General features: G+C 44.6%; 4 protein-coding genes and 2 long non-coding RNA genes across 9 annotated transcripts; 1 reads left to right on the forward strand and 5 right to left on the reverse strand.

Annotated features, from left to right (window-relative positions):
* Positions 1–33,779: 33,779 nt before the first annotated feature.
* Positions 33,780–185,294, reverse strand: LOC136363946 (uncharacterized). Its single transcript, XR_010744091.1, has 2 exons — positions 185,068–185,294; positions 33,780–33,864 (listed from the first exon to the last, which is right to left on the reverse strand). It is a non-coding gene; the product is annotated as an uncharacterized lncRNA (long non-coding RNA).
* MKI67 (marker of proliferation Ki-67) lies at positions 126,157–142,964 on the reverse strand. 2 transcript variants are annotated; one of them, XM_066323416.1, is made up of 16 exons: positions 142,855–142,964; positions 141,693–141,806; positions 140,814–140,895; positions 140,616–140,731; positions 140,188–140,257; positions 139,552–139,612; positions 137,423–138,877; positions 136,879–137,117; positions 135,930–136,332; positions 134,075–134,193; positions 133,503–133,674; positions 133,281–133,415; positions 131,717–132,924; positions 130,811–130,883; positions 127,493–130,489; positions 126,157–126,720 (listed from the first exon to the last, which is right to left on the reverse strand). In XM_066323416.1, exons 2-16 carry the CDS (start codon positions 141,782–141,784, stop codon positions 126,587–126,589), a joined length of 7,356 nt encoding a protein of 2,451 aa, XP_066179513.1. In that variant the 5' UTR covers positions 141,785–141,806; positions 142,855–142,964; the 3' UTR covers positions 126,157–126,586. The 2 variants fall into 2 exon arrangements, with proteins under 2 accessions (XP_066179513.1, XP_066179512.1); XM_066323415.1 differs by having other exon boundaries at positions 139,552–139,630.
* Positions 149,936–183,141, reverse strand: PTPRE (protein tyrosine phosphatase receptor type E). 2 transcript variants are annotated; one of them, XM_066323417.1, is made up of 19 exons: positions 183,034–183,141; positions 173,850–173,952; positions 173,548–173,621; positions 172,037–172,173; positions 168,324–168,414; positions 168,024–168,100; positions 167,876–167,912; positions 166,846–166,943; positions 164,880–164,999; positions 164,211–164,371; positions 161,164–161,299; positions 160,079–160,228; positions 158,745–158,838; positions 158,254–158,330; positions 156,974–157,108; positions 156,091–156,216; positions 155,187–155,347; positions 154,504–154,639; positions 149,936–153,311 (listed from the first exon to the last, which is right to left on the reverse strand). In XM_066323417.1, exons 1-19 carry the CDS (start codon positions 183,134–183,136, stop codon positions 153,237–153,239), a joined length of 2,091 nt encoding a protein of 696 aa, XP_066179514.1. In that variant the 5' UTR covers positions 183,137–183,141; the 3' UTR covers positions 149,936–153,236. The 2 variants fall into 2 exon arrangements, with proteins under 2 accessions (XP_066179514.1, XP_066179515.1); XM_066323418.1 differs by lacking the exons at positions 173,850–173,952; positions 183,034–183,141 and adding an exon at positions 173,712–173,761.
* A 43,309-nt stretch (positions 185,295–228,603) lies between the features above and the next one.
* LOC136364485 (uncharacterized) lies at positions 228,604–229,331 on the reverse strand. Of its 2 annotated transcripts, XR_010744155.1 has the most exons (4): positions 229,267–229,331; positions 229,013–229,074; positions 228,689–228,750; positions 228,604–228,648 (listed from the first exon to the last, which is right to left on the reverse strand). It is a non-coding gene; the product is annotated as an uncharacterized lncRNA (long non-coding RNA). The 2 variants fall into 2 exon arrangements; XR_010744154.1 differs by lacking the exon at positions 229,267–229,331 and having other exon boundaries at positions 229,013–229,087.
* A 26,479-nt stretch (positions 229,332–255,810) lies between these two features.
* On the forward strand, positions 255,811–264,957 carry CLRN3 (clarin 3). The gene is made up of 3 exons (XM_066324460.1): positions 255,811–256,196; positions 262,018–262,197; positions 264,669–264,957. Exons 1-3 carry the CDS (start codon positions 255,968–255,970, stop codon positions 264,941–264,943), a joined length of 684 nt encoding a protein of 227 aa, XP_066180557.1. The 5' UTR covers positions 255,811–255,967; the 3' UTR covers positions 264,944–264,957.
* Positions 264,958–284,070: 19,113 nt separating this feature from the next.
* On the reverse strand, positions 284,071–285,394 carry FOXI2 (forkhead box I2). The gene is made up of 2 exons (XM_066324427.1): positions 285,025–285,394; positions 284,071–284,311 (listed from the first exon to the last, which is right to left on the reverse strand). The coding sequence occupies exons 1-2, from the start codon at positions 285,392–285,394 to the stop codon at positions 284,097–284,099; spliced, it is 585 nt and encodes a 194-aa protein (XP_066180524.1). The 3' UTR covers positions 284,071–284,096.
* Between the last annotated feature and the right edge of the window lie 2,964 nt (positions 285,395–288,358).

Here is a 288,358-nt window from a genome sequence, read left to right on the forward strand (position 1 = left end):
TCCCGTTAAGTGAAGAAATCCATCTTGCAAATGGGAGGAATTAAAGACGGTGAGTCCAAATGCAGGGAGGAGCGTGAGGCTTTGGGAAGAAAAAAAAAAATAAAAAAGTGTCAGGTCTCTAACACAATGGCCTGTGTAATTGGTTCTTTTGAAGTTTGTAATCACTTTTGGAAAGATCAAGTGGAAGTGACAAGTGAGGCTATCGGAACAGTGACTCCGTACAATGGTGGCACATGGGACTCGAACCGGGTTGTGTGGTAATTGTTAATTGTTTGGGGGCTTCCTCTAAGCACAAAACATACTTGAAGAGTTGCTATTAGGAAAAAAAAATATAAATTAATAAACAACCCTCCCAGTATAAATTATGTGGTCAGCGTTTCAGATCTCATACAAATCATTTGCCCGTGAAAACGTTATCAAAATATGAGCTATCCCTTTCAAATATATTTTAAACAATGTTAATGTATTTTCACATGTCATCAGTTGACAGCTCCACCATCGTCGCTCGTCAGCCACCAGGGAAATTTGCATGCATTTGAATTCACCCTGCCAAGCACAGGCAGCCCAGACTGACAGCCCATTTAACTGGGTGATAAGTTAATCTGTACAACATTTGATAGATTTCTGTCTTTTACCTAAGCCAGAGTTGGTGAAAGTGATTCAGCGACGGGATTTGCAAACTGGTCGTGCCTCTGTTGGGTCTCGGTGGGAGGTGTTGTATTTCTTCATGGGTAATGCTGATCTCCACCAGAGCTGGCCACATCAGGCTGAACTGAACACCATCCCAAACCCACCAGGAATCACTGTTTCCAGGCTTTTCCTTCCCCAAATCCAAATCTTCGGCTAAAACTCAAGTTAATGATGAACTCTGAGATGGTTTTACAAGGATGGCCAATGATCTCCATCCACCACCTGCCTGCTCCTGAGGACTTCCCTGCTCCCTCAAGCAGCACAGCACCTCCGAGGGTTGGGTTAGACCCTGGGGAAGGTTCACCCTGTCCCAAGGCTCAACACAACACGAGGTGGTCACTGCACACCACAGCAGCTAAAATTCCAGCAGAAAACAACACCTACCAAAGCTCTCCCTCAGCCCCCCAAAACCACACACCCCTCAGATGCTCGCAGTCATCATTAAACCAGGCCCCACCACGTTTTAGACACATCCCTTGCATTGCCAGGGTTTTTCATTAAAAAATCCCCTACGTCCAACAACACCTTCTGCTCCCTCACAGAAACCCTGATTACAGCAAAATCGGTGATACTCATTTGCAAGGCCACCCAAACAGGGGGCCCCAGGCTTCTGCTGGGGTTGTGTGTTTAACCACAACAAAACACAGAGGGCATTTTGATGTTCAGAAATGCCCAGAAGGAGATTTCTATTTACTTTCTCTTCCACAGCACATTACCAAAGCCAGGAGCCTCAGTAGTCAGCAAGCCATTATTTATTCATTCAAAACATCTTTCATTTCCTGAGATGCAGCGTGTTATTTACAGGGCGCACACTGTGTTGTTACATGAAGTAAATTTCAACGGGCAGATTAAGCTCGGGATACTTCACCCATAATGATATATCCTGATCACGGCCATTTTCAAAGAGTTGCTAAAATGTGAGTAAATATCTCAGGATTAAATGCTCTGAAAGGGCAACAAAGCTGCTGCCATAGGCAGGCGAGTTTGATGGATGGAATTTAATGGGCAGACCCTTCATTCCAAAGTTGATGGGGAGATAGAGAAAGCTTTGGAAACACGAGAGATAAATCTGTGCTGAACCCTTTGTTCAGATGCAATTTCAACTAAAAGTAGCCCATTTGCAGCTTTTGGGAAGGAGCATTTCCTCATCACGGCACAGGGGCAGGCTTAAAATATTAATTAAATAAAACTCGAGTCTACATAAACCTTGAAAGCAGACGCCAAGAAAAGGAATATATTGAACCTAAAGGTAGGGTAAAAAGTGGGAATACCCCTGGGCAAGTTCCAGTGGGGAAATGTAGGTCAGGATCCTGCTCCTCAAAGTGCATCACCATTAATGCTCCCCTGCTAGTGCACAGAGTGTCAGTTTTTGAGACAATGAGACTTTATACATTTTTTATGGATAGAAACCCTTGATGTTAGCAACCAAACTTTATCCTTGCCCAGTATTTCATGAGTCTTTCTTGATCTTCATAAGTGATACGAAGGCTGATAAAACAGCTCTTAAAACTCTAATAATTGCCTGAAAAATCAGCAAATTCACCAGCTTATCCAGGACAAGTTCATTGTGGATGTTGAACTGTCACAACTCTCCTATAAAAATCCCATTTCCATCTGGTTTTGTGGTGCACACCTGTAGCTGCTCACTGGGCAGAAAGCAGACATGAGAATAACCTGTAGGTTCACAGTGCACAAGAGCAAAAGAGGTATTTAGCACCAAAGTGGAGGCAATTATGATAAATTTAGGAAAACCCCTGTTCAGAGACTCCTCAAAATCACCCTGAGCCAGGGTGGGCAGGGGTCAGGGCTGGAGGGGTGGGAAATCCTTCACTGTGAACCAGGAGAGACAAATCTCCTAAAAGAAAATAACTGCTCTGGACTTTCAGAAGCACATGGCAGGAAAAACAAACCTACATTGTTAAAGAATAGTAATAATAATAATAGTAATAATAATTACAAGAATAATAATCTTCTAGGAGCAATAAGGAAGTCCTGGACTGCTCTGAACTCCACACACTGAAGTCTTTGCAGCAAACTCAGACAAGTGTGTTGGTCCACCAAGAAGCCACTGGTGCCACTGGTCTAAAACACTGATACACTACAAATCTGAGCCCTCTGGACTGCAAAAGTGATGCTGGGCCACCCAATTCACGTGCCTGAGCTTTAACTGCCCCCCAAAACAGAGACAGGAATCCTACTTTCAGCTCTGATGGCTCACAAGGCCTTGTACAGAGGGACCCAGCTGCCGCTTTAATACAAATAATTCAACACGGGATAAATAGCCGTGATATTAGGAGTGTGAGAAGCCAAGAGGAGAGCTAATAGGATGAGAGGAGGTGGTGTGATGGGTAATGAGGTGCCTACAGGGGAGGGAACGGGAGCAGGGCCAGGGACAAAGGGTTTGTGCCCGGAGCAGAGCTGGGGAGGGAGGCAGAAGGTCCAGCAGAGCCCAGGGAGGTGCTGCAGTGATGCTGAGCTGCTTTTCGGGGTTGGGATTCATTGGGATGTGTCATTGCAGTGTCTTTGTGTTGGGAAAACTCTTGGCACAGGCAGCAGGAACCCCCCAGTGCCTCCCAGAGCCCCCCAGACATGGGAGTGAGCCGAGGACAAAGCAGAGAGCCCTGGGAGCAGCTCCTGCCTTTCATCCCTCACTGCAAACGCCACAGAGGGAAAAATGGAAACCCAAACCCTCAAAAAAAACCTCAAAAAACCTCAGAATGTTTGACTCAATGAGAGGTTTCATTGCTGTCAACCACAAATCAAGAATTAGGGTTTTTACTCAAACTGATGAATTTCTTGCGCTTATTTTTGCTTATTTTACTCCTCACTTCTTTAAGGTAATGATCAATTTATCAATTTTTTGCTCCCACAGTGTGCTGAAGTCTGCATGGGCATAGTCCATGTTTTCTGCACCCAGAATTCCATCTTGAGGCACAGATTTGTCTCTTCTGCAGCCAAAACTGCAACATTAAACACTGTAATTGTAATCTCCTGGCCACAAGACCAGATTTTCCCCTTCTGCCTTGACCAGGGGTCAACACTGATGTGCAACACTTCATCCAAAGTGTTTGGCAGCAGCTACTGCAGGGAAAAAAACAACAACAACAACAAAATTCCATTCTGCAGGATTTTCAGCCAGAACAAGGAAGGGAAAAAAAAAAAAAAAAAAAAAAAAAAAAAAAAAAAAAAAAAGCCAATTTATGCAAAAAAATTTTGAAGGCCGATTTTAGATAATTAAGGCTTCAGTCCTCTCAGTTCTTTGGAAGAAGGCAAAACTGCTTCCAAATATTTTCTTCTTTCTTCGAGCCTGTTAAAAACACCCACGAAGCACACACAACACGCAAGGGGTATTTAGGTATTTAGGGTATTTATCTTTTTTTCAAATATCTTGAAATTCAAGGGGGAAGGAGAGGGGCAGAGAATCCCTCAGCCTCTCTTTCCCACCGAACAGAACTCTGTGAATCAGGCAGCTTTCCCGAGAGCCAGGGAATGTGTGTTCCCCATGGATTCCAGGGGCTGGCTCCCCTCGGCGTGGTAACCACGGGCAAACACTCGGCTGCCTCTCCCATATGGCACAGCAGCCCCAGCCAGCTCAGGTAGCAGAAGGCACTCCAAGAATCCAGCCTGACTTTCCAGCACATGAAGCACGGAAAGGGTCGGGCTGTGCCTCATCTGTGTCCCTACAAAACCAGAAGCACTGGCATCTGCAATCCAGAGCATCGTTTGGCACGGAGTAAAAATTTAAAGTAATTTATTTAAAGTAATTTTCAGGGGTTTTGTGCTGTTGTGTTTTTTCCTTCTTTTCTTTTCTTTTTTTAATTTATTTTTTTTCCCATCCTCCCTCCCTGCCAGTGCCACATGATGATTTTTGTCCTTCGGTGAGCCAAAGGCAAATACAGGCATGCTCAACCTCCATTGTCAAAGGGAGAGGTTTCCTAGCAACAATGCCAGTATGAATGGAGCCCAAGTTTCCTTCCCAATCCCTCCTGTGACATTAGAGCAATTTGCCACACAAGGGGAAGGTGGAAAGAGGGACCTGAGAATCCTGGCTCTGCAGCAGCACCCAAATCGGTCTGTCAAGTTTTGTTGGCACCACAACTGCCAAGTGCTTTTAGGTGTAAGGTACAGGAAATCCTGGAGTTTGTTCCCATCCTCTGTCCCCAGCTGCTCCCCTGAGCCCCAGGAGCAGCGAAAAGATGCTGCCCACAGCAAGGAGAGCAGCCACCACCTCTGCTGATGTGCTCTGCTTCTCAAATCACCACAAGAAGCTCTGCTTTAACCAGACTAAGCCTCAGGCAAACACCACTCATCCAAGCCTGGCAGGAGTTTTGGGATGTGTTGGCAGTAGGCTGTGAAATGTGGGTTCAGCATCTCCAAACTGCAGCCACGTCATTCCCTATAGAGCCCTCCTGTGCCAAATGGGAAGGTGTTGGAAAAAAAGGGAAAACAGCATTAGAGCAGGGGAGCCCAGAGGAAAACCAGCAGGAATTCCTGGGGGCTCCATGGGGATGGCTGCACCTCGTTCTCTTCCTGCACAAACTCACCCACACTGCACAACACCACAGCTTTGATGGCACCAAACAGCCCTTCTCCTTATCATCCCTTTTTTTTTCACCCCTCACCCAGTCATGCTCCTCAGAGAGACAAAAAGGTCTTCTTCAGGAAAGGAGCTGTAACAGAAATCAGAGATTTAAAGAGTCATGGAATGGTTTGGTTTGGAAGGGACCTCAGAGCCCATCCAGTGCCGCCCCTGCCATGGGCTGGGACAGCTTCCACTATCCCAGGCTGCTCCAAGCCTCATCCAGCCAGGCCTTGGGCACTGCCAGGGATGATCCACAGGTGCCCCAGCTGCCCCCAGCCTCTGTTTTTAATTAGTGGTGTATGATAGGTTCCTAAATTATTCCTCTCTTCTGACTGACCAGGAGCCAAAGTGCTTCACTGAGGCACCATTTGGAAATGCCCAAAGTTCCAGGGTTTGAGTGCTGCACATTATGTCTAACAAGGGAACAATGACCCCTCTTATCCAGAGTGGGCCCAGGTTCCCCATATCCCAAATCTGGCTGTGTGGTGCCAGCTGTAACTCAGGGAGGGAGCACCCTGCATTTGTCACATCCAGAAACAGCTTTTGGAGCCTTGTAGCTCATTGTGAGCTCCAGAGCTCCAGGATGTTTATTTACAGGGCACCAGGCAAGACATCTGTTCAGCCTGGCTTTTCAACTGAGAGGGAATTTATCCTTGGCAAACCAGTTTTGGGAGTCAGGAACTGGTTTCATGGCAGGCTGAGAGTTGGGCCAACGCTGTAATTTAGTTTGATTTTTGTCCCTTCTCCCAAGCACTCTGCCACAAAGAGGCCACGCTCAATCATCCGAGATGTGCAGCTAGAAGTGATTAAATAAAATTAAAACCCTTCTCTGAGCGGTGGTGATGCTTCTGACAGATGAGGTTTGAAATGCTTTCTATGAATTTAACAGGGAGTAAGAAATCATGAGAAATACTGCAGGGCTGAGACCTGGCCGCATGCCTGCTGAGCTTGGCAGGGTGGGTTATGGGACACCACACACAGAATCACTGGGTTGGAAGAGACCTCCAGGGTCATCCAACCCAGCTTTAAAACCTCCACTAAACCACAGCACCGAGTGCCACATCCAGTCTTTCTTTAAACACATCCAGGGATGGTGATTCCACCACCTCCCTGGGCAGACCATTCCAGCACTTTATCACCCTTTCTGTAAAAAAAAAACTTTTTCCTGATATCCAACCTGTATTTCACTTGGCATAACTTAATTCTGTGTCCTCCTGTTCTGTCAGCTGCTGCCTGGAGAAAGAGGCCAACCCCACCTGAGCACAGCCATCTTTCAGGGGGTTGTGGAGAGTGATAAAGTCACCCCTGAGTCTCCTTTTCTCCAGGATAAACAATTCCAAATCCCTCTGTCCTTCACTGGGATGAGGCAGGCCAGGCCAGCTGGGTCCAGCACAGCACGAGGCCACAGTAAAACTGCTGCTAAACTACATGGAAATCTTCAAAAAGCCTCAGAAATAAATCTGGAGGATTTGCATTTTGGTTTTGTCACGTAAGTTATGGCCACGCTCCTCTTTGGGCCTGATTTTTGCACGTATCTGTGGGAAAAGGGGCAACAACCCTGTCCAAGGGAGACACCAAGTTTTCCTCGGCATGGCAAGCACCAAACCCAGCCAGATGTGAGCCAACACCCCATGGCAGAACACGGCACAAGAACCCAAATAAAGATAGTCTTCATTCATCGAGGCATGGCTATCCTTTTTCCACTTAAAAAAAAAAAGTCATCTAAAAGCATTCAAGGAATAGAAATATTTACTTTAATAAAATATTTACATTCATTACCAGGCAAGACTTAACAAACAATCTAAGTAAGTGAATTTTAGCTGAACTTGGGAGCTGTGCAGGGTAATGACTGCGCTGACCAGCTTCAAAACCATATTAAGACTACTGATTATTTATTATAAAATGCCTGCACAGAGGGAGAGACCTAATTGTGTGATGAAGATCCCAACCCCTGTGGGTATCACAGCACACTGTACCTGTAAGAGTCAGGGCTCATTAGCCTAATCACAAAGAATAATACCAGGAGCAGAGCTCTGCAAAGCCACTGATTTTTTACATCCTACGAGTTTCACAGAAACAACCTTTTTTTTCTTTTTTTTTTTTTTTTTTCCAGTTTGGTGGAGTTCTTTATCTTCTATTCCTATCTGAGAGCCTTCCCCCAAATCCTCACTGCAGACAGCAGCAAGCCCAGGCTCTGCAGGGCCACAAACGTTCAGCATCTCCTGCAGTCCCTGATTAATCATCTCCATCCTCTCCCCACGTGTGGAGCCACAGAGCCCGAGCAGGGGAGGGTGGTCAGCAGATGTGTGGGTGGTGGGGTTGGACAGGGAGCTTTTCCTCTGCATTAATCTTGTGTGTACAGGCACGGGTGCAGTAGGGATTTTTAATTTTTCTTTTTCTTTTTGTTTTTTTTGTTTTGGTTTGGTTTTTTGTTTGTTTTTTTTTGTTTGTTTGTTTGTTTGTTGGTTTTTTTTTTTTTTTTTTTTTTTTTTTTTTTTTTTTTGCTGTCTCTAATCTGTGTCACTGATGAGAGGCTTCCCTGTTATTCTACTTTGGAGTGCAGATACAAATTCATTCAATTGGAATCCCTGTGCCTTGCTACAGTGAGTTTTGAGTGTGAATGCAGCCAGGATAGGACTCAGACCTGCGTGTTTCGTTTTCCTGCCCTTTTTCTCAGCCCTGATCCCTCTCTTCCATTCATGCCTTGGGAAGGCTGGCCTGAAACAGAGACTGCACAGAGACGGAGAATAAAGTAGAGATTATTGAAAGGCTTTTAGGATACACCTTGGGCAGGACAAGAGCCTGGCCAGGGCTACACCCAAGGTGGACAAAGAATAGTCACAAAATAGACACAAAATGGATGACTGGTCACAAAATCTCACATTTTTATAAGTTTTGGTCCATTTGCATATTGGGGTTTAACTGTCCAATTAGAGCTTCAGGTTATGAAGTCCCATCGTTCTTGTTTTCTCTTTTCAGCCACCCTTGTTTGTGCCTTTGGGCCTGAGAGTTGTCCTTGGTGTGCAGCAGGAAAAGGATTTGTTTTGTCTCTTTACTCTGTGAAGGGAACTTACCAGCACTTAATATGAGGCACAAAACTGCACCCCTGGGCAGGACAGGATCTGAATTACATGAAAGCTAAAACTTAAGGCATCACCATGAGGCAGCACTGAACAAAGTTAACACTGATTTTTCATGAGGAGAAATATTGCCATGCCTGTCTAATCAGGCTGGTTATCCATATCCGTGTGGGAAACACCACAAGGTTATATTTTGTACCGTTTCCCTCCACCTTTCAAATAAAAAAAAATTCCTATTTGCTCATCAAAACCATGTGGCCATCAGTGAAAGATCTCATCCTTACAGCAGGTTTTAATCTTGCTTTGCTCACTCACGTGGACAGGGACAGAGCAGATCCCTGGACATGAGGTGGCTCCTTCAGGACAGCCCAGCACAGTCCCATCCTCCCAGCACAGAGAAGGTCAGCCCAGGCCACTGGGTTTTTGGGAGAGCCACCACGAATATCCTGGATTATTGGTCCTCAGTGAGTGCAGTGGGATTTCCAAGCCAAGGGAAGAGCTGGTGCACAATTTTTCTGGAATCTGGTGCTGTTGTCACCCCCATGGCACCAGCGCCAAGCCCACGGGGACAGGCTGTTAACCCAGCCCCTGGAGACACGAGGAGCATTTCACTCCATAGCCTTCCACCTCGTAAATGCCTTTTTAACTCCGGGTTAATCCCCAACAACACTGCTGGTCCACTTAAACCCCCAGAAATGAAGACGTGTGAAACCATAAACCCGCGGCTCCTTGGCTGGCGGCAGCGCTGGAAAGGCTTCCCAGGGACCATGTGCTTTTCCACTCAGGAGCTCTTGGCCCCTGCTCTTGGTGTTGCCTCTCCCTGGAGCACAGAGCCAGCCTGACCTCCCTGGCAGCTCTGAGCACAGCCCCTGAGCTCTTGCCCCTCCGCTGAGAGCACTTTGGCACCACAGACCTGATGCCCAATGAGCCAAACGCCTCCCTAGATATGTTCACAGCCACTGCTACTTCCTTTGGCTCGCTCCAGAGGTGTCCCAAGGGCTCTGTGCTGCTGCCAAGAAGCCATGACATCACTTATAGGATTAATAATTGCAATATATTCATAGATATGTTCACAATACGCTCACAGACTCGTATGACAGAGCTCTGCTTAAAGCCAATACCTTCATTATCCTCCTTCCCACACCCCCAGTTTTCCCATTTGCTTATCTATTCCCTCCCAGGGTGGGAAGGTCAAAGGTGGGAGTAGGATTTAGGAGTATTTTTCCTCTTAAACCAACAAACCCCACATTACTGAAATGATTCTTCATCCTGAACTCTAAGCTCTCTGCACAGCCCTTGCTGAGAGTGCAATTTATAAACTCCTGAAGAAAGAAACCACAAAAAACTTTGTTCCTTGTCCTGTTACAGGATTTAGAGAAGAAAGATTCCTCCCACTGAAGTTTTGGAGCGGGAAATGCAGAACAAGAGCTGCACAGAGCCAGCTCCAGTCACCCTCACGTTGGTCTGAGCTGTTTCACAGTGGCCAGAAGTCTGTGAAGTCTTTGCAGAGCAAACAAGCGGAAAGACACGGCTCCTGCTGGGTCGTAAAGAGCCTGGCTCCTGCTTTTATGGCGTGGAAAAACCCAGGCAGAGGAGGGGAGGGCTGAAAGGAACAGGGGCTGATGGAGACAAAGCCGGAGCATGAGGCAATGAGAGGGCATGAGCTCACCTAGACAGTCACACCCCCTTTTCCCACTTCTCAGGGCCTCCAGGGAAACATGGAATTTCAGGGGTGCAGTGCATGGTTTCACACCCACCTCAGAGGTTTTTTGCTGGATGGAAGGGGGGAAAAGCACAGGAAAACTTGGAGACCATCATCCTCAGGAACATAAAGGCAGCTAAAGACTAAAGCATCACCTGCTCCAAGAGGACCCAATCCACCTCCCACTGCCCCAGGCACAGACTTGCTGCATCCTGACTCCAGCTCAGAGGACATTTGGACTGGGCTCAGCTCCCCTGGGCATCCAGGGAAACCCAGCTCCATTGGTGGCAGGAATGAAGCTGTACAAGTCTCATTATTCCCCCAGAGTCGCAGAGGGGGAGCCAAACAAAGCCCTGAGCACAGACTCACTAAATGTGTCCTCACAAGTCCCAGCTTTAGTGGCCAACTTCACTCTGAGGAATTGAAATGAGTTAGAAATTACTTGGAAGTGATTTCCCCTTCTGCTCCACTCTGATGAGACCCCTCCTGATCCAGCTCTGGGCTCCAGAACATCAGAAGGTTGTGGAGCTGCTGGAGCAAATCCAGAGGAGGCCATAAAGATTTTCCAAAGGCTGGAACACTTCTGTTTTGGAGCCAGGCTGGGAGAGCTGGGAATGTTCACCTGGAGAGGAGAAGCTCCAGGGAGAGCTCAGAGCCCCTGGCAGAGCCTAAAGGGGCTCCAGGAGAGCTGGAGAGGGACTGGGGACAAGGGACAGGACACAGGGAATGGCTTTAAGCTGACAATGGGCAGATCTAGGTGGGATTTGGGGCAGGAATTGTTCTCTGGGAGGGTGGGGAGGGGCTGTGGCTGCCCCTGGATCCCTGGCAGTGCCCAAGGCCAGGCTGGACACTGGGGTTGGAGCACCTGGGACAGTGGGAGGTGTCCCTGCCATGGCAGGGGTGGCACTGGATGAGCCCTAATGCCCCTTCCCATCCAAATCATTCTCGAATCCTATGAAATATCTGCAGCCACCTCAGTCCTGACCTGGCTGTGCTTTAACCCTGTCCCAGGACTTTCTGAAGGAGACAAACCTGCACAGACCCACAGCGACCACAGGTGCCTTTGGCTGTGCCCCTGTAGGGTGTGACCAAGGCTCCCAGCTCCCAAAGCCTTTCCAACACTAGAGCCACATCCCACTAAATCTTGGAGTGCTCTGTTAAAAGCACAAGGGTGAGAACATCTGAGGGAGACGATTAGAGAAAGCAGGCAAAGATGCAGATTACATCTTTGCTCATTAAAGAAAGAAAATTCCTATAAACCTGCACGAGATTATCATAAAAGTATTTTCTTTCCCTCGACACCTTTTTTTTTCTGAAAGGAAAAAAAAAAGAAAAAGAAAAAAAAAAAATCTTCCACACCTCAAAAGCAGACAAATAAACAAACATCTGAGTCACCTTGGGTTTTGGGGTGGTGGTTGTTTTTTTCCTCTGCCTACAGCTCGCAGCATCACAATTTTCTCCGAGCGTGAAAATAAAAATAATATTTTACATTAAGGAAGGAGACAACTTCAGATTTGACAAAGCTCTTTTTCTTAGTATCGACAAGCAATCATCATCCATCTTACAAATGGGAACTTGCCTCAGAGCACATCCACACCATCACTGGATTTCTGGTCCTCGGAGGACTGGGATAACAAACGAATCTTCACCGGCTTCAATGATTTCAAAGCTAATCAGAAGATAAAAAGGCTGGCAGGACAGCTGACAATACATTACCAACCAACAACAGATCTGGGCAGGACATTTATGTATTTAAATTCCAGGCGTGGGGATGCTTGGACGCATTCCTTGAATACAGGGATGCTGGAGAGGGGTGAGACAAAGCAGCACACAGGGATTGGGGTGCTCTCCCTGCATCCCACAGGACATCCGTGTGCCACCGGGGTGGCACCCACACTCTCCATGATGACAACACCCCGAGGTGCCCAAAGGTAGCCCTCTCCTCACTGGTTGATGCAGGAAGGCAAAAAAAAAAAAAAAAAAAAAAAAGAGAGATGGCAAATCCTAGTGACCCCATCCAAAAACTTCCAGGATTCCCTGGGAGACAGGAAGAGTCTCAGGATCAACACGTTACATGGCACATCAGAAGGATAAAACAGCCCTTCCCGTGGTCTCAGCAACAACAGAAGGAGGAAAACTTCTTAAATATGGTTAAAATTTGGGCAATGTGTCAAAAACTTCCCAGATTTTCCATGGTATCTTCCTCACCTAGAGCTTGCTTCCAATGATTCCTTTTCCATGCTATCACCTGAAGCCCCTGCTTGTTCTTTCCATGGGGTGTGGATATTTTGAACAAGGATAAGGGTTAAAATCCTGATTCCTAAATCAGGCACAGCTTCCTGCTTGTCACAGAGGCCCCAAATTTCTTTGCATTAAGGTCAGCAGCCAAATTCCCATAAAAGAGGCTCCGCAGAGGAAAAATGTGCTGGATCCCAATCATCCTGACACTGTCTGTCTTTGGGATTAGGTATTTTGGGGGCAAAAAAAGACCAATTTAGGTGATTTTAACAAAGCAAGGTTGTGCAGTAATATCTGCTAAGAATCTAATGTTCTTCCTTGAATAATGAGCAGAAATCATGGGATGGTTAAGGTTGGAAAAGCACTGGAGGTCGTCTAATCCAACCCTTCACTCAAGCAGGGTCACCTTTAGAGGACATTTCTCGGAATCCTGTCCAGAGACAACACCAGGTCAGTCACAAATGCTGAGGGAAAAAGCAAATGGTCCTTCAATATTTACTGGGAAAGCTCTTAAATCTATGGATAGCTCCCTCTTCCAAGGAGTTTGCTCTCCAAAGGAAATGCCCGCACCTGTTTGACGTGAAATATGAGCAGCTGTAGAGACCCCAGGGATCCAAAGGAGCTCCTCAAGTCTCCACCCAATGGAAGCACTGCAGGAGGAGCAGCCTGTATTCCCCAGTGCCAGGAGAGTCCTTGGAAGGGGAGCCCAGGGAGAGGTGGTTGGGGCATCTGAACCAGCCTTTGATGAGAGGACAGCTCCCAGAGAAGAGCTGCAATAACCTCCTGCCTCTGGAAAAGTCTTAAAACGTGGCTCAGCAAGATCTTCCCATTGTTCTCCTTCTCCTCCTGACTCTGGAGTTCAAAGCAGTGAAGCCATTTCAAAGAGAGAGGAATAAATTTAGATTTTGGTGACTGATCCCGAGTTTCCCAAAAGCTTCTGACAGGAGAGGGATCACTGGGGGCAGCTGGAATTGGATTATCTAAGGATTCCCTGTTTATTGGTGCAAAGAAACCTCCGCCAGTTTGCTCAGTGGGGCTCGGGAGGAATTTTGGTGGGATCCCAGAATTCCTGATGATCCTTTCTGCCCACCAGAGCTCTGCCATCACGTCCACTTGGAGCCACTCCATGGGGCTGTCAGGGAGCTCCTCTGCCCTCACCAAACCCCAGCTCCTGAGGAGAAAATGAACCCCAGCCCTTTATCACCCACAGCTCCTCTCTCACAGGTTGGGACTGAGATCCTTCCTGCCAAAAAAAATCTGGAAAAGCACCAGGATTGCAAGGGAAAGGGGCTGATGGGCTGAGGGAAGCAGCTCTATCCCCCCACACAACGGCTGCACTAATTTATTACATTTTTGTCTTCGGTCAACTTTGAGACAACAACTGAAGAGTGAGTTTCCATTACGACATCCATCATCGTATCAACCTTATTTTTTGTGATATTTTGTAAATTACAATAAATTTGCTTTCTTCTGAATATTCAGATGCTTCAAAAGGTACCCAAAGGATGCAATTAGACCCTAGGGAAATATGCTATTATGTGCACATATCATGTTTTGCATAGGCTTTCCAGCATCTACATAATTTATGTTTTTCTGCATAATTTCCCCTTTTTATGTTTCCTATGTGTTTGTGAGATAATGCAGGAGTCAGTTCTCTCCCTACCAAAAAAAAAAAAAAACCACAGAGAGAACTTAAGTCTGTATTCTTACTTCACCCAATCTGCTTCACTTCCCCACAAAAAAAAAAAACCCAAAAAACCCTTGGAGAAACCCCTGGAGAAATCCTTTCATGTGCACCAAACATCAATGCCCCAGGAAAAACCCAGAAGGTCGAGGCAGCTCTCTGAAAGGAACCAGAACCTTATCCACTCCCATATTCATCTGGGCATTCTGAGGGGCCTCTGATGGATAACGTTGGGATGGGGAAAAGCTTTTAAACTGTTTCTAATCCTCGCCTGGTGTTTTGAGTAAATTTCCCCCCCCCCCAAAACTTTCAAGTTTGCTTTTTAGCTTTCCGCGCCAGTCGCTGGCGTCCGGGGCTTTTAATTAAAAATAAAATAGGGAGAACAATAAAAAAAAAAAAAATTAAAAAAAAGAAGAAGAGGAGAGTTTTCAGGCAGGATGCAGGAAAAGGTGATGCCTACTCTTTCCCTTTTAACTCTGCTGGCTGGAATTTCTAATCCGACGGTTTAAAATTTGTTTTAAAAAAATTGAAAAGGGAAATAAAAGCGTGTGAGGAGTTTGACTTCGTGCAAGTGATCCCTGGCCACAAGCTGAGACCCTGCTAAAGTACTTCAGTGTGGATATCCCTCATTTTTGGGATGTGATAAACAACCCATGGGGGTAAAAATTGATATTTAATGTCTTTGGTTGGAATTTTTGTGCTCTCTTTCAGGGATTCTCTCTTCCTCCAGAGGTTAGGGACAAGAAATAAAGAATTTTCTTGCAGCCCTAACCTCCATCCTCACTGCACTCCTCAGCCACAGTGACTGCTCCAGGTTCTGGAGTCATGGAAAGACTGAGAAAACTTCCTGAAAAGTCAATAAATACATTGAATAATAATAGTAATAATAATGATAATGATAAAAAGAATAGTAATGATAATGGCCTGATCTCTGCATTCATATATTCAAGTGCTCAGAAGATTAAGCCCTTCAGCCTTAAAAATAAAAAGCCTGACAGACAAATACATAATTCACCCATTCTCCACCTCCAAAAAAATCCAGCCTGACACAAAAAACCACCCCCAAGGATGGACTCTGCAAGTGAAATTGGGAGAAAAAAAAACATATTTCCCTTTGTATCTTCCCATCAGAATATTTTGGGCTAATCTGTCTATTTAAAACTCACTCCTGAGTCCGTGTAAAATCAGTCATGGAACAGCAAGGAGACATTACAAGAATGTTTTCTTCTCCACAAACCATGACAGCCTTCAAATTGCCAACCAAAAAATAAAACAACACCCCCAAAAGTCTCATGTGAATAAAAGAAAATATTTCTGTTGTGAAACCTGCAGCGTGAAGCAGCAGGGATAAAATAATCTGGTAAAATTTAAAGAATAAGATTCTTTGTAGAAGACATAAGAGAACACCTGCTGCTTTCCTTATTTTTTATTTATTCTAATTAATAAGTTCAAACCAAGCAGTATGCAGATGTGCAAAAAACAAACAGCCCCGAAAAATTAAAAAATGAATACTCATCATTAAAGAAGTTCATTTGAAGCTGAGAAACTGTATGATTAATTAATCAGAACAGAATCTGCTTGCTTAAAAGCCTATTGACATATGTTTCAAAATCATTTGTGTAATTCAAGATAACAAAGAGCAAGGCCCACGTGCAGGATTCTCTCCCAGAGCCACCATCCCCATGAGCACGACAGAATCACAGTCACCTGGTGCTGTAGAGCTCATTTCTAAAATTTAAAACACAAAAAGACCAGAAAAATGCCTTTTAGAGAAGATTTCTGTGTGCTCCAGCACCTCTTTCTTCAGGAATCAAACCCAGTGGAGCTCACCCATCCTCTCCCTCTTTTCTATTTATTTATGACCAAGCTCAGAGCCTCACTCCTCCCCAAAAAACCACTCATTGATTCCATTTATCCAGCCTGTATTGATAATAAAAGTCCTAGGGAGCTGAAGGACTTGGGAAAAGCTGAAGGTTTGGTCAGGGAAAAAGGCACTAAAAGGAATTACTTCGTTCTAATGGAAGCAAACACAGTAGGTCTGGGTTTGGCGTGGTGAGGGAAGGGAAATAGCAAAAGAAATTTGTTCAGGAAGAAAAGCACAGGTGGAGAGGACAGTGATGGGGGAAAGGGGGGTTTGGGAAGGGGCTCATGGTGTGTCCTCAATCCCTCAGCCCTTTCTCCAAGCACTCCCCAAGGAAACAGGGGAGCAGTTTAAGATTCCTTTCCTTGCACGATGTGTAAGGATCACCCTTCCTGCCAGCCACACTGGGACCTCAGCAGAGCAGGGAGCTGCTTACACTGGAATTGTTTGGCCTCACCTTTGGACCTCTGAGATGGGGAGCCAGTCCCTGAAAGCATCAGTCCCCTCTCATCCCTATAAATATTGCACTAATTTTAATTTCTTTTCAAAATCAAGCAGCTCAGGAATCACCAGAGGTTAGAAAAGATATCCAAGGTCGAGTCCAAGAATTTGTCCAGCACTGGACCTTGCAGCCCTTCCTCCAAAGGTCCATGTTTCCCTGTGGGATTGGAAAATTCCACAAATCCATGAGAATTCCGAGGATAAACCCCACTTTCCCCTGCTCAGCCCCTCAGGAAACACCCAGGACATTCCCAGCACCCTGAGCCAAGTGGGTGCTCCAGGGCTGGGACAATCCTCTGCTCACCAACAAACCTGGGACAGCCCCCAGCTGCCCCTGAAAGGGCATAAATTAGAATTAATCCCTTAAAATGGATTTATAGATGAAAACTACGTCGGAGAAGGTGGAAAGGATGAACTTCCTTCCACCTCTGCCCTTCCCAAAGCACTTCATTTCTGCTGCTCTTACTGCAGCATCAGCATCTAAACCAGAGCTCACCTAAATCATGGTCATGCAAGAAATAAAAATCCCTTGCAAATCTCTTTACACAAAGGAGAACAAATTTCAAACTAAATTCCTTTGAGCAGCAACCACCATCAAGATTATTGGGTGTAAAATCCCCGTGGGGGAAAAAAAAATATAAATAAAAATCAACACAGAGGAAACAAAGCACAACTGAGTCCTTCAAACTTCCTGGTACTGCTTGGTCATCTCAGATACACCAAAACTGGCTTTTTCTCATGAAAAACCCACTTCAATAAACCGTAACTTTTTCAGTCCAAAAGTGTTTTGTCCCAAAATTCCCAGGCCAAAACAGTTAAAGCCCTAAGAAACAGTAGCCAGGGGACAGATTTTCTTTCTTCCCTAATTATTTTTTTGGCACCTGCGTGGCATCTCCAGGTCACCAGGAATTTACAAGCCAAGGAGGAATCGCTGTCCATGTTTTCTGGAATGTACACAGAGATGTGTTCCTTGCTTTCAGAGGGCTGGGGGAGACATCCCAAGCACTTCTGACCTCTGCTATTTACAGAGACCTTTCCTGGCAGGGGCTGAGCTCCCAAGAACAGCCAAGAGATTATTTTCTCACTCCACTTTTTTTATTTATAGTATTGTAAAAATAAACGTGACATATTTAGGGGATGTGTCATATTTCATAAAAGCTCGAGCGAGGCACATTTTGGACTTTTTTTTTTATTATTTTTAAAGTTTGTCCTTTTTTCAAGCATAACTTCCTGAACCGGTTTTCTATTTTCTGTGATCAGAAATTCATCTCAGTGCTCAGTTTTTGTACCCCTTCAGTTACCATCTCAAAAAAAGCAAAGAAGCAGAGACCTTATGAATCATACTGGACCTAGAAAAAGAATAAAATTCCATTTTATAGCCAAAAGGACCATCCTGAAAGTTAAACCTGGCTCTAAAAGGAACAGAGCAAGAGCACATTTTTTCAGCAGGTTCCTACTCACAGTCCCCATCCTAAGCATGAAATTAAAAAGGAAAATATAAAGCCTGGTTTTAAATCCAACTGAGCTTCAATGAATTTATCTGCTTGATAAAGATAAATATCTGATCCAGGCTGAAGGGATCCAGCAGCACCAATATCACCTTTTAATTTTGGTGGGTGCTGGAGAACATCAGGGCAGCTCTGAGAAGGAGCAGATGGGATGCAAACTTTGGAAATGGCCTTTCTGGACATCACCAAGGTAAATTCCCCAGGAAATGACAGCACAGGCTGGGTTAGGACCACCCTTTTATCCCCAGCACACTCCCACCAGAACCTTTTAACTAATGGCACAGAAAAAGATGGTTATTTTTAAAATATTCATGTAAGAGGGGTCAGTGCCATAAAGCCCAGGAGTGTAAATGTCTGCTCCACTCCCATCCCTGCCCTTGTTGCTCTGCTCTGCCTTTAAAAGTCCCCAATGCTGATCTTTTCCCTTTTCCCTGGAAATAAGGGTGGTTTAACTGCTCCTTGTGCTCGTGCTGCCACGACCCCATGGGACAAACCAGGGCACAGGGGTAAAACCCTGCTCAGACCTCCCTAAGCCAGGTCTAAAATCATCAGGGTGGAGCCCCTGAAGAGATACTCAGTGTGTGAGAACCATACCAATTAAATCCATGTTAGGATTTATTGTTTAAACAATTCACTGCTTTTCAAAGTACAGATATTTCCCAAAGTTCACCCGGAAAAAGTGGCACCACAGTTCCCTCCCCTCGCTGTCTTTGATTTTATTTGCTCAGTTTCCACCTAAAGGTTTTCCTCTTGGCTTTTCTCACAAAACTCAAACTGGGATGGGCCTTGTTTGGATCTTTCAAAGATGCTCCTTGCATGTTACCAACACCCAGGGCTTCATTTTGGGACAGAAAATTGCAAACTCTGACATCTCTTGACTCAGTAAATTCTCATTTATGCACGTGGGGTCATCTGTTTTTAATGTTAACAGAGAGCAGGTCCTGGAATTGGGAGCACAGGACTCCACAATGCCCATTCCAGTGCTCAAAGAGCCTGCACAAAGTTACCCACACCTCCTCACTGACATTAAAAAGAAATCTTTAACCAGAGCCAGTTGTAATAAAGCAGCATGTAGAGGAGGGGATAAAAGTAGAATATTATAATTGATTATTTAGGGGAAAAAAGAAAAAGGAGGAAAATTATCACAGGTGGTGATGGCAGATGCCACAGCCCAGGAAACTTGGCAAAATACGGATTATATTTGATTAGTGATCTGGATACTTCTATGGTGAGGGTCCAACTTCTTCTAAACCCATCCAACAGCAAGGAGTGACATGTAACAGCATAAAACTGAAGTTACAGAATTTTCTCCTCTTCTTTTTTAAATACCCAACTCCCTGCAATCAATACCAGCTGCTGTGAGATATTAACTGCCCGAGAAAGGCAATAAAACTCCTTCACTAAAACAATGGCAGCTCCTAAATGTTTAAAAACTGCTCATCATTGTCAGGTCTCAGAATGGATGTGTGAGCACACAAAAGACTCCACCATGCAGAATTTACCATGGCATGGGGCCAAAGCTACTGGATTTTCAGGCAGCAAATTAAATGACATTATTATAGTTCATTGGTGATGCTAATTGATTTTGGGGTTTTTTTAGTTGCGATGTTTGGTTTTGTTTTGTTTTAAATTTCCTGTTATGCAATATTTTAAGATTTTTGGCTGGCGGAGTTTTAGGGAGACGCTGGTGAGAATCCTCACCTGGGGACAGAGATTTCATCCTGATGGTTCAGGAATCTTCCACCATGTCACATCCCTGGCAGTGTCCAAGGCCAGGTTGGACACTGGGGCTTGGATCACCCTGGGACAGTGGAAGTTGTCCCTGCCCATGGTAAGGGTGGGAGTGGATGAGTTTAAAACCCCTTCCCACCCAAAATATTCCATGATTCTTTGGTCCTCTGCACCTGGTGGTGAAATCCTTGCCCATGGTGTTGCACATTTGAGGTAAACCCCCCTATAAATAAAAAAATGAGGCTGTCATTTAATCTTTCATGTGGTGTTTTATAAGACAAAACAATAACAAAGATGTTATTTTTTCAGTGACAAACCTTTTCAAGGCCAGTTTGTCCAATAGAATTAATTTACCTTCCACTTTTTATATTTATGTGAAAGTAAAGAGCAAACAACGACCAAGGGTTTGTGCTTGGAAAACGCACATCACCAGGACATTCAGTATTTTTTTTAGGAAGTTTTCCTGGTCTGCAGGCAGGGGGAAGTCTGGGGAGCACAAGAGCATCCTGCAGGCAGTGAAGGGGACCTGAGCAAGGGCTGCAGGACAGGAATGTGCTGAGCTCTGCAAAGAAACAATTCCAGGACCCCCAAGTTGTGCTCACCCACTTCATCTGTCTTTGCTAAGAGCAAACAAATTGTTCTTCATAGAGCTCCAGCTTCACCCTTAACCTCCTGAAGGATTCACAGAAGAAATATGCCACTGGTAGCCAGGAGAACTCCCAGAGGTTTATCTGGTGGAAGTTCAGCATTTTATTTTACGCCTCTGAAATATAGACCAAATATGAGCCCTCGCCCTCATACAAATCTTCTACAAATCTCCCTTTGTTCCCAGCCTTTAGGAACAAAAAAACCCCAGAAAATTTAATACAATAAATCCCCAGGGAGAAAGGGGAGGTGGAATGGCCCAAAGCCAACAGAGGAAGGTAATTCCAGGCCACAATTCCAGACCTGTGTCCATCCACGAGGAGGTGCCTACATGGAGAAGGAGCAGACAGGGTGGGCTCATCAGCCTCACCCTATAAAATAAATAAAACAAACCCCACATTGGCCTGGACATGAGACAACCTCCATCTCCCATCTCAAAGATTAGAAATAAACTGCAATAATATTTCTATTAAAAAATAAAAAAAATAAAAAAATGAAAGCCCTTGAGCCATCCCTCCCCTTGCGAGCAATCAGGATGTTTCTCTCTTTCATGCTCTGCTTTTCTTTTCTGTGCCATGAATTTGCATTTTCTCATCTGCCTAATTCCAGCTACGTTTTTGTTGTTGTTGTTATTTTAATATAAAATCTCTGTGGTTGGTGAAGGAGGCAGAGAGAGAAGATGCACTTCAACTCCTCACGTGTTTTCAGCATCCTTGTGGTGGAATTGGCCCCTCAGAGAATCGACTTCTGACCTGCTCTAAGTTCCTCTTCACAGAGACACATAAAAAAAGCCAAAATTCCTCATTTTACAGCGTCTCCCTTAACCCAAATTTTATTTAATTCTCATTTACCATCAACGGCCCTCACTTCCACCCTCAGCAGGGAAACTCCTCCTTCAGTTTTGCACCAACTCCCATTCAATTAAGCCATAAAAGATATTTTTAAATCCTAGAAGTTTTGGATATCTCCTTTTTCACACTGAGATTAAATCCCTACAGCACAGGGACACTGGAGGAGCTTGTCCCCATCCTCACCTGCATCCCATGAAAAAAAAAAAAGTAAAAAAAAAAAAAAAAAAAAGAAAAAAAAAGGGGTTTTTTTTCCCAAATTGAGAGCAATGCAGGTGGAGGGAAAGGTGTCTCCTGGAAGTCAGTAATTACCCCACAATCCTGAGGCATCCTTAATCCCAGAAAATTGATGTAATAGATGTAAAGGATTCACAGGAGACAAATATACCGAAAAACCATGTCCAAATGAGGGCTACAATTGTGCATTTTCCATTATCTTCCATTTATTCATGTCTGAAAACACTGCCCAAAAAACAACTGTGGCTGTTTCATAAACACCCAGTTCTCCTCTTGCTTTGTTGGATCCACCTCACTCCTGCCAATATCCCACTTGTAACTCCATCTCATCCAGGCACAGCCACTCATTCCCCTGGAAAAAAAAAAAACAAAACAATTTTGGGATGTGAAAACAGACTGTGATTTTTCAGCAATCTGATATTCAGTGTTTTCCTAGCAGTAAATGGAGTTGTTGTACATAGCCGCTGTTCCATCATTCACTGATAAACACATCAAATTAACAGTAATCAAATCAGGGCTTCAGCTGGTACCAAATTGTGGATTAAAAACCAGTTCTGGACTTCACTGAGCAAAGGAAAGGCAGAAAACACAGAGAAAAAAGGTTGGATAGGGCTTGGAGCAAGCATGGAAGGTGTCCCTGCCCAGGGATGAGATTGGCTTTAAGGTCCCTTCCCTCCCAAACTTTCATGATGAGTCCAAGTTGTCACCACTCCCTGTTTTTGTCAGCTTTGCTTTCCCAAATGGGAGATTTTCAGCATCCTCACCCCCCCCCATCCAGAGGCTGTAACAGCTCCTAGAAAAATTCAGGTGGTGAGAAGATGATTTTTCAAAACTCTTCTGCTCCCTGTTACACTTTTGATCCTGGAGGCGGAAAAAAATGGAAATTGAGAGAAAAAAAACACCTTTTTTTGCCTCACAATACAAACCAAGGATTTGCTGCCTCTCCCAAAGAGTTTGGGGAAAGGATGTTTTTGTCACTGCCCCATAACCCCTGCTGGCTGCTCCCCCTGATTTTGGGATATTTTATCAAGCCTTTGCATGGATTAATTCCATAACACGCCTCAGCCTGGATGCTGCCACTTCCCAAGACAACCTCTGCTCTGATCTGTCACACCACCACTTCAGCTGATTTTCTTTCCCTGTGTATTGAGGAATTGAAATTGCCCAGAGCTGGGTAAGGCAAGACCATCAGCAAATCACTTCTAGGAACCTTCCAAAACGATTTTAAATCCTTAAAACAAGGCTCAAAATAAGACAAAAATTAATTGCAGCCTTCCCATGCAAGAAATAAGGAATCTGTGTGTGCTTTCCTATATCCACGAAGAAGGAAATCCTTGGATTGCACTGCCCTGGTGCCATTCCTTCCCAGAGCAGGGTCTGTTCCCTTCCACCAGCAGGAAAAGAGCAATTTCTGTCCCATTTCAAACCTGTCTGTCTCCAAAGCTTCCCAATATCAGATTTGCACCAATTGCAGGAGGTAGAGACAGAAGACCTGAATTTGGGAAGTGTTTTTAAAAATGCAAGGCAAGATTTTCACAATAAAGTGCCCAAAATGAAGTCTTCCACAGGATAAATTTTGAAAAAATAAAATCATATTTCTTTTTAACGTATCCAAGAGCTTCAAAAAATGGCATTTTTCCCACTCAGAAAGGAGGGAAATAGATAAATAAAAGGCTTAAATAGCACAAAACAAGAATCAGTGGAGTTATTTTGATTGTTCTCCTTTGATTTCTGAAGCCAGTGGAGTTGGGTTTGCACCCACCAGCTCTGAACTGGGCTCAGGAAGATTCCATGTGGGGAGCAGTTATCCCTCCAAAGGTCCCCTGCTGATGGCTGAGAGCAGAACTGAGGGGGAAAAAAAAAAAAAACTGGCAAGAAAGATATTTGCAAATATTTTAATAGTTGCCAATTTTCCTGATGTTATGAAGAGTGTGGCTGGGGCTGGAGATTTTCTTCAAGCCTCAGCTTTCAGAGGCAGTGATTAAATGAGAATCAGAGCCTTCCTTCAGATAAGCAAGAAAATCACAAGTCCCCAAAGTTGCAAAAAATTCTTGCGAATGTGTTCCAGTGACAACAGAGACTCGGATATAAAAGGCCAACCTTAAAAAAAATAAATAAACAACTTCCTCCCCACAACCTAATTTTTTGTTATTAAGTAAAAATATTTTTAGAAGTTAGAGTTGGCAGCTTTTCCATTTCAATTTTTTAATGAATTTTTGGGTTTGCTTGCAGCCTGAATGCAAGAACATTAAAAAATAATAATAATAATAATTATCAGAGCAGAGAGTTTCTCAGCGAAGAAGCTTTTCCACAAAAACCAGAATAAGGGATTTACATCCCTTGGTTTCTTTTTCTTCTGTATACCAGGTTTGTCTTGGGGCTTCCACTGGGTGGGGAGAGGGATTTCTCCAGAGGGAGAACCACCACCTAAAGCTGCTCCTTCCCTTCTCCCTGCTGAGTGCAGGAGAAGCAGAAATCCCATCTCCAATTCCCAATTTCCCAAATCCCAGCTGCAGGGAGCGTCCCTCAGCATCACCTGGCACAAAGCACGAGGATCAAATTGTCCAGTCTGGGACTGAAAAAGCACAGAGAGTGACCAGCAAGTTGAGACGGAGATACACAATTAAACTGGAATAATTTAGGGGAGAAAAATGCCCTAAATTCATTCTTCAGGCAATTTCCATTGTGCATAGCTGGGACAACTCCAGCGACAGATTTAAATGTCTTCCCCTTTTTTTTCTCCCACTATAATCTCACCTTTATCAGCTCAAAAAATCCAAAGATGACAGGGATTTTCAAGACCCTGGTGACAGGAGAGCTGGGAGTGAGCCCTGCCAGCCCATCCCTGGCACAGGGGGTGGAATGGGCTGCGGGAATGTCGAGGGAGATGCCTGGAATCATCGCTCCTGGCTCACCTCCAGTCAGCCACTAAAGAATCAGTCCCAGTAAAGTTCACGCCATGAGCACCGAGATGTGAAGTGCAGGGGGGAAAGCAATGGGAAATGTTACATCTGCAGGGAAGGAGTTTAATAAATGTTTAAGGGAAAAAGCTGCTCTCAAGATCCTGCTCTTCTCCATGAAATTAAGATATTGCTCGGATTGGGCCCTGGAGTTTGTGGAATCCCGAACTCAGTTGTCTCAATGAATTTGTGGGGCCTGGGTGATCCTGCCGTGTTTACCCAGCCCGAGCCAGAGCCTTGTGAGTTCCTTGAATCCTTTCCAACCCTTTCCCTGCTCCTCAGCAGCGAACACAGAAAACATCTTTAGCGAGTGCCTTCATTTCCAACTCGATTGACGCCGAAGACCCCATTCAAACTGCAAATGGGAAGAGTCTTTCTGGAGACGCCTTTTGCAGCTTTTCCCTCCTCCAGCTGCATTTGTGTTGGGCTCCTCGTTGCTGGGTGGAGCAGGGCATTTATGGGGACACTAAAATTGTGGTCTGAACCCAGGAGAGCGCGTTGGGATGAGCCACGTGTCCCCAAGAAGCCACATCGTGCAGAGCTGTCACACGGAGCCAGGGCTGTGCCATCCCACCCCTCATTTGTTCATTGATCAGCAGGAGACAGGCTCAGGAACAGCAGAATTCATCTAAAAGTACTGAAATACTCATCCAAAACAGGCTGGACGGAGCTTGGAGCAATAGAAAGGGAAAAAAAAAAACCCCACACATGGAAAAGTGATATTTATCAGCCAGTTAATTGTCAAGCATTTTAATTTAAGAGTTAGGAGAATGTAATTCTAATTATTACCGAATTATGCAGTCACACATTTTCATACTCAGTGGTGGTGGAGGTGTCCCTGCCCATGGCACGGCATTGGAATGTGATGGTGATGAGTTTTAAAGCCCCTTCCAACCCAGACCAGTCTGGGACTGATTAATTCGTGACAAGAAGGACATGGAGGGACTGAGCACATCCAAGGCAGGGAATGGAGATGGGAAGGGGCTGGAGAATTCCTGATGGAGCTGGAAAGGGGCTGAGCCTGGAGCAAAGGAGCTCAGGGGGGACCTGGTGGCTCTGCACAAGTCCCTGCCAGGAGGGGACAGGTCGGGCTGTGCTCCCAGGGCACAGGGACAGGAGCAGAGGGAACGGCCTCAGGCTGGGCCAGGGGAGCCTCAGGGTGGATATTTGGGGAAATCCCTTCATGGAAAGGGTTGTCCAGCCCTGGCCCAGCTGCCCAGGGCAGTGCTGGAGCTCCCATCCCTGGAGGGATTTAAAATCCATGTGGAGGTGACACTGGGGACATGGGGCAGTGGAGGGGAATGGTTGGGCTAAATCGGAGAGAGCTTTTCCAACCTCAGTGATTCAGGGATCCTGTCTTCTAAATCAAGAAGTGCCACTATGCCGAGCTATGAAAGTGAGACAGATTTAATTCCTGAATTCCCTAAACCCATAAAACTCAGATCTCCATCAATTTGCCTGAAAGGTACAAGCAGTGCATCCAACAACTTCAGAACTGTGTCTGGATTACACATCCCTGCACCAAGTTCTTGTCCACCCTGATTTTATGGATACATCTTTGAGGACTTTAGGACTTCATGAGGTTCCCAGTAAGTAGAAGTTGCTGTAAGACCTTTGACTCATGAGCAAAAATAAAGCAATACTTGGAGAAGTTGTACCTGACACACACAACACAAGACTGCCAGCAGCTCAGGAATGTGCAATCAGCAATTAGGACTATTTAATACTCCCAGATAGAAAGGGGGGGAAAAAAAGACACACATGGAAAAGTGAGATTTATCAGGCAGTTAATTGCCAAGCATTTTAATTTAAGAGTTAGGAAAATGTAATTCTAATTATTACCGAATTATGCAGTCATACATTTTCATACTCATGTAATAGAGGACCTTCGGAATGACATGACACATTTTAATTAAAACACAATTACTTATTGATGATTAGATCTGTTCAAACAGTGCCTCCCTTCCAGCACCTTTCCTTGTGTTCCTCACTGGTGAATGGCACATCAGAAATAGGAAGAGCTCAGATGTAGCAAATATTTTAGAGGTGTTAACTCCTTTTCTTTGTAAGTTTGTTTTTTAAAGCTGTCTCTCTAAATCTCAGGAATGACATAAAGAGCTATAAATAATACAAATTTCTCCTTTAGTTAGTTTATAATTTGACTTTGCTGCTCTTTTTGCCAAATAAAATTCACCCAGTCTTTCATTTGTTCTTCACACTGAGGACATGAACCATCAGAAACTTCCCAAAACTTCCATTATTCTTTTCCAAGCTTTAGCAAGGGGAAGTATTGAACCAAAACAGAAGAGCCAGGTGGGTTCTGAAAGACATTTACCCATAGGAATGTACAAAAACCACACCTTGGTCATCCTTCTTAGTGAATTTTTCCCTCTCTCCAGCCAAAAACCTATTTTAGATTTTCTTCATGAGCACATAAACCTTCAGATTTAGCAGCAAAACTAACTGAAACAATTTTTAAAACATGCCCAAACCAACATAACTTGGATTTTTTAGCTGTAAACATGAAAAAAGGAGGAGATATCAGAATTTTAACCCATTTTTCCCCATTTAGTGTGTTATAGAACACTTAAAATAGCTTCAAGATTGAAGAATAAATAAAAAAACCTTACAGCCAGTTGACTCAAAATCCAACACACAAGTGCAGAAGACCAAGGAAGTAAAAATTTAACCTTAGTCGTCTCCTGTTTTGTAAAGCCACAACACAAATGTTAATTTTTTGGTGGAAATCCCACACTGAAATTCTCTATTTTAGTTGTCAGCCAATGTAAGGAGCAAGAGAAACAGCAAATATTTCCTTCCTTACCTCTGGCATTGAGGATTGTCCCTGACAACAACAGCACTTCACATCTCATACTTGGAGGTGTTTTCTTCCATTCAAGGGTTTGTTGCCACTAATTAAGGAGATTCTCACTCCTAATTAATTAAAGTAATGAGCAGATTCTACCCCTCTGTTTAAAAGGGCTGGGCATTGGTTAGACTTTACAGCAGTTTAAAATCTTGATTATTTTTTCTTTGTTTCATCGGTTTTAAGATGGTGACATCTCAGCCTGGCATGTTAAAAATGTTACCAGTTTTCCCACTGGGTGACCTGCAAGAATTTCTGGTTTCTGTAATAAAAATTCCAAAGAAAATCCACCTGAGGTTAAATATATTTATTTTTTAATTATGCTTTGGAAGCTCATTCTGGAATTTCATCCCATGCTTCACTATTTTTTTGCATAACAAAGTTTTTATTCCTTATATCTTTAATTTTTTTTGTTTATACATATTCCTCTTTTACCTGATCATTTACCAGATGTTTGGGTGTCCAACCCCTGGAAAAAAAACACCCAATAAAACCCTCCCAGCTCCTCCGTTCCTTCAGGAGTGGGAGTGATTTAACCTTCAGCATAAATTCGAGGTTTAGTCTGTAGGGAAAACATTTATGGAACCACAGAGCTATTCTGGGCTAAACGACAGAACTGAACTTCCCAGTGACTCAGAATCTCAGCCAAACTTGTCCTAATTACGGAAGAGATAATTGTAATTTCTTGGGAGATGACAGCTGTGTTGTAACCCCAGAAATGCAACTTTCTGCCGTGGCTGCAAATAATCCTGCTCCTGCTCTTCCAGAGGAAACTTGGGGAGCCACAAACCAGGTGTACAAGGGGAACACAGGCACGTTCCAGTGGGGATTTTCTCCAGGATGATCACAAATCCATCGTGATCGGCAGGGAGCACAAGGAGCCTGGAAGTCTCCAAAGGCAGCAAGGAGAAAGGGAGCATTTTCCAGGGTTATTTTGGCAAGAGGGAGAATGATCTAAACCTGGGAGGAGCTGGTGACTCCCTCGAGGGCAGGGAGGTCCTGCAGAGAGACCTCCACAAATCTGAGGGACAAAAAATCACCAACCACGTGAAGTTCAACAAGGAAAAGTGCTGGATTCTGCAGCCAGGGATTTATGGACACATTGGGGAATGAGGCGTTGGAAAGCAGCGCCAGGGAAAGGGACCTGGGGGTCCTGGTTGAAGGAAAGTTGGATGTGAGTCAGTAGTGCCCTGGAGCCAGAGGGGACATCCCTGTCCTGGGTGGGGCATTGTCCTGCTCTGCTCTGGGGCAGCCTCACCTCGAGTTCTGGGGTGGTTTTGGGTGCCACAATATCAAAAAAGACATTAAGCTCTTAGAGAGTGTCCAAAGGAGCAACAAGGGAGGAAGGGTTTTCGGGAGAAGCCCTGTGAGGAGCAGCTGAGGGCACTTGGATGTTCAGCTGGAGGAGACTGAGGAGGGCAGAGCTCCTTGGGTCAGCAGCATCCTCTGAGGGAAATGCAGGGGCAGGAACTGAACTCTTCATTGTCATCATCAGGGACAGGAGCCAGGGAATGGCTGGAGCTGTGCCAGGGTAGGTTTGGGTTGGATTTCAGGGAAAGGTTCTTCCCCCAGAGTGTGCTGGCACAGCCCAGGCTCCCCAGGGAATGGGAATGGACCTGAGGCTGCCAGAGCTCCAGGAGAGTTTGGACACCCAGGGATGCCCAGGGTGGGATTGTTGGGAATGGGAGCTGCACTGGATCACCCCTGTGGGTCCCTTCTCACTCAGGATATTTTGTGATTCCTTGATCTTCAAGCTGGTGCCAAGGACTTGGACACAACGAGATGTCACAATCCAGCAAGTGCCACCAGCCCCCTGCAGCATCTCCTGGTGGGATCCTTGAGAACTGCTCATGGGGTGGGACATTCTTTGCCTGTGGGTGTTCACTTTAAACTTCTCTCACTGCTCCCGTATCCAGAGGGTAGGCAGGTGGAATTCAGGTCAAGGGGGAAAAAATAAATAGAATGTGGAGAAGAGGAGAGGGAAGCTAATGGAATATATTCCTTTTTGAGATTCACAAAGGGACAGTCAGAGCTGTACCACAGCTGATTTCACCAGTGCAGCTTTATCAAGATGGTTTTGCATTCTCCAAGTGCAGAGAGCACCCAGGGAGGATGTGTTTGCAGGGATTGCATTTCTTAAAGGAAGACAAAACCAATCAGCGATTAATACATAAAAGCCTGACACTCCATGTCGGGATAAAAAAGAAATTACAGCTCCCACTATGCAAAACCTGTGGGGAAGCTCTTCGGTCTTCCCAGCGTGAACAGGCTGGTGTTGAATATTCCCTAAAATCTGGTTATACATGTTTATTTCCAGCTCCTCTGAAAATGATGATGCAGGACATGCTCTTTCCTTGGTTTCTTTAATTTCAGTGTCTCTTCAGGCACTGATGCAGAATTTCCTCCTTTGTTTAAAGAGCTGAATGGGTTGGTTGTGATCTGCAAGATTCCCCTGTATGAATTCCAGCCATTTTCAGTAGGAAAGCCTTCCTATCAGGATATTTCCTAGTTTTCAGGCAATAAATCCAGTGCACCTGGGAAGAAATGGTCACACAAACATCCTTGGAGAGCTACGCCTGGTGGGAACATGTGCAAACCCACTTTAGCCAACTGGAAATTTGATTTTAATTGATTTAGATTTATCAATTAGATGTGTGAGAGAAATGAGATGACTGAAAAATGGATTTTCGGATGCCTGAGGAGGAAAACACTTGGGATAACTGGGATGTGACATCACAGTTGTCTGGAAGGGATGTGATGTCGTATTTTGTCTCCATTACACCATATCCTGGAATGGGAAGGGTCAACAACAGTGGTTATTGCCAATACCCCACTGGAATTGGCTCGAAACCTCAGGAATTTTCACCTAAACCATGTGGATTCAATACAGGGGTGGAGGGGGGAGAAAGCAGAGATAATTATAATAGTTAAAATTTAAAAAAAATTCAAAAGCAAAATGTACCGATGACTGAGTAGGTTTGATTGAAAAAGAGAATTATGTCCAAATAATCCCCCATCACATCTCTCCATGGGATGTGGAATGGGAACACCATTCCCAGTTGGTGGATAACTCTTGGGAATGTTTCACCTGAGGGCTTGGAGCAACCTGGTCTGGTAGAAGGTGCCCCTGCTCATGGCTGGGGAGCTGGAACAAGATGGTCCTTGAGGTCCCTTCCAAAAATCAGCAATTTTCAGATTTTTCACTCTGCAGCCATGGACTTGAGTGAAATCCTTCCTGTGGTTAAAAATGGTCTCTAAGCAACAAGCACTGAAATGTTTCCAAATCTTTTTTGCTTGACCCGGGATTTCTGCTGAGTTAGATGAGTAAACACTGGAATGACGTGACATTCCTGTTATTTATGTTCCATCCAAATAAGTGGGAGATAACCTAGGCAAATTTCCATTATCTAATTATAAAAACCTCCTCATATTCCCATGAAACTAATTTTAATTTGATGAAAAACAGACAAGTTGGAAATGGATTTCCTACGATTCGAGCGATAAGATTCTTTCTCAGTGTGTTCTCAATTTACCAAAGACTCCAAAATTGGAGATCTCTATTAATAAACATTGCTGGTTGCTCATGCAGTGACTTTGTGTTATTACACGCACACAAAAATAAAAAATAAAAGGAAAAAGCTCCTCTGCCGCAGTCCAGGGAAGGAGAAAGGAACCACACTGTGCTTTATTTTCAAGAGGGAGCTGCAGCAGGTGAAGCTCCTGCTTTGTTCAAAGCTGCTCTCAGCACGTGGTGGTCACAGGTGTTTAAAATGTCTGCAAGAGCTCCACAAAAAATTGCCTTTGGAGAGCAAACCCCTCAGCAGGGAGGTTGGAACTGGATGATCTTAAGGTCTCTTCAACCCAAACCATTCTGTGGTTCTGTGAGTTACAGGAAGCTCCTTGTAGCCATGATGTGCAGGGAATTTTCTGCAGCAGAAACAAACTGTGTTTTTGACAATTATTCTTTCTAAAAAGTCCCAATCCTGCTTTTCCTTACTCCTGGAAATTCCATAGCAGAATTCACTGCTTGAGTACAGGTTAGTGGCACCTCTCCTGAAACTTGTGACATTGTCCAATGTCTAAAGCATCCAGGAAAAAAGGAGCAGCAGCAAAAAACTCAGGTTTTGCTGCAGTCTGGACGCAGGTTTGACCACTTCTCCTTAAAACTAAGCCACAAAACCCCCGATTTCCTGCAAAATCTAAAAGGAAGATCAATTTAACTAATGATGTGGGGGTTCTGTGTCCCCGTGGACCTCACACATATTATTTATAGAATGCATTAATATTTCATTTTTCCCATCCCTAAACAGTCTTTGAGGGCGAGGAAAAAAATAAAAAAAAAAAAAAAGAGAGAGAGAGCTGGAGACAGGTAACATTTTAATTGAAATTAATGGGATTGGTTTGATTTCACCTCTGAGGGTATAAAAATCATTCATTTTTTTTTGTCATGAGAAGGATCTCTGTGTCTCACTAGTGCCCTGACAAGCACGACAAGCTGTAGATCACACTGAGAATCCACCTCTCACTAACCTGTGCCGTGTAGACCATCACCCTCCAGTTTGTGAGGAACCAGCGAGGAAGAAATGCAGAGATCATGAGAAGATAGAGCTAAAACTCTGCTTTTCCTTGGTGTTTTTTTATGCCAGCATCCCTTGGATGGGACGGTGCCCAGGCAGCCACGTTGCCATTTTTCCATCAGCTCCTGTCAGCAGCTGTAACCCCAGCCCAGGAACAGTGTGAGGAGTATTTTATGCTCCCTCTGTGCTGGACCTGGGCTGCTGAACGTGCCAAACCCGTGTGCTGAGCAATTGTTGTCCTCCAAAAGGCTCCTCTGGAGCTTTTCACCGGAGCTTTGCCAAAGCGGAGATGAAGCGGCACCAAAACTGGCAGTGGCAGCCACAGGCAGGAATCAGCTCACTGCAGCCCTTTCAGCCCTGCTCTAAATAGTTTTGTGCTGCCACAGGGTGTGCAGGAACCTCTTGGCTTTCATTTATAGGATTAGTATTTGTTTTTCCTACAATGGGGTAGAGTGAGGTGGTGTCTTCTGAACATCTGAGTTGCTCGGGAGGACAAATTGCCGAGATTTGGGCTTTGAGCTCCTCTCTGTGTTTGAAAACTCTAATCAGTGGAGCTCATGCTCTTAAGTCACTTAAACTACTCTCATAAATCACATGAAATCCTTTTAAACTTAAAATGGAACACAAACAGATCACCACCCCAGCCCCAAGTTGCCTCACGGCTCAGCCACAATTTGCCTCCAAGCACCCTCCCTCTCACTGTCCATTGTGGAATAATTTTCCTTTCTTTTCATTAAACCCCTTTTATAAAACTTCTTGCTGTACATTTTCCAACGACTATCACAGTCCCAAAGGCCAGCAGTACCTTGGCTAACTTGCATCTGCATGAATTCAGTCCCAATGCAGGGGAAGGTCTTGAAATTATTTCACTTTTGCTGTAATTTGTGAATTTTAAATGGGAAAATGAAATGCAACTCACAGGCAAAAGTGAGGAGTGAGTAAAACCCCACAGAAGCTTCAAGAGAGTAAATGGATGAGTCAAATATTACATTTGCTCCTTAGAAATTATAAAGAGGTCGCAAAATTTACCTAAAATTTCTTTTTATTGCCAGAAAATGCACTGAATATATAAAGGAATCCTATAGGACTTTGTGTTAGATGTTTAATTTTTGAGGTGGAAATGAACATAAAAACACCTCAGGAATTCTTTGTGAATATCAGGATTTCCTTCCCTCAATTATCCTAACCTGGTTTATCAGAGTTGGGATCCAGAGCACACAGCACAGCTACTGAAATACCCTGGACCCCAGAAAACATGGAAAAAATCCTACAAAACCCATTAGCCGATGTTTTTGGGGTTTTGGACTTTTTTTTTTTTTTTTTTTTAATTTCAACTCACAGACCAGGTTAGTCTAGTTCCTTTCAAGGATTTAATAGATAATAATAACAACTGCTTCTTCCGAGGAAAAGTGACCTATATTCCAGGTAAAGAAATATTCCTCCCAAAGAGGAATTTCACCAGCATGAAATGCTCTGCTAATAGCTACACTTGTATTATTTTTCATCTGGGTGCCCCAAGGATCTTCCTCCCCTATTCCTATGCCCAGTGCAGGGCCACCCTTTGTTACAACATTAAAATCTACTTAATATTTTTTTATCATTTCACATCACAGCCCCGGTAATTGTACCCTCAGGAGCAAGGCTTCTTCCTGCGTCTGCTTTTCAATATTATTGGCATCTCCCTCATTTGGGGACCTGGAATGATCTTTTTTGCATTTTCCCCGTGAAATGACAAACACGGCTGGTTGTGGCTCAAGCACTATTTGGAGCATGACCCCCTCGGCTCCTGGTGTTATCCAAATTAGATTTTGATCTTTGTCAATTAGGCTTTGCCACTGTGGACCTGCTGTGCCATTATCAGGAGAATCCCTGTCAGGGTTGGGAAGTCAGTGAACTTTGGAAGCCTTCCTCCACCTTCCAGGGATGTAGTTTTACAATCAAAGCTGTTAAAAATACAGTAATAAAATAATTTTTTTTGTCCACAGCCCCTGTTTCTGGCAATCTTTGCACTGTTTATCCTCAGACCAAGAATCGCTCCCGGCACGGAGAGCTCTGCCTTCCCATGGCAAAAAAAAAAAAAAAAAAAAAAAAAAAAAAAAAAAAAAAAAAAAAAAAAAAAAAAAAAAAAAAAAAAAAAAGAAAAATCCAAGCAATCTTGATTTCCACAAGCAATTTGGCTTTCCTTTTGCTCCTTTTCATGTTCTTGGCTTTGTAACGTAACCTGCCACAGATTTGTCTGGGGGCCAGTTCTGCTTCTGGGGGGAAAAAGAATATAGTGGCCAACTGAATAAAAAAGATGAATGCCAGGAAATCTTCTCTGGTTGTCACAGGGCAGGGCTGGGATGCTGCTGCAGCCCAAGGGCTCTGTCAGCTGGTTGGGCTTGAACTGGGCAGATACTGGGGGAATGTTGGGCCTGGCACAGACTCACCTCCCAACGTGCCTCCAGAGCCATCCCAAATCCTTTCATGTGGGGAGCCTGCCTGCCAAAAAAACTTCCTTTTCATTCTCACATTTTCAGTTCTGGCTCAGCTTTCCAAGGTGCTCTTGCAGGGTTTGGTACAGAGTTGCCCAGATGGGATACAGGAGCTGCTGTGTGGGCTGAGGGGAAGGAAGAACCTTCCTGGCATGAAGAAATAGCACTTCAAACCAGGATTTTCCAGCAGGAGAAGGTATTCCATGGGTTTTAAGGCCAAGAATGATCATCAGGTCCTACCCCGTGTGCACCAAAAATTGAGAGTTTTGCTGACTCAGTACTTGGTTGAATTTCAGCAGCTATCAAAAATTATGTTATGTTATGAATGAAAACTTCCCAGGATAAAAAGTCTCTTATCGACCAAGGGATGGAGGGACAGGACAAGGAATGGCTTCCCACAGCCAGAGGGTGGGGTTAGATGGGATATTGGATAGGAATTGTTCCCTGGGAGGGTGGGCAGGGCTGGCACAGGGTGCCCGGAGCAGCCCCTGGATCCCTGGCAGTGCCCAAGGCCAGGCTGGACACTGGGGTTGGAGCAGTCTGGGATAATGGAAATGTCCCTGCCATGACAGGGGTGGCACTGGATGAGCTTTAAAATCTCTTCTAACCCAAAGCATCCCATAATTCCATCACCTGCTCATGTTTTGCAGTGCTGAAAACTGCAGGATGTTTAAAGGCTGCTCCTGAGGGCAGCAATTCTCTTTGCTTCACTCCAGTCTCTGGTTCAGACCCAGCATTTTTTCTGCCTCAGAGACTTCTAAGCCAACCCATTCCAGGATCCTGGGATAACTCTGAGGATACTCCAGCACATCCATCCCCAAGATCCAGGGAATGCAGCTTTTGGCACTGTCCCTTTGATGCCTTGAGAAGGCTGACTTGAAATAGAGACTGGAGAATAAAGTTGGTATTTATTAAAAGGCCTTCAGGATCCACCTTGGGCAGGACAAGAGCTTGGCCAGGGCTACACCCAAAGGGACCCAAAATGGTCACAAAATGGTCACAAAATGGACCCAAAATGGTCACAAAATGGATCTCTGGTCACGAGGTCTCACATTTCTATAAGTTTTGGACCATTTGCATGTTGGGGTTTAATTGTCCAATTACAGCTTCAGTTTATGAGGTCTTGTTTCGTGTTTCTCTCTTCAGCCCACCCTTGTTTGTGCTTTGGGGCCTGAAAACTTGCAATGGTTGTCCTTGGTCTCCATCAGGAGAAGGATTTGTTTTGTGTTCCTGCTGTGTGCAGAGCTGAGTGACACTGTGAGCTCAGAGCTGCACCCTGGGCACCACAGAACCTGAAAAACATGAAAGTTAAAACTTAATCACCCTCTGCAGTAATTTGGAGGTTAACCCCAAATCAGCGTGTTTTTTTTTTCTTTTCTCACTACCAATTACTTTTTTGCAAGCTGGATCCAAACCTTCCCCCAACGTTTTGTTGTTGAGTACATGAAGGCAGAGCAGAGCAGATGAGCCACACACAGCCACAGCCGTCGGCTGCTCCCACAGTGACTTCCTTGGGAATGCTGGTGGAATTCAGCCATGGCAAAATGAGCCCCCCAGACGTGCTCGGGTTTGGTCCCTCGCTGCCCCGTTAGCAGACAGCTCCTCTGACCAGAATACACAAAATTCCAGCGAGGACAGGAGGGTTTCTAATACCTGCCAGCAGGGAACTAAATGTGGGAAGAGCGCTGGGAGCCAGCCTTGCACAGAACACTCACACCCAGGGAGGCTCGGGATAAACAAGCAGATGAAACGACTGCTTGGGAAAAGGGTTTCCACACACTGCCTTGGATGGACAGGATCGATTTTAACAAGACTGGGAGGATGCAGGGATGGCTTGCAATGGTTTGGGGCATTATCACCCCTTGTCACTCACTGAATTTTATTTTTTTTTACCAAGCCGATCGAGCTTCAATTTTATATATTTATATATATATAAACATTATATTATATTATATTATATAAATATTTATATATTTTTTTCCACCTTCAGTTTTCATCAAACAAAAGTTGTTAATTTTTCTGCAGGTGCAGAGAAGAAGAAATTTTTTGTTTTTTACAGGGTGTTTTTGGTAATAAAACCAAATCGTGCATTCTGAAAGATCTTCTGAAAGGTACAAATTTGGCCATAATCAAACCCCATGCAAAAAGGAAAATTAAGGACAAATTCTGAAGAAACCTGGGTTTTAACTGATATGATTATGTTTGGGTTTGATCCAGTGCAGTTTGACATTGAAAAGGTCTAGTCCAAGTCCTTAAAATATACACTGCTGATAATTTTTTACCTCTCAGCTTATTCAGCATGTTCAAGAACATGAACTAAGCTGTCTTGACTACAAATTAGCTGGATAGAAAAAGCCAGGACTAGATTTTTAGGATATTTTATTGTATAGCCTGCCTAAGACGTGAGGCACAGATTGTAAAGTTCATATATCATTTTGCAGGATTTATTTATTCTTTCTTGCCAACTCAGCTCCAAAGCCCAGAGGTCAAACCCTACAGCTCTTGACATCCATACTTTTGCCACTGACTTCACTGATGGCATCATTTCAGGCATGAAGACAAAATTTCTTGGTTGAGGGTTTTTGAACTCTCACTTTTAAAACCCTTCTAAAAAAAATCTCTATAAAAATCATAATGAGCATTTATAAAAATGGCTCTCCCAACTCAAACCTCAACTATCTAAAAAATGCTTCGAAGAGAATGAATGGAAAAATATCCAGGCCAGGCTTTGTCACGTCATGCTCAGGGTTTACGGTGTGGTTTGGAACTACTGAGTGAACTTTTGCAACAACTGCTGCACTTTATATTCTTGAGTGTTTTTAGCTGCTCTTGACACAGCGAGATATCCAGAGTCATGGATATGAACAATCCTGCTGGAAGATTATCTACTGGAAATTTATATCTTGGCTTCCCAGCTCTCTCCAGCCCACACCAGCAATGGAACAGAGTGTCCACACAAACCTTTTGTCCTGCTTAAATCCTCTTTTTATGCCTTGAATTGCCCTTGGAAGTGACCTCTGGATTTTGTACTGGCCTCTTGTGTCACCCAGGGTAATTCCCACTTGACATCCCAGCATTTAGGGGGTGAATTTCCTGATGTAGCCACGGACTGATGAGAATAATAAATGCAAAGCTGATTTTGTCACACGCCTGCAAATATTTGCGTGGCTGAGTCCAAAAAAACAAAGCCAAGTCATCTTCCAGATATCTGAGTGGAACTCATTAATGTGGAGGCCAAGACTTCTACCTTTCTGAAGATACATTTGATTCATTTGTATTAATAAATTTAATGGCCACAAAGTGATCACTTTCCCTTAGTGAAGGCAAAGTATTATAAATTTACCTAAATCCTTGGTATTTTTAATAAAATCCCTCATTACGAGGAGCTTATGCACACACATACAATCACATGCATATTTATGTGTTTTTATAGACATTATAAATATATATTTGCGTGCCTGTAAAAGCATATTCAGACCCTTATTAATATAGGAGCACACAAAAACACAGTATAAAGCTCTAATTTCAATGTTTTTTTCTGCATTTTGCTGATAAACAGGGATGGATCCATCTATATCTGCTGAATTCAACAGCAGCAAAACCAATTGAGGAAGTGCAACATCACAGGGAAAAATTAAAATAATACGACCTAATCCTGTTGCCAATAACTTCAAAAGATTGGCTATTTTTGGCAACATCCTGATCCATGCTGGGCCATCCTGATCCATTTGCCACTGACCAATGAAACCAAGATTTTGGAGTGAGGAGCTCATCCTGCAAGGGATTTGTGTGATCTACAGGAAAATCCTCCTCAGCAGATAAAAAATGAGTGGACCTGGCTACAACTCAAATTCTGCTTAGTCTGCTCTGACAGCATAATCAAAGCTATGCTAGAAAGCAAGGAATAATATATAAATATATACATATATATATATATTCTCAAATTGCTCTAAAAACCCACAGGAAATTTTTTTTTAACTTAAATGGGAAGGAGAAAAATCTATATCTCGGAGAGTGAAAAACAAATTAAAGGTTCTTGAAGGGTGTTTCTTAACATTTACCAGTGTTTTTCCCCATGGAAAAGATGAAAAATTAGCTTGAACCCTAGAGCTTTTGGTCTTTTGTAATATTTTCCCTTTTTTTTTCCCCCTCCACAATGAATATAGATTTTTTTTTTAATCCTAGATGCAGTGATGTCACATATTTAGATTTGAAAACTTTCTCATTGTTATATGAGACAGTTTTAAATTAAAAATGCATTTGAGACTTACCTGTGCAGGGAGGATGGAGGAACACACAGGCATCAGCAAACACATGAATCCGAGTTATTTTTGGAGTGTGGTTTTGGAGTCTATAACAAAATAATCCTGAAATCAAGAGAAATATTCTGCTGTCAGGCTTCCCAGGCTAAGATAAGGATCTTTGCTGTCTGCTCCGATTTGGCTTCATCCAGGAAAACATCAGCTGTCATTAAGGAGAGTTTTGCCTTCTCCCATCTGGGTCTCATCATGTTTCACCCTGGAAGAGGAAATAAAGCTCCAGCAGCTCTCTGGGCAGGGGACAACCATATTTTTATTATTCTGTATCAGCAAAGTCACTTCTGAAGAGTGATCTTAAGCTTAAAACAGTGAACAAGGGTTAAAAAAACAGGATTAATTTATATTTTTACCTAAATTCATCTTTAAAACACTCAGTTCTCTGCTGGTAAAACGGGCATGGTGTTGTTTCCTCTCTCTTCCACCTTTTCCCTTCAGTCCTTGTTCAAATGTAAAAATCCTGAGGAAGAATTTCCTCAGTCTTTATGTTGGTGAAACCTCACACATGGTTAAATACTCATTTGAAGCCTAGAAACACGAGGCAAACAATTTTAATAAGATAGATTTACGAATCCTTTGATTTTAAAAAATAGTCTGGTTAAAACAATTTAAATTTTCAAGCTATAATTGTTAAATTTGCTAAAAATAAAAGTATTAGTGAGTCAATCACTATTTGCTTCTTCACACACCCGTTTCAAATTCATTTTTTGATAAGAAATCCTCTTAGAGGTTTCCTTCACGTGTATACCTGTGAAAAATTAAGACCAAAAATGGTTTTCCCCATCCCTGGAAGTGTCCAAGGCCAGGTTGGACAGGGCTTGGAGCACCCTGGGATGGTGGAAGGTGTCTCTGCCCATGGCAGGGGTGGAATTAGATTTGTTTTTACAGTCTTTTCCAACCCAACCCAGGATTCTGAGATGGATGCCAGGATTTGGCACTGCTCACCTTGGTCTCCAGGAGCTCGTCGCTGCAGTTGGAATGACAGAGGGGGTAGAAACTACTTTGGGAATATTTGGCAGTGGTGAAAGAGATGCGAGATGAGACCTGGATGGAAATAAAGCAAGAGCTGCTCCGCTTTTTTCATGCATTATTAAAATTGAGATTTTAAAAATTCAGACTTTATTTTTTTCACCTTTAAAAAATGCAACAGATGTGCGTGAAGACAAAGCTGGTGCCTGCTCTGCCTCGTGGAAGGCGTTTTATGGCTGTGTGAAGCAGATTCCAGAGGAGAGTGCAGCAGAATGGCTGCGAGGATCTGTCATGTGCTAATTGGGGCAATCGGTACGCAGCCAACTTTTACAACCTTGCTCCATTTTAAGAGGTTTTTACACTCACTGAATGCATTAAAGCCCAGGAAATGCTGTGGGGATTGTGCCTTGAATTCTGCACACTCGTGGGGCCTGCAGGGAGAGCTGATGTAGGTTTGCTATTCGGCCCCAGAAGGACAGGGCACAAAAGCTGGCGCAAGCTACAAGGCACTCAGCCATAAACCTTAATTTGACTGCAAAAATGCAATTTATAAGAGAGTTCTCTTGAACATCTCTGGTTCCTCTAATCAAACCTAATTGTGGATTGGTTAATTCTCTTTGTGGAGCATCAGAAACATGCTGGGTCCAAGGCCAGGTTGCATGGGGCTTGGAGAGACCTGGTCTAGTGGAAAGTTCCCTGCCTGTGAGTTTTAAGGCCCTTCCCAACCCAAACCAATCTAAAATGCCATTATTTTATGATTATGTGAATTCTTGAGCTGCCTTGGTGAAACCTGGAGCCCTCACTCTGGCAAAATCCCACTTTAAATCCAGCTTGTGTTTTGCCTCAGGACCAGAGGTCAGATCCCAAGGAAAAAACTGATCTTGGTGAAATGCCTTGGATAAACAGAGGGATTGCCCTGGGAGCACCAACAGCAGAGAATGAAATGCTGCAATTTTCAAGTGGTGGTTACAGCAGCAATGACCACATCCACTTTGTTTTTCTCCCAGGAAGCCTCCAGTCAGCTCCAATGTGATCCTGCCTGTCTACAGGGAGTGTAGGAAACCTCCTTCTACTGCCCAAGCCTTTTCCCGTGTGGATTTGCCCTGCAAAGGGCAGAGAAGAGCTGCCACCACCTCCTCACTGCTCCTACAGCACCCCTGGGAACCTCCCAAAATCACCCAAGCTGTCCCACAGCAGCTGGAACGGTTTCTTCCCTGCTTTTTCACCACCAGGTATCCAAAATGATCATGTAAATGATCATGTAATCCCAGCCTGAAGACTGCTTGGGATTTTGCTGGAGGTGAGGGTGGAGGCAGGACCTTCTCCCCAGGTGCTGCAGGATGAACTGAAGACAGCAGAGAGGAACTTGCTGGGTCTTCAGGGCTGGAGAAGACAAGAAGCAGGAGAAAGGAGATGGTCAAAACTTGGCATTCTCCACCCACCCCCAAGAGTCATCCAGCAGGGTGGGATTGGTGGTGGCACAAAAAGGAAGGAAAAAAATTACCACAATGGGTTATCACTGCATAATTCCAGGATAAATTCGGTTAATAAAGCTGTGGCCTAATTAAACCCCACCCTTTGCTCCCTCCCCTCTTCTGCAGACAGTGTGAGTCGTGCAACATTTTCACCTCTGGGAAGGGAATCCTGGAGCTTTTTCCTAGGAAATAAATTCCCATTACAGCGTTTCTGTGTACCTGCAAGCTGGGTCCTGAAAGACCTGCGGGGGAAAGGGTCTGAGTAAGCAGAGAAGACAAAAATAAACAAAATCAACACATGGTCAAAAATTTTTGTCACATGGTTACTTAATAATTATACCAAAATTGTGTCAGGCTGTCCAGTTAACTACACCAAAACTGTTCAGACCTGTGACAAGATTTGAATGAGCCCCAATTTTAAATTAAGTAGGGTTGAATAGACAAATCAGGAGAGTGCTATGTTATGGAAATTTCATATATGTGAATATATCTGAAATCTCATAGATCCGTGAATAAGTCAGAAATGTATTCACACACACACAAAATACAATTCGTATTTAGCACACCACCCTTATTTCAGGAGATTTAAAATGTAACAGCAACAAAGAACATGTTTTCCACAAGAAAAATGTGAATCAGCAGCTTGAGCTGTTCCCTGTTTTCACAAGCAAAGTCCTGTCTATTATAATCTTGTTTTTCTCAGCCATAAACACAGCGTGAAAAAAAAAAAATGGGAGAGAAATTTATGTTGAATATGGTTATAGTTATTATTTCCCTTCTGGGGATTTATTAAGCATGTGTTAGGAGTTTAGGTATAAAATGAAATTGTTTTTTCACTACATGGATGTCTTCTGTGACTATCTGTAAAATTTCATTAAGGTGTTAGACTTGATATTGCAGATCAAAGTAATCCCAAGAGATTAAGGAGACCCTGCTAATTGACTAAGGTCATGTACTGCACTTCCCACTGGCACTTTGGCCTACATTGACAACACAGGAGCAGCCCCATCTCCAAGGACCATTCTATAAAAATACCATTTTCTTTATCTCTAGTCCAGTTTTCACACCGCTACAATAACAAGGGATTTCATAAATCCAGGTGGACTGATTAGAGTTTTGAGTATGTAACTTTCCGAGTAAAAAATATACATGATACTTTTGAACAATTTTGACATTTTATCTTACCCTTTAAAACTCCCGGGAACAGATTGCACGTTAGGTGTTTAAGAATAAAAAGTGTCAGCACATATAGTGAGTTCCATCATTCAAACTTGGCACTAAAGAGGATATTGAAAGCCTTGCTGCAGACCATTAAAACCAGCTAATTTACAACCAAAGACATTGTTGCTTGAAGTGCCAATTTGGTCAATAATTAAGGTTTGGAATATATATCCAGCTCTGACACGAGAAAATTCCTAAAAAACCTTTCCCTGTTGATCCAAACATACAATATATTACTCTCAATTGGACAGTGGCTCTTGGTTCTGTGTTGTGATATTATTGAAAATTATGGATTATCCAGAGGTGTGGTGAGGAATTATTGCTGCTGTCAGCTAGATTTGTGAACCCAGTGCTGAGATATCTGCTCCCCACTGGATCCCATGCCTGGAAAAGTGAATGTTGGAAAAGTTGGAGGGAATTAGCAAAAAATAAACTTCGGAAAATACAGCTCTTTTCTGTCCTCATCATGGGAGAAGTAAGAAACTCAAAGCCAATTGACCAGAATTTTTAAGGACGAGATTTACAGGGAAATAAACAGGAGAACTGGGATCACACAGCCGTTAATGTAGCAGAGTATGAATAAAGAGCACCGACAACAGCAAGCTGAGTGAAAAAGATGCAAATTAGAATTTCCCTGCCATGATTTAACTGATCAAGTTATACACCAAGAGATTTTGCCACTTTTCTTTCACTAAAAGTTTAAAAATCAAGTTACTTGAGTTTTTGGGATTTTTCTTTCCTCAGTGTTGTGCTGTTACAAAAAGCATGTGGGTTCTTTTTTAGGTTTCATTCAGTCATTATTTTTCCTCAAGTTTATCCAAGTTCTTCCTGAAGGGAAGACTCCAACTTGAGGCAAAGTCATAAGCAATGGGATTACTGGGTACATTTCAGCAACGTTAATGGATGTAACAACCACCCTCCCATTCACCAGATGAAATCCCCATCTAAGCAGAAGGATAGTAGGAGGCTTATGACATCCATAAAATGGGTGTCGTTTGCATGGAGATGAATTTCAGCCCTTAGAAGCCAACAGAATCACATTTTCCATTATGTTCAGCCAGCAGAACGGATTTCATTAATCAGCCTCTCATCAAGGGCTCAGTCCTACCACATTACTCAAACTAAGTAATACCTAAGATGCAAATAGGTCCACTAAAGCAAAGGAGGCATCTGGAGAAGTTGTGTCATTCTCCAACTAAAGGTGCTCTAATGGACTTTGAGAAATCCCAGCTTCCACAAGTGAAATCCTCGTACCCTTCCAGCTCTTCATAAAGGTCCTGACTAAATAAGTCATTCGACAGAAGTATTTAATCCCTCAAACACTGGAGAACGATGGCAAAAGTGAAGCTGTTGAAGGCTGTTGAAGAAAAGAGGTAAAATTTTGCATTGATTGCTTTTTCAGCTCAAATAGAATTCCTTTTCACTCAGCAGTTGGCTTTGAACTCTTTAAGGCACCATTTTGAGTAAGAGATACAGGAGGTCTTAAGTCCTAGAAATATGAAGACTCGGTATGGATGAGGTTTTATTATCCTTGATTCACTGGAGTTCAAAGTTTTGTCAGTATTTCCAATGTTCCCTATACCCATTTAACCATCCCATTTGATGAGGTGGCTGAGTTTGTCCATTATAAGGGATAATTGTCCTTATACTGAATAAAATCTTTGTTTTCTATCTAATTAATATTTACCTGGAATTGGTTGGGTGCTGTATTTTCCTTGCTTTATATCCCAAGCAGAACCATAAAATTTGAATGATCAAAAGGACTAAAAAAAAAAGCAGGAGAAATCCCAACTTTTATATTTGCATGGCGTTGCCATTTGGCAAATCCGATGAAGATTTTGGATCTTCCCTTTGCCAAATGCAAACGAAAACTAAAGAAAAATTATTATTCCCAATGAATTTATCACTTGTGCATTATTCCTTGTGAAATGTCAAATGGATGTTAGTTGATCTTTGTGCCCTTTTTGGTAGATTTAGTCTGTTTGTTGTTTCCTATCACAATCAGTGAAAGACTCTTTGGGTTAAAATGTGGGAAAAGAAGGATATATTTGTTAATTGTTGCTGTTCTTGCTATGATCTTTGGCAACACCTGCTGGTGGTACTCTGCAGTGCTGGAACCACTCTACATATATGCCTTCAATGTATAGACCTTGAACTGGCCACACAATCCCAGTCCACCTACATAGAGCATGGACGTGGCCAGTGGGTGTGAAAATATCAGCCCAAGTTCATGAAAACACCTGCACAGGCTTTGCAGGCTCAAACACTCTTTCATATTAAAATCTGCTTGGGTTTGTTTGCCAGTCCAGCCGCTGTGATTTTTATAAAAGTTGTGATTTTATGGCAACTTAATCCAATGAGACTTTTGTCCAGAACATCTCCCATCCTCTCTCTAGTAACGAGTTGTTTAGAGCAGCAGGATAAATAACATTTAGGCATCTAATAAAAACTGCTGGCGTTCTTTTGTTTTTTGTTTTTTTTAGATCTCAAATCCTCTTTTTTACATAGTACAGCAGCAAAGCCTCGTATCGTAGGTGAGAAGTCTGTAAATTTGCAGTAACTGAAAAATAACAGAAGGCGCAGCAGCATTCTTTATGTTAGTCTATATTGATCGGCTCTAATGAGCACCAGTGGAGCTGTAGCTAATGGTGGTATGTCTGGTGTTAAGGGCAAATGTGGGAGAAGATTATCAACCCAAGGGGTTTAACAGTTGCTGGACTGCCCTCAGCCCTCAGGGCAATGATGCACTTGAGAGGTCACTGTATCAAATGAGGGAAAAGATTCAGCTCGCGCTGCTGGAAGAAATGCAGCAGGAGCTGTGCTTTAGCCCAGGCTACCGGCATCAATAAAACAGTTCCTCTCTGCCGGCTGTTTCTTCCCCTCTCCTTTCCCATCACCTGCCTAGCACTGAATTGCTAATTAGGAGCCCTAAGACGGGGATCTGGGGAGGGATGGCACCGAACTGCTCTGAATTAGGGTGGAACACTCACCTTGGCGCCATCCGCGCCAGGGGCTCGCGCAGAGAAGGACGAGCTACGGGGCAGAACTGTTTTACACCCGACGTCTGTTTGTTACCTGGGGGGGCCACGCTGCCATTTGATGGGAATTTGCTTGATATTCCATTCAGTGTGTTGCTGCCACCCCCTTCCGAGATCTGAGAGGGCCGAGGTGAGTGGCCACCAGAGCAGAGAAGGCCACTGGGCTTCAAGGGGAAGTTAACTGGCAGATCCGAGAGAACGCTCGCAGTAAAATGTTTGTGCAGAAAGGAAGCTACAGGTATCCAAAAAGATAAAAATGAGCAGAGAAATGCCTTGAGGTGGATGGCATGTTGCACATTCCATGCTTTAATAGCCTAATGGAATAATTTTAACTGTGTGAGGCTCTGAAACACACCAAGAAGCTCTGTTGAGAACTGAGCATGGAGATTTCAAATATTTGTCACAATAAACAGTGACATATATTAAAAAAAAAAAAAAAAAAAGGAAACAGAATATTTTTTACTTTATGTTGTAAATAACAAATTTAATATTACCTTAGCTCCATTTTGCCATGGCACGCTGTGGTTATGGCAAATTATTAATTAGGTCTTTAAAATTTTTAAGACATGGATTCCGCTTGTTCTTTAGAGACTGATGATGGGCCAGATTATTTAAAAAAAAATCTTCACAGCTCTGATTTTTTTGCAGTGTTAACATGAAGCAAGCTGGACATCACATTCTTTGTTCCAGTCTGAGAATTTCCAACTGGTTTTGCCCGAACAAGGAGGAAGCGAGCCAGGATTTGGTCAAAGAAGAATATTTCCTACCACTGTCAGCAAAAAAAAGAGGAGGTTTCAGACTGTTACCGGGCTGTTGACACGAAAATACCTGAAATAAGTGGAGCAGGCACTAAAACTGGCATGCACACTCAGTGGGAGCAACGGGGCTGGAGACGAGGAGAAACATTTTCCGCGAAGGAGCTGGAGTTGACACATCCGCCGCTGGCTGCCTGATGGGCTCCAGCTCAGGGGTTTGATGTCTGCAGCTCCCACCACTGTCCATTAGACAGGCGCCCACGCCAGGGATGCTGCAGCCACAAGTGACACTAATGTGCTCCACTGCTGACACTGGGGAACCCACAGGAAAATGTGCTCATCCCCTGGCTGCTGCAGGGTTAGGAATGGAACCAGTCTGGCAAAACAGGCTGCGGGAGTTCGCATCCCCAACGCTTCGTCTGTCCCCTTTCTCGTGCCTCGTGAATGCTGAAATTTCTGAATGTCCTGAGAGAAAAATAATCTGCATTATTTTTAAAGTGTGTCCTGAAGAGTATTTGTGCGTTTGCCACTGTAGCTCGAATTCCAAATGGTTTAGGGAAGGCCAAGCTGCTTCTTCACAAAATGAGCCTGTGAGCAGACTGTGGCAATTTCATGGCATTTATTTTCTACAACTTAAGTTCATAAGTAGCCTGAGTGGACTTGCTAATTTACACAATTTTTGATATTTCCTTCAGTCATAAATGCTCAGTTGCCATGGGGTGTGAAGTATAATCAGAAAACAACCATTTGAATTCATAAACTTCTCTAATACTCTAAAATTCTTCTCTAGTCTTTGTTGTTTTCGTTTTGGACATATTTGAACTTGAAAAGGTCAGAGATTAACCTTCAGATGCTTTTACTCTTCTAATGACAGACTTAACAATCACATTCCTAAACCAGTAGCAGGAAGTTCCATAGTACAGAAGGATATTTATATAAATATGTTTTAATAAAATATCTCTGCACCTAATTGAAAAAATTTAGTGAAATGATTATCAGAAAAGATAATGTGAATAACAGAAGAAGAGCTGCTTTGTAATGGCTTTTTTCTCAAGGAGACTTCACAGTTTTTTAAAATATTATATAATTTATTTCATACCTTTTGTTCCACATGCTACAGCTTTGGACAGATGAATGCGTGGGATTTGAAAGAATATGGTGGAAATCCACATCACAGCACTGGCAGGACAGTGGGTCCATGCTTTGGACCTTGTTATATTTACCCAGCTCATGGATCTTAACTCCAAAACCTAATCAGTCCAAAATTCCCCAATCAAAGTTCCTCAGGGTTTAATGATGTAGGAATCTAGCTAAGGAACCTATCTGGGATTTTTTAATAGTTGGTATTGACCAGTCATTTTGAATTGTTTGTTTTGAAAAGGACATGCTATTTATTTTCTCTTTCCATTTAAATATCAAAAAAGAAAGGATATTGGTCTAGCTCCAAATGATAATCCATGCAATGAATAACCACTCAGTGGCATAACAAATTTCCTTGCTAAAATGAAGAAATACTTTCAGCTCTTGAGATTAAGTAGCCAGAAAACCTACCCCCAGACCCATCAGTCTCGAAAAATCCTACCAAGTCATTATAACTTCAGTAGTAAATAAAATTTTGCCTGTTTATTTTTTTCCATATGCATTTCTTGAATGAAGTGCAGCTGTTTCAGGGCTTCATAGGAAGCAATGCACCTAACTGTCTTTGCACTGGAGGTTTTCACTGTACAATATCCTGGCCCTCACCCCATAAACACCACTAAGTCCCATAAGTGATCCCAAGATGATGTTGTTTAGCACAGTAATATTGTTTTCAATGAAGTAGAAAGTAGGAGCACATGGAAATGGATGAGCATGAGCACTTGGAAATGCTGGAGTCCTGCCAGGTTGGGAGAGGAACCCAGAAGTTGAGCTTTGTGCATTTTACAGGAAAAAAGAGAAGGAAAAAATAAAGAGAGGAAAAAAAGTTCCAAACCGCTAAACTGTGTTAATTTAAAGACTCTTTAGAAATTGGTCTGTATTATCATGAAGTATGTTTAGAGCTACAAACCACATGGAAATCTTCAGGAAAATGCCCCTTTCCTACTTATTCATTGGCCTCCTCTAGGGTAGCATTCACTCTGCTCCTTGAATCCTGACATCTCCTAGAGGAATCCAGCTGCAGGGATCTTCCCATTCATAATGGAAATTCATCCACATTCCAGATCACCCTTGGAGGAAGGAGAAGGCTTCCTGGTCCTGATGTCCTATTGGACCCTGCTGGTGATTTAAAACAGGTAAAGTGTCAATTAAACCATCCAAACACAACAGAGCATGGCTTAGCAGCCTCGATGTTTTATCACCCACTTCCAGAGGATCTTGGCTGAACTTCCAGCCTGTCCACAAAACTATCTGTGACATCTTTGGATGATGGAAATCTTTGAACCTTGAAAAGCTCTCACAAGACATTTGAAGAATATTTAATAACAACATTCTTTGGGTTGCTATTTTAATGAAATAGCTGGAAAATGCTGAATTTCTCAGTAGAACATGAACCAGCCTTTTTCCACTCATGGCTTCATGTGGTTTGATTATCTTTCATTTTAATTCTTTGCATTTCTGTGGTTCAAACCCAACTAAAAAGGATCTTCATCCTGTGGTATTCTCTAAGTCCCCAATTCTATATTTTTAGAAATTTGGGAAGGTGATGGTTTCAGGCCAGGTCTGCAGTGGTCTCAACCCACCTCACAAAATTATTTGAGGTAAACCTTAGTATTCTTTATCAGAACAATGCTCCCTAATTTTTTAAGATAAATATAATCCCGTAGTAGAAAGGATGGAATTTGGCTGTCACATGCGTTACGTGACCAGACTGTTTGGCAAAGGATGGGACACTCCTCTTTACAGGAGCTTTGTCCATTCTCACTTCTCACAGCCAAAAGGGCAATGTTTTTGCTTTTATTAAAGCTCAGCATGAAGACTCTGGTAGCACCTCTTAAATGAAATTATTACCACTGGCTCCCTCCACAAGCTTTGACCAAAAACTTTCTGTCTTCAAGATCTATTCCTAATTTTTTCCTTCCAAACTCTTTCGTATGGGTTTGTTTTTCATTGCAGGAGGGGGGTTGGTTGTTTTTGTTTGGTTTGAGTTTTTTTTTTTTTTGGTGGACCATCTCTACAGTTCTCTTCTCTCCATCCAAATCAACTCAATTTCTGCTTTTACCTTCTCCCTTTGTCCTCTGCCGTCAGCTTCTCAATGAATATCCCTCCAGCGACAATTTACCTTGCAGGGTTTTTAACATCCTTAAAGCTCTGAAGGCTCCATATTTAAGCCCACTGACACTTGGTTTGGTCACTGAGCTACTGAGCTCAATCGTCTTTAATTTACCTTTTTTTTTTTTTTTTTTTTTTTTTTTTTTTTTTTTTTTCTCCCCACTTATTCCAGAGGAATAGTAGACTCAAAAATATGTCCTTAAAAAAAGTCTCACAGCATTCATGCATGGGCTTGATGCCTCCCCAGAATATATTCCTGGTTCCCATGTACAGAAATGTTGCCTAAAATTGAAGGGTGAATTTTCTTATTTAAAGAATTATCAAGAGCAGAGTCACTAATAGTGCCTGGAAACAGAAAATAGCAAAACCTAATTCAATATGGTGAAAACTTTGCTGATTGGAAAACAAAGAAATGTATCACTTCCCTCCCTGGTCATATAAAATCATTAGAAATAAAAGGAGAGCGAGGAGAGAAAAATCAAGTGCTGAATCATGAAAAGAGTCAGCAGATCAAGGTCTTTCTTCTAAAAAATCTTTAGCAGGGAAAAGAAGAAACAGTGGATATTATTTCCAATTATTTCTCAAATTGGTACCAGAGAAAGGAAAATAAAAAAATACACACACACACACGAAAAAAAAAAAAAAAATCCCTGACTTGGTGCTACTGGAGTTTGTAGCTGGAAGGAAAGTCCTTGCTTATATTGAAGTAAAGTTCTGAAAATAAGCAAAGAACAGATTTATTGATTTTTGGTGAAGTCTGGGTGTAAAAAAGAGAAAGAATAAAGAAGTGCTCTTTGCCCGCTATGTCCAAATGACATCCCCAGTGGCCTTCTTAATGGTGGGGGAGGGGAGGGGGCAGGTGCCTACCCCGGCACACGGCCACAACTGCCCTTAGGCAAGGGCTAATGGTATTGGCTGAGCCTGCTCTAAGCCTCTCTTTTCTAATAGCCAACTTTCTCTGTGCGAGAAGACAGACAGATATTGATTGGTCCAAATGCCCTTGAGTTGACAACATCTGAAATGAAAATCCACAAGGCTAGCACAAACTTTCTGCAAGTTCAATTCCTTGGAATCTGATTAGGAAGGAGGCCGGCCGGGCGCCAGCGTTTTCATGGAAAAGGTCTCCTTTTGTCGCGTAATTAGCGGCGCGGACGCGGCTCCGGCGGCACAGACGGCAATTTTGGGGACCAGGTTAAAGGACAAGCAGAGGTTTGATTAAGGGGACAAAGCCAGACGAGCCCACTGTGAAGTTTAACCACAAATTCGCAAAGACGCAGGTGCCGCTTCCCGGCTCTGAGCGTTAATTAGGTACAAATTAATGAAATACTCGTTTCTCTTCTCGTCCGCTCTCTGAAGTTGCATATAAAGTGATAGAATTTAAACAGTTCACCTTTCTGGGAAGTTACTTCACCCAGACTGAAGTCTAACTCACAGCAAGTCTGGGTTTATTTTCTAATGGCTTTGTTTTCCAGAATTAAAATCCTGGAGTTACAGTTTGCAAATGATACGGATGAGGAATGCAGAAGGCTGGAGGAGTGTATTTGTACCTTATTAAGGTTTCTTTTTTTATTCTACAAATTCCTCCTAAATCAATACATTGACTAGTGTATAAAGCTTAAATAAAGCATTATTAAAGTGGAAGCAGTGTTCCTGTCCAACTGGGTTATTTAGAAGCATAAAAGATACACTCATAAGAATCAGGATCATGCCAGGTAAAGTACAGCTGGAATACACATTAAATTTATTCAGTCATTGATTTGTAATGTTGATCCTCCATGGCTTCATGTTTCTTTTCTCATTAATCTTAGTTAACCCTCTCAAAACAATGCCAACGTTGGCGTTTGATGTATTGAAGATCCAACCTGCAGAGGATGCTGCTTTCTGGACTGTGATCCCTGCCATCAGTGGGGATAAAGCCACAGAACCAGAGAATGGTCTTTGCTTGATTTTGTGTTAAGTATGAAAAAGAGAAGATTTTTTTTTTTCCTCAGAGGAAGAGGCAAACAAAGAAAGAAGATGCACAGTTCCATCCCCCATGGTTGGAATGAGGTGATCTTTAAGGTCCTTTCCGGCACAAACAATTCTAAAATTCTGTGCTGACCTAAGAAAGGGAATGTTTTGGCTGCAGAGAATTGATAGATCTGCTGGAGGTCTCCTGTGGGGCAAGGAACAAACTGCTGTGGTGTTTCCACTAACAAACACTCAGCTCCAGGAGAAAGTCACTGCAGAGGAAGGCAAAGCACTGCAAAGAATCTTATTTTAGAAATTAAGGTCTCTGTCTATAAAGCCAATAACTGTTTTAATTGGAGCCTCTACTTACTAAGGCGTTTCCATTTTCTACCTGCCCTTCCCTCTCTACCCACCTGGTACAGGTGTTTCTGTAGAGAGGCTGGCTGAAGAGGAGGGGCAGGAGAGGTTATTTTTGGAGAAACTAGCAGCAAATACAGCCAAGTGTGCAGAGACTCAGGAGCCTGGGGTGCTTGCCATCCTGCTGGAGGTGATGCCTGTCAATAAAAGCCAGTCCATTCCTCTGTGGGATGAACTGGGCTTAATCCATCTTTCCTCTGGACTTCGTGCTGCCTGTGCAGAACCTGCACTCTGCTGGTTACCAGCCACTTCTGAAAGTTTTGCCCGATCTCCTTTTGGCAAATATGGACAACAACAAATTTTTTGCTTTATGTTGTGACAGAGGTGTCAAATATCAGCTAAATGTTAAGACTAGATGAGCACCCTCTATCCCATCTCTTGCTGCAAAACTGCAACTGGATCATAGTATTTCCTGAGGATGCCAGTGGTTTTCTTATGGAACAGCTCCATGGGCGTGCACTTTAGCATCCAGCTTGCCTTAAAATCCATCTATATTTTAATTATCAGGTCCACACAACCCCCCATCTGACTTTTTAACAAGCTTAGAATCCCAGTGATACATTATCAATACAGGCCAAAAATAGATAGATAGATAGATAGATAGATAGATAGATAGATAGATAGATAGATAGATAGATCCCAAGATACAATTTCCCCTGTAATTATTTATGGCCTGTAGGAGATCAAGACTTGGATGAAGAATGGCCACCCTCTTTCATATCCATAGAAGTTACACCCAGCATCAAGGGGGAAATGATTTAGCTGAAGACAGACTCAGGAGCAAACATTAGCAGCAAATGTGAATCTTGTTTGTGGTAAATCCATCCCTTGAAACTATTTCTTCCTTCAGCGCCAAATAGTCTTTCTAATCTTTTGTCTTTTCAAATAGCTGTGATAATATTAAAACCATGCTTCACGGCAAACAGCATTTCTGGGATTTTCCTAAGAGATGTGGCTTCGGATAAGAAAGTGCAATTGAGTTAAAGCAGTAGGAGAGCCCGGAGTCAGTGGGGTTTGTTGTGATCCGTTGACCACTTCCCAGTAGGCATCTCTGCAGTCGCTGAGAATTACTAAACACCATTTCAAGGAATATGGGTAATTCAGTCAACCAAAAAACCAAACAAAATAAGCCCAGCATAAAATACATTTTAAAAAACCCTACTGGCATGTGAAAAGCAGGAATCTGTCGAGCTTGCTTTGAATCATTCCCGGTGTACTTAGCTAAGGAAAAAATCAGACGGATGAAATTTCTCAGTGTGCACAAAGATTGGAAAATAGATATTTCTGCTGGCGCAGAAATGTTTCTGAGATAGAGAAATGACAGAGATGGCTTTTATTTTTGACCCAATGCTTAGGAAATATCACACCTTTCAGGCAAATATGACACAACAATTAAGGGGGTAAATAAGAATAAAGCAATAGCAATATTCAAAAAAATTACAGCTGAAGAACTTCCTTGCTGTCAGATAGAAGTGTGGCTCGATTACCCTACACCAAGCCTGGCTCTCTGTGGCCAGGATTTCTGCCATATTTTCCCATAATTTTTCATGAGGAATTGAAGCTGATAACAGCCAGGACAAACAGCTGAGGAGCTCTCAGTACAGCTGCCCCAATTCTCAGCCTTTTCACTCAGAGCCCCTGACTTATTATCCAAAAAAAAAAAAAAAAAAAAAAAATCTCTAAAAAATCCTCAGCTGGACTTTCACAACCACTATTGACAAGTGAATATTTATCTATATATTTTCCCCTCCAGATGTCACGGCGTTTACTAAAATACCTGTGCATGTAAAGTGGAATGAAGAGGTTCTGCCTCTTATTTTATCATTATTGCACTTCTAAGACAATACCCTGGCTCCCTCTCTAAAGAATGATAGGATGGGCAGGCTGAAGTAGCTGCAGGGGATCCTGTGCCTGTTGCCTGCCAAAGCTGCTTACTACTTAACAACTGATCAACTGGCCCCCAAGGCAACAGCTTAACAAGCCCCAGTAGAAGTGGACTCAAGATTTCTTCCTCAGCAAAGAAAATGAAACCATTTACCAGGAATGACCAATATCCAGAAATCAAGGGGAGCAGCACCAGCAACACTTTATCTCCCCAGCTCTTCAGAAATAGCAAGGTGTCGTTGTTAGGCTAGCGTGCCTAAAGTTGAGCAGGGTTTAATAATATCTAAGAGAGGGGAATGGGGTCCAGGGGTGCTCGGCAGGTGGGCTGAGCCTTGCACAATTCCTGCATCCCACACTGCCAGGGAGCAGGGATGCTCGTGGGTGCTCTGGGACAATGCTTTGCCCTACGTGTGTGTGAGGGAGAGACAGAGAGAGATTCAGGGCTGAGCTGCAGCAATTCCTCTGGGGTGAGCTGTGGCAGCTGTTGACCGGCACAAAGCAATTCTGTGCCGCGCTTTCGCGGAGGAAATGAGGAATCCTGAACTCGGCCGAAACTACAGGGGGGGATTTTAGGAGAGCAGAATTTAATTACCCAAGCTGGAATTTGGCCAGGACACCAGGGCTCACACCTCTGCTCTTGTGAAAAGTGCCAAGAGGTCTTTAATAGCAACAAACGGTCAAGATTTGGGGTTAGGCTTTCACCTGGATGCCTCCGCCTTCAGTAACATTTTGCTCCTTACCAATGTTATCAAAACTTTATCCAAAAGTCCTCAGGATTGCAGTGGGGTTTCTCTGAAGAACAGCTTTTCTTATAAAGTTTCTGTTTATCTCAGGATCATCCAGAAAAAGCCACCTCATAACACGTCTTCAGGTCTGCTGCAGGAAATGAAAGGAATATTTGCCATGCTCAGGTGGGGCAGAGCAGGGAGATTTCCCCTAATACATCCAGATTAGCTGCATCAGCTCCATAACCTCCCAAAAGCCTGACACATTTCCTAAAGCATCCATACTCCAATTCTTCCACCCCTCAAGTCACCAATGATCTCCTTGGGATATTTTTTTTTTTTTAAACCAGCATTTCAAAAGGAAACTTGAAGCTGGAGGGAGGGTTGGCATTTTCCAATTTGTTTCCATGACCTGCTTTTTTAATAGTCTTAATCCTGCAGCCATCAGGAGAGGTGTGAAGAAAACCTGCAAGGACAAACCTCATTTGAAAATTGGAACGACCTGTTGACAACTGCCCTTCCTGCACACGGATTTATGGGCACAGGTTACTGGGTGTATTTAGTGGGGGTTTACTTGGGTGACTGGGGGAATGTTCTCCAAATTTCATCTTGTTTTCCCTGCTGCCATTTCTTCCTCGGCCATATTCTCCAAATTAAACTTGCAGCTTTTTGTATGTTGTTAATTCATTCCTCCAACTGTAGGTCATTATTCCCCTTCTCTCTCTATGAATATCCTAAAGAACTTGACAATAATGAGGCTGCAGATTGCTGAAACTCCCCTGCATAATGTCAACCAGTCACATCATTTCCTTCTGTTTTCTACTTGTAACAAGCTCTTTTTGCTTAGATTGCAACTGGAAATGTTTTCCTCCCTGTGCCTCTGCATTGTCCCTCTGAAGAAGGGCTCATAAAAATTTTTGCAATGACCAGATTACTGTTATTAATGAACAAGGTATCAGCTTTGGAAGTCTCTTAAGCATCCAGCCATTTGCAAAAGCTTGGAAAAAGCTAAGGTTCAAACGCTGTGTCTCACTCTTAAATGTTTGTGGTAACAACTAAAATGGTGAGACGGCTCAAAAAGAAGATATTGAATAATTTTGAGGTTTTGGAAGAACTGTTTGAGACCTTCAGAGGGTTTTATCAGGAAGCTCCAGAGCTCTGAGCAACCTGGTCTGGTGGAAGATGTCCCTGCCCATGGAAGAGGTTGGAACAAAGGCCCTTTCTGACCCAAGCCATGCCCAAAATCACATTCAACACACGAAGAAAAGATTACAACCCTGTACATAAAATCATCGAATCAGAGAATGGTTTAGCTTGGAAGGGACCTTCAAGCCTTTCTGGTCCCACCCCTTGCCTTGGGAAGGGCCACCTTGCCCTAGACCAGCTTGCCAGGTCCACAACATATCTCAGCAAAATAACCTGAGCACAAGAGAAAGGAACAAACCAGAGCAGATTCACTCAACAACAACAAAAAAATATAAACAGAAACTTTCACTCGAAATTCCAGGCATGACTGCTCTTGTGCTGCTGCAACAGTATGTGAAATGTGAGCTCCAGGTCTGCCAGCACCAAGAGGATTTCAATATCACAAGCCCTAATGATTTCTATTGCCTCATTGCAGCATCCTCTGAAAGAAAACACAGCCCTGGATCAATGTAGTCATTGACTGACTCAGTGTATGGATAAGTGATGCACATTAATACAGCCTGCATTGAACTGGAGTGGCCCTCGGAATTACAACTAAAGGTATAACAATGCAATCTTCCCTTTAACCTGAGCAAGAGCTGCATTGACTTTTCCAGCTCTGTTTTCCAGCAGGCTCTGCCAGCTCTGTTGCAAGGCAGCCTGGCCAGCCCCCGAGCACCTCTGCACAAAACAGGGAGCAGTGTTAGGTGAACCAACCCTTAAACAGCCCAGCCCAGCGGATGGCTGCACCATTTAAAAGCACTTTGCACTCTAAGGAATCTCTGCAGAGCTCACTGATCTATAGGTGCTTCGTATATACCCTTAAAAATCTCCCTGGAGATTGTGAGAGATCAGAATCAATATCCTCATTTGATAGATGAGCAACCAGATTAAACAGCAAACCAAAGGCTGCACAACTTTTTGTACCACGTGGTCCTAAACTTGAATCCTATTCCGGGGCTGGGATGGATATAGGATTTTCTCCTGAGCTATATAACTTTTTCTCCACCACACTGAACTTGCCTGTAGCACAGAACTGTTCTGCAACTGCACAGCTTCCTTTTTTTGCCTCATCTTTTTTCTTTAGAACTGACCCAGTATCACCTCTGAAACATGGAAACTCAGCCAGACCATCAAGTCCTGCTTCCTGACACAGCAGAGCAAGGGGATTAGAGAATGACACTCAGGCTGTACAATTAAATTATAGATGCTGCCCATGCCATGCCCTGTTCCATGTGCTGAGGGAGAGATCTGGTGCAGCTGAGGCCCTCCATGTTCCAGGGAAAAGTGACCAGGAGGAGGAAATCCCAAGGCTCAATAAAATTAACACTGGAATTCACTAGTGCCCAGAGTCCAATGGCAAACCCACAGGGCTTGGATGGATCCCTAGGAAGCAATAATTCATCCAGCCAGGATAATTATCCAGAATAAACAAATGAAGTCCCAAAAATAATTTTTAGAATAAATGAAGCCCTACATACCTACCTTTCAAATGTTCATCTTCAACTTTCATTAATTCAGTGTTTGGTCACACTTTTTTCACAAAAAAAAAATAAAACCTAAGGCAAAACCTAACTCTCATCCAGGGAATTATTATAAAGAGAAATATGAGGAAATTTACAGAGTTTAAGCTTTCAGGGTGCAGATTTTCAGAAAATTGTGCAATTTCAGTGCAATTAAGTTGCATTTTTGGAGGCTGGTTCGGTACATTTCAACAAAGATATTTTCTCTCTAATGAATTGAGAGAGCAAATCAGCAAGATAAGATCAAACATGATTACCCATGATATAAATACTAAAAAATTTACTGTTGCAAAATTTCTTATTTGGTGTATTTATCATCTATATTTCTTGCTGATGCCATTTGGGAAATAATTAATAGGTAAATTCTTCAAATTAGGGTTAAACCAGATATTTAAAAAAATACTTTTGAGCAATTTAGTAAAAGGAAACCTTTTTGTTTTTCTTTTCCCTGGTTTTCTAACACAGAAAACTGGTCTATCATGACTTGTTTCTACCACTCTATCGCTTCAGCATGGACTGATTCAAAATTTAAAGCTGAAAGATCTCTTTTTTTGATGCCACAAAAAGTCTACCAAGTTTAAGCAAAAAATATAAGACATAACAGCGAGTTTGAAGTAAAAAACCCTCTTTCCCCGTGTGAGCTTCTTTAACACAGAGTCCTGACAAGTCTTTGGGGAGTCCTGTTTTCATGTAGGTACTGTGAGCCAGAGATTTATCAAGTCACACAATACACACAGTACAAACTTCAGCTCCATTATTCTTTCTAAGGAATGCTGAGAAATAATTTATCATGATCTCAGCTCTAAAAGCTTTTATTTCTTAAAAAAAGTCTCCTCACATCCTTTAATTTTTTACTTGATGTCATTTCAGAAGTTCTCAGTAATAATTTCCTGGTTATTAGCAACTCTCAAGTGAGACAAAGTGGTATCTACAAGGCTAAAATACAAGCAAAAATCATACATTTAAAATTAAATATCTATTTTTCATGTTTGCTTCTATATCTGCCTTCACAATGAAAAGAAATCCCAAATACCTGTTGTTAAACACTCCGGACAGATGTTACGTTGAAAATTTTTTGAAGATTTAAAAAAAAAAAAAAACAAAAAGTTCACGAGTATTTTCACATCTAGAACTACCAACATTTTTTTCTTTCCCTGTGCAAGAATTTTCACTGAACATCACGGGTCAATCAAGTGTTTCGGTCTCTGGAGAAAGTAGAAGAAATCACTTGAAAATGGCTGGAAAAAATTCTTGGTTCCAGGAGGAGTTTCGGAAAGGTGGACTCAAGGTCAGCAAAGTGCTAAACGCTGTTCCGACTCCCGCCGATCCCTTGGCGATCCCGCCAAAGTTGATTGGAACACGCCGAGCTCCAGGATGCCTTGTCATTGACCACGGTGCATCTGTTGGACTGGTTAAAAAAGAAAAAAAAAAAGAAAAAAATAATAATAATAAAAAAAAGGATATTTTAGGGAAAGCCAAAGCACTCTTGTTTACACAGCCTGGAAGAGGAAGAACAGATGCTCGATGCCTTAAGAGTTATAAATACGCTCACGGTAGTTTAAGTCATAAAGATGCATCAACACATAATTTTTTTTAATTTAATCATCCCCAATTTCCCTTGGAGAGCTGAAGAGCTGGGCGACTTTTCTGTCTAATTGGAGAAAGTGGATCATAAAAATATATCATAAAACTATTTAAAAACAGGAGTCAACCACAGAACAAAAGCATTTCTGAGTTGGCTTAGTCCAATTTTCTTATGAACTAAGCACAATGATAAAATTACTGAATGTTGGAGGCGACTCTTCTGTCAAGAAAATAAGTACAATTATTGACCTGAATCCCAATAAAATGACATTCTCATGTTCCAACTGGTCATTTTTATATTAAGAATTAGTTCATGCAGGTAGAATTGATTAAAAAAGAGAAAAGCTCTTGGGATCCCCTGCAGTGAAATTAAGCTCCACAAGCTCCTAGGAAAGCTAAATAAACTGTCCAAGCTTGGGAGGATTTGTGCAGGATGGGGATGCTGAGAAAAAGGGAAAAGAGGATTTTTAGGTTTCAAAAAATATCTTCCAAAAAGATCAGCTCTCTTTTTAAAGTACCTGTTGGATTCCTTAGCTAGAAAGAGGTTAATTTTCACTCTTTTTTTCCCCTCTGTGAATATATTTATTCATTTGATACATTCGGCACTAGTTCAGAATATTTTAGACTGCAGCAGTTGACCTTGCAAATACTTAATTGCACTAAAACTCTGATTTTAGCATCAGCTTACCTTCTTTTTTAATTTTGAGAGGTTTTTTTACTTCTGTAAATGATCAAAGGTGAAGTCGTGCACATGAGATCATTTGCAGTGAAGAGATTAAATTTTTAAACTACAGAAACCTAATGTATAATAGCGTAATTATAATCAGGGATCAATCCATACATTTATTTTTACATACATTTATTATATCTTTTCTCGACCCACACTGTAGCTTTCAACAATAATCTCAGAATTTCAGAATTTTTGTCGCTAAGAGTTTCAGCCAAAGTTCCAAAATATATTAAGATAATGAAATACAAGAAAATTTATATTTTATCCAAATTTGGCTTGTACAAATAAATTTATGGTTTAATTAACTGGAGTCACTGGGATTTACCACATGAAAATGCACAAACTGATACAAATTTAGGGATTCCACAAACCCTAAATTCTGAATTGTCCCAAAGGGATTCTACAAAGACCAACAACCAGCAAGGAACTGCCTCAAAGTGTGAACATTCCTGAGCTGATGAAGAGTCAGCTGTAAGCTATCCAATAGCCTAAGATGAGTAGGTTTAATGGTTGGACTCAATAATCATAGAGGTCTGTTCCAACCTAAAAGATTCTGTGATTTTAAGAATGAGAGCAAATGAAACTCATTTATACCTACATAGAACTGAACAAAATTAATTGTGAGCATTTTAGGATTGCAGGGGGAAAAAAAGGAGGAAAAGTTGTGTTTGTCCAAACCAAATATGAGAAAACTTATTTAGGGATTTTACAGATAAATTAAAATGTATCTAATTTGGAATTTTACAAACATAACAAAGTGTTCAGAGCTAAGGTTGCAGATACCACATTGCCTTGAGAACTTCTCTCGATGGAGATTTTAGCAGAAGCTGCTCCCAAAGTGCTCATATTTGTTTTTATTCTAGGACAATGCACACGCACTGGTAGAAAGGTGTATTCAAACACAAAATTCACTCCAGGCTGATAGTTCTGATCTCCTTTAATCTTCCTCTCTTGATTAACAGTAAGGGCTTCTGTGAAGGACAATTGATGTGGTGCAATAGGTCGCCTTCTGGTCTCAACCTTGGCGGAGTAATCAGATACCTGGCAAGCTTAATAGAGGTCACTCAATGCAAAGATTAAAATTAACTGGAAGTCAATAAGGGAATAATAAAGGAAAATGATCACCCTGTTGCTCCTACTTTGTAAAAGTAAACCTCACATTGCAGGCCAGGAGTAAAAAAAAAGATGGAGTGGCAGGCGATTCAACAGGCCTTCAAAAGCCCTCCAGCATACAATTTAATGATTTCAGGTACCCTTTAAACTAAGTGGCCAATCACTGTTAAATCCTTTGGTATTCATTGTAATAACACTGATCATGATGAACTCTTTTGGTATTAATGTGGATGTAATATATACCTTTTTAATTATAGAACAAGAAAATCCAATTACCCCTTTGCCTCATCAAAGTTCTTTGCGAGCTGCGACTGTTTAAACATACATTATGAAACATTCAAACTGAGGGAGGTTTTGGTGCAAGGCAAGGGCCAAATCCTGCCGGGTGCTGACCTCTCCTGACTGGCAGGAATTCTTGGAGAAGGTCAGAGTGCCAGGCACCTCCTGCTCTTAGCAGCATCAGGCCTTGATAGAGCATGGAAAAGCAGGGGAATGCACTCATCAGCTTTGGAAGGCCCTGATTGAAAGGCAGAAAGAATTCATTTCCACGATGAAGCAGAACCTGCTCTGAACAGTTAAAACGATCATCAGGTGGGACAAAATTTGCTCTGTAGAAGGGGGAGGAAAAAATGACGGGCTGAGAAAACTGCTTCGGTTTTATTGCTGGAGGAATAAAGTACTGCAGGCTGAAGTCTCCACATTCAGTTCCTATTCTCTGGGAGAACTTTGAATATAGGCTGGAGATGGTGTTTAAAATTTAACTATTGGGAGATAGAAGCGGAAAAATTCAAGATCTAGAGTGAAGCCCTTTTTGAGCTGATATTCTGCTGTCAAAAAAGCCAACTTCAGAAATGTATGATCATGGGGTGTATCAGTCAGGTCCCATAAACAGTGGGACTCAACCTTTTAGGAGGATGAGATCAGCCCAAAACCCAATGATGCCACTTCATTCATTAATCCAAAATAGGGAGGTCTGCTCAAATACATTTGTGGTTGTCCCTTCCTAGAAGTTGGTATTTTAAAATATTTCATTTCTTAAACTTATTTTTGGCCACCCTGTCAGTTCAGTGCCATAAAAGCAAAATTTGCCAGGAGAACTTCATAACCTCACGAAGAATCCAGGATATTGCAGAGCACTGCTGTTGTGGTGAACCTATGAGGTGTCTTCTCCTATTCCAGTTGAAAACTACAACAAAATCACTCTCGAAAGAAACTTTTTATGAGACCTCCAATAGATTAATCTCAGCACAGCTGTCCCGAAGGTGAGCTATAGCAGAGGTAGCTAAGCCCAGCTCTTGCACGTAGGAGTAGTGTCTGAGTAGGGACCAGGGGAAATATAGACCACTGTGGTATATAAATATACTTAAACAACAAATGCTTTTACAGCAAAATGGCTCTGTAATCATGTCAGACTGTAATTTGTAAGATATCACTGAACATTTAGGAGATAATTGCCCAATTTCTATAGCTCCATTGCTGCTACAACCAGCTCATCACAAAAGGAACATTCAGAAGGAACAAAACCAAATATTCACAATGCTTTAATGCTACATGAGGCAGTATAGGATTGATAAAGATATTTCATATGCATTAAACGTTTCTCTTTCTTTAAAAAAATTACATTATAAAACCTTTCTTAAACATTATTTGAATAAAGCCTCATTACTCACAGTCCAGAGAAGTTCATTAGGAGAAGATCACTTTGGAAAGCATTCAACTAACTAGCCTTTCTTCTCAGCAGTGAATTACATTAGCTACTTCCTAGTTATTTAAATCTTGAAATAAAAGATGTAAACGCTACAGTGACATCTTAAGATCATTGGTAAGGCAGGTCTTGCATGCACAAAAAATGCCCAGCTGGTCCGGAGATAAAACAGATTGATAATTAGTTGCAAAATGTAACATTTCATCAGGAATATTTTGAATAATCCAATTTATCTTTGTCAGATACGCGGCACATATTTTTTTTTCCTTCGGAGACTCTTTGTTCTCTAACGCAACATTATAATTTCAGCCTCCTAATTAACGGCGCTCGTCGCTCGGCCCTGCCTTGATGTCCCGCCGCCGGTCGGGGGCCAGCAGGGCTGTGTGGAGAGAAGGTGGCTGCCCTGAGCCACAGGCCACCACCAGCCCCTGCTGCCTCCCACCACCCTACTGGGACCAAACTGGTTTGATGGGGGCCAGATCAAAGCCCAGGGCTGGCGGGGAGGAGGGCCTGGCTCTGCGGGCTGGGCTGTGCTAGTGGGGACTGCACACGGCTGGGATTGCTCAGCGCTCTCCAGACACCTCCCAGAGCCTCAGAGTCCTAATTAACTCCTGGAAAATCGTCCTGGCCATGCTCACGGCCCAGCGGTGTGAGGGTCCCACGGCTGCCCCTCCTGCCTTTGCCATGCTCGGCCAGGAAGAGAGGGTGGTTGGGTGAGGGATGTCTGGGGTGGTGGAGACCAGCGTGAGAGGCACAGGAGGTGTGAACACTCCTGGGGGTGGTCTAAGTGCCATCTCCACTGGTCTGCACTCCTGACAGTGCCATGATGGTGCCATCTCCACCGGTCTGCACTGCTGGCAGTGCCATGACAGTGCCATCTCCACTGGTCTGCACTCCTGACAGTGCCATGATGGTGCCATCTCCACCGGTCATGGCACTGCTGGCAGTGCCATGACAGTGCCATCTCCATTGGTCTGCACTCCTGGGTGTTGTCTCTGTGCCATCTCCACTGGTCTGCACTGCTGGCCGTGCTCCCAGTGCCATCTCCACTGGTTTGCACTCCTGACAGTGCCATGATGGTACCATCCACACTGGTCTGCACTCCTGGCTGTGCTCCTGGTGCCATCTCCACTGGTTTGCACTCTTGAGGGTTGTCTCTGTGCCATCTCCACTGGTTTGCACTCCTGATTGTGCTCCCAGTGCCATCTCCAGTGGTTTGCACTCCTGGCCATGTTCCCAGTGCCATCTCCACTTGTTTTCACGAGGCAGTTCCACCTCAGTGTTGGCATCTCCTCTCTGACAACCTCACAAAAAGGGGATTCTGTGTTTGTACAGCTTGGAGAAGCTCCTTACCCCCTATGGTGGGAACGGTGATGGTTCTCACAGGAGCACAGCATCATCCACACCTCCAGCTGGATGGGGCAGAGCTGAGGTAAAACCAGCTGGTCATGTACCTCCTGCCCCTCCTTCACTGGTTCCCCCCCCAAGGGGGGGAAAATGATGCCTGAAGTTTTCTCTGTGCTGTATCCCAGGTTCTGTGGTGCCCAGGGCTCAGCTCTGAGCTCACAGTCAGTGTCACTCAGCTCTGCACACAGCAGGGACACAAAACAAATCCTTCTCCTGCTGCACACCAAGGACAACTTTCAGGCCCAAAGCACAACCAAGGGTGGGCTGGAGGGAGGGACAAGAAGGATGGGACCTCACAGCCTGGAGCTGGAATTGGACAGTTCAACCCCAATGTGCAAATGGACCAGAACTTATAAAAATGTGAGATCTTATGACCTGTCAGCCATTTTTTGGGTCCACCTTGGGTGTAGCCCTGGCCAGGCTCCTGTCCTGCCCAAGGTGGATCCTGGAGGCCTTCAATCAATCTCTAGTTTATTCTCCAGCTCTGTGCAGTCTCTGTTCCAGCTCAGCCTTCCCAAGGCATCAAGAGAAACTGGGTGCCATGCCAGAAACAGCAGTGCTGAGTCCACCCTGAGCCCACTGCAGTCCCAGTTAAATCCCCACTGTCTTTCACAGCTCCAAACCTCAGCCCTGGTATATCTCAGGGTAATTTTTAAAGAAACACTTCTTTCAGACACAACCAGCATGGAGGTCAGGTTTACTTCAGGGCCACCAGACACCAAAGAGCTGCTTTTGCAGCTCTTGGGACAATCCTGCCCAGCACAGCCCCATTCCCCAGCCCAGATCTGCAAATGCTGCCCCATCAAAAAACAGCTTAGCAACACAAGAAAGTTTCCAGTCATATTTTAACAAAGTGATTGTCTCAGAAGCAATGAAATAACCAAGCACCTCACCTGGCAGAGAGAAGGCTGGAAGGTTTTTGCTTGGCTTTGGTAGTAAAGCATTTGCTTTTTGTAGTTCCTCCTCTGCCTCGGGATTCAAATCCTCACTTTGTGGAAGGAGGTGCAAAGAGCCCCTGGGTCAATGAGGCTGTGCCTGGGCTGACCAACCATTCCTGACCTGTAACAACAACAATTTGTCCCCACCCCAGGTGCTTTAAACATTCATCACCCTGTTGGCTGTACCTCACTCACTTCATTCAGTGGGTGCTTCTTCACGTGCAATGCTTTGACTTTTCAAATTTCAGCTGATGTTTAGGAAAATTAAATAATTTGGAGAGCTAGATGAAAGTTTTGAGTGAGTTTTTTTTGCCAAACTCTCTTCAGTAAGAGATGGAAGTCATGTAGCCTTATCAGCCCGCACCTCTGATATGATAATGATATCTGTACCACCCAGAAAGTAGGTCACAGTAATTCTTCGTAGCAGTTTTTGTAACCTACTCGGGGACTACAAGGCCAGCTATTCTAAAGATAATTCTGAATTTCTTTAATAAGATTTTATTGGATTCAGATAATTGATCCGATTATTGAAACCTGGGGAAAGCGCTATTGACCTGAATATATACATCAGTAATTCTTTTTTTAAATGAATTTAGGTCATCACAAAGTTATTGCCTCTGCTTAATGTCAGGCAAGGTGTTCATTACAGGCCTGGCAAACAGACACAGCTGCCATGGTCCTGCCCTTCCCAAAATATGTGGGAAGCTCCTTCCTCCTGCCCTCAAGAGGGGCTGAGGGACTTGAAGTCTGAGTTAAGCACTTTGAGATTGATCTGACTTTCACAGTGAGGATCATATCTTTTTATTTCTTTAATTTTTTTCCCCTTTCCTCTCTTTGTAGTCAGCATCAGGAGATGTCCAGAGCTTTGCAGGTGTGTGTCACCTTCCCCATCCACAGCAAGGGGTTGGAACGAGGTGGTTTTTAAGATCTCTTCTGACCCAGAGCAGTCTGTGATTCTGCAATTTCATTTCTGACAGTGCAACTGTTTCTGATCATCCAGTTCCAGACAACTCCAATTCATTTTCCACCTTAGTCTTTGCTTACTTTCCATACCATCATCCACACAATAATATTTATTCCCACAGCAGTGAGCCCAACCAGCCCTTGGCACTGCTCTTGGAGGAGGAGAAACAACTAGGAAATCACTTCTAATTACACCTCCTGCGCTACCACCTTGCTCCCAGCCTACTGCAGTGTGGAGACACCAGTTCCACCTTTTACAGACCCAGCAGATGTCCCTGGGAGGTGACAGGGACAGTTCCAGAGCCGAGGATCCATGGCCATCCTGCCCTGGCTGGGTGGAAGAGCTCTGGCAGTGTTTGCTTTCCCCTCTCACTGCCTCACACCCACACACAGGGCTAAAAACTTTTCCTAGGAAGGAAAGAGATGACATTTCCCCATTTCTTGCAGTTTATGAGTCTCAGCTGAGGGTGGCCGGGCTGCTCTGATTGCCTGGGGTGCCCCAGTGGCCAAGCCATTGCTGCCCCTGTTTCCTTGCTCTAACACAATGTGTTGGATGTGATCTCCCAGGCCACACCTGGCAGTGCTGGGAGTGATGGAAATGCCGCCAGAGACCAATCTGGGACAGCCTCATTCCCACTGCTCCTACAGGGTGGGACTGGGATTATCTGTGCAGCAAACTGAGTTCTCAACCTGCCTCCATCACCTCCAATCAGCTCCCAATGAGTGACCTTCCACAAAAGGTTCTGTTTCATTCAGGGGGAGATGGAAAAAAAAAGCTCTTTTTCTTTTTTTCTTTTTTTTTTTTTTTTTTTTTGAATTTGTTATGTTTTGCACTCCTCAGCAGCACAGTTCTCAAAACAAAACTTATCCTTGACCTTACTAACCTCCCTTTTAACATGACTATGCAGAGTATTTCTTTCTACTTGGATTTTGCTTTTTTACAAGTGTTTTATTCTTTCTTTTGTACAAAGTCCAAGCCACACTCTTGCTACTTTAAGCATTTTTTTTCAGATACTTTCTGTCCTGAAGCAAAAATTTTCTCCAAATAGCACAGTTTTAGCCCATTAGAAGCCCCAGGTTAGTGGTGGAATTTCTCTTATTTCCTCTACCAACCTCTTGGAATTGCTTAAAATTCTGAAATCATAGGAAAACTTGTCTAAGTGAATGTGAACACCAAGCTGGAATGTACAAAATAATTACCAAATTCTAATTAAAGAGAATTATCATGACCTATAATGCAAATCTTTGGATGTCACTCTCTAAATCATGGTTTATGATCATTTCGATGGTTTCACAGACTCAGGAGCTTCTCCCTCAGCTGCACATGGTGGTGGGGAGGAAACCTCTGCACAGGATTTGGGAGATGACAAGTGAGGGAATTGGGATTGTTTGGTGGAGAGGAGAAGCCTCAGGGGAGAGCTCAGAGCCCCTTCCAGGTCCTAGAGGGGCTCCAGGAGAGCTGGAGAGGGACTGGGGACAGGGGATGGAGGGACAGGACACAGGGAATGGATTTAAGCTGGAAAAGGTTAATTTTAGATGGGATATTGGGAAGAAATTCTTCTCTGTGAGGGTGGGCAGGGCTGGCACAGGGTGCCCAGAGCAGCCCCTGGATCCCTGGCAGTGCCCAAGGCCAGGCTGGACATTGGGCTTGGAGCAGCCTGGGACAGTGGGAGGTGTCCCCACCATGGCAGGGGTGGATGGGATGAGCCTTAAGGTCCCTTCCCATCCAAATCCTTCTGGAATCCTATGAAATATCTGCAGCCACCTCAGTTCTGACCTGGCTGCGCTTTAACCACCACCCAAAGAGCCAAAGGCACCCTTGAAGTTCCACCTGAGGCTTATTCCAGTCCTGCACAACCAACTGAATTGTTCCTGCGCTTTTCGGTGATTTCTTTTGTCGCTGCTGCTTATTTCCCTTTGCTTTGTGTGGAATTACGAGCTCTAATTACGTAAATAAACAGCCAGGGAACAAACCAAACCTCTGGGAATCCTGAGGGGATTCCCTTCCCTGCAGACACACTGGCCATTTGCAGGTTCCCACTATCTTTGCTTTCCTCTTCTATTTTTTTTAATTTTTTTTTTTTTTTTACCTTGTGCTGCCTAGAGGGGAGGATTTGTCACTAAGCAAAGCAAGTCTCTCAAACTTCTAAGAAAATCATAAACAGGCTGCAGTCCCTCATGAAAGCCAAGAAAACAAATGTGTGAACGGCAAAATCAACCATCTCTAATTTATTTATCATTGAAAAGCTAATTGCATCCTCCGTAGAAGCATCAAAAAAGCCTCAAAGTGCTGCAAAACACGTGAGCGTTTAGGGCATCCTCTGGGATTATCCCAGGCAGCTCCTGCTATCCTTCCTCTGATGCTGAACGAGGTGGCTTCAACCCTACAGGCTCCATCCTCCCAAAAATATATCCCTGGATGGGGTGAAGTTTCCCAAAAAAACCCCAAATGGGGTGTAGCTTCCCACCCTCTTGCCTCAGGGAGTGGCAGAGGTCGTTTATTCCTCACCAAGTTCCCGTGAAATATAATTTCTTTGTTTTTTTTTTTCCTCCAAGACACTGTTAGACATGAGAATAGTCTTCAACATCATGAGAAGGGTTGAGATTTTTCCAAATCTCCTGAGGAAATTAACTTTACCCTTGGAAGAACCACCTGTGTCATTCAAGAGGTGCAGGTCCTGGAAGTGTCTAAATAAAAAAAAGGAGTCAATTCCACAGCCACTCCTTAGAAAAAGGACTGAACAGAAATAATAATGTTTCCTGGGATTTTTATAAAAAAAAAAAAAAAAAAACACCCAAATTTCTATGGCAAGATAAAACCCTCGATTAAATTTTACAGTCTGGTATAAAAAGTACTGTCTGAAGGTTGTTATTTTCTATTAGCATTGAGAGTTTTCCTGAAGACACTGAGATAACTCATCGGGCTTTTCCCTAGCTCTGATTTAAGACAACTGGAGCTGAGGAATATTTTCCTGGAAGTGAAGTGAAACATCAGCACAGAAGAGCATTGACACAGCAGAGATGACAATTGTCCCTTTCCCTGTCTTCTATCAATTATCCAGCTATCAATATTTAGGGATTTTCTGCAAGTTCACAGAACTTTAATTTTCCCTCACACCATTTGATAGTGAAAAAATAAAATAGAAATAATTTAATATATTACGTAATTATTAAATAATTAAATATAAGCTGTACTGAAATAACATCTATTAAAATTATCACCCTTTTTTCTGCTTTATCTGTAAATTATCTTGCTGTAGACTTACCAAAACAATATCTATAAACCTCCAAATTTGGGGAGTTTTTTACTTTTTTTTGATTGCTCCTTTGCAGTGAAATAGTTGCAAGTAGAGTCCGTGACTAATCAATATCCTGGTGCCAGTGTTAATGTGACAAAATAAGGACAGTCCCCCTCCAAAACAAATTCCTGACAATTACTATTAATTATTCCTGAAGGGTTTGTTTGGGGGGATTTTCCCAAATCAAAAATAAGCCAGGAATTTGGTTTTTTTTTTTTGTGCACAGCCATGAAGTGATTGTTTGGGAGAGCTGTAGATTGTCTGTGAATAATCCCATCTTTCATCACAGGTTTATTTTGGATTTCTATAAACTGTCAATGGTGAATTAACTCAGCTGTGTGTTCAGATGTTTTGGTGAGTTTGCAGATCACCAAGGTAAATGTGTGAGTCGAGGAAAATGCTTCTTTTTTTCACCAGATAGAAGCCCTCAGCTCATCATACTCTCAATAAATTTCCAACTTGGAAAACTCCTTTTCGGTAAATCCTCAGAGCACAAATACCAACAGTGAATCACAGAATCAAAGAATGGTCTGAGCTGGAAGGGACCTTAAAGATCATCTCATTCCAAACCCTTGCCATGAGGAGTGACACCTTTAAAAGAGTCCTTAAAAATAATTATCTGTAATAACTTAGCAATCCTTCTTGAAAAATCCCATTTTTTAAAAATAAATAAAAAAGTTTCATTGCTCCAATAAAATCCTATTTGAATCCATTCATGTAACAAACAGGAACACAAACATTATTTATGCTGAGTGGCGCTGAGATCACCCTGTGATACCTCCTAAACTTGTGACCTTGAGTTAATTGTGAAGCAACAGCAAGTGAAAATCGGTGTGAAAAGGAACAAGAATGAAAGAAAACAACCCCTAAATTAAAGACCTTTTCCTCCCCAGCAGTTTGGGCAGCAGCTCGGATTGTCATCAGGGGATAAATCAATTTGCAGGGCTGTGGACAGCTCTTTAATAGGAGTTCTGAACGGTTTAATTGGGGAAGTGCGGGGAAAGTTGGAGGTGCAGAGTCAGGCTGAGTTCAGGGCACGTGGGGCTGGGTGTGCTCCTCCAGAACATCCCTGCCCAGAATTCCTGGAGTCTGCAGCCACCTCACACCTGGCTCTGCTCACCACTGGAACTCCCAGACGTTACCCCTACCTGACTTCTCAAATAACAGAAAAAAAAAAAAAAAAAAAAAAAAAAAAAAAAAAAAAAAAAAAAAAAAAAAAAGATGATGTGGGTTATGAAACTGATTTAAAAGTTAAATTTTACCTTTTTCTTAAAAAGTTCGAGCCTGTTTTCTCCCTTGAGGGTGGTGCTGCTGGACATGGGAGGGCTGGAGGCAGAGCACAACTTCCAAGAGCCTTGGGAAAGATTCAGGAGACACAGCACAGGGATGGTGCAGCCCTGGGAATCACCTCCCTCTGTCCCAGGTGGAATGAGGTCCCACCTCAAGCTGCACCAGGGGAGATTCAGGTTGGATATCAGGAAAGGATTCTTCATGGAAAACGTGGTCAAGCATTGGGACAGACTGCCCAGAGCAGTGGTGGAGTCACCTCCTTGGAAGTGTCCAAAAAACTGAGTGGATGTGGCATCTTGTGGCTTAGTGGGCATTGGTGAGATCAAAGTGGATCATCTTTGAGTCTTTTCCAGCCTTAATGATTCCATGGTCCTCTCCCTTAGTTTTACCTCATCTGATGTAAATATTGCTACCCAAATCTCTAATTCCTCATTCTTTAAACATTCTTGACCTCTCAAACTCCTGTGGCAATGATCCCACATCCCACCCCAAAGCCCTGTCTCTTGTCACCAGCCTGTGCCCTGGGCCCTGCCACAGCTTTTGGCTGGTCCTGGGTTCTTGTATCAGCAGAAAGTGGAGGAAAAAAGGGATCCTCACAACTTCCTAAGATATTCCCGATCAATTATTTCTTATCTGATATTCTTTTTTTTTGCCATTTTTATCCTTGTTAGCTACGAAATTCATGTTCCAAACTTGACAGGCTCTCATCACACGCACATCTCACCTTCTGTCTAGTCATTTCCATCAGCCCTCTCTGAACTTTTTGGACATCAGCTGTAGCTTTTTTGAAATGGAAATTAAAGCAGCGTTCAAGGCAAAGGCTTATCGCCCCTTTATGTAACAGCATTCAAATATTTCAGCTCTGTTTCCTCGCAGACATCCTGTGCTAGGCTTTGCTTTTCATCAGGGAAAAATGGGATCAGGGAAGGGACAGCAAGGTGGTGTCCATGAGTTGGGATAGTGGAGAGCAAACAGCTGCTTGTCCCTGTTGTTGACCGAGGTTGGAATCATTCATTTCTCCACACTGCAATTTTATCCCCCGAGCTGAGAGCGATATCAAGATTAAATCTTTGTTGGTGAACGGCAGTAGGATATAATTATCAGAGAAATATAAATTCATGGAATGTTTTGGGTGGGAAGAGACCTTAAAGCTCATTCCATTCCACCTATCCCACCCCTGCCATGGCAGGGACACCTCCCACTGTCCCAGGTGCTCCAAGCCTTGTCCAACCTGACCTTGGGCACTGCCAGGGATCCAGGGGCTGCTCTGGGCACCCTGTGCCAGCCCTGCCCACCCACCCAGGGAACAATTCCTGCCCTAAATCCCATCTAACCCCAATGGTTTGAAGCCATTCCCCCTCTTCTGAGCACTCCAAACCCTTGTCTCTCCATCTTTCCCGACACACATCCTACAAGGAGTAAGTTACTCCATGTATCCAATGCTTACCTTTGCCCAGGGAAGGAGTGCAGCTAAGGGCTGGGTTATTCCTGGATTCAAGCTCAGATCCTCAGTATCCAAATTCTTGTGCTCCCCTGGACACTGCAAGAAATAAACTCCTTCCTTCTGCTCGAAAATGTTGACTTTATCCCACAAATCACACTCTCTGCTGGGTGGGAGGCCATGCTCTGTCTAAATCCATTTGTTTTCCCGTGTTTGGGATTTCAAAAGCTGCTCCTTTCCTCATCAATGGAATGGACAAAACAATATTATTTTTTTTTCCCCCAAATATTGGAACCTCAATAATATATCCCACCAATCTCCCAGCCACAAAGGTATTTTATAAGTAAGCAGGGTGGGTTTTATGGGTCAGATGTTGTTGTCCTACTGCACTGGAGCTTGTATCCTCCTGATACCACACATGTTTGTTCTCTACTTAATTTTTAATGTATGAATTTGTTTTTATATTAAAATTCAATAAAATTTTAATTATAAAACATAATATATCACGCTGAAGTATATATATCTACGGAGAGGCACATCTGTGGTTTTACAACAGATGTGTGGAACTCTGCAAATGTTTAAGATGCAGATTTTACCACGGCAGATTTTACTCGTTTTTATAAAATGAGCACAAAACCAGCTTGCCTACAGATGAAAAACTCAGGTAGGCCCAGGTTGAGTGCACCTAAATGGGTCCCTGATCTCAGTGAAAGCAGAGAGCTGATGAGGAGTTACTGAATATCACCAGGGAGCAGGAGGAAAATCAGAATTAGAGTCACAAGAAGCCAAAGAAAGGCAGAACCTCTAAGGTGAAGATCCAGGTTTTCCATAAATATGTTTTGTTATGGTTCTGAATCCTTCCTAATTTACACCTTTTCAGAACTATAGATCTCCCTAATATTCACTGGCAGAAGAATCTTCTTTCTGAACTCGTGTAAAGTTCTGCACAGTGCAATTTACTTGTTGCCCGTTGCCATTCAGGACTTTCAATATGAAGAAATTCTCTATTTCCTTTTTATTTTTAAATCAGAATTTATTCTGCCACACTTGCCACGTCTGTTGTAGTCTAGAATTTATTCCCATGAGCCTTTCAACAAAAGTAAGTCAAACAAACAATTCAGGAGAAAGGTGGGGTGAGAAGGAGGACATTAAAATAATAATGAATGATGAAAATTGAAGGCTGGGTTTGGCACTTATTCAAAATATCACTTATTCAAAGTGAAATTGTCATTTAGATATAAATCAAAAGTGGCCCCAGTTAAAAAATTAAAAGTGATAGGAGGAGAAATAGGTCCCTAAAAGGGAAATAATGCAGAATTTATCAGAGAAAAATCTATAAGAATGGGTTTTTTTCAGCTTAATCACCAAACTTTCTGGTTTTGGTGCAATTCTGGGTTGGTTCCTCTCACTCAGCCCCAAGGTCCACAAAAAGCCATGGTGGACTTGGGGCTTGGCTGGCACAGAGAGGCCACTGGAAGTTCTTCTTCACCTCCTTTATCTCTCTTTTCTCACCAAAACTCTCCATTTCTGAGCTTACACTTGCATGTGAGAACGTGGAATATTGGAATCCTCATCTGGCTAACAAATAAAAACAAATCTCCATGAATTATCCAGAGCAGCTGAACTTCACACCACAACTTGCTTTGCACTACCTGGAGCACACACAAACCCCAGGACTGGCATCCTAGATGTCGTTGCACTGAACCTCACCAGCATTTTCCTTTAAAGACATGGAAAATTCAGTGCCTGAAATGCAGATTTTCCCATTCGCTGCCCTCATCAGAAGGCTGACCCACGTAATTTTAAGCAAGGAGCTGAAATCTCAGCCAAACTCCACAGAGATCCCACGTGATATTGTTTTAACTGTTTGCTGAACTCTTTCTAGCATTATTTGTCCTGAATTTCGGTGACATGAAGTGAATAATAATCACGTCTCACCTGGGAGCAGGAAATGTGAACAACGAGTTTATAGCAGCGAAACCCTTTTTGGGGAGGGGAGAAAGGAGAAATCTGAGTCAAAGAGCAAGGTCTGCAGGTTGTCTACATGCTTAAAATATTAATCAGTTGGCAACATTTCTCCTCTGGAACAGGGAAAAAAAGAAAAAAAAGGCAGAAAAAAAGACATTTCATAGAGCCAATAACACTCACAACTTGAGAAAGCGTAAGATGATCTTTTCCTTAGGAAAATCCATCACCAGCTAAACTCTCAAAGCAGGGGGAGTTCTCAGGATTGGGGTGTTTTTTAAGAAAAAAAAAAAAAAAAAAAATTGGAAAAGCTGCTGGTTCTCCTAAAAGTAACGAAGGGCTGATGCTAATGATTGCTTTCTGTCATAATTGCAGCGAGCTGTCATCAACAAGGAATTGCAGCTCAGAACTCCTGGGAAGTAAAGCAAGAGAGGCAAATCTGTGTCAAACTTCTGCACATGGTGCAGATTTATGCTCTCTATTAGACTCCAGTGGAACAAGCTGTCTCTCACCTTTTGTTCTTTTTTAATTAAAATAAAAAAAAAAGGAAGAAAAGGTGGAGGGAAAAAAAAAGAAGCCATTATTAATAATCTCACTGGCATTTTCACTCTGCAATTTTCTTTTTAAACTGATGACTCTGCCTGAAGTTTTTAACACCATAAATAAACTGAAACCTTTCTGCTTCCAGACTGTCACTGCTGTTTGTCATCAGCTTTCCTTTTCTTCATTCCTTTGCTCCTTGCAAAGGAACCTTAACTCCATCTCCTTGGACTTTCAAAGGTGCCACACAGATCTACTTTTAAACATCCATTTTCAGATGCAGAAATCAACTTTTTTACTAATTTCTTTTTCTGGTTAATATGGGGAAAAATGTTCCCTCCTTCTTCAGTGCTCAGTCCAGTGCTGCAAACGCTGGGAATTCTGAGTGTGGGATGAGACCAAAGCCCAAAGCTCAGTGTCCCTCAGCCTTCAAGGAGCGGAGATAACAATAGGATGAAGCAGAATGGTTTTAGCTGGAAGAGGGTAAATTTTGGTGGGATTTGGGGCAGGAATTGTTCCCTGTGAGGGTGGGCAGGGCTGGCACAGGGTGCCCAGAGCAGCTGTGGCTGCCCCTGGATCCCTGGAAGTGTCCAAGGCCATGTTGGAGCAGCCTGGGACAGTGGGACATGTCCCTGGTGGAATGGGATGAGCTTTAAACTCTCTTCAACCCAAACCAGTCTGGGATTCTGTGGCAACAAACTGGGGTTGGCCACAGCCCCTTGTCCCTTGGCAATCTCTGTGCCAAGGGTACCACTGTTTCCCAAACCATCATTTTCCTGTTGCTTTTCTTCCAAGACTGAGAACTGGACCCTCAAAGCCCTTTGTAATTCAGTCTAGCAGCCATGCAAATACAAATATTTCCATAATCCAACTATGAATTAAAAGTCAAATTACTTTATGGATTTATTTATATTTGCACACGAGGGACTTCATCAAAACAGACCTCAAGAGCTGAAAAACAATATTATTTTTTTTTTTTTTAAGCCCAGCTTTTCTCTTTCAGTGTTAGGTTAACAGGTTCAGCTCTGTGATATTGTAAAGCCAAGAGGGGAAAAGGAACTGTGCTCTGTGAATCTAATAAATTCTCTACTTGTGGTACAAGGCATCCAAATGGCTGTGAAGGAAGCATGAACATGTTACAAGGGTGTTTTAGTGGAATTGCTCCTCTTGGAGTGGTTTGGACAAGGCTGGAGGTGGGATTTGCATGTGGATGTGCCATTCCAGCCCTGTAAAACCCCACAGTGATGTTCCTAAACCAGCTTGGGCCTGGGGCCTGGACTCGTTCCCCTTCTCCACAGAAAATTATTTCAGTCGTGGTTTTGTGGTGATTTGCTTCTTTGTTTTGTATTTATTTCTTTTCTTCGTAGCTTTCCTTCCACGTTCGGGGGAATTTAGTCCTTTTCACTGATTAAAATTTGGGATTCTGGGAAAAAAAAAATAAAAAATAATAGTGACCTTTTGATGCAGTCTACAAAGTACTCCCCACTAAACAGGCAATAAGTGAATCTAATAGACACCCCAACCCACGCCAAGTCCCATAAAATCAGGGTGTGAAGCAATAAGGGAGAGAGGGATTCATATTAATAATTCATTCCAAGCAAGCCCCTGGAGCAGTTTTACTATGATATGCTATGCAGAATGCTTCAACACACTAATTAATATTTTCAAAGTGTTCCACGAGCCCCTTTTAAAAGCACTTTTGCCATTCATTGAGCATTCTGCGTTTCAGAAGGGGAAGCTCAGGCCCCAAACCCAGGGCTGAGCTGCAGGATTGGGGTGCAGAGGAAGAAGCAGCATCCCCAAAAAAAGCTGCTTCTTTCAGTCCCCACGTGAGTGGCCGTGCCTTTTGCTCCTCAAATCCGAAATGAGCTGGAATAATTTACTCTCCCTTGTAGCCCAAACTGCAGGTGACCTCCAGAGAGATGTGGTAATGCACTGAAGAGTCCCTGCCGCATTCCCCTGCCCAGATTTTTCCAGGGAAAAGCTCTGCCAATAACTTGAGACAACACAAAGTTCTTCTTCTTGGGCACATACGATTGTTTCTTACCACATATTTCAAACCAACCCAATTTGCTGCTTCAGTTAGCAAGAAAACGCAGCGAGGATGTGTTCAGCAATGAAAAAGAAAAAAAAAAAAAAAAAAAAAAAAAAAAGAAAAAAAAAAAAGTGGAGTTTTGGAACTAATGAACTTAACCCAGCATTGGAAATCTCGCTGCAAAATTCTATCTCCAGCAATGAATCTCTCCATTATGGTTTCTATTAAATGCATTATAACACTTCTTTAAAAAAAAATAAAAGAAGAAAAGAAAAAGAGCCAGGGATGACACTTGACCTGCTCATGCTCCAACAAATCAAAACAAAAGGATTTCTTTAGGAAAATACGGCAGAACATACCCAGAGTGTGAACCCTGCCCAAATCATTGTTTCCTGGTTGGTCCAAATAGTATCTTCTCTAATTAAGAGCTTGAAAAATTGAAGGAGTGCATTATTTTTAACCTCTGGAGTGCCAGGGACAGTTTTATAAAGGTTGGGGATGCTTTTTAAAAAGTCACAGTGGACTAAGGCTGATTTTAGAGGGAAGATATAGAAAATTGGGTGCCTGTGATACCTAGGAATGCTTGGAAAAATATTGCCCAAATTTCCCCCACCCATCTAAAACCAGCTCCTACCTCCTCTTTGACGATCCCAGTGATCTACCACCAGGCTCAGTGCAATCACAATTCTGGGGCCAGGGTCAGGATTTGCCCCAAAAGAGGTGCCACTAACACAGATTACACAATAACTCTCCCTGACATTTAGGAAAAAAAAAAAATATTAGGGATTGTCCACGCTGGGATTTGGAAAACACCAAAAAAAAAATTTGGGATTGTCCAGCTGCTGCTCCACGGCTCAGCAGCACTGTGTGCTCCTCCACACAAACCCACAGCAGTCCTGCCAACGCAAATATTAATAATCAAGATAATCGTTGTTGATTTTGGACACTCCCCTGAGGATGCCCTCTCACCCCAGCTTGGCAGTTCTGGAGAGAAAGGATCAGCAGAGCTCAGGAGAGCCCAGGAGACCCTGCTCTCTCAGGAGAGCCCTCGTGGGTGATGGGTGACAGCAAGGGACAGACCCCCCCAGCCCACAGACACCCCGAAAGCAGCAGGAAAGGTCACCAGGAAGCCTGGAATCTTCATTCCCAACTCCCCTGCTCCCTGACACCCCAAAACTCACCAGGACTGGGCACATCCCAGCATGGGGGAAGAGCTCTTTGCTCTGCAGAGCCCCCGAACTGGAACCAGCCCCTCTCCCAGTGTGCTGGGACCTTTAGGATGTGTCTTACCCTGGGACCTTTAGGATCTGCATTAGATTGGGACCTTCAGGGTGTTCATTATTTCAGTACCTTTAGGATCTGCATTATATTGGGACCTTTAGGGTGAGCATTTATACCTTAGGATGTGCATTTTATTGGGACCTTAAGATGGTCTTACCCTGGGACCTTTGGGATGTGCATTATATTTGGATCTTTCGGGGTTTATTATTTTAGTACCTTTAGGATCTGCATATATTGGGACCTTTAGAGTGTGCATTTAATACCTTTAGGATGTGCATTATATTGGGACCTTTAGGGTATGCATTATATTGGGACCCTTAGAGTGTGCATTTTATACCTTAGGATGTGTATTATATTGGGACCTTTAGGGTATGCATTTTATGCCTTTAGGATCTGCTATTGGCACCTTTAGGGTGTTCCTTATTACAGTACCTTTAGGATGTGCATTATTTTAGCACCTTCGGATATGGGTTACACTGACCCCTGGAAAACATCCCCACAAGGGCTCATTTGGTGTAAGAGTCAGAAACTGGTCGGGTTTTTTTTAGAATGTTGTGCTCTGGCTGCCCCTGATTTGGTGTTGCACCGACCCTTTGCCACTGAGTTTTTAATAAGGGTTTGTGCTCACTTCCTCAGGATTAATTCCCACTCCTGCAGCGAGGGCTCCTTGACATGAGGACAGGTGACACAGGGGCTCTGCTGGAACCTCCAGACTTCACTGCTGGTCCAGCTGCTCCTGAAATGCCCCTTTTTATTTCCTTTTTTTTTTTTTTTTTTTTTTTGTTGATCAGTGAAAGGTGAGGAGAAACTCATCCCTGAGCAGCAGCTTGGCACACTCTGCCCCAGCAGAAGCAGCAGCTCCAAGGCTGATGGTCAGGACCTGGTGGAGAATTTGGAGCTCTGTATCCAAAGGCAGAGGATCCTTTCAGGTGAAGAAGGGAACAAAGGAGCAAGGTCTTGTTTTTTTTCCCCTGCCAGGGAAAACACGGGAGGTCAGCAACCTGTACCCCAACCCCAGGCTGAGCTTTTGTGAGCGGGGTTACAAGCGCTGCCCTGGGCAACCAGCGAGCACAGGGAAGCTGGAAAATCCTTCCCCAGCCCTGAGCACAAAGCCCAAACCTCCTGGCAGGAGGGCCTGGCTAGAGGGGACAAAAAAGGAGCAGGAATTGTTTCCACAGCAGTGCTGGGTGCGGTGGTTTGCTGATTTTCCTTCCCATCCCTCTCTGGCCAGGGAGATGCAGCCTTTGGGATGAATGAGATGGGAATGGGGCAGGATGGGCCCCAACATCCCCCAAACTCCTTCCTTCCCACACAACTTTAATATGGAGTAAATTTAATCCTCCAGACTGACAGGGAGGATTTTGTCTATAACACACCTTAGGAACCATCGCTGCAGAAGAGAGCAGCCCGAACTCCTGACTTTTGTACAGCTTCAGGAAAAGCTCCAAAACAACAACTCTGACCTTTTTCCCCCATGAATGTCCCAACACGAGCTCGCTCTCGGGCTGTGCAGTTTGTCACCCTCTTGCCGTGCAGAAAGCTCCTTAAACTGATTTTTTGGGGTCCATCTATAGTCGATTTTTCAGCTGCTTTTTCCCCTTCAGACACCCCAGGGCTGGAGCCCTCTCCATCCCTGCCCAGCAGCGTGTCCTGGTCATCCCCAACATCCCCAAATCCTTTGGGATGCAGCTCTGGGGTCACAGAGTGTGGTGGGATGGGGACAACTCGGGACTTCCCTATTTAGGGTTGTGTGAGTTCTGTTCCCTCTCCCTTCACCAACTCCTCCTTGGCTTTTGGCAGGAGGGAAAAAAAAAAAAAAAAGATTAGGTTTGGATGAAATGTTGGGAGCTGGGGATGGAATTGTTTGAAAGCTTAAGAGTGCCATCGTGTGGATCTGGGATTGGTGTTCCCACTCTGAAGAACGAGGCTGGAGCTCTGAACCCTCCTCCTTCCCCCAAAAAACACAGTTATTTTAATTCCCAATAAATCTGTTGTTTGGAGTCTCACCCGCTCTGTATTTGTAACTCTTCACCCTTCTTTTCTTTTTGTTAATCATCTTTTTTTTTTTTTTTCTTTTCATCGTTATTTATTATCATTGCACTTCATTACTGGTTTAACCTTTTCCCTTTTTTTTTGTTGTAAAACGCACTTTGTCCTGGCACAAATCACATGAAACTAAATAAACCGTGGGACAAGAAAGCAAGAAGAAAATAAATGTCTTCATTCTGAAGCCATTTCCTTTGTGCTTTTCGACTCTGGGGCTCTTTTACATTTCAGAGTTTCATGTTTTACTGACCATTAATCACCAAATTTAAAAATAAAAAGATAAACTGCTCTTTCTGCCTGCGGTTTAGGAACACACAAAACATTATATTTCGAATATTACAAATCTGTAAGGATGTAAATTCCATACATCTCTCAGTTAAAACACACACAAAAAAAAAGGAAATAACTGAGATTTCCCAAAGGGAGTTACATTTTCACAAGAAAAAATCACAGGTAAGGAATTTTTATATTCCTATTTGAATGGGCAAGCGAAGATATTTCCTTCTCATGAATGCAATGGATGTTAATTATAAAATAGTATTAATAAAGTATTTAAGGGCGTGGGACTGATCCTGCTCTAAACTTGACAGTCTCATTTCTTCCCAGTGCAGCAGGTCTGGGCTAAAATCTCTCTTTTGTCAGAAAGTTTTTAATCCAGGTTACTGAAGTCAGGAATGACTCCCACTGCCTTGACCAAGGTGGTTTTGAGCCCCCCAAAAACATCTTCCCCCTAAATATCCATTTTTAAACAATTCAGCCCCAAATCTGAATTTGACACTGTTGAAATTCTTGAATTCGCTCCTTTTTTTAAAGCACTTTTGCATTCAAACACTCGGGGAAGTATCAAAAACACCCAAAGCCACGCTCAGGAAAAATTAAAAAAAAAAAATGCAGATTTTTACCCAAAATGTTGGTGAGGTTTGTGTTCCAGGTGTGAAACAGCAGCTCCAAGGCTCCAGTACTGGGGCAGGTAAAGCTGTGTGGATCTGGGGGTTACAACCACAGAAAGGGAAATATCAGGGCAGAAAAACTGCATCTCAATTGGTTTAAACCCACAGAAGCCTCAGTCTTTTGGGACGATTTTTTACTTTACATATTTGTTAATGCGAAATGTTCTCGTCACCAAACACAACATTCAAGGGGAAATTCTGATTTCTGCTTTTACCTCCTTCCTCTTCCTAACCCCCAAATAAAGCTGATTTTGCATCACCCAGGTTTCCATCCTTCGACATTCCAGCTGAGAAAGTAAAAGTACGAAGGACACCAGGAAATTGGGGATTTTCTTTGTTAAAAAAAAAAAAAAAAAAAAAAAAAAAAAAAAAAAAGTGCCAGAGAAAAATTCCTGCTTTTTCCCCAGGTCTCATCGTGGATTTGTGAGAAAGAGCACAAAAGCTTTTTTGAGGTAGGGAACATTTATTTCCAGGGTTAAATCTCAAGCCCTGAAAAGTGCCTCTTATAAACTTCATTTGAAAAGCAGGCTGGAGGCGGGCTCTTGCAGCCCTGTGGTTGAATAATTCATATTATTTGCCATCATTTAGGGAAGCTGCCGAATGCCAGGGAATAAATATTTGGAAAACAGTAGGGAAATCTGTCCTTCAACAACCAGGGAAGGGAGAGGTGCCAGCAGCAGGGAACAGCATCTCTGTGTCAAACCTGCACCTTCTCCTGGGTGGGGGTTCGAAGGACCAGTTTAAAATACCACCAGTTAAAATACCAGTTTAAATACCAGTTTAAAGGGCCTGTTTAAAGCTCATCCACCCAGCTCTGCCAAATAAAAGTCCAGTAGAAAATCCTCCCTGCATAATCCCAAATAAACCAGGCCTGAATCAAGGGAAAAAGCCCAAGTGAGGGAAAAATCCCTCCCCAGAAAAAGCCTAAAATGTGCCCCCAGCAGTAAAGATTTCCCATCCAAAGCATTTGGGGTCTGGAAAAAGCGGGTGGGGTCTTAAAGGACCAGTTTAAAAATCCAGTTTGAAGGAGAAGTTTAAAATACCAGTTTAAAGGACCAGTCTGAAACTCACCCACATCTCACCAAATAAAAATCAGTAGCAAATCCTCTCTGGACAATCCCAAATGAGCCAGACCTGAACCAAATTAAAAAAACCCAAGTGAGGGAAAATCCTTCTCCCAGAAAAAGCCTAAAACGTGCCCCCAGCAGTAAAGCTTTCCCATCCAAAGCATTTGGGGTGTGGAAAAAGCTGGGTGGGGTCTTAAATGACCAGTTAAAGGGACCAGTTTAAGGGACCACTTTTAAGGACCAATTTAAAAACCCAGTTTAAAGGACAAGTTGAAGGCACCACTTTAATGGACCAGTTTAAAGGACTTGTTTAAAAGCTCATCTACCAAATAAAACCCAGTAGCAAATCCTCTCTGGACAATCCTAAGTGAGCCAATCCTGAATCAAACAAAAAAGCCCAACGGAGGGGAAATCCTTCCAGGAGAAGCATTAAAACATCTCCCACCTGTAAAGCTTTCCCATCCAAAGCATTTGGGGTGTGGAACAAGCTGGGTGGGGGCTTAAAGGACCAGTTTAAAATTCCAGTTTGAAGGAGAAATTTAAAATACCAGTTTAAAGGACCAGTCTGAAACTCACCCACTCATCTCCACCAAATAAAACCCAGTAGCAAATCCTCTGGACAATCCCAAATGAGCCAGCCTGAACCAAATCAAAAAACCCCAAGTGAGGGAAAATCCTTCTCCCAGAAAAAGCCTAAAACGTGCCCCCAGCAGTAAAGCTTTCCCATCCAAAGCATTTGGGGTGTGGAGCAAGTCCCCTCTAAAGGAATTACTTCCCCTGCTGCCTTTGCCATCAGTCACAGGGTGGTAATAAAATCTGGAGCTGTTTCCTTACACCAGCACTGCGATTTACTACTCTAATAGACAATGCAAATGCTAAAAGGCACATATACATCATTATATAAGCTGGTGCCTGAGTCATTTTCCTCCAGAGACAGTTTTATTCATTTTATACAATTTGCCTACTGTACAGTGCAGATGGTTTCTATTAAGAAATATCTGTTTGCTTCCAAATTTTTAGTTTTCGTGATTAAATTACTTGAAAATGATGGTACATTGTATTACCCTCCTTCATGGCTTAATGCAGTTGCAATGGCACGAGGCTGGACTGGAAAGCCCAGTTTCATACTCAGAAAATGGGGTTTTGGCCACATGCTGGGGATTTCTGAGGTCTGTTTTAGATGTGCTGCAGCGTTTTTCCAAAAGTCAGAACTACGGGAATTATTTACTAAATGAATATGTCTCAACAGAAAGTTTAAATAAAAATGCTGGACAACATGATGAGAGATAAAATAAAAAAACCCTATTTTTTAAAATTATTAAATTATTTTTGGGGGTTTTCTGGTTAGGTTAGGGATTTTCTGGGTTTTGGGGGGTTTGTTTTTTTGTTTTATTTTTGGTTTTTTGTTGGGGTTTGTTTTGTTTGTTTGGGGTTTTTTTTGTTGTTGTTGTGTTGGGTTTATTTTTTTCCTTTTTTTTGTGCGTTTTGGTTGGTTGTTGGTTTGTTTGTTTTTTTGGTTTTTAGGGCTTTTTGGATTGTAGACAAACTGCTGCTTCTGTGGGAGTGAGGGGATGGGAGGCAAGGCTGGGAGTGTGACATCCATCGCTGTGCTGCCATCGGGTGGATGGCTGGGAAAGCTGCACATTCCCAGAGAGGGAATGCAGGAGGGAGTGAGGAGCAGCACTTCCCAAAAAACTCCCCTTCAAACCCCTGAGAACAGGGACATTTCCTGCCCCAAGGATGGGACCTCCTCAGCTCACCTGTTGCCCACCTAAAAATCATGACCTGGGGTTGCAGCAAGGCAAAGAATCCTAAAAAAATTTTTTTTGGGTGGGAAGGGAACTTTAAAGGATGTCTAGACCATCCCCTGCCATGGCAGGGACACCTCCCACTGTCCCAGGCTGCTCCAACCCCAGTGTCCAGCCTGGCCTTGGGCACTGCCAGGGATCCAGGGGCAGCCACAGCTGCTCTGGGAATTCCAGCCCAGGGAACAATTCCTGCCCAAAATCCCATCTAAATTTATCCTCTTGCAGTTTAAATCCATTCCCTGTGTCCTGTCCCTCCATCCTTGTCCCCAGTCCCTCTCCAGCTCTCCTGGAGCCGTTTTTCTCCTGGGAGGGGCTCTGAGGTCCCTCTGGAGCTTCTTCTCCAGGCTTTTCCACCACAACTCTGTCAGCCTTTCCTCACAGGGGACGTGCTCCAGCCCTCGGGATGCCCAGGTGCTGCTGAACCTTCAAAAAGGAGCCAATCCCTCACCCCAGGGGCCTGGGCAGACCCCAAAGCCAATCCCTGGGATTTCCCCAGGACTCCCAATCCCCTCTGCTCCCCACAAACACCAAATGAGGCTCAGGTGTCCCAGGACCACCCCACACCTGTTTTTTTTTTTTCCCTGATCCCTTGAATGGACAAATCCTGTGGATGTACAGGAAGTGAAGCACCACATCCCATAAAAAGCAGCTCTGGGACATAAATCTGCCGTGTTTCACCACTTTTGAAACTCCCAGAAGCGGGAAGAGGTGCGGGAACAGGTTGGGGATGGGGAGAGCTGTCCCCTGGCAGGGTTCACTCCCTGCACTGACTCTGGGGACAGCCAAAAGCCCCCTGGCATGAAAGGCTGGAGTAAAGAAATAAATCAGACAAACCAAGGGAGTCTCTCAGCCAGTGTTCGGTGCCAAACACCTAAAAATGAGGTGACAAAACACTCGGAGCTCTGCTAAACATCATCAGTGCAAACTGGAAAAGAATAAAAATTCCACCTGAAGGGACTGGAGTAGAGAAACAAATCCTAAGGAAGTGGCAAGCCCAAGGAAAGCTGCTCCAGCTCTGGTGGCTGATGCAAACAGTAGCATAAAGCCTCTCTGTGCTCCTCCCAACCCAAAACAAAAGCTTGTGGTGTCTGCCAGGACGTACAAATCTTCTGGAGGAACCGAGGAGAGAGAAATAAATGTACATCTGTAACGAGTCTCCACAATCTCAAGTAAAACTCCATTTAATCTGTTGGCATTGGCAAGGCGTGCCCATAAATCAGAGAAAGCAAATATTGCCTTCATATCCATCGGAGATGCTCAGGGAAATAAGGATCTCATCTCTTGGGCTGCCATAAAAATTATCTGTTCCATCAGAAAAGGCAGATTTTGGACGTCAGCAAAAGCAACGAGAGCAGCTGTTGTGTTCAGCTTCCCCTGCCTTTGGCCTGGAGAGCAACCAGGGGACAAACCCCTCCTGCAGCAGCTTCTGCTGGGGCACGGGGGGACAACAGCCCCCAGAGCCCACCCTGAGGACACAGGAACCCTGGCAGCAGCAGCAGTGACCACAGAGTGCCACGAAAGAGTGAAACTGGGAGTCAAACTTTCCTTGTGTGTCCAAACTGGGAGGGAAAAGGAGCAGGGGACAAGTTGTGGTCATGCACACAAAGAGCAACAAGCAGCCCCAAAATCCCATCAGGAAACAGGTCCTAATCTTTCCACTGCCTCATCCCCAAATTTAGAGATTTGTTGAAGATGGGAAGCAGACATTAACATGTACAACATGCCAGCTATCACTGCAACATAAAATTCCTGGTTTCCATCTGCCATCTCTCAACAGGGTAAAGGAATTCCTCCTGCAACATACGAGCAGTCGTCTCTTTTATAGCTTTTTAATGGAAAGCAAATAAAAACTCTCCAACTTCGAATTTATCAAAACCATCTTGAAGAGTCTTTCAGAGGAGTTTTTCAGCCTTTTTGAGCTGCACCAGCTGCATCCAATCATGGCCAATAACTCCTTCCCAGCCATCCAGTGAGCCTGGGAAGGAACCAGAGCCTGCAGCTCGAGTCCATGGGATGGTTGAGAACACAGGGAAATGGGAATTCCAACTGGAACAACACTGCAGACAAATTGCAGCTGACTGATAGAAAAAATAAGGATGAGGTTTTTAAAGAATCAAGTTCCATCAGATAATAATAACAGGATAAAATAATTTCCAGGCTCTAGCATAGAGCTCATTCTCTGACAACCATTTTTTTTTTTTTTGTTGTTGTTTTTTTTGTTTTTTTTTTTTTTGTTGTTTGTTTGTTGTTTTTGCAGGTACAGAACCCAAAAATCTGAATTGGAAAATTGCTCAGAAGGGTGATGTCACTGCTTCAGCCAAAGCTCAGTGTGAGCCCCACCACTGAGGAGGAAAGTGCTGAGTTTATACAAAATCAGCCCCAAAACTGTTGGCCTGAAGACACCACTCCAAACTTTTCATTTCTGGGCCTCTGTGCTCTTAACACAAAACTCTGAGCAATTTAAGGCACTCCCAGGACTCTCAGAACTGCAGCAGGTCTCTGATCCCTGGAGTTCGCAGCAGTTTGGTTTTAAATTCACCAGGAAGTTCTGAATGCACTAAAGAAACGGATCCTGCAGAATTAATGGAAAATACTGAGGTGTCACCACAAAAACTCTAAAATAAATGAAGTGTTGAGACAGCAACTCAAAGCAGAAAGTCTTAATGTACAGAGCTCTCAGAGAAATATCCAATAATTCCTTGAGGCAAGCGAAAGGGAAAAAAGCAACTGAGAAGTTTTACAGTGATTTTCAGATAAGAAGGAAAATGATGAATGAAAGAATCAGGATTATAAAGAGGGTGGAAGGTGATTATCCGAAGGGTCTCACAGCTCCTCCACCAGAGCTCCTGGACAAGAAAAACCACAGAAATCAGGGGTAAAAGCATCGACAGGTTTCCTGGAAAAGAAATGTCATGTGTGTCCTGGAATCAATTACCTATTGAATCAAACAGATTATAAATATATAGAATAAAAGATAAGGATATACAGAGAATAAAAGGTGATGGCAAAGGGAACAATGCTATCAAACCATCCAGCCAAGGGAAAGGAGTTCCTGTCGTTCTCCTCCCATAAAATCATGAAAGAATCAGAGAATGGATTGAATTGGAAAGGACCTTCAAGGTTGTGTTGTTCCAACTCCCAAGAGGACAAAAAGGCAACACTGGGATTAAACAAGCCCTTCCCCTGAGAATGTGGGGTCTTCTGAGCATCTCTGAGCCCAGAAAGAGCAAGAGCAGAGTCCAGCAGAGCTTTAAATGAATCCAAAGCAGCCAAGTCCTCCCCTGCTCAGTTCAAAGGGCAGAGAACACAACAACTGGTGAAGTGTTGGTGACAGAAACCATCACACACAGTAAAATCCTTCCCCAACACAAACATTGCACAAAAAGTTGCCCGTGTGGCTGGTGTCATTCCATTCCGAGTGGCTTTAAGGCACAGTCGTTTGCCCTTGGGTGGAACAAGAAAGGGAATGAGTGTTGGGGGTTTGATGCTGCTCATTTTCAGTCCTGTCTGTGTAAAAATCCATCTGCCAGTGAAGAATGGACAATCTGGAAAAAAAACCCCAATATTCACTGCACAGGCTTCCTGTGGTGCTATCATGGTCACCACTTGTAATAATGCACAAATTGGAATGTAAATGCAATATTTCAGAGGTGGAGGAGAAAAACTGAAGAACAGAGGAGAAAGGGAAAAAGTTTTAAATAATTTTAGCACAGCACATTACTCTGCCAAAGCATGTCCAACAATCTGCACCAACTGCCAATGGCCAGGGAGGGAATCCCCAGTTCAGAAAAATCCTTAACTGGGATCTCAGCAGGACCATCCCTGAGCCTTTGGGATCGGGAACCTCAAGGAAATTGTGATCTTCAAGTGTTGGAGTTTGAGACAAGAAACCTTTTCAGGCTCTGCTCCAACACGAGCAAGTCCACAGTCTGTAGATCAATGAAAGCCTTATCAAACCTTACGCAGTGCGTGCAGAGTGTCTTTGGAACCTTCACCTGGGCAGGAGGGGTACTCAGAATGGAGATCACAGGGGGGTTGGAACTAAAAACATAAAGAGAATGCCCAAAAATATCCCCAGACAAGATTAGAGGAGCTCTTCTGTCCCATCACAAAGGTAAAATCAACCTTGTTACACTGAATTAATCCAAACTGGGAAATAATTTTATAATTATCCAGATTTTATCCTACAATCAAACCCCTGATTTTTAGCTTAAGGCCATCTGTCTCTGCATCTTGGACTGACAATCCAACAGTGGGAGCTTCCCCATCGTTGAATATCCCAGGTTCCAGCAGAACAAGTGGATCCATGCTGGCTGCAGGCCAGCTGAGAAGAGGAAGATTTATGCAAACTCTCAGGAAAACATTTCCAACAGCTGGAATAGAAAGAAATCCAGGCAGCGTGAATCACAGAGTTATTACTCTGCCACTCCACACAGAATCACCAGGGTCCCTCCAGCAACCACATTATTAATAGACCATTTAATAGACTATCAAAAATCCAGTGTCTTCATTCCAACAAACAGGAAACTGTGGGATAATGAGGAGTGATTTGTGAGTGGAACAACTGCTGAGAACCAAAGGGTGAAGTTCCAGAAGTAAGATGCTCCACGCGCCTGACAATTGGGAAATTTCGGCTCCTGACCAGCTTTATTCTTACTGGGTTGGCATGAATAAATAAATGAATAAATACAATAGGAGGGGGAGATGTGCTGCCATGGTCACATTTGAAAGTGCTTGCACAGATGTTAACATTTTTTAGGACGACTCGAGGCCATGTTCCTTCAGGACAGACCCAACATCTGCAGGCAATGAAGGTGGAGCCAAGGCCCAGCAGAACTGGGGAGTTCATATTGTGGGGTCACGACTCAATCCCAAACTGAGCGTGGATGACCACACACAGTGTCTGACCGAGGAGATTCCAGACGTGGACAGAAAGCAGGAAAAGCAGCTCTGGGAGTGCTCAGCTAGTCCCTGAATCACCCTGCTGACCCTGCTGAGGGATCCTGGGCTCAGGTGCAGCAGTGCACTTTCCACACCCAAACAGATGTTTCCAAAGAAGGAAAAGGGTTTCAGTTTTACCCTGAGTTCTATGGAGAAGCACCAGAACTTTCTGTTCTTGCTCACTGTGGTTGGCCCAGTCCCTGGCTGGGCTTTGGAACCCAAAACCTGTTTCTATGGGGTTTCTATTGGCAGCAAGTCAATTTGTCTCTCCTCAATCGTTGTAAACTTAAGAAGGAGCACAGAGATGCTCAGGGCTTTGGGGGTGTCTTAGCCAAAAGATGTCTCTGACAATTGTGCACAGCTTCTCCTTTGTTTCTGTATTTTTTATATTTTCTCTTGCATTAAAACCTTGCTTTACAAAACACACCTGAAGAGCCATCTCACAATTATTTTAAGCCATTCTGAGAAGTGCTGGACACCCTCAGAGTGCACTGAACCCTGCCAGAGCTAAAAACGCTCCTCGATGAGAATTTCAATATTCAGGGGGCTGCAGATGACCATGGAATCCTGGGAGAAGGGCTGAACCTAAACGCCTCAAAAAGGCAGCTGAGGTCGCCTGGAAGTTTTCCTGATGTAAAAACTTTTTAAAACGGGGGTTTTCAAATAGTAAAACTTGCAGTGCATTTCACAGGGAGAAGTTAAAGAGTCACGGGAGGTTTGGGAAGGAAGGTTTGGGAAGGTTTGGGAAGGTTGGAAGGTTTGGGAAGGTTTGGGAAGGTTTGGGAAGGGAAGGTTGGGAAGGGAAGGTTAGGGAAGGGAAGGGAAGGGAAGGTTTGGGAAGGTTTGGGAAGGTTTGGGAAGGGAAGGGAAGGGAAGGGAAGGTGGGAAGGGAAGGGAAGGGAAGGGAAGGGAGGGAAGGGAAGGGAAGGAAGGGAAGGGGAAGGGAAGGGAAGGGAAGGGAAGGAAGGGAAGGGAGGGAAGGGAAGGAAGGGAAGGGAAGGGGGGAAGGGAAGGGAAGGGAAGGGAAGGGAAGGGAAGGGAAGGGAAGGGAAGGGAAGGGGAAGGGAAGGGGGAAGGGAAGGTTTGGGAAGGGAAGGTTTGGGAAGGGAAGGGAAGGGAAGGGAAGGGAAGGGAAGGGAAGGGAAGGAAGGGAAGGGAAGGGAAGGGAGGGAAGGGAAGGGAATTAACCTTCAGTTATAAGTCTAAAGCACAGCACGTCTCTTGCCTGCCTTAGGATGCTCCACATCCAGCAGCTCTCACTGTGGAATTAGGTAAAAAACAACTCCACTTTCCCAGTGGGTTGAAACAAACAGGAATCCACCATTATTCACATTAAATATATTAATATATCTGAAAGGAAAAATGGCATCACTGGGAAAATTACATCCTGAGATGGAAGTTTTCCCAGGGCCATCATTTCCAGGGATCAGGATGTCTCCTGCAAAGTGTGTGTGTCCAGTGGCCTTCATACCAGCCAAAGGAGTTCTCTGGAGGCCAAAGCTGGGAATGGGAGAAGAGCAGATCTTCATTTTCAGCAACATCGATTCTTTTCATGGTGATGCCATTAAACAATCCTGTCAGGGCAGCATTTCCCTGGGAGCGTTCAGGAGCAAAGAACTTCCTCCTGCAGGGTTTTCCTCCTGCCAGATGATCAATATTCGAGCAATGGCTCACCCATTTCTGTGCAGGCCTTGCCACAGCAGGAAAAGCAGATGGAGTCACCCCTGGCACATTCCAAGGCATTTCCAAGGCGGCTGTTGTCACCTGCTGGATCACCACCATGGGGACACGAGGTTTGGTTTTTTTTCCTTTGTCACTGGAATTTAGCCCAGGGTAGAGTGTCACAGCTGGAGAGATAATGGGATTTATCCTTGGATTATGGAAATTCAGCTCCATCAACTTCCCCGGACGGAGTGGGCTTGGTGGTTGGATTACTGGGTATAGAGAGACCACACACACTGGAAAAATGGGAAAATAGGGCTTGGAGATCTCTCCATCAAACCAGGAAGGTGTATTTGTATCTGGATGTTAAACAGGGAGGCAGAACTCTGTTCTGAATTAAAACAACATCCATGTATTACTGCACTATCTACTACATTTCACTACTTCTAGTCTTGCAGAACATCAAACCAGACAAAAAATGGCCTAAATTATTAACAGAAAGATGTAACTGCTCTAGAGCTGATGCCAAGGCCCTATAATATACTGGAAAAAATTGTTTCACCATAACTGACAACCCAGGAAGTGCAAATTTGAACCAGTATTTGCACCAGCATTCCGGGTGCAGGTGATGATTTGAGGAGAAAAGGAGAAAAGATGAGAGGAGAAAATGGAAAAGTTCTTATATTGCAGCTAGGATTCAACCTTCAGCTAAAATTTGTTTTATGATTATTCCAAGAGAAAATAATTTCAAGAGACTGGCTTGGGAAAAGAAAAAATAATTAAATTAAAATGTGTCACCAGCTCTCCATAAAAAGTACTTGTTTACCTTGCAGTGCCAAATAAACACCAAATTTTGGCATTTCTTTGTCCCAGGTGTGATCCATGTTTCTCCAACATCTGGGAATCCATCCTGTCTCTCTTAATGACTCCCTGGAGTGCAGGGAGGTGGCGGAGGTGCAGATTTGTGGTGTCACACACACAGACCTGTGGCCACACAAAGGGAGCAGGTTGAAGGAGTGTGCTAACGATTGGGAGAGTCCTGGCATTTTGGGAGGCCGTTCCCAGAATGGATTTACCTGGATTTACCTCAGCCCAGACCACAACCAGGAGCAGACACCCTGGCTCTGTCCCTTGGGCAGGGCTGAGTCCTGCAGGTTTCATTTGGGAGAGGAGCAGCTCAGGTTCTCCAACGCCACCGGCGTTGCACGTAGGATGAGGTGGATGCTTGGAAGACATTTCTCATTAAGGACACATCAGCCACATCCTCCTGCTGCCCAAAGAGCAGGAAAGCTTCTCCTAAAGTGGTTTGCTGCCAGGAATTTGACTTTGTCCAAGATACGTGCCTTTAAACCACGCCGCCGGAGGAGAGCTGCTTCAACAAGTAATCTTTTATAATAAATACAAGGAGATTCACAGCCAGGGAGGAAATTGTATTTAGGAATACATTTGTGTTTGGATTTTATTACTAATTCATTACATTCTTAATCTGAAAAATCCTGAAGCAGCACAACTGCTTGAGAATTATCATTAATAATTACATTGATACTGAATTCTTTTATGCAAATAGTACAGTAGGACTTAGAGATAGGACTCTTTGTAACCTCCTGAGTGCTCGCAGGAAGTTTAATTCATTCCCTATCTCCTTTAGTTTGCAAATGAGGTGTGAAACCATTGCTGCTCCTGGAAGGTGGCAGCATTCAAGTGCCACACGCAGGAGGTTGACAGGTCGGGTTGTCCCCAATGTCATCGAGTGAGGTCACCCAGATATCATTAATTATTACAGTTTGTTGAGTACTGGCAGGGCAGGGGTGGTCTGGGTGGCTTTGGAGCGTGCCCAGGTCTGTAACTCACCTGAAGGCAACATCCAGGATTGCTCTGGGAGCAGGGATGGGCTGTGGCTGAGCAGGACCTTCCTAATAAAATGGAAAATTTTTGGCCCATCATTAAGTCTTTCCTTCCCCAAGGAGGGAACAGCTCCCAAACATGATTACAAGATGCCATAACCTCCCAGACACCTCTCCTTTTAAAAAAAAAAAAAAAAAAAAAAAAAAAATACATGCTGCTGCTAAATATTGAGGAGAAAGAAACAAAACTATTCTGCTAAAGAGATTTCATTTGAATACGTTTGTGCCTGAGCCTCATCCTGGAGTTTCTCAGGTTTCCTATCAGTTTCTGCTAATGAGTTTAGCTCCCTGGGTAGAATGTGTCTGGTAAATTTTTCAAGAACTGATCATTAGCAATGTTTTGTATATTTTATTTTCTTGTTTTCACCGTATATAGAGTTGTCATTTTAATTCATTGCCCACTGGAATTTTACGAGGGAAAACTCACATTCGCTTAAAAATGAGATGAGGAGGTTGGCACGGATTTTAATAGATGCATGTTGTGCTGCAGGTGAAATTTTCCAATTCCAATACACGTGGGTGAGGAACAAGGAAACGTGGCCCACACTGAGAAAGTGAAGTGGTTCTAGAGATAAGAAGCTCACTCTTCCCATGGCAGGGGGAATGGAGCACGGATAGTTGAAGGAAAAAATTCCTAATTCTTCCAAATACACAGTGTGGTCGTTGCAGTTTCCAAAGTGCATCCCCTCTTCTGGCCTCTGGCTTCAGATTAGAGAATTTGAGCTCAGCAAATTGGGGATTTTGTTGGCACAAAAGCCTGAAAACTCCAGTTTAATCCTGATTTATGGGGAAGGGGGCAACATAATCTTCTTACTTTACAGCATTTAAAAGGGCAGAGGAGAATCAAGTGGTTAGCCTAATTTAGCTGGGTTTTTTTCTATCAGATTTGTAAAACAAGATGAAATAAAATGAGCGTGTCCACAGACAGAGCTTCTTATGATGAGATGAGGAAACTCTACTGGCAAAGAATTCTAATTGGAAGACACGGTTGCAATTGCAATAAAACGCTGTTTTGACTCATTTTGCCTTTGGGTATTCCATGACATCACAACTATGACATTTTTCTATGTACATCATAGAGATGCATCTCTGAAATGTGTTCGCCTGTGGTGCTAAAGGTGCTCCCCCCTCCAGCTCAAACCTTTTAGAAAATTAACTCCATTTAACCCTAAAATTAACCCCTCTCCAGCCGTTTTTTTTCCATGATCAAGGAGGAAGAGCTCCTTCTGCAGATCTGTCTCATCAAGTCAGGGTTAAAACCAGACACAGTTTCTCCAAGGGCTGTTGCTGTCCTCTTCCTATAAAAGAGGAAACTTTCCTCCTCTCTCCTCCACTTTCTCCACTCATTTTACCTTCAAAGAAATGTTGAGGCTCAGGGATGTGTGAAGGATCCCAATCCCACTCCTTTCCATCCTGTGGAAGACCAAGGAGGATCCTGCTGAGGCATCCCATGCCTAGAAAACAGAATCTGGAGGGACTTGGTCATTTCTTGCTCCTCCTGAACTAAACCACGTGAGGAGAAATCACTGGGGCTTCTCCCAGTGCAAACAGCTCTGTTCATGGAGAGTGAAAATTCACACCTCATGGAACTATGGAAAGCTTTGGGTTGGAAGGGGCCTCAAGATGATCCCCTTCCACCTCCTGCCATGGCAGGGACCACCTCCCACTGTCCCAAGCTGCTCCTGGCCCTGTCCAGCCTGGCTTTGGGCACTGCCAGGGATCCAGGGACAGCCACAGCTGCTCTGGGAATTCCAGCCCAGCCTCTGCCCACCCTGCCAGGGAACAATTCCTTCCTAATATCCAATCCAAATCTACTTTCTTCCAGTTAAAGCCATTCCCTGTGTCCTGTCCTTCCACCCCTTGTCCCAAATCCCTCTCCAGCACTCCTGGAGTCCATTTAGGTCCTGGAAGGGGCTCTGAGCTCTCCCTGAAGCCTTCTCTTTCCAGGCTGAGCAGCCCCAGCTCTCCCAGCCTTTTAAATTCCTACCAGACCTCAGAAACCACTGACAGGATTTAGTCCCTGTGCCCACCACTGAATTAGAAATTATAACCCCTTCCTCTCTCTCCACACACAGCCAAGGAGAGCCCAGCCCAGCCTGGGGATGTTGGTACCAAACCATTCCCATTAGCCAGTGAAAATCTGCTCTTGTCCCATCCCATCCCAACATCTTCTCACCAAAGGATCCAGATTTCACCTCCCTCAGTGTGTCACAAACGAAAGGAAAAGCATTCAGGACCCCATGCAGAGCATTTCCTGCCTTCCCACTTGAAATCAGGAATGAATGTGACAAGGTACATTTAAAAATACCTCAGCAAAAATCCTGAAATTCCAGTGTCTCTCAAGGAACATCCAGAGCAGAAACATACGGGAATCTTGCAGGAAATTGTGCATTTTTAAATGACAACATATTTATCTGCTTTTGTTCCCCTTTACTTGTGCTATTGAAGATGGATACATAGGATAGTTATGGGGTAAGTAAGCCCATAAGATACCAGGAGGCCAAGGAAATATTTGCCATCCCCGTGGTAATTTTTAATCAGGAAACCTGCACCCAAAAAGAAGGAATACGTAATAACCTGATTCCACAGGAGGAAAATGTCTGACTCCAGCCTTACCCACAGCATTACAAATGGATTTTGTCAGCCCGCAGCCCTACAAGGCTCGTGGGTAGTAAATTAAATTTGGTCAGTTTATAAAGGCATTGCTTTCATGTTTCTCTCCCAAGATCTTCCATCCCTCGGAGGTTTGGAATCACCTTGCTTCTCCTCGCTTGTCTTCTATTCTTCATTACACAACAGATGACCTATCAGATATTCCTCTTCTACTCCAACAGCTTTCCCGTTGCCAACCTTCAATGAGAATAAAGCCTGCAACCCTTTTTATCTTCATTCCACCGCTGCTTCCGAAGGGGGGTTTTTTTTTCGGTTTTTATTTTTATTTTTTTTCTTTTCCTAAAGATCGTTTGCCGACGTTGCTTCCACGGCTTTTTACCCAGTGGAACAAGCAGTGCCTTCTGAACTGACAATTCTGACTTTTTGCTGCTTGTGATTTTTCTAAAGCATGACAAGTGCTGGCATGAAGACATGGCAAACCTTTTCAGATAAGGAGGTCTGGAAAAAAAAAAAAAAAGAAATAGCTCGGCCTTTCAAAGAACAGTGGTAGTTACTGCACAAGGAAACAAGTCTCTCATGGATTAATTTAATTCAGCTGCACCTTTTCCGTGGCAGCAACAATTAGAACCTGCACTTTTTAACTTGTTATATTAATTTTTTTTTTAAGTGTTTGCACAAAATAAAACTTTTTTTTTTTTTTTTTCTGTGACAACATAATTAAGATTTGATGTATTTTAACCTGGTTGAGAAATAGAAAATAGACAGGAAATGGATCCCTGCGACTCTGTTAGAGGGAAAGGCAGGTCTGGGGTGAGATGCAAAAAAATAAATTCCACTCTGTGTATCTCATTTTCTACTTTGCACATTCTTCAGGAGATCATCCCAAACTGAGAATTAATAGAATACTGCTGATTTGTGAATGAAAGAAAAGGTTCTGGAGCATTTGCTCAGGATTTTAATTTCCTCCCAGAGAGGCTGTGGCTGCCCCTGGATCCCTGGCACTGTCCCAGGCCAGGTTGGCCACTGGGACCTGGAGCAGCCTGGGACAGTGGGAGGTGTCCCTGCCCAAGGAACTGGATGGGATTTAAGGTCCCTTCCAGCCCAAACAATCTGTGATTCCGTGACTTTGGGAGCTTGTAGAATCCTAAGGCAGCATCTGTGTGTGAGTGAGACAAGGCAGGCTGGCACTGACAAATAAACAAAATAAATATGAAACTAGAAAAGTGTGTATACATAATAAAATACAAAATAATGTTCTTTTTTATTATATGTACACACAAATATTGACGATGAAAATGAACTAAAGGAGCAGTTCCCAGTCCTCAGGTCAGTGGGGATGGTCTGTGCACACAGTGAGCTGGGCTGGAGCTTCGACGTGGCTCAAGGACAACCTGGAGGGTCCCTGGGGGATGCTGATGGAAGGAGGGACCCAGCCAGCACAAACCTTAGTGGGGTTTGCAGCCTGAGAAGTGGAAAGGATGATGGATGGTGATGGCAGAGATGGGGTTTGTTTCCTCAAGCCTTGATAGACCCAATGGAAGTGCCAGGCAAAGGGCTGGCTCTCTTTCCAGGGCGCAAGGCTTTATGTCTGCTCTTCAGAGCAGCTTCTGTCCTTGCCCCAGCTGGTGAAAAGCCATTAAACATCCAGGAGGGAGGACAGTGAGTGCTGCAAAGCAGCAGAGTGAGTCAATAGCTCCTCACACACAGAAACAAAACTATTTTCTCCCTGTGCCATAATGGATCAGGAGAGCAGCTATCAGGTTATATTATCTCAGTGCAATGTGAATGGAGGCTAATAGCCTGCTCCAGTGCTGAATTAAAAGGAGGATTGAATCAATAGATGGGAGAAGATGAATCAAGTGTCCATTTCCTCGAGCTGATAGCAAAAAAAAAAAAAAAGTGATAATACATGAGCAGCTCTCCTCTAACATTTCTGGGGTGTAACTGGAGAGTTCTCACTCAGTGCCAGCCTCAGAGGAGGCTCTTCTCACCCAGGAAGTCAAAAGCAAGGCAATGCAAAAAGAAACGAGCCTTGTGAATTCACCAATAACTTCTGCTCAGCACCAGATCTGTCAGCTCGTTTCCTTCTCTCTCCTTCTAGACTGGGGGCAGAGCAAAACAGATGCTCTGGAGTGATTCATGCTCATCTCTGCCGCTGTTCAGTGGCTCTGGCAGCACCTCCACCACGAGCAATGCTCCTGTAACAGCTCCAAATTGCCTTGAGCTGTTGTTTTGCCAAGCTAAAAGGCAGCGATCAGAAATCCATCACTGCTCTCTGCCTTTCCCAGGGCTGCCAAAGACCGTTTAAAGGTGATGAGAGCAAAAAAAAAATACGGCTCGACCCCACCTTCCTAAGGAGCATCTTCCTGATGCCATCAGCACCTTTAATCATCCTCTTTAATGTGCGGGAGAACCCAGCCAGGATTGTTGTGCCTGTTTCCAGCAGCACTGATTAATCTCACAAGGATTTTAGCAGGTGAGGTCCTCGCTGAGGTGATGTTGCAGGGAGTTGAGGTGGTCATTGATGTTATTATTAATAAATTGATTGGGGGAAAGAGCCTGGGGGCTGCTTCCAGCTCTGCCACCCACCCTGGAGGTGACCTGGAGCTTCTCCCTCTCTCCATCTCATTTCCCCACCTGCACAGTTTCAATAACAGCTCCTCACCCCTCACCTTTCTGCTGTGATGGGCCACACAGTTTAACTTGGACAGGACACTGAAGTGGTGGTCCTCAATCCATTTTTGGTGTAACACAGATATCACATCTCTGCTCGGAAAGAGAGTTTGCCTAAAAAAAAAAAAAAAAAAAAAAAAAAAAAAAAAAAAAAAAAATTCTGTAGGAGACAGGTTCAGAAGCTGATGAGTTCTCCAAATACCCTCCCCATGCACTGATATTTTTGGTCTCTGTGGGATCCATGGAGGTTGGGAGGGGTGGCTGAGGTTGAATAATCCACCCAGGGCAACAGCTGGAAGCTTCTACTCCCACATTATAATTCTAAGTGCATGATTTGTCTGTGGGTTAATCTGAAGCAGGGCCCAGAATGGCTCAGGTCAGGACAATCCTGAGATTCAGCACTGAGAAAAGCTCCTTTCTCAGGGGAGTCAAGGGCAGTTCTGTCCATCTTCATCCCAATTTCAACCCAATTTCAGCAGCCTTTGCTCATCCTCTGACTGAACCCCAGGATTCATGAGATGTTCTGGAAATTCCTGCATCTGTTCCTCTTCCCCTTCAGTTTTATTTTCCTCTGTCATCCTCTTCACCTTCTTCTCCAGAATATTCCATAAAAGACCTCCTGCTTCTCCTGACAACGAGGGTGGAGCAGCTTGTTCACACAGATTTTTAATGTCTATTTTTACACAAATGGCTCTCAGATCCACCTCCCTGCTCCCAATTTGTCTCCTTTCATTCAGCCTTGCCTTTCTCTCTCTCGGTTGACAACTCTTCTTGCAAATTCTAATTTAAAGTGACCAAAATTGGAGTCTTGCTCTTTCCTCTTAAGCACTCTTCCTTCCCAAATTCGCTGTCAGCCCTGTCAATACTCTCATTTTCCTGTCATCCAGGGCCATAAATGAGGTGGTCACAGGTGATGACAACCCATCTTCAATATTTTAGCCAATTAACGAGGACTTGGCTGACAGAGATATGAAGATAATGAGTATCCGTGCTATTATTTGTAAGTGTAGCCGTGGAACTTTGATTTCTATCAGTAAAAAAATGTTATGTCGAGAGAAACTTTCTGCCTGGGTGTGCTAATTCCAAAATTTGAAAATAAGTCCTTTTAACCTTCCTCCCACACACAACTCCCATGTTCCTGGTTATTCATTCAGGGTAAAGAGCAGAAAAATCTTGTGAAAATTCCAATTTAAGTGTATTTAGATTAAACCACAGATCTCCAAGATTTTCTGTAAATATTCTGGGGAAAAAAAAAAAAACAGAGAAGTATTGGGGAAAATATTATAAATATTAGCAAATGTGCTATTTTAAAGTCCTTAATTAGAGGAGGATGCTAATGACTGGTTTTTAAGGTAAAAAAGGGAAGTTTCTATATTAAATTTGGACTTTAAGAAAGGCAATACATTCCCAATTCCCAGGTGCACCCCTCTCCTGCTTTCCCAGCCCCAGGAAGGTGTGACAGAGGAAATAAAACCCACGTGGTGTCATGGGAGAGAATAAAACTGTAAATTTACACCCCTCCCAATAACAGGGACCTTATCCAGGTGCTTCCACGATATCAAATTAATGGGAATCCTGTCCCCCGTGGCCTGTCTGCTTTGCTGGAGCAGCATCAGGGGATCAGTGGACAGCTCAGGCTCCCATCCATCGCTGGAGCAGCTGCTCCTGCTGCTCAGGAGCCCAGCAGGAGCCTTGTTCTTCCCTGCTCCCTGCCCAGGTGCCGTTGTCAGGCACAGAGAGGGAAAAGGAAAGCTCATAAATCAGCCAAAGAGCAGGAGCAGGAATATCAGACAGTGTGAGACCAAAAGCTGGCTCTTCCCACCGCTGGAAAGGACATTCCAGGAGAACTCCTGGTTATTAGTGTAGGGCGGAGAGCAGAAATTCCTGGGAAAACTCCCATTTCAGTAGATTTGCTTGTAAATTATAGCTACTGTCAGATCTCCAAGGTTTTCTGCTCCCCTTCCTGCTTGCTACAACAGATTTTTAAAGCTGATAATTCCTGATGAAAGCCTGACTTGGGCTGCCAGGTTTTGTCACATGGAGGGGCTCCTTTGCTCCTGCTGCACCTCTCACATCCCTTCTGGCTGTGGATGCTTTCAGGATCCCCCAAAGGCCTCTCCACTCTGGCAGGAAATAAGTGAGCACTATTTTGGGGTGGATTTTTTTGCTGTTTTTTACACCTTTCTTTTTAATGTCAGTCCTGGAATGAAGGAAGGCATTGTCTGGGAAAAAAAGCATCCACTGCTGTCTTCCAGAGTTGGACTTTGGTTTAAAGAGTGTTCAAAGCTCATGGTAACCATGAAATCACTCCTGGCAGCTTTGCAGAGGTTATTTCAGTCCTGCAAAGATATTTAACGTGGATGAGCCAATTAGAAGTCTGAGCTGGCCAATGTCATTCAATGCAAATGCTTCCAAAAGTCTGGGTGATCCTGGGAGCTGGCAGGAAAAGAAAGGAGCTCTTCCCAGGAATCACAGCTGGAAACCAGGAGCAGAGCTGAGCAGCCCTTTGCAGCCAGACTGATTCGGGGTTCCAGCCAGGTTGGTAGCATGAAGGAAAGTAAAGTTTGTCATATTCTTCCCAAAAAAAGAGAGCCCAGCCTGGCACTGTCACGGGATCCTGATTTGGTGGCAGGGACTTGAGTCTCTCCCTGTGACCTCCTGGGGTCCCCATGGCAGAGTTTCAGGTGTTCACTGCTCAAACAGGTCCTTGAGTGCCACATCCAGAGGTGTTCTGAACATTTCCAGGGATGCTGAATCCTTGATTTATGTGAGAATGCTCGGGCAGTGGATTCTCCTGTAACAGTAACTATTCTTCTTCTTCTTATTATTATTATTATTATTATTGTTGTTGTTGTTGTTATTAATATTATTGTATTAGTGATATTGATATTATCACTATAATAGTAGCAGTAATAATGAAGATGATGATAGAAATTACAAGGAGAGGGAGAAAGAGTTGCAAAATCCAAGAGGAACAAATGATGCCAAACCCCATTTTTCAGCACACACTGACCAGTCCCCGGCCCATCTCCCAGTTCACACACTGGGAGTGTTTCCTGTGCTGTGGGACATCCCTTTTAGCCAGTTTGTGTCAGTGCAAGGCCTGCCAGTCGCCTTTCCATGAATCCAAAGCTGTGGCATCCCTCGTAAATCCTGTGGGATCAGCTGAGGAAACATCTTGGGAAGCACTGACAGGTCTGTCCTCACCACCCACCCCACAGCCAAAAAAAGTCAAAGTACTGAGTCAAAGCAACCCTTGGACTTGAGGGCTGCTGCTGGTGGCTGCTGTGCCCTGGAGTGGCTGTGAGGCCCTGGAGCCTATAAATACACTCCTGCACTTTATTCCATATCAGAGCACTTTGATTTACTCAGGAAATAAAGCATCTCCTCCTGCTCCATTCAAATGTTATATACAGATTTAATCACAAGCCCCGTGATACTTCACATTACTCACAAAGCCGAGCTTTTGTACTTCTCACATTCCTCCCCTTCGACTGCTTTTTTTTTGCTTTAAGTACCCATAAGATTAAACTGAAAAAAACAACAAAACAAAACAAAACTAAAAACAAATCCCAAATTAAAAAAAAAAAAAAAAAAAAAAAAAAGCAGGGCTGCAAATGGCATTTTTCTTTTAAGAATTTTATTTTTTAGACATGATCTGGGGGTGTCACCTCGGTTCCTGAGAGCTTGAGACTGCTTGTGCATTATGAGACACGCTCTGTCATTGGCATGGAGAACATTCTAATAAAGGATTGAATACCACGAGTGACTCAACAGTGCAGTAACAAAAAGGTGCAGTGACTGCTGGGGGGAAAATGGGCAGAACCAGCAGGAAGGGAACAGAAGCAAGACCTGGATTCAATTTAGGAGAAGAATGGGGTCCCCTGGAAGCAATAAAAGCTTAGGAGAGGGAGTAGAGAAAGGAGAGGAAGAAAAGAGAAGGTTGAAACAAAGATTTGAAAGGGTCACACCTTTCTAAAGATACTGAGCTGAGGCACCAAAGCTTTGTCAGGGTCGAAATTCTGAATTTTCTAAGGTGCCAAATGAATCCTTCCCTTCCCTGGGCTCACTCCCCCTCCTCCTCTCCAGCCCTTCCTCACTGGTTACTCCCCAAAAGGACTGATCAGCCCCCAGGTCTGAGCCGTGAGCCAGCTCCAGGAGTTTTCTGTGGGGCAGCAGAAGGAGGAGCAGGTGCAGCAGCTGAGCTCAGACCTGTTCAGCCCTGGCTGCTCCAGCAGCTGCAGGGACGGCGCTGGCTGAGCTGCTCCTGCTGCAAACACACCCTTGGAGTGTTTGTGCGCTCACATCTCCTGAGAGCCCGCGGCATCCTGGATGCACAATCCCGGGAAAAGTTCCCCTGTGCCTTTGCGAAGGTGTTGGCAGAGTGAAGAGACTGAGGGAGGATGTTGGAAAATGCCTCAGCTCTTTTCTGATGTGTTTTCTAGAGTCACACAATGCCAGACTGGTTGGGGCTGGAAGAGATCTTAAAGCTCATCCAATTCCACACATTTCACTATGCCAAGCTGCTCCAAGTCCTGTCCAGCCTGGCCTTGGGCACTGCCAGGGATCCAGGGGTGAGACACTAATTTTGAAGAATTTAGGACTTCAGTTAAACTAGATATTGCTGAGGTTAAGATAGATAAACTTCTCTTTGTTAACAGAAGCTGGATTTAAGGAACTGATAAATCATGAAGGCTGTCAACTTCTGTTTGTGTTTTCTGACTAATCAATAGACTCCAAGAATGCAATATAATCATAAATCAAAACAGTCCTGGGAAAACAGGATCCAGGGGCAGCCACAGCTGCTCTGGGCACCCTGTGCCAGGGTCTGCCCACCCTGCCAGGGAACAATTCCTTCCTGATATCCCATCCAGCCGTGCCCTCTGGCAATGGGAAGCCAGTCCCTCTTTTTACAGCACTCCAGGCTCTTGCAAATCCATTGAGGTGTTCCTCACCCTCAGCTGCTCTGTGCTGACCTGGAGATGAGCTTTGATGCAAGGCCACAATCACCCCGTGAGAAAAACGAGCATTAAACTATTGCAGCACCCCTCAGCAAAGGCACTGCAGGAACTAAATATCCTTTTGGCAACAAATACACCCAAAAACCCCCATAGAAAAGACACCAAACTTGCGCTGGGATGGTTTCCATCGATTCCCTGGAACCGTGGACAGATTCCACCACAAACCCTCTTGGAGCAGAAGGGAGGGAAAAGCCTCTGGGATGGCAAAGGAGCCTGCTTAGAAGATGTTGGGCAACAAATATGCCAAAAATCCCCCCATAGAAAAGACACCAAACTTGGGTTGGGATGGTTTCCATCGATTCCCTGGAACCTTGGACAGATCCCACCACAAACCCACTTGGAGCAGAAGGGAGGGAAAAGCCTCTGGGATGGCAAAGGAGCCAAAGGGTTAGAAGATGGCCACGCCACAGAGCCAGGTTCAAGGTATGGAAAAGAGGCAAGGATTTCAAACTTTGCTCATAGATATTCTTCAAGTGGTGTTTAATACCGCTCCTTTTGTTTGTTTCGACAATGGATCTTATCTTTTGGTAAGGGCTGTGTTCAGGACTATTATTACCCTCTATAAAAGCCTCATAGTCTTTCTTTCCACTTGTTCAGCACACCAGAGTGGCACGGCAAATTTAATCGAAGAACGCAGCTCCAGGGAGAGCCTTTGGAGACTCTCCCCTTTTTCATAATGCCGTTATCTCCCTTTCCTTGTGTTGGGGATGCATAAAAATCACAAAAAAGTCATTCTGAGTACATTCTTCCCGATAATTATTGTCAGACTCCGAGATAAGTACCCTACGTGATGTAATGTGTGTCAGACCCGGCTCTCTGAATGCAAATCCTGCAACACTTCTAGGCCCAAACAATGGGCGCCCTGAACACCAGGGCCTGGTATTTTGCCACAGACAAGAGAGAGCTTTGATTTTTTGTGTTTCGATAAGGCGCAATCTGGGCGCCTTTATCTCAGCTGTTATATTTAAAGATGACATTCTAGCCTTGCAGCCTCGCCTATTGTCTTGACCCTGATTATCTCCAAATGTTGTTGTTTAGTTCGAACTCGCCCGCTTTAATGAAAGGCCTGCTCCCAATTTAAGGGGAATTATTTAAATGCAGAGTGTCCTATACACGGCGGTTTCCAAAAGAACTAGGCGGTTAATCAAAAGTTAATTGTATAATTCTCATGCAGATTAGGGCCTCTTGCAAATGAATCCCAGGTTGTGATTATTAAAAAAAGGGAAAGTGCCGGAGTAATGCACAAGGGTCTTCAGTCTGGTAAACAATCAGCTAAGGTTTAATTTGTGGTAAACAAAGTGCTGATACACCAGGGGTCTCCAAAGGAGACAAAAAGGTGAAAATAAATTAAAAAACAACATACAGATATGATCTTTTTGTTTTTAGGCATCTCTCAAAAACACAGGCTAAATGAACAAAAAAGTAATCCATTAATATTTACTGGCAGCATCCTGGCAATATGCAAATGAGAGCAGTCCCATAATTACGCTGCAGCCCTTGGACAGGGATCCTGCTCGTGCAATGTCACTGCCACCACCTCCAATCACCACCTCTGTGCTGCTCCCGTGGAAAATAAACGGCTCTAATGAACACTTTGATTAATCACAAACTGCTGCTCCCTGTGCCAGCCAACAACCTTGGCAGAAAAGGGCACCAGTGGAAGGGTCAAAGCTTATCTGTGTGCTTTGGAGTTATCTGAGGGAAGGAACAAATCAGGAGTGATGTTTCCATGCCAAAAAAAAAAAAAAAAAAAAATTCATGGCTCAGCTGAAAAAAAAAAAAATAATAAAGAGGAGGTGGAGTTCCTATGGAACTCAGGCCGGATAATCAGCTCCAGGCTTTTAATGAACAGCTTCAAAAACTGAGTTTGCTTACCTGGGTAACAACCCAAGGGGAAAAATGCTTTTGTTATCAAACTTTCAAAGGAAGTTCCTGACCCACATTGTGGCCAGGATGGGAGATGAGCAGGGTTAAAGGCAGCTCTCTGGTGACCCTTCAAACTGGGAGCCAAAGTGAGATCCTTGGACTGTCCTGGGGTGTGAGTGGGACAACTCTGAGCTGGTGAAGAGGTGTGGCTCCAGCCAATATTTAAAGCCTTTTCTACAGAAATGGTGAAAATGACACAGACTGGGTTGTTTTCTTTTGTTGTAGGTGCTGCTGATGAGCAGCAGAAGTGACACGAGCACAGCCAGTGGAAGGTCACTGTGACTGCAGAGCTCCCTGCTCCACGTGGGATGCAGGACTGGAATTCCTGCCTGCCTGCCCAGGAGAAACCCATTACCAGCTTATTTATTTTCTGATGACAACATGTTTGGTCCCAGGTGAAACAAAGCAAAACAAAAAAACCCACCAAAAATAAAATCTTGAGAGCAAGACATGAGCTCCATCCTGGGATGTAGGTGCTTGGTGCTCACCTTCCTGCTTTTCCCCTTCTAAACAGAATCCGAGTCGTGATTTTCTTCTGCCATGAAAAAATTTCTCCTTTCAATTTAAATTCAGAACAGGATCTTCAGCCAGCTGTGGGTGATTCAAGGGAAAATTCATTGCTGGCCACACTTGGGGAGGCAGAGCAGAGTTAGATGGGATAATGGGAAGGAATTCCTCCCTGTGAGGGTGCAGAGGGGCTGGGATGGAATTCCCAGAGGAGCTGTGGCTGCCTCTGGATTCCTGGAAGTGCCCAAGACCAGCCTGGACAAGGTTTGGAGCAGCCTGGAGCAGTGGGAGGTGTCCCCGGGAGGCACTGGATGGGATTTAAGGTCCTTTCCCAAACCATCCCAGGATTCTAGGGTTCCATAATTATACACGTAAATGTGTGCACTAAACCAAAATAATAATTTAGGCTGCTCTACACAAAGCAGATTTTCAGGGAGAACTAAGTGGCCACTGTCAGATCCACAATGAAGACGTTGGCAAAACTGGCTCAAGCTGTCCTGGAGCTTGGCTCAGTGTCTGAAGACATGGAATGAAACATGGAAAAAGGGATGGAAACAGTGACCAGCTGCATATCTCTGTCATTCCACACATCAGAAACTCCAGTTTCAAAAAGAAATGGACGGGAAACGCCCCTAAATACTCTGAAATTGAATAAATTGTAATAGTTTTTCACTTCCTAGGATTTAACAGTAACTGTTGTGATATTTTGAACTAATTATTTATGTAAAAGATGACCACCAAAGCATCCAACAGTGTGAGCCATCACCTGGAAGGGAATGCTATTTGACATTAATTAGGAATTTCGGGTAATTAAAGACACTCATAGTTATTTGCCATTAATTGAAAAAAAAAATTACTAAGAATGAGCAAATTTGTCTCTAAAGGGTGGTGAGTTTATTAATTTTCACTTTATTATCATTCTCACTCAGAACATTTTTGTTTCAAAGGAAAAGGAGGGAAAATGTTGCCTTAGAAATAAAAACCTAGGAGCTATTAATTATGAATTATTATTATTGTTGTTGTTGTTATTATTATTGTTGTTGTTGTTATTCTTTACAGGGCTTTGGTCTGTGCTCCCAAGAGCAGAAACAAGAGAATTTCCCTAAAAGCTGAAAACCTGAGAGCAGCTCCTGGGGCAGCAGCCCCGGGGTCATGCCAGGGGGGAGTTTTAAAGGATCAGGGAATATCATCCCATTTCTCCACTCTTAATTCCTTCAGAAACACACCCAGGGTTTGGAATTATTGTTCCTTTTAACACAGGAACCCCAGAACAGCCGAGACCTTTCAGCTGCACTGCCCAGGCTGCAGGTGAGGGAAACGTGGATTTTTCCTACACTTCAATCAACCCACGGCAGATCCCAAATAAATCTTACATCAGAGACAGACTTTGGCAACTAAATTGTTCAGTAATATGCATTTTCGATCAAAACACAGGGGAGACTTTAAAAATTTACTGCGCATAAATAAAAGATTTGATCGCTCCGATTCCCATTTTCCAAACCCTCGCAGACACTTCATACTAATATTGACATTAAACTTCAATATTGATGCAGGGATGAGAAAACAGAACTGCTGCAAATACTTGAACAGGATGCAGGAGGAAGTTTCGACAAAAATAGGGTTTGTTGTTTGTTTTTTTTTTTTTCTTTCCCAAGAGGTTCTTGGGATTATTTCTCCTGTTGGGAGATGCAAATAGTCCCAGGAGCTGTTCCACACCTGAGCAGGACACTGGGCTGGGGTGACAAGAGCCAGGTGGGATTCCTCTGTCATGGAATTATGGAATGGTTTGGGTTGGAAGGGACCTTAAAGATCATTCCTGCCATGGCAGGGACACCTCCCACTGTCCCAGGCTGCTCCAACCCCAATGTCCAGCCTGGCCTTGGACACTGCCAGGGATCCAGGGGCAGCCACAGCTGCTCTGGGAATTCCATCCCAGGGAACAATTCCTGCCCAAAATCCCATCTAAACCTCCCCACTGTCAGCTCAAAGCCATTCCCCGTGTCCTGTCCCTCCATCCCTTGTCCCCAGTCCCTCTCCAGTTCTCCTGGAGCCCCTTTAGGTCCAGCCAGGGGCTCTGAGCTCTCCCTGGAGCCTTCCCTTCTCCATCTCTCCCAGCCTGGCTCCAGAGCAGAGCTGTCCCAGCCCTGGAGCAGCCTCTTGGCCTCCTCAGGTTTGCTCCAGCAGCTCCACACCCCGTTTTGGTGCCCATCCCTCGGAGCACCTCAATGACCTTCACAGCCCAGAACAGCCCGGGAGACACAACAAAAAGCCTCATCTGGAGACCAACCCCAGGCTTCAGGAAATATTTGCAAAAACTCCCCAGAACCGAGGAGGCTCCAGCTGCAGAGTCTTTGTGCTGTTTCCCATCTCGAGGTGAGACTGGAGAATTCTCCCTGGGCATCACTTTGGGGCCACAGTCTGGGAGCAGAGCCCGGGGACATTGTCACCCCACTGTCCTCACCGTGCCCTCGCTCATCAGCTGAGCTGAGAAATCTCCTGCAAGCCACAATCCTCCACAAAACACATCACCTGCCTGCTCAGCACACAGATAAAACCACACGGCACAGCAAGAGCATGAAGAGTTTTGAAGTTTTTCTGAATTTAAAAAAAAAAAAAAAAAAAAAAAAAAAGGCAACTGAAGAGCACAGTTATTTCAATTTAAGTCAAGGTCTTTTTTTTTTTTTTTTTTTTTTTTGCCGTGGAGGAAAATGCAAATCAACAGGGCCAACGTCAAAAATAGCATCTAATCTACGTTAAAAACATGTAAAAAATGTAAATAATTAGAGCTGGGTTGCCCAGGAATCATTAGGAGAAATGAATATACAGCACCAGTGAAGTGTCTACAAAATACCAGATGGTCACTAGTAAAATCCAGAACGTGAGAACTCAAATAGTGCCTGTAAAGGGAAAAAAAAAAAAAAAAAAAAAAAAAGATGAGCATGAATTTTCCTTGGGGGAAGACAAAACTGATCAAAATTAAATTGGGCGATTTTGTGATGAGCTTGTTTTGCTAATCAATATCTGAGCAGAAGGGCTGGGCTGTGGGGAGGGATTGTGCCCTGGCTGGCAGCGATCCCAGTGGGAATGGCCAAGGCTCTGCTCCTGAAAATCACACGCCAAGGGCTCCTCCTGCCTTCACACGACTGCAGAGATCCAGTTCTGGGCTAGAGAGATGGAATTTAAGGCATGGGGTCCTCAGAATTAGGGAGGGAAGGAAGGAATCACAGTCACAGAATCACAAAATCCCTGAGGTTGGAAACCCCTCCAGGACCATCCAGTCCCAGCTGTGCCTGATCCCCACCTTGTCCCCAGCCCAGAGCACTGAGTGCCACCTCCAGGAATTCCTTGGACACTTCCAGGGTTGGAGACTCCAATCCTCCCTGGGCAGCCCCACGGCCCCACTTTGAGCAGCTTTTGAGTTCAGTTCAGTGACTCAAAACTATGTACAAATAAACGGATTTTTAAAATATAAAGTCAGGATGTTCCTCACATTTGAAATTTCGGAACCCTCCAGTTTTAGTTATTTTGAGTGAAACTCGGGAACTTTGTTCCCCAATTAACCTTGGAGAATAAATTAAATTGGAGAACTCTTCTTCCTTTTACTGACAACTCATTGCTCCTTGATGCTGGTTGGTATCTTACAACACCTCCCAGAAGAGTTGGCTTTTTCCAGGCACACAAAGTGGGGATTTGGCCTTTTTTTCCAGCTTTTCTGATGCTTATGGAACTGTGTCCATGTGGCCTCTGCCTGTATCTAATTAAATCTCCATTAAATAAGTGGTTGCACCCACTGTAAATGACAGAGTGCATCCCCTGGATATTTAGCAATCCACAAAAACTTCTGTGATTGTCACAGGCTTTTTAAAATGGACTTTTAAGGCGAATCAAGGGATTTAGTGTTGCTCAGTCATTGCAGTTGTTTCTTTGGAGCCTATGGAATTAGGACATGGAAACAATTTTTTTTTGAGTTTGAAGAGAGACTTGAAGCCCTGAGTTTGGACAGGGCAATGAGGAGCTCCTCGGAGCTGGGGCTGTGGGAGGTGGCCAAAAGGAAGCTCAGAGGCCATGGCGAAATTAGAAAACACAGCACTGGCCTTGACAGGTATTTTAGAGGAATTTTAAACTTTAAATTTTATTGAAATGCACTGGAATTTAAATTGTAGGGGAATTTTAAAATGGAAGCAGACTTTTGGCTCTGTAAAGAGGAGATCACGTACAAACAGCATCGGTTTGGCAGGAATTTTTGGTTGGTTTTGTTTGTACCTGGATATCACTCTGAGGGGTCTGAACCAGCCAAAATCACTGTTATTTCACTAAGGAATAACAAATTATTATATTTTATATTATTATTTTGATATAATATAATAAATTATTATATTTTATGTTATTTCACTAAGGAATAACAAATTATAAATAACAAATTACCTGCAAATTCAGAGCTGGACAGAGGAAGAAATGCCAAGCACACTCCCAAAACAAATTGGGCTGATGGATGAAGAAGGGAGATAATTTTCATGGGTTTATATTTCTGTCAGGTTTTGAGGCACTGAGGTCACTGACTGCATGTTCCCCTACTCTTGGCTTAAGTGCAGCAAAGATGCAGAGGCATTAATTAAGTAATTTATCCTCCTGCATGAATCACTCAGAAAAACAGTCCGTGGCTGCACTTGTGAATGTCAGGACTGTAGAGAACCAGGTTAGACAGCAAATATAAACTGAAATCACAAAGCATGCAAGGATAAATATCTTGAAGAAGAGCCTGGCTTGGGCTGTATTTTATCTCTCCCATCTATTGGACACCGGATCAGAATTTCTGCTATTGCAACAAAACTTGAAGTGCTTTAAAGCTGATAGCAAATGAATGTGGCTGTGCAGCTTCAACAGAGCACAACAACCTACAGAGGGGTCATGTTTCATCTTTAATTCATTTAAAACCAAGCAGCTGCATGACATCACTCTGACATTCCCTAAGATAGAGGCAAGCAGCTGATGTCACACACATTCCAAGGAAATATGTCAAAACACATTAGCTCATATTTTTTATCCGGACAGTTATCAAATGAAGCCAACAGAAAACAAGCTCTGCTGAAAGCAAACATTTCCATTTTCACAGTCTCGAAAGGGACAGAACAAATTATTCATAACACTGCAGTTTTGACTCACCAAGGCCTTTCTCTTCAGACTTCAAGAAAAGGAAAACAAGGAGAGCAATAAAAGCCGGTTTATTTTCGAGCCTGCGCTAATTCCAGTTCCGTAGGTGTACAAACCAGCATTCCCAGAAGACTGTGATTCATAATTCAACCTGGAGATGGGATAAGTACCACTTGTTTAAGTGTATAAATTGTGAGAGCTTGGGAAAAACCACCAGATTCCCTTTTTTTTATATATTTTTGTGGTGGTTGTTTTCCCAGAGCCAGACTCTGTTTCTGTCCCTCTTCCCAGTCCCATTGGGAATCACACAAACAAATGCTGGCACGTCTCAGATTTGCATCTCACCAAGAGGCAGAAGGCAGTGCCTTTGTGAGGCTGGAGAAGTGGAGAAGTGTTTGATCCTCTGTCACACCGCTCAGTGAAGCTGGAAATATTAAAATTTGACGTTTTTCACACTATGGACAGGTTTGTCTGTGGTGGGGCATCCCTGCAGCCCTCCTTGGTCACTCCATGAGCTCAGAAATGCTCCTCAGGCTTGGCCTTGACCAACAGGACCTGAACTGAGCTCTGCCTTACAGAAACTCCCCTTGCTCCAGGAATTTGGGTTATTGGGAATTCCCCTTGGAAAGTTCCTTTTTTTTTTTTTTTTTTTTTTTTTGCTCTGAATAACTCAAATGGAACATTATTTTTACCCTCAAACATTCCAAGAAAGCCACAGACCTGAGCTGCAGCCAGGATGGAAGATTATGAGGACAGAAATCAACTCTCTTGTGACCCCGTAAAAGCTCCTCTAGCAAAAATTCCCGTCTGGATTTTGGGGGAGAAATGGTTAAAAAGGTTGAAGTGTTTATTGGGGCTGCCCCAATAAATCTTTTGGGATTTATTTGATGAACTTTGTGGACAAAACCTCAGGTGGAACTGTGGAGTTCCACTGGGCTGCTGGGGATACAAGTAAAATGCAAAAGGACAGATAAATGTATCAAACTTCTAGAGACAGAAATCTAGCCTAAAATTCCTGTTTTAGGAACAGATTTCCTGATCTCTCACTGCCCCCAGAGTGAAAGGGTCCTGGTATCGATGAGATAATGTTTAAGTATTTATATACATATATATATAAAATAAATAAATATAATGTAAATAATACAATAAATATGAATAATATAATAATATAAAATATTGTTAGTATTGTATATTAATAAAATAAAAATGTATCTATTTGTATGAAATATAAATGTAAATATATTTAATATAACATTTTATATTATATAAAATAATGTGTGATACATAATAAGTATATTAAAAGATAATATCTAATAATAATATAATTTAGAGATGAAATTATATTTAATAATATGTCCTAACTGTGGGAGATTCCCACAAAAAGATATGGGAAGCAGCAGCAGGAGGGGAAGCATTACATGAAGCAGAAGTTGAAATTCCACCTGGAAGGTGTCAAGGATGAAGAAAAGAAAGGAAATCTTTGGGTATTTGGTGCATCAAAGCAAGAATTACAACAATTAATGGGAATTGCAATGTACTGGAGGAAACTCGTGCCCAGATTTTCTATCATTTCTCACTTTGCCCACTTTTCAAAAGAGGAGACAGTGGGAATGGAGCTCAGACAGGAGGAGGCAGTCAAACCCCTGAAAATGGGAATTACAGCTAAAGAGAGGAAGACAGCAAAAACATTTCCAAATTCCAAGCTCCATTTCCAAGCTGCAATTAAAAAGCTCAGGGTGACCAATGCACATTCTCAGAGATGGACATTTACATACGATTTTGGTGATTTCTCCATAACCCACCACCACAAAATCTGCTTAGGTGTGACGCTTAGGAACAGAAAAGTTTCTAAATTCTTATTATTGTACCTAGTTATAAAGGCAAAACCTTTGATCAGTGCTTTATCTTTAATTTTGTGTAATGCAAAGACGTTTTAAATTTTTAAGTCAAATTCTCATTTAGCTAAATGTTATTTCTTTTTACTGAATGTGCACTTCAAAACACAAACAAATTTTTTTAAGAATTTGCACTTGGTACAGATACTCATAGGCAATAACCCTGTTTAAATCTTTACAGAAATGGAGCTTGCAGATAAAGTAAATTGATCAAAAATTAAGTTCTGGCCACAGAAGGTGCCACGGTTCATTTTTGGTTTTGAGCAGGCACCAAATGCACCTCTGTGGAGAAAAGGACTCCAGCCTTTTGTGTCACCAAGGATTTTTGGCAGCCTTTGATCTGAGGAGCCACTCAAGTTTGTGAACTATCTACATGAAACTCATCAGTGTCAAACTCGTAAACTATCAAATTTTATCATTTTTGATAAAATATGGTAACTCCCCATGCACAGCAGCCCCTTGTCAGTACTCTGACTTGATCACCTAATTTTTTGTTGCTGTTTTTTTGAATAGCAGAGAATGCAGGCAGTGACAATATTCACTTGTGGTGGTGCTGGAGGGTTGATCCTGTCTGGTGTCCCCAAAACCACTCCATCATTCCCCTCCTCAGCTGGGCTGAGGGGAGGGAAAATAAAACCAAAATCTCAAGGGTCAAGATAAGGACAGGGAGAGATCACTCACCCCTCACCCTCACGGGCAAAACAGCTCCGACCTGGGGAAATTAATTTAATTTATCACCAATCAAATCAGAGCAGGGTAATGAGAAATACAACCCAAACCTTAAAGCATCCTCCCCCCTCCCACTCCTCTCTTCTCCCTGGCTGGGCTTTGCTCCCCATTTTCCCTCCCTGCCCATTCCCAGAGGCACAGGGGGATGGGGAGTGGGGCTGTGGTCACTTCATCAGATCCCCCACGCCCTTCCCCTGCTCCAGCCTGGCTCTCTTCCAGGGTTCTCCAGCTCTGGCAGCTGGAGCAGCTCCTGTCCCTCTTCCCCAGCCTCCCTCTCCTGCCCAGCTGAGGTTGTGCAGGGGATTTTTTATCCCATTTCCTAAGCCTGTTATCCCAGAGATGCTGCCACCATCTCAGCTGGGCTCAGCTTGGCCAGCAGTGGCTCCATCCTGGAGCTATTTATCGAGGTGGGTGATAAAGGTGGGAAACACCTGATCAGGAGGCGCATTTTATCAGGAAAAACAATTCCTGTTCTCATTTGTCCCTTGTGCTGCAAGATCTTCTTGTCCTGTACATGATTAGGGGCCTGGAGCTGGAATTGGCTCTGTGGGAAATAGGGAAAACTTCCAGCAGCTTCTCCCAGGAACTACCCCCACTACCAAAACCTTGACAAACAAACCCAGAGCAGGTGTAAGGAATAAATCCTGAAATGAATGAGCCGCTGGATTAATTTCTTCCCCACTTGAGGAGAGGTAAGGAAGGGAGCCCAGCCACATGGATATCCCATGCTTTGGCTGTCTCTTCTTCCTCTTTCCTGAAGGATCCCTGGAAAATCTTCAAGCTGAGCATCTAAAAGTGGGGCTCAGGGTGTAACTTCCGCCTGCAGTGCTGCCATGGAAAGGAATGGAAGGATGCTGAGTGGATTGCATGAGGAATTTGTCCCTCTTGGAGTCAGCACTCCTTGTCCTGAGCTGGGTCACCAAAATGAGGTGGGCCCAGGACCCTGGGAGCCTCCAGCAGTCTTGGAGTTTGTAAGAACTGGAAAGAAGACACCAAACAGTGCCTAAGACAGGGTCAAAGCCCTTGGCATCAGGCCTGGAGCTGATTCTCCATGCAGGAGATCCCTTGGCACTTGCAGTGGGAAGTGTGGAGCCAAAGTTTTGGCTTGGGCAGCAATTCCAGCCCAGAGGATGGAGAAACCACTCCAAGGAACACACACCCAGTGGGGAATGTTCTGGAGATCCAGCGCTGGATCAGATCAAATCCACATCTGTTGGAATCCCAGGAATTTAGAATTTGGGGATTTTAGTGTATAGTAATACACATGAGTCGAGATGGAGGATTTTGGGGTGTTGTCTTTGTCTTTCTTTGCCTTTTCCACCCTGAATCTGGGTGGTTTTCTGTAACTGGGTGAAAGAAGTCTCCATAGAAGGTTTGAGGTGATCATACTTGGATTAGAAGCATAAATAATATAGATATCAACTGTTTATTGGATAATTGGGGCCTAAATAACCTTGAACAGGCACCCTTTCAGCTCACTTTCTCCACTTGCTAGAGAGAGCTCACATCTCATGAGTTTGTAATAGAAAAGGATAATAAATTCCAGAGTGAGACTCCAAAAACAACGTCTTCTGAGTTTTATTGTCCCTGACCTTGGGGCAGGAAAGAGCCAGGCAATCCCACACATTCCTGGCAGCAAAGGGGCCAGTTTGTTCCCTCCTTTATTCCTCGTGGCCGTGGTGTCTCAGGGAAAGCACCCAAGGATCTGCCAGGCTGTGGGAATTCTTCTGGGAATATTTCCTGAACAACTCCAGAACTTCTGCATTTCCAGTTGGGCCTCATGACACTCAGAGCTGGTAGGAAACATTTATTATTTTCTTCCAAGGACATTTTACCTGCAAGAAATGACAGGGAAAGGGGGAAAAAAAAAGTTCAGGTTGTTTGCAGGCTGGTCCCAGTGAGACCAGGACTTGGGGAGAACAGAAAGCAGCTGCAACTCTGCTGGTTTTAATCTATTTGGGTTTTCATTCATGTGACAATGCCTGGAACAACCAAGGGCTTCTTGGCCAAGAGGGAAAGGTGAGAGTCTCTAAGAAAAATCAGATGGTAAAATTTTGTAAGGAGATCAAAATCCTACAAAAAGAATACTTCATTCACATTTAACTGCTTCAGCTTTTCTGATGATAAATTCATTCATTTAAACAAAACAAAACAAAAAGTATCCGTATAGTTCATAGCAAGTTCTTAAAACCTGCAATCCCATTACACTATTTGAAAAAATATTTATACCTGTGCATGGAAGGGATTTTTTTTACCTGACAAGAGCAAATCTTCCATAATTAATTGTTGGAAGAAGTCTGTTCCTTCTGCCATCCATATAAATCCCAGATTCAAGTACAGGCATTTAAAATAAGTGCTCCTTAAAAGCATGGGTGAAACAAGGCCGATTTAAAAAAAAATATATATATTATTAATTATGAAAATGATTATTAAAGGTATGATTTAATTTCTGTCCAGACTGAGCACCTGAGTGCTGGATGTCTCCTGACACCAAATCCATGTGAAGCCAAGTGGGAAATGGCAGGAGAAAACAGGAATAAAGTCTAAAAAAAGGGTCATGGAGAAATATTTGTGTGTGGCTTTTCTGCCACTCCATCGATACCTCCAGCAAATAAAAAACCTTGTTTGAGTTTTGGCTTTCATTTTTAAACCTCCAATTTTATTAAATCTCTATCACTTTGTTTGGGGGAGGGGCTTTGGGTTTAATGAGTTGGTTTTACTCCTAATTTATAGCAGGAAAGTTTTCCTGTGTCTTTTTTTTAATTCTTTTTTTTCCTAAAGCAATAAAAATGCTAATGGGCATTTCCTAAATGAGGAGCAGGTGATCCAGGGCCGCTGCTGATGCCAGGAAATCACCTGGAGCAGGAAAAGGATGAGCCCAGAAAAGCAAAGAAAAGCCCAGAAAAACACAGATATTCATCTAAAAGTATCACTGAAATCTAATGCTAAATTTTCTTTTCAGGATTTTCCACTAGGACAAAAATAATACCTAAGTTTTGGGTTTTTTTTCGTTTACATTTTCAGGTTTTTTCGCAGGTAAACATTCACTTCCCTGTTTTGACACAGCTTTTTTTTCCCTTCTGAAAAGGCATCAGTGCAAACCAATCAAAACAAGCTATGCCTGTGTAAAAAATTAAAATAAAATAGAATAGAAAAATAAAATAAAACAAAATAAAACAAAATTCAACAAAATTAAATAGAAATAGAAATGAAATACAAAATGAAATAGAATTAGACTGAAACAGAATAAAATAAAATAGAACAGAAAAATAAAATAAAACAAAATTCAACAAAATTAAAACTATTTTTATTCTGGGCAACCAGTTAAAAACAAACTTTGCAGTGGGCAATGAGAGTGTGAAGCATCTTGTTTTTTCCACCACAAACCTTTTCTCTGAGCAGTAAAGTCCCTAATGATGCACAGGACAAGGAGTTCCTCCAGCACAAGGGACAAATGAGAACAGGAATGTTTTTCCTGATAAAATGCACCTCCTGATCAGATGTTTCCCACCTTTATCCCCCAGCAGCGCCTTGATAAATAGCAATAAACTGATTTTTAGTCCTCAGCAATAACCTGCCTTGCTGCCAGAGTTCCATGACAGATTTGAATATGCATATTTTGAACGGGGACTATTAAAAAACAACTTTTTTTTTTTTTTCTTTCTGCCTTCTCCAGTTTCTCCTGCTAATTGTCACAGCTGAGGAATTTCCCAGACCTGGGAAGGCTCTTCCATGCTGTTTTGCCAGCACATTCCAGCCCTGCCCTCCTGCATCCCTGCAATTCCAGCCTTTGCCCTCTCCTGAGCAGCCCTGCTAAATTGGGTAGTGCTTTTGGAAGTGAACAAATTGGGACCAGAAAAAGACCCCAAGCTCATTTTCAATTTTGTTCTGAGCTCCTGTTTGAACTGGAGTAGTTAGGAAAGCAATAAATAGGCCAGGGCCATGGGGGAACAGCTCTTGATGTACATTTGGGTCAGGGGCTACCACTAGGATTTATTGAGATGATATTCCATTAAAAAAAATAAAATAAAATAATTAAATCCCAACCACAAAAAAAGTTTCGTGTGGAGCGTTTTTGGTAAGTCGTGAACACAACAATCACAATTAGCACTGCAAAATAGAGCTGGATGAGATTTGGAAGCAAGATGAGGTTTATTTTATCCTGTCACTTACACATGGTAAATTTACCTTCCCCAAATGTCTCAGCTTGGAATTTAAAACAGGCATTCCACACACTTATGGTTAATTACTATGCAAAGATATTAATTGAAGCAATCTGTGCACTTTAACTTATTTTTTTGCTGAATCCTCCAGTTTAACAATATTAGATGCATTAACTTTACATTATTATAAATAATTTAAGCAATATAAATCTTATTAGGAATAAGTCAATAATAAAAAAAAAATTCAGTCTTTATATTTTATATACAGATCCTTAAACTGCAGTCAGTGTTTTATTACCCAAGTTTATGAGAGTTGCATAAATAAAATAACAAATCTCTCTGCCCTTTTTAAGTTCTTCTGTTTTGTCCTTTAGATGATTAACACAGAACATGCAGACTGAAATTTGAAGTTTTAAATGGAGATTATTCATAATTTGGGTTTGGGTGGGCTTTTGATGAAGTTTGCTCGGCTTTTCTCATACATGGGCTGTAAATTGATATTAAGATGGGCAAGGCTTAAGAAAGAGAAGAGATTTAGATGGGATCAGGGAGAAATAATTCACTGTGAGGGTGAGGAGGAGCTGGGCTGGAATTCCCAGAGCAGCTGTGGCTGCCCCTGGATCCCTGGCAGTGCCCAAGGCCAGGCTGGACACTGGGGCTGGAGCAGCCTGGGACAGTGGGAGGTGTCCCTGCCATGGCAGGGGTGGCACTGGGTGGGATTTAAGGTCCCTTCCAATTCAAACTTGGGATTCTATGAAGAAATTCTTCCTGTCCTTGGACTGGAAGCTGTCCAGCTTTTCCTGCAAACACTTTCCCTGGCATTGGGGCACGTCAGGAAGTGTCCAGCCCATGGGGCACCAATTTTGTGGATTTCCTCCCACAGAAATTTCCTTGCCGAATCTGAATGAAAAATTATTTTTAAAAAAACAGCACCTTGGTGCCATCAGCTGCAACACCTGGAGCATCCAGAGCAGGACTCAAACCTCCTCTTTAGGTGACTAACAAAGGGCTGCTCTCAGCACATCCAGGTTCTTCCGCAGGACAACACATCCCATGGATTGTACCAAGGACCACGTGTGGCGGTTTGAGCCAGGGATCCACCAAAGCTGCTCCATCATTTCCCTCCCTGAACTGGACAGGAGGGACAGAGAGAAGGGACAGACAGAGCTGGGGGCCACGGTCAGCTGGGCAGAGAGGTGTGGTCAAGCTGGTCAGTTCTTCACCCTTTGTTCCTTCTCCTCAGGGACTGGAGTCCTTCCAAGTCAGCTCTCCATGAACCTCCCCAAAGTGAGTCCTGTCATTTATTCCTGCAGATAGATTACATAATTTTATTTTAGAGGACTCTCCTTGCCTCTTTTTTAAGGAATTTTAATGATCGTTCGTAATTAGTGGAGCACCTTTCTGATCATCTCTGCCCTGCCTCTTGAAACAACCAAAGGACACTTTGGTATTCTTGAAAATAAATTAATTATTGATTCATTCGATTAATATAAACAACAATCAGTTGTTAATTTTGAATTTTTTATTTTCATTCCTCCACAGCTGGACACTGTTTGTCATCACTCTGGAGTGAAAGTAAATAATAAAAGAGTTCTCATGGAGTGAACCATTCGAAGAAATGACAGAAAAATAATAATAATAAAAAAACTTAAGAAATATCCACCTTTGTTATTATGAAGACAAAGGTCCTTCTCTTTCAAGGCCTTTCTTTAAAAATGGAGGAAAAACTTGGAAGGACTGGCCAATATCTGCTTCGATATTAAATAGAATTAATAGATCAGAATTGTATGAAATATTGTTTGCTGCTTAGAGCAGAAATACTTTGGGAGATCACACCTTCAAATAATTAAAGATGCAACAGGAAAGACTAAGGATTTTTAAGTAGTTCTATCCAGTTGTAATAATAAATGAGCAAAAGTTTGGATAAGAGGAGAAATGAAGTCTTTGCTAATTGTTATTACAGTTGTTTTCTGTGACTGAAGTCACGTCAGAATTCCAATAAATTTGATTATTTCAGATGGATGAATCACTGCCCAGAGAGCCCGCACGTAAATACTGCACTACTGGTTGCCCACTGTATCCCTTAATGAATGAAATCTCATTATTTCCCAAAATAATTTCTAGTAAAGGCTACTCAGCCAGCACAATATCCATTTATTTCGCATAGAATCGTTAAGGTTGGAAAAGACCTTAAAAGATCAACCATCAACACCTTGAAACAGTTCCTGAAAAAAAAAAAAAAAAAAAAAAAAAAGACTGATTTACACTGAAAAAGACTTTTCTGTCATCATTCCCTAAGGCAAACTTGTTTCCTCTCCGTTCCCTGCTTCTCACAGCGGAGTTGGTACTTGGAAAACACAAAAAAGGACTTCGAAAAAAGGGTTTTACTTTTCAGAGAAAGTTCTTAACTTGTACTCAAATGACTTTTCTTTATTCCTACCTCTCGTCTCCCTCATTATCCCGCTGCTCTGTGTTTATGGACAGGTATGAGGGCGAGGAAAAAGCGATAAAAACTTGACAATTGTGAGGTTTTTGGGGCTGGAATGTGGCAGGGACACAGGGATGGGAGGCACAGGAGGGCTGGACACAGGGAAGGTAAACAAAGCAACCTCGGGCATTGCTTTTCACCCAGCAGCAGCATTTAACCCCGGGCTTGAAAAGGAGGATGCTCACAAATACAGTGAAGTCATGTATTCAATTTTGCTCAACTACTGGTGTGAAATTTTAATCAAAAAACTAGAGAGCTCATTCAAAAAAGAAATTAGCGAAGGAAAAAAAAAAAAAAACCTAAAAAAAAAAAACTTTGGTCGTCTCTCATCAGTGAAAACTGATTTAGTTATGCAAATTACTGCTATGAATATTAAACCACTGATGAAAGGTTTTTAATGAAGGGATCTTTTGTTTTGGAAATGCAAGGGTATATGCTTTAATTTCTTGCTAATTTACTGTTCTTTGATAATGTTCGCATTTTCCCCAAAGTGACTCCACTGATGGGTTTAATACTGTGAATAGAACTACAGGCCAACAATACTGGTTTTGACAAGCCTTCCCCTGTGTAACTATAGATCATGATTTGCAGCCCCTTATGCACAATTCTATTAGGGTGAATTTTGTCTACAGGGCTTTCCATGAAATGAATTCTCATTTTAATGTTAGCCTCCTGCAGTTTTTAATTTTTAATCTGTAATATGAAATTGCAAATTTTACAAACATCATTTGAAAAAGCCACTAGGACAGAACCGAATGCCAAAGTTTACATATTGCCTAATTAGACTGTTATGAGAAGCAGCTTATCAATGTCAAGCCAAAGATCATCAAAAAATCCAATTACTAATTTGAAAAACACATATATTTATAGGTTCATTTTGTTTAATTTGCATCCGATTAGCTTAATAATTGTTTAAAAATTGTATTAAGGTTAATAATTTGGCTTCAGTTAGCAGCACACCTGGGCTGCCCAAGTGGGTACCCCACCAAAAAATAAAGCTCCGTGGTGATCTTTTCCAGCAGAAAGCACAGAGAGCTCATTACTCAAATGACAAGGCAATTTTAAATATGAAAAGTTATTAAATCCACCAACAGGCTGCTCTTTTTTTCAGCTGTTACTGGTCAGGACCGCCCAGGGCAGGCTCTCCCAAAGCTTCCAGGATTCACCTCATTTTACAGTGCTGGATGTTGAGCCCTGTCTCACCAGCCAAAGTCTGCTCCGAGATCCTACCAGGTAATTTGGACTTTTAAAAGTTGGAATTAAAGGGGAGCAATGGTGGGCAAAGCAAAGGGGTTGTTTCTCTTTAGGGTCAGTTTTAGTGCAAGCCCAGCGTGGACATTTCTAATCACAGCAAGGGACAGATCTGTGAAATTGGTTTTGTGGGTGGACTCAAAGGTCTTTTCCAACCTGAACGATCCTAGAATTCCATGAATTCCACCAAATAGGTGCCACATCCAACATCACTTAAGAATTTGAATTAATCGCTTAAGGTTCTCCATCACTCAAGGTTCCTCGCTCCCGTTCCTCCCTGACGTTGTGTTGGTGAGGGCAGTGGTGTCCTGAGGAACCACAGGAGCTTTCCCACAGGGAACTGCTGTGTCCATGGACAGAACTGATCCTGTGGACCAGCACAGCCATGGACAGCGGCTGGGAAAGCCGTGGCCAAGCTGGGAAGGGTGGAGTGGGATGGTGCTGTCCGTGTCGCTGCTCGCTCCGAAGCCACCTCGGCCTTGGAACTCCTCATCCAAATCCTCATCCTGGGATTCCTTCATTAAAACAGGAGTGGGGCTGAGCTGGGCCAGCCTTTGCCTCAGGATCAAGGCTTTCCCTTTAGTTAATGGGAAGCAGGAGGCTCCTCCAGAGGGGGAGTGGGAGCACCAAGCCGAGCTGGAGCGCCCTGGAGGAACGGCCGCGTCTCCGCTGACTCGGCAGGAGCCTGGGAGGAACTCTCCAGATGATCAAATTAGTGCCTCTGCTCCCTAATTGGCACGAGGTGCACCAACTAATGAACAACGTGCAGGCTGGAGGAGCAGGAAAATGAGCTGGTGCTAATTGGTGGGCTTGACTTGGCTGGGATTAATCACACTCTTTAACGGGAGGGCTACAAAGCGATGCCCACACCCCAAAAGGCACTGCAGCGCTGATTTGCATACGTGTAATGAGCTGGATTTTGGTAAATTGACAGCATTCGGCTTCGAAATAGAAAAGCTGGTGGGTTTTCATCTGCTCCAGCCCCTAAAAGTCTCAGCTTTAGTTTTAAACTTAGTTTCAGGCTTTGACTGAAGAGATGCTCTCAGCGGGTTCAATTAAAATGGATTTGGCCCTTCACTTGCCTCATGGATGATTTCTGATCTGCCTGACCCTCCTAGAGGGGTTTCTCATTTCCCATTATTTAAAAATAGGTCATTGAGAGTTTTATGAACACATGCAAAATATCAATTACAAAGTTCACCAGCACAGTTTTGGTCAGCTGGTGGGATAACTTCCCTCCAAGAAAAACGTGGATTTATGGCAGTGAGTTCTTGGGAGATTCACAGGATAAAAGCTCGTAGGTGGTTGAGAAGAGCCTGGTCTAATTTAATTTACTGCTCTAATGAGCTGATTTTTAGAAAAATCTGTTTGACCTTCTTGAGGGCAGTGAAAGCTGCATCTTTCCCTGGTATTCACAAACAATTGAAAATAGGTCCAGAGCTGAAAAACTGAAAGCATCAGTCAGAAGGAGATGCAGCTCCCTCTGGAAGGAGCCGAGGAGAAAATCAAGAATTCATTCCTGTGCCACACAGTAGCCTCCAAGATTTCCTTATATTCTTCCAGCAAGCAGCCCAAAAAACTCTCTAAATTGCACAAAATCCCAATTTTCATTCCACCATGCCAGCACTTTTATCTTGTCCTAGAAAATGTGATCCTCTCACTGAAGGAAATGATATTAAAGAAGTTAAAAAGCTAAATATTAAATTTAAAAACTATACAATGATTTCATAACATAATTTATAGTAATATTTGTAATAAAAAGCTAAATATTAACATTAAAATAATTTTTGAAATAAAATTCTACTTAGAAATAAATTCAGAAATTAACTTCTGCTTTTCAGATGGCTGCAAAGCTGTGCAGTCCTTTGATCTCCTACCACAGATAGCAAAAAAATGGTATTTTTGTGGAAACCACAAGATTTTTGCTCAATGAAAGAGTTGCAATTTATTGCTAAGAAGTTTCTCCTCTGGTGGAACATGAAAAAAACCTCCAATCCAACAAATTATTGCATCTGTCCAGATTTAAACTTAAATCAAACTGGATTAAACTCCTATTTCAAAGTGCTGAAATTCACCAAGTCCAGATCTCTTCTGGAGATGGGAAATTTGTGTTGAAGGATTTGTATCAGCAGATTTTAAACTGCTGCTCTGAAGTCAAAATAGGGATTTTTAATTGCTAAATGAACACTGAGGAGTGAAACTTCTCTCACACAGGTTTTGATTTAAATATCCATCCAATTTTAGGATAGAAATCAAGCCACGAGGAACTTTCTGGCAAGATTTTTGTATCTTAATATAACAAGTTTTAAAATGTAATCACTTTATTCAGTTAATTTTAATAGCAGCACTAATAGCAGTGTTAAAAACACTGATTTGTTGCCAGTGTTTCTTGCCTAATCCACACAGACACAGGAATATTCTCCTCAAAGGTTCAATATTTCCATTTGATTTCCTATTGATTTCAATATTTCCTTTGATTTCTTCTGTCTTTGGCTAAAAATATTTCCTGGGCAAGGTGATCCGGAATGATGCTGCTCAAAACCAGCAGTGAGTGGGTATTGAAGCTCTTCTTTCTTGGTTTTATGGTATCCCACCCTTAATTTCAAATTCTGTCTCTTTCTAAAACTGATTTTTCAGTGAAATACAGTAGAAAATTATACTTTTTCTGCCATCTGTCCTGTAGAAGTTGTGGTTATCAAACATCACTTTGGGATTACAAGGGTGTGTTTTAGACATGCACAATCCTGCATGATACTGGAATTTAAAAACCTCTTCTGGAGAAAAAAAAAAAAATCTGAGAATTTAAAATAAAAAAGGGGAATTTATAATCCTGAAGATCAGAACAGGATTGGGTTTTTAGCTTTCCAATACACTGATTTTCCCCAATTTTTAGTGCTAATGTCCGTTGCTTTTCAGAGGCTGACAAGTCCTGAGCTGCCTGCCACTCACAGAACCATAAAATCTTCAATATCTGCCCTGAGCACCATCAGAAGTTCCCAGATGACCCTACACCCCTGATATTTAAATTCCAGGTGGGTTTCCATTACCTTGTTTAGTACTAGAGAAGGAAAATTTACTTCATGAGATGTTCCTCAAGTTTTGTTTATCCATAAATTCCAGCTTCTGGTTGCAAACCTGAGGAATATTCACTAATTAAGACTTTTGGAGTGGCAGGGAACTTCACATGGAATTTTTTAAAAAGATTGGGAGATCGCACCTGGCTCCAGGATTTTTTTTTTTTTTTTTTTTTTTTTTTTTTTGGTGAGCTCCTCTGAGTACCAGCCATAAATTACCTTCTAAAGGAACAGGGAAGGAAGCTGGAGTGGGAATCTATGGAGACAACGTCCTCAAAGATCATCCATTACCTGCTATCTGTTCATCTCTGAGAATTGCCTCCATCAGAGCCCAGCCTTTGGGAAATTACAGGATTTGCCCAAATTCTGGGGCTGTTTACAGCTCGGCTCCAAGGTGAGCAACTGCACTCCCAAAACAGCATCACACCTCTGGGTCAAGGCAGGGGAGGAATGCCATGGAAAGAGACAAATTAAAAGCTGCAGAATTCAAACCAAGGCAAGTTTTCTTCCCGTATTTCAGGTAATTAAGCAGCTTGTCTTGCTGTCAAGGAGCTCTTTCAAGGCAAGAACTCGCCGAAGTCTGGAAGGAAATTGGATATGAAAGAGACTGTCAGGAAGAGGCAGAGCTGTGGCACTGAGGCAACGCAGGGCTGAAATATTAAAATCCAGTTCTGTTGTCAGGAAGTTTTGAAACTCTCTGTGACAATCAAGTCTATTTTTCAACCTTATTTATGTAGTGGAAGCAGAAAGTCCATCTATTTTTAATAAGAGTGGAGATAAAATTTAGAGGATAGCTGGAGGTTCCCACAGGGAACACTGGGAGCGGTGACAATTGACAGCACAGCGGTGACAATGCCATCAAAAGGATGTTCAAACCAACACCACCTCTGGAAAAATAATGCTCCTGCTTCAATAATAAATCCTCTGCAGGGATTTCAAAGGCATAAGGATGTGGCACTCGGGGACATGGGACAGTTGGAAGATCTGGGGTTGGACTTGATGGCTTTGGAGGGCTTTTCCAACCTAAATGAGGCTGTGAGATTAAATATCATCAACAGGCAGCTGTCTGTATTTAAACAATATTTTAAATATTTATTCTTCTTTACTACTCCCTCAAAATCACTGGAGAAATTATCTTTAAATAAATTTGAAGATATAAACCCAAGTATCTACATCTATACCCAGCAACTTGCAAATGCAAGCAACAATCATGGATAACTAAGAGAACAGCTCTGCTTCCTGATCTTTTTATTTATGTCCCATTCCTTGCCTTCTTTCCTTGAGCAAATCATCAGATTAAAAATCAAAAAGATTGTCAATGCAGGAAGTTTGCAATGAAATCTTCCTACCATTTCCTTTAAAAAAAAAAATAAAAATCTGCTGCCACACAACCAACAATGAAGATGTAACACTACAGAAATTACAGAGAAAATAATTTGGAAATTTTCCAAGAGGAAAAAGAAGATTTGTTTCTTTGGCTGACCCCTCAAGTCAAAGATTTGTCTCAGAACAATCTACACCTTGAGGTAGATTTGCAGTTTCAAATTTTCTGAATGGAAACGGAGCTGCCCATAAAAAACATCTTTATCAAATTGGAATCCACAGGAATTCACGTTCAAGATCAGTTCTACAAAGGAGCACAAAAGAAAATCTCCTCTGTAAGTTCTGGGTAGTGATCAAAGCCATGGTCTGGGTGGCTGTAGTGTCCCCACAACCAAATCCAGGTTTATGTACAATAAACTGCATCAGCCACATTCCTTAAACTCCTGCTGCTTTCCCTGGCTGGCTGTAGAACATTCCCAGAAATGACACAACAGCATCACTTTTCTGAGAGACTTCCACAAATGAAGCTTTACTTTGGGAATTCCCATCCCACCTTGTCCATCTCGTCATAAAATAGATCTGGACTTGCACAGATCTTCACAGGACGTGTTCCTGGCATTACAAAACCTGGGATCTAACTTTAGGGATCTCTCCAATTCCTACAAAAGCAATGGGACACATTCTTTAGGGAGGGATCTGTCCACCTGAGAGAGGACTGTGACCAGGATTCCTTCTCAGTCTCGAGACCAACTCCAGTGAGGCACCTGGGAAAGTGGGAATGAGAGGAGGAGACAATTCCTGATGGTTTTGGCTGGATGAGAATTGAGACATTTAATCTGAGCTTCTGTTAGATTTGGACTAGGACCAAACCCAGAAATGACAGGTCAGAATGACTAGAGAAAAAGAAAACCCAAACAACTTCTTAGAGCCAGAAAAATATTCCTGTGGATCCCTCTATCTATCAACCATGGCATTTGGCCTCACTTTCACAGAGAAGAGAATTCTGATTTTAGGGGAGATGGTAAAATCTTGCTTTCCTCTGAGATTCCCAGGCTGAAGTTTTAGGAATGTCATGATTGGGAAACAGAGTTATAACACTCACAAAAAATCCAATCCAAAACACCCCCCACTGTAAGAAATTCCACATCTCACATTAACCATGTGAATTTCAAGGGAAATTACCAGATTCTGCACCTGGGATGGAACAATCCTGGATGCAGAGACAGATTGGAATTTTTTACACTTAAATTAAGTAGATTAAAATAAAAAAGTGCATTATAATTCAGTAAAAACCCTCTGTGGATATGGGTACAGCACATTCCACATGATAAAAAACAAGCAAAAAATCCAACCTAAATAAATAAAAAAATATAATATTTGATCACATCTGAGGTTTGGAGACTTTTCCAAACTTGAACAGTTCCAATTACAACTGCGCTGCTGCAGAAACATCCCTGACCCCTCACACACCCACCACATAAAAGATTTTAAGTCAGGTCTAAAAACTGCACAAAAGTTTGATGCCCAGGCTGAATTTTCTCTGTTTCTGCATTTAAGCCCCCAGCCTTGAAGACAAATTATCTGTAAAAGCTCCTAAAAATTCTGTCTCCAAACCACATCACACAGGATGAACCTTAGAAATGAACTTGTGAGACAGCAGCAATTTCATTCTTAGAATCAAAAAAACACACAAGTCCCAAATTGTTTACAAGTTTAATGACTTCAAAATCTGCACTTTTCAATACAAGCTTATTTTTTAAAAAAAAAAGCTTATAAAAATTTAGCATAATCTTTCTACTAATACAGCTATAATTTTTTTAAAGAAAGAATATTTACAGAACTCCCAACAAAATATAAAACTTAAGCATAGGGAAAGTTTAGGGAAAGTTCAGCAGAAAGTAGCTTCAGCTGCCAGTATTATTGCTTCCTGATTGCTGTATTGATCAACAGGAAAAGGGGGAGAAAAAACTGGTATAACAAAATGTATTTTTTGTTTGCAGCTTTGCACAAGCACCCCATGGTTTAGGAACCACCACACATTGGCAAAGCTACTAAAGAAATATCTACCTTCTATCTGTAAACACATTAAGAAAGAGATTTTATAATGCAACCATAGACTTATCAAAAATCGAGTGCAAATCAATTCACATTAAGAACACCTGTAACTGGAATTACTGAATTGATTTTAAAACTGGCCCTGGGACTCTTAAGGTTATTTCCTTGTTCTTGTGGTGGATCTTGTCCTCCTCTCCATCCCTCCAGTGGTCTGAGCTGCCCTTGCATCCTCTTCTCCAAGTTTAGTTCTGTTTCTTCTTCCTCTTTGTAGAGACCCATTTTCGTCATTCCCTATTTGCACATGGAAGAAAAAGTCAATTTGTATAATCAATCCATCATTTCTCACAAAATTCCATCTTCACCTACATTGTTTTGAAAGAAAATGTCCCCACTGACAACATTCCAAAGATTACATCTCTGAATTCAACAAACCAGATACCAACCCCACACTTCTTGAACATCCAATATCCTTTAAGTAGGATCCCTGAGGATTTACAGCTATTCCTGAAAGTAGGTTAACATTAATGAGAGCACCAAAACCAATTAGCTGCCATTTTAGCTAAAATTCCTTCCATTGATATGTAAAACTAAAACAGAACCAACACCAAAGTCCTGCAAAAATCAAAACAAGGGGAAGTTTTATGGCAGGAAATTCCTGGCCTTGGAGCTCTAAAGAGGGGCTGTCATTTCTGCTTCAAGGCATTCATTTGATAACATTTTCTAACTGGGAGCTTTTAAGTCAAGCTGCAAATTCCAGGGAGTATTTTCGGTGGCAGCAGGAGCAGGGCAGTGACTGTCCCCCTGTGCAGGGAGGCACCTCCAGTGCCGTGCCCAGTTTGGATCCCTCAGTCCAGGAGAGACATGGAGAGAGGCTGGAGCCTCACCAGGGAAGGGGCTGGAGCTCCAGGAGCAGCTCAAGGAGCTGAGCTCTTGGATCTTTTCCAACCCAAATGATCCCATCACCCTGTGACCTCCATCAGCAGCTCGCAGAGCTCTGCACACGATTGCTGAATCTACACATATCAGCCAACCTTAGAGGAGAGAAAGGCAATCCTTGCCTCACCTGATTTGAGCTTTTTGGGTGCCACATCCTCTGCTGGCAGCTGGCATTTCCTTCTGCGAGAGCTGGGGGCTGCCTGAGGAGCAGAGTCACTCTCCTGGTCTTTTCCAGACTGATTCCCTTCGGAACCAAGGGATGCTCCACTCAAATCCTGAGTTTCCAGAGTGTTGCCATTTTCTGGCAAGTCATTGCTTTTACGGGGAGAAGCAGAAGTAGCTGCCTCTAATAGGAATTCCACCTTCCTCCTATTACTCCTCAACTGTCTTGTTCTTCCCTGGCATGGATTATTTTCTGGAGATGCATCTTCACTCTCTTTAAGAATTCTTTTCTGACCTCTGCCTCTGGGCAGGTTGAGTTTTCTCCTGAGAGAAGTGGAAATCGTTTCCTCAGAAGTGGAAGAAGCTGTTTTCTTCCTGCCCACTCTCGATGGATTTTCTTTTGCAGGTGGAGCTACTTCCAAAAGTTTACTTTGTTCTTCAGGAATTCTGTCTTTACCATCTTCTGGCAAAGCTTGAAGCGAGGTGGGACTAAGAGCCAGTGAAGTGGTTGCTTGCCTCGAGCTCCCTTTCACAAGATCTGTATTTTCTTGGGAAGAATTGTCCAAACTTTGTTTAGTTTCCCTATTGTAATTGTTTCTACCCCTTTGTTTTGACAGGACCTGGTTTTCCTGAATAGAACTTTTGGATTCTATCAACAGGGCAATTTCCTTTCTCCTACCTCTTCTCAGCTGATTTTCTTTTCCAGATGCATCACAGGTTTCTAAGGGAACATTCTGCTCTTCTTTGGGAGCTTCTTCTCCATCACCTGCTGGCACCCCACGTTTTCCCCGCAGAGAGATGGAATTGGTTGTGTGTGATGCCAGAGCAGTTTCTTTCCTTCTGCCTCTTCCTGGTGGCTTCTCCTTTGTACAGGACACTGCTTCCAAAGACACACTTTGTTCTTCAGGAGTACCCTCATCTTTAGTTTCTGACAAGGCACATTTTCTCTGGGGAGGAGATGAACTTGTTGCCTCTGCTGCCGGATCTGCCTTTCTCCTTCTGTCCCTTGCTGATGTCACTTTTGCCTGTGAAGTTTTATTACCCAGAGCTGGATTTTCATCTTGTCTCTCTGCCATCTTTTCAGCACCACCCTCCAGCACCCCACGCCTCGTTCTGACAGAAGGAGATCTGCTCTGTGCTGCTGCGGCCGCCTCGCGTCTCCGCCCTCGCCTCGGTGCATTGTCCCCTGCTGAAGAGGGAGCAGCTTCCAGAGCTGATCCTTGCTCTTGTACAACAGCCTCGTCTTCCCTGTGATCTGCATTTAATGTTTGATTTTCCACAAAGGCAGGACTAGTTTTTCGTGGCATAGAATCAAGTTGCTTTCTCCTGTCCCTCCTTCCCCGGGAAGGAGGATTTTCGGAATTCTCATGTTGATTATCTTTGTCAGTCATCCCTTCATCACCCTCAGGTAAACTTTTTTCTTGAATTGCTTTGGAAATGCCTTCTTCAAGCTGAAAATTAACTTTTTTACCTCTTCCTCTTCTACACATCACTGCGTTTCTTTCTTCTGGATTCCCCTGCAGGATTTCAGTTTGCTTTGCTTTAAGTATTCCCTGTGCATTTCTCGTCCTCTGACTGCCCTGAGCAGGACTGGCACTGTCTGCAGCAGGGACCGATGTGGCACCTGGGCTGGGCTGCTCCTCCCTGGCTTGGGCTGCACTGGCACAAACAGAGCCCAGGGAATCCTGAAGAGAGGATTCATCCACTTCTGTTTCTGACTTAAATTTGGGAGTAATTTGTTTCAGGCTGTTCACATTTTCAGTAAATTCATCAGCTTTTTGCTCCAAAGAGGCTTTTTTACCTCTCCTGTTTCTAGTCCTGTTTGTTTCCATGTTCTGAGCACTGACTGGCATTTTGTTTCTCTCTGCAGAAGGTGACTCTGCCTTTAATCTTTGAGCTGCCTCTGTTGTTTTTTCCTGAGCATTTTCTGTTTCACATCCCTGAGATCCTTTCATCTCGTTTTTCACGTGGGATTGTGTTTCAGCATCAGTTTCAGTAGATGTTTCCTCAGTTTTCTGAATGTTTTGTGTATTTTCAAGTGTGACCCCACGAGTGTTCGCTTTCATTTCAGCTGAGTGCTTTCTGTTTCTAGTACTTCTAGAAGACTTAACTCTTCTCTCTGTTGTCTTCAGTTCAAGTTTAGTGCCATTTTCAGATCCTTGTGCTGTGACAGCCTCAGGAACTTTGTCACAGGGCTGTTCCTGTCTTTGGGTAACCTCTGGGGACAGATCTTTACGAAGCTTTCTGGTTGCTCCACGAAGCTCTAAAGGAGAAGCTGCTTTACCTTCGTCATTCCTTGCTCGTCTCCTTTTTGGTGGAATCACTGGTTCTGTGCTCTCCACTCCTCTGCGCCTCCTCCTCGGTGAGAGGTGCACTTCTTCACTGTCCTCTATCCCACTGTCATTAGCTTTGCTATCAGGGTTATTTAAACTTGTTTGCAGCTGACAAATTTCATTCTGAGTGTTTCCAGCTCCTGTCTTTGTGCCTGGATCACCTTCAGGTTCACTGATGCCACAGCCCTGCAAACTCTGTTTGGCATTTGCAGGTGCTTTTTGTAGAACTGAAGAATCTTCAGCACAAGACTCAAGATTTTCATTTGGATGTTCTAACTCCTTCAGCTCTTTCCTTTTACCTCTTCTTGGTCTCTGAGCAGCTCCAGCTGGTTCCACAGATGAAACAAAGTCAAGCCCTTCCTGATCAGGGGGCTTTGGAACAACTTCTTGTACACAACGCTTTGTCCTCCTTCCTCTTCCTTTGTTTTCAGGTGTGACCACTCCCTTCTCCTCCTGGGTATCAGGACTCTGCAATTCCTTTAAAGTGACACCAATTTCACTTGGATTTGCTGCAGGAGGAGGTACAGCCCTCCTCGGTTTGCCCCTTCTGGGCCTCTGGGTATGCTGCTCTTCACCAGTTGAGTCCTTCTGTTGAGAACTTTCACCTTGGGAAACTTTTCCTTTCTTTTCTACAACAGGGTAAAGAGCACAAACAAAAATGAGACATTCCTGTGCCTGATCAAAGCATCTGTACGTTTCCATTTTCCTCACAGAGGCATCTTGCTCAACCAAACAATACAATAAATAGATATTTAACCAATTCCTAGATTAAAGGTCAGGCTTCTGACTGAAGTTGTTTAATTCATTTGGACAGGTGAAAGAGAAAAAATGATCTTAGCTCAGGAAATAGCTGGGCTCAGTGACAGAGGTTTAAACCAGATTTGAACTTCATGATAACATTTATGATTTTGTATATTCATTATTCCTCTAAGCAAAATATTTATGCTTACCATGTTTCTGACTGGAATTGGAACCAGGAGGTGCAATTTCTTCCTGAGAATCCACAACATTTACTGATCTGACCTAAGGGAATAAAAAATAACCAATAAACGCACGTCTGACAGCACAAGAACTTACGGATCCAACAAAAACCAGATGAACGTACAGCAAAATTTATAAAAATTCCTGTCAAATCCTTTTCTTTACAAATTAAATCAATTAGTCTTGTGAATACATCCATTTATCTGATACAAGCCCACAAACATTTGATCCTTGCCACCTAAAGTGAAAGACAACATTGTGGAGAGGCTGAGAAGTTCCTAAATGAGCACTCAAAGGGAATTTGGAGTGTTAAAGAGAAATTGAGTGCTCTGTAGTGTTTTATTGTGGTTCTTAGCACTAAGCCCAGGGATACTAAGCATTTTACCAACAGAATATGAGAATTTAAATCATTTTTTCAGAAAATTATACTGGCAGTGATCCCAGCACATCTCCACTGAAGATCAAGATACATCTCAGAATAAAAACCAGCACCAGAACCAAACAGGATGGGCACAGACATCACCAAGCCTGACCCACTGACTGGAGAACTTCACCTTTCCTACCTGTAACGGTCAGTGTGGAATGGTGAATGAGATGCTGAGAAGGTCTCTTTTAATTAATATTAAATTAATTAACACTAAATTAATATTAAGCTTATCACTTTCGTATTAAGCCTGTTTCAAACGATGCTTTTATTTACAATCTTAAAACACTTGTTTGTGACAGGTCCCTTCAAATAAATACATTATAACACACACAAATGTAGCTGGCCCTAAAAAATATTGCAAGATACAAGGTGTCATACTTGGAAGTCTAAATTCATTTCAACCACAGGCTTCAAAGTCTAAAAACATCACTTCCAAAAGGTATTTTACCTTCCTTTCCTCTGGGGTACCAAACATTTCAGTCACTCCAGCATAGTCCACTTCAGCATCAGAAGATTTCTGCCTGGGTTCTGCCATGAGCCTTTGCAGTCCCACAAAATCCTCCACTGGCTGATGTTTCTTTTTAGGAGACTTCATTAATCTGCTAATTCCAAACATGTTTTCTACGGGCTCAACCCTTTCCTTTGGTGTCTGGAAAATGCGGCTGATCCCAATCATGTCTTCCACAGGTTGGGATTTCAGCTTTGGGCTTTTCTTGGTTGAAGTCACACCTGGCACAGCTTTGTCTGTTTCCTTGCTCTCTACTGGAGTCTCCAGCAACTTTTTCAAGGCAATTTCATCTATGACTGGTTCCAGCTCTTGCTGTGGGGTCCTCAGGAGCTGCTTAACACCAGACAGGTCCTCCAGAGGTTCTGCCTTCCGTCGTGGGGTCCTCATGAGCTGCTTGACGCCTGACAAAGCCTCTACAGGCTCCAATTTCTGCTTTGGGGTCTTCAGGAGCTGCTTGACACCAGACAAAGCCTCTACAGGCTCCAATTTCTGATTTGGGGTCTTCATGAGCTGCTTGATGCCTGACAAAGCCTCTACAGGCTCCAATTTCTGCTTTGGGGTCCTCATGAGCTGCTTGACGCCTGACAAAGCCTCTACAGGCTCCAATTTCTGCTTTGGGGTCCTCATGAGTTGCTTGACGCCTGACAAAGCCTCTACAGGCTCCAATTTCTGATTTGGGGTCTTCAGGAGCTGCTTGATGCCTGACAAAACCTCTACAGGCTCCAGTTTCTGCTTTGGGGTCTTCAAGAGCCTCTTGATACCTGACAAAACCTCTACAGGCTCCAATTTCTGCTTTGGGGTCTTCAAGAGCCTCTTGATACCTGACAAAACCTCTCCTGCTTCTGACCTTTGCTCAGGGGTCCTTAAAATCTTCCTTTTGCCTGACATGACCACAACTGGCTTCAACTTCTGCTTTGGAGTCCTCCTTTTACTTCCTGATTTCACCAGAGATGCTGGGCTTTTTGGAATTACTGCCAAACTATCCACACTATGTTTCTGCACAGTTTTTCCTTCTTCAGGAGTTTTTGTGGCTATTTCATCAAACATAGATGGAGATGACTCCTCTCTCAGAAAGTTGAATATGCCTGGACTCTCTCGCTTCTGCTCTGAAGCATCTGAATTGTTCAGTGGTGACACCATCATCTCTCCTGAAACAAACAGTAGATTTATGCCATTTGGAAAATAAATTAAGCAGAAAATCCAAACATTTTAATTGCTGTATGATTAAAAAAAAAAAAAAAATCAAATTCCAAACACGTACATTGGACATTCAATGCCTGAAACAACTCACCAGCAGCTTGAAGTTCCATACCAAACAGAATGAACAATAAAATATCCCACTCAGAAATTAACTGGGACTACATTTTCTTTTAATACCTGATAAATCTCAATGGTTCCTTTCACGAGTTGCTGGATGCTTCACCTCAGTTAAGTTTGCCTAGGCTGAAACTGCTGCTAACCCATAATATAGTTCAATATTCTTTTTTTAAAACACCAAACCTACCAGATTCTTCAGGAGTGTGCAAATCAGAAATGTCCCCTGCAGCCCACGGTGGTGTAAAATCAACATTCTGAGCAGCAGCCAAAGGAAAGGTTCCTCCTCCCTGATTTTCTGGAGTTTGGAACATTTCAGGCATTCCTAGAAATTATATTTTGAGGAATGAGATGATGTTTTGACAGAAGAACTGCACAGCAGGCAGGTAAGTAACAGACTTTAAAATCTGACCTGTGAAGCTTTCATCCATATCCATGTTCAGCTTCATCTTGGGATTTTTTACCACTTTAGGGACGTGTCCAGCTGACCTGACTGTGGTGGAATAAGCTCTACCCACAACTATGGTAGCAGGTGACTCTGCATGACCTGTGCTGAAGTGATCTTTTATTTTCTTCTCTGGAGTCTGTAGAGGGAAAACAAAAAAAAACAAAAAAAGTTATTAAACAAAGAGGTGGCCTAGCTCCTTCTATAATTTGTCATGGTTAACTGGGAGGTTCCAGAAGACTGGAGGATGTCCAGTGCCAATGAGAGCTGCAAGGCCCAGCCAGCCTGACTTTAGGAAAGGCAGGTCCTGCCTGATTTTTATGATCAGAGGTTGGATTCCAAGATCTTGGAAGTCTTTTCCAACCTTAACAATTTTCTGGTTCTTTTTTTACCAACCTCCATTTCCCACAGACTGTGAGAGACATCAACTCCCGTTTTACATCACACCAAGAGCTCAGCTTCTCAATCAAAATCCCTCCAAGCTGTTTGGTGGTAATGCAAGAAAACAAAACAAAGAAACACAAAAAAGAAAAGGATACCTTTGGTGGGCGGTTTCTTCTTTTTTTCAGGGCTCCTCCTTTACGGACACATCTTTTAGCAACCTTTGACTGTGGTCTTGCAACTCCCAATTTTACCACTTCTGCCCAAGATTTTGCAACTAGAAGAAAATGAGAAAGAACCACTTTAACCCTCAGCTGTGTAAATGGAAGTTCACAATTATTTCCTTATGATTCCAATTCATTTTCTGCAGTCTGGCAGAGGAAAATGGTTGCTGCTATCTGATAACACCTGAAGTATTCTCTGAAATATTCTCAATTCGAAAATCCAATTTCAGCTGAAGTTTAAGAAGAGTCCAAATACTCAGTGTGACTTTCCACACCAAAACAATGAGCTTCACACAGTGTCAAACACTGCTCAGATCCTACAACTGCCCACTGACCCAATTCCTTCCTCTCTTTTTTGGAAGGAACTCAAGTTTTCCCAACAGAAAGTCGCCATGAGCCTCTCAGCCTTGTTTATTATAGATGAGCTTTACTCTGGTGAGATTTAACAAAAGAAGAGAAATTGTTCCTAAGACAAGTTTCTTTCACCACCATCCTGAGGAATTTCAGTTATTTATCCTGAATTTAAATCTACGCAGACTTCTCATAATGTTTCTTGTATCACCTTCTCCTTGCGACACATTCCCAAAATTCCCAAAGCAAGGTTACCTTCATCACAGCATCATTCTGTGCACAGCAGTGGGAGCAGGGAATTACAGCTGTGGAATAAATGAAGCTGGAAGTTGTAGGACACCTGCCTTGCTTACTTCAGGAAAAAAAAAGCTATCAGAACACAAGGATCACATAAAAGAAATTTTTTTTTAATAGAGATCAAAAGGAGAATGCTGTTCCTAAAGAAAAGGATGTTGTTATTCTCTTGTCAGAATTGCTATGTCAATCTGTAAATAAAAAGAACTTTGAAAAGTTGACATTGCCAGGGTGTGCAGAATGCAGAGAAAAATGCCAAGCATCCAGGAAATTGTCTGACAAAGCACAGGAAACAGTTTTATTTTGGATCTGAAATTGTTAAGAGCTGTGCTGTCCATTTCATATTACAGGAGGAATTGATGCAGTGATATTAAAGAGCACATTCGAAAGAGGTGGTGAGAAACGGAATGCCACTGGTATTTGTCAAGAGCTCTGCTGCCATTAAAATGGACAGAATAATGAAGTAATAAAAATTCCTGGGTGAATGGGGAATCTGACTTTGTCAAACTGATTTAACTGATGAAAACAGGTGACAAATACACCCTACTCCGAAGTTTATTCAACAGCCAAAACTTGAAGAACCAGAACTCTCCTATTCCAGTTTCCAATGCTGTCAAAACTATTTCAAATCACTGCTCAACCCGGGGAATTTTGAAGACTGAAAAGTAACACCCAGTTATTATCCTGTTTTTTATCAGTTATGTACCACTTGGAGTGGTTAAATACAGCCCAGTTCCTAGACAAAGTTTGTGAGCTTGTAAAAAAAAAAAAAAGATACAAAATAACCAAAGTGAAGCTGCATTGCTATAAAATGTTAATTTTTTTGAAATAAAACTCATGTGAACAACATGGCTTAGCTTACTTGAACTTGACATATTTTAAAGATCAGGATTCTAATTGTGCAAAGAAAATGTTAATTTTACCATTTTTTAACATTAATATTTGTCTTTAAATGAGTTTATAGATGCTTTAATAAATTTGCTTTATGAATGAGAAAATGCAACAACTTTGCACTTCCAAGAAGCCCAGCAGATTTCAGAAGATTCACCAATAATTTGGTGGCCTCTGCATGACAAAACAGACCTTTTCCAGTTTGCTTTAAAGCATGAAAAAGGAGTATTAAAAATTAACTGTTGAAACCAACCTAATAAATTGGCACTGGAGGCACCACTTCTCCTCTTGGCAGTGATAACAGCCACAGCCCCACCTCTGCTCCTCCTGGCAGAGCCCTTCACACCCAGCTGGGCACCTCGGGCTGACTTGGCAGGTGTCACTGTCACCAAGGCTTTGCCATCGTGGGCAGCAGGAGAAGATTGTGGTGTTTTCCCTTGGGCATCACTTCTCCCCTCCGGATCCAGGTCTTCTGTGCCAGCATCCTTCTCCTCTGCAATTGGGAATGGTGTGGGGGGCCGGGAGATGGAGAAACGCCCTTTCCTCAAAGGGGCTGGAGAGGCTGCAGGGATTTGGGGTGCTGCCTTCCCTGAGAGAAGGGATGAGGCACCTGGGGACTGCTGGGCTGGTGAGTTTTTGGGTGACCTTTTCTCTTCCTAGTTAAAAAAAAAAAAAAAAAAATACAGATTAGTGAATGGAGGATATTTCTTTCTTTTTAATGATCTGTCTAGGCAAACCCTGCCTGAGAGTTGGATTTTACTTTTTTCAGGAATGATACAGGAAATGATTCCTGAACTGTTGATCAAGTCTGGGCTAAGTCTGGCAGGAGGCTTTACCTTACTTTTGATCCTCACACTTGCCCATGCTTACCCTTCAGCCATCCCCAGCCGCCAATTAAATCATTTTATGTCAATTTTACTTTCAGATTGGTTGATTTTCAGCCTGATTTTCCTTATGTGTTTTACCCACAGCAGAGTGACCTTGCCAATGAACTTGGTTGTACTTTCACTTTGTATTTCACCTGCTTTTGCTGATGATTCTTTGAGCATCCCAAAACATTCATGACTGACACCAACATGCATCACACAAGGCTTACTACTAATTTTGAATTAATAAATAATAGAATAAATACATATAGAATAGAATTTAGAAAGTCTGACCACAGTAATGGACTCAGTAACTCGATTACTCTTAATACTTACCTGATCCATCAAGTGCTTCAAGCCCTGAGCCTTTTTGAGCACAGCCCGAGGAGAGTTTCCATTGGGTAAACTCCTCCTGGCAGGGAGAGCTCCTCTTTTCAGGGGAGAGTTGGGAGGCAAACTTTTATCAAAGAGTTCTGGACTCAGATGACCACCAAAAGACACTCTCTTTCTTTTGCCCAAAGTCTGAGGGAGCGTTTCACCACTTTTCCTCTTCTGAGAGATTCTTTTGGTCTTGCCTGAAAGGAACAATTGAAACTATTTTTAGACATCCAAGAATCCAAGGCAGCATTTTAACGTTACCTTGTGCATTTCAAAGTTGGAAACAAATGCAAAGCAATTTACCTTAAAGGGAAATAAATTAAATCCAAGATATTTTATACACATTGTGTATTGTTAAGATCAAATGTAACTCCATAATTAATATTTTACAATTAGTGTCAATAACTGGATTCACATTTTATCCAAATAGGATAATTCTCAGAAAAAGTGCTACAGAAATTCTCTAATACAAAAAACAAGGCAGGAGATCCAATGTATTTACCTGAGTCTTCCCCATGCAAAAGGCCAAAAGTTTTGGTTTCTGAGCCAGGCTCAGTGTCTCTCAGCTCAGCAGCACTTCCAGATCTTCTCCTGGTTGATGGTTTACAAGGCCTCGTAGCACTGGCATCTTCCAAAAGCTGGTTTTGGTGACAGCTGTCCATGGCCAGCTCTGCTGGAGTTCCACTGGCTTCTCTGCCTGAGTTGTGCTGTTCCTGAGCAGTGTCTGTCTCCAGTGCTGTTTCAGCCAGCACTTCAGAGGTCCGTGGCCTTCTCCTCCTCTTTCCAGGCGTCTGACCAGCAGGAGATGCCAAGATCCCTTCTGAAGCCAGTGTCTCTGAATGAGCACTTTTGTCCAAGGATTCTTTACTTTCCCTGCTGTTTCTTCTGGGACTCTTGGAATTAGGGAGAGAGGCAGGGGTTTCACAGTGTCCCACTTTTGAGTTATCCAGGTTTGTCTCATCCCTGATTTCTTTTAGCACGTCTTGCGCAGAAAGTTTTCCTGGTGTTTGTTGTTTGCTGTTTCGCCTTTGCTTTAAGCACTTGTCACCTGGCAAAGGCAGTTGTGTGTTATCAGTCCTGCACACAGGATCTTCCCCTGGAGCTCCAGCTGGGATCTCTGGAAGTGACTTCAGTTTCAGTGACCCACGCCGTGGGGTCCTTGGAGCACCAGCATTCCCAGGATTCACTCCAGGGCTTTCCTTGGGAGGTGACACGAAGAGGGAGCGAGGGCTCTTCCTCCTGGGTGTTGGTGTGCTCAGCACACCTTTACCTCCCCCAGCAGCACGGGAGGTGGGGGTTGTGGGGCTGCTCATCGTCCCTTCAGCTGGACAGCCCAACCTTTCTATGGAGCACTGATGCAGCAAAAACAGGGAATCCCCGTGGTTCTGCTTGCTGGGTTTGGGTGTAACTGCAGTGCCTTTGGATCTGCCTGGTGTCCTTAATTCCTTCAGATCCTGCAATGGACCCTGACCTGCATCTCCTGACACCTCCTTTGAAATGGGAGTTTTTGGACTCCTGGCAAAACTCCTCCTGGGCGTTCTTCCTCCAGCTGCTGACAGCTGGTTAAACCCTGGGCTGTTTCCTTCTCTTACAATTATACATTCCTCAATATTTTCCTTCCTGCCTGTTTCCCTTCCTTCAGCTGGGCTGCCCAGGTCAAAAGGACAACTCGGGGATGGAATGGGAGCACTTGGCTCTGGCTGAACATTCCCAGGGTCTCCATTTGCAGCTTGCTGAGAGGCAGATTCCCTGTGCAGAAGCTTTTTCATTTTCACCTCAGTTTTTGCATCTTCATAGAGTTGACTAAAAGGAGACAAATTATTTTGCTTTTTAAGAAGATGATGTATTCTCTGTGAAGATTTGGGTGTTTGGAGTTTGACGGGGAAAGCATCAGGAAGATTTTTCTCTGGAGTTTGTTTATTTTTATTGGCATTTTTTCCTTCACACTCAGCATTATCTACAGAGAAAGCAAAGCAAAACAAAAATACAGATGCAGAGTTACTTCAAAACTGCAGAACTACAAATATAAGATCCATAAATACAGATTAAAAATCCTTTATTTTCCCTCCCAAAGATTTTCCTGGTCAACCAGGATCTACTGAAATGGAACACCTGGAAGCAGCTGGGGCTTTTTGCATGGGGACAAAAACCTGTAGGAAATGACAATAAAGAGCCTTCTCTGAAAATCAGGATTATTTAAGACAAGAAGGATGGGAAGGTGAAGTCCTGGCATTTAATCATTCTTTGGGTTATAACTCCCCAGAATTAGCAGCTTTAGATTTTTGTGGTTCTACAAGAAACAGTTCCTGTAAACAATTATTTCAATATATACCTCCAAAATCATACTTGTTTCAATTCCTTATAAGGAAAAAAAGCATGAAATAATGCAATATTTGCTTTAAAAAGGTGCAGCTGTAGGTCAGCAGAGCAGTTCAAGTTAAACTTTAGTATCAAAGGTGAATTCACAGCATTTAAACATGATGGGATAATCACTGACACAGCCAGCTGTATTCAGATTGCAAAGTCTTAAAATGCTTTTTCCCCCCTCTTTTAAGCTTTAATTCTACTGCTAGTAATAAATGCAGTTGAGGGGACAAAAGCAAACAAAGCCCTCATGAAACAGGTACCAACCTGAAGCATCAAGACTTTTAGCTCCTGAAGGGTTTTTGTGTAATAATTCCACTTCTGCCACCTGCTGAACATGAAGAACCTGTAAATTTGTACAGTAAATTTACAGCAGAGCAACAAATATTTTATACTTCAGCTCTTCATTCTACACTGACAAAACCCTATTTATCAGAGAATATGCGTTGTCCCTACACAAGTTTAAGGTATTCAAATTAAATCCTTGAACTTTTCAATATTTAACATTGGCCAATACATTTGAGGCCTTAGAGAGGAGAAGTTTATCTTGTTCTATCACTTAAATTCTGAGCTGTCAAAGCAGCTGTAAAATAAGAATAAAAACACTTGAACCTCCCCTTCTTACCAAATGCAGTGGAAGATTTACAATTCCATCTGTTTTAGCAACATCATGAATTATTAATTATCTATTACCAAAATCTGACACATTTTTGACTAAAATAGACTGAAAGTTAGTAAGTTTTTAAAAGTATTTATTTGAAAGAGTGAATTTGTATTTTCAGACAGAAAAGCAGTTTAGGGCTGAAAAGTTACAGTTTAATAAGAAAACAGAACAAGGAAATAGAAAAACATATCACTACTACCATTTATTTGTAAAGAAAAATCTCAAAGTCACAAAATTACCTGCAGAGTTTCATCTTTTGGAGATCTGGAACGCCTCTTCTTCGGAGTTGATTGCAGAGGATATTCAAACCTGAAAGAAATTTTTTAAAATACCATTTTTGTCATATAATTGATGACTAAATTCCTATTATTAAGAGGAATGACTCAGGGATAGTTGTCCCCTCCCAACAATGCACACATCTCCATCTGAAAGGCTTTAACAACTTAAAACCACTTTAAATTTCCCCCTAAAGCTGACAACTCTTGAAACACAATCAGAACGATCTCTCTAAACAAACAGATCGTTATTGATTTAGCTTAACGTAGTCTAAGTGCTAAAAAGAGAACTTTAAGCAAGATGAAGTCCTGTAAGACTTTGGAGAGGAATATGAACTAAACTTCATTAATTTGAGAATCAAGCAATTAGAGAGTGTGGCCCTGGCACCCACCTGAAAGAACGATCAATGATGGTTAACACATCCCCGTGCTTCAGGAGAACGGGCTGCTCAAAGCCAGCCCCGTTCAGCTGCGTGGGGTTCACTGCGCTTAAATTGGTCAGGACTGCCTGGAAATCAAACACACGGGTGAGTGAGCTGCTGAGACGGCACGAGGCAATGCACGTGTCCAGTCAAACATCAGCCTCTCACCTCCTTGTTCTCGTTGATGTCGATTTTGCAGTGCTCGGTGGACACCCAGGGCAGCCGCATGCGGATGTCGCACCCCGTTCTCCTGCGGGGAGAACACAGGGTCAGTGTCACACCAAACACGGGGAAATCTGCTGGACAGTCAGGGCATTCCCCAGAATTTTAGTTAGTCATGCTATGGGCAGTGTGATGTCTCCAACTGGAAGAAAATTTAACGATCTAAGTCTTTTTAAACTGGCAACAAATAGCAGCTCACGCTTCTCCAGCATCAGAGAACGGAGATCAGAAAAACAGTGAAATACCCAAACTGTGAAAAAAGCATATCACAACAAGCTGGGACATGGCTACAGCACAGCTGCTGCTAAGGGATTACTTGCTTCCAGAGTTTCCTGAGACTTGTGGAATTTTTCAGACAAAATCAGCTGTTAAGTCATTCTCAGGCTTACATTTCTGATCTGAGACTGCAAACAGGCAACTGGACCCTTGGTTTCAACTGCAGAACCACTTTTACCTTTTTAAAAGTTATTAGTGAGTTAAAACATGTTTATAACGGTTCAGACTTTTCCTTTCTGTCCTTTTCTCGAGCTAATCTCTAATGCTTTTGATTTGCTAATGGTCTTATCACTTTTAATCTCTTTTCCTGATTTCCTATGGTCAGAAAATTAAAATCGATCAATAGAAGCAGTTCTGGCAAGGAAATGACAAAAAGCAGTAATAAAATAAAATTCAACTTTTCTACTCTTGCATTAAGCTTAGTCCAATACCACCTTCCCTCCTCTGTACACCATTCCTAAATAAACATCTGTTTTTGTAAAGAAGCATGAAGAGACATGATCTGCAGGAACACACTTGTTATTTCAAGGTACGCAAACAAATTCTCACCTTCCAAATAAACAAGAAGTTGAGGTGAGTGGATAAACCATCCCATCAATCCCATTCCTTCTAATGACAACGATTTTCCCGTAGCGAGGCATCTTCAAATGTAAAGAACCTTACCTGTAAAAAACACCCAGATCACTCATCCTAATGAATTACATGCTTATAAGAGTAAATTGATGTAAATTTTTATGTTTTGATCCAGAGATGAGATGTTTTCTAACGGACAGCAGAGGAATCTCAGCGCTGTGTATAAGTGTTTCCCCGTGTAGAAAGCTAGGAATATATTTATTTATTGTCAGACTTATTCTGGCATTCAGGAGATCTTTGCTACCCATCAGAACCTTGGAAAAAGTTCAGGAGCAACAAAGATCTTGTTCCATAAACAACTTCAAAACCCGCTCCTCTTCACCTAGATCTTTATCTTTCAATCTCTTACCCAACTGGAAATTCTCAGATTTGAATTTAAAATAGAGACCAACTAACTGGCTGTAGCTCTCTGCTCCTGGAAAAGGAGGGAGAGTGGCATCAGCTCCCCGGAGCAGCGGCAGAACAGCTGGAAGGGGCTGGAAACGCGGCAGCTCCTGGAACTCAATCGGGATCTGGCATAAAAACCCCAAACGCCCAGCGCAAGCAGCTGCGCGTTTACACCTCTTCATACAAAGTATTATTTAATGCATAAATACCATTACCACAGGAAGTCCTAAAAGAAGCACTTTTATCAACACTCGGTTTGAAAGCAGCAAGGTAAAACGAGGGAATTAAATGCAGTTAAGAGAGACTGTTATGGAATTTCTTTGGTGGGTTTCATGCCATAAAACACTTGTTGACAAGACACTGAGGGGAACCCGGCGGCTCCTTCGGCTTTTAGGGAACGCAAACATTCTGTGTCCTGCACAGAGAGCACCCTGTCCGCGGCAGTCACCAGCTCCTATAAGCCAAAAACGTCACAGGAGCTGCAGAAACTGAAACTTTTAAGTCCAGGCTTCAGGCGGTCACAAGACAAGTAAACACCGGGGGAGAAGGAGGCAACAGCAGCCATAGCAGGGGCCTAGAGCCACAATGAGAGGGTAGGTGGCGACGGAAGGGGGACGTCAGGCGGTCCAACTCCTCGCGACAGCCGTCACCCCCAAGGCGCGTCCCCCCGGTCCGACTCCCCCGGCCGTACCTGTGTCTGCGGAGCGCTGGCGGCCGCTGAGGGGCCCGGTGTGGCGGGGTCCGGTGTGGCGGCGTCCGACGCGCGCCCCCCGCGCTCCCGGCACGGCGCGACGCCGACTGAGCCCTTCCCGCGCGCGCGCGCCGCCCCCGAGACCTCGCGCGGCGCTCGCCCTTCCGCCCTGTGTATCCCTCCGCCAGGCGTCAAAATGAACCCCTCGAGAGCCGCGCAGACGGACAGACCCGGAGCCGCCGCCACCGCCCGCGCCTGCCGGCAGCAGCCATACCTGAGAGACGGCACCGAGCCCGCTCGGCAGCGACAAGCGGCACCGGGCAGAGGGACTCTTTTAGCTTTGCTCCGTGCCGTATCGGCGGAAGGAGAAACGAACGCATCGAGATGACCGTTGAACATTCGAAAAGGAGCGCGGTGGCCTCTGATTGGCGGAAGGGGCGGCGCGCGACGCGCAGCTGAGCCAATGGGGAGCGGCGAGGGGGCGGTTTGAGTTCAAATGGAGGCGCCGCCCCTCGGGGCCGCTCGCGCCTCAGGCGCTGCCGGGGGAGCGCAGCGCGAGCCGCGGCCCCTCACGGCGGGACGGCGCCGACCGGCATCGGGCAGCGAACCTCTGCCTGTGCCTCTGTGCCTGTGCCCCTGTGCCCCTGCCTGTGCCTCTGTGCCTGTGCCTCTGTGCCTGTGCCTCTGCCTCTGCCTCTGTGCCCGTGCCTCTGTGCCCCTGCCTCTGCCTGTGCCTCTGCCTGTGCCTGTGCCTCTGCCTGTGCCTCTGCCTCTGTGCCTGTGCCTGTGCCTCTGTGCCCCTGTGCCTGTGCCTCTGTGCCCCTGTGCCTCTGCCTGTGCCTCTGTGCCTCTGTGCCCCTGTGCCTGTGCCGGTGCCTGTGCCGGTGCCTGTGCCGGTGCCTGTGCCGGTGCCTGTGCCGGTGCCTCTGTGCCTGTGCCTGTGCCCCTGTGCCTGTGCCCCTGTGCCTGTGCCCCTGTGCCTGTGCCCCTGTGCCTGTGCCCCTGTGCCTGTGCCTCTGTGCCTGTGCCTCTGCCTCTGCCTCAGCCTGTGCCCCAGCCTGAGCCTGGGCCCGGATCTGTACCTGGGCCCGGTCCTGAACCTGGGCCCGGATCTGTACCTGTGCCCCTCCTGAACCTGGACCCAGATCTCTACCTGTGCCCGGTCCTGAACCTGTGCCTGTACCTGTGCCCCAGCCTGAGCCTGAGCCTGGACCCGGACCCGGATCTGTACCTGTGCCCGATCCTGAACCTGTGCTTGTGCCTGTGCCCCAGGCTGAACCTGTGCTTGTGCCTGTGCCCCAGCCTGAACTTGTGCTTGTGCCTGTGCCCGATCCTGAACCTGTGCTTGTGCCTGTGCCCCAGCCTGAACCTGTGCTTGTGCCTGTGCCCCAGCCTGAACTTGTGCTTGTGCCTGTGCCCGATCCTGAACCTGTGCTTGTGCCTGTGCCCCAGCCTGAACCTGTGCTTGTGCCTCAGGCTGAACCTGGGCCCGGATCTGTACCTGTGCCCGGTCCTGAACCTGTACTTGAACGTGTGTCCCGTCCTGATCCTGTGCCCCATTCTGAACCTGGATCTGTACCTGTGACCGAACCTATGCTTGTACCTGTGCCTCAGCCTGAACTGGACCTGGATCTGTACCTGTGCCGCATCCTGAACCTTTTCCTGAACTTGTACCTGTGGCCAAGCCTGTGCTTGCACCTCTGCCTGTATCCGTACATGAACCTCTACATACCTGTGCCTGAACCTGTGCCTCTGATGACACCTGAACCTGTACCTGAATCTCAACTTGTGCCTGGATCTGAACCTGTGCATGAACCAGCACACAAACCTGTGCTTATATCTGTACCTGAACTGTGCTGTACCTGTGCCTGAATCTGTACATGAACCTCTGCCTACACCTGTACCTGGATCTGGACCCATAACAGCACCTGTATACCTGTACCTGACCTTTATCTAGATCTGTATCTGAACCTGTGCCTGTATCTGAGCCTACACCTGTACCTGTATCTGAATCTAAACCTGAACATGTTCCCAAACCTGAAGCTGTCCAGGCTGATGGAGCCCCTCTCTGAGGGAGGGGGATTTGCAGGGGGCTCAGTGGTCCCAAATTTGCACCTCCTCAGATCAGCAAAAAGCACCTTTATATCAATTCAGCTTCACTTAGGCTTTTTAAAGTGATCTAAACATCTGTGTTTAATCAGATTAAAATATCACTAGCCACAAAAACCATGTTAAGCACAACAGAAAGGGGGAGAAAAATCAAGGGAGCAAGGATAGGAGAGGGTGAGCAGCAGGAAAAGTTAAATTAGTATTTTAAGTCCATTTTAATCAGCAAATTACCTTCATTTAGATATAAAACTGATCCCCATCTCTGCTCCCGAACAGGAATTTGTTACTGAGACTTGAATTTCAGGATCCATGAGGCCAAGAATCAACATGAACACTGTGTTGCTCTGTTTTTGAAGACAGAATAATAATAATAATAATAATAACACCAACAATAACAACAATGTAGTATTGAGATATAAAATGTGACCTTCATTCCAAGTTTGATGCTTGGGGAAGGGATACAGGACAAGGTCATCCAGCCTTTTGTGCTTTGGGGGATAAAATTCTACCATTCAGATCTTTTACAAAGCAGAGCTTTTTATTTTACTCCTATTTTATTATCTAGCTTGCCTCAAAGGCTATTTTATGTGGTGTGATGGCTTTAGATGTGATACAGTGAGATGTAAGCAGCTTTTTAAATATTTCTTTTCAATTAAATGACTTTGAAGTCTATTTCATAAGCTTTGGTGGGCCTTTAGTTCAAATTATTAGTTGCTATTATTATTATTATTATTATTATTATTATTATTATTATTATTCTACAATAGCTGTATGCTACTGGACAATCTCTAATTTAGATGTAAACCACACCAAGATCAGGATTCTATTTGGTATCTAATTGGGTATCATTGCTAATTACCAAGTATTTAAAAATCCTTCCTGGGAGTCCTGAACGATGTATCCAAAGCAAACAATTTACAGCAGAGAAACTCTCTGAAATTGAATTTGTTGCAGTCTCTGCCAGCCCACATGTGATCAAACAGCACAAATAAATAAATACACCTGCACTGTGGCAATAATTGTATTTTCTGGCCTGATTTACAGCAGTGTCACAGCCTTTGTGATGTGTCCTTGCAAACACAGCAATATTTAGAGGAAAACACAAATTGTAACAAAGGTTTTCAATCTGGCTCCACAAGCAGCTGTGTTCTCTGAAGCAGCATCTGTACAAATATTTGCCAAAGTTGATTTACAGGAGGGGAAAAAAAAAAAAAAAAAAAAAAGACATTTTCCTCAAGGCTTAAATTTGCTGGTAGGTTAATTTGGGAACATTTAATTTAGACAAATACACCTGAATACACCATGAAGTAAAACTGTCAAAAATGAGGAGAAAAATGAAATCAGTGCTTGGAACTCCTTGATAGTGAGTTAAAAAAATCTGCATTTTTTAATTTATCACATGAAGATCCTCATACAAAATTATTTATTCAAGTGTCTGGACAGGTGGTTTGGAAGCACTGAATGAAGCTGAGTGTCTCACATTTGTTCTGTCAAAAAGCACAAATTCTGGTTAAAGCTTTCCCTAAATTAGGGCTTTCATAAAGTAAAAAGTAAATAAATATTCAAGCTATTCACATCATGTAAAACCAAGTCCAGAGATAAGAAGTCATATGATTAACCCTGAAAATTAAAACTTTTGCCACAAATTTCTCTCTTAAAATCCCAGACTATTACACTGACACATCATTTTACCCAGGATTTTTGAAGTGCTTCAATTCATGCACAGAAATTCATTTTGACAAAGGATTTTATGTGGGAGGAATCCGGATAAATTTAGGATCAAATGGGATGTTCTCAAATTTTATCTATCCACAGTTAACAAACAAAAATCAATTACTGGAAACAATTAATTTACCTTAAATGGTGAAAGAACATAAACTACGAAGGGAAAAACTTTTTAATATGATGGACACACTGATATTTTTAATTTAAATCTCTGTTCAAGGAATCCAAATTATTCTGGAAAAGGAGCTTTCTAATTGTCCTTCAAAGCGACGGAAGATGACTGGGAAGCAAAAGTCACAATGGCCCGGTGAAATGTGTCAGGTTTAAAATGCAAATTAAAACTTTGCAGTGTGTTCTGGGTCTGTGTAACAGACTTGCCAATTCCAAAAGATTACAAAACCACCCTGAGGATGATGGAATCCAACTCCTGGCCCTGACAATCCCACCCTCTGCCCAATCTGGGAATCAAATCCTTAATCCAGGAGATTTTGCTATCAGACTTTTACTCCTGAAGTTGACCACAAGAGGGATTTTGCACTTCCCAGCCAGTCCTTTTGCAGAGCTGAGATAGAAATTTGTACATTTTATTGGGACTGGGGTGAGATTCCCCCGGATTCAGCAAATCACCAAATTCTAGAGTACAGAATTTCCATACATTTTTACCAACAAGGGAGGAGAGCAGTTCCACAGGCTGCTTCCTTGGAAACAGCTTCTGCTTGATCCATGGGCTGCCACAGAATCATAAAATCATGGAAGGGTTTGGGTGGGAAGGGACCTTAAAAATCACCCAGTTCCACCTCCCACTGTCCCAGGCTGCTCCAACTCCAATGTCCAGCCTGGCCTTGGACACCTCCAGGGATCCAGGGGCTGCTCTGGGCACCCTGTGCCAGCCCTGCCCACCCTGCCAGGGAACAATTCCTGCCCAAATATCCCATCCAGCCCTGCCCTCTGGCAGTGGAAGCCATTCCCTGTGTCCTGTCCCTCCATCCCTTGTCCTTGTCCTCCAGCTCTCCTGGAGCCCCTTTAGGCTCTGTGAGGTCACAGTGAGGTCACCCCAAAACTTCTCATCCCCAGTCTGAACCATCCCAGCTCTCCCAAGCCTTTCCTCCATCCCACTGATCATTCTGGTTCCTGCTCTGGATTCATTCCAACAGCTCCAGCTCCTCCCCGTGCTGGGGACCCCAGGGCTGGACACGGGGTCCTGGCTGGGGTCACTCCAGAGTGGATTCCTGCCCAAAATCCCATCCAGCCCCGCCTCTGGCACTCCATGCTCTCATTAACAGTCCCTCTCCATCTTTACTGTAGGCTCCCTTCAGGTTTTGGAAGGACAAAGTTTTTATAAAAATCTCAACTAGAAAATACCACGCTCAATAATTCCTCCTCAAGCTCTTCCCACCTGGGAGAGTTTTCCTTGGTTTTTGTCCACCCAGCTGGTGAGATGTCCCAGCCTGGATGTTTTGTTTTGTGTTTAGGGACAGCTGGAGTTCAGGAAAATTCAGGAAAACGCTGGGGTGGTTTCTTGTGCAATGGAAACAGGTGAAAGGAGGAAAGGATTCTTTGCGCAAAGAACTTCCCTGGCAAGGTGTCAACTCGATTAATGACTGAGTAATTCCCCTCCTCTGTGCAGAGCAGCACAGAGAATGGGTAAAAGTCATTAGAAGGAAGCTCTCACCAAGAGATCTAAATTACATCCTAATCCTTTAATTCCTCAGATGAAGAACACTCCCCGGGAAGTTCAGTGGCCCGGAAAATTCTCAATTCAACAATTTCTGCATCAGGCAAAACAGAGCTTGACATTTGTGCAGAGCAAACACCTCTTTGATCTGCCTTAGTTTATACTGTTTAAATATCCCAGTAAAATAAATATATTTCATGGACAGTTAACAATTAAAGTGTATTTTTTTTCTAAAAGTTGCTTTTCTATAAACAGAAACCAGATAAGGAACCAGGAGGTCTCTATGGTCTCTTTTTGTAATGCTTAAATGTAGGAAAAAAACAACTCTATCACCAATAGAGTATAGAAATCGCCATGTTTGCTGTGTGATCAACAATTACAATTATCAATATTTATGTAAATTAACCGACAATTAATTAATAACTGATAAATATTTGAGATTCTTCTTGTGGTTTTCTGAGACCACGCCAAGGCACCTGCCCATTCTCACATACAGTTACCTTCCAGTGGTCTCATGGAAGTACATGACCAAATCACACAAAATATTTTATCGCCTCCTCTGGAATAATTAAAAAAAAAAAAACACAAAACCAGCTTGTACATACAATGGCAAATTAGAATCAGAGGCTTGTTAAGTTTGGAAAAGATCATTGAATCCAACCATCAACCAGTTCACCACCAACCTGTGTCCTCAATGCCACATCCACACATTTTTTGAACTTGTCCCCAAGGATGGGGACTCCACCACTGCCCCAGGCATTTTCCCAATGCTTTCAAACCCTTCCCATGAAGAAATTTTAATTTCCAAACCTCCGCTGGTGCAATTTGAGGCCCTTTCCCCTCACCTTGCAAATATTAGAGCAGTGCCCAGGAAGGAGATGTAGAAAAGTTCTTCCCAACAACTGTGGGAAAAAAACCTAAAATTACCCACCCTGAAGAGGCATCTTCCAAATGGGAAGTTTGGGGTGGACCAGGGCAAAGAGAGAAGGGGGTCAAACAGAAATCAGGCTTCATTAAATCCTATTTAATTTGAAATTTGGGTGTAACCCCTGAGCAGTTACTCCTGCTTTACACAAACCTCCAACACTTGTTACAATAGTATGGCCTTCTTGGTTAATTCCAGCAAGATGCTCAATGCAAAACTTGTCAAAATGGATTAAGAAATTGCTGTTAATTAGAGTGAACATTCAGTTGATGATTGGTGACACAGCTGGAAGTTTAGATCCTATTTTTATCTTGGTATGACACCACAGTTTACCACAGGATTATTTCATTATATTTACTTAATTTTACTCTACTTATTTCATCAGATCTTAGTTATCCAGACAGTTTGGGAAGACCTGGATTCCAACTGCTTCCATGAGTTTCTACATCCTTTATATGCACAATGTTCAGTCCCAGAATAAATCAGAATTTTACTCCCAAACAGCTGCAGATAAGCACTGAAAAACTACTTATCTAGATAATGGATTTCAACTCTTTTAAGAATGCTTAATTCAAATGAACACACAACACAGGAATGAAATTAAAAGATTTAAAGGAAATAATGCAGGTGGAGAATAAAAAGGAAGCTTTGTTCTTGCATCAGAATGTATTAGATCTTGCAATTTGCATATACAAATAATTCAGCCACATTCACCGGCATTAAAAACACAGCAAGATCAAATTAGAAACGTAAGAAAAGAAAATAATAAGAGCTGAAACTGTATCATACATACGTACATATATATATATATTATAAAGATTTGACAAATTAAATACATTTTGGTTATACAGAAAAGTTCCAGTAACTTTACATGAAAAATGGGACGAGGGAAACGCAAACATTTCTTAAGACTGAACACGGGGTGGTCAGGCTCATTTTAAAAGTTTAAAAAATACATAAAAATAGCCTAAAAAACACAGCTAATTACAGTATGCATTCTTCATTAAGGCCCAAGTCAGCCAAGCGCTTTTACGGGGTTGCTTTGGGAACGGGGAATCCACGGCATTCCATGGATTTTGGGGTGAGGATGTTGGGAAGCGAACGCTTCAATGCTGAGCTGAGCTGGGACCTTCTGAACACATGAACAGTCCAAGTCACACAGTGACCAAAACCACAGACAGATCAGAAGGACACTTCCAATCCAACTATTTGGCCTTTTAAAGGAATTCCACGCAACGGACGGAGAGCCAAAGGAAAATTCCGATCCACCAAGACACTCCCCAGAGCTCCAGCCACTGAGCAACAACTGCCAAGGGAGCTCTTCAAATTCCACCAAAAACCTTGATGGAGCTACAGTCGTCAACTCTGAATTGTATTTCAGGCATTTCTCTTTCCTCCTCGATGTCTCAATCTGGTAATCAACCAAAATCCGAGTAGCCACCGAGGATTTGGTGTTCCATCTGAACTCCATCCTACTCCTGCTTGTGAGTCCATCCTTTAGTGAACCCTGTGGGCAGCTGGAGTTGTGCTGCAGCTCCTGGGGGAATGTGGGAGCCCCACACCCTCACACCTCAGCACTGCTGCACTGAGATTGACCTCACGGACAGTCCAACCCGAGGTTTGACCTCAGGGAGCCCAGCATCTGCCCAACACACAAATTATTATTGTTCAAACGCTGCCTAAATGGTCAGAAAGATCCTGACATCAGGATCGTAACTTGGGAATTCCTTCATTTTCCAAGCTCCCTGCACTGAGACTGACTTTGGGAGACAACCCCAGTTTTTACCACAGGGACCCACGAATCTGCCCACTAGACAAATTATTATTCATATCATTATTATTACTATTATTATTCAAATGGCCCCAAATGGTTGGAAAGATCCTGACATCAGGATCAGAAAATGGGAATTCCTTTGCATTGTTTTCCAACCTTTCAGAGTCTCCCTGCATTGAGACTGACCTCATGAGACAACTCAATCCCATTTTTTACTTCAAGGATTCACAAAATCTGCCCAACAGACAAATTATTATTATTATTACTATTATTATTATTATTCAAATGCTGGCTAAATGTTTGGAAAGATCCTGAAATCAGGATCAGAAAATGGGAATTCCTTTGCATTATTCTCCAACCTCTTGGGGTCTCTTTGCACTGAGACTGACTTCAGGGACAAATCACCCCAAGTTTTTACCTCAAGGACCCAAAAATCTGACAAATTATGATTCGAATGTGGGCTAAATGGTCAGAAAGATCCTGACATCGGGATGAGAAAATGGGAATTCTTTTGTGTTATTCTCCAATCTCTGGGAGTCTCTCCCTGTGCTATAAATCAGACTGAACCCCCCATTGTATCATTTCCAGGCTGAATTTATTCTGGCTCTTCTGATTTGGATGTAATTTCAGGAACATGCTCCACTTCCACTACCCAACCCTGTGGCTTGAGGGTTTCTTCTCACAGAGACTCAGCAGCGAGGTTTAGTCTTTAAACAATCTCGTTTTTCAAGTGCATAATTCACTGTACAAATAAATACAGGAGAGTGCAGCAATGGGAAGACAAGAACAGCCAATGGCACTGTGGGAATTGGGTGCTCAGGAATTCCCACCCCAAACCTTTCCCAGCCAGGAGGGAATGGAAGGAGACCTGGGAACACCTTCCTGGCCCTTTGCATTGCTCCAAGGTGCAGTGAGATTATACTGGAATGGGATAAAATAGTGCAAGAAGAGCAGGGAAAAGCTCAGTTGAAGCTGCTTGTTTTAAATAAGGCTTTGATGTTGCGTGGCCAAAGCCCAGCTGGACGAGACAGAACTGTTGCATATTTGTTGTGTAATTAATTACAGATTCACCCCTTTGTGCTCATTAAGTCAGAGATGCTTTTGGAAGAGTGGGAAAGATAAATTTGGTAATTAATTATTCAATATTTGGGTGTCCTGTGACTCTGGGGATTTTCCAGTCCCTGGTCAGTCAGGGCTGTAAGAAAATCTTGTATATTTTCTGTCACCAATTCTATTTCTCAGTAGTACTTTCAGTAAAAATTTATCTCTGTACACAACCCCAAACCCCATATGGAAAGTCCTTTTTTGATAACAGTTCTGGGAGGGTAAGAACCTGGAGAAACTTTTGCCACAATACTCAATGTTTCTGGCATTAAACTGTTCACAAAATGGTTTTTCCAATTTTTAACCTCTTCATTATCCTGCTGAGTCAAATCAAAGAATAAGAGTTCATCTCTTATTTCAAAGAAGTGGGAAATTATGCAGGTGTCAATAGAGAAGAGAAGCTTTTAATTCCATTTCTGGCCTTTCTATTCAAGTAGACAAGTTTGGGCACTGCAAAATATACTTTCCAAATATGCAAAATATTCTAAAAATCACATTATTGCCTAAGTTGATTTAAACAATACTTGGGGAAAAAAACCCCAAATTAACAGGGCTTTGAAATTTCTGCTAATTCAAAAATTCAAACCTGTATTTCTACTGATTTTATCCTATGGACAGTAAGACTCAAAAGCTGAAGGCTCCTTAAAACAGCCTGGAAAAATAAATACCTATTTTCCTGGTGAACAAAACATATTTAAACATGTGAACCAAAATTCAGGTTTTTTAGGATGACCTGTAAATCACTGTCAAAAAATTCAATAATTGGGAGATAACATTGTTGATAAATATTTATGGGAATTCAAAGGAAAAAAAAAAACTCCAAGAATTAATTTTTTTGTTATTTAGAATAAAGATTTCTATCCCATCTTACAGTGCTATACAGTATAGGAACATTATACTTTGCTTCAGAAGATATTTATATTTAAGAAACAACTTTATACAGCAAATGCAACTTTTAGAGCCAGCACAACATTATATTTACAGTTCAGTCAACAATCCAAGTGACACGGAATAAATTAACATAATATACAACTATTTATACAGACAAATTAAAAAATAAGGCAGAATTCTCATTTGAAATTAGCATAATCTGAAAAGATGTCGATGAAATCTTGTACCACTCTGTAGCAGAATTCATACTGTTCCTGGAAAACAAGGAAAAGAGATCAAAATGTGGTTTTGGTTCCACTTCAGAAAATCTGAATTCTGCAAATCCCAGTGATAAATTCAATGTGTCCTAACTGGGACCAGTAGCTGAGGAGTGCTCTGATCTGATTTCTGTTTATTATTTTAAACAAAAACAATGGTTCGTTTTTCTTCTTTGGTTGGGCTGTTGGTTGCTCTTTGGTTCAAATTATTTCCTGAGCTTTTTCAGAATGGTTCTTAAACTGAATCAGTCCTTAGGCCTAGCTTTTGATTTAAACCCAGCTGCTCACAGCAGAAACTCCTGAGCACTGCCCAGGGATAATCAGGGAATCATAAAATCCCAGGAGAGTTGGGTTGGAAAGGACCTTAAATCCCACCCAGTGCCACCTCTGCCATGGCAGGGACACCTCCCACTGTCCCAGGCTGCTCCAAATCCAGTGTCCAGCCTGGCCTTGGGCACTGCCAGGGATCCAGGGGCTAATCTAATTCCATTTCTTCATCCCCTTTCTCCCTCTCCATGGGATGGAAAAAAACATCTCCCTTGAAAAAGGGTTGGAGGCAATTGTTTCTAAAGGGTTTCAGATTGCTGACTGGAAGCTAGTATGGAAAACAAAAATATTTTCACATATTTTCAAGTTAAGAAAAATCTCAAAAAACTTTTTTATGCTTACTCTTTAGGGAAAAGCATCTGGACTAAGCTTCAAATAGTTGTAGATGACTTGAAGGAAAACTTGTAAGACTTTAAACAAGTCAGAGACATTTCCAAGGATTTCCACATCCCTGTGAGTGTCCAAGGCCAAGTTGGAGCCTGGGACAGTGGAAAGTGTCCCTGCCCATGGCAGGAGTGGGAATGGGATAAACTTTAAGGTCCCTTCCAACCCAAACCATTCCATGATTCCAATTTACACCCAGACATTTTCAAGTAAGAAAGAAGAACTGATAAATAGCTTGAAAACCATTTACTTTATACATTTCATCACCTGCAACACTCAAAGTATGTTTAGTTTAGCTACCCCAGGTTCCTAAAAGACAGAATATTTAACCAAGCTGTATTTTTAGACATGCTCTAAAAACCCCTGTAAAACCCTGATCATGCCTTATACACACACATCCCTTACACCAACCTGCACAAAACCCCTTTATCCTCCTCTCCCAAGAATATCTACACCCTTCCATGGTAAAATCCCATACCAGTGTTTGCACCATGTGTGGCCTCTGCAGCCTCAAGCTCTTCACAGCTTGGAACACGTCCAGGAGCCCCTCGGCCTTGACCCTCTCCAGGATGTTGCTCAGGGCTATGAAGGTTCCCGTTCTCCCCGCTCCAGCACTGCAATGAAAACGCCTTTGTTTGGCACGAGAATGGGCACAGAGGAATAACAGGGGCACAGAAGTGATGCCTTAAGCTTTAGCTTTCGTATTTGCACATTCTGTGCTGCGCAGGGATGTAGTTCTGAGCTCACAGTCAGTGTCACTCAGCTCTGCACACAGCAGGGACACAAAACAAATCCTTCTCCTGCTGCACACCAAGGACAACTTTCAGCCCCAAAGCACAAACAAGGGTGGGCTGGAGGGAGGGACAAGAAGGATGGGACCTCACAGCCTGGGGCTGGAATGGGACAATTCAACTCAAATAATGGACCAAAACTTATAAAAATGTGAGATCTTGTGATGGTTTGTCCATTTTGTGACCATTTTGTGACCATTTTGTGATCACCTTGGGTGTAGCCCTGGCCAGGCTCTTGTCCTGCCCAAGGTGGATCCTGGAGGCCTTTCAATCAATCTCTAACTTATTCTCCAGCTCTGTGCAGTCTCTGTTCCAGCTCAGCCTTCCCAAGGCATCAGCAGAGGCAGGCTGAGGGGCAGAGGGGGCTCACCTGCAGTGCACAGTGATGGGGTGGTTCCCTGTCTGCTGCTGCTGCTTCTGCACAGCCGCGATGAGGTCGATCATGCCCTTCCCTTCGGCTGGAATCCCGATCTCCGGCCACCCGTGGAAGTGGAACTGCCTGACCAGCCTGCTCTGCTTCTCCTGGTTGCTCTGCCAGCAGGAAAACACAATCAGCCACCTGTTACTCCCAAGTGAGAACACAACTCCTGCCTGCAACATCTGCAGCAGCAATTCTGCGTTTGCAACCTGGTCCGTAACATCTTAAGGACCTTGGTGATCTGATTTCCAGTAATATTCCATGATTCTATCCTGGCAGGTCTGTTTCTATATCCCCCACCCACTGATCATTTCCCTCTATAATTTTCCTTTGGTTTGCACTGCTGTTTCCTCTGGGAAGGATTTAGGATACACTGCAAGTGTCCAAGGCCAGGTTGGAAAAAGCTGGGATAGGGGGAAGTGTCCCTGCCCATGGCAGGAGGTGGAATGAGATGAGTTTTAAGGTCGCTTCCAACCCAAACTAGTCTGGGATTCTGGGAAAAAAATCTTGAATCAAATTTTCTTTGACACCTATGTGGGAGATGGCAGGAAAATCTAGGAATAACAGCCACAACAAAAGAGTTAAAAAACCCCCCCAAAACCCACCCCCCATTTTGCAGCCACCTGTTTCACCGATCAGATTTTTCAGAGACTTGAAGCAAAATTATTTCATATAAACTTCCTCTTAATGCCAGCTTTCGATTAACCACATTTAAGTTCAGACAGAAATCCCAGAAATTAAGATACGTAACCAGACTGGCAAATACCTTCTGATGGGGGAAAAAAAACCAAAACAAAACAAAAAAACCCCAACAAAACAAAACAAACCAAAACCAGCCAGAATTTTCAAGAATTACCTGATTATATGTAACCAGGAAGTCCCTCACACTGATGGCATCCATCAGGCTGTCACTCTTGATTTCCACCGTGATCTCTCCGTGAGTCACAGAGCCCTCTGACGGCCAGTACTGGCAGCATTTTTCCTGCAGAAAACACAGAATTCCAAACATCCCTTGACTTTTTTTTTTTTTTTCCCTACTTACCCACATTGTCATGAATCTCTGGTGTAAGAAGTGACATCCAGCATAATAAGCGCGTTATAAACGCTAAGAATACGGTGATAAAATGTTTCTTGAACACAAACCATCATCATGAAAAGGGCTCAGGAGGCCCAGATAGCAAATACTGCTTGAAAACAGAGTAGAATAATAAATGGAATTCCTGAAAGCAAGGCAATGTTGTCAGAAACCTCCCAAAATCACCAAGAAAAAGCTTTTCACAACACCCCTGTTGAAGCCAGAATTTTTCAAGCTGCAGCACAGGACTCTTTCATTGATTAATGACATTAATTTTCATATTTAAATCAAATAATGACTTAATTCTCATATTTAAATCAAACTAGTATAGGCTCAGAATGAGCAACGGGAGCTTTTACTGGGACAAATGGAATAAAAGCTTACACAAAAGTTTGTTCCCAAATCCCAACAACTCTGTCCTGTGTCAGGCATCCCTTGATGCCAGCTGGAAGTTTTCAAAAATCGCAACATTCCGCAGGTTTTTTTTTGTGCTTCCTGACAATTCCAGGAAAATCAGCAACGCTGCCCCACACCAAAGAGTGAAGCAAGTGCTCGTTTGAGGAAAAACCATAAAAAAAAATCAGACTGCTGGAATTTTTAGGCAAAAAAACTCCTTTGTGCAGCAGCGGGAAGGGGAAGGTGGGGCTGCGGGGTGGGCACGTACCTGCTCCCTCTCCTGCACCTCGGTGAGCATCACGATGGTGTGGCACTTCCACTCCCACACCATCCTCCAGAAATCCTCCACCGTGTGAGGCAGGGGGCCCTGGGTGGCAATGAAATAATCCTTCTGCCGATATCCCTGCGGGAAGAGAGCGGGAGCACTCAGGGGACAGAGATGTCACGGCTTCAGGGGGAGCTTCTCTCCCAGGGAAGGCTGAAGTTGGGTATTAGGGGAAATTTCCCCACAGAAAGTTTTGTCAGTGCCCAGGGCAGGGTTGGAATCCCCATCCCTGGAGGGATTTAAACTCCATGTGGAGGTGGCACTTGGGGACACGGGGCAGTGGTGGCCTTGGCAGTGCTGGGGGACGACTGGGCTCAGTGATCTGAGAGAGCTTTTCCAACTCAGTGATTCTGTGATTCTAAAATCTCCCCCAAATTAACAATCCTCAGGTGAATTTTCCCAGTCATGCCTGAGGGGGATGAGATTCTGCAGCACCAGATTTCACAAGGTGATTTCCACAACAGCAGCTCCCAGCTTTTCTCTAGAATTAACTTCTTCCTCGAGTTTTGAGGTCCAGTTTTATTTCACTGAATCAATGAAAAATTGAAAAGACCTCTGAGATCATAGAGTCCAACCTGTGGCCCAACGCCAAGGCACTGAGGGCCTCATCCAGCCTTTCCTTAATTTCCTTAATTCCTTAATCACACACCAAGGGCCACATCCAGCCTTTCCTGATTTCCATGTAGATGTGACCTGTACAGAATCCAGAGTCACTAACGTGGTTTTACTGCTTAAGGACATGATTAATTCTCATATTTCAACAAAAACAAGACACAGCCCTATGTTACTCAGTTTCCAGCAGGAAGCTGGGAAGAAAGCCTGGAATTCATCCAGCTCTGCCCAAGTAAAGCCTGGCTTTGCCAAACACTGGGACAGCTTTTCCCTGTGCTCAGCACTGACTTTTCTGTTTCTCAGAAAAGCAAATATTTACACCTGTTAACCTGGCCCACAGAATGGAATCACTGGCTGGCAGTTGTGCAGCTGATTTGTGTGGTTGGAATTTAATAAAAGGTTTGGTTTATAAATCTATCAACAAGGTTTAAATCGCACAACCATTTAAACTGAATTTAAAAGCACCAGATAAGAAATGCATTTGGAAACTCCCATAAACAAAGCTCATGTTCTATGCAAGCCAAGCTGATTGCCCCTCTTGAAAAAGACCTATCAGCACCAGCAAAATCTCTGATTTGAAAAGGAAATGCTTGAAAATGTTGTATACTTACGTCTATGAAGGAAGCATTGATGTAGTCTGTGTACTCCTGCCCTCTTTTCATAGACAGAATCACTCTGTTAAAATCATCTGGGGAGGGAAAAAAAAAAAAATCTGGGCTTAGTTTGGAGTCTGGAAAAAAAAATCTAGTCTGAATTTTGAGTCCAGTCTTAGTTTTGCCAGCTGGAAGAACAAACCCCACCAAATCTTTTGTCTGAAATGTTCATTTCCAGGTACAAACATCACAGTGCTGCTCAGATGGTGCGAGGAATCCCACAGAAAAGGGGTGGCTTAAAAGGTGAAACTGCTGAGTTATTTAATTCAAAATCCCTGACTGTAACAGATTTTAGCATGACTTAGTAATACCCAAATCACTGAATTTTTTAGAGATGGCAGTTTGTAAGGGGAGCTGTGTTCTGAGCTGAGCTGGATCACAGACCCAGTGAGTGCTCCCAGCCAGGGATTTATGGCACTTTTTCTGGAGATGAGAAGCTGGGCTCTTACAGGGGATGATCTGGATGACTCTTGCTTTCTTCATGTTGGCTGGAAGGTTGCCAGTCCTCATGTTCTCCTTCATGATCCTGACGTTGGTCAGCTTCTGCAGAAAGCACACAGGAGGGTGAGCAGCCAGGGCAGGAGTGGGGGCTCTCAGCACACCCTGCACAACCAGGGCTCTGCAGTGACTTTACTGCCTAAAAACCCACAGGGAGCCTGCAGCCACAATGTCCTGGCTGTAAAAATTAAGGCACAGAATCCCAGAGTGGTTTGGGTTGGGTTTTAAATCCCACCCAGTGTCAGCCCTGCCATGGCAGGGACACCTCCCACTGTCCCAGGCTGCTCCAAACCCAGTGTCCAGCCTGGCCTTGGGCACTGCCAGGGATCCAGGGGCTGCTCTGGGCACCCTGTGCCAGCCCTGCCCACCCTCACAGCCAAAAATTCCTTCACATTATCCCATTTCCTCAATACTGTTCATTTTTGAACTTGTTGCTCTATCAACGAACTTATTTTTACATCATTTTCTTCACCCGGTTCCCAATTCCTGGTTAAATGAATCCTTTAAAGCAAAGGGAGGACTCCAGTTAACAGCCAGATGTCAATTAATACTTTAAAGCTACATAGAAAATAAATATTTTACCATGAGGAAAATCATAAAAAAAATTTCCAACTATTCCTTCAGAGAAGTAAAGTCATTTTAACAACAATCACACAGAGCCAGTGTGGTTCTCTTCATCTGGGGTTTCTCCACTGATAAGAAATGGAGTTTTTTGGGTTTGTTTTGTTGTTGTTATTGTTGTTTGTGTTTTTGTTGTTTTTTTTGTTTTGGTTTGGTTTTTTTTTTTCTTTTTCTTTTTGTGGTGTGTGTTTTTTTGTGGTTTTTTGTTTGTTTTTGGTGGGTGGTTTGTTGGGGTTTTTTGAGGTTTTTCTCCTGACAGTCTGGACATTCAGGACCAGCCCTGTGAACTCCCTGCAGCTCTCCCTGCAGTCAGTCACCTCGGAGTTAACAATCCCACTGGGATGCAGATTAGGAACACCTAATCCAGTTTCCTCTTCCAGCATTATCTGATCTGGCAACCTGCAGCAGGACCCAGAGAATCACTCCGCTTTTCTTTTATAAACAAGCAAAAAACATTCAGGGAAAGGCCACGAAATGACACAGCTCTGAATGAGGGAATTAGATCAGAATCTGAATTTAGGGAACAGGATGTTCAGCAAGGCCCCATTCACAACAACCACCAAATAAAACAACAACAACTCCTTTTCTGTGCACCTTTAAGGTTACACTTTTATCCTCTTGGTTTACATCTTGGAAACCCTATGGGCAAGATTTCCAGACTTACTTTAAATTCCTCTTCCAGCCCTATTTTGACCAGGTTTGGGGCAGCGTTGTGGGAAGTCTGGAGGTGTTTTTCCAGGGATGACACATCCAGCTCCGTGTCCCCGTAGAGGTAGTACTCGAGTAAGGCTTGGTAAATGAAGGAATATTGCATCTGTAAGGGACAGAGAGGAAGATGAAGGGAGGGAAATGAGGAATTCTGGGATTATTTAAAATTCACAGAATGGTTTGGGTTGAAAGGACCTTAAAGTCCACCCAGTGCCACCCCTGCCATGGGCAGGGACTCCTCCCACTGTCCCAGGCTGCTCCAAGTCCCAATGTCCAGCCTGGCCTTGGACAATTCCAGGGATCCAGGGGCAGCCACAGCTGCTCTGGGAATTCCAGCCCAGCTCCTCCCCACCCTCCCAGCAAACAATTCCTTCCCAATATCCCATCCATTCCTGCCCTCTGGCAGTTCAAAAACACTGCTCCTTATCTTGTCACCGTTTGCTGACAATCTCCTAATTATGAAAATAATGATAATAATCAGAAATTATTACGCTAAACCAGAGTTTTCCTGTTTCGCTCACATTTCCACTCGTATTCTCTGACATTCCACTCTCGTGTGTGCAGCAAAACCAGGAAATGACTCCTAAAAATTCACTGTTTTACAGTGGTCTTCTCCCTCACCCCACAGCCTTCACTGGGCTTTGTGCACTTTTGAATTAGAGAATCCCAGAAGGATTTGGGTTGGAAGGGACCTTCAAACTCATCCTGTTCCACTAATACAGACACAAATATTTTATATATATTAGTGTGTATATATATATATAAAAAAATATGCTAATATATATATATACACTAATATATATATATATAAATATATTCTAATATATATACACACTAATATATATATATATATATATACATTAATATATATATAAAATGTATCCCACTAATTCCCAGGTTGCTCCAAGCAACTTGGACCTTTTTCCAGCCATCCAACATCACGGGACACACGCCGGGCTGCACAACAGAGAGGGAATACAGCAGAACTTCCTTCCCTGGCCAGGAAAAAGCTGGGATTTGGGATGATTTAGGCGCACTCACATCAGTCTGCACCATCTGGGGCCGCTGGTTGCGGATCCTGGAGACGAATTCAAACACATCCACCTTCTGCTCGGCGTGCATCATGTCGATGATGGCGTCGATGACGATGAAGGTGCCCGTGCGCCCCACGCCAGCGCTGGGGAGGGAACAAACACACAAAGATTCCCCCTTGGAACCTCCCAAACCTGCAGGAATTGCTGCAGCAGCGAGCCTCGTGCTCAGCCTGCACTGAAATACCCGCTGGGAAACCTTCAATCTCAAGGAATCGTGGAGTTGTTAAGGCTGGAAAAAGCTGTCGCAGATCCCTTGAGTCCAGCGGTTCCATCCATGTCCCCTCAAGTGTCACATCCACGGGGCTTTTAAATCCCTCCAGGGATGGGGTTTCACCCTTGTGGGCTGTCCCAAAGCCTGGTCATCCTTTCAGCGAGGAAATATTTCCCAATACTCAATCTGAACCTCCTCCTTTTTTCATTTAACAAGGATAGTAAAAAATGAGACGTGTTCTTAGCATAAAACCCCAGCTCTTCCCAGCTGATGCCATCTGAATTACATTTAAAAAGACATTTAAAAGACCCCAATCTTCTTGACCCTCTCTAATAATTCAGGTTAAGATAAAATGTTAATTATTCTTTTAGTGATTTTTAGCTCTACATTTCCCGAAGCTGCCATCCCTAAACACTTCTGGGGTTTTATATCCTTAAAAGCCACGAGAGGGAGCACGACCGTCAGAAATGACAAAATTCCAGCGTCTTTCAGCTCTTCCTTCCAGAGGAAAAGGGCATGGCATCCTGTACTAGTCATGAGTGGCTCTCCTTCAGCCTCTGGGCATTTTGCTTGGCTGCAGTAGCCACAAACATCTCCAGGAACACGATAAAAACATCTCCTCTCCCCTCACGGCCTCAAAAATACAAAGCAATTCTCAGCAAGGCAACATTAGGTTTTCCCTAACACCAGGAAAGAAAAACAGGATTGTATTTGTGGTATAATCCTTTCATTTCCACACACACTTCACCAGCAGGGAAAACAAAGCCCAGGAGCTCCACTACTCCAGAGGTCTGGAGGATGATGGAGATTCCCTTCCATCCCTCCTCTGGCACCACAGAGAATCCCCTTCATGCCCTAATTCCTGCTTTAAATGGGTTGTTCTCCTGCTGCCAGCCCTGGAAGCCACCTCTGCGCAGGGATGTCCCCTCTCCAGTTGTCACTTGGCCCTCACTGCTCGTTCCTGGGAGGTTTTAGCCCAGCTCAGCTTCCTCACTTCCCTTTCCAGCCACAATCCCTTTTTACACATCCCTGTTCCCTCCTACAGTTCCCTGATCAGATCAGCTCTGGATTCCATCCCTGGACAGCCACCTCAGGAGCTCCCTGAGTGTCTCCATCCTCAGCCTGCTTCGTGGCATCCCTTACTCAGCTGTTCCTCCAAGTCCCTCTCTGAAAAAAATTCTCACTGAAATTTTCCCACTGAAAAAATTCTATTATTTATTTCTAAAAAAAGCCCTATTCTATCCACTGAAAAAAAATAATTCTATTTCTAAAAAAACCCTGTTTCCAAAAACTTACAGAATACAAGAACCGACAGAAAATTCTGCCACTCCTCATTTTCACTCCTTGACTTCCAAATGCCAAATCAGTGTTTTATTCCCTTCCCAAACCTCACTGGAGAGGTTTTCTCCAGAGTGGCTGGGCCAGATTTTTCTACAGGCTCCCTAAAAATGGCTGGTTACTCACTGCTGATGGGCTTCCCTTTCCTCTTCCCAACAATTCAGTGGTGTCACATCCTGAACTCGGAGGGAAGTTCAGTGTCACCTCTGTCCTCCTTTATTTCTGACCCTGACACACAACGGCCTCACTGTGCTCTGCTGGCCCTTTAGATTGAAATCTCGGCAGGTTTTAAGGAAATTATTTGGGATTTTCCTTGGTTTTGTCTTTCCTTCTGCTGGTTAAGCCAAGCACAGCGTTTCCTGCTGCTGCCAAATAAAGCCCAAGCCCAGAATGAGACTCCACACACAGCAAAGGGCTGTAAAAATATCCTCAATTGAGACAAATCTACTTTTCCCATCTAAATGGCTTTTTTCCAAGCCCTTTATTCATGACACCTGCGAGAGAAGGTGAATCCCAGCAGGACAAACACCCTCTTTTTTTCACTACCACACATTTCCAGGGAGTATTTCCAGCAAGGAAAAAGAGACAAATACAGGAATTGACAACTTTTTTTCCTTAAAAACAAGACCCAGACAGCCAAAGCTGCTCTTCTTTCCTTTTCAGTCTGCTCTTATCTTCTTTTTATTAACCTTGCTGTAACTTTATTAACCTTATTATTAACCTTGCAATGATAATTGCTCCTGAAAAGCAACTTCTTGCTCAGTGTTTCGTTTACAGTTGCTATAAAGGTTGCAATTATTTTCTTCAAAGTGTTTGGGAGTTTGGTTTCAGTTTCATTAAAGACTTCAGCAGTTTAGCAGCAGCCTTTGGCAGCAGGATGTGCCTGTGTGAGGGACCAGCTTGCTTCTGGATTGGGATAAAGCACATTTTTAAAATTGCAGCATTTAAATCTCTTGAATTCAAGTCTTTCTTCCAAACTTTTCAGGCATTTCATGGCTAATTTCCATTAAAAAACTGCAGTTTGACTGTGGGAGAAGTGGGGGATGAATTCCCAGAGCAGCACTGAGTGGCAAAGGCCACAGATTTCTACCACCAGTCTGTTTTTGCGACAAAGAACAGATTTATACCAAACAATGGGGATCCCTCATCAAAAAAACCCAAAAAAAAACCCCAAAGAGCAGAACAACAACTTCTGTTTGAGCATTAAACTGGCAGCAAAGACAGAGATTTGGAAATTGTTTTTACTCTGGGCTCTCAAAAACTCAGCAGTTTATTACCCTTGAATAGAAATATGTTAGTAAATATATCTATAAGTATAAATACATATATAAAATATATATTAAATATTTAAAAAGAGATAAAAATACGTTTAAAAAAACTCTATATATATATATAAATAACTCCAGGCCAAGCCACTAAGAACGTCCTGGGGAGCACATACATACCTACAGTGAACCACAATTGGTCCAGCATGGGCAGGATTCAAGGTTTTGACCTTTTTCAGGAATTTCAGCATGCCAATAGGTGTGAAAGGCACCCCAAAATCCGGCCAGCTGGTGAAGTGCAGCTGTGTGACGAGCCTTGGAGCTTTGCATCCCTCCTGGAGCTGCAGGAACATCCAGACTCTGAGTTTGACATCTCATTTTTCATGCAAAGATTCATAAACAGACTGCCATGGTTATTTATGGCTTTATTCCTCGCCACACTCCAGGTCTGACTCAAGGATTTGGAGTTTACAGCGTGTATAAAATACAAACAACTAAGGAAAAGTATCATTTATTATTAATTTTCAGTGGAATAATCCCAGGAGAGGATTGCAAAGAGTAAGACCGACTCTTCCAAATACCCAAATAGATCCAAATTCACTCACTTTTTTTTTAATCTGTGCAACTTTTTTTCCCCCCCAAAAGATCAAATCCCTGCTCCTGTGCTGCGCAGTCCCAAGGAGCACAAAAATCCAGAATCCATGAATTACAGTGGAAATTCTGTGGGGCTTCTCTGCCCAGGAGAGAAGCACCACACCTTTTTCCACTCCTAAATCACCTGCCTCCATTTCTTCCAAGCAAACGTTTGGGATTTTACCAGCTTTCCCTAAGGATTCCCCGTGTCCTCACCGACTGCACGCAGAACTTGCGGATGGTGTAATCCACCAGCACGATGCAATCCTCCACCGACACGCGGATGCTCCCGTAGGTCCAGCAGCCCTGGTCAGGCCAGTACTGGAAACACTTCTCCTGCACAAAAAAACACAGGGGATTTCAGGGCCAAGCGCAGGGAATTTCAGGGCCAAGCTCAGGGAATTTCAGGGCCAAGCACAGGGAATTTCAGGGCCAAGCACAGGGAATTTCAGGGCCACGTGCAGGGAATTTCAGGGCCAAACACAGGGAATTTCAGGGCCAAGCTCAGGGAATTTCAGGGCCAAACACAGCGAATTTCAGGGCCAAACACAGCGAATTTCAGGGCCAAACACAGGGAATTTCAGGGCCACGCTCAGGGAATTTCAGGGCCACGCTCAGGGAATTTCAGGGCCAAGCTCAGGGAATTTCAGGGCCAAGCTCAGGGAATTTCAGGGCCAAGCTCAGGGAATTTCAGGGCCAAACACGGGGAATTTGTTGGTTTTTGTCTTCTTTTTGCCAGGGTCGGGATTAAATGCTCATTACAGTATTTCTTGTTTGACTCAGATGTTTATTAATTCCTGTCTATATTACAGCCTCACAAACCATGAGTCCTATAGCACTTCTAGCTAGCAAAGTGAAAAATGGAGCCAAATCTCTTTCTCTACGAGGCCTTTTAAGCATAAACTGTCCAATTATGAGATGACACCTAAATTATTTTTACTTTTATCACAATAACCAACCACCCGTGGCCCACAATGTGGATTTTTCTACCCAATTACAAAACACCACCCAAATCATGAAAAAGAAGGTGAAAAAGAAGAACTCAGCCTCTGCCCTAAATCCTCCATCTTGCTTTATATCTATATTACTATATTATTAAATCTTAAACTCTGAGTTTCCCACCCTGTGATATCCCACACTTCTATCCAAACCACACACCCACAATCCCAGTGCTGTCACTCAATTTTGGGAGCCTTTTCCAGGGCTCAGGTCAATGCAGTGTTTGCTTGGGGGTCAGTGTCTGTGAGCACAGAAAGGCTGGAATCCTCAGTGCACAGGGCTCCAACAGGAATTTTAGAACCAAACACAGGGAATTTCATCACCCTGGCTTGGCTTTCACTGCCAAACACTCACAGCTGAAACCAGGGAAGGTGAACACAGCTGTGAGTGCGCACAGCGCCACATCTGGCACGACTTTAGCACCTGCTACTGCTCCTTAAACTGATGCAGAGAAGGTGAGAACAGCTTTGAATTATTTTTTTTTTTCAAACCTACACAGCCCCCACAGCTTTTGTTTCAGTTTGGCAGCTTTGTTACAGGCTGTCCAGCTGTGGGAACTGCGAGGTTTTCACTCTGTTTTCGAGCTTTAGCTGCAGCCAGTGAGAAATTCAAAGCAGCTCTCCTTTGGAGCCATCAGGAATATCCAGATTTAGCAATTCTGGCTGCTCACACTGGGAATTGGCCCTCATGGCTTGGCTTTGCTGTTTGAGCTTTAGTGAGCAGCAGTGAGAGTGCAGGAGAATCAAGTCCAGGAGGAAAACAAGGAATGCCCATCCTCAGGGGAGGAGTGGGGGACAGGAGCAGCACCCTCACAACGAAGCAGCTTTAATGCTTTAGTCGACAAATTGTGTATTTTGAAACTCTCAGGAAAACGAACAGAGTTTTTATCTTCACTCCTAATCCACCCCATGCACAAGTGCAGCCTCCCACTGGGATAAAACCACGGGAGTTTTCCTTTGGCTCTGGGCTACGCAGGACACGAGTGGCCATCAGAATTTTCTCCTGGAGATCACCTGATATAAATGAGTATTTCAGACGTGAAAACTACATTTTTGAGCGGAAACTCAGCCGTGCTGACAGGGCCCAGGGCAGGAAGTGGTCAGAAATCACCTGGTCAGACCCTGAGCAGCCATGACTGCTTTTGGAGCACAGGGCACATCCCAGAGCAGTGAAAGCTCTTTACCTCTTTTCTTTCTTTCAGGTTGGTTAACATGACAATAATGGCTGATTTCTGCTCCCAGATCATCCTCCAGAAGTCATTGACTGTTTCCTGCTTGGGTCCTGCAGAGAGAACAGGGAGATGCTCAGGAGAGGGGAGGGAGCAGATCCCAGAGCAGCCCCACAGCCCTGCCCTGGGCACCCACCCAGAGCTGTTTGCTGCACCTGCACAGCTTTGGAAAAATACCAAATTTGTATATTTATGTACTAAATAACACCCCCCCCCCAAATGTTTTCTTTTACATAATCATGCACCCAAATCTACATTTTTAGAAGGAATCTCCTCTCTTGAAGTATCACTCATAGAATCCCAGAATGATCTGAGCTGAAAAGGACTTTAAAAATATTTTACTTTCCACTCCCTGCCATGGGAAGGAACAAATTCCACTGTCCCAGTTGCTCCAGCCTGGCCTTGGGCACTGCCAGGGATCCAGGGGCAGCCACAGCTGCTCTGGGCACCCTGTGCCAGCCCTGCCCACCCTCACAGCCAGGAATTCCTTCCCAAAATCCCATCTAAATCCACTCTCCTTCAGCTTAAAGCCATTCCCTGTGTCCTGTCCCTCCATCCTTTTCCCCAGTCCCTCTCCAGCTCTCCTGGAGCCCCTTTAGGCACTGGAAGATTCTCTACCACATTAATTCTTAAATATTATTTATCTTTTAACTATGGCAGGAGCAACATTTGGAATTCCTACTTTGCATCTCTTCCCCATGCCAAGATTCCCCGGGACCACAACAAACTTGGAAAGGATCATCAAGAGACACCAATTTTGAAGCAAAGAGGGTCAGGAGGGGGAAATGAGCCTCTGCTCAGAGCAGAATCTACAGGTCTAGAGGTGGTCACCTCACACGTATTTCAAGTTCATCTCAACTGCAACCTCTGAATCCAGCCTCACACCTGACCACCACCTGCAGCTAAAAATAACCTTTCAGACACATCTGTAATTAAATGTGCTCAGCCCTCAGCTACAGAGAAGAGAGAAATGAGAACGAGTTACCTTGTGCCGCTATAAATTTATTCTTTTCTTTATAACCCTGTGGAAATAAATGCCACAGAAGTTAAAGGGTGAAAGGTCGCTGTGTGTTAGCAGAGAATTACTTCTTAATTTCCAAAATTTGGCCAGTTGTGGGCAACTCTCAACTCACATCTATATATGATGCATTAATGTAGTCTGAAGGTGGGACTCCATCAATTTGGGTCAAAATCACTCTGGAATGATCATCTGAAAGGAAACAAGGACATTGGCAAGTTATTAAATCTGAAATTTCCTTGCAAGCAGGAGACCTGGAAAAGCACAGAGTTCCCAAATCACAGATGAGACATGAACAGCATTTCTCACCAGTGAAACTGTTCTTATTTGAGTATTTTCAGACCATGAACACTACCAGCGGCCAGCTCAATGCCAAAATTAATTGTCTGGTTTAAAAGAAAATCAAATGGCTTACATGGCAGGATGTTGGGATATCTGTTCTTCTCCCTGTTTTCTTCCTTATTTGCCATTTCAAAAGTTCCCTGCACATATCCAGAAGTTAATGACTGAAAAAAAAAAAATAGAGAGAGAGAGAGTCAATGTGTTAGAAAACAAATAATTTTGAGTGCACATGGCTTAGGGGAAAATTTGCTTCCAACAGAACTAAATATATTTCAACTTTTTTTTCCCCCCCAGTAACTTTAATTCCTCTCCCAACAGGCAACTACATCCTGGCAGATTTTCACTGCAGACAACGAGTTCAGCAGTTGGAGAGAGGGAAGGGAATTTTTTTTTTTTCCCCTCGGAGATCACAGTTATTTAGCAAACTGTTAAACTCCGAGCTGCTGCCTGGAGCTGCCATCTGCCACGCCAGCTCCACGCCACTGAGGGCACCCACCCTGGGCTCAGGGACAGGAACAGAGCCTGACCCCATCAAATATCATCAAATATCCAATACCTCGCTCTGCTCTGCAGGTGAAGGCCCAGCCCTGGGTGAAAAGGAGGAAGGAGAAATAATTTGTGGGGTTTTTACGCGTTGCGGGTTGAGTTCTGTGAGCGAGGGCTGAGCCCAGGTGAATTTAGCCTGGCTTCAAAATAAAAACCCCAAAGAGTCATGGAGGGCAATAAACCAAAGAAAAAAAAGAGAAGAGGGTGATGATGAAAGCAAGGAGGTGCCCAAGGTGGAGCTGCTCCACAGCTGAGACGCTGCCGCTGCAGATGGACCAAACCAGAACTGGATTTTGAGAAGTTCCTTGAAGTGGAATTCATAAAGTCCCATTAACTGAACTCCAAAACCCCCAGTGCCGGATCCCACTGAGGTAAAATCCCAGCATTTCGGGGAGGCATCACCACCTTCTCCCACTCTTGTGCCTCCCCTGCCCAGTTTGAGTCACACGGGGCAAGGAAAAACATGGTCAGGGAGGGCAGAGAGCAGGGCTGGAATTCCCCCACAACAGCGAAGGCTGTCAGGGTGACACAGGAGGAGAGGGGGCCATGGGGAGCACTGATCCTCCACCACACAGGAAACAGCACCCTGCACTTGTGGCTTTGGTCTGTTGGGGCTTTTGCGGCACGTAAAGCCGTGAATGGAAAAGAAAGGAGGTGAAAAAGAGGGCTGAAGAAGAAAGCTGCTGTCAGCAGACTCCTTAATTCCTGATGTGAATGAAGCTCGTGGCTTTTCAGCTGCCCATTTTGCTGATTTAAGTACATTTATGAAACGCAAAAACTAAATTTTTGTCTCAAAAGGAAGAGTGGAAGGCGTCCCTGCCCACAGGATGGAACTGGATGATCTTTAAACTCCGTCCAACCCAAACCGTTCTGTGACTCTAGGAAATAATTCTCTTTTTAAACACAACCTCTTCAAACTTAGCCAGGCACCTGATTTTCAATTACCAGCCAGGGAAATTCTGAATTTTCATGTGGAAAACTCATGAAAAGGCATTACCTTTGGCCAAATCACCTCTCCATGCCCTGCTCCTGGACCTTGGCATCTTCCCAGGAAGCTGCTTGTGCCCCAGAGTGGGTGGTGAGCCCAGCTCCTGCTCCCACCCACTGGGGAGGATGTGATTCACTCCGGCTGCTCCTCTGCACATCCTCCCATCTCCCCAAATCACGAGGAGCTGACGAGTCCTGCCGGCCCTGGGTCATCATCAGCTGCCACCACACTGACCTGTCCCCGCTGGGCAGCAACCCTAAAATCCCACTGAAGCTTTGAGAGGCTCAACCCACCCAGGATCAGCACATCTCCTCCTTTTTCTAGCACTGGAAGAGCCAAATTTCCACCTTTTTTAGCACTAAATGAGAAAAATTTCCTTCCTTTTTAAAACTGAATGAGCCACAGGGATGTCTTAATCCAGCCAGAATTAAAACTGCAAAACAAAACTTTTAGGGGGAAGCTTTTCAGTAATTCATCTGAAAATCAAGGCAATAATCCCAGACTGCCAGGGAGGATCAACAGAGGTAGGGGCTTCACAGGAAAGAAAATAAAAAAATAAGTGGGTTTTGTTTTTTTTTTCCCTGTGACGACAGAACACATTCTCCTTGCACTCGAGTGTTCTAAAAGGAATCACATGACCAAAAAAAAAAGGAGCCTCTGCTATTCTGGTGAGTGTCCAAGGGGTGCAATGCACCTCTCAAGGGTCATTCAGGCTTCAAGGACAGAATCAAAGGTGCTGGAGAGCACCATTAGGCACATACATCTAAGAGAACCGTCCTCAAAGTCAGGAACTGTCCTCAAAACTCTTTTCTGCCTTCATCTTTTAGTGTCTGCTTTATTTTTACCAAAAAAAACCAAAACTTACTCAGGGCCAAACTTCTCAGGTTGGTGCACGTGTCTGGGCGGTGCCAGCTCCATTTTCAGCCCAAATTTGTTCCTAACCCCCACTGGAGCTCCCGGATCTGCATTCCCAGGGATGTGGGATCAGGCTGTGTGGGGTGGGCAGAGATCCCTGGAGCATCCCCCAGGGCAGGGCTGAGGCACAGAACCAGAGAATCCTGGTATGGGTTGGGTTGGGAAGATCTTTTAAAGCTCACCCAGTCCCACCCTCCCATGGGCAGGGACCATCCCAGAGTGCTCCAAGCCCCATCCAACGTGGCCCTTGGACACTTCCAGCCCTCTCAGCCTGGAGCAGCTCATCCAGCCAAAGGAAAAAACCCACACTGAGCATCAACCCCATCCAACCCCCAACACCATCACTGCTCATTTTTGGGGATCAAACCCCAGAGTTTTGGGTGTGGACAGAATCCCACAGGCTCAGAGCATGAGGCAGAAAATTACCAAAGCAAAGAGGGGCTTAAAAATTAAAAACCAGAAGGTTTGCTTCACTCTGAGCCTCAGAGGAAATGAATGGGGAGAGTCAAAATTCACCAGCGCACACCTTGGCAAGCTGCTTCTCACTTCCCTTTTGTCAGCTCTGATAAGGATTTCCACAGTGCTCCCTGTCTGATAAGGCAAAATTCTGTGGTTTAAATTTATCAGCAAGCAAACTGCAGCTCTGAATATGCTCCCAATTAAGAAAGGTAACTCGACAGCCGGCCTAATTAACACGTGCTTTGGCTCCTGCTAATCCACGCCTGACATTTCAGCTCCTGCTCTGCTTCTGCTGTGGAGGGAAGTGAAAAAAGCCATCAAAAGTCTGGAAAAGGCCTCAAATGGAGGCTCCTGGTGCTGCTTCTCCACAGGAATCCTGCACCTCACAGAACTCTGTGCCAGGGCACAGGAGATAGGAAGAGGGGAGTGCTGGGAGCAAAAAGTTGTATTATCAGGAAAAAAAGAAGAGCAAAAAGTTGAATTATCAGGAAAAAAAGAATTCAAACCTCAGCAGGGCAATGTTAAGGCCACACTGTGTCCTCTCCTCTGAGTACTTCCCATGGAGGTGAAACACCCAGATCCCCACAAACCTCTCCACCATCAAGAAAATCAACCCTAAAGAGATTCACATTCAAAGTTCCTCTCCTCCAGCTTCAGCCAAACACTCAAGACCTTCTTTAAATGTTAAACAATTCACATAACACCGATTTAGCATCATAGATCAGTAAAAATCCCAGGTTTTACCAGATGAAGGGTCCCCACAACACGACAGAACCCACAGGAACAGCACCAATCACGCACCAAACACAAGAATTATTAATACTCGCAGGTATTTTGGTTTCCCCTCCTTTTTCACCCATCCACGTGTAAAAACTCACATTAAACTCCTCCCTGAAGAGTTTCCCCTCGTCTGCCGAGCGTATCCGGATTTCCTCCTCCAGGTGTTCCACTGGAATAGGGAAATACTTCTTGGGGCCCGAGGGAGACCTGCTGAGCAGCATGACCCGTTGTTGTTCTGTCAGGACAAGGGCAGGGTATGTTCAAGGCATGGCCAGAGCCAGAGATTTCCAACTACAAACCAACCTCGAGGCTGAAAGATGCCGAAACAAACTTCTACCACGACGCTCCGAGGTGAAAAAGGTGATTTAAAGGAAATGAAAGCACCAAATCATAGGCCAAGGGGTTGCTTTGAGAAGAAAATGATACCAAGAAGAACCACTCCTGGTGAAATCAATGGTTTCTCTATTTAATGGTTTCTCCATTTAATGGTTTCTCTACTGGATTCAAAATGACCAAGTTTTATCCAGAAAAGGAGAAGGTTCTTTCTGCTGACAGGGCAAGGACAGCTTTTGGCACCTAGCACCAAGGAGATGCTGCGAGATTGTTTCATTTTGAGGGGAAATTATGATAATATTAATTATAAATTTATCTTTAACTTGGCAGTCAACAGAAGCTGTGCCCCAAGAGGAGCTGCTGCCCCTGTGCACAGGAACAACCCAGCAGGAAGCTGATGGGTATTTTTAGGGTTTTGACTTTCCCTCTGACTGCCACCCTCTTCCACTCTCTCGTCTCACAGGGCCAAGTGGCACTGACACAGACCACGGAGGGATCATTTTATCTTTAACTTCATCGCTTTGCTCTGGGTTGCGGTTAAAACAACTTGCCCCAGCCCTTCCAGGTTTGAGCTGGGGCTCCACACAGGAAGAAACAAACCCAGCACAACTCCAGCCAGGGGGGGAACATTCTGAACTCCTCAGAGTGCTTTATTTCACTGCCTCTGGCTTCAAACTGCCCCATCTCAAGCCCCTGTTTCAAGTTCAGAAACCACCCAGCGTCTTCACAAAGCGATAAGGACTTTTTTCCTCGTTTTAAGAAGAAATTTTAAGAACTTTTTCCACACTTTAAGAACATTTTCCACACTCTAGGAAGAAATACTGCAATTCCTTCTCTAAATACAAGGACCACAGTGTCACAAACTTGGATCTCAGCTGGCATCCTGGTAAATCATCTCCAAAGAGCCCAGGCAAGTTTTACACAGAAACATTTGCTGCAACGCAACCTAAAGTGAAACCTCTTTCAAACCAGCAACTGAAAGTTAAGATTTTTCTATCTTGAGAAGGATTTCTAAATATGGATTTCTATTCCAAGGTCAGCTTGGATGTGACAATCAAGTTCTGGGAGACGTCCCTGCACATGGCATGAGGGGTGGAACTGGATGGATTTAAGGTCCACTCCAACCATTTGTGATTGTATTTTTCAAACTATTTTCTCTTTAATACCAATCCCGTCACTTAGATTAGAAATAAAAGCAAACTCTGAGTAACTTTGAATGAAAGAATAAGACACACACATACAAAAACGAGAGTTTTGAAAGCAAATCCCTCCATACCTTGTTCCTCCAAGATCCCATTTGGCATCTTCTTGTCGCCGGAGTTCACCACAGCTTTCCTGTGTCTCCTGAACCTGGAACAGAGGCACCACGTTCACCTGGCAATTCTGCCAAGAGGAGAGCAGCTGTTTTCCCCCCTCCTCAGCCCTTTTTTTATTACAAACCAAGTAATTCTGGAGAAGCTCTTTCTGTTCATGCTGGCAGGGAGAGCACGGCCGGGTTGGAGCCGCGGCTCTGCCGCCCTCCCGCTTCCGTGGGAGGGCACGAGGGATGGGGCTGAGCCCAAAATAAAAAACACCCACCTGAAAAAATACCCCACCAGCACCACGAAGATGATCACCACCAGCACCAGGATCAGCAGGGAAGTCAGCAGCTCCTTGTGCAAGGTGTTCTCCTCGGTGGAGTCTGGGGATGGGACGAGAAACATGGAATATTAGACAGGGATTGCCTCGTCTGGCACAAAAGCTGTGCTTTAGGCACCAAAAGTTCTGTCCAATTGTCTGCCTCTGCTTGCTAAAAGCTGTTAATTACCTGACACAGGCAAAGCTCAAAATGAAAGTTAATTTCTTTTAGTTTTTTTCTCCCTCATCAAAAGCACAACCAAACCACTGCTGCTGAGAAAAATCAAGGATATTTTTAAATTTACCTGTCATCAGAGAAAATTGAACAGCTCTAAGGTACCAAGCTGAACTTGAAGCCCTTTTAAAAATTTTGCTGCAGTGCCTTTATGCACATTAGCTGCTTCTCAACCACCCCAAAAAACCCACCACCTTTCATACAGATTTTATCCACTGAAATTCTATCTAAACACAGGAACAAGCAGGAATAATGACGTTTTTCTCAGCATGGAGATTGAAGAACATCTTTGTTATATCTGGTACAAACTCCGAGTCTCGCCCTTCTGTTCACAGTGTCTTTATGGATGTGTCTCTTTACCTTTCACTTTCATTATGCTTCTGTAACCTTTTTAGTTCTGCTGAATAATTCAACACAGAACAGATTAAAATCATTAAAAACCCAACATGCTTCACTGAAGGAAGCCAAACTCCCAGCCTGAACCTCCAGCAAGCAAAAACACAACCCTACAGCCACCCTTCCAAAATTAGGGAGATTTCTGTTGCTGCTGGCATTTTGCAAATTTTTTTTCCCCTTCTAAACTACATTTACACACTTTTAATAGGATTTTTGACATTCCTACAGTGGTCCTTGAGAGCTGACAGATGGAAGGGATGGATGGGAGATTGGGAAGGAATTCCTGGCTGTGAGGGAGGAGAGGAGCCGGGATGGAATTCCCAGAGCAGCTATGGCTGTCCCTGGATCCCTGGAAGTGTCCAAGGCCAGGATGGAGCACCCTGAGGTAGTGGGATGTGTCCCTGCCCATGGCAGGAGTGGCACTGAGAAATTTTTAAGGTCCCTTCCAACCCAAATAATTTTGGGATTCAATAAAATATTTCACTGAAAAACCTCCCAGCTTCCAGTGGAGCTGAAATCCAAGATGGGAGCAGATGGGAAGAGTCTCTTCATCAATTAAAAAAGGATCCACTTTCAAAGAAGAGGGTTTAGGGTAAGATATGAAAATATACTCTGAATAATGTGATAGACATGATTTAAATTATTACTATTTAAATGTTCCAAATGGGTTATTGAACTCATAAATTAACTCCAACAAAATATGTTCAACTCCAATGGAATGGTTTGGGCTTAATTGTGTTTTCCCAAAAAATTCCAAGCTTAAGGGAGATAAAATCAAAACTGTTTGGTCTGGAGAGGAGAAGGCTCTGGGGACACCTGAGAGCTCCTGGCAGGGCCTAAAGGGGCTCCAGGAGAGCTGGAGAGGGGCTGGGGACAAGGGCTGGAGGGACAGGACACAGGGAATGGCTCTAAGCTGAAAGTGGGGAGATTTAGATGGGATTTTGGGCAGGAATTGTTCCCTGTGAGTATGGGGAGGAGCTGGGCTGGAATTCCCAGAGCAGCTGTGGCTGCCCCTGGATCCCTGGAATGCCCAAGGCCAGGCTGGACACTGGGGTTGGAGCAGCCTGGGGCAGTGGGAGGTGTCCCTGCCATGGCAGGGGTGGCACTGGGTGTTTTTTAAGGTCCCTTCCTGCCCAAAAAATTCCAGGAATCCTAAAAATATTTAGGAGTAGGTAACACCTGCAATAATTCATAAAGGAATTCGTGTGGAACAAACAAACACCCAGCACTGATGGCTGCAAAACCATCTGAGTGTTGGGAGCAGCTGGAAACTCTGGGTGCTTCACCAGGGCATGGGAAAAAAAAATTCCTTTAGAGGCACAGGTGAGCTCAGGACACACAAGGAAAAAAAGAGCTCCTAAGTCAACATCACAATCCACAGCCTGGGAAGGCAATAAAACACACAAGGGATGACATTTAAGTGGTGCATCAAGATAAAAGTGACAGGCATGACAAAACTGCAATCAGGAGCCACGACTTGGCAGGGTTTCAGGGAAATCACTCTTGGAAGGAGTGTCTGGGTGAGGATGAATAACCACCCAACGCTTTCTGTGGGGTGTTTTGTCTGGAAGCCAAGGGCTGGCAAGGAAACAAACACAAAAAAAAAAAAAAATCCCTTTTTTTGTCCCTCACAGACAAAGTGCAGCCACTTCCATGGAGTTTGGAAATGACACCCTCAGCACCTCAGAATGCTCCAGCATTTTGGGGTTTGTGTTGGTTCTCTTGAGCTTCATGACATGAGGATGGGGGGAAAACAACACCAAGTTTGCATCATGAGGGAATTAAAATTTCCCGTTACACAATAAAAAAAAAAATCACCCCTCTCTTCCTTTCACAGAACTGCTGCACCATTTTTGAGGTGTCTTTGGAGAACTGATTCCCAGACAAACGCTGAAAGCTCAACCCAAGCCAGGAAAAGAGAAGCTGAACCTTCTGCCAAACAACTGCTCATTTCTTTAGTCAAGCCCTGCCACGACTGATTTAATTCTCTGCCCCAAGATCTCGCTTCTCCTCTGTCCATTTCACAAAGAAATTGGGTCAAAATCCACTAGAAGTCACTTTTTCTTTATACCTGGCCAAATCTGTTCCCAAATCCTTGCAGCTGCTTCCCAATGGCGTCACCCGTGCAGAGCCTGTGAGTAAGGCACAGTGTGGTTTCCTTTTTCACCTCTATTTTCTTTAATATCAGTAATTTTATATATGGAGCCCTAAAATAGCTTTTTTTTTCTTTTTTTTTTTTTTTTGTTAAATATAAAGAAAGTTAAATTTTAAGAAAGTTAAAATTGAGGTCACTGCAGGCTCAGAGGCTGAAAAATCTCTGACCAACACAACTGCCTCCAGACCCAGGGGGATTTCAAGGGCCTGAAATAACTTTTTAATCCAAATTTCTTTAAAAATTGATGACTGAAACACTGGAGCAAATGGATGCAGGAGGGACAAATCCTCCAAAGCAGGGAAACTTTTCCACTGCTCCCAGTCCAGGAATTGTGGCCCAAAACCATCGGGATTTCTGTTCACAGCCAGCCACGGATCAGCCCAAGGGTATTTTTTTTTTGAGATACAATGAAAATGCGATTTTAATATTCACCAGAGAGGGGAATTAGCACCAGGAGGATGCTGACAGCCCCTGGTGCTTCCTGTGCACCCACCAAGGCTGACTCAGGGCTCTCCCTGACTCAATTCCTGGTGCTGCTGGCCCCTGCCTCTTTCTGAAGTGCAGCAGCATTTCCTCCAGAGTTGGGACGTTCCCGCTTCCCAGGAGTGACAAACACAAAGCCACCCCCAAGGAAACAGGGAATTAACAGCAGTGTGTTATTATAATAGAGATCACAATTGATATATGATAGCAATATCAGATTGATGCTGATGTGATATGCTCCCTCCACACTCCTCCCCAACTCGGATTTTCTCCATCCTTGGACATTTCTCCATCCTTGGCATTTTGGGGTAAATTATGTGATTAAAACACTTTATTTCCCCCCTCTACAAAAGCAAGCTGGCAAGGCAAAGTTTGCCCTTAAACCTGAAATTATTCTGGTGAGTGACACTAAAACAAAATCCTCTTTATGTGAGCACAGGAGAAATCTCACAAGAACCAACTCTGTTTCTGCACAGGCCTGATCTTCTTTCCAAAACCCAGAGAAATCACAGACAATTGTTTGTGGCATCTCTGGGTTTTGAAAAGAAGAATGTGGCGAAACCCACACTAAACCCTCCCTAATAAAGGCTATTTTTGGAAGCGAAAACCCCAACCCTGCCATGGCTGCAGGAGGGAAGCAGCTGATGGGCAGCTGATAGCCAGGAGATTTGTTTGGCACATGTGAAGCACAAACCCAAAACAGCGGGGGGAAAAAAAAACCACAAAAAAACAAACAAACAAAAAAAAAAAACACGAAACAAAGGAAGAGCAAAGGAAAACAGACAGGTAGGGGAGGGAAAGCAGCACCCACAGGCAGCAGGCAACAGCAGCAGCAAATGTGAATTTAATATCTCAGAGCTGAGTCCCACTAAGGCAAAGTCAGCACAGCCCACCTGCCACTGCAGTCACAGCACCTCAGTCTGGGCTGGAGGGACCTTTAAATGCCACCCAAACCACCCATGTCTGATCCCAAACCACCCATTTCTGAACTTCTGCTCTGCAAACTGATTCTTGGAATTGAGTGTCTACCAGCAGAGCATCCCCTTGGCATTTAAATACCAAATAAAATGAGGCAGATTCCTTCTTCATGACTCAGTTTTCTGCTGCTGCCTCATTTTCTCCACCACGAGGCTCGCAGGGAAGTCCCACCTCTGGATTTTAGAGTCACAGAATGGTTTGGGATGGAAGACACCTTAAAAATCACCCAGTGCCACCCCTGCTATGGCAGGGACACCTCCCACTGTCCCATTTTGCTCCAAGCCCCAATGTCCAGCCTGGCCTTGGGCACTGCCAGGGATCTGCTCTGGGCACCCTGTGCCAGCCCTGCCCACCCTGCCAGGGAACAATTCCTGCCCAAAATCCCATCTAAACCTCCCCACTGTCAGTCTAAAGCCATTCCCTGTGTCCTGTCCCTCCATCCCTTGTCCCCAGCCCCTCTCCAGCTCTCCTGGAGCCCCTTTAGGCTCTGTGAGGTCACAGTGAGGTCACCCCAAAACTTCTCATCCCCAGTCTGAACCATCCCAGCTCTCCCAAGCCTTTCCTCCATCCCACTGATCATTCTGGTTCCTGCTCTGGATTCATTCCAACAGCTCCAGCTCCTCCCCGTGCTGGGGACCCCGGGGCTGGACACGGGGTCCTGGCTGGGGTCACTCCAGAGTGGAGCAGAGAGGGAAATAATTTTATTTTCACATCCTCAGTGACTTGTTGGAAGTCGAAACCAGCACTAAACAGGAGTCCCAAAGCCGCCCCATTTCCTGCCTTTTAACCTGCAGCTCCTCTGATAAATTCATTCCCTGTGAAGGTTCAGTGAGAAAAAGGAATTGAAAAGGATTCAAAGGCACCATGAACCCTCCTGGAGTAAATAGCAGCGGAATGGAAACATTTGGAAAGGTATTTAAAGCTTTACAACTGCAACTCCCAGGCTGCTTTCACATTTCAGCGACTCCACAAGTAAAAATACAAGAGGAAGTAAAACAATCCAGACTCTGATTAATCCTGGGGAATTTACAAATGTTTGAATTACCAGGAGTTATGGGATTGTCGTGGACAATATCATGAATAAACAGTCTGTAACAAGGATCTGACAGCATTGAGGTGTCTCTACTGGAAATAACATTTATTTATGGAAATCCTAATAAATACCAGCTTGGAAGTCAGAACTAGATGGTCCCTTCCAACCCAAACCATTCTGTGGTTTAATGGTTTATATTTATTTAATGCACTTGAATACCTGGAGTAAAGATCAGGGTAAATTTCCAGTAAATGGCAGTGCAATAAAGCCCAGAATATTCTCATTTTCTGAAAGGGCAATTCCATGGCAGCAATTTCAGGGTGTTCTCGTAGGAAGTAAAATGGCAGCAGTGCTAAAAATCCACCCATCCAGACAAGGTAACCGTGTTTTAAATAAGAACAAAGCTGACATTGTAATTCAGCAAATCTTGGGGGAAAAAAAAAAAAATTCAAGGCAGCTCAAATAATGACATGAACCCATTTATACCTGTTCCTTTCAGAATCAAAAGTATCTTTTGGGATCACTCGTCAAATTAGCATGCAAAAGGAAAGCTGAATTTTTTTAGGATCTTCTCGTTCTTTCCATAGTCTGCTAAATGGAGTTTTCTTTATGCTTCAATCAAAAATCTTCACTGTTGTATTTAAAAATGCCTTATTAGTTCAGTGGCTATCAAATTGATTAGATAACCCAATTATCTTGGCACTCGTTCTGCAGCGATGCGTTTTCAGGGTGCACCTACTTGTCTCTCAGACAAAACTCTTCCTCACTGCAAAGCCAGGAAGGTTTTGATATTTAGGGAAAACAGTTTCAGTCACACCAATCATTTCTGAATCACATCACTGAAATTAAGATTTAATTAAAATAGGGACGATCAGATTACCCTTATCTATATTATCAGGCTTAAATTCAACACAATTTGGAATTAAGTGTTGCAGATGAACAACACTGATGGCAAAACTCCCTTTTGTACTCACATTATTAAAATTCTGGGAAACGATAAAAACAACAAGTGACTTCCCCTTCTCAATTCCCTTATTCTGACATATTCAGCCCAATATTAGTAACTTGGTTTTTCTACAGCTCCAGGTGCCAGACAAAAAGCAGGGGCCAAAACCTACTCGACAATCCTTCAAACTGATTAATTAGCGAATTTACACTCGGCTAAAGCTTCGTTTCTATTAATAACTCGGGTTTTTTGGGAGCACGAAGCACAGCCACACTCAGATTGTCATTGCTGATGGTGGTGCCCCTTGTTCCCTCAATTTCCACTTCCCCTTCCGAGCTCTGGGAGTGCCTGGGAGGAGCTGCAGCCACCCCACAGTCACATTCTGGGGAAGGGAATTGCTCTCAACTGGAATTAGCAGCGAATCAAGGACAGGTTTGGGATGGAAAGATCCTCCAAATGATCCTGTTCCACCCCTGCCATGGCAGGGACACTGCCACTGTGCAGCTGGCTCCAGCCTCCATCCAGCCTGGCCTTGGGCACTGCCAGGGATCCAGGGGCAGCCACAGCTGCTCTGGGAACCCTGTGCCTCCTCATCCTCATTTTCTTCCCAAGATCCCATTGAAATCTCCCCAATTTCCCATTTAAATTACAGCAGCTGAGAGCCAACACAATCGCAGGGGCCACGAGCCAAGGCACTGGATGCCTCTCCTTGCTCAGGGGTGTGCAGTTCACAGGCAGATGAGAAGCAGATAAAGCAGCAGGTCAGCCTCCTGTGAAACGCTGGGCGCCAACAACAGCGACCCGAGCGTTCATCAAAACATTTATGGGACAGCAGCAGCTTCATCTCCCTGGTCTGGGCTGGAAGGAGCCTCACACGTTATCCCAATCCATCCCTGGGGCAGGGACACCGTGACTGCTCCAAGCCCTGTCCAACCTGGCCTTGGGCACCTCCACAAACCCCCAAATTTCCCTTGAACAAGCCTCTCCCTGGGACTGCCAGGACGTGGCTGTGGGAGGGTTGGAGGAGGAGGAAGAAATTCTGCAAACAAGAAATGAGGATGAACAGAAGGTGCTGTGGTGGCCCAGAGGGGAGGAGATGGCTCTCAGCTCTTGGAACAAGAACTCTGCTGTTTTTCACCTGACAGGACCTTCCTGCACTTCACACCCTCCTCGGGTCCTCACAGAAGAAGACACAGAACCTGTGGAAAGCTCCCTCGTGGTGCTTCAATTTATTTAATGCTGCTGAATAATGAAAATTACTCCCTGTTATCTGTGCCCACATCCCCTGTGTTGGAACCCTGGGCACTGAGAATTCCAGCCTTTCTGTGCTCACAGGCACTGACCCCCAGGAAAACACTGCACTGGAACTGAGGACCTAGAAAAGGTTCCCAAAATTAAATAACAGAATTTTTAGGTGTGGATTACACCTGATTACACACCCAGGATCACAAGTGTGTCATTTGAATCGAAGTGTGTGATATCACATGGTGAAAAACTTGGAGAGTTTAAGGTTTTAAAATATAGCTTTATATATATTAAGTATATAGTTATATATAAATATTGTGTATATATATAATTAATATAGTTATATATACGATATAATATTATATATCTAATTCTATATAATATAATTATATATAACTATGATTATATAGTTATATATAAATATATTATATATAATTATATTTAAATTTTAATAGAACTGTGTAGTATAAACTCTCAAGTAAAAAAACCCTTGAGTTTGAAGTTTTAAAATATAGTTATATATATAAAGTATATAGTAATATACACATAATATATATTATATATATAATTATATATAAATTTCAATACAAGTGTGTAATATCACATGGTAAAAAAACTCCAGAGTTTAAAGTTTTAAAATACAGTAATATATATAAAGCAAAATAGCAATTTTAAAGCAGAAGCAAATCCTTCTTTTTCACCTTCTTCATAAGTTTAGGTGGTATTTTGTAATTAAATAGAAAAGTTCACATTGCAAGCCACGGGTGGTTGGTTATTAGGTTAAAAGTAAAAAGAATTTAAGTGTAATTTCTTAATTAGCTAATTTATCCTTTAAAAGGCCTTAGAGAGGGAGAGAGAGAGATGGAGAGCCATTTTTTAGTTTGTTAGCTAAAAGTGCTGTGGAACTCACAATCTGTGAGACTGCAATATAAATAGGAATTAATAAACATTTAAGTCCAAACAAAACAAAAAAACCCAAAAAAACCCAAACAAACAAACAAACAAAAAACCAAAAAACCCCCAAAAAACCCCACAAAAAAACTCCAAAAAAAACCCAAAAACAAACAACCAAACACAAACAACCAAACACAAACAACCAAACACAAACAACCAAACACAAACAACCAAACACAAACAACCAAACACAAACAACCAAACACAAACAACCAAACACAAACAACCAAACACAAACAACCAAACACAAACAACCAAACACAAACAACCAAACACAAACAACCAAAAAAAACCAACCAAAAAAAACCAACCAAAAAAAACCAACCAAAAAAAACCAACCAAAAAAAACCAACCAAAAAAAAACAACCAAAAAAAAACAACCAAAAAACCCACACACACACAAAAAAACAACAAAAAAACCAACAACAACAAACAAACAAAAAAAAACCACCCCAAAAAATCAAACCAAACCAACAAACAAAACCAAAAACCACGTCACACGTTGAACCCTGACCCTAATAAAACACAATAAAAAGCAAACACACCACTCCTGGGCCAGGCAGACCTCGCAGCTCCTCCACCTCCGCCCTGGAGGAAAGAGAAAGCAAAACCCCAACTCCGCTCACGTGCGGACCAACCCCAGCTATGTCCATGAACACCCAGGATGCGGCACAGGGAATCCTCCCTGGGCTCCACGCCCGTCCTACCCCTGCTCCTTACTGGTTCTTGTGGTTGTTTGGGGCAGTTCAGTCCCGTTGGGTGGCAGAGCTTGTGCAAAAGTAAAACTAACACCGAGCAGCAGGAGCGAGCGGGAATGTTCCATCCTGGACCTGCAAGAGAGCAAAGCAGGAGATAAAATTTGCAGGTCAAATCAATACCGTGGTTTATTTTTTATTATTTTTTCTTTTTCCTCCTCGTGGCATAAGGAAGCTGAAAGTAAAAGCAATGTTTGCTGGAAGTTTAAATTTATTTAAAGCCTGTTTTACGCTCTCCCATCGCCTGAGCACTGAAGGTTCAGTTTTGGTGCAAGAAGAAAATACGACCTATGCACAGCAAAAAACTCATTGAGGAGGTTTTAAATGGCAACACTCAGCCAAGGTTCACGGACAACAGCAGAAATCAGGGCAAAAATGCTCCATCCATAATAAAAAAGCCATCTGAGGACATTGAGGAAACGATCCTGGGAGTCATTCCCAGAGAAAAGAGGAAAATTCATAACAAAGAGGAAAAGTTTTTATCACCAAGCAGCTCCGAAAGTTCCCAGTCCCTTTAACACACACTTTTCAGAGTTTCCTTATCCCACTTTATCCACAGGTGAGGTGCTCCATGGATGAATTCCTTGGGGGAATGTTTGCCTCAGCTGAGTTCTGCTTTCAAAACACAAAATTTCAGGGTTGGGGAGACCAGAAAATAATTCCCAGTGTGAAGAAAATCGGAGGAAAAGTGTGATGAGAACGTACTGTCACTTAATTCAGGGAGATTCCCAGATAGAGATAAATAAACACGTCCAGAAATATTCCAATCCCTCTAAACCGAGGTGGAAAAGAAACGTTGCTATTAATTTGTTGCATATTTATCCAATCCCTAAGGAAAAGGTTAATTAGGAGAGGCTCCCATCTCAGCCATTAGCCAGTCCTGCTTGATTTAGAAACGTTTTCACACAACCTTTACGTTGTGCCTTCCACAAATGGCAGGATTTATCCAGATGGTGGCTCTGCAGCCACTGCTAAAATTCCGTCCTTGGAAATGCTGCTCCCCAGAGCTCCCCGTTTCAGGGTAACACGCTGAATTTAACAGCACAATTTCCACAGGCTGTTACACAGTCCTGCCTAACAGCACACTGAAAAACCCAGGAATTTGGCAGTCATTAGAATAACCATCAGAAAATCCTGCCTTTCCATGTAAAGTGGGATAATCCACCAGAAATAATCCCTGGATAAGCCCAAACATAGAAAAATTGCCCGTGACAACAACTTTCACAGCACTTTTCTGCCATTCTCACAGCTATAACTCACAAGTGAAATATTCCCAGTCATTCCCAACCCCTCCAGAGCCTGGTCCTACACCCAGGAGTAAATTCAAGCTCAGCACACAACTGGTATTCCTTGGATACACAGTTGGGAAGCTCAATATTGTGTGGTTTTTTTTTTTTCTCTAATACAATGAGTGAAAAAGGAATAATAAAAAATATTATTAGCATCAAACTTTATTTTCTTATTTTTCCCCCCCCAGTCCAGCTTCCTACTAATTTACTCCTTCAATTCCTTCTACTACTATTTCTAATTTGAGAAGCCTAAATGTCTTACAATCTAATCCCATTCTTGGGGTTTTACAATCCCATTCTTTCCCAATCCCATCCTTGGGATTAGACAATTTAATTGTGTTTAATTGTGCCTGCCTCACTTTTAGCATTATATAAACGTCCCAGATTAACAATTTATAATTATATTATATTTATAATTATAAAGCTTGAGGGACACAGCAGCACTTAACAGAACTGAAGGGCAAGGAAAGGAAGAAGGATTTGGAAAATGTGGAATAAAGCCAGAATAAAAGTGGAATTAACAGGGAAGAGGTGCTGGATGCTGGGATGTTTTCCACCCTCAGCAAAGGCTGCTGAAATCCACTGGAATTTCGTGTCATCAATCCTGGCAGCACTGAGTTCACTTTCTCATCCTTAAAATTCATCCAGCTCCTTAAAAAAAACCCAAAAAAACCCCCCAAAAAACCCGCCCCCCCCCAAAAAAAAAACACCAAAAAAAAAAAAAAACAAAAAAACAACAAAAACAAAAAAAAAAAAAAAAAAAAAAAAAAAAAAAAAAATAAAAAAAAGACCCAAAACAAAACAACAACAAAAAAAAAAACCACAGAATAATTGAAGTTGCTGGAAGGTTTCCAGGAGAGCAGAAAGCAAAAGGAACATCAGCACCTCTCTCCAAATCCCTGTCAGGAGGGTTTTCCAGGTGCCAATTCCCTGCCAGAGCCCCGGAATCTGTTCTCTGGGATGTGGTAAAGGGTGGCTGGAACACGCTGTGGAGTCCCACAATTTATCAGGAATAAAACCACAGCGAGAAAGATGATGCAAATCCTCAGGGTTTGGCCAGAGCCCTTTGCATTTCCACCTGCTGAAGAGAGGAACAGAGAAACTCCAGGGAAATGCAGGAGCTGCAGCTGAGGTGGATGCAAGGGACTGGCTCAGCAGGACCGAGAAGAAAATCATGGAATTAAGGCTGGAAATGACCTTTAAGATCATCAAATCCAGATACTGCCCAGCACTGCCAAGGCCACGCTGTCCATGTCCCCAAGTGCCACATGCAGGTGGCTTTGAAATCCCCCTGGGGATGGGGACACCAGCCCCGCCCTGAGCTGAACAAACCTTTCCATGAAGGAATTTTCCCTCATTTCCAATCTAAACCTCCCTGGCACAACTTGAGGGCCATCTCCCCCTCATCCTGTCCCTTCTCTTCCCACCGGGAAGCTGCAATCCCACAAAACCACCCTGAATTTTACTCCGTATTTATATTTATGGCCTTTACGTCCAAGCCTGCACTGATATCGTTTTCTGAACCCAAAAAAAAAAAACCTCCACTGCTGCAGGCACAGCAGCGTTTCCTACATTCTCCTTACTCACAAAGGCACGGTGTCATGATAACAGCCTGGTAAAACAAGAAGGGAAAAAATAGTAACAACTCTCCCGGGAGAACAGGCAGGGAGAAAAGCACAGGGATGAAGAAGGAGGGACAACCACGTGCTACAGAAGAAGCCTCTGGTTGATGAAAGTGGAAAGGAAAAGATCCAGCGAGAGACAAACTGTTGTTATTACACAGCTCTGCCCCTGCTAGAAAAAGAAATAGGAGCTGCTTTTAAAACCACACGGGGATACAGCGAATTTATTGAACTCCTATCCTACTGCATCCAGCCTTTATTCCCTGGATATGCACGGGTTAGCCTCTGCTCCCAGGGAAACAACAATGGGACAAGAGGATTGGCCTCAAACTCTGCCAGGGGAGGCTCAGGTTGGACATCAACAGGAATTTCCTCATGGAAAGGGTGCTCAGGGTTGGAGTGCTCAGCCCTGGAGGTGTCCAAGGAATTCCTGGACACGGCACTCAACACTCTGAGGGGGGACAAGGTGGGGACCAGGCACAGCTTGTACTGGATGGTCTCAGAAGATTTTTCCAACCACAGTGATTCCATGATTCTATCCTGAACGGCTCAGGCACTTCAGGTGTAACTCCATGGACTGATTTTTTTTCTGTACTTTATCACTACTCTGGGACCCCTTCCACCATCCCAGGGTGCTCCAAGCCCCATCCAGCCTGGCCTTGGACACTTCCAGGGATGGGACATCCACAGCTTCCCTGTCCAAGGAGTCAAACACCTGGAATGTAAATGCAATTTCCACAGGGTTCAGCTCAGGAATTCCACAGGGATCAGGGCACCTCTGGACAGCTCCTCCTGGGATCACCACGGCCACTCCTCATGCAGCCCAAGGAGGCGTCATGAGGACAGCCCAGCTCCCCAAAACGTGAATAAAAGGCATTATTTCCAGGGATTAATGGATTACCACACATGGCTAATTTCTATTTTGGCCGCAGAAGCGAATCCTCATCTGACCTGACAGCTCAAGAGTAAAACCTGGGCTTTGAGAAAATAGGCCAGCAAAACCTCCGCCGTGTCACGCGGCCCCGCTGCAGATCTGGAGCCCTGCTCCAAGGATTCACCAGCTGCTTCAGAGCAGGTTAAACTGATGCCCATCCCTTGCATCCTCCTAAAGCAGGAAAAAGCCAGAGAAGCAGCCCAGGTGACACAGAGGAGAGTGGAGAGACTCTTTTGGGATCTGTGTTTTCCCCACAAGCTTTTCAATCCCGGAGCTCAGGTCCTGCCCCAGATTCTCAGCGCTACAAAAGTCACATTCGCAAGGAAAAGCAGCATCAATGCAGAAAAAAAAAATTAAAAAATGAGAGAAACAAAAGCCTTATCACCATAGGCTGACAAAGCCATAGGCCACATCAACCCCCAAAATGTGGTAGTTTAATTTTAAAAAGACCAACCAAGACACCAAAAAGGGAATGAGGAAACATAGTCACCCTCCCTCTTTGCTCTTCCTGCTTTCTACCCACAAACCCCAACACACTGCTGGTCCCTGTAAAGATTCCCCAGAGCAGCTGTGGCTGCCCCTGGATCCCTGGAAGTGTCCAAGGTCAGGCTGGAATTGGGGTTTGGAGCATCCTGGGATAGTCCCTGCCCAGGGATGGAATGGGTTGGGCTTTAAGGTCCCTTCCAACCCAACCCATTCTGTGATTCCATGATAAGAATCTCAACCCCCAGCGCCTGTTTTCTCAGCTGCCTGAGGGTTCCCCTACCTGGAGCAGGTGAGGCAGCACAGCAGCACCTTCTTGGCTGGAATCCCAGGCACCAGGAGCTGCTCCCACTTCCAGCTGGGCTGATTGCAGCTGTCCTCTTTTTCCTGAAGCTCTGGCTTCGAAAAAGTCAGGGACTGCGTCTGCTGACCCATCCCAGGCAGTGCCAGGTTACAGTTTAACTGGAATTGCTCTCTCATGACCTCGTTTGTGGTTAGGGCTTTATTGCCCCATTATGTCATCAGGGTAAGCAGTCAATGCTGCAGCATTCCCAAGAAAACTGTTCCCCTGGATGACGTGTCCACAAAACAACTGGGATGAGCAGCGCTCCTCCCTTTTCCAAAGGGACAGGGGGGAAACCAGGAACTCACATCAAGGTGGAATCACGGAATCCCAGAATGGTTTGGGTTGGAAGGGACCTTAAAGCCCATCCCATGGGCAGGGACACCTTCCACCACCCCAGGGTGCTCCAAGCCCCATCCAGCTGGAGTGAAACCCTTCATCCCTCACGTTTCCAAGGAAAATGAACAACCAGCTCTGGGAAGTCCCACAGACCCCTCTGAGCACAGCCAGCCCCTCCATCCCCACCTTGGGCACTGACACCTGTGGAGCAGCAGGAGCTCAGAGTCCTGCCCTCAGCCCACCAGGGACACCCCACCCTCCGTGGGCCATCAGCTGGAACCAGCTTGTCAGAATTCCTCCTCCTTGGGGTAACTGTTCCATAATTATCTCTTACTGGGGGTTACTATTGCATAATTATCTCTTACTTGGGGTTAGACATTAAACCCCCAATCTAATTTCTGGAAGTTTTATCAAGTCCCATATTTTGAATTGTTTTAACATCCAGGAGCTTTAAAAAGCCAAACAGATTGGGTTTTCATTTTCTTATTTTTGAAATGTCTTGTCCTTGTAATTCTTCCTCGAGACTCAGGATATCCTAAAATCCAGAGGGGGAAAAAAAAGGAATGGAGTTTGTGGAGATGTCTGTGCATGTGTTCAGTGCAGCCCAGCAAGAGACTCAAGAAGGAACCTCTCCACTTGGGAAACATTCCTCAAAATTCAGCCACAGGATAAATCAGAAAACACTCCGTGATGAGCATTAAATTTCACCATAAACCCCATAATTAATGGGGCTGATTACAGCACACTCAATGTTGGGGTTATGGTACAAATAAAAAACCAGGTAACCTTTGTTCCCAACCCCTTCAGAAACAACAAGGGAATTTAAGGGACAAATACATAATTTTATAATGATCTATAATTTAATGTAACTGTCCACAAAATTATAGCTCACTGTAAAAAATCCTCACGTAGTCTATACAAATACCCTCAGTAAAGATCATTTCAAAGAGATAGCAATAATTAGATTAAAAAATTACAAATCAGAATAATCATTTACACGTAAGAGACTGAGCAAGGCAAAGCCCCAATTAACCGAATAAAATCAATTTCCATTTGGAATAATCAAGCTTGATAGACTGTCTTACTTATTTAGTCACTTTGTGTCTAATTCAGGTGGACAAATTATTATATTTGCTTTGATTTCCACGGAAGAGGAGGTCAGCAGATGTGGCAAACCCATTATTTGTTCCAAGAAAAAAAAAAAAAAAAAAAAGGTATTTAAAGAGAAATATCTGAATGCAGACAAGAACCGCCACTTTTGTAATAGTAATTTTTAAATTCGGCCCAGTTCAGCAGTTTCTGGGTGTCTCCCCCAGCATCCTGAGCCTCCAAACCCAGCCCATATCAGAGAACACGAGTCCCAATCCATTTCAATTAGCGAGGCTGGGATCTCCCGGGAATACAAATCACGGGTTGTCACCAGCAGATTAAAGCAGTGCATTAACAGGGCTGCAGCAGCCAGGATTAACTGACACTGCCGGTGACATGCCACCCTTGCAAAGTGACTTCCCCACTCCAAAAGCGCAGGGGGGAATTTCTCAATCAATGGGATTTCTACAAATGCACCCAGGAGTGGATGGGCTGGAGCTTCAAAGGTCCCTTCCAACCCCAATTATTCCGTGGGCACCAGGAGGCAGCAGCACTGAGTGGGACAGGGATCCCTTTTCTTTTATTTCCCTGTGTTCTTGGCTCACCAGGATTACTCAAAGCGAAGTTGTGTTGATAGTCTGTGGCATAAACGGAATTAAAAGCAGGATGTTTTTAAAACCGGGAGCATAATGAACTCTGCAGCCTTAATTTGGGAAAAATATACATTGCCTGCTCATTTATTGCACAGCTGGCTTATCTGCAGCCTCACAGTTCTGGAAATGAAGGGGGGGGGGAAAAATAGGAGAGATTTCTTTTCCATGCCTGAGTGGCTCTGAATGAAGCAATGCAAAGGCTGTGAAGATATTGGGATGTCGTATCTAAAACTGCACAGGTCAGGCTTGGAACAGGCAGCTGTCAGATCAAAAAACTCCATCACAGAATGATAGGAACTTTTAGGTTGGAAAAGCTCTCTGAGATTGAGTCCAACTGTTCCCCCAGCTCTGCCAAGGCCACCAGTGCCCCGTGTCCCCAGGTGTCACACACATGGATTGGGAATCCCTCCAGGGATGGGAGCTCCAGCACTGCCCTGGGCAGCTGGGCCAGAGCTGGACAAACCTTTCCATGAAGGAATTTCCCCAAATATCCACCCTGAGGCTCCCCTGGCCCAGCCTGAGGCCGTTCCCTCTGCTCCTGTCCCTGTGCCCTGGAGCACAGCCCGACCTGTCCCCTCCTGGCAGGGACTTGTGCAGAGCCACCAGGTCCCCCCTGAGCTCCTTTGCTCCAGGCTCAGCCCCTTCCCAGCTCCATCAGGAATTCTCCAGCCCCTTCCCAGCTCCATCAGGAATTCTCCAGCCCATTCCCAGCTCCATTCCCTTCCCTGGATGTGCTCAATGTCCTTCTTGTCACCAGGGGCCCAAACTGTCCCCAGAATTCCTGGTGTGGCCTCCCCAGTGTCCAGCACAGAGTGACCACGTTAGGAAAAGTGCACACACACACAAAAAAAAAAAAAAATAATGGAAGGAACTACTTCAGAAGGAGAGAGACAAAAACTATTTTCAAATTCAAAGCTGTTTTCATGCTGCAATAAAAGAGGTCAGGATGACTAATGCGTTCTGTCACAGGTGTACATTTAACCTCAGACACTTTTTCAAGAATTCTTTAGCCAGTTTTTTTTTTTTTTGCACTTTCCTGACCGGCAAATATCCTGCAAAACTCAGCAGGTCCATTTCTGAAGTGATCACACAGTTGCAAAGTCAACAGTGAGGACACTATTTCACTGTTTCCTACCTGATGTAGAGAAAACTGTTTAAATATTCCCCAAAATCTCAATGAATTTCTTGTAGTTCCTTCTGTTATTTAAAAAAATAGCCCCAAACATAAATAAGTAGGTTAATTTAAAGTCCCCATATAATATATTTTTTAAGGTCTCATTTGTGTTGTGTCATGAGGCTTTGATCATTACAGGAGATAAAATAACTCCTACCTAAAGCGAAGTTGTAAAGTCCCATGATTTCAGCGTACTTAATTAAATGAGTCATGTTTTATTTAGGTGCTTACACAAGTGCAAGAGGATTAACTCTAAATAAAACCAACAGAGCTGTAAAACGCTCATTTGGAAAAGGTCCTTGACAAGTCCCCAGCCACAGGCTGGACCCATCCCATTCCTGGCAATCCAAATCTCCAGTTCTTCAGTGTCCCTGCCATGGGTTGGCCTCTCACACATCATCATCTCCTGCCCCTCACAACCTCCCAAAGCCAGGGATGGCTCCAGCCTGTTCCCAGGTCAGAACTTCACAGAGGCCACCCCAGTTTGGAAGCACCAACTCCATCTGAGAGCCAGATTGTCCTTCCCCTGTCACAGCCTGACTCCCATCCCTGTGCCCACGTCACCACACACCTCTGGCAGCTTTGGTTGCCCATTCCCTGCTCATCCCAGGCAGGGCAGGAGCCTTTCCATCATCTTTGCTGATGAGGAGAGCCAATCCAGCATTTCTCCACCTGCTCCTTGACCCAGCTCCAGTGCTCACAACAGCAGCAGTGTTCCCCCTGGGGACACAGAAACCCCACCATCCCGTGGAGGTGCAGCTGCAAACCCACTCCACACGCCCAGAAGTCTTTTCACAAACCACAGAATTCGTGAGAAGTTGATTCTTCTCTTTTCAGTCCCCAAGAGAATTTCCTTTGTGTCTTTACTGCAGAGCCCAGCCAGCAAACCTCAGCTCCGAGGTGACAGTGACAACCTTGCCCTGAAACGCCAGCTCTGAGCCCAAATCCTGCTGCACCACAGCTCCAGCCAGAGCACAACAGCCACAAGGTGGGAAGCAGGACAGCAAATGCCAGAGCTGGATGCCACCGTCCCTGCAGCAGCTCCTTTTCCAGTGTCCCACTCCCCCGCCTCACCTTGTCCCCATGGATGCTCGGTGTCACATGCCAGCAGGTGACTCCACACACAGGTGCCACTCTCAGCCAGCTGCTCCCATGCAAAACAAAACCTCCTTCAGAAATATTCCTGCAGCTGAAGGATGTTTCTCCATCCCCAGGAAGAGCTGAATTAGCCGCCTGCAGTATTTAAATCCCCACATTTCCGCACGTTCGTGTAATCAATCCCGAGCTGAATCTCTGCTGCATGACATTTTTTACAGGAAGAGTTGACTCTTTTCAGTTTGTGGTTTTTGTTTTTTGGGTTTTTTTTTACTTCTCCCCTGCAGTTAGGCTTGGACTTATTCCCTTTTTTTCGGGCAGTTTCACCATTTCCTCATCGCTGACCTTCGGGGTTGCGGCAGTTCTGCAATGCAGGGCTGAGTGCCTGCAATTAAGAACTTGCTCTCAATTAGTAAAAACGGCTTGGGGAGGGCCAGTGGCACCTGCTGTACCTGCTGCTGACGTGTGAAAGAGTTAACAGAAGGTTTCATTAGCGCTATCAGCAGCCAGCCACACAGTTTTATATATAGAAAAGCTTATCAGGAGTGTGGAGCCAGCCTGCCCTGGCCCCCCCTTCCCCAGCAGCGTTTGAGGAACATCTGACTAAGCCCAGCTTTTGGAGCCTACAAAGAGGAGCCAAATCTGTTCCAAGAGAGAAAAGGGCTGATTTTGGGCAGAGGAGGTTTATAATTGCCTGGGCTCTCGCTGGTAACCCCAGCTCGCTCTGTTAATTCCCGAATCACTCCAGATCAGAGGCCAAAAAAAAAAAATCCTAAAAGGCACTTGAAAGTTTTTGAGACAGAGGCTCAGCACGGACAAAATGACATCGAGGTACTGAGTTAGCTCCAGCAGGAAAGGGATGGATGTGTGGGGCTGTCCCGTGGTCAGTGACAGCGGTGGCACAGCAGGATGTCACTGCTGAGCCAGCAGGAAGCCCCGGGCTCTGGCCACTGTCATTGTCCCCAAAGGAAGTGGTCGTGACTCCGGGGCTGGTGGTGGCAGCTGTGACACCCAACCACGGCTGTCACCTCCACGTCCCCACCGCTGTCACTGTCACTGTCACCCAGGGCATCTCACACATCCCCAGGGAGGGGACACCCAACGGGGCACATCAAGCTGTGAGAGGCTGAGCTAAGATGGATCACTGAGGGGGTTGATGTGGAAAAGGAAGGAAAACCCACTGGATTATTCCTTAAGTACTTGTGGTCTACTCTCAGGTCTATGCCACAGCCATGTCACGCTCCTGTTCCACATCCAAATGTCTCTCTTGCTGTATTTTCACTGACCACCCTTTGTGTCTCATTTGAGTTAAGAAAGGTCTCTGCAGCAAGGCTCCACTCTGAATTATTTACCACCTCCCCTGCAAGCTCAGCAAAGGACTGAGGTCACTAACACAGAAACACCGAGAAAGTAAAGAGGCTCATCAGACTAATCAGGGCACTAATCAAATAATTCAACATTGGCCAGCAATAAAGCCCCAGGATTGGCTTAGAAAATCTTAGAGGAACAAACATTCCAGATAAAAGCCACTTGGACTGGTTTTAACGTCTCATTAATATATTTTTATAATACTAAACAGCTACCTATACCCCAAATTAATGACATTTCACTGAACAGGGATGGGGAACCTTTCGAGCCAAAGCAAAAACTTGCAGTTCCATGTTCCCAAGCTTCCAGCACCCCCCTGTCCCAACAGGCCTGTTGCAGTCACAAATTAGGGTCACCTTTCCCCATGCACTGTCAGCAAATCAATCTGGGCTGCTTTTCAAGCAGGGCTCACACATAAATTAGGCAGCCTGCCATTGATTCACATGAGAAACCCTTGAGCAGTGGAGTGAAACACCAATAAAATCTTACAATTAACTTGAGAAGTTGCCTTTGGTTCCGTCCCAGCGGCCCTTCTGCTCCTCAGCTGCACTAAACGTGTCCTCACACAGATGCTGCCTTGTAACGGCTCTGGATGAGTGTTTAAAATTGCTTCTTGAACACAAAAACTGATCACAGCCAAGGGGAAATACTCACTGAGGAGTTTTGTGCTGCATCATGGGCAGGACTGGAGGCTTGCGCTTCAGCGGCGGTTTCGTTTTGGAGGGGAGAAGGGGAGGAAGGGAAAAAGCAAAAGCAGAAGTGAGCCTTGCCTGACTCTTCCGAGTCAGAAAAGGAGAACACACAGCTGGACGGGTGAGAATTCACTCCAACACGTCAAGAGGTGCAACACAGGAAGGAAGGAAGGATGGAGGGCAGCAGGGCTGTGGCTTCAAGTTTTCAGCAGAGCAGGTTGGAAACCTCACAGGTGTAGCCAAAGCCCAGCAGTGCAGAAATGGAACTCCAAACCATGAAAGGAAGGCTCGGGTTGAACGATGGATTTAAGAGCGCATGGGGAGCTGTCACACTGCTGTTGGGGCCAGCATCAGGCACTGAACACATGCACAGGCACCAGCTCCTCACTCCTGAGCTCCTCCACACCAGGTCCTTGCTGACCCAGGAGCCCAGAGCCCCTCCAGGCAGGAACCAGCACCAGGACACCCTTCAGGGATGACACCTGGGAAGGACGTGAAGCAGCAGAGCCTTTGGCACGTCTTTTTCAGAGTCAAATCCATGTCTTGGCCAAATTTAAAGACAGAAGGATCTTTTCAGTGATGAAGGTGGATGGAAATGGGGACTGACAATACGAAAGTTAACGGCAAAGGTTTTCCTGGTGGGATGGGTCAGGAATTCCAGCCCCACCACAGAATAAATGCTGCTCAGATCTGCTGCTTCAGGGAACCCAGCCATGCCCCTCTTCTCCTCCCTGCTTCGTGTCCTTCATGGAATTAGCACGTCTCATGTGTCCCTTGAGTTGCAAAAGTTCTTGTTTTCAAGCCTTTAGCTGCTTCCCAAGGACAGCAATAGAGGTTTTCAGCTGTGGAACTGGAGAAGTGGTGATGTGTCAAGGTTTCTAATTCCTCTCCTCACCTCTGCAGTGGCTGAGACTCTCCCCTAGCAGCTTCCCTGGGCATGGAGCTGCCAAGACTGAAAGGAAAGAGCTTTTGATGATGAAGTGCTGAGGCCCTGGCACAGGGTGCCCAAAGAAGCTGTGGCTGCCCCATCCCTGAAGTGCCCAGGGCCAGGTTGGACAGGACTGGAGCAGCTCTTCCCAATTTAAATGATGCTGTAAGTCCACGTCCCTGCTCACTGCGAGGGGCTGGGATTAGGTGGCCTTTAGAGGTCCCTTCCAACCCAAACTGTTCCCTGTTTCTGTGGATGCTGCTGCTCTACAGCACTAAGGGTTTTGCCAACACAAGGCTTTGCACATTCTCCTTCTTTTTGTCTCCTACACTCCGCCAACACACCCGTACGTCACCCTGCAAAGGAGGAGGAGGAGGGGCAAGGAAAACTCACTTTTCTCCAAAATCTGAACCAGTTTAATGATCAAACTCACAGGCACGGCCAGACCCATGGCTCAGCCAGCAAAACTGGGGTGGCCAAACAGGGATGGGCAGAGCAGCAGCAGTGACAACAGGGCAGGAGCCTCCCTGGGCTCTGGAGGGACAGCAGTGTCACATCCCTGCTGCCAGGGACTGTCCCTTCACAGCCTTCCTCCTTGGCAGGGTTGGTGCAGCTCTGTCAGATGACATCTGGCTGGGGCCAGACACACAGACAGACAGGATCTCATCTTCCAGCTGAAGGAATGCCTCACAGATCTTATTCTTTAAGGCCTCCACCCCAGGTTCTCCCCTTTCTTTAAGGGGAGAAAGCCCCAGGATTGGCTTAGAAAATCTTAGAGGAACAAACATTCCAGATAAAAGCCACTTTGACTGGTTTTACCATCTCGTTAATATCTTTTCTAATACTAGACAGCTACTCATACCCCAAATTAATGGCATTTCACTGAACAGGGATGGGGAACCTGTCAAACCAAAGCAAAAACTTGCAGTTCCATGTTCCCAAGCTTCCAGCACCCCTCTGTCTCACCAAGCCTGTTGCAGTCCCAAATCTCCACATTTTTTCACAGCCATGAAAAATGGCTTCTTCTTCTCAGCTCCTGCTATGACCTGGCCCATGTGGACCATCGACATCCCCAGCTGGCAGCCAGGCAGGAGTGACTGTCCCCAAAGAGTCCCCCAAACCATCCCAGGAAAATCAGGAAAATCCCCCTCTCTGGAGGTGTTTGGATACAGCTCTATCCACACACTGACAAAAACATGAACCAGAATCTTTCCAAACACGACAAGAGTCACTTTGGGGAGTATTTTCCAAGCCAAACCAACAGCTCTTGATGTTCAGGCGAAGGCACAGCTCACGTGAGGTGAGCACAGGACCCTGCTCACTCTGTACATCCCAGGGGCTCTCAGGAAACATCAGCTTCAAACCAGCACACGCTGAGGTTTACACCAGGAAAAAAAAATCCGTAGTCTTTGTAGCCTTTTCCCCCTGCAGCTTCCACTTTAGGAAATGTGGGTTTATTTATGTGTGTTTCTGTACGTGTACAACCCTCTCCCTCTGATTTTTTACAGAGCAAGGCTAAAACTCCAACCAACAAACAGAACATTTATCCCCCACAAAAGCCCCCTGAGAGCAGCAGCAGCAGCAAAAAATCATTCCTGACACCACAGCCACTGCTGCAAACCTGCCTTTCCCAAGCCCTTCCCACTGACCAGCAGGGAAATTAAACGAGTACAAAACAATTACGGAACTAACGAAGCAAACGCTGCCAGATGTTGAACAGATAATTCCAGGGAACACCTGTTCCCTGCCCGGGGTGGGATCCCAACAGCAGCAGGGGAAGTGTGAGCAGGGAGTCAAGGGGAACAGCTGTTCTTCCAGGAGTTGCTGGCTGAGCCTTCATCAAAAGGCTGATTTCCCAATGATTTATTTGGGATGGCTGCTCTGGGCACACACAGCAGCACCAGGAACTGAAGCAGCAGCCAGGCCCGTGGTGCAGATTTAGCATCTGCCACAGTGCTTGCTATTCCTCTTTTCCTCTGACGTCCCCAAAGTTAGCAGATATATATATTTACTCCCCAGAACTAAACTTAACGGCATCAACAGCACCAGCTTTAATTCTAAATCTGGCTCTGGGACACGAAATGCATCTGATTTTCTCATCCGACTATTAAGTCCCAGGCATGCTAATAAGGCATTTATCACCAAAAAAAAAAGATCATTACCCATGCGGATTTCTAGGGATAGTCAAGTTCTTTACAGCCTGGAGTCTCAGGACATAAATAGAAACTGCATTTACTATTAAAATTAAACCAGCAAGCCTGGGAGTTATTAGAAAAGTAAAAGCCAAGCCTGCAGCGTGGTTGTGCAGGCAGCTCTGGGAGCCTGCACCAAATCCCAGGGATGCAGGCACTGCAGCCTGCCACAGAAACTGCAGGAATGCTGGAATTGTGCCTGCAGCCCTGGAAATTCCCCCCATCCCAGCCTCACAAACACCAGCCCTTGGTCTGCAGTGAGAAAATCAAATCCCCCCTGAATAAACCATCTGCAACTTTTCGTGCATAACACGGGGTCAGGGTTTCCTGGCAGGGGGGAGATTTTCCTCTGCTCAAGCCTGGAAAAGAATTCCTGTCATAAAAGAGGAGCAGCATCAACAACAAAACCCCAAGAGGAAAAATGCTGACAGATGCTGGAAGAGCCACTGGAGAGAAAAATTACTTGAGTAATGATGTTTCTGCAGCAGTTGGGGGAGAATAAATGCAGCAAGAACCGCCACCCCCTCCTGCAATTTAGATTTTGAGGGCATTCACCACACCTCTAGGGGACTGCAGGAAATTTTCCATCATTTCAGCTCAGACCACTCCTGGGCTGGGAAAATTCCAGAAAAGCCAATAAAACAGCATCAGTCTGAGCTGAGTTTTTGGAGCATCTTTTAAAGTCTGAAGACTTCTCAGACTTGTAGCTTGCTCTGGATTTGGAGAAACGGAAACACACTGAAAGAGAAAAACCAAATTACTGTCATCACTTTGGAGATGAGTCCTACCTGAGACAACGTGTGGTGCTGGGAGACCAATCAGCCAGGAGTCAGCTGGAAAATGAAAGGAGAAGGGGCAGGCCTGGAAGGCACTTAAATGTTGGAATCTCCATTTAGAACACCTGCATTCCATTCAAAATCAATTATGGTGGCCATATTCTCCAACTCAAATGTTGGAATCTCCACTTAAAACACCTGCACTCCAGTCTCTCTTTAGCATAAGATGCATGATATAAACAGTAAGCTTTAAAATAGTTTCATATTCGGCTTGGAAAAATCAATAAAGCATTTCTCAAGTTGTAGTTGGTGCCACTTCAAGCAAAATTAAGCTTAAAAATCGAGCTGAAAGTTGAAAAACATTGCTTGGTATCACCTGCAAATCACACGACAGCTGAACACCAATTTCAGATAAATGATCCTGACACCAAAGACAGAGCTGGGCTAAAATCCACCCCAAAAGATAACGATGATGGCTGCACTGATAACAGACACGGAGCTGCACAAAGCACTGACAGCTACACCACCAGAGAAGTCCTGTCCCTGTGCCCACCTCACCTCCCATCCATCATCGTCAACATCTCACTGTTACAGCCCCAAGAGCTCAGGGATTCGTGTTCCTTCACACTGACAGTGACACTCACATTGCAGAGGCTCCCTGGGAGCTGTAAAAACATGATCTGTCGCCCCTCAGATCCCAGCTGGAACTGGGGGCTCTTCCCACAGCTCCCACCAAAGCCAACTCAGCTCTCCCCTTGGGGGAATGGCTCCCATGCCAGAGGACAGGGATGGATGGGATTTGGGCAGGAATTGTGCCCTGGGAGGGTGGGCAGACCCTGGCACAGGGTGCCCAGAGCAGCTGCCCCTGGATTTTGTGGCAGATTTTGTGCTACTGTTCTCAAGCAAGACCTACCTGATCAATAAATACCAAATTACAGCATTTGAATGTCTTTTTTTAAATGTATTTGGAGGAAAAAGTGTCCCAGGCCAGGCTGGATAGGGCTTGGAGCAGCCTGGGACAGTGGAAAGTGTCCCTGTCCAAGGTCCCTTCCCACCCAAACCATTCCATGATTTAATGCAGAAATTCCAAATGTGTAATGATGCCCCTGCCCATCTTACACTGAGTACCTTGAGTGAAGACTGGAAACCTTAAACTCTGTTGTTTAGAAAAATATTTCCATTCTCAGCTGTGAGACAAACTCAGAGAAATCCATTTGCCTTCAATAATTAAATTGGCCCAATGCTGCAGACTTCAGGCAGAGAAAGGTTGAAGCATCAAGGAACACACAGGGAATTCTTCCCCAACTTCTGTCTAAAGTCTGGGGTTTTTTTCCTTCTGAATGAAAACATAAATTTCATTACTGGAACATGATTAAACTTGGGTTTTTTTCCTATCTGAAAACCCAGTAATCACCACCTGAGCATGCCAGCTGTCAATGACAACAGCCTCAGGCTCTGATCTGCAGGAACTGAACAATTAGTAATTAATTAGAACAAAGCTGAGTAGTACAACACAAGCTGTATTGGCAGCTACAGTTATTAGAGTTGCAAAAACGAGGGCTGCGCCTCCTGCTCTGTGTGAGCACAGCAAGCTCATGGTTTCTTCAGCAAGTTCACAGAAAACTTCCCTTAAAAAAAAATGGTTTTTTTCCCTTTTTCTCCTTGAAGTGACAGCACTAAACTCCTGTCCCCAAAAATACCCGTCTTCTCCACACCTCTGCAGGATGACAGGATGCCTTGTGACAGGCAGAGCTTCTGCCTTGCCCAGCCCTCTGCTCCTTTCCACTCAGTTCTCTCTCTGGAAAAAAAAAAATGTTCCTCTGCCTCCAAAATAAACCTCTGATCATCCCTGATACCTGGAGAATTCTGTGCAGAGTCAAATTTGGTGAAACTCTTCTTTAATTTGACTCTCATCTTTTGGCCACATAGAATAAAAATTGATGAAACTCTTCGTTAATTTGATCTTCATCCTTTGGCCACAGAGAGCAAAAATTGATGAAACTCTTCTTTAGTTTGACATTCATCCTTTGGCCACAGAGAGTAAAATTTGATGCATCTCTTCTTTAATTTTACTCTCATCCTTTGGTCACAGAGAGTAAAAATTGATGAAACTCTTCCTTAATTTGACTCTCATCCTTTGGCCACAGAGAGTAAAAATTGATGGAACTCTTCCTTAATTTGACTCTCATCCTTTGGCCACAGAGAGTAAAATTTGATGAAACTCTTCTTTAATTTGACTCTCATTCCTTTGACTACAGGGAGTAAGAATTGATGGAACTCTTCCTTAATTTGATCTTTATCCTTTGGCCACAGAGAGTAAAAATTGATGAAACTCTTCTTTATTTTGACTCTCATCCTTTGGCCACAGAGAATAAAATTTGATAAAACTCTTCTTAATTTTGATCTTCATCCTTTGGCCACAGAGAATAAAATTTGATGAAACTCTTCTTTAACTTGATCTTCATCCTTTGGCCACAGAGACTAAAAATTGATAAAACTCTTCTTTAATTTGACTCTCATCCTTTGGCCACAGAGAGTAAAAATTGATGGAACTCTTCCTTAATTTGATCTTTATCCTTTGGCCACAGAGAGCAAAAATTGATGAAACTCTTCTTTAGTTTGATCTCCATCCTTTGGCCACAGAGAATAAAATCTGACGAAACTGCTCATGAATTTGATTTCCATCCTCACAAATTCTTTACTAACACCACCCAAAAGCCCAAGCTGTGTGACGAAGAGCTCAGGGAAGGAAGGAACAGGCAAGGATGGAGTCCCCAGGTGATACCCCAATTATTGGGTGCTGTGACTGTGCAGAAGAAACAGGATTTTGCACACACAGCAATCACTGCTCTGCCTCCCTTTCCCTGATCACCGTTTCTTCTCCAAAGCACAACCAGCAGCCTCAGGGCTCCCTGGGGATGGGCAGGTAACAGGAGCAGTGCAGGGAGAGGCTGGCAGGCAGCTGCGAGGGAGTTCAAGTGGAAAAAAACTAAAATACGCCCCAGAGAGGACGTTTGCAGCCACTTTAGTGCATTAGAGATGCCACTCACCAACGTGAGAACAGCAGAAAACAAGAAGTCTCTCTGTTCACGGGGTGGAGGAATTATTGACAGCGTGGCAGGAGTAATGAAAAATGTTCCTGTGCGTGGTGCTTTTGAGTGTGAAGGAAATTTGAGTTTTTACAGCAAAAAAAAAAAGTCACCAAAATATGAATGAAATCTAATGGAAAGTATGATATCAGTTCACGTCTGCTCCATACCTTCACACTAAATTCCCATTAAAATATACCAACAATCAAACCAGTGATAAACTGAACCTGTGCCATAAACCCAGGATAAAACACCAAAAATCTCTGCCGATTTACTGGGTCCTGTAACCTTGGAGATCTCCAAACCTGCTGCTGATTGAGAGGTATAGATTAACAATAAAACCCTCCTTGAACAGAGCAGTTCTCAGATAAACACGTATTTAGGTCAACAACTTCCCCAAAATCTGTGCCACGGATTCCAAACACAGGAATGTCTCTGCTGCACCTTGGGAGAACATGGATCCTCAGAGCAGGCAGCCAAGGGCAGGACTGATTTCAGCTCTGATGGCTCTGCTGAACAACTGCAGCAGGATTTTCCCTTCTTCAGTCACGCCTGAATATAAACAGCAGCCTCCAGAGTTGAAACTGGTTTTCTGGTCAGATTTGAGGTGTGAAAAACCTAAAGGAAATCGAATCATAAAATGGTTTGGGCTGGAGGGGGTGTTAGGGATTACCTGGATTACCCTGCAAGGATCAGGGACACCTTTCACTGTCCCAGGCTGCTCCAAGCCCCATCCAGCCTGGCCTTGGGCACTGCCAGGGGCAGTCACAGCTGCTCTGGGCACCCTGTGCCAGGGCCTCACCATTTCTTCCCAATATCTCACCTAAATTTCCCCTCTTCCATGCTGAACCCTTGATCCTTGTCCCATCACTGCAATTCCTGATGAAAAGTCTCCTCCCTGAACTTCCTTGTGTTCCCTGCTGGGGGGTCTCCACACAACCTTCTCTTCTCCAGGCTGACCACAACAATCACTGCTGCTCAAAACCACACATTTTGGCCATAAATGTTGTGTTTGGGAGATGTGGTTTGGTATCACTCTCATAAAACCATGAGATAACTGCACAACCTTTTCCAGGTTCACGTTTTAAGGAGAATCAGAGAAGTTTCATCTATTTTAGGGCTCTTTCCAAAATGTTGATTTGTTACCTCTTACTTTTAACCATTTCAATGTTTCAGCCTGTGAGGTCAAACCTCCAGGAAGCATAAAATTGTGCCAAAGGATGCAAATTGTCTGAAATGCATCGATCTATTGACAAGAAAGCCAGGAAGAGCCATCAGGAATATCTGCATACACACAGCCAAACCTGACATGCCAAACCATTTCTGCAAGAGCTCCTGTTAAAAAAAAAAAAAAAAAAAGGTTTAAAGTACTAATGTAGGACACAGGGCTAAAGCCAAGTTCATAGAATTTCTAGAATTCACAGAATGTGGAGGTTGGAAAAGACCTTTGAGATCATCGAGTCCAACCCAGCCCTGACACCTCAATTAAAATTAAACCCTGGCAGCAAGTGCCACCTCCAGTCTGCTTTAAACACATCCAGGGATGGTGACCCCACCACCTCCCCAGGCAGATCATCCCAGCACTTTATCACTCTCTCTGTAAAAACCTTTCTCCTGACATCCAGCCTGTATTTTCCATGGTGCAGTTTAAATCCCCATGAAGTCAGTCCTGCTCTCCCCAGCCGGGTTCCAGAGCAGATTTCAATGCTCAGGGACATCCCTGCAGGCAGGATTCCTCCCCAAAAGCAGGATTTAGCACGTTCCCACTGGGAATCTGCAGGTTCCTGCAGCTCTACCCAATTCACCAGCCCCCTCCCAGTCTGCTGCTGGCAAACTTGCTCCAGTGCCCAGGCTCGGGATCCCACGGGATCTGAGCAGGGTAGGAGAACAGCTTGGAAAACTTATGTACAACCTCCAAACCTACAAATGACTTCCACTGCTGCCCACACACTCCACAGTCAGATTCCGCAGCTCAGAGACTCGAGGAGACGGAGCTTTTCTTGCCCCAAAGAAGAGCAGAGAATGATAAATTAAATACCAGCACTATATTTAGAAAATAAACTCTTTCCGCTGCAGTTCTAATTCGCCAAGTGTCACAACATTTTGAGTTTCCTTGGAAATATTATCTGCAGGGGGAAAAAAAAAAAAAAACCCCACCACATTTAAACACGGCACGTTCTGGTTCCCATCTCCAGCTGCAGCAGAGGACAGCTCCAAAGCCCTTCCCAGGAAAACGTGGCACAAGGATTCAGTGTCAGTCACTGCTCCTGCCCCTGGGCTGCACCACTCCTGCATCCCTGACACTCCATCCACACATTTCCCAACTCCCACCTTTTACTATTCCCAGCCCCGCTAAACTGACAGATTTTGGGTTTAGCTTGCTTTATTTGCATTATGAAAGGAAAAAAAAAAAAATTAAAAAAAAAAAGATGTTTTTCTCCTCGGAGAGGAGCAGAGTGAAGGTTGGGAGATGCTGAATGGCCTCCTTTGATGTGAGAGGTTTACACTTGACCTTCTGTTTTCCTTCCTGGATATTTATATCCTGCTGGCTCCGTCAGCTGAATAACAATGAGATCCACACACTGACCTGCTCAACTGAAGCTTCCATCCCTCTCCTAAAAGTGAATCCACGGCACTTGGTTCTAACAGTTCTGGAGAGATAAACGACTAATTTTCAGCTTAATTTAACCCTTCTTGGCATTTGAGCAGCTAAATAGATTATTCCAAGCAAAAATATTTATCACTTCAGTAATTTCCAACGCGTCGCCTCAAAAAGGCAGGGATTAGTGCTTCAAAGTCACAAAATTAATCCCAAAATATTCTTCCCTCTGAGGGTGGGGAGGCCCTGGTGAAGCTGTGGCTGCCCCTGGATCCCTGGAATTGTCCAAGGCCAGGTTGGAGCAGCCTGGAACAGTGGAAGGTGTTCCTGTCCATGGATGGGGTTGGAATGGGATGGGGTTTAAGGTCCCTTCCCACCCAAAAAGTCTGGGATACCAGGATTCAATCCAGAGCACCAATGTTTTGACCCAACATCAAAACAAAACCAGGGAAAGACCTCGAAACAACCCCTGGAAAAGGAGAACATTCCTGTGTCATTTCTAAAACACACACATGGATCTGAAAGTCGGACTTTACGGCTCGTTTCTTCCTCAAAATGAAAATTACTTAGAAAACAGCCAATTTTCTGTATAAATAACTGTCAAAGAACGTTGCTGTGATGCCTCGACGCTTGTTTCTGAGACATTTCCAGGGGTTTTATTTGCTTTTCTACTGCTATAATCTTTAATTCCTTTTAATCAACACGAAGAATATTGTTTAGCTGAAAGGGAGCCAACTTCTATTTGGTAATAAAGCAGAACACATACAAGAGAAGCAAGGCACCAATCAAAGATGGGGAAGAGGAAGAGATTCCATTTGAAACAAGGACAAAAACTTGGATTCAGGGAATCTTTCCTTGCTTTCCAAAGAAAGTGAACCTATGTGGTCACTTGGAACAGGAAAAACCCCATATTCATTTGCATTCTAGAGCAGCTCTGCAGCCCACACAGGATAAATATTCCTGTGCTCAAATTATTTCATTGCAACCACACTGGAATTGCTTCATTAAATTATTTTAATTGTGAGTAAGTTCAGGGAAATCTCACAAATAGAAAATAAAATAAACACATAAAATATAAAATTTTGCAGCAGGGCAGAATCTTTGAATAGATCTCCTGAAATGCCTCAAAAATAGAAAAAAAAAAAAAAAAAAAAAAAAAAAAAAAAAAGGGATTTCCTACATTCAGTGTTTCCATCAGCTTCAGGGAGAGAGTGGAGCCCCTGGCAATGGAAGAGCTAAGCCTGTAATACTTCTCCCTTCTTGTAAACCCAAGGATTACAATCCTTTCCCATCCCAGTCTTTAATACAGCTAACACAGCCAATACATATTTATTGGAATTCTCCATGCAAACCCGGCAAAGCCCTCAGAAACTGAAGGCTAAAAGCATTAAAATGATCTTTACGTCTTCTTTAGGGCTAAGTCAGAGATGGATTTTATAGGAGCGTCTCTAATGTGATAATCTCAGATTCTGGGGATTCCGCTGCAAACTCACAGAGAATTCCCAGAAATGCTCAGGGTCAGCTGGAAATGTTCTGGTTTGATGCTAACTTGGGCGCAGTTCTTGGGAAAAAAAGTCACTTCAAACTCTGTTTGTACTTGGAAGTGTCCTTGGGGACAGGCTCCTTCCAAGGTGCCACACCCTCAGGTGACAGACAGCAGGAGTGACTTCCCACTGGAACCGTGGCCAGGGATCTTCTCCACCTCCTAGGGAGGGGAATTATCCTGCTCTGCAAATGGGAATGCTGGCTTCAGCCATGCTGACTTCTGATTAAAAAATAGAGAGGTTTGAGTTGATGGAATCATGGAATCATAAAGGCTGGAAAAGCTCTCGGAGATCATCAAATCCAACCTCACCTCTGTCCCCATGTGCCACATCCACAGGGATTTTAAATCCCTCCAGGGATGGGAGCTCCAAACTTCCCTGGGTAGCTGGGCCAGGGCTGGACAAACCTTTCCATGAAGGAATTTCCCCCAATATCCACCCTGAGGCTCCTCTGGCCCAGCCTGAGGCCGTTCCCTCTCCTCCTGTCCCTGTGCCCTGGGAGCACAGCCCGACCTGTCCCCTCCTGGCAGGGACTTGTGCAGAGCCACCAGGTCCCCCCTGAGCTCTTTTGCTCCAGGTCAATGTGGAGCATCCCAAAATCCCATTTCTCAGCATTGCTTAGGCTGGAAAAGCCCTCCAAAATCACCAAGTTCAACACCAGCACTGCCAAGGCCACCAGTGCCCCATGTCCCCAAGTGCCACATCCACACATCTTTTAAATCCCTCCCAGGATGGGGACTCCACCACTGCTATTAAGTAATTTTTAAAAGAAGAGGTTTGAATGATCAAAATTATTCAATATTCCTTTTATCTATAGATTCATGAAAAAACCTCCATATTTTCCACTCTGTCAGGAAGGAAAGGCACAGGGAGGTGATTGATCCTTCTGTCAAGTTATTGCCACGGATAAACAAACAGAGAAAAACCACCACAAGTTTGAAAAGTTAATAACGGGAAGAAAGGGGTAGAGGTCAGGGCTTTAATTCCAACTTCTTCACCTTATGAAAAGCAGGTTTAATTAAATGTGTGTCACTTAAATATATTTCTTAAAAACAGCCCAATGCTAAGGTCACACTCAAGAAAAAAGTCCATGCGTTTTCCTGAGTCATGATTGCTCCTGAACTCACACCAAATCTTGGAAACTCTTTTTAGACACTACAGCGAAAGCAGAACTTCCCAAATCATGTAGAAGGCTAAAAATATTTCAGCAAGTTCCCTCAAAGTCCAGAGTGCCTGTAAGAAAAGTACTTTTCCCCCAGATAAATTCACAAGATCTACCATTTACAGCTGGTTCACATTTGCTTCTAAACAGCACAGGTGGGCAACACACATCAAGTCCTCAAATAAAAGCATAAATGCAGTTGTGGAAGGGTAAAAATCATGGATTGGTTTGGTTTGGGAGGGATCTTAAAGCTCCTCCTTCCATGGGCAGGGAGACTTTCCACTATCCCAGGGTGCTCCAAGCCCCAGTGTCCAACCTGGCCTTGGACAATCCTCTCAGAGCTGAATCCTGCTGCTTTGATAATTCAGAAAGTTTCATTGGAGCTTGAAGGGTCTTTAATACCAAAAAAAGGTTTGGACGTGGGTTTGAGTACCCACAAGGAATAGCTGCACAGGACTCACCCCTCTTAAAATAAATAAAACTACACTAAAAATAAATCAAACAAATCAAAATCACGATCTAGCTTACCAAGCAAACTTGACTTTTCGTCAGAAATTCTAATAGATCTTCCCAACTCTCCGTTTCACACTGCTGGGCTTGGCTAAGCAGAAGCCATGTGAAATAGGTGTTATTAAAATGCCATATGCAGCATCAGATGGTATTTCCTTACACAGCTCCGTTTCTGAGCTCTGGAGGAAAAGAAATGGTAATTCTATGCAAAATAAGCTGTGAGTCACCAGCACACTGCTTTTGCAATTATCAAATTCCCCATTTTTATTTACACGGGTTTGAGTTCCCTTAGAAAATTCAAAAACTTCCTGATTAAACAAAGACGAAAACCAACTCTAGAGATTTGTGTATAAAGAAATAGAACTGATACCATGAGGAGTGGCAAAGGAGCCCAATAATAAAAACAGGGATTTCACATGGGGGAAACGATGGGATGCATGGATACTTCCTCCAGAGATGTGAAATACACCCCAAAACCTTTAAACTTGCTGGAAAGACTCAAAGTGTTGTGATTTCATACCCCTCCTCATGCACACCTTTCATGGGGGCTGTACACAAAACTGAGGACTGCAACAGACTTCTTCAAATCCCACACTTAACAGCTTTATAAATGCAACTAATGCAGCATTTCTTCTGTATTTTTTGGCTTAAACATAATTATTTCTCTAAGTTTGCAAAGCACCTTCACCCAACCATTAGAGAAACACTCACTGTACTTTGGTTTTGTTGCTGAGAAAGTTTGGAACACGGGGTGTACCAGAGCTGCAATCAGACAATAATAATAATCAAAAAAAAATTAAAAATAATAATAATTCTTGGCTACGCCAAAATTTGGTGTTTCTCCTTTTCCCACAAGGGCCCTGCTTTTCCCTGGTTGCCGTGGTGATGCTGCAGCAGAGCTGCTGTGGGCTGGTTTCTGTGGATTCCCACCTGGAAGTGGGAGAGGAGCACTGCTCCCTCCAGAGCCTCTGTGCTCCTGTTTGGCTCAGGAATGGCCAAAATGGAGCACCTGGAAGGGTGAAACAGGAACCAAACCTCTAAAAAAGATGGGATTGATCCTTTATTCACTTCTTACCCTGGAGTTTCTCCCCACCGAGAAAAGGTTTGCAGTGCTCCTGTTGTCCTGCACAACTTGGACACGCTGAAAGACCAACTTGAGAACGTTCAGCATTTATTCCAGCAAAGTTCCTGCTGAATTTGGGACAAGTTTATTCCCATTATTCCTATTACATCAACTTCCAGGCGGACTTGCTTTCAGCACACCCTGAGCAGCACATTTTCTCCTTTAGGCAAGAAAGGCTTTGGATCACGCCATTCCTAAGAGGTGGAGTGTGGGACAACAGGATTGAGCTCATCAGTTCAGGCAAAGGTGCTGTCACCTCCTGTGCTTTACTCTGGAAAATCAGGGCAGGGCAGGATAGGATTGGATCCCTGGCCTCTCTGTATACCCACATACAATTCCCCCACTATTTATTAATTATTCACCTTTCAGACTTTAAAATCTGAGATGAAAACACAACACAAGCCAGTTAACATCCTGGAATGACATCTTTTCAATTAAAATATCCATTATTAAACTAAGAAGAGGCAGACTAAGCATTAACTTCAACACTTCCTGGGGCCAAACTTAGAATAACCGTACGCCATGCAAAGACAAGGCTTACAAAGTTGAAACTCTGAAACAAAACCCCACAAACAAACCACAAAGTCCTCAACAAGCCAAAAATTCCCTAACAAGTCATGGGTTTGGTTTTGTTCTCTTTCTTTCATAAAAATGAGCAATCAGGACCCCAGGGAATTCCTGAAGCTTTGGGTCACAAAAAAAGGACATGGAGGGGCTGCAGCATGGCCAAAGAAGGGAATGGAGCTGGGAAAGGGCTGGAGAATTCCTGATGGAGCTGGGAATGGGCTGGAGAATTCCTGATGGAGCTGGGAAGGGGCTGAGCCTGGAGCAAAGGAGCTCAGGGGGGACCTGGTGGCTCTGCACAAGTCCCTGCCAGGAGGGGACAGGTCGGGCTGTGCTCCAGGGCACAGGGACAGGAGGAGAGGGAACGGCCTCAGGCTGGGCCAGGGCAGCCTCAGGGTGGGCAGCAGCAGGAATTTCCCCATGGAAAAGGCTGTTGAAGGGGCTGCCCAGGGAGCTCTGGAGTGCCCATCCCTGGAGGTGTCCAAGGAACACTTGGAGGTGGCACTTTGTGATACGGTTGAGTTGGCACAGTGGGACTCAGCTGAAAGCTGGACTCGATGGTTTTGGGGGTCTTTTCCCACCCCAGTGATTCCATTTTAAAGCCAATTATAAATCCCTAAGGAGCTGGTTTGCCAGGTCCCCCTGTCCCAGCACAACAGAGGTGTGTGTCCAACACAGCGCCCTTCAAACACAACCGTGACGGGGCTGTGCTGATTGAAAACAAAAAAATTACCAAATAAAACTGCCTCCTTGCCTTGTACTGATCACAGAGGAGAGAAAAGAGGTCACGTCGATTCAGCTGAAGCTGGTTTAGAAGCGTGTTTTTAGGTTATCCTGCACATCAGCACTGTCAGCGCGATGAGCAGACGCCTGGCTGGGCTTTGGCATGACCCCCCTCTGCTCCTGCTGAGCACAGTGACTCCTGCACCTCGGAGAGATCATCAAACAGCAGCCAGGGACCACAGCAGCCATCAAAACAACCCCATCAGAAATTATAAATCGACTGTATCAGCAGATCCTCGTGGGGTGCAACAAATGGTATGGGAAGAATCCTGAAGGAAAAGCAGTGAAACAGGAATTCTGCCTGCAGACAAAGCTCTGGGGGCTGCTGCAGCCCCTCCTGGATACACAGAGCCCACAAGACTTGGCTGGTTTGGAACATGAAGGTTTTCCTCTGCAAGCCAAGCTGACAGCAAACATATGCTCAAGTGCTGCTGCAGCAGCCAGCAAAGCCTGGTTACTTTGTAGTAATAAATATTAAATAACTACATATGCTAAATAAGTATTTTTAAATCGTATCACCAGAATTATGATATCAAATGGTATTTCGTAACATCATTTTTAAAAATAATAATAAGGAATAAATAGTCTGGGTTTTTATTCCAATGGGGCACAGACTGGGTTGGAATAACTACCTACATCAATGAGCAATCCCATGGATGTCACAGCTGCTTTCCTGAAGGACACAAATGCTGTTATCATCATCAATAAACCACCTGGAAGCTCCATATTCCCTGATTTACAATGCCAAGGTTTCTTCTGACCCCACAGAGTGAAAGCAAATAAAAACGAGAGGTTCTGCTTCCTGCAGACCTTGTTTGTACCATTCCAACACACCCGGGACATTCCTGTGCGTGACATTCCCCTCTGCAGCCCAAACTCACCCATCAGCTGCAAACCTTGCTGCTCTACACCTCCATACACTCAATTATTGCTGCAGCCTGACCTGGCAAACAGGAGTGCCTTTCCTTTCTTTTCCTGCTCCATTCCTGATTCTTGCTCCCCTCATTTTTGTTGTTTCAGTCTGGGCCTCCCAGCCAGCACAACAACCTCAAACCATTCTGAAAGATTTTTTTTACCTGGACAAAACCAGCAAAATTCCTTAAAAACAGGAAAGATTTGTGGATGAGCCATAGCACAGCACAGCCAAGGAAAAATTCCAGCCCAGCCACAGGATGGTTTGGGCAGAAAGGGACCTTAAAGACCTCCCAGTCTGAACATTTTGAAGTTCAGAGAGAAGAGAATTCATCAGTGTCTTGGGTTGCAATGCAAAATGTAGCTGTGGGTATGAATTCTGTCACCAGCTGTTAAACCAGGCAGGGCAGTGTTCTTTCTCCCTGCCAGGACCCATCCTCCCCCAGGGGTATCTGCTGTTAAACCAGGCAGGGCAGTGTTCTTTATCCCTGCCAGGACCCGCCCTCCCCCAGGGGTATCTGCTGTTAAACCAGGCAGGGCAGTGTTCTTTATCCCTGCCAGGACCCATCCTCCCCCAGGGGTATCTGCTGTTAAACCAGGCAGGGCAGTGTTCTTTATCCCTGCCAGGACCCATCCTCCCCCAGGGGTATCTGCTGTTAAACCAGGCAGGGCAGTGTTCTTTATCCCTGCCAGGACCCATCCTCCCCCAGGGGTATCTGCTGTTAAACCAGGCAGGGCAGTGTTCTTTATCCCTGCCAGGACCCATCCTCCCCCAGGGGTATCTGCTGTTAAACCAGGCAGGGCAGTGTTCTTTATCCCTGCCAGGACCCAGCCTCCCCCAGGGGTATCTGCTGTTAAACCAGGCAGGGCAGTGTTCTTTATCCCTGCCAGGACCCACCCTCCCCCAGGGGTATCTGCTGTTAAACCAGGCAGGGCAGTGTTCTTTATCCCTGCCAGGACCCACCCTCCCCCAGGGGTATCTGCTGTTAAACCAGGCAGGGCAGTGTTCTTTATCCCTGCCAGGACCCATCCTCCCCCAGGGGTATCTGCTGTTAAACCAGGCAGGGCAGTGTTCTTTATCCCTGCCAGGACCCATCCTCCCCCAGGGGTATCTGCTGTTAAACCAGGCAGGGCAGTGTTCTTTATCCCTGCCAGGACCCATCCTCCCCCAGGGGTATCTGCTGTTAAACCAGGCAGGGCAGTGTTCTTTATCCCTGCCAGGACCCACCCTCCCCCAGGGGTATCTGCTGTTAAACCAGGCAGGGCAGTGTTCTTTATCCCTGCCAGGACCCATCCTCCCCCAGGGGTATCTGCTGTTAAACCAGGCAGGGCAGTGTTCTTTATCCCTGCCAGGACCCATCCTCCCCCAGGGGTATCTGCTGTTAAACCAGGCAGGGCAGTGTTCTTTATCCCTGCCAGGACCCAGCCTCCCCCAGGGGTATCTGCTGTTAAACCAGGCAGGGCAGTGTTCTTTATCCCTGCCAGGACCCATCCTCCCCCAGGGGTATCTGCTGTTAAACCAGGCAGGGCAGTGTTCTTTATCCCTGCCAGGACCCACCCTCCCCCAGGGGTATCTGCTGTTAAACCAGGCAGGGCAGTGTTCTTTATCCCTGCCAGGACCCACCCTCCCCCAGGGGTATCTGCTGTTAAACCAGGCAGGGCAGTGTTCTTTATCCCTGCCAGGACCCACCCTCCCCCAGGGGTATCTGCTGTCCATGGGCCATCCAGGCTCACTGCAGGGCTCAGACAATTCCAGCAGCCCACTGGGAGAGGCTCCGCCCAGGGGGAGGAGCCCAGCATTCCCACCTGGATCAGCCCTGGGGTTCAGAACCCCAGCACAGCCTGTGTGCACTGGATTCCCAGAGGAGACCAGCCCCAGCTCAGCACCACTGGAGCTTCAGAGGAAACTCCACCCTGGGACAGGATCATCTCTGCTCCACCAGACCCACATCTGTCACTGCAGGAGGGTTTATTTGGGCTGACACCAGCACCCTGACCAATGGGGGCCAGGTCTGACTCTGCCAGTGGTTTTGGGGTTTTTTTGTACTACTGCATTTTTATTTAAATTCTCCTAGTAAAGAACTGTTATTCCCATTCTCACATCTTTGTCTGAGAGCCCCTTAATTTCAGAATTATAATAATTCAGAGGGAAGGGGTTTACATTCTCCATTCCAAGGCAGGCTCCTGCCTTCCTTAGCAGACACCTGTCTTTCCAAACCAGGACAATCAGGGACAATATTCAGCTACTTATCATGAGTGATGGTTTCTCATTTCAACTCAGACCTTGCCACCTCGCCAGTAACGCTCAAAAAGCTGACACTTAGAGAAAGAAACATCACAGTTTTGGGATGGGAAGAAGTATTCACCAGAATAGCTCCAAGAGCTCAAAAACACTGCATTTTCCACTTATGTGGAAAAAGAAAGAAGTGAAAAACAACAAAAAACCCTCCACAGAAGAGCGTGACCCTGCTGGAGAAAAGGGCTGCTGTGTTTTCCCACCGGTGCCTGGAACAGACAAAAGTGGAAGCTGATGACTAAAGGAACAGCTAAAAATACCCCAAGTAGTCTGGATCTGAGAGTTGTGTGCCCTCACTGCAATTAGCAAATTGCATATTCAGTTTCACTGACACTAATGAGTGCAGCCGAGTTCATCTACACCTCAATTAACTTCAAGAGACGCTTCTTTGCCACAAATAATGGCAATTCCTCCTTGCTTTTGCACAGCCCCTCTTTCTGCCTGACCCCTCGGGCAGTAAATCACTGCCTCGTTTGCTTCAAATAGGGTTTGGAGGGATTAAATGGCTGAAAGAAAAGAGAAAAATGCACTTCCAACACAAGGAAGAAGGGAGAAGGAAACTCTGGCACTGATGGATGCCAGCAGGTTTTGGGATGCAGCCGTAATTGTGGGTATTTCAGGAAAATCAGGACGATTCATTGAAGGAAATGTCCAGCACAGGGAACAAGACACCTCTGGTATTCTCTGTGGCCTTTACAGGTCTGAAAGAAAGAGGATGGTGGGGACTGGACTTAAAAAAAAAAAAGGCAATGTAGTGTTTGATCAGATACTTTTAAGCATTACATTTAAAGAATGAAATAAAGGCCGAAACATCGTTCAGAGGAGAGGAAGAGGAAACGGATTGATGGTACCTGGGAAAATAAGATGAGAAATAAATCAAGAGATGAGATTCCAAGCCCAAGCCACCAGTGAGGATGATACTGAGGATCACCTGGATACCATGGGAGCAGCAGGCAGGGGGAGGACACAGGGATGGGCCCTGCCACCAAACCCTGCCACCACCAGACGTCACTGCTGGATTTGCTCTTTATCCCATCCACTCCTAACACACAATCACAGAGAATCATGGAATGTTTGGGTCGGAAAGGACCCCAAAGCCCATCCAGATCCACCTCCTGCCATGGCAGGGACACCTCCCACTGTCCCAGGCTGCTCCAACCCCAATGTCCAACCTGGCCTTGGACATTCCAGGGATCCAGGGGCAGCCACAGCTGCTCTGGGCACCCTCTGCCAGGGCCTCACCACCCTTCCAATCAACTTTCCCTTTTGTTCAGACGCTGACAGCACTAATTACCAGAGAAGTGTGCAAACAGATGCTAATTTGAGGCAGTATCACTCCGTTTGGCAAGAGGCAGCGGCTGATGGAAAATCCAGCCATTGATTTTCCTATCGGCTGCTGTCATCGCTGCTGCTGCTGCCTACCAATAAACAACCCCCAGAATATTTGCTTTCCAATGACAGCTGGTGTCAGCATCAGTAGGCATTTGCTGTCACGCTTTCCCGCAGAATAAACTGATATTTTGCTATTTAATGCGTTTCAAAATCATCGCTGGAATTCCTGACGGCGTCGTTTGTAGCGAATGGACGCGGATCTTAAAGCCCTGGCAAAGCTCTGAGCATCCACAGCCAGCTCCCATTCAAACCCTGAAAAAACTCTTTTCAAGACGTGGCATTAAAAAGAATTGCTCCTTTTTTGAACGTATTTACTAAAGGAACAGAAGAAAACTCAATGTGAACACCAGCACAATAATCACAGCAATAACACAGAAACATCCTCTTGGGGAATATTTAGCACAAGTGAGTTTTGAGTGCTGCTCAGGATAGCTGCAGCTCACAAAAAAACTCTAATTTTGGACTTGAAAGGGATTTCTATAATTATTGATTTCTCCTTCTTACTTTGTAAGTTGGATTTTTGCATAAAGGGTTGGGTTTTATTTTTGAGGATGGGGATAAAAAAAAGCATAGTGTTTTCCCAGCAGCCCTTGACAGCTGCCTCAAAGGCACCATAAAACACACAGGAGGGTCCCACTTGGAATCTCCTTGGAGTGAAACTCATAACAAAGCTGTGGATTTGACCATCACAGCCAGAGATACTGAAATTCCATCCAAGAATATTTCTGAGTGGAAAATACCCCTCGGTGAAGTGTGCTTTGTTACCATGAGAATAATTCTTTGGACTGAGCTGCATCCTGGACCTAAGATCAAAGAGAATTATATTTCTATTTTGGAAATAAGAAGGGGCTTAAAAAATAAAATAGAAATGCAGCGTTTGTGCGGGACACGGAGTCCCAAATGTGCAAGTTTTATTTTTTTTAAATAAACCAGCAGAGCCCCCAGCCTGGGCCAGCCTGGCAGCCACACGTCCTGCCCTGGCTCCTCCCGTGCCCAGCATCCACTGAAATCCTGCCCTTGGAAAGGTGTAAAAACCTGTCCTTTCCTCAGAATGGATTTTTTGCTTTTTTTTTTTTGTAATGAGAAATGAGCCTTTTATGGCGCCCAGTGTTTACTCCAGCGTGCTGTGATCACACAGAGCTGGCAGGGCTCTGCCTCCTCCTCCCAGGGCCATCTGTCTGTGCTGACCAGGAGCTGCTGGTGGCCCTGGAGGGTGACAAACACCCGGGGGCTGTGCTCCACGCAGAGATGTGGAGCTCTGATGTGGCCTTTGGGTCCCTCACATCACACAGCAGCAGCAGGGGGACAAGGGGGTGCCAGGTGGAAAGGACATTTCACACCACAGCAGGAGCACCAGCCAAGGCACCACGGGGACTCTGGCCATGGCTCAGTGTCCTGCCAAGGGACTGCAGGGACACTCAGGTGTCCCCCAGACACACACACAGCCAGGGCTTGCACAGAGCTTGGCTGCTCCCAGGCTGTCTCCAAGGAATATTAAACAGAAAATTATATTATACAGAAAATAAACCCTGCCCTGGCACAGGCTGCCAGAGGAGCTGTTCCATCCCTGAAGTGTCCTCAGCCAGGCTGGAGCTGGGATAGTGGAAGATGTCCCTGCCCATGGCACTGGGGGAGCTTTAGGGTCCTTTCCAACCCAAACCACACCGAAAGGCTCCGAAATTCCTTCAGCGCCACTTCCAGCCTCAGAGGATGTGGAGCTAAAGCAGCCAAGCTGAGCAACCCTCTGAACAACCCTTCCAGCAGCACCAGAATCTCCAGCAGCAGCATTTATAAACACAAAACCCTCCCCAATATTTTCACTTCTTCTGTTTGGTTTACACGTCCACCTCACGTTTTGACTAATCCTTCCCACCTTGTAACAAATTAATTCCTCCAAACCAAGGAAAACTTTCAAAACAAGCCTCTTGCTATGTTTCTTGAAAGATACTTGAAATTTTATTTCATAGAGGATCTTTCCAGCTCTTTTCTGTTCCTTGCTCCAGGGATCTTGGGGATTTTTCCCTCTGGTACATCTGGACCACAATTTCACAGAAACAAATCACACAGAGGTACATTTTAGAGTTAAAAAAAAAATACAGACCAGGACACCAAGAAAGGAGATCCTCCAAATTATATTTCCCCCAAATTATTCATATTTTGCTGGTCCACACTTCTCCTCTAATATTTTTAATTTTTATTTAGTACTCCTGGAGCGCTTACTCCAAATCAATCAACAGACAGCTTATCAAGGAAATATTGATTAATTTTCAGTCCTTCAACCTAACTAGACGAGCTGCATTTCAGCAGGACCTACAATTAAACGTTATTTTTCTTTATTTACCTCCATTCCAGCTGATGCAGAGACGCCCAAGAGCTGCTGCCCCACAGGACCCATTTTTTCAGATCAGCTGAATCCTGGTGCCTGTCAGACTCGCCTTTGAGGACAGATCAGCCCAAAAAAAAAAAAGGGCTGAGAGCTTTTTATAGGATAAATTCAGATTGTGCCGTCTCACACCGAGGATGGAAAACCTGATTGCTGAATATTTTGCTTGTGGCTTTAACATGTGATAAAAGCTCACCCCACGGATTCAATGGAATAACCTGACAGGCTCTGGCCATGCTCTAACACCAAATTTTTTCCTCCTGTGACTGGAAAATAAATGTTCAGGCTGATCAATGACTGGCTGAAGCTGCAACAAAGTGAAATCCCCTCTTTTATTCACCAGAGGAACCTGGCCACGGATTTGTAGCCCAGGAAATATCAGAGAAAATCCACCCGTGGTACAGATAAATAAAATATTCCATGGACAGCCCTCAGCCTCATCACACTCTCCTTGCAAAGACTGGCGGAGGATGGAAGGGGAAGTCACAGGAATTCTTTTTTTCCTGCAATTTTCCCTCTTCCCTCCAAGTGCTCCGTCAGCAGAATCCCAAACCAGCTCCCAGGGGAAAGCCCAGCCTGAGGCTCAGCCCTTTTCCCTCTCCCCAAAAACTGGTTTGGACACGTTGTTCGCAGAAAATGAAATCCCAACTCCAAGTCTTCACGTTCACAGGGAAAGGAAGGAAGAATAGAAATTCTGTGTTTGGGAAAGACGAACACAAAGCAGAGAGAGCAGCCCCCCCTGGAAAAAGCAACCAGAATAATTTTAATTGTTTGACATTTTTAGGCTCTGGAGAACTATTTCCAGGCATTTGAAAGGCGCAAGATGATGCTCTTGAGCGATGGCAAAGCTCTTTTAAAGCCTTTTGGAGGTACAAAAGCGAGGAAATCCCAGCCTGGGAAGCCACAGCAGCTCATTCTGAGCAGGGAGATGGGAAAAGGAGAGGTGAGAGCTCACCCTTGCGCTTTGTGGGTTTAACAACCACAAGGCCTTTTCCTCTGGCAATCGCTAATTGAGGGAAAAATTGGGAAAACAGCAGATAAATGTGATTTCTCGGGAAGATTTTTTGAACTCGAAGCCTGAGTAGATAAAGAGCTGAACTGATTTTTCTGGCCGTAAACCGTCCTGGCAGCTGCAAAGCCATGCACTGGTAGCTCTGATTTCGTGAGCTCCAAGTCAATCTCTTCCCATCAAGAGAGGAAAAGGAGGATAATTCGCTCACACAGCTCCGAGCTCTGGCAGAACTGCCTGCTCCAGGGAGGATTATCCCAGAGATCTCAGCCTGGGGAGGCACCAAGAGCTTCTCACACACTTTTCCACCAGGAAAAAAAGTCAGATATAAATATAAATTTAAGTATAATACCTAAATAGAAATGTAATAATAGAAGCATAGCTATAATTACAGCTATAAAAATACAGGAAAATATAGGAAAAATATAGGAAAAATATAGGGAAAATATCGAAAAAAATAAAAAAAATTGAAAAAATATCAAAAAATACAGAAAAAATACCAAAAAAAAAATCGAAAAATATAGAAAAAATATCGAAAAATATAGGAAAAATATAGAAAAATATATATCTATATAGATAAAAAAATTAAAAATAAATAAAAATAAAAATACCCATCTTCAAGGAGAGAAACAGGAGGAAGCTGCATTTCCTCCCAGCTCTGCAGTCTGTGCCTGAAACTCATCCCTTCCTTGCCCATCATATCAGGAAGGGGAGTTTGCCCTGGGGCACAGGAATTTGGTGCTGAGGATCTGCTTTTCCAGCTGGAATCATTATTTTCCAAGGTAGCAGTCTCAAAAAGCTGAGCTCAGCCCCAGCAGTTCTGAACAGAAATCCCATCCTCAATTCTATTCATTCCATAGTCGAGTGCGGCATAAATAGAATTTATATCATATATAGAATTATGATAATAATAGAATTTATAGAATAGAATTTATAGAATACTAGAATTTATCTAATTTATTTAACTAGAATAGAGTTTATCTCCTTGTGGCTCGGGGGGAATTTTCTCATTCCACAACTCCCTGACAGGAGCCGGGTGAGGGTCGGGCTGTCCTCCCAGGGAACAGGGACAGGAGGAGAGGGAACAGCCTCAGGCTGGGCCAGGGGAGGTTTAAACTGGATAACAGGGAAAATTCCTTCATGGAAAGGTTTGTCCAGGCCTGGCCCAGAGTCCTGAGGCAGTGGTGAGTCCCCATCCCTGCAGGGATTTGTGGCACATGGGGACAACGCTGCAGGAGTGGCTGGAGCTGATGACCTTACAGCTCTTTTCCGACCTCACCAACTCTGGGATTCTTAAATATTCCAACTGTGCCACGTTCCTTTCCTGAAAGGCCGAGAAATAATCAAACTCATATTGCTGGAAAATCAATTGGACAAAATAATGGGATTTTAAGTCATTTCTGGCTGATTTTTGCACCTATTTCACTGCCTTAACTTTCTGGCCACATCACAGAACTAAGCTGCATAAAGATATATATATATATAAGGATATATGGGTAGGTAGATGGATTTATAGATATATTTTATATTTTTATATATGTATGGGTGTATATATGCTTGTATATATGTGTATATATATGTATATATATGTATATATATATGTGTGTATTTATATTTATATTTATATTTATATTTATATTTATATTTATATTTATATTTGAAGTATGTCTTTCTGGGGATTTAAAGCCTGTATTTCTGGAGAGCAGAGAGCCAAGTCTTATCATCCCCAAAATCCACAGTCACTAAACTCAGGTCAGTGCCAAGTCAATCCTACTCTGCCAAAAAAAAACCCACTTAAAAATAAAAACAGGCCCCAAACTCACACAAAATGGAACCACTCTGGCTCCTAAAGCACCTTCTGTCCACGGGTCAAGAACAAACCATAAAGTGCTTTTGTAGAGGTGAAATTAAATCATAAACATCCTGTGAAATGAATTCCCCTATGTCTGAACAGAACCTTTCCCACCAGCTTAAAACCCTGAGAGATGCCTGGAAATTTATTTAATGGGAAATCTTTTTGTGTTGCCATCCACTGATGCCGGGAATTTTGGTTTCCCTCTGGCACACCCAGGGCTCTGATTCTTTCAGGAAACCAACTAAAGGCATTAACTAAAAATAAAAAGCAAACGAGATCAGCTTAAGTAGCTCCCTTAAAAAACATCTCCTATTTCACAGCATGCTAATTAATAGAACAGAAGTGATATTTTGATATCATGATTAAGAACAGTTCATTTTGAGCATCTTGCTCACCAGCAGATCAAGGCAATTAACTGGCAATTTGCTCACTAAATGACTTCCCAAGATGTGCTACTGAGATAAAGCAAAGCCCTTTTTAAAGTGACTTTGAGCCAGCAAAAGATGGACCTGCAGGGAGTATTTTTATAAACAATGCACAAGTTGATTCTCCAGTAATAAAGGAAAGCTTCTGCTGCAGGAGCAATGGCAAAAAAAAAAATATTAATTTATGTGGAACAGCAAAACACTGGGGGGTTTTCTTCTTATTTCCCAAACTATAACCACTAAGAATAATGGTGTGATGGAGAAGACAGCCAAAATATCACTTTTAGAAAACATAAAGCTGAAGTTCTTGACTTCTTCGTATTTTAACCACGGGGCAAAGGTGGGGAGCAGATAAATCCCTTTGTCCTGCCCTTGGAATTGTTCTGCCCCAGCACTCACTGCTTTTCCCAGTGCTGCTTCACAAGGAGCTGTGCTGGCCCCTGGATAACAGAAATAAAAGAAATGCCATCCTTCAGAGGGCTGGGGAAAAGATGAGCAGAGAGGTTTAATGACACTCAGTTTGGTCAAAGTGAACATCTCCTGATGGGATTCCAGGGAAGGATCTCACACCCCTCCATCCCAACCAGCACAAACTGGGGAAATAGGGGAGGATTCCACAGGACTGGTCACAGAATCCCAGAATGGGCTGGGAAAGACCCTTTGAGATCATCAAGTCCAACCTAAACTCAGCAGATACAAAGATCTTGAGAAGAATTTGGATCTCTGCCCATCTCTCCTGAACCTCCAGGAGCCCAAACCCTGTGCAAAGGGCAGGCAAAGGGCAGAGGCAGGGGGATTTCTGACCCAACACCGAGATTCTGGTGCTCAGCTGCACCAGAGAACCACAGGAACCACATCATGCACCCAGGGGAGGTGGCTGATGCTGAGAACTTGACACCTTGGGAAGGCTGAGCTGGAACAGAGACTGCACAGAGCTGGAGAATAAATTAGAGATTCATTGAAAGGCCTCCAGGATCCACCTTGGGCAGGACAGGAGCCTGGCCAGGGCTACACCCAAGGTGGACACAAAATGGGCACAAAATGGACACAAAATGGGCACAAAATGGACACAAAATGGACACAAAATGGACACAAAATGGACAAACCATCACAAGATCTCACACATTTATAAGTTTTGGTCCATTTGCACATTGGGGTTGAATTGTCCCATTCCAGCCCCAGGCTGTGAGGTCCCATCCTTCTTGTCCCTCCCTCCAGCCCACCCTTGGTTGTGCTTTGGGGCTGAAAGTTGTCCTTGGTGTGCAGCAGGAGAAGGATTTGTTTTGTGTCCCTGCTGTGTGCAGAGCTGAGTGACACTGACTGTGAGCTCAGAGCTGAGCCCTGGGCACCACAGAACCTGGGATACAGGGAAGAGAAAACTCCAGGCACCAAGCTGAGCCCACGGTGTCCCCACACCTCCCTGCACTGGCACTGCAGCAGTTGTTTAAATATTGCCCAGAAGAGGCCACAGGAGCTTTGGCAGTGATTCATCCACCAGCAGCCCTAACCCAGCCCCATTCCCCCAGCAGAAAAGAATTAGAAATTAATCTGCATAACTTTCTGTGCAGCTTCCCAACCTTTTCCTTCTAGGAAGATCCAGCCCTAAATACATTTTCTGTCAATGTTTGATGCCTGCACAGGTTTTTGTTCTGTAAAGGGGAATCCCTCCCTGCTCCAGCAAAAAGATCTGAACAAAACCATTACACACACACCTTTTACCTGAGATTTAATTAGTGATTGCTCAGCCACCTATGCAAAATGCATCACTAAACCCACAAGCTTAAATACTTAAAGACATAACTGTATTGACTTGACCAAAATTGAGTTATTTCTTTAAATTCCTAAGCTATGGACTGTAGTGATGCTTTTACTTCACTAAGCCTATGGATCAGATTTCCATCACAGGAAAACAACCCTTCCCACATTTACTGGGAAGTCTGTCATAAGCACTGATAATTTAAACAGGACATAAATGTAAAATTTTACTTTCCTCTGAATCAACAGAATCGGTTTGATTTCCCACTCTTGCACCAGCGTGGTTAAAACAGAGGCAAAAAAAAAAAAAAAAGGCACAATTACTTCATGAGAATTCACTGAAAATATAATTCAGTGAGTGACTGTAACCACAGGATGTTTTAAGGCACTGAACTCCCCCAGAGCAGCACAAACCCTGGCTGTGACCCACTATTCTGGCTCTGAACAGAAATGCCAAACATTTGCTTAGACTAATGATAATTATTAAAAATAATGCACAAATCAGGCACACTGCTGATAAGGAGCATCAGCATTTTGGAACAACACTGCATGTGCCCCTGGAGTGCAGCTGGAGTTGCACACAGATGGGAATCCCCCTTCCTAAGTCATTCCAAGGACTTTTTTTTTTTTTTTTCCCTCAATTCACAATTAGCAGTGACAAGTCACTTCCTTTCATGTAGAGCCTCCTGGAGAGGATTTCAGGAGGACAAAACTCAGGCACAATAAGTGAGGCTGGGAAGAGCCTTTAGGCTCATCCTGCCCAAAATCCTGCTGGAAGCCAGAGGTTCTCAGGAGAGGATGCTGCAGCCCCAAGGCTCCTGCACACAGAGAATTTTCTCCTCCCAAGAAGGAAAATTCCACAGGGAATTTTCTCCTCCTCAAAAATCCAGCATCAATTTGCCTTCACAGACCCAGTTTTTCGTTCTGCACCTTGGGCTAGAGCTCAGTTTCGTGTTCTCCATGACCTTCCTCCTCAGCTCAACCCTTGCCTTTCTCTCCTCCAGGTTGTTCTTCACATCCTCACCTTGACCTTGGCTCTGGCCAGCCCCAGGAGGCTTTTTTGGATGTGCAGAGCATCCCTGCCCTCCAGCACAGCAGCTGCTCCCTCGTGGAGCCATCTGCCACCGTGCTGAGCCAGCACTTGTCCCCTCAGCATCCCCTGGAGAACCACATCCACATCTCACTCTGGGGTCTGTCTGGACCAAAGGAGGAGCAGCCAATCCGCCTGCAGAGTTTGCTCCCTGCTCCAGCTCAGACCTTGGCCGCACAGCCCTTGTTGGCGATGTGATCACCCCAAAAAGCCCTGAATGAGCCCCTGCAAGGTCAGGAACCTGCAGAACCCTGCCAAGGGTCGGGATCTACCTCACGCAAACTTCCACAGACGTGAGCTCGTTGGCTAATCGTCTGCACAACAAAACACATCAGGTTTTAAGGGCCCTGGCCAACGTAAACAGGAAGCAAACACTGTGTTCAGAGGTCAGGCCTGGCGTGTTTTCCAGGGTTTTGATGTGCTGAGGATGTTTGTTAGGATGTTTTGGATGCGCACGGAATACAAGATCAGGACTGCGTTAACCAGCATCCAGCCCTCGTGCTGAATCTCTAAATAAAAAACCCCGACAGGAATTGCTTTTTGATGAATATAAAAAGCTTTACAAGCCTCAGCTATTCCAGCAGACTGCAATTGCTGATGTTTTGACCATTTGCCTCAAGCACTCCACGGAGATGAACTTGCAAATGCCACCACAACTCACTGCAGCAGAAATGCAAACAGCTCAGCCTGGATGCTCCCTGCCAGGAGTGCAATTATACCCCAAAGATGCATGAAAAGAGTCCACAGCCTCTCTTCAAAGCATCAAATAAATCAATAAATCCTTAGATTTGGTCTATTTGTGCCCCAAAAGGGTTTTGGTGGTTTTTTTTTAAGCCCCCTTCTCCACTTGGCATGAATTAATTGCTTCTACCAAAAAGGCTGCACGCCCTGCAAGAAACCTTCCAAGTGATTTTAGAATTGATCACTGAAGCTGAACTTGGCAATGAGCTCTGGACACTGCTCAGGCCACTCCTCTGTGGAAAGCTGGGCTTTAGTTTAGGTTTTCCAGGAACTGTCAAACAGATTCATCAGTATTTTGTGAGCGTCTTTGAGCACAGTAATTATGAAAAGGACTTTTGCTCCGTGCTCATTAAGGCACTTCCTCTCACGCAGGGCTGAAATGACAACTCACTGCACCTCCAGCTTTGGATAAAGCCCCAGAGCAGCTCCTGAGGGCACCAAGAGGTGAAGCTGCTCCAGAGCTGAGCTGGCCACACCTTTCCTGGGTTATCCCGGGAATCTCCTCTCCATGGACCTCCCTCTCACCTTCAAACCTCCAGGGAACGCTGCTTTGGGGAAGCCTGGCGGGGTTTTATCAAGCCTGGAGAATTTACAGGAACTTCTCTTGTCCTCAAGCTGCACATGAGGACAGCAGCATCTGACTCATCCGTGGGATCTCCACGACCTTCATCTGATGCTGACACCCTTCCCTGGGCAGCAGCACCACGGAAATCCCGTTTTCCTGGAGATCCTGATTCACAGGGTGGTGGCACCACGACAGGGATGGAGAGCAGAGGGCATCTGGGGCCCCACTCAGCTGCAAATTGGGGTGTTTGATGCTTTATCCAACCTCCCCAGAGCCAGAACTCGACAAAAACCGTCATTTCCACCAGAAATAACAATTTCTACTGGAGCTCCAACTCCTCTCAGTCGTTTCCCAACATCTGGGCCAGATGAAACAATGGAACACAGAGATGCGACACAGATGGCTTAAAAGTCATTTCAAACACCCAACTGTTGTGGGTTTTCACCACAAAGGCATAAATTGGCTCTTATTGAGCTGGGTGTGGATGGCTGCCGCCAACTCCATCATCCCAACAGCCCAAAATTCCACAAGGATCGCCCTGAGCACAGCCCCAAACCAGTTATTTATTGTTATTTACACAGCAACAGAACACAGTGGTTCCATAAGATGGTTATAACCATCTTTTTAATTTTCACTCAGTGTAAGAGTCCATTAAAAATAAGGAAAAAAAAAAAAAATTAAAAGCCTGCCCAGCTTTTCTTTCTAAGTGCCATATGTACTTTGAATATCCAGTTTTCCTACAGCCTGACGTATTTCTACAGAACAGAAATCCATGGATTCTCAGGCCAAAGGCTGCAAGCAACTTCTCACTAGAAAAAAACCCACTCCAGACCTGAAGGAAGATTCAACCATGAGGAATCTGCTGCAGGAGAGGACACAGCAGGGAGAAGAAGGAATTCCTGCCCTCAGGAGACACTTTTCCTTGTGTGTGTGTCACTGATGTTGTTCCAACACCAGCTTTCAGCTAATCACCTTTTCTGATCACTTTTAGCAGAAAATAACACTGAGACTTCACGGGTTTGATGGTGGAGCAAGAGATGACAAGTTTGGGAAAAAAGGGTGGAAGAAAATAAAAACTAAATACCAAAGCCTCCAATTGAAACACTCAGGTGCTGCCCCATCCCTGAAGTGTCCAAGGCTGGGTTGGACAGGGCTTGGAGCACCCTGGGATGGTGGAAGGTGTCCCTGGCCACGCAAAGATCACAACATTTCCAAGTTAAACCCCCGAAATCTCGTGTTCTCCAAGCGCTGAGCACAGCCCTGTGCCCTCCTCCGAAGTCTGAGCAGCCTCTGTGTCCTCCTCCTGAGCAGCTCCTCCGCAGGAGCAAACACTGCTGCATTCATTTCGGGAACAAAAGGAGTATTATGGGAAACTCTGCTGCTCGCAGTTCTGGTGTCACATCCTCAAAAAGGGCCTTTTGCTTCCCCAAACTTCAGCAGGGGAATTTCGGACAATCTGTAAGCAAGCAAAAGTTTCAGGTTTTCTTCTTGGAGAGCAGAAGAGCCTTTTTTTTTTTTTTTTTTTTCCTTTTTTCAAGGCATGACTTTATTAGGAAATATTTATATTTTATATTTTTATTGTGTGTAAGGACTTTGTTCTGATTTTCCCCTCTTAAACACTGGATATTAAAACTCACGGCACAGTCCCTGAATTTCTCCAACTGCCCGAAAGCACACGGGGAAAATTCTGCCTCCAGCCTTAAAAAAATGTGCCAGTCCGAAAAAACCAGAGCTGTCCAAACTCACAGAATCATGGAATTGTTTAGGCTGGAAAAACCCTCCAAGACCTTGAAGTCCAACCATGGCCTCCACTGCCTCGTGTCCCCAAGTGCCACATCCACAGGGCTGTGAAATCCCACCAGGGATGGGGACTCCAGCACTTGCCATAAAGGAATTTTCCCAAATATCCAAACTAAACCTCCCCTGGCACCACTTGAGGTCATTTCCTCTTGTGCTGTCCCTTGGGAGAAGAGATCAACACCCATCTCGGAAGAGCATGGAAAAAAAAAAAAAAAATCTCAGCGTCTCCTTTATTACGATTTATTCTTCTCCCAAAACAAGAATGTAGCAACTTTTCAAGGCTCTGGGAAAATTCCAGCCTCCCCCTCTCTGTTGTTCCTCTGCTGGGACATCAAATCCATCCCTGAAACTGCAATGTCCATAACATTCCTTGGATTTCCTCAGGTTTCTGTGCTGATCCAGGGTTTATGTCACAGCAAATAACCAAAAAGGAAGAAACCATCAGAAAAGTAATTTTTAAAAAGTTTTTTTAAAAAGCCTTGTTTCTTCTAGGAAAGGGTTCTCTTCATTTTTTAATATCTACATTGTATTAAGATCAACTATTTAAAAGATAATTACCATAACACAACACAACTCTATTTACAGGCAGTGCAACACTTTCCATTTTAATCCATCATTTCCTTCAGGAATTTTCTGCAATAAGTGCATTTCCTTTAAAGGAAAAAAAAAAAAAAAAAAAAAAAAAAAAAAAAAAAAAAAAAAGAAAAAGGTATTTCCATGACCTTTTTTTTTTTTTTGATTGTTGTTTTTTCCAACTGAATGAGGCTGAAAAAAAAAAAAAAAACAAAAACAAAAAACAAACACCAAAAACAAAGCCCTGGCAATTTAAATATAATAACCAGCTAAGCTATTTATGGAAGAGCAGTGTTTACACTTTGGACTACAACTCATTGAGAACATGCACAACAAAAAGCTCAAAAAGCTGCTCTGTAACTGGGATCTGAGGCTCTAAAATAACAACAAAAAAAGAGAAGATAAAGCTCTCCTTCATCCTCAGCTTCCAGGTGAAATCGCAGCACCACATGAATATTTTGCATTTTGTATTTTATACGCAGCATCACGAGTTTGGGAGGCGCCTCGGGGCCTCTGAAGAAGGCCGAGAATAAAGGAAAATCGTTTTAATTAAAAGCAAATTAAAAGGGTCTCTAATCCGGGCAGAGGCAGCAAATCCACTGAGAGTTTTTAGGATGAGGCTCCTTGAAGTTCCATCGCTCCCAACCCTCCCTAATTCCAGTTTCCTTCCCTGATTCTCCCCAGAGGAGGCTCAGAAACAGCACGGGATCAGGTTCAGTATGAAAATTCTGCTCCAGCTGCTAAAAAAAGCTTTTTTTTGCTCCAGTTTCTCGGTGGCCAGAGGCGGCTCGCACCCTCACAGAGCAAATAAAAAATAAAAAGGATGACAAAGGCGACGCTTCTGCTCACTGCAGGGGGAAAAGAAAAGATGAGATTCCATTTTAGGCTTTTAAGGAGTCGTTTCGGTGCTGATTAGGGGAGTTGGAGCTCTCCTCCTTGACAGGAGGCTTTGGAAATGCAGTTAAAAAAACATAAAAAACCAAAACAAAAAAACCCCAAATAAAACAAAAACAAAAACAACCCCCCACCAAAAAAAAAAAAAAAACAAAAAAAAAAAGAAAAAAAAAACACACACACACACAAAAAAATAAAAAAAAATAAAATTAAAAAACCCCGAAAAAAAAAAAAAAAAAAAAAACAAAAAAAAACACCCAAAAAACCCCCAAAACAACCAAAAACAAACATAAAAAAAAAAAAAATCCACTAAGTAACCACGTAGGGAAACGTTATCACAGGAATGACTTCAGATGAGAGAAGTCACAAGGAAAAGGAGAGTGTGGACAAGTGAAATAAAATTATCACTTTTTCCTCTTTGCTTTTGACTGTGCTCTTTTCCACGGCTGCTCCTCCAGCAGGAGGATGGCACTGGGAAAATCTCCCTGCTTTCCTCCTGCCTGTCCCCAGCTCACCGTGTCCTACCCAATAAATTCCAGAATGGATTTACAAACGCTCCCAAAAATAAACAGGAAGCTAAACCCAGTCAGAGTGTTTATTTCTGTCTGAAAGGCATTTTAATATGTATTTATCTCCTGAAATAACTGAATTCCTTTGCTACGAGGGGAAAAAAAAAACCCAAAAAAACACAAAAATCCCAACCTTGAGGGAAAGAATCCAAACAACTGAACAAGAGGAACAGAAAAAAAAAAAAAAAAAAAAGGGCAAAATGCCTGGAGAAACTCTGCTTTGATTTTGACACATGGGAATAAATGGGGGGGAAAAAAAGAAAATATTCAGCTAACCCTTCTTTTAATCAAAACATCTTCCATCTCGTGTGCAAATTTCAACAGCTGAGAAAGCATCCTCCTCAATCTCCCCAAAGTGGTGTCAGCATGTTTTATGTAAATACAGCTTAACAAGGGATGGGTGTTTGCAGCAAACATTTCTGGGTTCTGCTGTAGGAGCCCTGGATCAGCCTCTGGATCAGAGGAGGAATTGGAATTCCCGAGAGGATAACAGGAGACGCGCACAGAGGGAAGGTGGGTTTTATTTTTTCCCTTTTAAATAGTCAGGATGTGTTTGTTAACGAGTTTCCAGTCGTTGTTTCATAAATTACCAGGAGAAAAGCTTGGTGACTGTGTGTCAGTCTGTGGCACGGAACACCCTGGGAATGTGTGGACAGAAATTGGGGTTTGGTGACATTGTCACCCCGAAAGGACCCACGGCAGCTCCCCCGGGACAGCCAGAGAGGGGACACGGTTTTATTCCTCCTGCCCTGGTTCTGAGCTTTTGTCTCCGTGTGGTACCGACGGACACAGGCCACCACTTGGCCACATGAACCACCCCATATCCACCCCACAGCCACCTACAGCACCCCATATCCATCTACAGCACCCCACAGCCATCTAAACCACCCTACAGCCATCTAAACCATCCCATATCCACCCCACAGCCACCTAAACCACCCCATATCCATCTACAGCACCCCACAGCCATCTAAACCACCCTACAGCCATCTAAACCATCCCATATCCACCCCACAGCCACCTAAACCACCCCATATCCACCCCACAGCCACCTAAACCACCCCACAGCCACCTAAACCATGCCATAGCCACGTAAACCATCCCATATCCATCCAGAGCACCCCACAGCCACCTACAGCACCCCACAGCCACCTAAACCATCCTACTGCCACCTAAACCTCCCCATATCCACCCCACAGCCATCTAAACCACCCCACAGCCACCTAAACCACCCCATATCCACCCCACAGCTACCTACAGCACCCCATATCCACCCCACAGCCACCTAAACCACCCCATATCCATCTACAGCACCCCACAGCCATCTAAACCACCCCATAGCCACCTAAACCACCACATGGCAATCCCATAACCATCTAAACCACCCCACAGCCACCTAAACCATCCTACTGCCACCAAACCACCCCACAGCCACCTACAGCACCCCATATCCACCCCACAGCCACCACACGGCAATCCCATAACCATCTAAACCACCCCACAGCCATCTAAACCATCCCATATCCACCCCACAGCCACCTAAACCATCCTACTGCCCCCTAAACCACCCCACAGCCATCTAAACCACCCCACAACCACCTAAACCACCCCATATCCACCCCACAGCCACCTAAACCACCCCACAGCCACCTAAACCATCCCATATCCACCCCACAGCCGCCTAAACCACCCCATATCCACCCCACAGCCACCTAAACCATCCTACTGCCACCTACAGCACCCCACAGCCACCTAAACCATCCTACTGCCACCTAAACCACCCCATATCCACCTACAGCACCCCACAGCCACCTAAACCACCCCATAGCCACCTAAACCACGCCATATCCACCTACAGCACCCCATATCCACCCCACAGCCACCTACAGCACCCAACAGCCACCTAAACCACGCCATATCCATCCCACAGCCACCTAAACCACGCCACAGCCACGTAAACCATCCCATATCCATCCAGAGCACCCCACAGCCACCTACAGCACCCCACAGCCACCTAAACCACCCCATATCCATCCCACACCCACCTAAATCATCCTACTGCCACCTAAACCACCCCACAGCCACCACATGGCAATCCCATAACCATCTAAACCACACCACAGCCACCTAAACCACCCCACAGCCACATGAAAGACCCCACAGCCACCCCATAACCACCCAAAACACCCCACAACCACTCCATAATGATCCAAAACACCCCACAGACACCCCATAACCATCTAAACCACCTCATGGCAATATACAACACCTCACAAGGATGTAAACCACCCCACAGCCACCCCAAAGCCATATAAAGCATCCCAGAGCCATCCAACAGGCATCTAAAACAGCCCATAAACATCTAAAAACACACCACGGCCACACAGAAGCCATCTAAAATACCCCAGTCACCCCACAGCCATGTAAAACACCCTAATGCCACCTAAACAACACCTTATAGTCCCCTAAAACACCCTATAACCATCCCATAGCCACCTAAAATACCTCATAGCCACCTAAAACACCCCATAGTCACCTAAAATACCTCATAGCCACCTAAAACACCCTATAACCATCCCAAAGCCACCTAAAACATCCCATAGCCACCTAAAACACCCTATAACCATCCCAAAGCCACCTAAAACATCCCATAGCCACCTAAAACACCCTATAACCATCCCAAAGCCACCTAAAACATCCCATAGCCACCTAAAACACCCTATAACCATCCCAAAGCCACCTAAAACATCCCATAGCCATCTAAAACACCCTATAACCATCCCATAGCCACCTAAAACACCCCAAAGCCACCTAAAACACCTCATAGTCCCCTAAAACACCCTATAATCATCCCATAGCCATCTAAAACATCCCATAGCCACTTAAAACACCCCATAGCCATCTAAAACACCCCACAGCCACCTAAAACATCCCATAGTCACCTAAAACATCCCATAGCCATCTAAAACACCCCACAGCCACCTAAAACACCCTATAACCATCCTATAGCCACTTAAAACACCCCATAGCTGCCTAAAACACCCCACAGCCGCCCCAAAGCCACCCAGAACATCCCATAGCCACATAAAACACCCTATAACCATCCCATAGCCACCTAAAACATCCCATAGCCATCTAAAACACCTCATAGTCCCCTAAAACACTCTATAACCATCCCATACCCACTTAAAACACCCCAAAGCCACCTAAAACATCCCATAGCCATCTAAAACACCCCAAAGCCACCTAAAACATCCCATAGCCACCTAAAACACCTCACAGCCACCTAAAACATCCCATAGCCACCCCAAAGCCACCCCAAACTCCCCATAACATTAGGGAAATGTTCCTTTCACCGTCTCCCCAAGCAGCCCCAGCTCCCAGCACTGGGAACAGCAGCGTGCAGCACGTGCAGGAACACAAACAGCACAAAAACAACCACCAAGATCAAAGGATTTCTGTTTTCTTCCTCTCTCGTCCCCTTCCCCTGTGAGCTGAGAACTCCCTCGGCCACCCTGCACCAGGGTTTGCTGTGCCAGGCCAGGAAAATATCTGGGTGAAAATAAATTCATTTTTTTACGTGAGGATGGCAAAAGCCCTGCAGGAGGAAACGTCTCCCTGATGGGATTTACAGCCCACAAAAAAAAAAAAAAAAAATAAAATGTTCTACATCCTCAGAGAGCAGCAGATCAGGGACATGAATAAGGAGCTGAGGACAGGCAAAACCTGTTAATTTTTGGAAGAAGACAGATTCCTCTGGAAGGAGAGACTGGCATAAGCACAGCTCACACAGCCAAAACAACACCAGCAGCAGCTCATTTATTTCAGCTCTGTCTGTCTCCTCCTCTATCAGTTTGTAACTTTCCCTGTCCAAAAACCCCTGTCCCATCCCAGCTCCCGGGGGACAAAGGGAAGATAAAACAGCCCAGGCAGCCTGGGATGGGTGAGGCAGCTCCTGATGGAGCCAGGGAAGGGCAGCTCCTGGAGCTCAAGGGGAGCACAAACTTCAAAATCATTTTGCCCAGAGCGATGGAAATAGAAGCACAAACCCCCTGGGATCCACATCAGGTCCCTGACAAAGGTGAATTTCCTTCAGTTCCCCCTTCCACATCCCATATAATTCAACCCCACTTCACCAACAGCAGAGATTGTGCTCGCTATTATTAAAGGAATATATTTCCCCGTCCCCGAACAGCGATAGAAAAGCTGTTCCCAAAGCGATAACAACGAGGCTGGGGATGGCAATCCCTATTTTTGACTCTCCTCAGAATGTTATCAGCGTGGAGGAAAGGGAGCTTCCAGATAAGCCCTGCCAATCTCTCCTTTCTGAGGCGCTGAGATTTATCACGGGAGGGGGTTCTCACAATCACGCACCTCCACGGCAGGAAACGCCGGAGGATCGCCCTCATCCCCATCCTGCCAGCCCTTCCTCAGCCTCCCCAGGATCCAGCAGTTTTGTCCTTTAACGATGTCCAGGAGATGTGATTTCTCCCCCCACAGCTGTCAATTTTCATTTTTTGTCAGCGCCCTGATGCCGAGTTCACCTACAGCCTTTTCTTGCTTCGTTTTCCAGGATTAACATGATGGGAATAAACGGCTTCTCTGCCTTCCAACTTCACCTACTGAGCCCAGTGGGGAGGACTTTTCCTTGGAGAAGGGCACAGGGAGGAGGACACCATCCTCCAGAGAAGCTTCAAGGAGCACAAATTGCTTCCAAGTTTGTTTTCTGTAACGCTGAGGGGATAAATTAAAAGTTGTTGCCCTCAGGGAGCACTTCTTGTTTGCATTTACATGAAATTTCCTTCATTTGAAGATTTTGGGTATGTCCTACAGGGATTTGACCTTTTTGCTTGGATGCTGCAATCCTAAGACCTTCCTGCAGAAGCCAGAACCACTCTCGGTCCAATTTGGGAAACGAGAACTGAGATTTGTATCAATTTTTGCTTATTTCAGCCATTCTCCAGTACAACGATCCAGAAAGAAATGGTGAGCTCCATTCCTCCTTAAGTCATTATTCCTGCTGGCTCCAGGAGCACTCAGATGTTCCTGTTCAAAGGCTGGATAAACAGCCAGAAATCCAGATGCAAAACAAAAGCTACCGGTGGGAGGCTGAAACAAAAATAGATAAAACTCTTAAAAAAAAAAAAAAAAAAAAAATCCACCATGACTCTCTCACTGTTCTGCAAATTCTGATGAGGAAGGAGCTGCACAACTCCAAGCTGAAAGACAGAATGGATGTGGGGAAATCTTCAGAGAGCTGCTCAGGGCTGAGGATGACAAGGACGGTGACTCCTGTCACCTGCAGACTGCCAGGACTTCCAGTGCGTGACATATTTTTACAGAGAGGAGTCCACCCACGACAGGGATTGAATCCAGAAGCAGGCTGGATTCTCCACAGGCTCCCACTCCTGAAATGGTGGAGAGTTATGCCCAGCTTTTGGCACGGGCTCTGTTTTTCCACAAAGAAAACCCCCTCTGTGACTTGGCCGCTTCTGAAAGGCTCAGATAACAGAGCCTGTCTTTCAGATGAACTTTCCTCTCAAAAACTGCTGCTCAGATGTGCCTACACAGATGGGTTCAGCTCTGAACAACACGGAGCTGGGAATCCAGCAGCTCAGAAAGGGTTTGGATGCTTTTGGGCAGACACAGCTTCTCCGGGCAGCCTGTGCCAGGGTCTCAGAACCAGAAATTCCTTCCCAATCTCCCATCCATCTGGCACTGGGAAGCCATTCCCTGTGTCCTGTCCCTCCAGCCCTTGTCCCCAGTCCCTCTCCAGCTCTCCTGGAGCCCCTTTAGGAACTGGAAAAGGCTCTGAGCTTTTCCAGGTGAAACTTTCACTCTTCTCTAGGTGAACATTCCCAGCTCTTCCAGCCCGGCCCCAGCTCTCAGAGCATCCCCACGGGCTCCTCTGGCTCACTCCAGCAGCTCCACCTCCTTCCACATAACTGGTTCATCCCCAGCCCCATGAATTATTTCCCAACAGAGTAAATATTTCATCCCGGGATCGGCACGAGTCCTGCTGAAATGGAGCCTCGGTTGGTCCTCGTGGGCCAGGGGCAGCTGAGGTCAGCTCAGGCAGAACATCCCACACATTCTGCTCCCTTTGCTCTGCAGGAACATCAGCACAGCCCAGCACAGTGAAAACCAGCAGAGGTTTTGCCCTTTTAAATGTTATTGAAGACATCCACGGCCAGGAGGTGTCTCCTGAAGAGATGAGCCAAAAACGAGGCTCAGATAAAGCCCACCCACACACAGGGACCACTGCTCAGCATCCCCAGCACCAAAATGCTCCTCCTCCTGGAAAAACAACCTCAGAAAATGCCCCAAATCTGCTCAATTAAACCCAGTCTGGAGCAAAATTCAAGTGTTTTCCCTGAGGCTGGGAGGGATCCCTGCCTGCCCCAGGGCATCCAGTGAACACCAAACTGCATCCCAAATGCAGAATAAATTTGCAGAATAAATTTGCTGGCTTTGTGCAAGACCCTTTATGCAAAGGGTTTCCTTATGAAAGGAGAAATAATTTGGGTTTGGATCTCTGGATCACAGGGCCATGATATAATCTTAGGCCCCTCCAGGATCCAGGATTTTGAAGATTCCTCATGCATTGAGATCCAAGTGGAAGATCTGAATGATGTTTCGCAGACTTGATCCTACCTGGCCAAAAGCTCATGGACAGACACTCAAAAGACCGTCCCAAACAACAGCAGCAGAGACATTCCCAAAATAAGGCAAGCTAGCAATCCACTTGGAATTTTCTTATTCTGCCCAGAGGTATCAGGTCAGATATATTAAAGCCTAATTCAAAATAAAATGCAGCAGGAGCCTCCCAAAGGACCAATAACAACATCCTTTCCCCACTGTCCTGGCTTTGTTTGCTTGGGAACAAAGCACACAGATGATTTTAGCACTCCACAGGTTTATAAACAGGGGACGCCTTGTTTGCCCATCTTTCCTGCAGAAAGCCACACCAGCATGAACGTGTTTTATCCCTGCCTGCAGCACTTGGGAAAAATGAGATAAAAAATTAAGAGCTCTCAAGGAATCCAGGAGCAGAATGGGCTGCGGGGATTCTGCATGGAGAAATCCTCTTTTTGGCACCCGACACCACCAGGGCGTTGCTGCCACAAACACGAATCTTGCTCAATTATTCAAAACGGGTCGCAATCAAAATGAACTTTAAGAAGCCCAGACTGAAGAAACACACCAACACTGCTGCCCCAACGACCCCAAAACCCATTTTCCTACGGCAATGACCGATTGCCACTATCTCCTATCCTGACACAACCAGAATCCGTTCTGCATTTACCGTGCCCTTAGGCTTGGAGCTATTTTAAGGAGCCACAATTTCCCCAATTCCTCTTGCCAAACATCCCGTGTTGCAATCAGACAAGAGCTGCAGCTTTTAAAGACCCTGATCAAAGAGCGGCGATGCGATGCAATTGTTGACATGTTTCCAGGGAGACTTAAAAAAAGCCAGAAAACACCTGGTTGGCTTTCAGAGGTCCTCCTGGGAGTCCTTAAACACAGAGCTGGAAATTACACCAACGCCTCTGTGGTTTCTGAGCCTTGTTTCCTTTTGGCCCCGCAAATTAACAGGATCCCTTTAAAACCTTTGATAATTTATTAGCTCCTGCCCCGCTGCTGCAAAGCCCGAAGCAGCAAATCCCTGATGCCACCAGTCCTGCAGATGCATTGCTGCCTGTGATATTTATGTGCTGCATCACTCCAATTATTGATCTGAGGGGCTGAAAGCAGCTCGGGAAGTTCCTCTTCTGCCTCAAATCACAATGTTTTGCCGTGTTTACGTCCCACTGATGCAACGCGTCAATGCGTGCGGAACGAATGCGTATTTTTAACACAAAATCACAATAAAAGCCACCAATACTGGCGGTAAAAAAACCCCCAACACCGGCGAGGAATTTTTTAAGAAAAGCGTCGCGCCTTCCTGACGGTGAGAGTGAAGTGAGATGAAGAGAAAAATAAACCTCAAATCCATAAAACACAACAACAAGCCCCTCAAAAACCCAAAAAAAACCAAAAAAAAAAACAAAAACAAAAACAAAAAAAAACCCAAAAAAACCCCCAAAAAAAACCAAACAAAAAAAACACCAAAGAAATGTCATCACCTGCTTTTGGCTGAAGGAAGAGAGGACTTCCCTATGCTCCTGCCTTGCCCTTCAGAGGATGGAACAAATCGCTGCTCAACGGGCTCATTTCCCCCCTTGGGCTTTGTTGCTTCTGTCCCCGAGGAAAATTCCAGTTTTCCTGCGGGGATAAAGGTTCCTGTGAGCCCCGGAGGCAGTGCCCATGAATGGCTGCAGTGTTCAGGGCCAGGGCCACTCATGCTCCCCAAAACAATTGGTGTTTGTGGCTCCTCAGGCAGCAGCCCACTGGGCATCAACAAAGGGCTGGTATCACCTCGGGATGAAAATTTCAAGAGAGAGACAAGATTTTCTCCAAAAAAATACCCACCGCCTTTTTCATTAAGTATTTTCTCCAAAAATTCACCTTTTTTTTTTTTTTGTTTGTTTTTTTTTTTGTTTGTTTGTTTGGTATTTTCTCAAAAAATCCACTTTTTTTTTTTTTTCTTTCATGCTTTCTCCAAAAATCCACCTTTTTCCTTTCATACTTTCTCAAAAAATTTCACCTTTTTCTTTTCATGCTTTCTTTAAAAATCCCCCTTTTTCATTTTCTGCTTTCTCCCCAAATCCCCCTTTTTCATTTCACATTTTCTCAAAAAATCCACTTTTTTGTTTCATATTTTCTCCAAAAATCCACCATTTTTCATTTCACACTTTCTCTAAAAATCCACCTTTTTCCTTTCATACTTTCTCCAAAACCCCACCTTTTTCATTTCCTGCTTTCTCCCCAAATCCCCCTTTTTCATTTCACATTTTCTCAAAAAAAAAAACCCCTTTTTTCTTTCGTCCTCACCCATCGAAGCAACTCTCCACAACCCCCACCAAAGCCGTGGCACGTCTCAAAATAAAAAGCAGGTGAGAAATGAGTTTAACTCAGTGAAAGCTCCAGCTCAGCCACACTCAAGTCATTAAAAAACGAGGGCAGATCTTGCCCTGGAAATCAATTTTTATGACAAAGTCTTTCATGCACAGGAAGTCACACGTGGAAGGTGTTTTCTGGGTTCAGGCTCTGATTATTCAAAGCAGAAATTCAAAGCCCGTCGCCCTCATTCACTCCAAATTCTTCCCTGGTGATCCTGGAAGGTGAAGAGCAGAGATGGGACCCTCCAAACCCTGTCCTAAAGTTTCCCTTCTAATCAAATCCCCAAATCCCACCTTGCTTTATTCCCATTCAAACCACCCACGGACTGTCTCTAATCATTATTATTCATACAGAAATCAGACCTTAAAAAAAAAACAAACATTTTCCTCTGGTTTTTTTCTTGTTCTGTTGGCTTTGATTCATTTCTTTTGGCGGCAAGGATCAGTTTCTTTGTATAGACATAAACGTGTGAAGTGTACATTACCCAGCACTGAAACTCTACCAGTTTCTCTCCCAAACTCCCTTCCCTCAGCAGAGAGAGTGAATCAAGCATCTTTGAATAATAAAATGGTCTTTTAGGATGATTTAAGGCGTCCAGAGCACTGCTGGATGGACAGAAAACAGCACGAGACGTGGTTTATGCTCAGCTTTAGGAGAGCTGATAGAAGACACCGAATTTAAGAGTTTCTAATACATCTAAATTCTGGAAAAAAATTAAAAAATTTTTAAAAACCCATTTACCAGAGTTCTGAAAAAAGTAATCTCCATCTGTGGCTGGATTTCTAGTTGAAAAAATCCCCCCATGGCCTTCTCCCTTCCCCCAGCCCCTGCACAGCTGGGCACAGTTCTGCAAACGCTCTCTGGCAGGACAGTTCCTTCCTCTCCTCCTTTCCCACGCTCCAGAGCTGGTTCTGATTACAGCTCCCAGTGACTGCCTTCAAAATAAGGGGAAAAACAAAAAAAAAACCAAAAACAACCCTCCAGGATGGCCTGGTCATCCTTAAATCCCATTCCAGTAAAAGTACAGAGAGCAAAACTGCCCTGGAAGAACACGGGCAGCAGCACCAGCATCCTGCGTTAACTGCTGAAAACAGAAATCAAAAACTCTGTTCACAGAGAAAGTGTTGAGGGTTCAGTGATTTTTTTTTTTTTTTTTCCCCAAGGAAATTCTTCAAGTTTCTTCCTCGGAAAATTCTGGTGAGCAGAGGCCAATTTTCAAGGGGAAACAGTTTGACGCGGTGCAGCAGTCCTTGATCTTGTTCAGGACAAATGACACCTCGAGTTACACGTGCACAAAACTGATAAATAACTTTATATATATAAATATATATTTTAAAAATATTTTTATATATGTATATATATGTGTCTGTGTATGCATATGTGTCTGTGTGTATATATATGTGTATATATATGTGTATATATATGTGTATATATATGTGTATATATGTGTGTATATATGTGTGTATATATGTACATAGGTATATAGGTGTATATATAAAAAAAATAAAAATAACAGGCGGTTCACCCATCAAAGATGCTGTTTTGAGGGGCCCAAAACTGACCCCAGCATTTGAGGCTCCTCCTCAAAAAACGCCCCATTATGACAGACCCAATTATCTCAACACCACAAGCTCCTAAGCCTGTTTCTGATAGCTCAAACTAAATAGGTCATTATTTAAGGAGAGTTCCCCGTTTCCACCTTTTCCTTCCCCCTCCAGCTTCCCAGAAATATTTAAGTCCCTACAACTTCCTCTCCGTGCCGGGAAGCGGTGCTGGAGTGGGAGGTTTGCCTGTGGAAAACAGATTAGAATTAAGGGTCCGTGGCCTTGAAACGTGCCCTCGGCTGGGTTTTTAATTGGGGCTTCTCAGCATCGAGCAGCACACGTGTAATTTAAAAGCAATTTGAAGCAGCAGCGAGGTAGGGACTTCAGATTAATGAGCTTTTGACATCTGCAAACAGAACGATAACGTGAACCCATTGGAAGTCAGGCCTGTGTTTAACAGGGACAAGATCTATCATTTTAACGTGGTGGCACAGAGGCTTTTCTGCTCCAGTCTGAAAGCTGCTCCACCACAGTCCTCCCCTCAGCAGCAATTTTGCAAACTTTGTTGTATCAGAGCAGTGGAAAGACAGGCTGCAGATCAATTAATATCATTGAGCAATTAAATGTTTTAAGTGGCATTCTGCAGCGTGATTGAAGACATCCATGAAACCCGAATTTAAATTGACCAGACTCAGTCCCTGAGACATCGAAACCCACAGAACACGGGGTACAGACATTATTTATGGCTTGTTTAAATCAGGATTTTACTACTCAGGAAAGGCCCAGCACTGTGGCTCTAGCAATATTCCAGCAGAAACCAAGACTAGGAATGCAAAGGAAAATAAATCTCCCAAGAACAACCAGTAAAGATGACAAGATGAAAGGGCAAAAGACAATCAAGATGGAATTTACCAAAAGAAACAGTGCACAGGGTGAGGGAAGGGTTAGGAGTGAAAACTGCTCTGAAGCTGAGGAATTACAGCTCTTGGCACAGGAATATTTACAGATCCTTTATCAAATATCCTGCAAACCAGAGGGTCTGAAAGCAGGAATTTTCATCGCTGGCCTCAAGTTGTGATCACGCTGATTTTCATTTACCACAGTTAGATTTCCTTTAGAGGAAAAATTCCATGAAAAGAAGCGAGGGAGGTAAGAAATTGGGGGAGCAAAGGCCAAGACAAAAGCAGGCATGGTGTGGACCTCATGGTCCCAGCTTTGGGAATTCACAGACAGGACAGCAGCAACCTGTGGGATTCAGGATCACCGACAGGGAAGAATCAGCCCTTAAAACCCACCCCAAGTCAACCACTCCATCCTCATCCCAACCACGAGAAAGAGGGGTTTGGAACCACTGAATTCCCAGTTCATCAAACCTGTGGGATTCAGGATCACTGACAAGGAAGAATCAGCCCTTAAAACCCACCCCAAGTCAACCACTCCATCCTCATCCCACCCCACCCCACAGCCATGGGAAAGGGGGCTTGGAACCATCGAGCTCCCAGTTCATCCCAGTCTGGCTCAACCAAAATTGCTCTGCTGGTCTTCCAGGGGCACCAGGATGAACCACAGCAGCTCCAGTTCAGCCTCCTCCAGAAGGTATTCCAGGTGAAAGAGACTGGGTTTGGTGGAAGGCAAGAAAACTCAAACCCCAATTAAAGGAACACCCTAATTAAAGAAGCTCCAATTAAAGGAACACCCAAGCAGCAGGAAACCTGGAATCCATTGAGCTCAGGAGGGTGAGATCTTGCCATGGATGTGCAGTCGGGTATTTCATTCTGAATTATTTTCTCCAAGTCGGAGGTTTATCCTCCAGTTGCCCTGATTATTGTGTCCTGATCTTTTAGAAGTGACATGAGCAACCCACTTTTCACTTCTTCCCTTGCAAATCTGTTCTTTGCCTTCAAATTCACTGTCCTACTGAACCACAGCCTTTCCAAGTGCTCATTCTTCCCGGTGGTTCAGGCTGCTGCATCCCTGTTTGTGTGTTATCTTCAGGGAACAGCTGTTCTGGCTCCTTCCAGCTGCTGGGGCATCCTCACACTCCTGTGGGAAAGAGCTGCCTCTTCCCAACGCAGGAATCCCAAAATTAGCACTCAGGTATTTTTTTTAGTTTAGGTCTTATCTCACCTCTGCCCCATTTACAGTTTTGTTTTTCTGGTTTTACCTGTTCAGATCTCTTATTCTTACCAAAAAAAAAAAAAAAAAAAAAAAAAAAAAAAAAAAATTATAAGATTGTTGTTGTACATTAGAAAAAGGAAATCTCAGATAAGACAAGCTTTCAGGCCTGAGCACTTTTCCCTTTTTACAGAGGGGATAAAAGTGATAGAAAACCCCAGCACCGTGTTGTTGTACATTTCCCAGCGACAATCCACCACCACTGCAAGCAACGAACCAATCCAGCCAATTTCTTCCCGGTTTTATTTCTCCTCTCAGCCAGGAAACACCTTTGAACACAGGCAGATCTCTGTGAGCAGATTTGACTTTGCCATTTCAGCGCTGAGTCAGTGCCAGCAGCCGAAGGGAAAAGGGCATTTTTGGGGCACAGGATGTCACAGCTGGGGCATCCTCTGCAGGAAACACAGAGATCTGGGCAGGCAGAGGGAAGGAGTAATTCCATCAGGGATGGAATTATCATTATACCTGCAGTCAGTCGGCTGAAGAATACACTCCATGATGTGAAGAACTCAAAATTAAATCCTGTACAAACACTTCAACAAAATGCTGCTGCTGAGCTCCTCCTGATTGCTGCCTTATCAGCGTCTCATTTCAGCTCTGGCTTACACAAGTATTAAATGTATTTGTACAACAAACCTGAAGAGATATCAGGCTTGAAGGTTTGAAATTAAGACGTTTCAGGAAGAAGTTTGGAATAAATACAGACAGGGTTTTTTTTACTGTTAACACTTAGAGCATTTGGGATTGTGTAATTTGGATCAGACAGGGCAAAAACAACATCAGGATGAAATCCTGTGCAGAAAGGCACAGTGAGTAAAAAATACAGGATTAGAGTTAGAAAAGAGGCAGAAATCCTGCAGAGGCCATCTCACTCCTCATTCAGCCCAAATTCTGCTGCATCACATCACAAATCAGCTCGAGCAACACCCAGACCATTCCCTGAGAAAGCTCCGAGCCAGTAAAACCAGTCACATCCAGGGGAGCCCTAAATGCTCCACCAAGACCACACAATTCCAAACTCCTTCATAATTCATGGCTCCAATTCACACCACTTCCCGTGCTGGGCACAGGACGAAATTGCAGCTTACGGAGGGATTCTGCTGCCATTAATATTGCAGCAGGAGATCAATAATGAAATGCCCATCAAGGAGCAGAGGGCTGCTCACTGCGGGCATCCAAACAGCATTCCCCAGGTCTGGCTGCTCCTCTGCTGCTTCCCAGGCTGCAGGGATGCAGGAAAAACTGCAGCCTCCCTGGGAAAAGTGCAGCCCACCTGGGAAAAGTGCAACTTCCCTGGGAAAAATGCAACCTCTCCAGGAAAAAGTGAAGCCTCTCTGGAAAACCTGCAGCTTCCCTGGGAAAAGTGCAGTCCACCTGGGAAAAGGGCAACTTTCCTGGGAAAAAAATGCAACTTCCCTGGGAAAAGTGCAGCCCACCTGGGAAAAATGCAAATTCCCTGGGAAAAAGTGAAGCCTCTCTGGAAAACCTGCAGCTTCCCTGGGAAAAGTGCAGCCCACCTGGGAAAAGTGCAACTTCCCTGGGAAAACTGCAACTTCCCTGGGAAAAACTACAACTTCCCTGGGAAAGTGAAGCCTCTCTGGGAAAACTGCAGCCTCCCAGGAAAACTGCAGCCTTCCTAGAAAACCTGCAGCCTCCCTGGGAAAAGTGCAGCCTCCCCGAGGGTGGTGGATGAAGAGCAAGTGGCAGAGTTGGGGTCTGAGTGACCAAACCCACCCCATTGTGCTGTTCCCACCACGCTGCTCGTGAAGGAAACGCTGTCCCTTCCTGCCAGCCCTGCCTGGAATAAGGATGGAATTGCAGCTTCTTACCCAAAACATCTGCTGGCAACCTCTGCTCCTGAGAAATTCCCTTTGAATCCCCCTGTAAAGGCAGGTTTTGTCCACCCAAACATCACCATTCATCGCTGCTGGCCTTTGAGGGCTCTGGCACCACACTCGGGATCTCCACCTGCTGCTCAGCCCTGCCAGCAATCCATGCTCAGGGGGATCTTGGAAACACAGACACTGGAACACAGCATCACATTGTCCAAGTGCCAGCACCATGCCCGGGAACACAATCCTCAGGGTCTCTGTAATTGCATCATTTTCCTGCAGAAGCTCCCACTCCTCCGGCGAGCAGGGTGGACTCTGCGTGCTCCCAATCGTTATTCCTTGGGATTTTCCTGCTTTTCCTCCTCCACAGCATCCCACTCTTGCTCTTTTTTATTGCCCACTGCAGCTGAGCTGCTCCAAAACCTTGAACAAATTTACCTGGCATCACCAAGCAGGAAGAACATAAAACACTTCACTGATGACAAAAGCTGGAGAGGGGCTTTTGATAAAGGAGCGACAAGGGAATGGGTGGGGATGGTTTTTAACTGGAGGGGACATTTAGATGGGATATTGGGCAGGAATTGTTCCCTGGGAGGGTGGGGAGGAGCTGGGATGGAATTCCCAGAGAAGCTGTGGCTGTCCCTGGATCCCTGGAAGTGTCTAAGGCCAGGTTGGAGGAGGTTGGGACAGTGGGAGGTGTCCCTGCCATGGCAGCGGTGGCACTGGATGATTTTTAAGGTCCCTTCCATCCCAAACCATTCTGTGACTGTAAAATCCAGAGGTGGGACTTCCCTGCGAGCCTCGTAGTGGAGAAAATGAAGCAGCAGCAGAAAACTGAGTCATGGAGAAGGAATCTGCCTCGTTTGTTTGGCATTTAAATGCCAGGGGGATTGGGTTGGAAGGGAACTTTAAAGGATGTCTTTAAAGGAGGTCTCCTCCAAGCCAAACCCTCCTGTGCTCCTGCAGCACGTGGATGTGACTCCCAGAAAACACCAAGGACTGGGACAGAGCAGAACTGTGCTGCCTTCCTCCAGCTCTGATTCACCTGGCTCTTTGCCAGCCCCTTTTTTTCCTTCACAAAACCTCTTAAAAACCAGCGAGAAAAAGGTCCCCGAGTACAGCAGCCAGAGCTCTGAAACCAGCTCAGTTAATAACACAGCTCTGCAGCTTTGGTCAGGACACCGACAGCTCCAGAAACCAAACAAACTCCAGAATCCCTCTGCAGGGCCGTCACCTGTGCAGGGCAAGGAGCAGCTCCACGAGAACCTGTGTGGGACACAAGGTTTGACACAGATATTGAACCTGCTGAGCCCCCCAACAATCCAGTCCAGCTTCCCATCGTTTCAGCATTCCTGACACCACCCAGGAGCTGGGAATGCCATGGAGAGCGAGGGAAGAAGAAGAAGAAGACAGAGAAAATTCAGGGATTTAAGGCAGCTGGTTTATGGAAAGCCAGCCCTTACTCACAGATGGAAAACCTCCACTGAGTTTGTTAACAGATAAATAACCATAAATGTACCAGGTGAAAAGCAGGAAGAAAAAACCCCAATATACAACGATAAACTCGGGCCCAAGTGTGCTGAAATCCCTCGGTTATTGAGAAATTCCCGCAGCCCAAACTGCCCCAGCACCCTGCTTTAGGCACACAAAGACACCTGGTTTATTCAAGGTGTCAGAGAAGCTTCCAAAGCAGGGATTCAGGATTCAGGGATTTAGTTCAGCCCCGAGCCTGGGAGAATCCCTGCAGTCAGGAGCCCGGAGCACATCCCGGGAGCGCAGCCATCCCTTTATTTGGGGTCACAGCGAGGCAATCAAACACGACGCCCACACCATTTTGCTCCTCGCATTATTTCCTTCCCCTCCTTCTCGCACGTTTCTGAGCTCGCTCCGCACATTTCAGCTCATCCCGGCACTTGACAAAACAAATGTTTTCAGCTGAATTCCCCGGGGTTCGGCTGATCCATCATCCCAACAAGGGATGTTTGCATCCCTCCTCCTGGGGACCTCAACCTGCTTGTCTCCTTTTCCCCCCCAAGCAAAAAACAGACAGAGATCACCCCATAAACACCTCGTTTCCCCCATTAAAACCCCTCCCAGAGCCCAAATTCCACCTTGCTCAAGAGCAAGACCAAGCCGGTCCTCCCCAAACCACCTAAAACTTCCCACTCCGAGGTTTAACTGGTTCCATTTATCCCCCAGCAAAGCCAAATGGAGGATAACATCCCTCCAGGATGAGGAAAGCGTATTTTATCTATATTTAAATCTCCTCTAAACTACAGCCAGCTTCCAGCAGAACGTCACTGGTGTTCATCAGAAGTTCCTTATTTATTTATTTGCAAGCCCCAAGCACAACACGCACAGAAGGTACAGCTGTTCACGCACTTGAAAAATATTTTTCCCCCCAACTCTCTGCATCTTTATTTCTACTTCCCGCAGATTAAAACATCGTAGGGGGAAATAATCTTTAAAAAAAAAAAAAAAAAAAAAAAGCTCGATAAGTGCTGTCTTTTCTTTCAACTCAGCAGCAGCGTCTACCCCATCCAAATCAGACACACACAAATCAGACACACAGCAAATCACCACATGGAGAGGAACCTCACAGAAAAAAAAACGGGGAAAAAACCCAGGAGACAGCCTTTCACTATTAGAAAACACTGTTCCATCCCCCGGCAAACACACATTAACCCTTTCCGCAAAGCCGCGAGTTAAAGAGAAGAATAAAAATCCCGTGATGGGAGGCGGTGAAAAGACGCGTGAAATCAAACTAACAAACGGAACAAATGGAAATAGAGGGAATTTAAACAACACCAGCCTTGACCGGGGCGCACCAGAAGAGTTCGTGCGTGGCCAAGGCTGCCGCTCACCTGAACGCGGTGAGCAGCTCGCTTCAGCTGGGGATGGAGGAGAAGCGACGGGAGAAAATCGCTTTTAAAGGCTCAGCTCAGGCGCCAGCCCCATCCCGGGAGCGGGACAGAGCCCCGGGGAGCGCACCGGGGAGGGATGCGCGGGGGTGTCCAGGGATGCTCTAGGACACCCGGGGATGTCCAGGGATACTCAGAGATACGCGGGGATGTCCAGGGATGCGCGGGGGTGTCCAGGGATGCGCGGGGGTGTCCAGGGATGCTCTAGGACACCCGGGGATGTCCAGGGATACTCAGAGATACGCGAGGATCTCCAGGGATACCCAGGGATGTCCAAGGATGTCCAGGGATACTCAGGGATACCCAGGAAAGCAAGGGGATGTCCGGAGATGCCCAGGGATACCCAGGGATGTCCGGGGATGCACAGGGATGTCCAGGGATATCCAGGGATACCCAGGGATACCCAGGGATACCCAGGGATGTCCGGAGATGCCCAGGGATACCCAGGGATGCCCAGGGATACCCAAGGATGTCCAGGCAGCCGGCCGTGCCCTTGTCCCGCATCTCCCGAGCCCGGCGCGGTCCCAGCCTCGCCGAGGAGCCGCCGCTCCGCCCGCACGGCGCTGCCCCCGCGGCGGTGTCGCCGCCGGGATGTGGCCGCCGGGATGTGGCCGCCGGGATGTGGCCGCCGGGATGTCGCTCCCGGGATGTCGCCGCCGGGATGTGGCAGCCGGGATGTGGCTCCCGGGATGTCGCCGCCGGGATGTGGCAGCCGGGATGTGGCTCCCGGGCTGTGGCCGCCCAGGGCCGGCTCCGGGCAGCGCCGCTCTCTCCCGTCCGCGCCCGGCTGGGAAGGAGCGGAGCCGCGCGGCCGCTGCCGGCACCTGCGGGCGGCGGCATCCCCGCTCCCTCTCCCTCTCCCCTCTCCCCTCTCCTCTCCCTCCCCCGCTCCCCGCTGACCTGCGGCGGCTCCGCGGGCCGCTGGCGGCGCGGCCGGGCCGGCCGGGCAGGCGCTGTGGCCGGGGCGGCGGTTCCCGGCAGGAAATTTCCCTCCGGCCGCCGCCTCCTCCCGCTCCCGAGCCCGGCCTCGGCCCCCGCCCGGCCCGCAGCGCCGCCTGGCGGACACGGGCCGCGCTGCAGCGGGAGCGGCCGGGGGGACGGGGCCTGGGCAGGGACAGGGGCAGGGGCAGGGACAGGGACAGGGACAGGGACAGGGACAGGGACAGGGACAGGGACAGCGACAGGGACAGGGGCAGGGACAGGGACAGGGACAGGGACAGCGACAGGGACAGGGACAGGGACAGCGACAGGGACAGGGGCAGGGACAGGGACAGGGACAGGGACAGGGACAGCGACAGGGACAGGGATGGGACAGGGACAGGGGCAGGGACAGCGACAGCGACAGGGACAGGGACAGGGACAGGGACAGCGACAGGGACAGGGACAGGGGCAGGGACAGCGACAGGGATGGGACAGGGACAGGGACAGGGACAGGGACAGGGACAGGGGCAGGGACAGCGACAGGGACAGGGACAGGGACAGGGACAGCGACAGGGACAGGGGCAGGGACAGGGACAGGGGCAGGGACAGGGGCAGGGACAGCGACAGGGGCAGGGACAGGGGCAGGGACAGCGACAGGGACAGCGACAGGGACAGGGACAGCGACAGGGACAGGGACAGCGACAGCGACAGGGACGGGACAGGGACAGGGACAGGGACAGCGACAGGGACAGGGATGGGACAGGGGCAGGGGCAGGGACAGGGACAGGGGACAGGGACAGGGACAGGGACAGGGACAGGGACAGGGACAGGGACAGGGACAGCGACAGGGGCAGGGGCAGGGACAGGGGCAGGGACAGGGACAGGGACAGGGGCAGGGGCAGGGGCAGGGACAGGGGCAGGGGCAGGGACAGGGGCAGGGGCAGGGGCAGGGGCAGGGACAGGGGCAGGGACAGGGGCAGGGGCAGGGGCAGGGACAGGGACAGGGACAGGGGCAGGGGCAGGGGCAGGGGCAGGGACAGGGGCAGGGACAGGGGCAGGGGCAGGGGCAGGGGCAGGGGCAGGGACAGGGACAGGGACAGGGACGGGGCCTGGGCAGGGACAGGGACAGGGACAGGGATGGGACAGGGACAGGGACAGGGACAGGGACAGCGACAGGGACAGGGACAGGGACAGGGATGGGACAGGGGCAGGGACAGGGATGGGACAGGGACAGGGGCAGGGACAGGGACAGCGACAGGGACAGGGACAGGGACAGGGACAGGGACAGGGACAGGGACAGCGACGGCCCCGCCACCGCCGCCACAGCCCCGCCGCGCACCGGCTGCGCTGCGAGCGCCCGGCTCCCCGCCGAGCTCCTCCCTGAGCGCCCGGCTCCAGCCGTGCTGCACCTGCCTGTGTCCCCGTGTCCTCAAGCCCCTGTCCCCATCCCTACACCTGCCCGTGTCCCCATCCCTACATCTGCCCGTGTCCCCATCCCCCTGTCCCTATCCCCACGCCTTCCCCGTGTCCTTATCCCTACACCTACCCGTGTCCCCGTCCTCGTGTCCCCATCCCTGCACCTTCCCCCATCCCCATCCCCGTGTCCCCATTCCCGCACCTTCCCCGTGTCCTCATCCCTACACCTGTCCATGTCCCCATCCCTGTGTCCCCATCCCCCTGTCCCCATCCCTACACCTGCCCGTGTCCCCACCCCCGTGTCCCCATCCCCCTGTCCCCATCCTTACACCTGCCTGTGTCCCCACCCCCGTGTCCCCATCCCCGTGTCCCCATCCCCGTGTCCCCATCCCTACACCTGTCCGTGTCCCCATCCCCGTGTCCCCACCCCCGTGTCCCCATCCCTACACCTGCCCGTGTCCCCATCCCCGTGTCCCCACCCCCGTGTCCCCATCCCTACACCTGCCTGTGTCCCCATCCCCGTGTCCCCATCCCTACACCTGCCCGTGTCCCCACCCCCGTGTCCCCATCCCCCTGTCCCCATCCCCGCGATGCAGGAGTCCCCCCTGAGGACATGACGCCCTCCAGGCTCGGTCCCCTGGCTGCGCAGCCCGCCGGCGGCGTGTCGCTGGGAGGAGGGACACACCTGAGGCCGGCGGTCCCCGGTGTCCCCGCAAGGGCCGGCGGAGCGGGACGGGGGGGAATGTGGCCGGGCGGGAGGAGAGGACTGCCGGGGGACAATCTCGCTGCCCCTCGGCTCCCGCCGCTGCCACGCGCCTCTCCCGGAGCCTCCCAGCGGGAGAAATCCCTGCTCCAGGAGGGATCCCGGGGATCGGAGGATCCTTTCCCGACGATTCTCTGCATTGCTTTCACACCCCCCCAAACCCGTGCACACCATGGGTAAGTTTTCCAATAGATGTCCCAGAGCAAGAAGAGCATCCCAGCAGGAGAAATCCCTCCAGAAAAAATCTTTACAGTCTTTCCTAACCTTCATCAAACTCTGGGTTACTTTCAAACCCCCAGTGAGCACGCACACCGTATTTAAGTTTTCCAAAGGATGTCCCAGAGCAAGAAGAGCATCCCAGCAGGAGAAATCCCTCCTCCAGGAAAGATCCAAGTGATCCTAAAAGTCTTCCCAGCTTTAATGTTTCTATATTTTACTTTCAACCTCCCCCATACTCATGCGCACCATGTTTAAGTTTTCCAAAGAATGTCCCAGAACAGGAAAATCATCCCAGCAGGAGAAATCCCTCCTCCAGGAAATATCTTCACAGTCTTTCCTGACCTTAATCAAACTCTGGGTTATTTTCAAACCCCTGCAATGCTCCATACCATATTTTAATCTTCCAAAGGATGTCCCAGAGCAAGAAGAGCACCTCAGCAGGAGAAATCCCTCCTCCAGGAAAAATCCAAGTGATCTTAATAAACTTTCCCAACCTTAATGATCCTGTGTGTTATTTTCCAGACCCTCACAGCCATGCAGGCAGTATTTAGGTGCTCCAAAGGATCTCAGACAATTAGGGGGTGTAAATAAAGATCCACCAGGAGATTAAAAAAAAAACCCAAAAAAACCCAGAACATCTGTGAATATTTGTGTCTTCTGCAGGAAACTTCATCAGGGCCTAATTAGGTCCCTTTGGCATCGTGTTGATGAGGAAACAGCGATTTAGTGAGAGCTAAAATTCCATGAGCAGATATGGCAGTGCAGGACGGCCCAGCACCAGGGAGGAGCTGGATTTTAATGAATTAATTTTTGCAGATCAAATGACTTCAAGTCAGCGATTTTCTGGCTGGGAAGCATTTGCAAGGAATTGGATATTAATTTAAAAGAGTGCTTATAGCCAGGTGATAAAATAAATAGAATTATTACACATGTTGGATGAAATGACCACATTTTCTATTAGTGCAGGAATTAAGGACGTTATTAGGCTGTGTGGTCCCCAAATTAATTAGTCATGGGACAGAAATGGGAAACCAAGTCGTACAATAAAGTTTTTAATTCATTCTTTGGTGTGAAGGGATTTGCTGGCGGGAAGGGGAACATCTAAATAAATTGTGTGATTGTGAGATAAAGTTGTAAAAAGAACTTCATCCCCACTCAGGCCCATAATTGATGATTATATTGGTAATTTAGCCTCATTAGTCACCAGCTCCAGTCTTCCCAGTCTCACCCAGGATGCTCCAAGGCTCCAAGGCCAGGTTTGTGCCACTTGTGTTTTCCAGGTTTTGTTGGCTGCAGAAAAGCAACCCAGGGTGATGCTCTGTGATAGAGAGCTTCAGCCAGAAATCCAGATTTAAATCCATCCAGGAGTGGGGATCTGAAGGATGAAGTGCTTTAAAACCCAATTTCAGATCTGTCCAGACAAGGTCTGAAGGGAATTTCTGCTGCTGAGAAAAGGGAGAGGATGAGAAATTAGACTCCTGTGGGATTTGTAGCCATTTAGTAACAACTGAATTACCTTGACAGAAGGAAGACAGAAGCTGTACCAAAAAATAAATTTGAGAAAGTGGGAGGATGAAACTTTGTGCAAAAAAATAAGATAACAACGAGCAGATGATCCCACATTTCTCCCAACCCTGGGATAATCCAATATCCAACAGGGGCCTTTTATCCTCCACCTCCCAGCCCAGTGCTCAGGTGCCTTTTCCTCTCTTCCCATCCCAAATCCAGCCCCTCTGGCAGCTCTTTGGCAGCTTTGGAATCTTGGCTTCCAATTTTCCAGGGATGCTGCAGGGCCTCTCCCAGCTCCTGGCTGGCCCCAGCCCCTTGGAAGGAGCATTATTCCAGCAGAATAATCCTTGGAAGGAACATTATTCCAGCAGAATTGGTGGGAATCTCTCCTGGAGCAGTTTTAGGGCACTCTGCTGCTCTCTGGTACAGAGGTGTCTCCTCTGCCTCAAGCTCAGGGAATAAATGACAGGGAAAAAAGCAATATTTACACACTAAGATTTTATTTTGGCTAATTCCACTGTGATAACCTCGGTGGCAGCCCGGTAAATTGGTCTCCTTGCTGATGTGGTGGAACAAAAATTACAAATTCCTGAAAATGTCAGAAAATCAGAGGCAGAACAGCAAAAACAAAAAAAACAAACTGACAGAGACCCTGGATTTCTGACACCTCATCCTGCAAATACAGCAAAAGCTCCTCAAAGCAGGAATAATGGGGCAAGCTCAAGAAAAGAAATTATATGAAAGAGGCAATATTTGAACACCAGCAATTTATTTGGGTGTTCCAACACGATGCCCTTGGTAGAGCAGGGTGGATTAGTCTTTTTACTGATGTACTTGAAGAAAACTTGTAAATTCCTGAAAAAAAAAATCATGAAATCAGAGGCAGGACAGCAAAAAAGACTGACACAGAATTATGATTTCTGATGCTGCAAATCCATCTCAGCCTGAAAATACAAGGAAGACTCTTCAAAGTAGGAATAATGGGGCAAAAGCGTGAGGCTGTGTAGTATTTTAGCAGTAGTTAATTTAGTGACTTCAAAGGGGTGTTTGTCAAAGGTTTTCCCATTTGGAATCTAAAATTAGGAGCCTGTAGGAATAGATTGAAGTGTTCAGACCTACATCTGTTTAAAATTGTCACAGAAATTGCAATTAGTGAAGGGCTGCCCTGCCTGCTCTTCTCTCCATCTCCACCTCAAGGGGTTGTTTTAAACACTCCACACCTTCAAGCAGCTTCAAAGCCACGTTTTATTAAAATGGAAATACTGCAAAGGCTGTATTTCCCATTTCTTAAAAATGCCAGGAGTGTTTTTTGCCCCTCACTCTTCAATCAACTGCACTTGGCCACTCGATTCCACTCTTCAGCCACAAATTCAAACATTTTAACAGCAGAACGCTTAATTTTAAAGCTGTGTCATCTTTTAGGGTATGGAGCAAAGACACCCTGAGAGATCTTAAAGGCTTTAGTGGAGTTGTTTAGGGAAATGCAAACACCGACTTTTGGAGTGGTTAAAAAAAAAAATCTCTATAATTTCAATATTTTCTTTTAAAACTCTCTATTTTTACCATGATGGCCTGCAAACATTCCCACCGAGGATTTTTTCCAGCTTGGAAATGGGGAGAAACAGGGAAAAACAAGGAGTGAGATGCTCAGGGAGCTGCTGCTCTCCTTCCCCTGCCAGCATGGGTGCCCTGGCAGGAGATGCAGAGGATAAATTTCCCCATGGAAGGATTTCTTTCCCATCAAAACTTAATGCTGGATAGTTTCCTAATCCTAATATCTTTGAGAAAAGGCAATTTCAGGGCTGTTCCTGCAGCTGCCATGTGAGCAAGGAGTGTTCCCAATATCCCGGCCAACCTGGAAGTTTGAAGCCATTCCCTCTTTTCCTGGCACTTCAGCACTTTTTCCAAAGGATCCAGAGTGGACAAACTCACATCCAGGAGATGCCCTGGCAGCAACAATCATTTTAAACCAGGATTTTGCGCATTTGTGCTGATTCCAGTGCAGTGGCTTTGGGATCTTCCGTTTATTTTAATTCCCAGTGGGAAATACTCCTATTTTTTTTTCCTTTTTTTTTTTTTTTTTTTTTTTTTTCCAGTTCCTTCTGGCTGCTGAGGTGAGAGGATTGAGCTCTGAGGGGCTGGTGGCAATATTCCACCTGTCTGAGGGACAGTATTCCCCAGCTGTGATCCCACTCCAACACTGGAGCTCAGACTTCCCCTGAAGGAGCTCTCAGCTGAGAAATTCTGGGCATTTTCTGGCAAGAAATCCACTCAACATTTCAAAGGTGTTTGCTTTGTCTTTCGGAAGTGCTGTGGGGAAAACCAAACAAAACAAAACAAAAAAAGGGTGAGAGGGAAAGCAGAAATCAGAAGGTGGAATTGTGCAAATCCAGCCTGGGCAGGGATCCATGAACATGGAGCTCACACCCCTCTCTTCCAAAGAATCCCGAAGTTTTCCAGGGAGTTGCTGCAATCCTTTTGCAGATTGGTACAGCCTCATATTTCTCAACCTCATCTCCAAGAAAATTATGGGGCTTTATCCCATTTCCCTCCTGCAGTCCAAAGGCACAAACAAATTTCTGTTTCCATTGGAATGGCTGACTGCAAAGTGCCAGAGGGGAAAAAAAAACCCAAACAAACTGGATTTCATTCTTAATATTCTACAATTTGCTTTAATTCCAATTTATCTGTCACAGAAGAGGGTGAGGCAACATTAGTAACACGTGGCTGGATCCTGTGTGGACCCCATGGGCTGATCCTGCACTTCCTGGGAGTTTTTTGGAATCTTTTTGGAGCCAAAACCAGCTGAGGGGTGAAGCAGCTGAGCTGCTCTGCAGTCAGAGATGGAAAATGGGGATGCAAAAGGCTGTCAGGGCTCTGTGGGACACACGAGGATGCACCACGAAGGTCAGGCCCATGGAAAATCCCAAATACCAGCAGCACTCCCTGGCAGCCCTGCTTGGCAGCAGTCAGTGGGTTTTAAATGAAACATTTCAGCAGTTTTAAACCACCAGCAGTGAGGCGTCGCAGCCGCAGCACAACTGAGAATATTTGGCTTCACCTTGAATTTCCCTGGCTGCTGCTGAGCACGGCTGAGAGCTTCGACCTGGGAGCCAAACCTTGGGTCCTGCCCTGCTGGCATCCCTCAGGAGAACATCCCAGAATAGTTTGGGTTGGGAAAGGACCTTAAATCCATCCCTTTCCGGCCCTACCATGGACAGGGACACCTCCTGCTGTCCCAGCCTTGGGCAGTTCCAGGGATCCAGGGGCAGCCACAGTTCCTCTGGGCACCCTCAGAGCAGAGAAATTCTCCCTAATGTCTGATCCTCCTGGAACTGTGGGAAAAGCATCAAACCACCAGAGGATTTTTTTTTTTTTTAATTATTTTTCCCCATATAAGAATGTGTTTGTAACATTAAAGAATAGATGTGCATGAAAAATTTGCATTTAAAGGCTTTCCTTTAGTCTTTTTGGCTTCGAGCGAAGTGATTTAAACCGAAGGGAAACACTCACATCATCAGGCTTTAAAAATGATGGGTCATTTTATGTAGCAAAGGATATTGCAGATCTCTCTGCTGCCCCCCGGGCTCAGAACAAATGAATCTGATTTTTCTCTTTGGTTGCTGTGCAGGGCTGAGTCAGGATCAGTGGGGGCAGAGTTGACAAGGTGCTGATGAGGGAATATTTTCTCTGAGTCAGAGGAAACCAACCTCTTCTCCTTTCTCTCTCTCTCTCGAGGTGTGTCCTGTCAAACTGCAGCTTTGATTCCAGGTTTTATGATGTTCTTACGGGTAGCTGTGAGGAAAAAAAAAAAAGACAAGGAATCACAGCCTAGGCTGAGAATGAAGCTCAAGGTGACAAGCAAGAAAAAAGCAAATTATGGTCTCATTTACAGAGCAACTCCCTGAGCCACAGGAGAGTTTCAATGATTTGAGCCATAACAATTTGAGCTGAGTCACCAAAAACTAAATATAATTGAGTCTCATTGCAGGGAAGGGAACTCCAGGCTGTTCACCACGCTCTGAGTCTTTGCTATCCAGTATTTTTAAAGGGTTGAGTGCTCAATTCATCAAAATTGAAAATAATTCCCTGGAAGTTTTGAGCAAGACAAACATCAGTTCTTAAATATTGAAATTTTTAACCGCATTTCATAGGGGACTGAAATGGCACTGCTGATGGCAGGTTTGAGCTCAGTTTGTTAGAAAATATCTTTGGATTATAAAGTCTTGGACTCTGTCCTTTGGAGAATAGAACTGTTGGATTAATGAGCCTGGAGAGGTGGATCAGCCTAACAGAGCCTTCCCTTATTTCTCTGGTTAAACTTTAACTGGGTGCTGGACAGAAAAGGAGGCAGGTTTCTTATTATTTTATACGGGGTAAGAAATTTCCCTTTATTCCTCAGAGCTTAAATCAAATCCTGACTGATTCCCACTATGTGAATGAAGCATTTAGATTATTTAAGAATAAAGCTTAAATAATTTTTAAAAATTATATTTATATATGCCTATAAATAATGATCTCCAAGATATCATCAAAGTCTCAAGTAGTTTGAAAAATAAAATAAAAGTCACAAGACTATAAATGATAAGACTATAGATTAAGACTATATATATTTTTTTTTATTTTAGGAAAATAAAATCCATGGATTTCAAGTCTAATTACTGCTTAAAAATTGGGATAAAAAAAAATCATAACCCCCAGAAAAATCTCAGTACAATAACACTGCATTGCAGAATAAGTATTTTTCCCAGGTATTTACTCCTCCTGAGAAATTCTTGGCTATTTCAAAATCCATAAAAAATTCAGGAATCTCTCCTTGCCATCACAGCACAAAGCAGGGAAGCTTCAGGACAAGAACTCCAGAGGTTGATTCAGCAGCACTGTTGGAGCAGATTGTTCCCTAAAGGTTAATTCAAAAGCTCTGCATGATCCAGGGGCAAGGCTCCAGTATAAAGTGGGATAATGACATTAGAATTAATAGAAATAAAAGCTAATGGAATCTCTGTTACTCTACACTGACAATAAATTGTTAATTTATGTTCCAGGTTTCAGTCCAAAATAATGGGGACTGAGTTTATCTCAAATTCTTGGCATTTGCCTTCAGTCTTTTCATTGAGCAGTGAAGGTTCTGTTTGAAATCGTGTTCTTTGGTCATTGTTTAGGTCAGCTGGGGTCCAAAAAAATGAATATATTCCCTTGGTTTGTATTCCAGAATGGATTTTTTCCAGGATTCCTCCCTGTACATATCCACTGCTACCCTGAAATGAAGCCCTGCTCAAGGAATTTGTCTCCTCCCTGACAAAAAGCAAAAGGGAAGGAGTTAGTCTGTGAAAATACAATGGAATTTAATTAGGAATTAGAGGTTTTTCTTAGAAAATAACCCACTGACTGTAGACAGAACCTCCTCATCCCACAAAACCCGAGACCAACACAATATTCTCTGAAATTTAAAGAGTTTGAGATGTTTCCCAAAGGGATGGGATGGGTGGCTCCTTAGGCAAGCTGGGAATCTGAACGGAGAAGGAACATTTTACAACTCTACCATAACATATTAGACAGAGAGTAATATAGACTGGCAGATTCCAGCCTGGATGCCAGGATTTTCAGGGGAAAAAACAAGGAATTCAGAAGTGTCAGAGGAGCCAGGAATGTGCCTGCTCCAGGCCCTGGGTGAATCCAGAGCTGGGATCTGGGAAGTGAAGCTTTGGCAAGGGCCGTGAATCAGCCATGGAGAATCCCAGCGGCCTTTGCCAGGCTGCTTTGGTTCTGCTTTTGTTGTCACCCTGGCAACACCTTTTCCCCGGAGCAAAGTTCAATCCTTTTACACTTTTATTGCCCCAGCTGTTTGTCTAAAGTTTACCAGAACCACTTTGTGCTCGGGACAGCGCCGAGGAGGAATCACCCTCATGCTGAACGGGATTCAAGGGAAACAAATCCTCTGAACTGGGGAGGGGGAAAAGAAAAAAAAAAAAAAATCAGTGCAAAGATGCCATCCAGGAAGAAAACCTGCATGTTTGCCTCTGCTTTTTGTACCTGTGTGAGCTCCTTCGTGGTGGTCTGTGTGGTGCTGGCCACCCCGCAGTGGGTGAGCAGCGAGGTCCGGTTCTCGCGCACCGGCTCCAACGTCACCATCAGCCTCAACTACGGCCTCTTCAGAGGCACCTGTGAGCAGTTCGTGGATGCAGGACTCCAGGTGTCCGAAACCACCTTCCAAGGTAAGTGCTGGCACGCCTGGAAGTGGATCAGAGCATCCCGGATTGGTTTGGGAGCTAAAATCCCATTCCATTCCACCCCTGCCATGGCAGGGACACCTCTCACTGTCCCAGGCTGCTCCGACCTGGCCTTGGGCACTGCCAGGGATCCAGGGATCCACAGCTGCTCTGGGCACCCTGTGCCAGGCCTTATATTTCATTTAAATCCATACCACATATTTCTAAATTACTTAAAATGCAGTGAGATGGATGAATCTATTAGCGGCACGAGTGAGGAGATCTTAGGTTTGGTTGGATGTTGGGAAGGAATTGGACTGGCCTTGGACAATTCCAGGGATCCAGGAGCAGCCAGAACCTCCCTTGGAGACTCATTCCAGGGCATCACCATCCTCACAGGGAGGAATTCCTTCCCAATATCCAACCCAAAGCTAAGATCTCCTCACTCGTGCCGCTGATGGATGTATCCATCTTCCAATATTGTGAGGACAAGAATGTAAGTGGGGGGTTGAAGTGGTGTAAAATAAGGCCCCTCAAAAGCACAGAAATTCAACAATAAGAACTTACCACCTGTGACCTTGGCCTGCACCTTGGAGCAAGGGAAAAAAACCACAAAATGGGGTTTTGTGTCTTTCTGTCAAATTGACTTTGATTTTCAGAAGTTCGGTGAGGAAGAGAAAAGCAAAACTCACCACTTCATTAAGGGATTTACAAACCTAATTCACCTTCCAGGTTTTCTCTTTTTTTAAATTTCATGATGCTAATTTATTGTTTTGGCTTTAAAGATTTTGCCACTTACTACTGAATCAGCACCGTTGTGACAGACAAAGGCTTGAAGGCTGCTGCAGGAAAAAGAACAAAACACACCAAACAACACCCAAGGATAGATAAACCTGAGAGCTGCTGCAAGGATCAAGGGTTTGCACTGATTTTATCTGCCTTGCTGCCTCATCAAGTTCAGAGCAATAATGCTGGTGACACACAGGAGAGGCAGAAGAGCACTCAAAAGAAAGCCACCAGAAATACGAGCAGGTCAAGTAATTTTGAAGTGTGAGCTATGGATTTAAATTAGATATAAGGACTGGCACAGGGACAGGGCTTGGAGCAGCCTGGGACAGTGGAAGGTGTCCCTGCCATGGCAGGGATGGCACTGGATGGGATTTAATATATTATACATATAATATATATATTTTTATTATACATATAATAAATATGGATTTAAGCTCCCTCTGAACTCAAACCAATCTGGGATTTTTAAGGTGCTTTAAGAAATAATTCCATTTTTCGGTCGGCCGTTGTGAGATGTCCCAGCACAGCAGATCCAAACCTGCAGCCTAATAAACTAGGCTCTTCCCCAGCCCAATCTATTCCTGAAACTGCCCCTGCAGAAACAGCTGAATTCCCACGGTGGCAGGGCCTTGTTACACAAACCAGTGCCCACGTTTAACTGGTTTCCATTTCATTTATGTTCCCACGAAACCCTGAGCGCAGCAGCATTCCCAGCTAGAGGTGGAGCACGGGGTTGGTATCGTTACACAACAAGCACAAAATCCCAAATCGTTCCATCTCGTTTCATTGCGGCAGAACAATGAAAGAGATTTTTAGAAGCGTAAATAATAATAATAAATAAATAAAAAATCATTTATATGTGGCTATAGTTGGCTGAAGGCCCCAAACCCTGAGCCATGAGGGCAGCTCTGGCTGATGAGGATTGGGCTCTTTGGGAAAGGTGGAATCCTGCCCTGGAGGGCTGGTGGCAGAGGAGGATCCAGGCTGGCTGCAGCCCAGGGACTGTGCTCTGCCTTTGTCTAAAGCACCTCCCACAGCCCAGCCCCAGGGCCTGGGTGTTGCCACCAGATCGATTTTAATTATAATTAACGAAATGAACTCACAGCGCTCTGGTGTCAGGGAAGGGTCTCTGCGTGGTCTGCATTGGTGGTGTTGGGTTTCCCCTCACCACATTTAGGGGGGGTTGTGCTTATCATTTATCAAATGTCGTGAGAACATTTACAAAAAACGATCTCAGCTCTTCCCATGAGTTATTTAGGAGTGAACCAAAGGAGTGAGATTCTGGATTTGTGAGTTTCCTTCCACAGCTGCTGAAGGGAAGTGATGCTTCATCAATCATCTAAATTTGGGGTTGCCCACATCCCTCACTGGTTCTGCCAGGCAGGTATCCAGAATGAGAAGAATTGACTTCAAATTCATTCTTAGGCTCTATAATAAGCAGGATTATCATGTTTTAGATTATTTGCTAAAGAAATCCTTCCCTGGCACAGGGTGCCCAGAGCAGCTGTGGCTGCCCCTGGATCCCTGGAATGTCCAAGGGCAGGTTGGACACTGGGGCTTGGAGCAGCCTGGGACAGTGGGAGGTGTCCCTGCCATGGCAGGGGTGGCACTGGATGGGATTTAATGTCCTTTCCCACCCAAACCAGTCTGTTCTGTCATTCTATTCCATTTAGAATTGAAATAGGAAAAATACTTCCTAGAATTCCCTGCGTTCTCTCTTTATATTCACATTCATTTATATTCCTGTCCTCCTAAGACAGGAGATGCATTTCCTTTGCTGATATCCTTAAATAAATGGATTTCCAGTGCTATGGAGGAACAAAATCATGAGCTTTCTCCATTCCAACATTTCAGACACCAGCAAGAGGGGTTCCAAGCATCCCTTTAAATCCCAGAATGATTTAGAAGGAGCTGTGTCCTGCCTGGGGGCTCTGCTGTGCACCCCACGTGCATTTCTCCAATGGCATTGTCATATTTGGGGGCGGGAAAAAAGGACAATCCCTGAGGGATAGATCGAAATCAAGAATTTGAAATCGAAGTCAAAGAATTTGGGGATTATTTTCAGCAATAGCCCAGGTTGATTTTTATCAGTGGCCACTCTAAAGCACATCATCAACAGCCTTAAAATAAAAACAAACCAACTTATTTCTCTAGACAATAATATTTCTCTAAAAACAAAAATGGAATTGTTATATTTGGTGTGGAAAAGGGAGGACAATCCCTGAAGGATAAATCAAAGTCAAAGAATTTGGGGATTATTTTCAGCAATAGCCCAGGTGGACTTTTATCAGTGGCTGTTCAAAAGCAGATCAACAACAGCCTTAAAATATAATAAAATAAAATAAAATAAAATAAAAATAATAACAATAATTAAAAAAAAAAACTAAAAACAAAACAAAGAAACAAAAAAACGAAAATAAAACCAAAATCAGCTTATTTCTCTAGAAACCACGACATTCCAAGAATAAAGATGAGAGGAATGTCATTTCTGGCAGTGCCCTGTGCATGGGTGGCTCTTTCCCAGCCTAAACAGAGCAATAAATCCCTGCAGCCACTCCCCAGGCTCTGGCAGAATGCAAAAGTTATTGAATAACCAGAGTTATTTAATATCCCTCTCTTTGTCCTAGAGAGGAACCAGCTATGAGTAAAACGTCTGTCAGGGAAGGTTTGGTCACGGCTTTGGTCACAAGTCCAACATGTCGAGGTTGAGCCAGGCTCAGGAAGAGGCACGCCCAGAGAGGTTGGAATGTCAGGATTTATCCAAGTGCTGGCAGCCAACAACACCCAGAGACGTCTCTCCAAATTTACCTCAGCACGGAGGAACCATTGCACTTTTTCTGGTTTTCTAAAAAAAAAAAACGTGACCAAAGCTTGGAAATTGCTGGAATTCATTTGTATTCTCCTCAGTTTCCAAGGATCTCCTGGAAAGTTGGAAGCTCTGTTGGACTCCCATCGGGATTTTTTTTTGTTTGTTTGGGTTTTTTTTTTTTTTTTCAGTGATTAATTCCCGATGTGTCATGGGTGATTGTAGAGCTGTAAAAGCTGCTGGGAGGGCTGACTAAGCTCAGTGAAAGTCTGGGAAATTCTACCCAAACATGTCAGAATAAAAGATGAAAAACAAAAGAAGGTATAGGAAATTAAAGAGAAATATGACCAAACGCTGGTTTTATTCTAGAATTGTTGTTTTACACAGATCCAGAGGTTTTCCATCTGCAGGTACAAACTCAAAACCTTTGAGTTTGATCCCACTTAAATAGATCAGCTGCTGGAGATTCCTTCTGTTAGCACAGACTGCTTTATTTAGGGATTAAAAAAAAAAAACCCAGATGCCATGAAAAGAGCATTTTCTTTCAAGCCCTCAGCCTTGTGCTGCTGCAGACAGCTGGAAGTTGCCCAAACGCCCTCCCTTAAACTGCAGCTCCGTGTCAGAGATAAACAAGATCAATTAGGGGGTGCAGGAGGTGTAGCCAGGCAGTTGTGGAGATGTTCTGAGAGATAAAATTAAGTGAGGCTGCCAGAGGGAAATTACACAAGCCTGTCTGCTTTGGCTCCAGACTTATTTCTTCTTCAAGAAATAGATCACAGGTGATGGCCAGGCTGCAAGGCTGCAGCAGCCCGAGTGCAGGGTACAGCCTGCTCGCTTCCATCTCACTGAGTGACATCCCCTGCTTTCCTTTGCTTCCAGGAAAATTGCTTAAATTCACAACTGATTGCCATAACACATCCTTACCTGCCAGTGCCTCAAGCAGAAATTAACTTGTACTGCAGTAGTAGATAAAATGTGAGCGGAATTCTCCTTTTCATTCCTTGCCAACAGCTCTTTTTATTATGTTTATTCCTCTTTATGGGGTTTTTACTCCTTTTTTTATTATTATTTTCTGCTGTGCTTTCTCCCAGTTATGCACTGCCTAAATATTTTACAATAATGGCTCTGTACAAGAACAGCACAGAAAGGGAATTTTCCTACAGAAGTCTGTCTCTCACAACATCTATTTGAACAGAGCTTCAAAACATTGTCACTGTATTTCTTACAACATAAAGCACATTGTAGTTGCATTTTCAATCTTCAGACTGGGAGGAGGAAAATAATTCACCTCAACAAAAGAACACTTGGAGAGTGTTGCATTTGGGGTTTAAACTCTTGTTACCAGCAATTAGAAGGATTTAGGCAGAAATTGGTGACAGTTCTGAAGGGTTTGACCAGAAGAGTCGTGGAAATGCAGCAGGGAATGATCTGGGGAGAGGGTTAGGGGAAGAAGGAGAGGGAGCAGGATCTGGGATCAGAGCCCCATGCCCACAAAGCTCAGCCCTGTGGGAGCCAAACCCTCACCAAACCCAATCCTGTCCTGGTGGAAAACAGCAGGAGCTGCTCCTTTATTGTAAAAGAAAGGAGCCAGCCCTGACTGCACCAAGTTTTTCCTGCAGGGCACGGAGACAGATCCAGTCAGGAGATGAGCTCAACCATCCTCATGTGCCCATGGATGACCACACTCAGATTTATTTGTCCCGACCCATCCAGGCAGCAGCTTTAGTGGGCTTTGGGAAGGTTTTCCCTGACAGATTTATTGCTTGTGAAGGACTGCTCCTATTTTAAAAGGAAATACAACTGGAGCAGAGTTTGAAATTGGAGCAGAGTTTTAAATAGGCGTTTGTGGAGGTGACCAGACGCTGGCAAAGGAACACCCAGATTTCTGATCCAGTTTGGGCAGAGAATTCCTGCCTGGCCTCATCCAGAGGAAATTTTTACAGAAGCATTAAAGAATGGAAGTTTACTACCCAGTTAACTTCAGGATTAGCAGGCAAGAATTTATTTCAGCCCAGGTACCTTCACCCCATGTGGGATTTGGGTTCGTTGATGTGTCCAAGCCTCCTGCACTTTCTCCATCCCCATCCCTTCAGATCAGCCAAACCTCTGCTCATTAGCTTTTAATTACAGCCCTGGCAGGAAGCAATAAGCTTTTCCAAAGCCCTCAGCTCAGCCGAAATCCTCCTCCCGCCGTGTCCTGCTGTCCCCGTGGCTGACCCCGCTGTGTTTCAGTGGCAGATGTCCTGGGCAGTGCCGGGACCAGGGCCCTGAACGTGGCCACCATCGCGGTGCTGGTGCTAGCCCTGCTCAGCTCCCTGCTCAGCTCTGGCTTCACCTGCACCAACGCCGTCAGCAACCCCTACCAGACCTTCCTGGGGCCCGTGGGCGTCTACACCTGGAATTCCGTCAGCGGTGAGTGGCGTTACCGGCCTTAGAGCCAGCCTTTGGGAGCGGAGAGCTGCAAGGAGCGCCTGGAAATGCTTTCTGCTCTCGGCTTGGCTTTTTGACTCTGCCTGCTGGCACACCTGGAGAGCCGGCTTTTAAAGATGAATAAAAGACAGGATATAACAATAAAATAATATCATAATATATAAAATATAAAATAAAATAATAGTATAAAATATATAGTAATACATATTTTGTATACATTAATATAATATATTAATAGCTATTAATGTGTTAATATTTATAATTTCATATATATTGTAATATATAAATATATATTATTATATTTTATATATAATAATATTACATATTATATTATTATATAGTTATATAGTTATATAGTTTATATTATTATATAGTTATATAGTTATATTGTTATATTGTTATATTGTTATATTATTTATAAAATAATATTTATTGCTATAAATAGAAAATATCATATTCTATTATATAAACCTAATGTTAAAATAATACATGTATAAACCAGAAATACATAAGTATAAATACTATAATATATTATAAATATATATTTTTAAATAAATAAAATAAATAGAAAATATATTCTAAAAATGCAATTTATTGTTATATAGATAATATATATTGTTATATATTTTATATATTGTTATATATATTATATATTGTTATATTGTTATATAATTTTAAGAAGTAATACTTATTGTTCTATATATAGTTATATATATTATATTGTTATATATAATGTTATATTGCTTTTTATATTGTTATATTGTTATATATTTATAGTTATATATTGTTATATATATTTATTGGGAAGCAGCAGTTTGGAGGAGTGAGCCACAGCAAAAAAAAATATTTCCCTCTTTAAAAAAAAATCACAGACAAAAATAAGTTTAAACATTCCCTAGGCATAAAAACAATAAGGTGGAGACGCTGAGTCATTAGGGCTGTGAACCTGCCCAAGAGCTCCTGGAGGTGGAAACCCGCATTCCTGCTTGGACTGAGCCTGGCTACTCCCAGCCCTCCCTGTCCTGCAGCTCTCCCACTCAGTTAGTCTCCAGAGGATTAGGTGTTCCTCTAATAACAGGTTTGCACTGGAATAATTCCCTTTTAAGACATCTGATTACAGAGTACTGCAGCACACGGGCATTTGGGCCTTCAAAAGCTCTGCAGGTCCAGGGAAAATGTGTCCCCAGCAGCATCAGCCTGTCCTGGGGACAAACCCAGACCCTGGTGGGAAGAGAACAGTGCAGATAATCTGAATTATTGCAAGGACAGGTGGAGGTGTGAAAATCACCCAGATTTTTTGACACAGATGCTGCAACAGCTGTGAAATGCCGTAAGAAAAGTGAACAAAAGCTTCATTAGACAGTTATTATTTTCTGAGTCAAGCAGATCGTTGTCTCATCCCACAGGAAGGTTTTTTCCTGAGCCCAGCACCTGAACCTGCAAGCTCTGACTGAAATGAAAGGGCCACAGGGCTGGCCAAAATAAATATTGGGGAGAAAATCAACCCTTGTGTTGGCTGAGGGCTGTGGTTACTTTTACCAGCCCTGCAAAGTGCTGTGACCTGGAAGTTTATTTTGCTGTGGGTGGATTTCTATGCGCAATCACGCATCATTTAATGTGAGAGGTCATCTTGGAGGTTCCTAATTCTCCTACCAGTGCTCTCCTGAATCAAAAATGAAGCTGTTCCAGCGTGAGCTGGGGTAGGATGAGGTACCTGGAGAGCAGGAATGGAACTGTTCCACCGAAGTTCAGGGATTACAGCTCTGTTGGCACGAGGGAAGCAGAGATGCAGCAGCAATATTTCGATAAATGTCAAAGACACTGAACTTTTACGTTTGGGAGGCTGTAAGAAATAGACCCTGATCTAATAAGACATCACATTTTGGCTTATCCCAGACTCGTGCAATAACTCAAGTTGCAAAGAGCAGGAGGGCTCCAAGTCCCAGCTCTTGGGCCAACCCTGGGCACAGACCAGGCTGCTCAGGGCTTTATCCACCTGGGATATTTATCCAGCTGTGATATTTATCCAGCTGTGATATCTATCCAGCTGTGATATTTTTATCCACCTGTGATATCTGTCCAACTGCTTTTGTTTCATCCAACTCTGAGGCTGCCCATCCATGAATTTGGGCTCATAGCAAACAAACATTTACAAATCATCCAAGGGGTGAATACACGATACTCATCAGCACTAAATTAAATGGGGAAAAAAAAGTTGAATTAAATGGCCTTATCGATGAATTATCAGTGATAATCTAATAATTTTAGATTATGTCATTGCCTATATCAAAACACCTGGCAGATGCTAGTGGGTGGGGCAGAAATTCTTTCAATGCCCCATAGTTTACTGATTACTAATATGAGATAAATTGATTAAAATACCTGGACCAGGACAAGGATTAAAGAAAAAGCAGTACAGTTCCTCCTCTCAAATGTGTATTTCTATTTTCCAGGGGTCCTCATCCTCATAGCCATGATCCTTTTCCCTGTGAACGTGGAAGGAAACGGGCTGTCTGAGGACCTGGCCCACGGCTGTTCCACCTCTCTGCAGACCCACATTGGATCCAAGCACACCTATGGATATTCCTACTGGATCATGCTGCTCATCATCTTCCTGAACGTTGCTTCTCTCATCATCATCTATTTCTACGACCACGCCAGATATTCCAAGAAGAAAGAGCAGGAAAGACCCATAGAAAATGCACCAAAGGACGTAATTCTGTTTTAAGGACACCTTGGGAAAAGGGGTGTGCAGGAAGATGACTTTATTGTGGACAGCGAATTCCCATTTGCTGTGGGCACACTCCAGTTCCCAGACTGCTTTGAGGACACAAAAGCCTGGTTTGGTTTTGAGCAGGAAGATCAAAGCCATCGTTTTCATAGTGTGGGATTTGGGATCTCGAGGGACAGAAAGACTGCAAACGCCAGGATCCCCTGGGATGAGGGGAAATGGTCACGGAGGGGCTGCTGCTCCATTTCCTCCTTGCTCTGCTCAGGGATCTCCTGCAGCTCCTGGACATGGGAGCACTTGAGGCCAGAATCCACAGGACCCAGGGGTGGAGTCCCCATGCCTAGAGGCGTTTAAATCCATGTGGAGGTGGCACTTGGGGACACGGGACACTGGTGGCCTTGGCAGCGCTGGGGAATGATTGGACTCCGCGGACTTTCCAACCCAAATGATTCAACAATTCCACGACAGCAGAGAAGCCAATACCCACAGGTTATGAACGCATGGAAACATCAGGACAATCTTGTTTGGCCTTTGAGCCCTGCCAAGAGCCGAGGGCAGAGCCACACCTGGGGCAGGTGTGTCCTCTCCACGTGTTCTCCCTGGCACAAAGTCCCCCCGCTGCATTATCAGGGGGATTTCTGGCCAGGGCCACCCCTGTGCCCAGTTTAAGGGTATTTATTGTGCTCAGAGACATACAACTGCACAAGTGCCAGGAGTGGGGAGTTCCCTTCTCACTTCTCCCAGGGAAGTGGAGGAATCCAACCTGGGACAGATCCAAGGAGCAGAATCCTGCTCAGAGCACGTGGTCAGCACTTCAATTCCTTTGCCACTCGCCTCTGCAGCCAGCAGAGACTTTTTATTCCTTTAAAAAGACAAAAAAAAGCCACTTTTTCCTTTCCAGTGTGATTGTCAGTCGTGCTCCATATCTGTCCTGTGATACAAGAGGCGCTCATGTGGAGATAAAAAAGCGTTTTGAAGGGGGGATGAGGAGATACAGGAGGTGAATCCTCACTATTTATGTCAGAAAAATAAAGTTTGCAGATGAAAGTGCTTCAGCACTTTGTACAGCTGTGCTCTTTCAAAGGAACCAAAGCAGAGGGACTTTCCATCCTGCTTAAAAGGGCGGTGAGGGCAGAGTGGGGAATAAAATAAAAATAAAAGAGGGTTTCCAAGACTTGAGGGGTGGCACAGGTCAATAAAATCAGGGCTGATCTTTGCTCTGCATACCTGGAAGGGCTGTAAACATTACAGAGGAGCCAAACATTTACCAGTTCTTGCTTTAGCTGCAAAAATGTTCACAGTTTCAGCGTTCATCTGTCAGTGCTGGGCCCAGCCAGCATCTGTCACATGCCACAGCTCTGCTCAGAGTGGCCCCATGGAGGGATGGGGACGGAATATTGCAGGAGGAGCAGGAATTCCAGCTCTGGACAGGTCAGAGTGAGCTGATGGAGGGATGGAGTGAAAATGATGCAGGAGAAGCTGGAATTCCAGCTCTGGAGAGTTCAGAGTATCCCTATGGATGGATGGGGACAGAATATTGCAGGAGGAGCAGGAATTCCGGCTTGGATAGCTCAGAGTGGCCTGATGGAGGGATGGGGTCAGAATCATTCAGGAGGAGCAGGAATTCCAGCTTGGAAAGCAGGAGCTTCCCCTTGCCTGGGAGTTTCTGCTGCATCTAAGCACTGATTTGGGAAATAAAAGAAATCCTGCTTTTGGGTGCCTGTTGGGAGCACGTGGCTCTGTTAAAAACCGCTCTGGAGGTCTCTTGTCTGCCTGCAGACACCACAAAAGTCGCTGTGTGACGAGGACTCAGCTGCTTGGATGTGAGCGCCAGATCAGAGGCAACCACAACACTGGAAAAAACCTGGATTTAAACAGGAGTTCAAGTTGCTGGTGATGGACAAAGCCACCTCGGGATCCTTCCTCGGGATGTTTTATTTCAAATTAGAGGCAGAAATTCCCTTCCCAAGGCGCAGAGAGCTGCTGGGTGGCAGATGCTGCTGCAGGGGTGGAGCAGCCACACATCCCTGCACGGCAGGAGGGAACACACGGAGCTGCCATCGGCTCTTCACCCTAAAATTCCCCAAAATGCCTCCCTAAAATTCCCTGCCGGATCTGGGGAGTGACAGCAAAGCACTGCTGTGCAGTAGGGAGCTATGATTTATAGAGTAAGCTATAAGTTTTATTTAAAATATATCTTCTATATATAATATAATATAATATAATATAATATAATATAATATAATACAATATAATTTCATTATATTATATATAACATATTATATTATATTCTATTGCATTATGTTATATTGTATATCATTTATATTATATATAAACTATGTAATGGAATTTTTATATTGTGTAATAATACATAAAGATTATCTTATATATTATATATTATTTATATATATAGGATATAATATATATTATAATATAATGTTATTATGTATTAATGCAATATAATAAAAATATAGATACTATATATTATATTTAAATATATATAGATACATTATATATATGATATATATGATATCATATATATATAATAATATATATATGATATTGAGATAGATAGATAGATAGATAGATAGATAGATAGATAGATAGCTATAAAAGATACTTTTTTACATATATTGTAAAGAAGTGTGGCTGCCCCTGGGTCCCTGCACGTGTCCAGGTTGGAGCGCCCTGGGACAGTGGGCAATGTCCCTGTCATTGGAATTGGGTGAGTTCAGGGTTCCATCCAACCCCAAACCACTCTGTGATTTCTCTGATCCTGGTTTCAGCCTCTCCTCCCTTTCACCCCCCGGCCCCAACCTGCCCCAGGAATATTTATTTCCAGCCCGGTGACAGGAATCCTGGGCTGTGTCTGTGATCCTGGGCTCGATTTAGACCATCGATTGGTAATTCCAGCAGCTCTCCCACCAGCAGAGATTTCCGAGCAGCAGGAGCTGCTGCCTCTTTAGTGGAATAGCTCCTGGGGGACAGGGATTGCTTTTATTGACTCTCTCTTTGCCCCTGGGTAACAGCAAAGCTGCACTGCCTCTATTTTTTTATTTTTTTTCCCCTATAACTGTGAATTAACCAGCTCTGCTGTGCTGTCGAGGAGCTGTGCCCACATCAGAAATGATTGCATTTGCCTGCCTGGAGCTTTGCAATGTGTCTTATTAAACGCTTTCAGCTGCTGCTAAACATCAGGGTGACTGTTAATTTACCAGGTATTGAGGATCCTCTGTGGTTTCAGGGAGGAGCTGCCTTTATTCAGCATTCCCGCTGTGTGCTGGTGTCACTTTTATCCAGTGTGAAACTTTGAGAGTGAACTAGAATGTTAAAATAACCTGATATAAATAAAATCACAGAATTAGAGGATGGTTGGGGTGGAAGGGAGTTTAAAATTCATCTCACTCCACGGTCAGGGACCATCTTCCACTTATCCCAGGGTGTTCCAACCCCTTGGGCACTTCCAGGGATCCAGGGGCAGCCAGAGCTTCTCTGGGAACCTGGGAACCAGGGCCTCAAGTCCTTCACAGGGAACGTTTTCTTCCTAATATATAACTTAAACCTCTCCTCTTTCACCTGGAGCCATCCCTCCTGGTCCTGCAGGAAGCAGGGTGAGGATGTACGGCCCAGTTCATGTTCTTCACGGTTATTTCAAACCCCGCCATTCAATCAGCGTCGCTTTAGTAGAAGCATCCAAGTGATTTATTGAGCCCGAGGGGAAAAAAATAAGTCACTTATTGAGTCAGAGCAAGCCTTAAGGACAGGTCAGCACGGACTGGGAGTGAGGGATTGCCTTGGATTTCTGCTTCGGGGAGTAAAAGGAGGAGGAGAGGGAGCAGAAGGGAGCTGGGGGTGTGTCAGGAAAGGTGAGACAGGAGAAGCCCACAGATATGACTGCCTGGCAAGAGAAACTAAAAATATCAAACGTGTGAGTGCAATAGAAATGAATTCTGGGTCTGAGATGTGCGTGGCAGGCAGGGAGACAGCGATGAGCTGGGGATGGGTTGGGTGACAGCAAACAAAGGGGCTCCAGGGAGTAGCCCCCAAAGGTGTCCAGGAAAAGGCAGATAAGAAAAGCAGTCTTTAGAGTTTAGGATTCAGAATGATACGGCAATAGAGCAGTTCTCATGGGCTGTACACAGTCTGTAGGTTTGGTATCTCGGCCAGATGGTCACTGTAAATCAGAATATTCAACACAAAAGGAGATAGAATGTGTTGGAACAAGGACCTTGCCCCTTACCTTACTCCCTGACACCTCTTACCTTACCTCACTCACGTCCCTTACCCGGCTCTCAAACCTCTCACTTCTTACCCCTCTCTCTTTGGGGCTCCCCTGCAGCCCAGGCTGGTGGCTGGAGGAAAAGCCCTTTTTTGGTTCAGCAGATTCCTGGACAGCTGGAATTCCTGTTGTTCATCCCTGTCCTGAGCAGCCTTTTTTCCCTTCCAGGACATGGGGGATTCCGGAGTTTTCTTATTTTGTAATTTAATTTAGAGCAGGAGATTCCAAATCCAGGCAGTTCCTGATAACAGACCTTTGTTATCTCATTTTCCAGCCCAGCCTTCCAACTTCCAGGGATGTGAAACAGAAATCCTGAATCACCCAATTATCCCTGGGAATTTATGGGATTTATGGGAATTAAGGAGTTTTTTTGCTGGAGGATCAGTTCCTGTGGCGCCCAAACCACATCAATAAAACCTCTTGGAAGAGACGGAACTGAAAAATCAGGAAAAAAATCCCACCAAGCAGCATTCCCTGGAATAACTGAGGACAAGGACTTATCCCTTCCTGCTCTGTCCTGGTTCTGCTGCTGTGCCTGGAGAGGGAATTCTGCTGGAAAAGGAAGATTCTCCCAGCTTTTTATTCCCCTTTTCCTCCCACCTTTTTTATTCTCCTTTTCCTCCCAGCTTTTTTATTCTCCTTTTCCTCCCAGTTTTTTTTATTCCCCTTTTCCTCCCGGCTGTTTGCTCTGGGAGCCATGAGAGGGCAGCAGGCTCCTTCCTAGGATTCCTTGGCTTTGCATTCCTGGTTTATTTGGATGAAAAGTGGACAGCGATAAAGATGGGAGGGACAGGGAGAACTTTCCTAACTCTGTGTACCGAGGAATATTTTATGTCATCTCCTAAAGACTCGCAAAAAAGAAAAACTATTTCCCAAATCACATTAATTTTAAGACTCTAATTGACATCCCAATTATGTGGGAGTGAGCACAAGGGGATGGAATAGAGTGATGGATTCCAGAGAAAAGTTTTTTTGCCTAATTCCTGATATTATGTTACATATAATAATAAGAGGAAACTTGCCCCAAAAAGAGGAAAGTGAAAATAATTTTTTTTAATTAATCAGAACTGACAAAGAAGTTATTGTTTAACAATGGTCAGAAATACAGATTCAAAAAGAAACTGGGATTTTCTACAGCCCAAATCTGGCAAACAAGGATAAAAATACTGAGTTTTGCAAAGGTAACCAAGGCAACGTTCACTTACATTTCTTGATCAATACAAGTGTGAGCAGAACCATCATCTCAAATAAGAATAGAACTGTTTCACTCAAAAATAGTTCATAAATGTGATCATTTCTTCCCTGGCTATAAGAAAGAGAGACTGTATCAGTGGTAGATACCATCAGTTATGTGCTGCCTTTGTTAAATCTCCAAGAAAATAAACCACTCAAGTGCCCACAAGGAGGAACCTGCTGCTGGCTGGGGCAGTCTGAAAGTCAAAATTTCATTTATCAAGGAGGTTTGTCAGCACATCGATTGTTCTTTTTTCAGGCCTGGCACTTGGGCTGCAATAGAGGGGAAAAAACTGAGGATCCATCACCATCCATCTCCATTTGTCCTTCCTGGGGGCCCAGATTTTGCTCTCTGATTCCATCTCAGGAGTTCCCCATCCCCTCCTCTCCCTCTGTCCTGCCCTCACAAGCTCAGACTTGCTCAAGTGCCCGCATTTCCTGCATTTTGAAATAAAATGATTTTATTTTCCCAGCACTTCGCTGGGAACAAAACTTTGCACAGGTGAGAAAACACAAAAAAATCTCATTGAAAACCACATGGAAATGAGCACATCAATGGAGCTTTAAATGTTATTTTCAGCCTCCTCCGTTACAACTATCACAGGGCTCCCTGCAGATCTGAAATTATATTGGATTTTAATAACCCCTCTGGGTTTAATATGAGATAACGAGTGAAATCTGCCCACAGATGGGAAAGGATCCTGCCAGCGAGGGGGAATTCAAATTATTCCTCTGCAGCCAGAGGGTGACACTCCTTCTAATCTGGAAATAACTTCCATTACTGGAAACAAAGGAAAAGGAGCTGCAGCTTCTGCTTAATTCTGGAGGGACTATTCAGTGATTTTTTTAATGAAATGCAGGTTGAGAACAGTTTTTAGGCAATTAATTGCACAGGTGAGGCAGATGGGAAAATGCAGGAGAGAATCCAAGAGGATTCCCATTCCTAAGGAATTCCTATTCCAATCCTAAATCAAAGAGGGTGCAGCAGGGAAACGGAGTCAGGTGTAAGAAAGGACTTTTAAAAGGGAGGCACATTTTGGATTTCCTCAACAATATTTTTAAAGGATTGCCAGGGAACGGAGCACTGACCTTTCCTGTAGATAATTCACTCCATCCCTCTTTTCTCCAAGGAAGATATCATCACTTTTTCCAAGAAACCTTCCCTGGCATGGACCTGCAAGAATGAAGCCCAGAGGTTGATTCCATCATTTCTATTGATTTATTACACCTGTCCAAAACTATTTCAGAGGAATTTTTTTTTCTTCTCTCTCTCTCTCTCTGGGAATCTCTGAAGTCCCAACCGTGCCCTGGCAAAGCTGCAGAAATCTTCATCGCACCGAAAATATTCCCTGGCAATTCTGAACCCTCCCCCCAAAAAAAAAAAAAAAACAGAGAGACCAACACACTTTTTGTCCACAGCCCCGTGCTCGAGATGAATTTTGATGCAAATCTGTTGATCTGGAAGTGATAAAGCAGCTTGAAGAAGGGTCGAGTTTGGATTTTCCTCTCCTGGAAATCACCAGCAGCTGGAGCTCCGTGTTAGTGTTCACTCAGGGTGGGAACACTCCCATTCTCACCCGGGGGTTTTATTTCCCCAGGCTGGGAGAAAAGATCCCTCAGATGTGATCACGGAGTGGATCAATCATTTCAGTGGTTTAATTCTGGCTGGCAAAATTAACCCCCTGCACTTTAGACACTTCAGAACTTCGTTTTTGTGGCACGCCTAAAGCCTAAAACCTCCATAAAGAAATGTTCTCTATTTATTTATAACTTTACTAAACAACGTTTATTTAGTAAAATAAATAAATATGTTCACAAAAAGGTGGGACATATCTTTGCGTGTAAACTTGGAATATAAATGTTTTATTGAGCCTCCTCCTCCCCCAGTGCCAGGTGCTGGGCAGGGATGGGGAATTTGCCTGGGGGGATTTTCCTTCCTCCAAATCCTTTTTTAGAGGGAAATATCGAACATTCCTTCCTGGATGTGGCAGGCAGGTTTCTCTTGGAAGTCTCACAAATAAAAGGGCTCAATTTGTCAGTGTCAGGACAGGGGCAAGGATCTTTTTATCCCTCGAGCAGTAAAAACCTCCCAGCTTCCAATGGAGCTGAAATCCAAGATGGGAGCAGATGGGAAAAGTCTCTCCATCAATTTAAAAAGGATCCACTTTCAAAGAAGAGGTTTTAGGGTAAGATGAGGGGTTTAGGGTAAGATATGAAAATATATCACTGAATAATGTGATAGACATGATTTAAATTATTACTATTTAAATGTTCCAAATGGGTTATTGAACTCATAAATTAACTCCAACAAAATATGTTCAACTCCAATGGAATGGTTTGGGCTTAATTGTGTTTTCCCAAAAAATTCCAAGCTTAAGGGAGATAGAATCAAAACTGTTTGGTCTGGAGAGGAGAAGGCTCTGGGGACACCTGAGAGCCCCTGGCAGGGACTAAAGGGGCTCCAGGAGAACTGGAGGGGGACTGGGGACAAGGGATGGAGGGACAGGACACAGGGAATGGCTTTAAGCTGACAGTGGGGAGATTTAGATGGGACCTTGGGCAGGAATTGTTCCCTGGGAGGGTGGGGAGGAGCTGGGACAGAATTCCCAGAGCAGCTGTGGCTGCCCCTGGATCCCTGGAATGCCCAAGACCAGGCTGGACACTGGGGTTGGAGCAGCCTGGGACAGTGGGAGGTGTCCCTGCCATGGAATGAGATGAGTTTAAAGTCCTTCCAACCCCATCCTTTGGTAAATCACCAAGAATTTCCCTTCTCCTGGAATAACTCACCCCAAGCTGTCACCTCTGGGTTTTTTTCTCAGCCCACCCTGAGATTTTCTTTGTTCTGTTGGGTTTGGTCAGGTCCAGGTCCTCCCAACCTCACTCTGATTTCACATCCCAGTGACGTGAGGAGCACCCAGCTTTCCCTGTGAATCCCAGGAATAAACAGTTGGTTTTTACAAGCCCAGTGCTGCATTTTATCCCAATTTTACAGCTCCTGTGGATGGGCATGGAGAAATAAGGAGAACTCCTGCTGCTTTTCCCACCCTGGGTGTCTTGTCAGGAGATACCAAAGCTCCTTCAGCTTTGTTATCAAACTGACTCAGGAGAGCTTTTCTCCATAAATGTTCCCATAAAACCCCCACACCAGTGATCAGCTCAGCTCTCAGTCCGCTGAGGTGAGGCACAAACCCCAAATGCTCATGTCAAACATAATAAACAGGATATTAAATCAACTCCAAAAGACACTACATGGCTAGAAAATCCTCACTCCACTTCCAGGGCTCTTGGGCCAGAGCTCCCAGAAAATCTGGGGAATCCTCCCCAAAGTTTGAAGGGCACAGATGGGTTCTCACACTGATCCCCAAGAATCTCAGCCTGCTTTGGAGAAGCCCTGCAGGCAGTAAACATGTTCCAGGGCAGTAAAATGGAGCACTTGAAGACTTTTAAACAGCTGTGACTGAATTTTTGTAAAAAGTCTCTGGAGCGTTTAAGAATATATAAAGAAGGATTTCCCTCTGGGCCTGGGGTTCAGGTAAATGTGAGAAGCAGAGGGTGAAAAGGAATTCTTTGCCTCCAGGATGAACAGGAGGCTGTGAAATGAAGAATGAAGATGCTGCAGAGGTCAGTGAGGTGCAGGGAAGGGCTGAAAGAGCACAGGAGATTCTGGAAGCAGGCAGGAATGTTGTAGGGTCAGGATTTAGGGATCACCAGCACTGCCCAGCAGAGCTCTGCTCCCAAACCCTGCATCCAGCACTTCCTGCACTGCCACGGGCTGTGCCAGGGATTTACAGATTCGTTTACCCCCAGGGTGTGTTTCTCCTCAGAAATCTCTCTGCTCCACCAGCCACAACTCTCCAGCTGACCTGAAAACAGAGAAATCCTACCAGGAAAAAATCAGGGTTTGAGGGGGAACCAAAGCTCCTCTGCAGAGCTGGGCTTGGGGCAGGGAAATGCAGCCTGGGGTTGCTCATGTCAGGAGCAGCCAACACAGATCTCTGCAGGGAACAGGGAAACGCTCCTGATATTCCCAAGGATGGAAAAACACACCTGAAATTCCCAGAAAAAAGGGAAAATGCATCTGACTTTCCCAGGGAATGGAGAAATGTTCCAAATATTCCCAGGGAAAAGGAAAATGCACCCATCCAAAAATTCCCGTGGATGGAAAAATTCAACTAAAATTCTCAGGGAAAGGGAAAATGCACCTGACATTCCCAAGGATGGAAAAATAGATTGAAATTCCCAGGGAATGGGAAAATGCACCAGACATTTCTAGGAATGGGAAAATACACCTAAAATTCCCAGGGAATGGAAAAATGCACCTAAAATTTCCAGGAATGGGGAAATGCTCCTGATATTCCTGAGGATGGAAAAACGCACCTGAAATTCCCAGAAAAAGGGAAAATGCATCTGACTTTCCCAGGGAATGGAAAAGTGCTCCCAATATTCCCAGAGAATGAGAAAATGCACTCAAAATTCCCAGGGAATGGGAAGATTGACCTGACATGGCCAGGCAGAATTTTTTGTTCATCCCAAAGATCAGCACGAGGCTCAAACATAAAAAACCACTTCGCTATTTCCACTGCTGCAGGATAAAACCTGTCCAAACGACAGTGAAAAAAAAAAAAAAAAAAAGAAAACAAAAAGGAAAACAGAAAGCAAAACAGAAAGGAAAATAGATAAAAATGAAAATAAATAAAAATAAAAATAAATTAAAAGTTTCATTGTAGCAGCAGTTTGGTTGGAAACCTCTTTTTCCCGAGGTTGCCACACCTGTTTTGATGTTTCTGCAGTGCCACAAAGACCACTGCAGGCTGAAATAGGTGTAAAGGCACCTCAGCCTTTACAGCGGTAAAGAGGAAAACAAAGTAAAGAAAGGTTCTTAAAACAGAGCTCAGTGGAGCATAACTGAGAGCTAAAATACGGGGATTTATGGCTTCACTTCCCTCCTCCTGCCCATCTCCAAAATATGTTTTAACCTCTGGTGCCAGGAATGAAATTCTCCCTTTGTCTTTAAAAAAAATAAAAGAGAGAATTTCAGCCCACGTGGGAAACTTTTGGACAAGTGGCCTTTCTGCAAGGAAAAGAAAACATTTTAAGACACACAAATATTTTTGCCTGGGGAAATTTCTCCTTTACTTTGGCACTGACACCTCTCTCAGACACTTCCCAGCCCTTCCAATCTGCCAGCAGCTCCCGAGGGATTTGGTTTCTCCCCAGAGGTTTTTGGAGCCATTCAGTGACCTCAGGTCTTCCCCTGGAGTGACAGGCAACTGAGCAGGAGTGAACAAAGATGTTCTCTCCTTTTTCCCCACCCCAAAAATTGATTTTCTAGCCTGAAAATGGGGTCAAATTCTCATAATAATAATAATAATAATAATTCCCAATCAAATAATGCGTTACACACTTACTTCTGAGTGTTTCATTTTCCTGGTCCTGGCTGGAAGGTTGAAATCAGGATAATTCCTGGTTTTTACCTCTACCAAGGATTACTCTCTGAATATTCCAAGGAGTGGATTAATTCTTTTAGCCATTGGTTTTTCTCATCACTTCTTAATAAATAACTTTTCAAGCAGGGAAAGGAGTACGATATAAATGCATTAAAGCACAAATATTTCTAGTTCTGGTGCCCGCACTGGGCTCTCCACCCAAAATAAGCTGATTTTCCAAAAAAAATCCTTCTTCATATGGACCTTGGGAGTTGAAAATAAACATTTACCATGGCTGGAGTTGCTCTGAGGAGGAAGCAGGAAATTCAAGGAGGGCATTTAACACCTTTGATTATTTAATTGACAAAAGCAGATTTGGGGAAGGAGGGAATGGGAATTGTTCTGATTCCAGAGCTGCTTAGAGGAGCACAGGTTATAAAGGAAAGCAGAGAATAAATCCCAGCTGGGCTGTGCTTAGGGCTGATTTTTACACATCATCAGGTGAATCCTTTGCCAGCTAATTTAAAAAAAAAAATAAAATTAAAACTTCCAAACCAATCTCCCTTTGATTTTTCCCATAGAAAGAAACACGAGGCACAGATTTTACACCCCACAGCCAGTGGATTCACTGCTGCCAGATTCCTGAGAGAATATTCCCAGCTGAAATTGGACTTCACACTCTTTTCAGGACCTTTAAATTTCGATCAGTTATTCCAGCATTCTGATAGCGCTGGACACCAAAAAAACCAAAAATAAAAGAAATTATTCAGAATAATTTCTGAAATTCAAAACAAGTGAGAGGTGCCAGCCCAGATCTGAGGAGCTTTTAATTCACAGCCATAGTTGGACTCAGCCAAATTCTCTTTAAGTTGTAGGGTGTTTGTGGTGCTGGTGTCAAAAAGATGTGGCTGCAGCTGAAATATTTGTAACTCCAGGGTTCAGTTGCTGCAGGGACAAATCCTTGCCTGGGTGGATGTCACATCCTTTGTGCAGCTTCCTGCTCTAAAAGGATTAGGAAGGACTATTCTTTCTAGAAATGATTTGCACCAGTGTGTTTTAATTGGCTCAGAAATTGCCTTATTGTCTCTGTCTCCCAGTTCCCACCGTGGCTGGATTTTATTTCTTTCTGCCCAAATGTTTTTATCAGCCTCTGGATTTTGGGAAGCAGCTTTGGGAATGGGGTCGGACTTCAAATTAAGTATTTTTACTTTGTGATGTGTAAAATCCACCTCCTCCTATTAATTTTTGTTTTCATCATCTGCCTATTTATTTAGGATTTGTTGCAGCTTTTTCATCCTTTACTTGCAGGGGAATGGACACAGGTTTGCTCCTTGGCTGTGACCTCGTTTTCCTTCTTCAAGGGACAACAGGCACAGCCCTCAGAGTTATGGAATTATGGAATTCTTTGGGTTGGGAGGGATCTTAAAATCATCCAGTGCCACCCCTGCCATGGCAGGGACACCTCCCACTGTCCCAGGGATGCCTTGGGAAGGCTGAGCTGGAACAGAGACTGCACAGAGCTGGAGAATAAAGTAGGGATTTATTGAAAGGCCTCCAGGATCCACCTTGGGCAGGACAAGAGCCTGGCCAGGGCTACACCCAGGGTGGAATCAAAATGGTCACAAAAACGCACAAACAGTCAGAAAGTCTTATATTTTTATAAGTTTTGGTCCATTTGCACATTGGGGTTGAATTGTCCCATTCCAGCCCCAGGCTGTGAGGTCCCATCCTTCTTGTCCCTCCCTCCAGCCCACCCTTGGTTGTGCTTTGGGGCTGAAAGTTGTCCTTGGTGTGCAGCAGGAGAAGGATTTGTTTTGTGTCCCTGCTGTGTGCAGAGCTGAGTGACACTGACTGTGAGCTCAGAGCTGAGCCCTGGGCACCACAGAACCTGGGATACAGCACAGAGAAAACTTCAGGCATCACCAGGCTGCTCCAAGCCCTGTCCAGCCTGGCCTTGGACACTTCCAGGGAGCAATTCCTTCCCCAAATCCCACTAAATCTCCGTTATTCCCATTTGAAGCCATTCCCCCTGAGCAGACAGGGACATAATTCCACTTCAATCCAGCACAGGCTATCAGGGAAAGCAGAATATGAGCAAGGGTGGTGTTGGCCTAATTAATAATGCAAACCCCAGGAGCTAATTTCCCCCCAAGTCTGATCATTAAAATGTCATTAACCCCCAGCAAGGGCTGATGGGGATAACTCAGTGCAGCAGCATTTCATCAGGGCCCCTCCAGGACAATATTTGTTTGGAGCTGAGAGGCTGAGAGAAAATAATAATCCTGAAATGCCAGAGGTGGCAGAAGATCTCTGGAAATGGGGTGAGAACAGGGTTGTCCTCAGGCAGCTCCCAGGGAAATCTGGGATTGCACAGGGCCCATCATGAAAAACAGGAAACTGCAAAGCCAAGAGGTGGCCCCAGGGATCTCCTTTCAGCCTCAGCAACAAATAGAGTTCAGCTGTTGAGATGAGCCCTGTCCAAAATATGGATTTAGGACACGGATTTCTCCTAAAAATCCATGTCAAATACGGAATTGTGTGTGATGTGCTTAAAAAAAAAAAAAAAAAAAAAAAAAAAAACAACTTCCAGCAGAAAAGGAAATGTGAAATGATGAATTCCCAGGGCTCAGCCTCAGCAAGTGTTCCCCAAATTTGTTCCTCAAACAAGCCTTTAACATCACTTAAATAAACCCCAAGCATTACAGCCAAGGACAATAAAAAGACACGATTCCGAGTGATGTCAAGTTTTCTTTTTTTGTGCTACCAGACTTTTGTTTCGAGTGACTCCAGAACAGCACAAACTCTTTTTGATTCCCAGAAATTCCCTTACAACCAACTCCGGCAGGAGGGAAACCCCAGATCTTCCACTCGTGACTTTAAACCCAGGAAAGAGGATTCAACCCGATTTTTCTTGGTAGGTCTAAAACCAGCTGGACTCTGAGATCCTCTGGGGAAAGGGAAAGTTAATTAACAGTGAATTATCTTGAGAGAGTCGCTGTGAGAGCCCGGAGGCACCAGCAGAGCCATTATTGCCTCATTTCAGCCGCCACCTCCTCATCTCAGCTCCTCCTCATTTATTTTTTTCTTCCTTTTCTTCCGAGGTTTTTTGGGTTGGTTTTATTTTTCCCACATTGTTGTTGTTTCCCCCCTTCCATTAGGACTTAATGAAATCCTTCTTTCATGAAAAATTTCATCCTTGTGCTGGATGATTTTTCTTCCACAAAAAAAAAATATCTTGACAACATCAGCCTCCCAATGGGATCCCCCGAGCTACAAACCAGCCTTGATTTTTATTATTTCATAGGTTTAAAGGTGAATTTTCTTCCCTTACCTCATCTCTGGACTGTGCTCTGGGTGACAAGTTGGATTTGGTGATCCTGGAGGACCTTTCCAACCTCAGAGATTCTGGGATTCTGTGAAAAGGACCCCTCTGCCTTTAGGATGGGACACAAAACCCCTGAATTTCCATGGCTGTGGCTTGGCTGTGCTGGGAGCACAGGGAAACTCAGCTGAGAGGCTGAAACTGGGCCAGGAAACTAAAACTTCAACAAATCCAGTGAAATAAAAACTCAACAAATCAAATAGAGCTGGAGTCATTCCAGTCTCCCCTCTTGGAGCAGGAGCGCTGGATGTAATTTTTAATTTAATTTTGGTATTTCCTGACGAGGTGAATTAATAATTTTCTGCTGCCGTTTGCAGAGAGAAACGTGGAGAGTTGGGGTTTGATTTCAGGACCTCAGGAGGGTGAGGAAATTTCAGGAGGATGAAATATCTCCCCCCTTTTTGTTGGGCTGTTTTTCCAGCCAGCAGAAGAAAACTGTTGGAAGTTACTCTGGGAATTGATGATATTGATGCTTTAATGAAGGGATGGGACCACTGTTGGGTGTGGAATTCTAGACAACCCATAGAAAAGGGTATTTTCCTTCCTGATATTTTCCCTCCTATTTTCCTTCCTCATATTTTCCCTCCTCATATTTTCCCTCCTCATATTTTCCCTCCTCATATTTTCCTTGTTTTTCCCTTCCTCGTTTTCTCCTTTCTCATTTCCCCTGCCCCGATTTTTTTATGTAATAACAACTACTTACAGCTTCTTTTCCCTTCAGCCCTGATGACTCCCAAGAAAAGGGAGAGGAAACTCGGTTTTGTCTTGATTTTCCTCCCACAGCATAAAATTTAATATTCCCTGTTCTGTTTTCCAGGAAAAAAAATAAAAAATCTTGGGAAGCTGTGTGATCCTACAGCAAAGCCCAGGGAAATCCTAGTGCTTAGCAAGGATTTATCACAGGCAAGTGTTGGAGCAGAGGGAAAACTGAAAAGCAAAAAAAGGAGAAGTAAATCTGATTTATCACATCCTGTTTGCATTTGTGATGGGCTCCTCCTGAGTGATAATCACGCCGAAAATAGAGATTTATTGCTTTTGCAACTGGATTAAAACAGAACTGAGACTAAAATAACAGCAGTTAGAGCCAGGAAAATAATTAATTTTCGTCACTGAAGTAGTGAAACCTCCAGCTCTGCTCTCCAGCAGCTGCCTGCCTTCCCCTGCCCAGCCAGGGGGCATTTTGGGAATGAAAATTCTCAAAAAAAAGGAAACGAAAATTCCCCAAAAATGAAACGAAAAATCCCGAAAAAACTCCTGTGGTTTTTGGGAATTTTCCATTCCTCCAGGGTAATCCAGAGGAGACCCTGCAGGCAGTGCTTGCACACAACCCAAACCCTGTGAGCAGAGGTCCCTCTGCACTGCCAGCCTCTGCCCAGCCCTTCTTGGGAGGAAAAGCTCCCAGGGATGACGAGGGATGGGGTTGTTTTTTGGGAATCTCCAACCCAAAATCAAAAGTTCAAACGTGCAGACTCTCTCCTTTCATACCCTGCATCGCTGCCTGTTCCCAAAATCCTGATTTATGGATTTGACAGCCCCTTCTCTTCCTTTTTTAGGCCAACACGTTGTTCCAGAGTGCAGAAATCCTGGATATTTGTCCTGTTGGCTAAAGGAACAGCCCAGATCCCCATTTCCATGGGTTTAGCCTTGGATAATCAGCCCAGGTTGTTGTTTCCTTGCACCTTCCCCTGGGAAAAGCACAGCTCAGACTGGAGCTTCCAGAACTCTGTTCTTTCCCAAGCTTTTCCAGAACTTTCATCAAATCCCTGATAAAATTCCAAATTCCTGATGTAATTGCAATTCTACAGTGCATCCTGGCTGAAGTGAAGCACGGATTTCTTCCTCTTTTTGGGCATTCCATCAAACAGTGAAACTTTTTCAACCCTGTTTAGTTCATTGAGGGGGAAATGGTGGAAGTGCTGTTTGTTGCCTTGATATTACACCAGCACAGGAGGCACAAATTGCTCCTAAATTCCAGCAGGAATTAAAGAAGAGAATCACAGAATATGCTCATGTGGGAGGGATCCATCAGGATCATTGATTCCAACTCCTGGCCCTGCACAGAAACCAACCCCACCACTGGATTTCTAATATTTCCATGGCCAGGAGACAGCGGAAATGGCATCGAGAACACCCTGTAATCCTTACCCGTGTTAGACACAGAAAAGCAGTGACAAACCAGTGACAAAAACCAGTGGCAGGGGTTTGGTGACAGCAGGAGGGTCACAGGGGGCACCCTCAGGGTTTGGCATCTCCAGCTCCCCTCCTCACCCTTCTCCCAGCCTGGAATGGTTCTGATACCTGAAGTTAATGATGCCTGAGGTTTTCTCTTTGCTGTATCCCAGGTTCTGTGGTGCCCAGGGCTCAGCTCTGAGCTCACAGTCAGTGTCACTCAGCTCTGCACACAGCAGGGACACAAAACAAATCCTTCTCCTGCTGCACACCAAGGACAACTTTCAGCCCCAAAGCACAACCAAGGGTGGGCTGGAGGGAGGGACAAGAAGGATGGGACCTCACAGCCTGGAGCTGGAATGGGACAATTCAACCCCAATGTGCAAATGGACCAAAACTTATAAAAATATAAGAGCTCATGACCAGTCAGCCATTTTTTGTGGCAATTTTGTGTCCACCTTGGGTGTAGCCCTGGCCAGGCTCTTGTCCTGCCCAAGGTGGATCCTGGAGGCCTTTCAATCAATCTCCAGCTCTGTGCACTCTGTTCCAGCTCAGCCTTCCCAAGTTCCTCTGGAGCCTCATCCCAGCTCCTGGTTTCATTCCTGGACAAACCACCTCCATTATTTCTGGCTTTCCAAGGGAGTCTGGCCCATCCACACCCATCCCAGTATCCCACCACAGCCTGCAGCTGTAATTAGCCCCGAGCCTCATTACCTGCTGCAGCTCTTCCTTCAGGCACTGCTTTGGTGATGGCTCCTGTGATTTATTTAAATCCCTGATGGCTCCAATGATTTATTTAAAAAAATGAAAAATCTCCTTTTTTTTTCCCCATACACAAAAAAAGGAATCAGAGCACAAGAGAAGCACAGAGAAATACAAACTTCTGTGTACACACAGTGAACCATCACCCAAAAATGTCCCTGGAAAAAGTCCTGGAGTGGAGAGTGGCCCTTTCTCTGAATTATCCATGGATTTCCCTGCCCCAGGATCCGGGTGAGGCAACAAAACCCACTCTGGGGAAGTTTGAAGCACCTGCAGCCCCCTGGGGATCTGTTTTCCTGCATTTCCAGGGATTTTGTCCCAGGGGAAAATCGGGAATTGAGCCCTTACAGTCAGATCTGGAGCTTTGTATCCTGGAGCAGAAGGAAAGGTGAGTTCAGTGAAATCATTTCTTGCCCAGCTGGGTCTTGGGAAAGGTCCTCCAGCACTGGCAGGCAGGAATTTCTCCTTCCTTGTCAAGTGAAATGTGTGCCCATTCCTCTGGGAATGAATATCCCACTCCAGGGGACCCCCAACAGGATCCCACCTGCTTGGAAAAGGAACCAGAGATTATTTGGATGACTTCTTCCTTGAAAACCCTGGAAAAAAATAATAATGGAAACAAAGAGACTCTGCCAGAAATATTTTAAATTCCCTTCCAGAAATTTCGTTCCCCCTTTTGGTGTAAATTTTCTCAGATAAGGCTTTTTTCAAACAGGGAATTGATAAAAAATCAATGTATCTGCATAGACTCTCACAGGGCATTGGTTGACAAGTCCAGTTTGCTCTTTCCTTCACTCCAAATCTACTCATGTTGGGTATTTGTAAACCAGATTTTTTAAACACAATTTACTACATTTTAGGCCAAGAAATCTTACTTTGTACAGTTGATTCTTCTCCCTCTCACCAGGCACTTAAATGTCTGACAATTTTTAGGTTCTCAGACAGTTTTTGTGAGGGCTTCTTTTTTTCTATACAAATTTGCTTTATAGCCCAGTTACAACATACAACAAATTTGAATCAGCAGCTTCTTGTTTTGGATGCTCGATTAAATCTGAAATTCCTTGTGCAGATTCTGGTCAGCTCCACGGGCTGGCAAGGAGATGGGACTGAGTTTGGGGAAAAATCAAGGGGGTTTGGTTCGAAATGCTGCAGAGCACGAGGGGCTGGGTGACCTCAGTGCCAGCCTGGGGACAAAGCTGGGAGTGAGGGCACATCCCTCTGCCTTTCTCATGGCATTGATGGATTGGCCTGGAAGGGACATTAAATCCCACCCAGTGCCACCCCTGCCATGGCAGGGACACCTCCCACTGTCCCACTGCTCCAACCCCAGTGTCCAGCCTGGCCTTGGGCATTCCAGGGATCCAGGGGCAGCCACAGCTGCTCTGGGCACCCTGTGCCAGCCCTGCCCACCCTCTGAGTAAAGAATTTCTTCCTAAGATATAAATTTCCCTCCTTTAGATTAAAACCATTTCCCCTTGGTGTAAGAATTTATTCTTCCATTTATTCTCCCTCTTCTTATCAGCTGACTGTAAGTCCTGGGAAGGGCTCTGAGCTCTCCCTGGACCCTTCTCCAGAGCACCCCGAACATCTCCTGCCACCTGTGGGACACCAAACCCTCCACTTCCCTGCCCAAGCACAGCCAGGAGGGATGGTAGGGAGCTCTGCTTTGCTCCTGGCCATGGAAAAACTGGCCAGGCAGGAGATTCAAGCCTTCCCAGCCTTCTGGTGGGACGGGACAGGGACAGGAGGGACGGGGAGAGAGAAGGAGGGACAACCTGGTGACAGCTCTGGGGACACCTCGCGGTGCTCGGCACACCCATCCCCTGCACCGGGAGTAACCAGTCCTATAGAAAACTTACATTTCTGCAGCACAACAGCATCCCTCTCCCGTGCCCGCCTTCAGCCGTGGGTGCCGAACAGCTCAGGCCTGGCGTGGCCGTAGCGGGCGGTGGCCTCGGCCGGGGGTGGCCGTGTCACCCGCTGGTCCCCAGCGCTGTCCCCGGCGCCCTCCGCCGCTCCGGCCGCCTCGGCTCGCCGCTTCCTTCTCCTCCTGAAATTCCCGTTGTCGAAAATCTTCTCGCAGTTGGGGTCCAGCGTCCAGTAGCTGCCTTTGCCTGCGGACAGAAGCAGCGGCGTGGCGGCTCCGCTGTGCGGGCACCGTGCCGGGTATCGCTGCGGGCACAGCCCCGGGCATCGCTCCGGGCATTGCCCCGGGCACAGCCCCGGGCATCGCTGCGGGCACAGCCCCGGGTATTGACCCGAGTATTCCTGCGGGCATCACCCGTGGCATCGCTACGGGAATCGCTCTGGGCATCGCCCGGGGCATCGCTACGGGAATCGCTCTGGGCATCGCCCGGGGCATCGCTACGGGAATCGCCCGGGACATCGCTGCGGGCACCGTCTCGGGTATCGCTCCATGCCTGCCCCGGGCATCGCTCCGGGCATCGCTGCGGGCACAGCCCCGGGTATCGCTGCGGGCATCGCCCCGGGCATCACTCCGGGCATCGCCCGGGGCGTCGCTGCGGGCACAGCCCCGGGAATCGCCCCGTGCCCCCCCCGTGCCCGCCCCGGGTATCGCCCCGGGAATCGCCCCGGCCATCGCCCCGTGCCCGCCCCGGGCACAGCCCCGGGTATCGCTGCGGGCACAGCCCCGGGAATCGCTCCGGGCATCGTCCCGGGTATCGACCCGAGTATTCCTGCGGGCATCACCCCGGGCACAGCCCCGGGAATCGCCCCGGCCATCGCCCCGTGCCCGCCCCGGACACAGCCCCGGGTATCGCTGCGGGCACAGCCCCGGGAATCGCCCCGTGCCCGCCCCGCGCCTTACCCGGCTCGTCGTGGCCCCGCGGCACCCTCCTGAAGCACTGGTTGAGGGACAGGTTGTGGCGGATGGAGTTCTGCCAGCCGGCCCCGCCGCGCCGGTAGAAGGGGAAGTTGTCGGCCACGAACTGGTAGATCTGGCTGAGCGTGCGGCGGCGGCCGGGCGCGCTGTGGATGGCCATGGCGATCAGCGCCGAGTACGAGTAGGGCGGCCGGGCCGGCGACAGCGGCGACAGCGGCGACAGCGGCCAGCCCCGCTCGGCGGCCTGCACGGCCCCGGAGGGCGGGCACGGGGCCGCGGCGGCTGCGGGCGGCTGAGGGCGCGGGGCCGAGCGGGCCGCGGCAGCCCCCGGCAGGGACGGCCCGGTGCGCTGCATGGCCCCGGGACGGCTCGGAGCCAGGCCGCTTAAATAACAGAGAACCTCGGGACCTCCTCCTGCCCCGAGCGTCCCGCCCCGCGGCTGTGGGGAACGGGAGCTGCCGCAGGGTGAGGGCGGACAGGGCCCGCACAGGCTGAGGGTGATCCTGCACAGACTGAGGACAGGATCCCGCACAGGCTGAGGGCGGACATGATCCCGCACAGTCTGAGGACAGGATCCTGCACAGACTGAGGATGATCCCGCACAGACTGAGGGCAGGATCCTGCGCAAACTGAGGACAGGATCCCGCACAGACTGAGGACATGATCCTGCACAGACTGAGGATGATCCTGCACAGACTGAGGATGATCCTGCACAGACTGAGGACAGGATCCCGCACAGACTGAGGATGATCCTGCACAAACTGAGGATGATCCTGCACAGACTGAGGATGATCCTGCACAGACTGAGGGTGGACATGATCCTGCACAGACTGAGGACATGATCCCGCACAGACTGAGGACAGGATCCCTCACAGACTGAGGACAGGATCCCGCACAGACTGAGGACAGGATCCCGCACAGACTGAGGACAGGATCCCGCACAGACTGAGGATGATCCTGCACAGACTGAGGACAGGATCCCGCACAGACTGAGGGTGGACATGATCCTGCACAGACTGAGGATGATCCCGCACAGACTGAGGATGATCCTGCACAGACTGAGGGCGGACATGATCCTGCACAGACTGAGGGAGGACAGGGGCCCGCACAAACTGCGGGAATTTGGGAATTTGGGAATTTGGGAATGGCAAGGCCCGGGGCGCTGAGCGCAGCAAAGGCGTGGAGCTGCTGGAGAGAACGCAGGGGGTGAGCAGAGGGATGGAGCAGCTCTGCTGGGAGAGATGGAATCCTTCAGCCTGGAGCTGGGAAACTTGGAGGGGACCTCAGGGTGAGCTCACAGTGCCTGAAGGAGCTACAGGAAAACGGCTTGCAAGGGATGGAGCAGCAGAAAAAGGGGAAATGGCCCTGAAATGACAGAGAGGAGGCTTAGATGGGATATTAGGAAAAAAGTCTTTACTCAGCTGTAGCTGCCCCTGGATCCCTGGAATGTCCAAGGCCAGGCTGGACATTGGGGCTTGGAGCAGCCTGGGACAGTGGGAGATGTCCCTGCCATGGCAGGAGGCAGAACTGATGGGCTTTAAGGGTTTTTTTCCAACCCAAACCACTCTGAGATTCCATAATTCTTTGAATTTGGGAAAACCAGACCTGGCTGATCCCATCTCCTGTGTCCTTCCAACAAAGGCAGCAAAATCCCCCAGCCACAAGAGCCCTGTCCTGTAGTGAGGAGATTACCAGGAAATCAGGGAAAGGGACAAAGATGGGTAAGCATCTTTTGCACACTGCAAAATTAGAAATAACCGATTCACGTATAATCACTGAGTATCGGTTACTTCAGGCATAACTTTAGAAGATCACTCTTAAATCTCAAAAGTGTGAGGCAAGATATTCCTTCCATTTCAGTGAAACGAGTTCAGGAGAGGTTTTGATCCCAAATATTACTTTATTTCCCTGCCCTCAGTGATCACCTGGAGACATCCAGGAGAAAAAATGACCCTCAGGCATCCCAGGCCTGACCCTAACCCCAAACCCCAAACCCTAACCCTAACTGCTGGGGGTGCTGCTGGTTTATTTTCCATGGCATTACCTGTCTGTGATATTATTAATTTTACTCCTTGCCTCGTGGCAAACTCGACGTGAGTTTGGCTGAACTTTTGTGGAAGTTGGAGACATCTCCCGTGCAAACAAGAGGATTTAATTCGTGTATTTTTTAAACATTTCCCCATTTCCGAGCCTACGAAGAGCTCATCAGATTGTCCCTTTCTCGGCTGAGCTGCCACCTGAGGACACAAAACCTCACATATTTGTTAGTGTTGCTTTGGTTCTGCTGTACAAAAACCTTTTTCCCGGGAAGCAACAATCCCTGGGAAACACCCGAACATCCCATTTAACCCCTGGAGGATCCACTAAACCCGCAGGGAAAAAACCCCGAACCTTCCCGCTATGGAATGCGGAGCTTTCCACAACTTTTTCATCCTTTATTTTTGCTTTTCACAGGATTCAGCCGGCGAGCAAAGCGTCGGCTGTCACCACCAAGTGGCTTTTGAGTCTCTCGCGGATGTTTTAAACTCTGAGGCTGCTCAAGAGGAGATTTTTCCAGCGGTTTTTCCATCAGTCCCTGCTCCAGCCCCCCAATCCCGGGGGATGCTCCCGACAAATAAAACCCAATAACGCGGCTCAGCTGAAAAGTGGGACCTGGAGCTGTCCCGGCCTCATTCCCGGGGAAAAGCAGCGATGGGGAATCGCGGGCTGGCGATGCCATCTAGTGGCACCGGCTCCTGCCACAAATCCTCCAAAAATGGGGCTGTGAGCAGGGAATTCCCAGTTGTTGTTTCCAGCCAGGAATGGGCTGGGAGGGGCCTTAAAGCTCATCCCATTTCCACTAGCCCAGGTTGCTCCAAGCCCTGTCCAGCCTTACAACTTCCTCCAGTTTTACTCCTGTGACCTCCAAAATGAAAACAAACCCAAATTATCATTATTGCCCTTCAGAAATAGCTAAGCCCACCTAAAAGAATATTTAATATAATCACTTTTACGGAATAAAATAACTTTTTCGGGCATAGCAGAATTCTATTTTCCACCTTCCTTATTTCCTGGTCTGCCAGGCTTAGAGAACGTGTGGTATAAAAAGAAATGTTGTATAAAATCTGTAAAAATTTGCATTTTGTATACAAATATTCTAAAGTTCTGTACATTGTCTTTCTATTTCCTGTTTTATTTTCTATTTTACTTCGAGGAATTTGGGTATGAGATATTTAAATTTTCTGGTGTTCCAACTTGTTGGTATGAAGTGTCTTCAGTTTGTGGAATTCTGGGGGTGCAACGTCCGCTTTTTACTGAAAAAAAAAGTGCAAATAAATAA

The sequence above is a fragment of the Sylvia atricapilla genome, chromosome 8 (genome assembly GCF_009819655.1).
Source record: "Sylvia atricapilla isolate bSylAtr1 chromosome 8, bSylAtr1.pri, whole genome shotgun sequence".
NCBI lineage: Eukaryota > Metazoa > Chordata > Aves > Passeriformes > Sylviidae > Sylvia > Sylvia atricapilla.

Coding starts and splice junctions, on each gene's coding strand:
- MKI67 (XM_066323415.1), bottom strand. CDS start 141,784: ATGCCTCGCTACGGGAAAATCGTTGTCATTAGAAGGAATGGGATTGAT. Junction 133,675..134,074: donor GAAGAAACCGCCCACCAAAG/GTATCCTTTTCT, acceptor TTCCCTCTACAG/ACTCCAGAGAAGAAAATAAA. Junction 130,884..131,716: donor GTACCCCAGAGGAAAGGAAG/GTAAAATACCTT, acceptor TTATTCCCTTAG/GTCAGATCAGTAAATGTTGT.
- PTPRE (XM_066323417.1), bottom strand. CDS start 183,136: ATGGAACATTCCCGCTCGCTCCTGCTGCTCGGTGTTAGTTTTACTTTT. Junction 168,101..168,323: donor ATATCCCAACATCCTGCCAT/GTAAGCCATTTG, acceptor GTTTCCTTTCAG/ATGATCATTCCAGAGTGATT. Junction 153,312..154,503: donor CACACATGGTGCAAACACTG/GTATGGGATTTT, acceptor CTTGTTTTCCAG/GAACAGTATGAATTCTGCTA.
- CLRN3 (XM_066324460.1), top strand. CDS start 255,968: ATGCCATCCAGGAAGAAAACCTGCATGTTTGCCTCTGCTTTTTGTACC. Junction 256,197..262,017: donor GTCCGAAACCACCTTCCAAG/GTAAGTGCTGGC, acceptor GCTGTGTTTCAG/TGGCAGATGTCCTGGGCAGT. Junction 262,198..264,668: donor CACCTGGAATTCCGTCAGCG/GTGAGTGGCGTT, acceptor TCTATTTTCCAG/GGGTCCTCATCCTCATAGCC.
- FOXI2 (XM_066324427.1), bottom strand. CDS start 285,394: ATGCAGCGCACCGGGCCGTCCCTGCCGGGGGCTGCCGCGGCCCGCTCG. Junction 284,312..285,024: donor GCGGGGCCACGACGAGCCGG/GTAAGGCGCGGG, acceptor TTCTGTCCGCAG/GCAAAGGCAGCTACTGGACG.